Below are 288358 nucleotides of genomic sequence, written 5' to 3'. Positions count from 1 at the left end.
TTCTTGAGTAATACGGACGCAGATTTGTGGCAGCCTAATCTAATTTTTTGCTAAATGTATATAAACGTGTTATGTCTAAGGTTGAGTGAAGTGTAAAGAACTGTTATAACTTACCGTGACGGCGCACGAGCGACTCAAAGAAGACAATGGCTATATAAAAGAGCGCTCAATGGACATGATACGGACATAAAAATCTACCGTCATTGTAGTACTAAGCTTAAGGTACGATATATGTTTTAGTTATAATAACTATTTGTTCTGGGAATACTGAATCATTTAGCAGTGCTCATTCCTATCATCTCCTCAGTATTATTTTCATTTTAATTATGCATTTTGCTAATATTACAGACACGGAGATCAGCAGTCCAATGTGCGTGTTACATTGATAAAAAGAAAACTGTTTTATCGTCTTCTTGCATCAGCTTTAATATTGAATTTCCCTTTTGTGTGATGTTACAGTTATTTTTGCGCCCTTAAGAACTTTCTGGTCCCTTAGGAAATTGTTTTGTCACAATAATAACTTCACAACCGGGTATGATCGTATCTACGATCATGAAGTAATTAGAAAGACGATAATGCGATTTCTTAATCAATAGCACGCTAGTTGTGACTGCCTCAAGCCACGCGAAACTGCAAGTAAAAACTAATCACATCTCATAATGCAATATTTTATGACAATGGTCAATCCATGATTCTTACGCCAATTGTGATTGATAAAACAGTAAGCTGAATCTCAATTTCCTACTTTCCATTGAATAACAACATCACTTTTATTTTGTAACATCACACTTGGCGCCCGAACAGGGACTTGACCAAAAATTAGTTCATATACTTGGAAAATTTTCTATGTGCTTGTGTTAAGAAATGTTCTGTCGTTTCATGTACACATCACCTCTCTGTGAGAAAGACGGAAAATACGCTGGTCGATAACGCAGTTTAACTATCGAGAGAAAGGAAAAGAAAAGAGACGCGAATTTGCTGAGACAACATAGTGCAAACCAAGCCATCAAAAAGTAAGTCAGAATTTTGCACACGCAGTGTAGTGCTTCAGTAGCAACGTTGCTTTTCCAAGTCGATCCACATCCTTTCTCCTTCCCGCTATAGAAAATCTGTTTTATTTTATCTTTCAAAGTAAAATTCTTCGTAGTCTGATGATAGAAATTATTTCTCCCCCATTGTTAGTATAGCAGTATTACATTTTCAACATGGTGGATAGTGTGTGCAATTTGCAGTGAAGAGCATCTTCATTCAATTGTGTGAAACGTTTAGGTTCCATCTTGTCTTCTCGCCAGATAGAATTTCATTTGTTGCTCACGCGAGAGCGGTGCTCTTAGCGGACTCACCACGTCACTGACAAACGACGAAAGCCTTGCGTAGCACGTGATTTACTGACGAAAATGGCAGATAGTAAACAGAGACAGGTGACAACAGGAGACGGGAGTGGAGACGTTAATAGTATTCCATACCCTTTACGATCGCGAACGGTAGGTTCCCGTGTGGAAACTGAACTAACCATGTCTGTAACAGGGGAAAGTGACCCTAAAGCCCAAATTCTTCCCGCTGCAGCTACAAATGACCTCGGTGCGTTAATGGAAATGCTGAAACAACAGTTTGACGCAGTAAATGAGACTATAAAAACACAAAATGAGACTTAACGCCCGATTAGATGCTGTAAGCGAATCATTAAAAACACAGCTAGGCACAATCAAAACAGATCTGCATAAAGAAATTACGGCTGAATTAAATACCCATTTGGGTGAGGTGCAAACTAAGATCGGTGATCAAATTCAGAAAATGCAGAAACAGGTGAAAAGTGAAATAGCTGAAGTATCTGGAACATTAAACACAAAAATTCAGGCAGCTACCAAAGAAATAAACTCAGTTAGAAATGCAGTATCTGACATTGAAGGTGTAGTGGAGGATCTGTCGAGGCAGATAGACTCAATCAATATTGAAGAACAGGTTAAGAGCACCGTGAAAGCACACACGGAGGCATTGTCGGAACATTACGGTGAATGGATAAAGGGTAAAGATATTTTTATCGAAAAGAAGGTCAGGGAGGAGCTTAGGGAGACTGTCAAGGATGTAACTTATGAAATCTTAGCTGCTCCTGGTAAGTCGGGAGACACAGTGGTTTCTGAATTGGGACAGATTCGAAGGACACTTACACGGGATCTTCCCGAGTGGAAGCAGCAAGTAGTGGACGAAGTCAGAATGTTGAGAAACTGGGTAGAAAATCCGCACACGCATACGCAAACTATAGGGAACAACTCTAGACGGTGACGAATGTCAGTCAACTCCTTATCGTTCACCGCCTGATTACATGAAAAACAACAGTCCTGTTGAGCCCCGAGTAGGGAAAATAAATGATCCGCCCACAATCGTGAGTTTAATCCAAGAGGAAAGTGTGATTAAGCATCGCACTTTTCCTGTTTTTCATCCGCAGAAGCGAGAAATACACCCCATCGTGTTCCTAAAGAATTTTTCCGGCATATTTCGCAGGAGCTGGACAGACAGACAGCGTATTCAGTTCGTCACTGGCTTTATTTCTGGTGATGCAGCATTATGGGGAACGGAAATGGTAGACACGTGTAGGAATTATGAAGAGTTTGAGAAAATGTTCTTGGCAAAATTTTGGAGTAATGGGGTACAGCAAAGATTAAGGAAGGAGGTGTATGGTGCGGAAATTCTCAATGAGAAGCATGGAAGTCTCCGGCGATACTTCGAAAAGTATCTAGCAAAAATTAAATTCTGGGATTCTCCGATTTCTTCCAAGGACGTAATTATGATTCTCAAAAGCAAACTCCCTGCGTCTATTAGAGAGAAACTAGTAAATGTGTCCGAAGAAGACACGGATGCATTCCTTTCTGTGCTGGATTCATTAGATTTAATTAGCGAGGATGTGCGCTCCAAGGTTGGCAGCGGCAAATTCTTCCCTGGCAGCCAGCAGAATGCATCGCACGCGGACAACAATGCGCCGAAGGAGAGAGCGAGCTACTGCGACCGCTGTTGCCAACCTGCCAGCCGTTATGAAAACGCAAACGGCAATAACTTTAAACGGAAGCAGAAAACCAATTACAGTAATCAGCAGAGATACCACCCAATTTACAACCACCAGGTACAACATCAGTACGGAAACCCTCCCTTTAATTCTGGGCCTGAGCTGCATGGAAATTCTCCACAAACGAGTGGTAATTTTTCAAATGGGCCAATGTACAATCAAAGCTATAAGTCGAAAAATAGCAAGTGGCATGGGCAAGGCGGAGGCCACCCAGCACATCAGAACAACTTTTCACAGGATAGAGGACCGCGGAACAATTTTCAAACAGCACCAAATGCGAACTTTCCTTCACAAGGAAATGGTTTTGCCGGCAACCAAAAGATCGGGCGACAGCAGCCGTCTCAAGTATTCTATTCACAAGTGAATGCACCCAGTGGATTTTACCCCTCTACACCGGCATTTGTACCACATAACCAGCACCAATATGAAACGGAACAAACACTTAAGGCCATGAATGACAAACAGACTAAGCATCCTGCGGAAAATTAGAGGCAGCGCCTTTCAGCCTCCAAGAGGTTGCTGCGGATTTTGAGTGGGGGCACTAACGAATACTCTGATTCTGAGTATGTTACTGCGATACGGTACGACCATGAGACCGACTTACGAGATGACCTTGCACCTGACATACAAGCTCAAGACATTAATGACATTTATGACGAACAGGTTCAGGCTTCGATTAAGATTTCTATTGCCAACATTCCTGTCACAGCCATGGTTGATACAGGAGTAAACATCAATGTGATATCATGTCTCTTCAGACAGGTGTCTTCTGTTTCAAAAATTTTATCATTGCCGATTCAGGGCTACTCCATATCGGAAACAAAGAGTTAGTTTACAGACACAGCTCCAACTGCAGATAGAATCTGCTTTGGTTTCTTACCTCTTGCGTACTGGAAATTTCCTTGTGTGAACTGTTAATGATAAGTATTGTGTTGAACAGCGCACTGACTACATGGTAACGGCTACTACATGTAAACTTTAAGTATTAAATGTTAAGTATGGAAAAATTGTTTATAGTGATGGACATTGAACTGATATTTCTTCAACAAGCTGAAACAGGAAATTAAGGTTACAGAAAGAATTTCAATTTAGCTTTAAGTTAGTATAAAAAAAATGTGCTTGCGAGGTGATTGCCAGGATCTATATAAATATGTAAAGGTGAGAAATGGAGGAGGATGCGTAAATAAGCACTTCTCTCAAGGTACAAGAAGATTTATAGAGTTATTTTTAGTAATGTAAGTACTTGAAGTTCTGTTCAAAAGCCCAAATTACCTGCTTAAAAAAAAAGGGTACATGTTCAAACAGTGGACAGGAGTAGAAGAAATAGCTTAAAGTTCAGTTAAAGCGTGCTGTTAAATGGAAAAACAAGTGGTAACCCGCATGTGTTCACGCAAGGAGACAATAAGCTGTAGTAAACTAAGTTAGGCGAAATACAGTACAAATAGAGGCAAACCATGAAGCATCAATAATGTAGCGTAAGTACTCCACGAGGCCATTAATTGCTATGAATGTAAACTATTTCCCTGTGATCTGAGCCCAATGTAAAGAGTATATGAGGAATGTTAGCTGACGAACTGATTTCAGTAGAATCAAGGTACTAAATAACCACACAGCAAGCCCCCTGTATCATAAGTAAGTCCAAGTAAAGATCTTCAGAAGATTTGTAGTGTAATCTAGCGACCATTCAATACCCTAACTGAAGGCTAATCTAAAGAACAAGCAATGCAGTGATATTTAAATTAATACTGACTATAACAAGAGTAAGACGTAGAAGTAGCAAAGCATGCTGTAATGAAAGAGGTTGAAATTTATATATGTGCCTATGTTTATTATGATAATTTTATTTACATGCAGATTTTATTGCAAAAATGTCTCCAAAGACACTCCTCTTATGAAATCCATTTTCCTTGTGCCCGTTCCTTTTGATCCTGGTTCATTAACCCAGACCAAGGGTCGACTTGTAAAAGGCATGTGTGCTTCGAGGCAAAGCAGTGCTTATGAGAAATGAGACACGTAGCGTGATGAACTTCGCTAGCTTTGGTAATGTTTGTTATGGACCGGTTGCGTAAACCCAGTGAACTGTCGGTAATTCCATTCATGCGAAAAATAGACACGCGTTACCCTACTTTTTTTTTCAACAGAGAACGATTGCTGAGTACATGAAGCGATGAGGGAGACCTATTGTTATCCAGTCGGCCCTCAAATAAAAAAAAATAAAAAAATAAAAAAAGATTCAGCGTTAAATGCGTACTCGCTAAGTAGTAGATATGCTGCGTGGCAGTAGAAAATGATCTTGGGTGCACTAAAGAATAAATGCAACAAGTGTTGCGAAATCTGTAGTTTTCATAATGAGGAGATGAGCCCTTAAAAGAAAGTTTGAAAGAATATTTTTAGGTTCACTAGTGAAAGTAAACCTTGAGATATAAAGAGTCCATTCATAAAGCAGTTGTTCACTGGACTTAAAAGGAGTGACCATTAATTGTAAATATTAGCTCGTAAGTGATCTTTTGTAAATAGTAGAATATAAGTCTTTCTGTACCAATGGAGGAAACCTGCAAAATTGATTGTTTTGTAAATGAACTATATCGGTAAAGGAACTAAGCACGAATGTGTGAAGATGCACACTAAAGTGCGACGTGCATAATAAAAATGACTGTTCACTGTATATTAGTGGTAGTGTTTTACTGCATGTGTAAAAAGAAGTCAGGGCTACGACAACAGGTGCAACGCAAAGTTCAGTGTTGTTCTAAGTGCAGCGACAGCTAAAACATTCGTTGTCACTTACCTGTGAGCCCCATGGGAGGCAGTTGACAGAACTATGGAGGCAGCTTCAGTGTCCGGCTCCTCCGATGGAAAACGCGCGCGAGGTGTTTGTATCGATGCACTCGTGTGATACGAAGTTCACAAAAAAACAGGAGCAATCGACGACCAGCAGCTCTTTTATAGCCTGAGCGCGAACGGATACTGAGTATTGGAGCTCACGCAGCACTGTGCAGCCGCTGTGAGTGGCTGACGTGTGGGTGACGAAACAATCCAAACTTTAAACTGCTAACCGCCATGACTTCCATCGTACATACTAGAGGAAAGACATTTGTACACCTGTGTGACTACATCTTCATACGTAAATTAAACAATTTTCTTGAGTTGAAGTTAAGATGAGTAAGAAGTAGATTGTTAGATTACTCAGACCTTAAAGCCATCAATACCGGCACTCCTGAACACTGCTAAAATGAATTATAATCCTGTCTCTTGACGGACAAAGAAAATGAATGTGCACTATAGGAAGACCCTAAAATCCAGACCAGTCCCGATCCTTAAATGTATCCAATAGGTTGTAAGTTATACTAATAATTTTCCACTTCTTCTGTTTCATATTGTAAATAAAAACCCGGGAAGCCACTTGAATTCCTGGCACCACAGTGGAAAGGACAGATGTACTGCATGATGAACGCCGTAGAAGCTAACACAGAAAGTGAAAGCATCACGAAGTGTAGTGCTACGTTATTAGACTGTAATTGAACCACAATGAGTTAACAGATGCTCTAACATGTCCACTCTAGTTTAGTGAAAATAAGCACTCACTGTACTCATGTATTAGTTGTTAAGCTCAAGAGAATATAATTTCTGAATTCTATCCCCTGAAGTGCGAAATGAACGTTCACTTATTGTTATAAGCAAATATGGACCAAACTTAAATATGCACATAAATGTTAATCTTAGTATTATGGAATGAAGTGACTGATGAACAAAGAATGAAAACTTTATTTTGAAAAATGATAAATATCTGATATATGTTTATAAATGTAATTTCAATTTATGTACATAGTACACCAGTAACATTATGTAAATGTCACACCAAAAATCACGAATATCTCATGAGGACATGAGGATCGAGGTAATCCTTCGGCATTCCCTCTCTCCTCATGGGAGGCAATGTGATATTCGCTATTTTTGACTTAATTAAAACAGCAAATACGAGTAGTTAATACTTTCAGCCAGAAGGCAAATACTTGTTTGTAAATAATGATTAATGTATAATGAGGCGTCGCATGGCGACGGTGGAATTTTCTAAATAATGTAATTTGTCGTCTTTGGGCGGCAATATAAACAGAAAAATACGGATAGATATGCGATCCTTCACTATTTTGTTCGCTGGAGAACAAATGAAGCCTTGAGCGCTAAGAGACTTCTACTGTTTTTCTTGAGTAATACGGACGCAGATTTGTGGCAGCCTAATCTAATTTTTTGCTAAATGTATATAAACGTGTTATGTCTAAGGTTGAGTGAAGTGTAAAGAACTGTTATAACTTACCGTGACGGCGCACGAGCGACTCAAAGAAGACAATGGCTATATAAAAGAGCGCTCAATGGACATGATACGGACATAAAAATCTACCGTCATTGTAGTACTAAGCTTAAGGTACGATATATGTTTTAGTTATAATAACTATTTGTTCTGGGAATACTGAATCATTTAGCAGTGCTCATTCCTATCATCTCCTCAGTATTATTTTCATTTTAATTATGCATTTTGCTAATATTACAGACACGGAGATCAGCAGTCCAATGTGCGTGTTACATTGATAAAAAGAAAACTGTTTTATCGTCTTCTTGCATCAGCTTTAATATTGAATTTCCCTTTTGTGTGATGTTACAGTTGTTTTTGCGCCCTTAAGAACTTTCTGGTCCCTTAGGAAATTGTTTTGTCACAATAATAACTTCACAACCGGGTATGATCGTATCTACGATCATGAAGTAATTAGAAAGACGATAATGCGATTTCTTAATCAATAGCACGCTAGTTGTGACTGCCTCAAGCCACGCGAAACTGCAAGTAAAAACTAATCACATCTCATAATGCAATATTTTATGACAATGGTCAATCCATGATTCTTACGCCAATTGTGATTGATAAAACAGTAAGCTAAATATCAATTTCCAACCTTCCATTGAATAACAACATCACTTTTATTTTGTAACATCACAGCACGTAACCGGAACACTAACGGCCACAAGCCAGAAAATTCCGCTGGTGCACTTGAATTGTAGTCAACCAATATAGTTAATTCCACCGCACTGCGGCCAAATTTCAGCAGTACAAACAGTCAGTGTTGCTGACAGGAAAACCTCCCCAACAGCGAACCACCGAAAGGAACCACACAACATGAATGGACGTGGCTTGGGTACTTAAGACAACAATTAACCTTGACGTTTTGAGTCGGTGAGCCACGAAGCTCGTAGCGGTCTGACAGCTCTACACACGCTTCGACACTGCGCAGGGACCGCCAGCGGACCCAGCCGACCGCACCGCACAGAGATATCCTCGCTGGTCCGCACCAACCGACCGACTCCCTTCAGAATGCCGACAACATCTAAAATCGTCGTCAGTAGAAATAACGCTAACTACACACACAACCTGACAAACAGTTGCACGAAGACCTGAAAGATACCCAACAGTAACTAAGCACACACGAAGACAAATCGGGAGTCGATGCGCACGCACACACACACACACACACACACACCGACTCATGAACGATCGGCGAGCCAAAACGCGTCGTTCGGTAGGACGACCGACCGACGATCCACCAAGACTGTGACCCAGCTCAAGTGACGCGTGGCGTCAATGGTCGGGCAAGCCATGTAGACGCAGACCTCACTGCTCCAACCCGACTGCACTAGTGCCGCACTGCAACTCCCCGGCTGGCAGGTCCGGACTGCACCCCAGACGCGTTTCAACTGACTGGCAGCCCGAACTCGCGAGCGAACTGGCTTACGAGAGACAACGACCGGGAAGTAATAGCAGTCGAGCAAAGATACTACGAGAGGGGATGTATTGATACGTGCTGCTAGCGCCGGTCAGGCAAAGCGGCAGCTCGGTGACGCCAGTAATTTCAATTAACATAGTGAGATGGTAGTACGTTAAAAACAGGGTGTAAAATACATGATGGCGGGAACATGAGCCACGCACGGCTCAGTAGGTAATTTCATAGAGTTTCACACTCAGGTTGCCACGTAATCGTGACTTATTTAGTTTCAGAGTCGAAAGAAGATCTTTCACACTTCGAAAATGTACCTCAGGGAAGCAGTGTAGGCCTCCTGGACAGTTTTAAGATAAAATGATTTATCGTTGAAACTAGAATTATCTTGAACGTCAGTCAGTTACATCTCTACAAGCACAGGGGCGCTTTCAACTGAAATGGCAAACGGTCTCGAAAACAGTTCGAAATGAGATGTAAGACTAGCCTTTTAATTCTAGCAAGGCTACAATGAATGCTTCTAAGCGTCGCCCTATCTTTAATGCCAGTGAGATTAGGAAACTGGACCTGTCTTTGTCAGAATGTCTCCCTTCTACAACGCGATTTTCTTTTTAAGTGCATCCTCATCAAATCAGAAAGAAGTAAGCATTTCTAATTTTCGTTCCTGCACTCCTTTTTCCTTCATAAATTCAGTAACAATGAGTTTTAAATGGAAAAATTGTTCTCATCAGTTAACCAGCGTACTTCCGGGAAGGGCTGCGTAAAGCCGAGTTACAGGGCGAGCCTTGACCAGCGCGTGGATCGCACGCGCTGCACTAGTGAGGTTTGGAAGCCTTGGCTGTCCCAGTGTTAGAGGTTTTACGCCTCATCACAGAAGGTGCTCCATAAATTAGTCTATGCGGCGATCTGTGGCAGATCTGACAGAGTATAGTGCTGGTGCAGGCACGAGATTTCCAGTGTTTACCATTAAGTGCATATTCTTGATAATGGGACATCGCAGCAGATAAACGCAGGGTGTAGCAATTCTGGCCCAGCGACATCGTCAGTTACGACCGTAGCGGGAAGGTGATGATAGAGACGGAACCGTGAACGTATCGTCTGGTAGGATGAATAATGTTTCGTGTTGTAGCAATTCAGCCTCCTAGCTAGTTTGATGCTACCCGCTACGAATTCTCCTGCTGTGCTAATCTCTTCATCTCAGAGTAGAATTTGTAAGCGACGAGTTACATTATTTGTTAAATATGTTCCAATCTTGTTCTTTCACTACAGTTTCTATCCCTTAGAGCTCCCATAAGTTCCGTAGCAGTTCGTCGTTTTGTCTTAAAACATTTACTATCGCCTTTTCCCTTCCTTTCAATGTTTTTCACATGTTCCCCTCCTGCGTAGAAACTCCCTATTACTCACCTTAGCAAATCTCAAGTGATTAGAGTACCTTCTTGTCCCTTTTCCCCGCAGTCCATGATTCACATACATACAACTCTACGCTCGAAACGTTCTCAAAAATTTCTCACATTAAGGCAGATGTTGGATACTAGTAGACACCTTTTAACCAGAAATACTCTCATTGTCTGTGCTAATCAACTTTTTATATCCTTCTTCATCCATCTTGTGTTATTTTGCATTCAGTCCCTTCGTCCACACCGTGGTCCGAATTTTGATGTTATGTTTATCGGTAATGCTAATCTCTAATAATAGCTATCACGCTAACAAGGTAGCCTCAACACGCCAGACAGTCTGAATCCTACATTATCCTATATGGGCTGGGGCCTGAAAACTGATTTAACTGCGACTGTTCAGAAGTTGACTAACTTTTCCCATCAATAAGTCACAACATTTTAAACAAACAAGCTTCTCGTTTTGATCAGCCAGAAGAGCCGCGGGCTTTAGCTCGCCACTTCCGAGATTTGGATCGAATCCGTTCGTAGCTGCACGGTCAACGCAACAGATTGCTAATCGAAGAGGCCTGTGTTCGATTCTCAGCCGAGTAACTGATTTTCTCCTTTGTGGAACTGAGTGTTTAGCTGTTCTCCCTTTAGTGTCGTAGCTGACAAGGAAACCGTCTTCATTCCGCTGTCGTATGGTTTTTCCGTTACTGAGATGGATGAATGGTGACGAACCGAAGGCCGATAAATTGAAATTAAAAAAAGAAAAAAAGCAGTTAGCGTGGCGCACAGTGAGCCAAATCGCTTCATATCCTGGACGGAAGAGGAATAGAAAAAGATGCGCTTTCCGATTTTAGTCTTGCGAAATCTTGTGTAGATGGCACTGGAACATACTTTTCCAGTGCTGTGGTGGCATTCCACTCACAAGTCAATGTGATACGTCCCAGACCGTTGCCGTTGAATACTGAATCGCACAACGACACATTTATCATACATTGGTTGTGTGCTCTGTTCCCTGTATGATGTTGCCCGCATCTCGTGGTCGTGCGGTAGCGTTCTCGCTTCCCACTCCCGGGTTCCCGGGTTCCCGGGTTCGATTCCCGGCGGGGTCAGGGATTTTCTCTGCCTCGTGATGGCTGGGTGTTGTGTGCTGTCCTTAGGTTAGTTAGGTTTAAGTAGTTCTAAGTTCTAGGGGACTTATGACCACAGCAGTTGAGTCCCATAGTGCTCAGAGCCATTTGAACCATTTGAACCCTGTATGATAGCAATCCTGCCCAATTGTCAGGATAGAATAAGACAAGAGCTCTCCAGAAGGCGTATTTATGACATTTTAACCGGTATAATGACGTATATCGATTTTAAACTACTACCGATATTATCCAAAATCTTGGCTACAAAATTTTTCCACTTTCGTAAATAGCTCTAATAGTACCTTAATAGTATAGTTAACGAGTTAAAATGTATCTGCGTGCGCATATTTTATCGTTTTGAGTGGACGGTCATTTCTCTAACGTGCGCCAGTGCCACACGGTAGACAAGTATGGTGCAGTAATGCACAATGTTCTGCAATAATGCCCAAGGCCGACAGCAGTCGATATAGTTTTGACGCAGAGATATGCCACAACTGAAGCTTCCCCGTTGCCGATTGGTCTGAAGATGAGCAGGAAACTCGGAATAACAACATCCGGCGTCACCGAGAAGATTTTACACACAAATACTCCTATAATAAAACGATGCGTGACGCAGTGCGTTGTCTTTGGCGTCTTCGGATACTCTCGTTTCGAGACTCCACCAAATGACAATTGGAGATGAATAACATACCGCCTCAGAAAATGGATGTGCTTTTTGAACCATCTCCAAGTGGACAAGACGATAGCGACCCTTTAGTTAGTGGTAGTGACGCAATCGATGAATGAGACTACGATTTCAAATAAAATGGATCAACATGACAGAAAGACTTAATAGTTGTTGTCAGCGACCTCAAAGTACTTTATACCCGATGTTTAACTAGGATCAGATAAATTTATAATGTTTGATCCACCACTTTGAATTTTGCGGTTTGGAGACAGGATTCTTAAGCAGCGACCAAAAAACTCTAAAAAGTGCTCAGTTTGTCGGATTTTGTATCAATTTTTCTTTTCAGGTCTTGAAGCGACCTGGCCCTCTGTGCGGCCCGGATTAACGAAGACCAGTGTGCCGGCCAGGTTGAATGTGGTTTTTAGGCGGTTATCTACATCCACTATGTGAATAGCGGGCTGGTAAACAAGTCACGCATCAGTTATACGATTCGCAAACATTTTGAAAACGTTTATACACCTTCACGTGGGATAACACAAGATTCAAGCAGATGAAGTACAAAAATTACATTCTAAATAGTAGTAGTAGTAGCAGTAGTAGTAACTTTATTCATCCCAAGATCTCTTTTCAAAGGATATAGGACATGCCAAAGTATTTACAAGCTTAGATCAATTTAAAATAAGCTAATTCGTATACACATATATTTACAGACTTCTAGTTAGAGACAATCATTAGATTTACTCCTGGTATACAGTACTTTTTTACAAATAACTGATTAAATAATGTGCCACACTGTTCACTCACCTCTCACTATCAGTCACTGCACACACTACACACACATTGTTTCATAACACTTCACTCACTACACACACACACACACACACACACACAAACACACACTGGTGATCTGGGCCATTTTCTGTACCGCAACTTCCCGTTTGCTATTCTGAAAAACTGAGTCAGCATCCCTCCATAATGAGTGACATGCTGAGCTCAGAAAGTGGAAGAGATGTTAGTACTGTACTAAGCATAGCTTGGGGGTAAGTATTTCAAGAAAGGAAAAAAGAACGAAAAAATATAAAGGGAAGGTGTTATGTGGAATGTTGGATGTTTTATAACCATTATTATTATTTATTTGTATAACAATTTTTTTACCAAACCCCTACTCTGTTTTATCTAAGTAATCCTTCAATGTATAAAATGTATTGCATAACAGGTACTTTTTAGCTACCTTTTTAAATAAGTGTATTTTTGCAATTTCTTTAATCTCTTTTGGTAATTTATTGTACAGTTTTATTCCTTGGTAGAAAATACTGTTTTGAGTTTTATGTTTATTTTTTCTTTGTAAATGTAAGATGAGTTTATCGCTTGTTGGATGGTCATGGACAGAGCTGTTTGTGCAGTAATTACCAATGTTATTTTTGATGTGTACAACTGACTGATAAATGTATTCACATGGAGCATTTAAAATCCCCAGTGTTTTGAACAGATTTTGACAATGAGCTCGACTAGTTTTTTTGGTTATTAATATTATGGCTCTTTTCTGAAGTTTGAAAATTGTGTTCATAATTTGTGCGTTTGTTCCAAGAAAAAGAATGCCATAGCTAAGAATTGAGTGTACATATCAATAATAGGGTAGGGTACGGGGTTGCGGGGATGGGGAGGGGTGGTGACTGAGGCGCATCCGGCCTTCCTCTACCAGTAAAACAGCCAAATCCAAACTAAGATGCCGACTTTGTTAAGACCTGGGATGAAGTCAAGATAAATAAGGAGAAGAAAGCTTCCGACTTTGCTTTTCGTAAGACCGTCAAATATGGAATTGGTTATAGCCATTTATGCGGACGACTCTTGCATCTCGCCGGATAGCAACGAGGATTTCGCAGCAAACGATATCAATACCATCACGCCAAAGAGCTTGCAGGGCACAAAAACTCACATGGAGCACCACTTCTGGTGCCCTACCCGATAGCGCCGCCAGCAGGGCATATTGCTTTCATAAGCCGCAGCAAATGAGAATGGTACACAGAAGAATGGAAATGGAAATTGAGGATCTGTTAGATGATGATCAGTTTGACTTTAAAAAAGGCCAAGTTCCACGAGAGGCAGTAATGATGATGTGCTTGATAACGCAAGCAAACTAAGGGCTTGTCGACCAGAATAAAACGTTTGAGAATGTGCAATGGTTTAAGGTTAAAAATTCTCACGAAAATAAATATGAGATCTTGTGGAAGACAGTTAATATATAAAATGTACAAGGAGCGATGCACCGATGATGGTTATGTCATAGTTCAAATCTAGATCCGCAATAAATTACGGATTCTGTAGACTGACTGCTGTCTTTTACATTAGCAGAAATAAGATTATCAAGCCGAAGTGGAAGCATTCTGCTACCTTGGAGACAAATCACGCACTGGATGAAAGAAAAGGGACTATAAAGCATACGATGCCCGCAGTGAGAGCGTTTATGCAAAAAAGGAGTCTAGTACATGGCTATTTATTAAACGTTCTGCTTGCTGGCAGAGTAAGCTATCTGTAAGCTTAGGTAAAGATTCAAAACACGGACTCGTAAATTTTGAACAGAAGAATCCATGCGAGAATGTGTTGCAAAATCTGACTGCGAGAAAAGAACTTGAAAGTGCAAATGTGGTTCCCTGTCTGTTTAAGCATTCGTAAAGGCAAGAATACCGTCTGAATTCAACACTGTGAATCATTTAACTTTTAAGCTGGTAAACCGTCGCTGGAAAAATTCAGTGTTCCATTTTTTCATTATTTTATTTTGGCTTACCTGTTGCACAATGGAAACCCCGTGGCGCTGCCCTTCTCTTGAAAGCGCGTCGCATTTTCTGAGCTACAGCTAACTGCTGAAATGCTACTTGATTTGACCTGTTGCAAGGCTCTCTTTTAAAAAAGGCAAGGCATATGTAGTTCCTAAAAAAATTGAATAAGTAAAAATGATAACTCATATTTCGGCGTGGACTTTGGATGGGGGCAGTGGATTCGGATAATTTATAACATCAAATATAATTAGTTTGCTGATTATGAAAAGTTCTGTATTGAAAAATTATGTCTTTCTTTGCTTTGAAAATATTAATGCACAAAAAAATTACAGTTCCTGACTGCACAAACGTAAGTAGTCTGTAACATCAAATGAGATCTTTTCAAAAATGGAACTCGTGGAAATGGCATCAAATGTCCAGCAATTATTCCTGCCGCAAATTCAAACTGAAAATTATGCAAGGCTGTTTATCTTTCCCTATGCACAAGTCACTGGATGCCTAACCGAGGATGCGTAACTACTAGCTGCTGCAATAAAGTACAAAATCAATTACCTTAAATTAAATCCTCTTCTATAACTCATCAAAATAATGTAAATATAATATTTTTCTCAAAATGCTTCAGTCTCTTTCTTCACTTCAAATAATTTATCAGTAAATCAACATGTTCCACTTCCTCGGAATATAGGTGCAGACGTACCACACGGCCTATGGCGCACCACTACTCATGACACACCACTGCCGACTACTGTGTCTTCTCATCTCCCAATTAGCAGTACACATCACCTCCCGCGCATGTTACAGAGCAGAGATGGTCCAAGCAAGCCGCCAGGCGACACGGCATCTCTGTTGACACTGTGCTTATATTCTAAAACAGTACTAAGGCGCTTTCGTGTTTATGACATCCAAATACTGGAGATATTCCCATGAAGTTATGTGCAGCCCCCTATCACTAGTTTCAAACAACGGACGTAACGCGAGGAAGTAATTTCTGAGAACGTGAGTTTGTTGGGCAGCTTTTTGTGTTTATTTATCTTCGGTTCCAGCGATTCAGCCAGTCCAAACATACTTGAAAAAGAAACTTCAGTTACGTGGCAAATAATAGAAAAAACAAAACGTACAATGTCTTAGATTAAAACTGAAATAAGTACTTCGGACTCTTAAGGTACCAACCATGTGAAATAGCACATTTTCAGAGGCTCACACACGCAAACACACACACACACACACACACACACACACACACACACACACACACACACACACACACACACACACGATACGAAGCCAAACTTGACAATCATTCGTAAATAAGAGGTTTAAAACATGACAAGGAAGTGATTAATGTATGCAGACTAGCTCCGTCACCAACTAGTCGGATTCTCTCCTGCATCAAAGGTAGCTGAAGAACATCTTATGAATGTCCCACAGTTCCGAATAGTCGCAGTATGGCGAGGTGGAGCTTATAAAGATGTTTTTGGTGGCAGCCGTGGTTGAATTTCAACCTGGAAATGATCCTTGTAAACTGTCCCGCGGTCGCTTTACAAGGGAAGCTTCAGTTCAGAGTCCCCTTTTCTGCATATCACTGAGATTTCGGTAAAAGAAGATGGATTCGCCTGTACTATGTGCTCTCGTTGCACCTCTTCAGTCTCTCATGCCTCGTGCCGGTCATATCTGGTCAAGTCTGTAATTACAGGAACTTGATATTCCGCGGGAATTCATGCTCTTGTATGCCAGTCGTCGACCCTTCCTTGGCCAATTGGTCGACTTTTTCGTTCCCCATTGTCCCAGCATGGCCCTTGATCCACTCAAATGAGGCCCCCTTACCAGTTCGGTACAACTGCGATACAGCAGCTGATAATCGATATGTCTCCCTTTGTTCTCGTCTCCCTTTCATTGCGGCGAACATTGAATGGAAGTAAATCAAATTCCGTGGGGAAACTGGAGAAGAATAAAATCTAAGCGTTTGAGGTACGGTGCTGTGGAGGGATGCTGACACTTACGTGGGCTGCTAAGAAATAAGGAAGGTCTCTGCAGAATTACCGTAGGGAGGAGCATTTGGAAAATGTTGACCAGAAGCAGAGACCGACAGTGTATCTCTAGCGAACTTGTGGAGTTTTAAGGCACTGGGGCCACAAAATATTATTTAAGGTAACTAAAATTTATTATTAAAAACGACTAAAATCTTTACAATGGGAGAAAAAGATACAGCTAGATCCAGCACTTGAAATGGATGTAAGTAAAATGACAGTTAGGAATCAACATAGGTCGTCCCACATAGTTGTGGTTGTGGTATTCACTCCTGAGACTTGTTTGATGCAGCTCTCCATGCAACTCTATCCTGTGCAAGCTTCTTCATCTGCCAGTACCTACTGCAACCTACATGTTTCTGAATCTGCTTAATGTATTCATCTCTTGGTCTCCCTCTACAATTTTTAGCCTCCTCGCTGCCCTCCAATACTAAATTGGTGATCCCTTGATGCCTCAGAACATGTCCTACCAACCGATCCCTTCTTCTAGTCAAGTTGTGCCACAAACTCCTCTTCTCCCCAATTCTATTCAATACTTCCTCATTAGTTATGTGAACTACCCATCTAATCTTCAGTATTCTTCTGTAGCACCACATTTCGAAAGCTTCTATTCTCTTCTTGTCCAAACGATTTATCGTCCATGTTTCACTTCCATACATGGCTACACTCCATACAGATGCGTTGAGAAACGATTTCCTTACACTTAAATCAATACTCGATGTTAACAATTTTCTCTTCTTCAGAAAATCTTTCCTTGCCATTGCCAGTCTACATTTTATATCGTCTCTATTCATCATCAGTTATTTTGCTCCCCAAATATCAAAACTCCTTTACTACTTTGTCTCATTTGCTAATCTAATTCCCTCAGCATCACCGGACTTAATTCGACTACGTTCCATTATCCTCGTTTTGCTTTTGTTGAAGTTCATCTTATATTCTCCTTTCAAGACACTGTCCATTCCGTTCAACTGCTCTTCAAAATCCTTTGCTGTCTCTGACAGAATTACAATGTCAAAACACATAGGAGGGCCCAAATTAAGTTATTAAACTATTCACGAACTCAGTAATTGCTACGAAATTATTAATCGTTCTGCGGCGTTGCTCGTTAACAGAACAAAATTGAAGAAATGAATTAATTACACTTAGCAACTGCTAAGTTGGCTTAAGTTCCAGTAAAAGGCGTAGGCGGTAGGCCAAAATAATTTAAAGTTACAGATAGGTAGAGTACAAGTAGTAGCAAACATGCAGGTCAATACCAATCGAAAAATTATTCTTAACAACTGCGCAAACGGCTTAAGACCCAACAATAAAGGTCTACCATAGTATGGCTAGAAATAATTTAAAAGTAACGAGCATTTGCAGTGAGTATGTAAGCAATTACAGGTCAAGTACATCAATACAGTAAAACCAATAATTACGCTTAGCAATTACACGAACGGCTTAAGTCTCAATGAAAAAAAAAGGCTAAAAAATTTTAAGGTACTACAATTTCACATCAAGGAGCTTTAATAGTATTTGACAAGACAATAAGTACCGGATAACTAAATTAAGGCCGGCGGCCATGCAATAAGCTTAACAATTACGATACTGCAGTGCCTGTGCTAATCCGAGGTTGTAGACACATGTTTGTCGACGTATGGAAGTTTGTGCCTGGCCGTGAGTTATGCTCGGATAGCCAGGTGGTAAGGCGAACCCTCACGAAAACGGGAAACCCGCGTTCGAGTTCCGGTCCGGCACGAATTTTATTTGTCGTTGTTCCATTATACAGCTCATGGTAGTTTGTATTCGCATCTGCGAATACATATCACGGAACTTAATAATTGGTGAAGGCGCTTTAGTAAAATGGTTCAAATGGCTCTGAGCACTTTGGGACTCAACTGCTGTGGTCATCAGTCCCCTAGAACTTAGAACTACTTACACCTAACTAACCTAAGGACATCACACACAGCCATGCCCGAGGCAGGATTCGAACCTGCGACCGTAGCAGCAGTGCGGCTCCGGACTGGAGCGCCTAGAACCGCACGGCCACCGCGGCCGGCTTTGGTTAGTACACATGAAGTTCATAAGTAACTACACAGTGAGCTTTACGGCCCAATGGCCAAGCAAAGCAATATGCCGAACTTATAGTGAAGATGGCTTCTAGGCAGTGTTACTTGGATTTTACTAAAAAGGATTGGTTGGGAGTGGGGTGGTAGGTGAATATAACAGAAACGATTTACATCGATCCACATACAAATTAAGTAATTTAAAAAATCAAAGGGGGGGCAGACGCTTAACATCAAGTGTAACAGGTAAGTAGACAGTAGCAGTAACTGATCAAATACACAGACAAAACGGCGAAAGCCCGGAGGACAGCATCGTAAATAAGCAAATGATAAAATAATTATCATACTGGTGGCTAGTTAGAAAAATAACATATCACGGGCAACACGGGCTTGATGTAATCTGCTAGCTAGCTGCCTTACCAAAATGGATACCTTTTACACAGACATATTGCAAAAGATCTTTAGTGGATGTCACTGAATCGACTAAGGCATACGGTGAGGTCCCTGATCAATAACTCTTTGAGTAATAGCCAATCTGTCATGTAACACAAATGTATTGGTAGAATTAAACATTTTCTAGTTAAATTCATAACCAACGAGTAAAATAAGTTTGACAAGCACAGAAGGCGTAAATAGTATTCTACTAAAATAAAACCAATTGGGAAAGCACTACTACCCAAACAGTACTCCAATGAAATACCAAAACCATCAAAAGGTTAACGAATATTAAATAAACGCTATTTTGATAAAGTTCCAAACACTCGGTTACTTGTAAGGTAGGTAGATTGTAGTTAAGTTTCTTGAACACAGCCTTTACAAAATTCAAAACACCGTAAAGAAAACTAGACAACATGACGCAAAAGTACAGGGAAATTAATCTACGAAACGATATACCAGAAAGCACGTCGTTTGTATATTGCAAGCCAGCCACACTGCTCAGTAATATGGCGAGTACACAACAAAATTTGAAACTTAATGCACGTTTGCCACAAATCGCAAATACGTGCCTAGTATAAAAACACATGCGAGCGCCTTTAGCTCACGACACTAGAGCAAGTATCAAGTAGGCGAGAAAGAAACCAGGATGCAGTAGTCGACAGGTAAGAACAAATTTAATGCCTATTACCAAAAGACGTCACCATAGTCTTGTTGCACCGCGGAATCGTTTTGCAAGTCAACACTAAAATTTTGTTTACGTTCTTCACTGGCGACACCAGAAGTAAGCTGTCTGTGTCAGTGACCCTCAAACTGCGAGCTAGCATTAAATGCTGAGCAGGTACAGGGGAACACAGAAGTGATTTCAACGACTGGGGCTGGCCGAGTGCCCAAGTCCCAAACAAAGCACAGTGACATCACAGCAACAGACATATATTGTCATAGTGATAACAGAACAAACAATGGTTCAAATGGCTCTGAGCACTATGGGACTTAACTTCTGATGTCATCAGTCCCCTAGAACTTAGAACTACTTAAACCTAACTAACCTAAGGACATCACACACATCCATGCCTAAGGCAGGATTCGAACCTGCGACCGTAGCGGTCGCGTGGTTCCAGACTGCAGCGCCGAGAACCGCTAGGCCACTCCAGCCGGCGTTAACAGAACAGAGTGCCACAAGAAAATCTAGTTATAACGCAAAACTAACTATTGGGCCACTGACACAGGGGAAAAGAGCATCTCAAAGATGAAGTTATGGAAGTCTGAAGCCACGGGGAAGGCCTAACCACACATGATGTCAATGCTACCCCATTGCAGCGGAGTGCACGGAAAGCACTAGCGTTAACGTACGCCTTTCGTAATCTCACTCTCAGTTGCAGCTGTCCGGTGGTACAGGGGAGGCTTTATGAGTCGACCCTATGGACACCTAATCGGCTACCATCACCTACTGAATCATACGTCTCACTGGAGTGAAGCTGTCACTGGAAGCTGCAGCGTCAGTTTCTGAGTTACCACTGATGTAGTGCAAAGAACACTATAATTCTGGTGGCCTACTCGAGGCTTGGTTAGCAGTGCCAGGAAACTGTACACGATCCCCCATTGCTGCTCGCACCATTCCTCCAATGGACACTGATGGCGCCAGTTTCTGTCTCATAACATGGAGAGCTGCATCAAACCAGTCTCAGGACTGAAGACTACAACAACAACAACAACAACTGGAGGCTGCCGGTCGAATTCTACATGGTAACAAGTAATGCAGGCTGGACTGGAGGTCGAATCTCCTGGGCAAACGTCCTCGGTTAGAGCGCTTCGGAGATTTGCCTGCAGAGGCTGCTGTCTGCTGCTGTGACGTAATGGCGGCCATGGAAGCTGCCGACAGAACACCACCGCCGGAAGGCGCGCCCTCTTTGTTGACTGGGTTCATACAGCACTGGTTCGACTGAGCTGCCAATGGCTGTGGAAGATAATCCTGTATTTCTGATTAATATATGTTTCATTATGAAAAATGGTTTCTTAATGCTCTCACAGATCCCCCTCCTCGTACCCTGCTCGGCACAATACAGACAACCATACGGATCTTTGACTGCAATACAGACAGGCAGTGGTTCACCGAGCAAGCTTGGTTCGTTTTACTCTCGGGAAGCAGATACCTGAATTCCCAGCCAAAGTGATGGTACCAGTAACACTCTGTAGGCCAGGCCACTGCCTTCCAGCTACGTTCGGCCGAAAGAAGCGCTCACACGTACTCAGTAAATGCGAACCTCCAACTGCCCACTGCTCCCAACAAGTCACCACCATCCCTGGTCTGGCGCAGTCCTATATTCGCGTCGGCCGCTGCAACGCACACTCTCTTCCGGTGAAGCGTCCTCTGGTCTCCCAGAAACCGGCCAGAGACAAACACAGGACAGATACAATCCACATTAGAAGCCCGCAGATATACAGGCGCATAGAGGAACAGAACATGCGTCAAGATATCAAGGAATAACTTCCAAGTCATGCAAGGTAGCTGAAGGGGATAAAAACTGCCGCGCGACTGCTACGGTCGCAGGTTCGAATCCTGCCTCGGGCATGGATGTGTGTGATGTCCTTAGGTTAGTTAGGTTTAAGTAGTTCTAAGTTCTAGGGGACTCATGACCACAGATGTTAAGTCCCATAGTGCTCAGAGCCATTTGATAAAAACTGCAGGGAGAGGCAAGATTCGAATACACCCGAAGAATAATGGCTAGTATCAGGTCAAGAGTTTGGCATGGCAGACTAGTAAGTCAAAAACCGAAAAAGAAGCCACGACCAGAAGCGCCAGGGGCAGAATGCTTGCTGAGTGAAGCCTGCTTAAATCCTCCTCGTGACGCACTTCTGGAAGCTGGCTACTCTCCACTCGATATCGACTTCCGATTGCTCTACGGGCCGATAATTGCTGTGCTGCTAACGGCTATGCGAGGGCGTATGGACTTTCTGGTATTATTCTCCGACAGTCTAGTTTGCTAACTCACGCTGACTCAGCAAGTTTCGGTTTTGCAAATTTTTACTTTAGACTTTCGTTGTTTGTATTCATAAAGGGCTATGTACGTTGGTATATAGGAACCTTACCAGTGTGTTCAAAAGAGACTTTGTTTTAGTGTTGCTATCTTATTACGGATTTCCTGCGTCTGAGGCGGCCATCGCTTGATTCTTTAGCACCCTGAGAACAGTGAGCCATTGTATTGTAGGCGGATGACCACATCATTGAATGGGAAACTCCATCATGGGAAACTCCATGATGATCATAATAAGCTCGCAGATGATGTTTTAGTATTCCAATAACTTGATGAATACAACTAGGCTACATTTTACGTTTATGTTTTGGTGCTGTGCTCACACCGCTGTTCGCAAAGTTATGTAAACATATTTAGAGTTAACGTACTTCCGTTTGTCAGATAATCCAGTCGTAAGACTGTCCCCATGTTAAAAATTAGACGACTTCAAAGTGCTCAGTCTAAAGCTTGCGGTAATTTGATAGCTTGACATTACTGGAATCTCGCGATGAATTTTTTTTCATTTGGCAACAAAACTTTGCAGTCGTATACAGCTGACACGGTGTTGCAACATTTCGTCTTTAATGTGGAAACTGGTTTCATCGTAATACATCGGGAATCTTTCTAGCTTTTCAGATAACTGTGCTTACTAGAGTTTAATTTCCGTTAGGGGACAACTTTATTCGTAGGTACTATCACTAGTCATCTAAGTGAGGGAGATGTTGTTCTATAGCTGGTCAACGGGATTATGTGCACGGAAAATGCTGTTTTGTGCAGCACGGACCTGTGTACTATTCATGTTGTTTGCGTAAATGATTTGCGCCATTGTGTCGTATTTCAATTGCATATCATTTACGGAAGTATCTTTCATGTTTATGTCCTACAATATAAGATACTGCAATGCAACAGCATTCCAAGTACCAGAAGTAGTTTTTAGAAAGGACATCTTACGTCTGCAAGACAAATACGGTAATCCTTTTCGCCGTATTCAAAGAGCTGAAATTAGTGAGATTGAACACGTGCTTTATATTCTACATATGCTTCCACTTTACGTAGTGCGACTACATTAATTTGTTGATTAAATTAGTTTTATGTTGTAATATTGTATAGTTCCATAAAAGAAATGGAAATAGCAAATAAAAGTAGCCTCTAGGTGTGAAACACAAAGGTTCGGTATCACATACGAGATTATTATAAATGACTGAAGCAGTTCCATAAATCCACCGCAGTTACATTAATTGACATATTGTCACAAATCTCAACATTCATACTGTAAAATTAAAAATGTTTTTTATGGTTGCAGCCGCTCTTCGTAAGAACCTGGTTATCGACTTGATATCTGAGAATCAATTGGGGGGGGGGGGGGGGGGGGAACTTTCGGAACATCCGTAGTATGTCAAAACGACCTTTTGAGTTTTTCTATGTGTTTGCAAAGCTCTGTGACAATTGTCAGATAATATAGATACGGAAAATCAGTGAAATCGCTTCAGTCATTAAAATAACCTTGACATCACAGAATGTAGCGTTCCCCTTAAATAAATACACACATGGAAAAGAATGCTACGATGCATGAAAATCTATGGAAATTTTCCATTATGCAACATCCGCTTCTGCAAGAAGACAAGACATAGCACAAGGTACTGAAAGTACTTACAGAAACAGAGGGAAACGCAAGCCTGGTTAATGTTTCAAAAGTCTCTTATTGAGTCATAAAGACTTTACGTCTGGGAATATAACCCAAAAAACATGGAAGAGAGTGAACAAATTTAACATTTAATTTAAGAAATCACATATCAGATTAAACTGTCCGACATTGTTTCTCATTAAAAGCTGTACAGCAACACTACTAATGGCTCTCACGAAGGACAATTTTTTCAATCGTTAATATTAATTTATTTTACTGATTTTGCAGTATCGGTTGAAAAATAAGCTACTTCTCTTTTTCTATATTGTAAAATGGAAGACACAGTCATCTCGCTCATCGAAGTGCGTTTGTTACGGAATAGAAAGCACAGTCACATCACAACAAAGAAATTGTACATGACACATGACAAAGAGAATACACGTGGCTCTCCAGTTTACCCATACAGCTTGAATTTACTGCTGTCTAAATACTTTCATCACATACGTATGGTGCAATACTTTCATTTTCACATCTCATTTCTACAGTGTGGCAATTTCAGGGAAAACTGATCAAATTTCCTCACAAAACAAATAATGGTGTGGCTTATGTAGAAGTTTGTAAAGGGAATATGATATACTGAATGAAAATATAATGAACATAAGATTATTTCATGTGCATGAATAGTAGAGGAAAGACAACTTTGATTTGATACCCTTGTCACTCTTCTTGTGACTTGTTGCCTCCTTTTGTAACCTTATAGAATTTAACAGCACTAATGTGAACATATTAAACTTTTTAACTTCCATCCTGAATGAGCAGAAATTTTAATTTGTATTTTCTAAGCCTATACCGGTGATCTAGGGAGCCGGCATGGTAGCTCAGCGTGTTCGGTCAGAGGGTTAGCTGCCCTCTGTAACAAAAAAAAAACTGAGTTAATCGATCATCAACGAACTTAAACGGATGTCTTACGACGTCCGCCCTGAGCAGACGCAACGACCAAAAGCGAACAGAATGAGATTTTTTTTTTAAAAAAAGGGGTAGCGTCTTTGATTCATAATCAAAACGTCTTCGGTCCCGCGTTCGATCCCCGCCACTGCCTAAATTTTGATAAATAATCAGCATTGGCGGCCGAAGACTTCCGGCAAAAGAAGTCAGCCTCATTCTGCCAACGGCCTTGTCAAAGAGGGTGGAGGAGCGGATAGAGGTTCAGGGCACTCTCTTGTCCTAGGGGTGGGATATTGCCCCTAAAGGCGGAAGAATCAGCAATGATCAACGACATGAGGATGCAGAAGGCAATGGAAACCACTGCATTAAAGACACGTAACGTGTATCCACAGGACATGTGGCCTGTAATTGAAGAAGTGTCATGATGATATCTCTCCATTGGCAAAAGATTCCGGAATAGTCCCCCATTCGGATCTCCGGGAGGGGACTGCCAAGGGGGAGGTTACCATGAGAAAGAGATTGAATAATCAACGAAAGGATAACGTTCTACGAGTCGGGGCGTGGAATGTCAGAAGCTTGAACGTGGTAGGGAAACTAGAAAATCTGAAAAGGGAAATGCAAAGGCTCAATCTAGATATAGTAGGGGTCAGTGAAGTGAAGTGGAAGGAAGACAAGGATTCCTGGTCAGATGAGTATCGGGTAATATCAACAGCAGCAGAAAATGGTATAACAGGTGTAGGATTCGTTATGAATAGGAAGGTATGGCAGAGGGTTTGTTACTGTGAACAGTTCAGTGACCGGGTTGTTCTAATCAGAATCGACATCAGACCAACACCGACAACGATAGTTCAGGTATACCTGCCGACGTCGCAAGCTGAAGATGAACAGATAGAGAAAGTGTATGAGGATATTGAAAGGGTAATGCAGTACGTAAAGGGGGACGAAAATCTAATAGTCATTGGCGACTGGAATGCAGTTGTAGGGGAAGGAGTAGAAGAAAAGGTTACAGGAGAATATGGGCTTGGGACAAGGACTGAAAGAGGAGAAAAACTAATTGAGTTCTGTAACAAGTTTTACCTAGTAATAGCGAATACCCTGTTCAAGAATCACAAGAGGAGGAGGTATACTTGGAAAAGGCCGGGAGATACGGGAAGATTTCAATTAGATTACATCATGGTCAGACAGAGATTCCGAAATCAGATACTGGATTGTAAGGCGTACCCAGGAGCAGATATAGACTCAGATCACAAGAAAGTGATGAAGAGTAGGCTGAAGTTCAAGACATTAGTCAGGAATAATCAATACGCAAAGAAGTGGGATACGGAAGTACTAAGGAATGACGAGATACATTTGAAGTTCTCTAACGCTATAGATACAGCAATAAGGAATAGCACAGTAGGCAATACAGTTGAAGAGGAAAGGACATCTCTAAAAAGGGCCATCACAGAAGTTGGGAAGGAAAACATAGGTACAAAGAAGGTAGCTGCGAATAAACCATGGGTAACAGAAGAAATACTTCAGTTGATTGATGAAAGGAGGAAGTACAAACATGTTCCGGGAAAATCAGGAATACAGAAGTACATGTCGCTGAGGAATGAAATAAATAGGAAGTGCAGGGAAGCTAAGAAGAAATGGCTGCAGGAAAAATGTGAAGACATCGAAAAAGATATGATTGTCGAAAGGACAGACTCAGCATACAGGAAAGTCAAAACAACCTTTGGTGACATTAAAAGGAACGGTGGTAACATTAAGAGTGCAACGGGAGTTCCACTGTTAAATGCAGAGGAAAGAGCAGACAGGTGGAAAGAATACATTGAAAGCCTGTATGAGGGTGAAGATTTGTCTGATGTGATAGAAGAAGAAACAGGAGTCGATTTAGAAGAGATAGGGGATCCAATATTAGAATAGGAATTTAAAAGAGCTTTGGAGGACTTACGGTCAAATAAGGCAGGAGGGATAGATAACATTCCATCAGAATTTCTAAAATCATTGGGGGAAGTGGCAACAAAACGACTATTCACGTTGGTGTGTAGAATATATGAGTCTGGCGACATACCATCTGACTTTCGGAAAAGCATCAACCACACAATTCCGAAGACAGCAAGAGCTGACAAGTGCGAGGATTATCGCACAATCAGCTTAACAGCTCATGCATCGAAGCTGCTTACAAGAATAATATACAGAAGAATGGAAAAGAAAATTGAGAATGCGCTAGGTGACGATCAGTTTGGCTTTAGGAAAATTAAAGGGACGAGAGAGGCAATTCTGACGTTACGGCTAATAATGGAAGCAAGGCTAAAGAAAAATCAAGACACTATCATAGGATTTGTCGACCTGGAAAAAGCGTTCGACAATATAAAATGGTGCAAGCTGTTCGAGATTCTGAAAAAAGTAGGGGTTAGCTATAGGGTGAGACGGGTCATATACAATATGTACAACAACCAAGAGGGAATAATAAGAGTGGACGATCAAGAACGATGTGCTCGTATTAAGAAGGGTGTAAGACAAAGCTGTAGCCTTTCGCCCCTACTCTTCAATCTGTACATCGAGGAAGCAATGATGGAAATAAAAGAAAGGTTCAGGAGTGGAATTAAAATACAAGGTGAAAGGATATCAATGATACGATTCGCTGATGACATTGCTATCCTGAGTGAATGTGAAGAAGAATTAAATGATCTGTTGAACGGAATGAACAGTCTAATGATTACACAGTATGGTTCGAGAGTAAATCGGAGAAAGACGAAGGTAATGAGAAGTAGTAGAAATGAGAACAGCGAGAAACTTAACATCAGGATTGATGGTCACGAAGTCAATGAAGTTAAGGAATTCTGCTACCTAGGCAGTAAAATAACCAATGACGGACGGAGCAAGGAGGACATCAAAAGCAGACTCGCTATGGCAAAAAAGGCATTCCTGGCCAAGACAAGCCTACTAATACCAGATACCGGCCTTAATTTGAGGAAGAAATTTCTGAGGATGTACGTCAGGAGTACAGCATTGTATGGTAGTGAAACATGGACTGTGGGAAAACCGGAACAGAAGAGAATCGAAGCATTTGAGATGTGGTGCTATAGACGAATGTTGAAAATTAGGTGGACTGATAAGGTAAGGAATGAGGAGGTTCTACGCAGAATCGGAGAGGAAAGGAATATGTGGAAAACACTGATAAGGATAAGGGACAGGATGATAGTGTAGTGGACTGACAAGGCAGCCAGTCCACAGTGACGGGTAACCGAAAGGCACGCGTACACACACGCCGACTGGCGTTAAGTCTGAAACAGGATACGTGATGAAAGCTATAAAGAAAAGAACGGAGCTTCTCGTATACTTAACTTTAATTCATTGTGGTACATTTCTCTTGATAATACAAGTGAGACTCTCTCCAGATATGGTTAATGCGCCTTGCTAGGTCGTAGCCATGGACTTAGCTGAAGGCTATTCTGTCTCTCGGCAATTGAGAGAAAGGCTTCGTACGTGTAGTCGCTAGCAATGTCGTCCGTACCACTGGGGCGAGTGCTAGTACGTCTCTCGAGACCTGCCTTGTGGTGGCGCTCGGTCTGCGATCCTGACAGTGGCGACACGCGGGTCCGACATGTACTAATGGACCGCGGCCGATTTAAGCTACCACCTAGCAAGTGTGGTGTCTGGCGGTGACACCACAGATAGGAAATCTGCTAAGACATGAGGAAATGACTTCCATGGTACCAGAGGGAGCTGTAGAGGGCAAAAACTGTAGAGGAAGGCAGAGATTGGAATACGTCAAGCAAATAATTGAGGACGTAGGTTGCAAGTGCTACTCTGAGATGAAGAGGTTGGCACAGGAGAGGAATTCGTGGCGGGCCGCATCAAACCAGTCAGTAGAAAAAAAAGAAAAAAAAAGCTGTACTTGAGATGTAAATGTGTGCCTTGTAATCTATTTGTCTATGCATATATTACTTAAAGTGCCATGGTACACTTTCCGATTGTATATGTGGGTTAAATTTAGGTGCTACTCTGGAGATTAATATAGAGTTTTCACTACTAGATAGAGTGATTTTATAGGTGATTCCATGATATTCCAGACTCGGGGGACGGTGGAGAAGGGTAAATGTTTCAGTGTGAGTCAAGGGATACTGATCGGGAAACGACGGAATAGAAAATTGTAAGATGTAATCGTTACGGTACCTCTGACTTTGGAATATGAGTACCAGTACTGTTGTAGACTAAGTTTTTCAGGTTACTGGAACATGTACGACTTGTTATTCGTCAACGGACGTGGTTCAAACATGATGGAGCCCCATCGTTCTTTGGATTGAGGGTTCGTGAACGTCTGGATCAGACATTCTCTGAAAAATGGATAGTCAAAGGAGGTCCTGTTTCGTGGCTAGTAAGTGAACCTTATCTCATCTCACTTGATTTCGTCTTGTGGCGCCATGTGAGCAAAGTCTTGTGTTAGAGACGCCTGTCGAGGTTGAAGAGGATTTCTAGCAAAGAATTCTCGCTGCCTGCCACATTATGCAAGCGATAGGGGGAATATTAGAACGTGTATGACAGAACTTTTTGGAATCATGAATACATATGGCGTAAGCCTGCCCAACATCACCACCAGGTCGCTGCGAGTTACCTCTGTCGGGGGCCGAGCGCGATCTACCACTGACTTCCTGAATGACCTATGATGCAGGACATACCAAATAGTAATAACCTTCTACCAGTTGGGGAGAGCAGTATGGAAGAGCGTTGCCATCCACATGTTCTTCCTCTACGAAATGAGCCGGCCGGAGTGGCCGAGCGGTTCTAGGCGCTACAGTCTGGAACCGCGCGACCGTGACGGTCGCAGGTTCGAATCCTGCCTCGGGCATGGATGTGTGTGCTGACCTTAGGTTAGTTAGGTTTAAGAAGTTCTAAGTTCTAGGGATCTGATGACCTCAGAAGTTAAGTCCCTTAGTGCTCAGAGCCATTTGAACCATTTCTAGGCAGTGAGTGTTTGCCACTCTACGATCGCGTTCTTCTACCAAGACCCTCTCCAAAAATCTGGATCTCGAATCATACATTACTAAATTTACTCTAAGGAAATAGCAGCTGCTGCAGAGAAATTCCTGATTGACCTTTATTGTTATAGTCAGCCAACGACAATACTCAACAAGCTGATGTCAGCCTACAAAGCATCGGCAAAGACAGCTTCCATACCTCCTAATGAAGACGTAGCTCAACAATACACCTTCAGAGCTTTCAGGCAGGTGCAGCAGTGGATCAGAACTACTTGCATCAAGAGCAATGGGGGTGGAAGTTGACAAAAAAAGTAGGTTGGCTCTCATTGATATACTGAAAAACCCTGCTCCCTAGAGGATTGTTCAATTTGTATCTTGAAGATGCAAGATAGATTGACAAGGTCGGTGTGGGTATAAGCTAGCAGCACTGTTCTGCACTAAAGTGAGCCAGCAGTGTGAAGGGTCAACGTCAACGACAATTTTGATACAGATGTCTAAGACGACCTGAACGAGCCCCTTGGGGTACCGAAGTCAGAAGCAGATGAGGCGGCAAAAGATATTAATTCACGTAAGATTTTGTTACATTATGCATTTCTACTAACTTTTCGCTTTCGTGACATTAGTCATTCAATTATAATTTTTTTCAGTTGAAGAACAGCAAAAAATCAATGTTCAACCCCTGGAGTTTTGCCTAGACCTTCCATTGCCCAAGACCCTTACCTTCACTTTCTAGTGCCCAAGAAACATTGCCTGCGTTACCAACAGTCAAACAGAAACGAGTAAAAAACTATGAACATGACATCAGTACAGGTATTTCTTCGTACACCGGTAGTTCACCGTACAACTTATCTCTTTGTATCCGTATTTTGACACTAAATGTCTTCTTTCTTTTCCAGATAGAAAACCTACTCAAAGTGACGACCCAATCCCGGGCTCGACATTCACTCATTTCATGGCACATGTACGTAACTACATTCAGATTTCATATTCATCCTCATATTCGTCATCATTTACCTTATCTAATTTGTTAACGTTTTAATAAAACCTATTTTATGCGTAATACAATGAAAGCATAGTGCGGATGAGAGATAGACAGGAAGCAGGAGTCATCTGGCTGTAGGGTGCAGAACCAAGACAAAAAATTAAATGTTACAAACTCCACTTGCAGAAAATTTAATGTACTTTCACGCCGTGCAAGGATTTTTGTTGGTAACAAGTACATTTTTGGAGATTTAGGGAGTGGGAGCGGACGTTTTTGATGTTTTCGCAAAAGGGACGAAAATTACTGCTTTTTACCGTGCTCTAGAGCCCATACCGCTCCTCAGAAAATCAAACTTGACTATTGCGTTTTGCAGGAACTTTAGCCTACTTTAGTTTTCTACGGAGTGGTTAGCTTAGAAAAAACGCTTTGGTTTCGAGATATAATCTGTAAAGGGAAGAAAGTACGAACGTTCTGAAGTTTTTCACGTTTGTCGTTGAGAAGCTGACCTACTACGAGGCAGCAAACATGACATTCTGACTTACAAAATCACTGAGAAAGGAACTTCCGCGATTTCATTCCGGGAAAACAACCATTTGACTGGGCGACTCGAAACAATACACAGTTCGTTTTTTCTGTTTAAGCCAAACAGAACTCTATATAGTATAGCATACAACCGTCTCTAAAAATGAGGGAATAATTTTTAGAAACGCTACAAAAATGATTGATAGCGTTGTATTCTCAGATCGTATGTGAAAATAGAGTTCTCTTAATGTTAGGCATATAAGCCTGCTGTTGAAGAAAGGGAAATCTCGTTTTTACGTTGATTCTCGGCCAGTTGGTTTACGAGCCTTGGGCTAGTCTTGTATATTTTAAACGCTTCGCCTACTCTACGGGTTTAAACAATAATTATTTACAGAGTTACACTTTGTTCTAGAGGCAGAAACTTGTGGTCTATGAAGTCGGGAAAGTGCATGAAATTGGCCTACAATAGTAACTTAAACTTGGGCAGCTGACCTGTACACACCATCCTAGCTCTGCTTGACTCAATGCCCAGGCGTATCAAGGCCGTTATTACGGCCAGAGGTGGTAGTTCTGGGTACTGATTTCTCAGGATCTATGCACCCAAATTGCGTCAAAACGTAATCATATGTCAGTTCTAGTATAATACATTTGTCCAATGAATACCCGTTTATTATCTGCATTTCTTCTTGGTGTAGCAATTTTAATGGCCAGTAGTGTAGTTATTCAAGAAAAACGCACAAAAGTGGCCTTCAACTGCACCCATAAGACGCATGCCCACCCCTACCAGTCAGGACTTTTAGTTTGTTGTTCATGGCTCTCCGTTCTAACACTGTACAAAAATTAGTGATTGTACGAATTATTTCCTAGATTCAAACGTTTTTGGTCTTCGTTGATTTGGCTATTAGGGCACTAGGTTAGTCAGCCATTTTCTAAACATTATTAATTTAAATGTGCCCATGAGAGTAATGAAAGAGAAAAGCGTTTTGTAAACGTTATGCGTAAATTAATTGTCTTGACAATATATTCTAGGTAAAATTAACTCTTGAATCCCATTAATTTCGTGGTCAAAAGACCAGGAAAGCAAAACGATCTAATTCTTAATTTACACAGATACATTTCGCAAAAGTGTTAGGTGAAAATTACTAGAGGCATTCAATAAATAATGCACCGCTTCTGTTTCTGAAATCAGTTTGGTTTTATTCTGGATTCTTATACATAATATTTCTACACAGACTTTTGGCTTTAAAACCCTTTTTTCGACGTAATTTCCTTTCAATGTGTCAGCCGTACACCAAGTTACTGGGAGGGCCTTATGACCGCATGTTACTAGTCTCGCCGGAAACTACATCTTGCTGCATGAATAACGTCCCCATCTTCCAGGTACTTCTTCCCGCAGAGTGCAACTTCTATCAGACCAAACAGATGGGAGTTGGAAGGTGCGAGATCAGGGCTGTAGGGTGGATAAGGAAGAACAATCCAATGAAGATCTGTGAGCTGCTCTCTGGGATGCAGACTTCTGTGAGGCCGTGCGTGGTCATGGAGAAGAAGAAATTCGTTTGCATTTTTGTGACTACGAACATGCTGAGGCCGTTCCTGAGAGTAACGCAATACATTTGTGTCGATCATTGCACCATGGGGGAGGACATCAAATACAATAACCCATTTAGTATGCTAGAAGACCATCGCCATGACTTTATCGGCTGAGATTGAGGCTTTGTACTTTCTGTTCGGAGGAGAAGATGTGTGCCGCCAATCCATGGGTTGCCATTTTGTTTCTGGTTCGAAGTGACGAAGTCATGTTCCATCGCCTGTTACGGTGTTTGACCATAAATTGTCACGATCAGCCTCGTAGTGTGAAAGCAAATCTGCACAAATGGTCCATCATTGTTCTTTATGGTCTGTTAGGCGGCGAGGAATCCAGCGGCCACACACCTTTGAGTACTCCAACTGCTCGACGAAGGTGTTAGCACTACAAATAGAGACGTTGGGTTGAGAAGAGAAGCAAATGGTTCTAAGCACTATGGGACTTAACATCTGAGGTCATCAGTCCCCTAGACTTAGAACTACTTAAACCTAACTAACCTAAGGACATGACACACAGCCATGTCCGAGGCAGGATTCGAACCTGCGACCGTAGCAGCAGCACCGTTCCGGACTGAAGCGCCTAGCACCGCTCGGCAACAGCGGCCGGCAAGAGCAGCGAAGCGTTTATGATCCGTCCATCACCTCGAATGAGGGTGTCAGCACACTTCTACACTGCAGGAGTCTCAGATGTGTGCGTCTGGCTTGCATGTAGAAGATTGGACAGGTTTACACGACCTTGTTGAGATGATGACGTACGCCTCGCCAAACGATTAATCGCGCTTTTCTCCACTACTGAATCTCCGTAGACATTCTGAAAGCCCCTTTGAATATCTGTGATGCTCTTGCTTTACGCGAAAAGAAACTGGATGACAACTGTCTGCTTGCAACGTACCTCCGTTACAAAAAAATGGTTCAAATGGCTCTGAGCACTATGCGACTTAACTTCTGAGGTCATCAGTCGCCTAGAACTTAGAACTAATTAAACCTAACTAACCTAAGGACATCACACACACCCATGCCCGAGGCAGGATTCGAACCTGCGACCGTAGCGGTCACGCGGTTCCAGACTGAAGCGCCTTTAACCGCACGGCCACAGCGGCCGGCACCTCCGTTACAGGCTCAATTTTTAATAATGGTTGCTTGAGACTTCATACAGTGAATCCCCTGTAGCTGTGTTTTTTCAGGTTGCTTACAAACCAACACAACCGTCTTTGCAACTTCTGAGTTGCATCTTCTGGTGCAAATATAAATGCCATCTCATAGATTACAGAATGTCACAGAGTAACAATTATCGTGGCTGGAAAAGTTTTTCAGTGCTTCTCGAGTGATAACAAGCCATTGTCAATTGATGAAAAAAATCATAGTCAGTAATGAAAGTCATGTCTGTGTCAACTCGCGAACTGTACATTTTTCAATTAAAATATGCCCTTGTCGGCCTATGTCAAGCACCAAAATGACCCTAATAAATTATAAATAAATGTCGTGTGACTAGGATCTCCCGTTCGTCGTTCGATTTGACGCCACTTTGGCGACTTGCACATCGATGGGGATGTAATGATGATGATTAAGACAACATAACACCCAGTCCTTGAGCGGAGAAAATCTCCGACCCAGCCGGGAATCGAACCTGTGCCCTTAGGATAAACATTCTTTCGCGCGGACCACTCAGCTACCGGGGCCGGACAAAATGCCCATCACACATATGATTCAGGGAAGTACTGGCCCCACAGTGACAAAAGCCGAGACGCTCGCGTGTGTTTGCCACCAACATAGCAGTTAATAACATAAGCTACGAGCGACCCGTGTGTTGTCGAAGCGTGTGCTGTGACTGCCGTCTGCGTACTGACACTGTGTGAAGTGTCAAGCACTCACGTATAGCTGATTTTGCTATGGATGCCCCAGTTTTAAAACTGTGTACCATATTTAAGGCTACGTTTGGCGCCACCACCTATCGGAACTTCACCAAACTATAGGGCACAAGCGGGATATTCCACGATGTCTCAAAATAAATTCCGCATTTTTTCAACCGAAAGTGGCTGAGAAAAGAAAATGTTGCATTATTTATTGAACGCCACTCGTACAAAACGTCGACTTTGCGATTTATAAGTGCACAATTTAGCTGGTTTCGCAGTAGCCCAGTCAATGCAGACTGTACAAGGTATTGCTACAAAACCGTCCTACTCATTTTATTGTCTAGAACTAATAGTTCGCGAGTAGATAGCGAGAGGATACAAAAAATCTCGCACGGCTCGCATTCGCTGTGGCTTAGGTGGTTTTTGTAAGTCAGTTTGAGGTATTTTCTAGACTTGCTAGACCGAAAGTGTGAAATGTCAAATTGATACTGTCGACCTGCTTTACTCTACTGTAGTACACTGAAAACAATTATCGGTTACATCCTGTACACCGTGAGGCGGCGCTGCCACATGTGTCAGGAATTTACGGCGAGAGCAAGAAGCTGAAAGTGTTTTAACGAGATTGTTAACGAGGTTGTTACAGGCAGGCGCTCCTTCTCATCAGAACTTGCGACCTCCGGTAGCGGAGTTCCGGTGGCAGCGAAACTCGTCGCTTAACTGCTCATCTGCGTCGGACGGATGCGAGAGGCTGTGAGCGCTCCGTGGCATTTTGGGACGTCCCAGCAATTTGGAGGACGGTTACATCACCTGGTGCTAGTCTGTAGCAGCTCCAGACACTTTCTCTATACACTTTCTCTCAGAGGCCTAATAAACTTCAATTTCCTAGCGAGGTATTATTTCGAATTAAAAATTAAATAACTGAGATGCTCATATCTAAGAGGCCCTTTCTCATACTTCTTGGTAAAAGTGTTTTATCGTGGTTTTCGATTATCTAGATGTATATCCATCATTCTATGCTAAAGTGACGCATTACGGCAGTTGTTGACATGGACAGCAAAAATAACAACGTTATTTCCTGATAGGCCTTTTCTCCATAAGAAAGGAGAAAAAAAGATTCAAATGTGTGTGAAATCTTATGGGACTTACTTAACTGCGCAGCTTATCAGTCCCTAAGCTAACACACTACTTAACCTAAATTATCCTAAGGACAAACACACACGCCAATGCCCGAGGGAGGACCCGAACCTCCGCGGGGACCAGCTGCACAGTCCATGACTGCAGCCCCTAAGAAAGAACAGTTTAACACGGTATCGTCATGTTAACTGTGATATAAGAGGAAAATTTATGGTGCATTTGGTGAATATGAAGCACTCCGTCTTCAGGCCACGAGTGGCCTACCGGGACCATCCGACCGCCGTGTCATCCTCTGAGGAGGATGCGGATAGGAGGGGCGTGGCGTCAGCACACCGCTCTCCCCGTCGTTACGATGGTATTCTTGACCGAAGCCGCTACTATTCGGTCGAGTAGCTTCTCAATTGGCATCACGAGGCTGAGTGCAGCCCGAAAAATGGCAACAGCGCATGGCGGCTGGATGGTCACCCATCCAAGTGCCGGCCACGCCAAACAGCGCTTAACTTCGGTGATCTCACGGGAATCGGTGTATCCACTGCGGCAAGGCTGTTGCCACATCTGGTGAATATGGAAGAAAAATTTGGTTTTGACTGGAGGTGACCGATTTTCTACAACAAAGTTGGATTCACTGTAGAGTACGAAGGAAGAAAAGGGGAGCGTCAGTGGAATGTAGCAGACATTTATGCTAGGTTTGCATATTGTAGACACATGTCACACAATTGAAACCTCTCATTTCGTTACTGGATATAACAAATCACACTTTCAACTTCAAAATGGGAGTAATCAACCTGTGACCCTTTCCCAGTGTCCAGTCTAAAACGCAAGAGCTGCAGATAAATATAAGAAAATAGTTGACGTCAAGACGTTTGTGAAATACACGGTCCATTCACATTAATATGACCGCAACAAATGTTCGAAGTCAACGTGCAATAACCACTCACAGACGACAGGTGGCAGCACTAGCAGTGGAGGGTATATAAAGCGAGTCGATGGGAGGGGGTGGACGCGCAAAACAAAGCAGTCGTTGTCGTAATGCGGAAACGGAGCGATTTATATGACGACCAAAAGGGCAATGATGGAAACATTTACGAAATGGCTAAGTTTGTAAATCGTTCGCGCTCCGCATTGCTTAAAGTATACCGCGCATGGGAAAATGGCGCTATACGAAACCGACGCTGAGACAGCTGTGGTGCACAATGGCCGTGAAGGTGTGTATGGGCGGATAGACATGCAGCTGTGAAGCAGCTGACCGCCCTGACGAACCAAGGGGCTACGAACTTGATCTCCTCAAAGACCGTTAAGCGAGAGTTGCCATGTATGGGCTTCTGCAGCAGGCACTTGGTTCACAAACCCATGCTGACAGTTGTTCATTGGCACGCACCATATCACAATTCGAAGTCCACTGAGTAGCGAAAGGGGCCTCTTCTGATGAATCACGTTGCATGCTCCACCAGACAGGTGGCCGTTGACTTGTACGACTGAAATGTCTGAAAGCAAAAACCCTACAAGCGTTATGATTTGCAGAGTGTTTTCGTGGCACTTCCAGTGTAATGTCGTCATTCTGGAAGGCACAGTGGATCAACACAAGTATGCATACATCCTTGGGGACCATGCCCACCCCTGCATGCAGTTTGTTTCTCCTCGCATCGATGGGATGTATAAGCAGCTCGCAGTATACGTGCGTGAATCGAAGAGCACCAGAATGAGTTACCGCATTTCCCTGGCCACTAAACGCCATGGATTTAAACCCAATCGAGAATCTTTTGGACCACCTCGATCGGGATGTTCGCGTCATGCATCCTCAAACGAGAAAGCTGGAGCAGCTGGCAACGGCACTGGAGTCGGCATAGCTCCCCCATTCCTGTCGACATCTTCCAGAACCTCACTGCCTCTTCCTGCACGTACCGCAGCGGCCCACAATGCAAAAGTTGGTTATTCAGGTTTTTGACAGGTTGTCATATTAACGTCACTGGACAGTGTATAGCCCGCGTCTCGTGGTTGTGCGGTAGCGTTCTCGCTTCCCACGCCCGGGTTCCCGGGTTAGATTCCCGGCGGGGTCAGGGATTTTCTCTGCCTCGTGATGGCTGGGTGTTGTGTGATGTCCTTAGGTCAGTTAGGTTTAAGTAGTTCTAAGTTCTAGGGGACTGATTACCATAGCTGTTAAGTCCCATAGTGCTCAGAGCCATTTGAACCATTTTTGACAGTGTATATTCTGTGAGTATGTTAAGTATTATGAACATGTAATGAGAGTTTCTGTCTCAAAGACTAAAATATTACTACAATGGAATGCAACATCATAAAGGTGGCACACTACAGATGACAGAGTCTCATGAAGTTAACTATATGCACGGATATGAAATGATTAGCGTTTCAGCGCAACAACAACAAGCAAGGAAGAGTAATGCCATCTACATATTACGCAGCCGGTATCTCATTGAGAAATCGCGTTCGAAAATTGGCTGTTTACAAGAAGCGAGTGTTATGTCTCGTATAATATGGAGATACGTGTTCGATTTTTTACTGTGACAGCGTCACTGTGTATCGAGACACTACTTTATCGTTCAGCGAAACAGTTGCTAGCGTTGGTCGGATTCCCACTTTCGTCTTGTGAATATGAAGTAGATGGTTCGAGGACGGCCATATTCAACTTCATTTAGGGTTTCAATGGTCATAAATGACTATTGATTGAATGCTATTAACAGTTCAGACGTGGAGAATCGAAGAGCAATGCCCTGTACCTTGAGGCTAAAATGGCCTTGTTGACAGTTTACTCGGACAACGGGACGACATTTGGAAAACCACACACTGTAAGCACGGCGACCGCTGCTGCAGCTGCCCGTGACACGGCAATAGAGAGAGCCGCGCCTACAGCGTTGAACCCAACGACAATACTGGATGTAAGAAAGACACCACGACATCTCTGCAGGCGAGTCGCGGTTCTGCTTACTGCATCGTTACAGGTGCAGCAGCGTCTCATAGCGGCAAGGATAACAAGCGTTATCAAACTACATTCTTCAACATCATAGCAATCCAGCAGCAGGGATGATGGTATGCAGTTACACTATGTACACAACACATTCCTTTGGCTCGCTTGTCAGCAGTGTAACATCTGCGGCATGTTAAGGCCGGTGTTTTTCCTTATCTTCGAGGTCTCCATGACGTTATCTTTCAAGAAGAGAACACAAGATTGCAGATTAGTCTTGCTCTAGAAACCTGCTTCTGTAACCTGTTACCTATACCAGGAAAATTTGAAGTTTGCTCATCCATGAGAGCGTTTGATGATGGATTGCCTAGAGACTTGCTCTCTGTCACTGGCCAGCAACTACAGATGATGCACGTCATACAGTTGAAACAGGATGAAATGATGTAACCATATCAGTCAACCAATGTCAGTTCGATTTGACGTTAGCCGACACAGAGCTGTTGTTATTGCCAGAGGTGTCAGCTCCGTGTACTAAGTTTTGCACTATGTATAGCCCTAGATCATCTAAAAATTTAATCCTATGTTATTCCCACTACACACACTATGGTTCAAATGGGTCTGAGGACTATGGGACTTAACTTCTGAGGTCATCAGTCCCCTAGAACAGAACTACTTAAACCTAACTAACCTAAGGACAACACACACATCCATACCCGAGGCAGGTTTCGAACCTGCGACCATAGCGGTCACGCGGTTCCAGACTGTAGCGCCTAGAACCGCTCGGCCACCCCGGCCGGCTACACACACTATACACACAGTAAAAAAAAAATTCTTCCTCTGCTACCCTTCAAGGTGTACTAATTTTAATGGGCAGCACTGCGGTTGGAGCTCAAAACAAACAATCTGTGTCAGAACAGGCCTTGAAGGTCCAACCGTTCCGATCCACCGCCGTGTCATCCTTAACCTGTATGGATCACTGGACGCGGATACGGAAGGGCACGTGGTCAGCACACCGCTATCCTAGCCGTTATGTTTCCGTGATCGGTGCCGCTACTTCTCAGTCAAGTAGCTCCTCAGCTTGCCTTACAAGGGCTGAGTGCATACCGCTTGCCCACAGCACTCGGCAGACACGGAAAACTTAACTTCTGTGATCTGACTGGAAGCTGTGTTATCACTGCAACAAGGCCGTTGGTGGATAAAGCTGAAGGCTGGGCTCTGAGCACTATGCGACTTAACTTCTGAGGTCATCAGTCGTATAGAACTTAGAACTAATTAAACCTAACTAACCTAAGGACATCACACATACCCATGCCCGAGGCAGGATTCGAACCTGCGACCGTAGCGGTCACTCGGCTCCAGACTGTAGCGCCCAGAACCGCACGGCCACTCCGGCCGGCTCAAGCTGAAGGCTCACGCAAACTTATCCCTGGACTATTTAAAAGGAGCACTAAAAATTTTATCACCAAACATAGAGAGTATCACCTGGACTTTTACAAATTACGTTTTTACTCTGGCCGCCACGAGCATTTAACCCGATTTTATACTTTGTAAATCCTACACATACACGGTTGGATCAAAAGTATACGGGCACCCCCATACTGTGTGGATATAATCACTACCTTATGAAACGTACACTATGTGATGGAAAGCATCCGGACACCCCCAAAACATACGTTTTCTCATATTAGCTGCATTGTACTGCCACCTCCTGCCAGGTACTCCGTATCAGCGACTTCAGTAGTCACTAGACACGTGAGAGAGCAGAAGGGGGTGCTCCGCGGAACTCACGGACTTCGAACGTGGACAGGTGACTGGTTGTCACTTGTGTCATACGTCTGTACGCCAGATTTCCACAGTCGTAAACATCCCAAGGTCCACTGTTTGCGATGTGATAGTGAACTAGAAACGTGAAGGGACACGTACACCACAAAAGCGTACAGACCGACCTAGTCTGTTGACGGAGACAGACCGCCGACAGTTGAAGAGAGTCGTAATGTGTAATAGGCAGACATGTATACAGACCATCACACAGGAATTCCAAACTGCATCAGAATCCACTGCAATTACTTTGACAGTTAGACGGGGGGGTGAGAAAACTTGAATTTTATGGTCGAGCGGCTGCTCATAAGACGCACATCACGCCCGTAAATGCCAAAAACGCCTCGATTAGTGTAAATAGTGTAAACATTGGACGACGGAACAGTGGAAAAACGTTGTGTGGAGTGAAGAATCACAGTACACAATATGGTGATAAGGCAAATGCCTGTTGAAAGTCATCTGCCAGCTTGTGTAGTTCCAACAGTGAAATCGGAGGCGGTGGAGTTATGGTGTGGTCATGTTTTTCATGTAGGAGGCTTGCATCCCTTGTTGTTTTGCCTGGAAATATGACAGCACAGGCCTACATTGATGTTTTAAGCACCTTCTTGCTTCCCACTGTTGAAGAGCAATTCGGCGATGGCGATTGCATCTTTCAACAAGATTGAGCACCTGTTCATAATGCACGGCCTCTGGCGGAGTGGTTACACGACAATAACATCTCTGTAGTGGACTGGCCTGCACAGAATCCTGACCAGAATCCTATAGAACACCTTTGCGAAGTTTTGGAGCGCCGACTCCGTGCCAGGCCTCACCGACCGACGATACCTCTCCTCCGTGCAGCACTCCGTGAAGAATGGGCTGCCATTCCGCAAGAAACCTTCCATCACGTGATTGAACGTATGCCTGCGAGAGTGGAAGGGGTCATCAAGGCCAAGGGTGGGCCAACACCGTACTGAATTCTAGCATTATCGATGGAGGACGCCATGAACTTGTAAGTCATTTTCAGCCAGGTGTCCGGATACTTTTGATGACGTAGTGTATATGGACACCACTTTGTAAGGCAGCAATGACCACTAGATGCCATGAGATCCGGACACGCCAGAATAAAAAGAGGTGATGAGTACTGTGTTGTCAGAAAAACAGTAACAGCAGGGCTCAGTGACATCGAACGTGAACTAGTGACTGGACGACAACTTGAACCGTGGGTGGCTCTTGTTCGTGCCATATCTCATTTGACATCCTGTTTTTACTGTACTACCACTCCGTTATGTTAATTTCAATTACTCCTATCACTCAGTTGCCGCCTTCCCTACCCGTGAGCGGCAGCAGCGACGCTTATCCATATAAGCCATGGCGTATATCTTTGCTGGACTGCTATTACTTCCCGGTCGTCGTGTGTCGTGAAGTCGGTTGGAATGTGCCAGCGGTTAGTTGGGACCTGGCAGTGTTTGAGTTGGCACGCGGCATAAGTGCAATCGGGGGGCGGCAGCAGTGAGGTCCGGACAGCCATGACTCGCCCGACAGACGGCGACAAACATGACTGGAGTGGGCGACGACTTTGGTTGGTAGTCGGTCGGTCGTCTTGCCGGACGACGTGTATTAGGCCGGAGAACGCTTGGGTTGGCTGCGTGTGCTGACTCGTGATTCGTTCCTGTTATTGTACAGTCGCTGCCGTTAGCATTGTCTAGTTCTTCGTCCAAGTGTTCGTGAAACTATGTGTAGTTTGTGTGATTTTGACTCAAGAGTTATTTTAAATGTTGTGGGCGTACTGGCTCTGAGGAGTCGGTCGGGTGGCGTGGGGCAGTGAGAAATTCTCGGCGGAGCTTAGTTTGGCCAGGGCCCGCTGGCGGTCTCTACAGGGTGTCGGAGAGTGTGGCGCTGTTCCCATTGCTACGATGTCCGTGGCTCACCGACCCTGGACACCTACCAGCAAGTCAAGACTATTTACACTGTGCCGTTTGGAGTTCGTTTTCGGCTGTTGGGATATTCCCCCAAGCAACAACGTGGTTTTCAAGTTGCAAAATTCTAGTCTCCCTCCGTGGAGTTTTACTGCATTTGGTTATTTGAATTGAAGAACACCAGCGGAATCCTCTGCCTTGTGGCCGTTAACGTTCCGGTTATCTGCCCTGGGCACTGACGTAAATTTCAGGCAGTGTAGTTTCCTCATCGTGTTGTTGCTGTCCAGCACGGTGTGTAGTTTGACAGCTCCGTGTGTGATTGGTTGTGGGCACCAATATCTTCTACGTTTTTCCGTTGAACTCCCTGTTGTGCCCTGGTCGGGTGAAGTGGAAATTATCTTGTCGGTGGGTCCGCTGACTGTCGGGCGGTTTGGTTGTCGTCGGGTCGTCAATGCCTGTCTCACTTAAGCGAGCGTTAGTGTTTGAATTACAGGCCGAGCCTCGAACATCCGGGTCTTATTTTTTTAATTTGTCCTTGTTGTTGGTACCTGCATGGCCTCTAGCCGGTTTTGTGTTTTAAATTAGAGTTGTTTTACTCTTAAAGCCTTCAGCCTAGTTTAAAGTACTGCTTCACGTAAGCCCTTGGCATTTTTAAAATTTTTGAATTTTTAAATCTTCGGCCTTCAGTCGATTTGAATTTAACCTGTTCACTTCAGCCTAACTAAATAACTGTTTTAAGATAAGGTTTGCCTTTTATGTTGCTAATTACGCTTGCGTTTTAAGTCATTGGCCTTCAACTGTTTTTAAATTAAAGTGGTTTTCAGCCGGTAATCAAGTCCCAAAGATTAAAGCTGTGTGTTTAAAAATTTTTTTTGGGCTCTTGTAATGTTTGATCAAATAATATAGTTGTATGTTCGAGTGTAACTGACAGCCCCTTATTTTGGCCGCTTTGCACAATTTATTCTACCTGTCCTGTCCTGCGGCTTTAGCAGGGCGTTTCACAACTGAATAGCAGATCGATCAGAGACACCTCAACCCTCCTTAAGCTGCCTGGTGATGTGATGGTGATGTGGGAACGCGAAGGAACAATTATAGCTAAACAAATGTCAAACAGACCACATATACTGATGGTCAGGGAGCAGCTCCTCATAGGCCAATGGATATGAGAGCATGCCGTTGTTGGTCGGGACGCCCCTATTCGAGAAAGTTCGGCCGCCAAGTCTTTTTCACATTTTTGTAGTCAGTGCTACAACCTGACACCGGTTGCCGAGGCCTATGAACTTGTCCTATTTGCTATGATAAATCTAAGTATGTCATGGGCCACAAATATGACTTACTTTGTAAATTTAATAAACGTTCTCAAGCGTTGTAATATCGCGTTAACATTGTCTTTATAACTATACAATTTTGAATTACGTTCAAGACTAGAGATGTTGGTCAGAGAAGTTAGCTTTACTTTCCCAGTGTAGACTCAGGGCGTGCTAGTAAGAAGAGTGTAGTAATGTACTTGGTTTTAATTGGACGGAAGATGGCCTGCCCTGGTGTGGAGGCAGCATTATTTGGAACAGTTTCTGTTATATGACCTTCAAAGAGAGCTATTAAGCAGAAGGATTATAGCATTCTATGAATGAGAAAAGGTAACGTTTAAAGGTAACGTGGTTTGCTATATTTGAACTTACGTAGTGTGCTGATCGTTGTAACAGTGCTTACGGTTTGGATTTGCTATATGAATTTTTGTAATGAATTTTTGTGGCACGTTCATTGCAGTGATAAAAGCTAAAGAGACGTTTTTCGAATTAGTTCCTTGGTGAGAAGGGTGGAAATTTGTATTGTTGCTATGACTTAATGGAGATCAGTTAAAACTTAGTGTCGATTCACTTATTTCTTTGTCGGTGAGATTGATACCCGATTTTTCATTTGCGTTCATGGTTTTATTTGACGGCGCATTTGCAATGCACATGGCTAATTGTATGCTGAGTACTATTTTTGAGTATTGATGAAACCCCGTCTCGCATTACATATCGCAAGTACGGTGTGTGTAACTTTGTTGTGACAGTCAGATAATTATTTTATAAGAAACAAGGTTGCAGAGCAGACGAGCGGTCCATTGCGCACAGACAAGCAATATATTTCATTAACATTGTAGTTCATATTCAGAGTCAGGCACTGTGACTGTCATACTGATATAACTGCCGCAAACGCACTGTTAAGTCCAGAGGTTTAATGCGAGTGAAATATTCTGTGAAAGTGCCACATTGTGATTCCAAATAGATTTAACAGATAAAGTCAGATGCGTTTTATTCAGCGCTTGTTTGTTGTGTAATTACGTTGGTAGTTCTAATACAGCAAATCTTTTCTAAACGAAAAAAGATTCGCAACTTTCTGGGGAAAAGTCCTGTCTCGCATTATCTTGTTGGAAGATAACGTCACGAAGACATTGTGCTGTGTACCCGCGATCACTCGTACCTTCATGTGATTTGTTTGTGTTTGACAATGACGAATCCAATTTTGCAGCGTTCGTTCTCGGCGAAGCCTATACACTTGTAAAGGAGGATCGAACTGCTGTAGGTAGAACCCGGACCCGTAGTGTGATTCAGCTGCTGTGTCCAGCGTTATCGTTGGTCGCATGACCATTGGAGAGTCTTTCCCTGCAGCCTCGTCGAGTAAAGCTTCGACGGTGGTCGTCGTGCTGACTTCCTGGGGCTCGAGACGTCGTCGCACGCAGTCTTGGATACTTGTCTTGCCGCGAACAAGCCGATCTTCCGAGTCAACGTACGCCACGTGGCTGCACCACATTCTGCAGCCAAGCGAGCTACACTCCTTACTCTCAGGCGCTAGTCGCCTGTGCCCGTTGAGACCCTGTAAAGTGTTGAGTATGGATCTTTTGATACCATCGACTCCATATACGTATTACAATCCTGATATCCGGACCAATGCGAGCAGGCTTTCCGTACCACACAAGCCTGCTGCTGTCGAGTTACATGCTGGTAGACTTTTCCTCCTCCCAAATGTTGTTCAAATGTGTCTGAAATCGTATGGGACTTAACTGCTAAGGTCATCAGTCCATAAGCTTACACACTACTTAACCTAAATTATGCTAAGGACAAACACACACACACCCATGCCCGGGAGGACTTGAACCTCCGCCGGGACCATCAGCACAATCCATGACTGCAGCGCCATGAGACCGCTCGGCTAATCCCGCGCGGCGCCTCCTAGATCTGTATACATATTCGCAAGCCACTGTCCGGTGCATTGCCGAAGATATGCCACACCACTACTAAATATTTCATTTCGTGTTCCACTCGTAGAGAGAGTGAGGGAAAAACAACTATCTATAAGCCTCCGAACGAGTTCTAATTTCTCTCATCTTATTTTCGCGGCGGCAGTAGAATCGATCTGCAGTCTACCTCAAATACCGGTTCTCGGAACTTCCGCAGTACTGTCTCTCGAAAGGAGCCAAGTCTTCCCTCCGGGGATTCCCATTCGAGTTCACGAAGCATTTCCGTAAGATTTACGTGCTGATCGGACGTACCACTAAAAAATCTAGCAGCACGCCTCTGAATTGCTTCGATGTCTACCTGTAATCCGACGTTGTGGGGATCCCAAATACTCGAGCAGCCTTCAAGAATGAGTCGCACTAGCGTTCTATACGCCATCTCATTTTATAGATGAGCTACACTTTCGTAAAATATTCCTCATAAAACAGAGTCGAGCATTAACCTTCCCTACTGTCAACCTGACGTGTTTCTTACATTAACCACAACACGATTTTCTCATTATCAATCAACATTCGAAAACACGTTCTGAATATCTAAGACGTTAGAGTAGTATCTACACTAGAATTATTCACCTGCTTGTCGTGTATGTTACAGTCTCTGTTTCCTCCTATTAAATTTTGCTCTCTACGATTCCCTGTAGTACCACAGAAATTAACGCATGTTCTATCATCCGGTTCCTTTTGTTGCTTTCCTAATATTCCTTTTCTCGTAGACTATACGGAAAACCTTTCCATTTCTTATTAGTCCACTTAATTTTGAGTATACTTCCTTAACAACGCATCTCATTCGCTTCGATTATCTTATTTTCCTTCTATACTATTTACTACAGCTAAAACTCCACCCCATGATGCGACAGTTTCTTGTGACGCTCATGAAATACGTTTGTTTCCTGAAGTTTTGCATCACCCCGGTTCCCAGAGCTCCTGAAGATAGACGTTGACTGTGGATATTATGTCACAGACACAGCCCGTTTGTTTAGGGATGCCACTAAGCCCGCCCAAAGATGTAAACAACCATGCATGAGCAGCGCCTACTAGACGGAGGGGGTCCTACAGCCGATCAGTTCCAGTCATTCCACCAGGAAGGAGGTACACAGCTCGTGTTGTCTGTAGTTCAACTATCCCTGGACGGTCAATACCGCGGTTCGATCACGTCCGCATTGTACTTCGTGCCAGGAAAGGCTTTCAACAAGGGAAGTGTCCAGGTGTCTCGGAGTGAACCAAAGGCATGTTGTTCGGTCATGGAGGAGGTACAGAGAGACAGGTACTGTCGATGACGTGCCTCGCTCAGGCCGCCCAAGGGCTACTACTGCAGTGGATGACCGCTACCTACGGATTATGGCTCAGAGGAATCCTGAAAGCAACACCACCATGTTGAATAATGCTTTCCGTGCAGCCACAGGACGTCGTGTTATGACTCAAACTGTGCACATGGCTGCATGATACGCTGCTTCACTTCCGAATCCCATGACGAGGTCCATCTTTGCAACCACGACACCATGCAGCGCAGTGCAGGTGGGCCCAACCACATGCTGAATGGACCGCTCAGAATTGGCATCACATTCTTTTCACCGGTGAGTGTCGCATATGCCTTCAGCCAGACAATCGTTGGAGACGCGTTTGGAGGCAACCCGGTCATGCTGAACGCCTTAGACACACTGTCCAGCAAGTGCAGCTAGGTGCAGATTTCCTGACGTTTTGGGGTGGCGTTATGTGGGGTTGACGTACGCCGCTGGTGGTCATGGAAGGCACTGTAACCGCTGTACGATACGTGAATGCCATCGTCTGACCAATAGTGCAACCATATCGGGAGCATACTGGCGAGGCATTCGTCTTCATGAACGACAGTTCACATCCCCATCGTGCGCATCTTGTGAGTGACTACCTAAGGATAACGATATCGCTCGACTAGAGTGGCCAGCATCTTCTCCAGACATGTACCCTATTGAACATACCTGGGATAGACTGAAAATGGCTGTTTATGGACGACGTGACCCACCAACCATTCTGAGGGATCTGCACCGAATCGCCGTTGAGGAGTGGGACAGTCTGGGCCAACAGTGCCATCATGAACTTGTGGATAGTATTCCACGACGAATACAGGCATGCATCAATGGGAGATGACGTGGTACTGGGTATTAGAGGTACCGGTGTGTACAGCAATCCGGACTGCCTCCTCTGAAGGTCGTGCTGTATGGTGGTACACCATGCAATGTGTGGTTTTAATGAGCAATAAAAAGGGCAGAGATGATGTTTATGTTGATCTTTATTGCAATGTTCTTTACAGGTTCGGAAACTCTCGGAACCGAGGTGTATATGTTACGTAGTTTGTCGACAAAGTATGATTCCCAAATCTCTGAAAATAGTGAAAGCTGCTCATTAAAGCAACAGTCGGCTTATTTGCCTTACTTCTGAGACACAAGTAACAAATATCTGATAAGATGATCTGCTGGATGCACAAAACATTCACTTTGAAGATTTTTTTAACGAAAATTGTACTGTACAAGTTGCTTTCATTTTCAGAACAGAATAATAAAGTAGGAAAAGATAAGTCACTATATCTGAAAAATTTTCGTTATATTTTCTATAGTTTGCCTTGCGCATAATTGGTTCAGACATGGATGACACGGAAAAAAATTGGAGACATCATTACGTGAATAGCTCTTACATTGAACTCCTTGAGTTATTGATAACTTCCTCAAAATTAAACGCTGTCTAATCCTAGATCATTTAATGCAAGTAGAGCGTTCTGGCGACTGGCTGACTTAAGGCCCCTCAAGTTTTCCACAGAGAGTAGCATTATATGGAAATAAGTTAGAAAGCTCAGGTAGCAGCGAAAAAAAAAAAAAAGGTCTGAAAAGTCTGTAGGTAATGTTGACCTCATGGCAATAGAAAGTTAATTACCATAGCAATGTGGAATTGCTATCAAATAAATTTTCCCTGTGCTACTCCATTACAAAATGGTGGAAACTAATGTATTATGAAAGTTAGTGTAGAGAACAACCAAGAGAAAAGAAGAAAACAAAAATCTTTCAGGAATAGGCTGCCAGTAGTTCAGATGGCGATTTCGAACAATTTTCAACGAAGCGGTATTACAATCATAATTTCGGAACAGGTACATGTGTAATGATAGTAAACTTATAGCAATCGGCACTAAATGGGCGAGAATTAAACAAAAATGAAATACAAAAAAGGATATAACGCAACTCGATGTAAGTGAAACTAGGATAATTTAAGGCACTAAGTCAGTCGAAGTACTCCCATACTCAGAGAAAAGGTGTAAGTGAACAAGTGCAGGAATCCTTTATCGTCGCTCGTAGCAAGGTCCTAGAGGAGGCTGTTTTCCAATGCATTCCTCCCACCCTTCATGGTTGAGTGTGTATTTGTATCGTCTGTATGACTGTGAAGAGCCGGCCGATGTGCCCGAGCGGTTCTAGGGGCTTCAGCCTGGAACCGCGCAACCGCAACGATCGCAGGTTCGAATCCTGCCTCGGGCATGGATGTGTGTGATGTCCTTAGGTTAGTTATGTTTAAGTAGTTCTAAGTTCTAGGGGACTGATGACCTAAGATGTTAAGTCCCATAGTGCTCAGAGCCATTTGAACCATTAATAAACACACCATATAGGAAACCACACGTTGAATAAACACGGATACCATATTAAAGTAACCACCGCCTATGTACTACTCAATGTACAATAGCAACTCACGAACGGCAGGAGGCAGCACTAGCGGGGGAGGGTATATAAAGCGAATCGGAGGACCGCGGACAAAGATTGCAGTCTTCGTAATGCGGAAACGGAGCGATTTATCTGACGTCCAAAAAAATGGCTCTGAGCAGTATGGGACTTAACTGCTGAAGTCATCAGTCCCCTAGAACTTAGAACTACTTTAACCGAACTAACCTAAGGACATCACACACATCCATGCCCAATGCAGGATTCGATCGTAGTGGTCGCGCGGTTCCAGACTGTAACCGCTCGGTCACGCCGGCCGGCTCTGACGTTCAAAAAGGGTATGATTATTGGCTTTCGGGCCAACGGTGGAAGCTTTTCCAAAAGTATGTAAACTATTCGTGTGCCGCTATGGTTAAAGAACATCGCGGATGGCAAAATATTGCTATCAGACCGGCTCCGAGGCAGCTGTGGTTCACCACGATCCATAGATGACACGGGTGAACGACGACTGCATAAATACTCACGGGCGAATAGACGTGCAACTGGTGAACAACTGACTGCCAAGATGAAGCAAGGGGTACCTCCAGTGTCTCCTCATAGACTGCTCAGCGAACGTTGCTGCGTATGGGCCTCCAGAGCATGCGGCTTGTTCGTGCATCCATACTGGATGCTGTTAATCGGCGACGAAATCTGGAATTTGCACGCTAGTATTGCAACTAAAGGTCCAGGGAGTGGCGACAGGTGACCCTTTCAGATGAATCACGTGTTATGCTCCATGGGACAGATGGACATTGGATTGTACGTTTGAAAGCAAACACCCTGCAACAATCGTCGGAAGGGTCCAGCCCGATTAAGGGAGCGTTACGGTCTGTGATACGTTTTCATGGCATTCCTTGGGTGATTCTGTCATTCTGGAAGGCAGAAAGGATGTACCCGAGTACCCTTCTGGACCATGTCCAACCCTACATGCAGTTTGGTTTTCCTCTACCAGCAGGACAATGCAGTGTGTCACACAGTTCGCAGTGCACGTGCATGGTTCGAAGAGCACCAGCGTGAGTTTACTGTACTCCTCTGGACGCCTGCCCGGACTACACTCAGTCGAGAATCTACGGCTGACTCCGACCGGGTTGTACACGCTATGGGTCGTGAACCGAGAAATCTAGCGCAGCTGTCGATGGCACTCCCACAACCTGACTGCTCTCTTCCTCCACAGCTCACAGCAGTCTACGCTGCAAAATGTTGTTGTTCAGGCTTTCGACAGTTTGTGACTGGACAGTATACAAACAATTAGTGAATCAAAAGCGAAACGAAGGGGGAAAAAGGACACGTCAAGAATGAACATAGGAAGGGGATCGAACTACATAGGAGACAACAGGGGAAGTATTGAGCATAGACGAAAATTAATTAAAAAAAGCCTGTTAAGTAGCCTAACTCTGCATGGACAACGAATAAGCCGTGAATAAGGTACTCTGTCAAACATGCACTAAATGGTAATACAGGCAAGAGATAAATGAGATGGAGGAGGATTTTCCAAGAGAGCGAAAGTCTTTGTGACAATCCTGACTAGTTGGACAGTGGTGAGAAAGAAGTATGAGAAAGATTTCTGAACTCAGGAGATGTCATGTTTACTTGAGATACGTAAATGTTCGTAAACACTCCCTGAACGAAGACCGTAGCCTGACCACCAGTCAGAGCTGAAAAGCGTGATTCCAAAAGATGCTACACTTACTAAATAGGAAGGAAAATTTAATATTTTGGTAACTGATACCTGGATCTATACATGTAGTGCCAAGTCGCTGAAATTGATAAATAAAAAATAAACATCGCTAATATTATTCACTTCCAGGCTTCCATACATTTAATGCATTGCTGGCGAGAAGGTCGTGTTTGGCTGACATCTGCCATATTATTGCAACTTCCTGTTTGCTTCGCACTATCCACACGTGAGTTGTTAACTGTTCCGCGGCAAGCAAACACTGCCTTCGCAGGTACGGCCAAAACATTAAATCTGCAAATTGCGTTCGCCTTGTGCAAACAGGCAGCAACAGAGAATACTAACTCGACCTAACCAAGCGGAGATATATCGTTTAATGGTGCCGTACAGTTAAGCTTGCAGGTATTCTGTTACCATAAAGTATCTGTGTAAGAAACACACACGACACTGAAAGCATTACACGAAAGAACATTTACGTCTCTGACGGATTTGCTACATCATATTACATGTCCCTGTCGTATTGATTATGTTTGATGAGTTTACTTTTTTATAAGTCATCACGTGTGACGCGGTCCACTATATTTCATTACATTGCGCTAGTCTTTACATTTCTACCTAACTAATAGAGGGGTTCTACTAAAATCTCATAAAACCGCGAGAAATGCGTACTTGAACATAAATGGAGTTGCTAGCCAAACCAGCAAATTGTGCTGTTGGATTAGATTACGAACGTTACTTGGGAAATGTGCAAGACACGTTGGAAGTGTCAACAGCGGCCAGAACAGAGTTCTGTGCACCTGTGAGTGCATTATGTCGGAGCTGAGTAAGTTTGATCGTTGGCGAATTGTTGGTGCTCGTATGGTGGGTTTTTCTATAACCAAGGTAGCCAAAGTGTTTGTTCTTTCATGAGGCACCTTATCGAAAATTTATACCACACAAAGGGAAAACGGAAAAACATAAACCATTAACTCATATGTTGGACGAGAGTGTGGCTTCAGTGGTAGTGACTGACTGTCATTGAATCGGACTGCGACGAAACATAAGAAGACGACAACTAAGAAAGTCACTGCAGAACTCAACGTTGCATTCACGAACCCTCTCAGCTGATTAGGCCCACCCCAAAGTGCAATGTTTGTTTCCCAACGGCCGTATTTCGAGACGACAGGGCCCCTGTTGACACAGATCGATTCATCCAGGATTTGTTTTGTGATGACCACAGACACTAGATCTCATTATTGAGCCTTTGTGGTATACTTTGAAGAGAAAGTTGCGTGATCGCTATCCCCCTCTATAGTCATTGCCTGAACGAGGCACTATTTTACAGCAAGAATGGTATAAAATTCCCCTGAAAACCAACTGTATTTACCAAGAGGATTGGAAGGTGTTTTGAATCCCAATGGTTTTCCTACACCGTATTAGGCATCGTAATGTTTTGTGAATTTGGTAATTTCGCATTTCTATCAATTACCTAATCATCCAACGATCTCTGTAATCTAATACGAATATTCTGTCCAGTGGTTCCCAATTTCTCTGAGATCATTGCTCCTGAGTGGTATTAGACATTAGCTAGTATCTCCATCCTCTCACCCGTGCCGTCTGTTGCCCCTCTCCCACACATTATCACTAAATTTAGCACCTAACTAAACTGTAAAATGAATGACTTTTCTTGGAACACTTAGTTTTTCAATGATGAAAGAAGAATGATACATGTGTGTGTTCATGTGTGTTAGGGATTCGTAGCGCATCGTAAGTGCTACCCACAACTAACCATCCACAGTGAGTATAGACAGTTGTGCATTACTCCTCTCCATTGCGTCACTTGCATGACCTAATCATTTCAACCCCATTTAAAATCAAACAATTTGAAATGCGTACACTGTACTTACTGTTGATAAGTTACTTGATTGCTGCACACATTACTTCTGAACTGGCAGAAATTGGAAGTATTAAGGCTATTAATGCTTTGTGTCTGAAGACAGCCAGTAATAATAATAACGTGTACAGCACTGTAGTAGCCCTTACGTTGTTACTGCTGTGTCGTGCTGTCAGTTAACTCATTTATCTGTCTTAAAGCGAGTAATGAAGCAATTTCTGGACTATTACAAACACTCCGTACAATTTTTAGAGGACATTTTCATGAAATTTTAGCATTTGTTACGAATTGGTCCCACTTTTATCATCAGCGACGTACGGGACAAAGCAAAACATATGTGTGTAGTGGATGGGCTATGTGAGGAACCTACAACCTCCATCGTATTAATGTTACTAATTAAGAAAAAGTAATTTTTTATGACTTATATAATCAATATTAGAGTCTTACAACATTTTTATAGTAGTAATGATCTTTTGAAAATAATTTACTTTCGTGACTGAAACAGAATCTTTTTGCTTCTATGGGGATCCATATCTTCTAAGTGTTTAATTGAATGGGTACAGTACCGCCCAACATTGAAAATAGGTACAAAATTCTTCGTTATTCTTGTCAGAACAACATATTTTTTTTGTAATAATAACTCAATTTCACTTATACACCGAAGCCGGATACCAGTGTAGGAAAGAATGACAATTTATTTATTTAATTAATCACATGTGCACTCCCACAAAATAAATCTCTACACCCAATTTGGTGAGATCTGTGAAATGAATGAATGTATGGTCGTCTGCTAACCATAGATAGTGAATGTGCAATATATGATCATCTTTGAGACGGTCCTTTGGTCACCTTTGGTGGAACCAAAGAGATGAAATTTACCTGAGCTCTGAGCACCTGAAATGTTGCTGACCAATACGGTAGCAAGGTGCTCCCCCACTTCGGCAGAGGTGCGAGATGACGTGAAGAACGGCCATGTTTCAGCACTCTGGCGCTAGATCTTGTGTTGGTAAGACCTGTCTTAGGTGTGCTCCGTAAAGATAAAAGAGTGGAGGCAATGGTATGCATGTGAAATACTTAAGAGTAGTTTGGAATAATTATTTCTCTATTTCAGGAACTTTTGTAGGGAGAATTAAATGACAGGCAGGTAATATTAAGGAGATCGTAGTAATCTACGGAAGTGACCAACGGTCACAATGAAACCACGTGTAGCACTAACTTGAAATACTTCCGAGTGCTAAAGTGAAGCTGAAGTACTGGCGTGTGTATTATAAGTTGGAAATATTTAAGAAATGGCGTGTACAGGACTTGAAATTAGAGACGAGTACTTCCACGTGGTGAATACTGTGTGAGTGTCAATCTGTGTATGAGTCAAAGGATAAAGAGAAGTACTCGTCCATGGTATCAGTTGAGGACACGCGTGTGTGATGAATATGTTCTTAGTATTACTTTGCGTGTTACGTTTCCGTGTGACGCTTGATTCAAACTCTAATACTCTGAGAGAGAAGCAAGGCGAGTCAGCCGTCTATCCAGAAACGCCACTTGGCTTGCATTACACAGGAAGACGTGCATATATCCTCCAGAGTTCGTCGTAGGAAAGGTGAATATGATATTAATATTATCTTTGTGTGTCATGTTTCCGTGTGACGCTGGATTCAAACTCTAATACTCTGAGAGAGAAGCAAGGTGAGTCAGCCGTCTATCCAGCAACGCCACTTGGCTTGCATTGCACAGGAAGACGTGCATATATCCTCCAGAGTTCGTAGTAGGAAAGAAAAGTTACGAATTGGGCAGTGTCGTGTGAAAGTGGGATGAATACTAATTGAATTGGGAAAGCTGAAAGTGAAGTGATTCTAACGTTGTGACTATAATTTGTGATGTATGTTGCCAGTGTGATGTATTTCATGTAATTTAAGTATGTGTGGTTTGCATGGGAGAGTAGCAAGATAGATTCAGAGGCAGTGGGTTATACATGTTTCTTTTTGTACCGCTCGGTCTGGAGGAAATTTTCGCGATGACGGGTGTGAGAGTCGAAGTGTGAGATATAGCAAAAGATCCACCATCCTATCCAGAAAGTGCACTGTAGAGTTAGATAATTTCGAGACCATAAGATAGAGAATCACCAATGTAAAGCCATGCCCACTGGACGGAGTTTCTCATGTGTAATTGTAGTATAAAATGTAATGGTGTGTTTAGGTTATCTGTGAATCATAATAGATTTTAGCTGAATAAAAAAGACCGTGAAAAGAAAAAGATTGGTGGCCTTGTTCTTCGAATAGTGTGTAGTCATGATATCCAGAATTTATAATGTGTGCGCTATTCATATTCAGTGCGATGGCCACGTGTTGATCAAAGATGTTGAGTAAGAAAGAAAATGTGGTATTGCCAGTGCGTAGTGAACAATCAGGGTTGTGTAAATTACTAATAGTCAGATGTGCGTTATCCGTTTCCGTTGCGTAATATTCAAACAGGAGAATAATTTCTAGCTTAATTGTGGGTACTAGTGCTCATAATCACTCATTGATGTTTTGCAGACCACTAATCTTGCAGGCCTGACTGCTTGATGCCACAGTATGAGCAAGGCATGTGGGTGCCTCTTATAATAGCAGAATACGTTGTCCGTTGTAGGCTGTATTGTGCTTTATTGAAATAGTGCTGTTAGCTAACATCGGCCGTAAGCCATCGTAAACCATTTGCTATGACATGTATTACATACAGTGCTCACTGTCTGATGAGCACGATATGTAATACACTGCTGGAAATGGAAAAAAGAACACATTGACACCGGTGTGTCAGACCCACCATACTTGCTCCGGACACTGCGAGAGGGCTGTACAAGCAATGATCACACGCACGGCACAGCGGACACACCAGGAACCGCGGTGTTGGCCGTCGAATGGCGCTAGCTGCGCAGCATTTGTGCACCGCCGCCGTCAGTGTCAGCCAGTTTGCCGTGGCGTACGGAGCTCCATCGCAGTCTTTAACACTGGTAGCATGCCGCGACAGCGTGGACGTGAACCGTATGTGCAGTTGACGGACTTTGAGCGAGGGCGTATAGTGGGCATGCGGGAGGCCGGGTGGACGTACCGCCGAATTGCTCAACACGTGGGGCGTGAGGTCTCCACAGTACATCGATGTTGTCGCCAGTGGTCGGCGGAAGGTGCACGTGCCCGTCGACCTGGGACCGGACCGCAGCGACGCACGGATGCACGCCAAGACCGTAGGATCCTACGCAGTGCCGTAGGGGACCGCACCGCCACTTCCCAGCAAATTAGGGACACTGTTGCTCCTGGGGTATCGGCGAGGACCATTCGCAACCGTCTCCATGAAGCTGGGCTACGGTCCCGCACACCGTTAGGCCGTCTTCCGCTCACGCCCCAACATCGTGCAGCCCGCCTCCAGTGGTGTCGCGACAGGCGTGAATGGAGGGACGAATGGAGACGTGTCGTCTTCAGCGATGAGAGTCGCTTCTGCCTTGGTGCCAATGACGGTCGTATGCGTGTTTGGCGCCGTGCAGGTGAGCGCCACAATCAGGACTGCATACGACCGAGGCACACAGGGCCAACACCCGGCATCATGGTGTGGGGAGCGATCTCCTACACTGGCCGTACACCACTGGTGATCGTCGAGGGGACACTGAATAGTGCACGGTACATCCAAACCGTCATCGAACCCATCGTTCTACCATTCCTAGACCGGCAAGGGAACTTGCTGTTCCAACAGGACAATGCACGTCCGCATGTATCCCGTGCCACCCAATGTGCTCTAGAAGGTGTAAGTCAACTACCCTGGCCAGCAAGATCTCCGGATCTGTCCCCCATTGAGCATGTTTGGGACTGGATGAAGCGTCGTCTCACGCGGTCTGCACGTCCAGCACGAACGCTGGTCCAACTGAGGCGCCAGGTGGAAATGGCATGGCAAGCCGTTCCACAGGACTACATGCAGCATCTCTACGATCGTCTCCATGGGAGAATAGCAGCCTGCATTGCTGCGAAAGGTGGATATACACTGTACTAGTGCCGACATTGTGCATGCTCTGTTGCCTGTGTCTATGTGCCTGTGGTACTGTCAGTGTGATCATGTGATGTATCTGACCCCAGGAATGTGTCAATAAAGTTTCCCCTTCCTGGGACAATGACTTCACGGTGTTCTTATTTCAATTTCCAGGAGTGTAAATGACGTAGTACATGTGCCTGAGAATGGCTCATTGCCGAAATTAGCTAACAGCACGACTCTAATGCAGCAGTGTACAGCGTATAATGGACAATGTATTCTTTTATTGAACAGAATTGAGTAGTTTAATTGTAACCCTCGGAAAATTTCATTTTACGCCGCATATGGCAATTAGCCCCAGATTGGAAACCATTGCTCTAGTCCGTCAGACCCTTACTTTTCAAATGGTTCAAATGGTTCTGAGCACTATGGGACTTAACATCTGAGGTCATCAGTCCCCTAGAACTTAGAACTACTTAAATCTAACTAACCTAAGGACATCACACATATCCATGCCCGAGACAGGATTCGAACCTGCGACCGTAGGGGTCACGCGGTTCCAGACTGAAGCGCCTAGAACCACACGGCCACCACGGCCATCCCTTACTTTTCCTCCTCTATTAAAGTGCCAAGTTTACTATTTGTGGACACTGCAGCACTTTTTCACAAACCAGTCCCTTCTTCTGGTAAGTTTCCCATTAACTTCAGTCACTTCTTCATTTACTGCTTTACCTGCCCGCTAAAGTTTTATCATTCCATGATAGCACCACATTCAAGTGCTTGCAGTTTCTTGTTCTCTGAATTGCTGGGAGTCTACGCTTCACTTCCAATTGCTCCAGACGCGCATGGGTCGGAACGTCTTCCGAAATTCTATATGAGACCAATGTTGTACGCCTTGTGGTTGGTGTGAATTAGTCGGGTATTGTCGTCTGTGGCCGATGTCGATGGCCTACCTTCGCCATCAGCGTCACCCCCGTTTATGCTAACTTGGTGAAATTGTTCGCAACGTTTCACTGCTTTTGGAGGCTACATTGCATTAGGTCCATATAATGCCAGAATTTCAAGGTGAATCTGTGTGAAAGTTAGACTTTTTTCCACAAAATTCGTACTGACGCCCGTACGTCAACTTTGGAGTATGTTTCCAGTTGCCGATAGATTTCAGACGCACAATGTGATACACTTGTTATCCGTAGAGCATCAGAACAGTGCCCGTAGGAAACCGAAACCTCTTACAAGAACGCGCAACTCCTATTGGGAAATGGTTTTAGCGTGGGACGACATGGGTAACTTAGTTTCTGAAGTCCCTATGTACGTCTGATTTCATATGGAGGGAAAATAATGCAAGAGACACATTGTAGGATGTGACTAAATCGATTTTCACCCTTTTGCATGATACGCAGAGTGTGTGTGTGTTTACAACAAGTGAATTGCTTGGTAAACGATTATGTCGTCCAAGAATCTAAAACGGTACGGAACCAATGAATTAATACATGACTGAAAACAAAAATTCGTTACAGACAGAGCTTACTGTAGTTTATTTATTGCGTGTGGTATTTTCCGTTAAAAACTGCCGTTATCTTAATTTCAGGGAAGGAGTTAGAGCCATTCCAAAGATTGGAAAGCATGAATAGGACTGTTATTTGCTCCGCTTCGGTAATTCTCTGTGAGGCAATAATATGAATACGGGGAAATTTCCAGGTCTCTCGTTATTAATGTACAAAAGCGACTTCCGAGAAGTACTTTTCATATAAAACCATGTCCTGGACATACGTTTCAGGATTTTCAGTTGATGAAACGCTCGACAGACTTTGCTTCAGATTATGATAAGCCTGTACTTATTATACAGGGTGATTAAAATTTAAAACTCTGCAACGATAAAAGGCAGAGCTAAGCACTATCTGTCGGCGAATTAAGGGAGCTATAAAGTTTCATTTAGTTGTACATTTGTTCGCTTGAGGCGCTGTTGACTAGGCGTCAGCGTCAGTTGATGCTAAGATGGCGACCGCTCAACAGAAAGCTTTTTGTGTTATTGAGTACGGCAGAAGTGAATCGACGACAGTTGTTCAGCGTGCATTTCGAACGAAGTATGGTGTTAAACCTCCTGATAGGTGTTGTATTAAACGTTGGTATAAACAGTTTACAGAGAATGGGTGTTTGTGCAAAGGGAAAAGTTCTGGACGGCCGAGAACGAGTGATGAAAATGTAGCACGCATCCAGCAAGCATTTGTTCGCAGCCCAGGAAAATCGACTCGCAGAGCTAGCAGAGAGCTGCAAATTCCACAATCAACTGTATGGAGAGTCCTACGAAAAAGGTTAGTTATGAAACCTGAACGTCAACTACCCGAGGCGATGGATCGGCCGCCAGGCAGCCCGTGACAGAGCACTTCATCACTGGCCTCCAAGAAGCCCTGATCTTACCCCCTGCGATTTTTTCTTATGGGGGTATGTTAAGGATATGGTGTTTCGGCCACCTCTCCCAGCCACCATTGATGATTTTAAACGAGAAATAACAGCAGCTATCCAAACTGTGACGCCTGATATGCTACAGAGGGTGTGGAACGAGTTGGAGTATCGGGTTGATATTGCTCGTGTGTCTGGAGGGGGCCATATTGAACATCTCTGAACTTGTTTTTGAGTGAAAAAAAAACCTTTTTAAATACTCTTTGTAATGATGTATAACAGAAGGTTATATTATGTTTCTTTCATTAAATACACATTTTTAAAGTTGTGGTATTCTTTTTGAATCACCCTGTACTTCTCCAGTTCAGATTATTCGATGAGCACTGAACAGGCGCAGCTTCACCAACGTTCTTCAACGTGGCGGATAGCTCTGTGGGGGATAGGACCTGTCCGTGAACTGAGCGTTAATTTAACTAACCAGCCATTTGGCCAGCTGCAGCAATACCAGTGCATGCTTGCATATTACGAACAAGTCAGTAGTTTTATAACTTACCAAGCCCACTGCAAATTTTAATAATCTGTAATAATAACAGTTTCCAGTTACATATTCCCATTGTCGCTCATAATTGATCGTCACTGTTTTTCTACAAATTTTTCATACACAACAGGATTGGTGGTGGCTAATTCTTTCGTTATCCCCGTGCTATATAATCGAATGCCGAGTTATCATCTAAAACCCTGGCGTAACTTGCAAGTGAACGATCTGCTGGCGGTGATAAATCCCTTTTGGCCGTACAACTACAGTCACACTGACGCTATCCACAGATTATCCGTGACATAAATATTCTACGCGCTTCAGTCTGGAACCGCGCGACCGCTACGGTTGCAGGTTCGAATCCTGCCTCTGGCCTGGATGTGTGTGCTGTACTTAGGTTATTTAGGTTTAAGTGGTTCTAAGTTCTAGGCGACTGATGACCTCAGATGTTAAGTCCCATAGTGTTCAGAGCCATTTGAACCATTTTAACCGTTACATAAATAGGAAGTATAGGCAAGCTAAAGCAAAATGGCTGCAAGAGAAATGCGAAGAAAAGGAAATGCTTGTCACGACATATTCACCTTACAGAAAAGAATGGGGGTAGTCATGGCGAAATTTAAAAGAAAAGCCGAAAATTCTCCGTGAAACGCAAAGCATTTAGAGTTGCAAAGGAATTCCACTAGTCAAAAGTGAAAGCGGATATATGGAAAATTACGTTGAGCGTCTTTACGATGGGGGATGAACTGTCTGTTGACGTCACAGATGTAGAAATGTACGTCCATTACAAGAATATAGGAATGTACGGATGCGTTAGCGAGTCTTCCTTTGGAATTTTTGTTGGAAAGACGCACAGAAAAGAAAACTGAGTATCCGTTAAATAACGACCATATTGTTTTAGGAAGGATAATGGTAGCGGAGAGGCAGTTGCGGCATTGCGCTTAGTAATGGTAGCGAGACTTAACAAAAATCAAGACACATTGATAGGACTTGTCGACCTTGATAAAAGTGTTCGACAGCGTAAAATGGTGCATGATATTCGAAACACTCCGGAAAATAGGTGTAAACTACAGAGAAAGACATACAAGAATCAAGAAGGAAAAATTAAATTGGAAGAACGGGAACCAAGTGCTCGGATTGGATGGGAGTAAGACGGGCTTGCAGCCTTTCACCACTGTTAGTCTATACATCGAAAGAGCGACGACGGAAATAAAAGAAAGACTCAAGAGTGGGATGAAAATACAGTGTGAAAGGATATAAATGGGAAGATCTGCCGATGATATTGCTATCCTCAAAGTGAGCAACAGTTTCAGGACCTTGTAATGACACAAGTACACGTCACACAGTGTGGGAATTGTTCCATTTCATTTCATAGAAATTATTTCGTTACTCTCCGTCATAACTTTAAAAAAATGCGATCAGTAGCAGGGAAGTTGTAAAAACCTGTAAAAGCAAGCAATGGGATGATACAGCGCTGAGGGCGCATATGTCATCTAAAGGCAGCGTTATAAAGTAAGGCAGCTCGCCGCTGTGAGGTATTGCCATCAGCCTGCGAAGTACGCAACCAAAATCTGTAACTGAGTTTTAAATGTATTGCTATAAATAATATTCTTTTTGTGTTAATCTCTAAGGGCTCTAAGCACTATGGGACTTAACATCTGAGGTCATCAGTCCCCTAGACTTAGAACTACTAAAACCTAACTAACCTAAGGACATCACAAACATCCATGCCCGAGGCAGGATTCGAACCTGCGACCGTAGCAGCAGTGCGATTCCAAACTGAAGCACCAAGAACTGCTCGGCCACAGCAGCCGGCTGTTAATCTCTATATATGGTTAAGTAGATCTTAGTTTTAGAAGTATTATGAATCTTTGTAATTAAAGCTGTAACGATTCGTGGCTTTAGACTTAGGTTAAAATCTAAAGTTCCTTCCCCGTGGAATGGTAAGGCTGGAGAAATGTTGTGACAAAAAGTCCCGAAACAGTTCTGTTTCTGATCCGGAATGGCTGTGAAGTAGCATGTGGTGCGATGCCCACGTACTGTATTGTGTGGTGTTTAAAATGAGCACAATCATTGTTAAACAGCCTCGAATGCACGGGAAATTATGGCTACACATAATTCTGCAGTATTAAGCAGCTATTTCTCAATAGAGCAGAAGTGGCAATGTTACTATGAGGACCAGTGGGAAGTCGTTGTTTGCCGTGAAGGAGGCGGACATTACGTTGTAGAATTACCCACTGTACTGGCCAAATATTACGATTGGAATTACGACTTGGAAGCCACTGTGTAAAAATTGCTAAACCATCCATCGGTAGCAAAATCTCGACATAGGGTGCAAGAAGTTGCTCAACACCACAAAAGGACTAAACTATTTATTTCTATGGTGAAATTCAGTATATATTTTTCATAGTGATGGGCATATTTTAAAAGTCATGATTCGTCGTCCACATGTGCAAGTTAAGTAATACAATTTAAGTGTTTAAAAGCAACAAGCTTTATCACAGTGTTATTGTTTCAGTAGACGGTTGGTCTGTCCTTTTCACGTCTGTGATATTTGATCAGCAACATTTTCAGATAATAACTGGTTATACGTAGGCCTATAAACAAGAGCTTGAAATTATTATTGCCACATTAAGCAAAGCATCAGTTTGCGTACAAAGTACCAGAGATTTTATTACACTGACAAGCTTAATAAAAGCAGTTGAAGAAGACAACAAAAGGTATTGTGCTCATTTTCATTACTGCAAAAAAATTATTACTCTGGTGTTCAGAACATACGATTTTACTGATTCATGGCGTGTGACAAACTAAATTCATGGTTCAAAATGGTTCAAATGGCTCTGAGCACTATGGGACTCAACTTCTGAGGTCATTAGTCCCCTAGAACTTAGAACTAGTTAAACCTAACTAACCTAAAGACATCACAAACATCCATGCCCGAGGCAGGATTCGAACCTGCGAGAGTAGCGGTCCTGCGGTTCCAGACTGCAGCGCCTTTAACCGCACGGCCACTTCGGCCGGCCTAAATTCATGTTTTAACAAAAGTGTAAGAAAGTGTTTGTTTACATTGCATTGAAGTACTATCAGTTCAAAAATTTTTCAGGTTGAAAATTATCGGGGAGCATCTGTGTAGAACTCGTTTTCAGTCAGTGGTCAATTCTGTGTAAAGGTAATGTTAAAGAAAGATGTTTATTAGTTACCAAAATTACCATCAACACCACCACAGTTGTCATGCATCTTCAATACTTAGTAGAATCTTTTCACTCAACATGTCAGCGTTATTTTACATTGTCTCAAGCTTAAAATAGATTTATTCTGAACTGATGAAAGTGTCTTTTGCTACTGTAAGGAAAGTAATATATGTATAGGATCCATATTGCCCATATATAATGTATGTCGCTTTTTCAAAGTGGTTATGACTTATTTTGTGTACTCTCCTCCCCATTTTTTCATAGTCAAGGTACTATATCTGTTCCAGTTATTCGAAATTAATGATTGTGTGGTAAGAGCTTAGATCTGCAGTGCTTAGAGCGATTAGTGAAATCAAATTATATTTACGACCTGGTCCATATTAGGATAGAACTGGGTGGGGCATCGCTACCTGTTGAATGGAAAGAACACTCTAGCGAGCGCACTCTATGACTGAAGAAAAACAGAAGCAATGAATAGTAGCTGAACCGAAATTTGCTATAACGTTGTGGACCCCGAAGGAAACGAAGTGAAGGAGTTCCCCTATCTTGGAGGCAGAATAGCATCTGACGGACGAAGGAAGAAGGACTTAAAAAGCAGACTAGCACATGAAAGAAGGGCATTCCTGGCCGAAAAAAGTCTAGTAGCATGAAACACGGGATTTAACTTCAGCACAAAATTTTGGAGAATGTGCGTTTGGACCACAACTTTGTGTGGATGTGAATGTTGGGCAGTGAGATAACATGAAAAGAAGGGAATGGATGCGTTCGAGGTGTGACGCTGCTTAAGAATGTTGAAAATTAGGCAGCCTGATAAAGTAAGGAATGAGCAGGTTCTTTGGATAATAGGTAAGTTGAGGAAGTGTAGAAAACATTGAGAAGAAGATGAGACAGCAAATAAAGGAATAACTTCTGTGGTAGGGGACGACAGAGATTGGGATGTGTGCAACACATAAATATTGGATGTAGGTGCTACTCTGCGACTAAGAGATTGGCACAGCATAGGAATTCGTGGCAGGCCGCATCATACTACACTCCTGGAAATGGAAAAAAGAACACATTGACACCGGTGTGTCAGACCCACCATACTTGCTCCGGACACTGCGAGAGGGCTGTACAAGCAATGATCACACGCACGGCACAGCGGACACACCAGGAACCGCGGTGTTGGCCGTCGAATGGCGCTAGCTGCGCAGCATTTGTGCACCGCCGCCGTCAGTGTCAGCCAGTTTGCCGTGGCATACGGAGCTCCATCACAGTCTTTAACACTGGTAGCATGCCGCGACAGCGTGGACGTGAACCGTATGTGCAGTTGACGGACTTTGAGCGAGGGCGTATAGTGGGCATGCGGGAGGCCGGGTGGACGTACCGCCGAATTGCTCAACACGTGGGGCGTGAGGTGTCCACAGTACATCGATGTTGTCGCCAGTGGTCGGCGGAAGGTGCACGTGCCCGTCGACCTGGGACCGGACCGCAGCGACGCACGGATGCACGCCAAGACCGTAGGATCCTACGCAGTGCCGTAGGGGACCGCACCGCCACTTCCCAGCAAATTAGGGACACTGTTGCTCCTGGGGTATCGGCGAGGACCATTCGCAACCGTCTCCATGAAGCTGGGCTACGGTCCCGCACACCGTTAGGCCGTCTTCCGCTCACGCTCCAACATCGTGCAGCCCGCCTCCAGTGGTGTCGCGACAGGCGTGAATGGAGGGACGAATGGAGACGTGACGTCTTCAGCGATGAGAGTCGCTTCTGCCTTGGTGCCAATGATGGTCGTATGCGTGTTTGGCGCCGTGCAGGTGAGCGCCACAATCAGGACTGCATACGACCGAGGCACACAGGGCCAACACCCGGCATCATGGTGTGGGGAGCGATCTCCTACACTGGCCGTACACCACTGGTGATCGTCGAGGGGACACTGAATAGTGCACGGTACACCCAAACCGTCATCGAACCCATCGTTCTACCATTCCTAGACCGGCAAGGGAACTTGCTGTTCCAACAGGACAATGCACGTCCGCATGTATCCCGTGCCACCCTACGTGCTCTAGAAAGTGTAAGTCAACTACCCTGGCCAGCAAGATCTCCGGATCTGTCCCCCATTGAGCATGTTTGGGACTGGATGAAGCGTCGTCTCACGCGGTCTGCACGTCCAGCACGAACGCTGGTCCAACTGAGGCGCCAGGTGGAAATGGCATGGCAAGCCGTTCCACAGGACTACATCCAGCATCTCTACGATCGTCTCCATGGGAGAATAGCAGCCTGCATTGCTGCGAAAGGTGGATATACACTGTACTAGTGCCGACATTGTGCATGCTCTGTTGCCTGTGTCTATGTGCCTGTGGTTCTGTCAGTGTGATCATGTGATGTATCTGACCCCAGGAATGTGTCAATAAAGTTTCCCCTTCCTGGGACAATGAATTCACGGTGTTCTTATTTCAATTTCCAGGAGTGTAGTTAGAAGCCTGATCACAAGACAAAGAAAAAACCTGATTTCTGGAACGTTAGAAACTTTTCCTCATTCGAGCGGAAGGGGACATTTTGTAGTTTTACATGTGGCTCGCGACCAAAGGCAGATTCGTCACACCCGGGATTAAATGTGCGGTTTGCCCGGCGGGCAGTCCAGAGAGATGATGAAAGAGAAGCTCCACTCTCTTCTGCGGAAGCCAATCGAGCCGAGAGCCTTCTCTTGGTTTCCTGATCTCTACCAAGATGGACATTTCCTGCGCGCGCTTTCTCCATCCTCGCTGTACAATGAGATCTTTACTTTTCAGACACCTATGAGACACCACTAACAAACCTTACGGCGTCACGTCTGAAGTGACACACACTTCTCTAGCTAATTTCCCTCAGCTCTTCTCCTCATGAGATTGGTTACTTGGTTCTCTGGCTCAGGATATCCTCAGTAAATGAAGAGACCTTTCGAAATTCCTGTTATTTTTCAAAAACTCATTGTCCCATCCAGTGCTTATCCCTCGTTACTCCTTACAGCAGGGCATCAGATACTAGAATATGACAGAACGTCACAAGACATGTGACCAAACAAGGCAGTACGGGTAACTAACATTCGTTCAGAATTTCTAAAATAGTCTTAAGAACTGGAAAACCTAAGAGTATTCAGATGGAATCTATCCATCTGGAGACTAACCACCCGTCTTTCGGAAGAATAGCACCGACAAAATTTCGGAGAGAGCAAGATCTTGCAATCAAATAAACACTGCATGCTTCCATGTAACTGACGAGAATAATATCCAGAAGAAGGGAACAGAGAACTGAGGACCTGCTGCACATTCTCCATTAATAGCGACGACTGTACGCCACCTCAGCAGGAGGGCCTGTATGGCCGCCTGGTACCACTTATCGATCGACATCGGAGCCAACGTCTTGCTGCTTAAATGCCCTCCTCCACAATCCACGTACTGCTTACCGCGACGTGCATCCTTCATTGGGCCAAACAGATGGCAGTCGCAAGGTGCGAGATCCTTACTCTAGAGTGGAGATCGGACAGGTCTGCGAGATGCCTCGCCAAACGACTCACCGTGCTTTTGTTTACTGCCATATCTCCACAGAGATTCTGCAGGCGCCTATGAATATCTACGATGCTTTGGTTGTCGGCCAGAAGAATCTCAATGGCAGTTCTCTGCTGGGAACCAGTTTTAAAATCTAAGTATACCACTGCCACCTATCGGATCTGATCTTCATGAAACGATAACGGATGGAAAGTATTCCACGATGCCCCACAACAAATTCCGCATTTCTTCAACTGAAATTAGCAAAGAAAAAAAGTGTTGCGCCTGAGAAGAATTCTGATGTTGCGCTTGACAGTGGACGCAAAACATAAGAGAAATTAAAGAGAATTTCAAAGAGATTGTGGATATAGAAACAGGGCTTCGACAACATAAAATTTCGCCAGATTTTAAAAATTCTCTGAAAAATATGTTAACATTCCTAACATTTATATAGTTTAAATAAAATATTACATTTAGCATTAAAATAATATAAATTATATTTATAAATACCTAAAAATAAAAATATCTCCTGGACATCTTCGCTGTCAGAGGAGACGTGATAATATACAACATATACTAGATCCAAGAGGGAACGATAAGAATGGAAAATCAAGAAACAAGTGATGGGATTAACAAATGCATAAAGGCAGGGCTTCAGTATTTTTATTTTGCTGCTCAACCTGTCCATCGAAGAAACAATGACAGAAATTAAAGAACAGCTTAAGACTGAAATTAAAATAGTGGATAAAAGGATATCAATGGTTACAATCCTGTATGATACATCCAATAACTCCTCACACCATGACGCTAGGAGTGATGCCGCCGTGCCTCTCTAAAGCTTTGGAAGAAAGCAACCTTCCCCCATGTCGGTGACGTACTTCAGGAAGATTGACATTCAAGGCACTGCAGGACCGCGATTCGTCGCTGAACACAAAGCTACACCGTTCATCAGCAGTCTATGCTTGCCGGACATGGCACCACTAAAAGAAACAGCTAAGTCGTCGCGTTAACGTCAGCGAACGCATGGGATGTTAATTCTTTAGTCTGGTTGCTGCTAGTTTTCAGCCAATGGTGCGGGATGACAAAAAATGTTGCAGGGAGTACATAACCTTCTCTCGGACAGCAGACGTAAATGTGAAGACGTTATGCTTGGTGCACAACAAGGCGATCAATCCTTATGATTGTCAGACTTCGTCGACCTGAACCTTGACGACGAGTAAGCCTGCCCTCAATTTCCCATTCAATGCAAAATCGGGCTACTATCACGTCCGATTGCCCTACAAATCTGGACACTGGATATTGTAGGATTAGACCAGCTGACTAAATGGAGACCAGTGACGCAGTTCCATTCAGGTGCTGACAACGCTGTCTCATACGAGTACTCGGCATCTCTCTTTTCTTCGGACTAATCACTCGGCATCCAATGGTGTTCACATCTCTTTTACATCCTACCAAGCCTGCTAACACAAACAATGCTACTGCATTCTGTACACTACATGTCACAGAGAATTGTAACTTCCAGGGGCGTGCGATAAGTAAGACAACACACTTGTTTTCTGAAAACAGGTTGGTTTTATTCAGGATTCCAGTACTACCATATTACTCACCACTCTTTTGGCTACAAAACCCTATTTTTCAAGGTATCTCCATTTCATACGACGTCCTAACACCACATCACTGAGAGGGCATGTGCCTATGATGGTACCTCTGCAGTGATCAACGGAGGAACCAACGTCTTGCTGCATCAATCCAAGTATTGTTTCCCAAGGAGTGCATTCTTCAATGGGCCAGACAGATGGAAGTCGGGAGGTGTGAGATCCGGGCTGTAGGGTGGATGAGGAAAAACAGTCCAACGAAATTTTGTGAGCTCCTTTCTGGTAAAATGGAAATGCCGTGTGGCTAGGTCTCCCGTCGAGTAGACCGTTTGCCTGGTGCAAGTCTTTCGAATTGACGCCACTTCGGCGACTTGCATGTCGATGCGGATGAAATGATAATGGTAAGGACAACACAACACGCATTCCCAGAGCGGAAAAAATCTCCGTCCCAGCCGGGAACCGAACCCGAGCTGTTAGATCTGGCATTTCGTCGGGCTGACCACATAGCTAGCCGGGGAGGACTCCTTTCTGGTGCGCAGACTAGAGTGAGGCCTTGCGTGGTCATAGTGAGGAGGTTGTTCATTTGAATTGTTGTGGCGAGAAAACGCTGCTGTGGTTTCTTCAATTTTCTGAGGGCAGCATAATACACTTCGCAGTTGATTGTCGCACAATGAGGGAGGACATCGAATAGTATAACCCTTTCAGAGTCCCAGAAGTCCGTCGCCATGACTGTACGGCTCAGGTTGCGGCATTGAACTTTTTCCTCGGAGATGTTACGGCGCCACTCCATGCATTGCCGTTTTGTTTACAGTTCGAAGTAATGAACCCATGTTTCATCACCTGATACGATGTTCTACAAACATTTTTCAGGATGAGGCTCGTAATGCGCAAGAAACTCTGTATAGACGGTCTTTCGTTCGACATATCCGTCGGTGACGTGTATGTGTACAAAGTTACACTGTAATCCGACGACGTTCTGGGTGCCTCACTTTTTTTTGCCAGATATTGTAGTTATTTCTGTGTTTCGAACTGTCAGCGCACACGATATGCTGAGGATTACAGAGGCTATACAAAAGCACAGCACAAACTTAAAAAGGCGGTTTTATTTACAAAACAAATGTTTCTGTGCTTGATGCGGAGGATGCCCAAGCAAGCAAACTTGTCAAACTGTTTTAATTTACCATAGCACCGTAGCGACTATTCATGTCAGTGTTTGACGTTCATCAGTTACTAACATCGTTCCGACATTTGCTGCTTCCCGAGGGAATGCAAGCTTAACTGTATTAACGGAGTTGTCCCTGTGGCGACCTGCTCTCGCCGCTACGCATCTCAGCTGCTATGCTATACCCTGGTGGAGCTCACAGAGTATGTTTAAGGGAACAGCGCATTTCCATTTCATGAGCACCCGAGGCAACGGCACTCACAGCAAACTGGATCCACGTTTAGTTGGAGAATAGGACGTTTCAACGTGCTCCTGAAGCGACACACAAAGCTCTAAGGCGTGCATCTGCAGACACAGAGAGGCGTTCATAAAATAAGCGTATAGTCTGTTTATAGGAGTGTCACATTTCTTGGTTCATTTCAGTGTAGGTAAAAATATGTTCCTAGTCACTTTGCGTAACATCGACGTGCAGGAGATCAGAAAGCCCCTTACTGAAAGTGCTTCAAAACTAGCTGATATTGTCAACAGTCACACACCCCTTATGAATCACTTTCTACTGATTTTTCTTAAAAGATATCATAGTCGCCGTTTGCTGTGTGAAATATTTATTATTGCAATTGCAATTTCGGCCTTAGGGCTATTTTCAAGTAACGCTACAAAAGTTACCTAAACAAAACAAAACACGAAAATGACACACAGGGTGTATATACGTAACTAAACAAACATTTCATTAAGATAGTTGCGTAATTATAAAAATTGGTGAGAAATATACATAACTTACAGTCAGAATATAAGACTATCTGACACGAGTACATGTCGTCGTCAAAATGTAGCCTTTTGACTGCGAGAGTCCAACAAGATCCGATGAATACAACACTTATTACATCGTAAAATGTTGTTAAATACCAGGTATGTGCTGCATTGTCAATGTTACCACAGTTCTAATAATCTATCACAATTAAAAGCTCAGGTGCACTGACAACATGTGCAGCTAAATCTGTTGGCACGAAAATACATTTACTAAAGATACTGCCTGCGCACGTAGCAAAGATAGTGCACATCAAGGATACAACTTATAAGCTCTATATCGTAAAGTCTTTTCGTCTGTAGACATCATACAGCTTTCTAAATAGTGCTATGATTGTAAGGGGCAGTAGGACAGGATGGGAATATTTATTTATAATAGACGATAATACATGCGTTATCTGTTAAAAAGCTTTCACATTGACTTAAATGCTCCTAAATAAGATGAAGACAGAGCTCTGACATATAATACTTTGTGTGCGTATGCCTTTTACGAATATGAATAGTGTAAAACGCTCGCCAGCAATACAGTTCACCACAAATCGGGACAAAACATCACAATGCCTCCGCACAAATACAGGATGCATCTTTCAACCAGGGTCTATTATAGCAAACAAGACTAAGTAAATATGTATACTATTCCATCGAAATTGCTTTAAATGTTTTCGATAAGTGTCCAAAAATAACTGTACAGTTCTATGAACCTCTGTTGAAATTGATTGATACAATAAATCACATTCTTCGGATACAATGAAATGTCGAGGCTACATTTCATTTATAAAAAATATACAAAAATAAAATACATTGGAGTATCTTTTCTAATGAAACACGCACGAATATTACGCAGGACCAACCTTCTATGTTCAACGATGGTAGTTACTGACTGTCTTAATTCGAATTAATACATTCCGTTTGTTATGTTTTTTCTTCTTTGTCCTCGGCTTTTCCCGTTACTAAGAGTCGGCTTTTCTAGTCATGCGGCGCTATGCATCCATCTGGTAGGCATCGTCTTCACTAAGGCTTAGATTCTTCGCTGTTATTTTGGATGTTCATCAAAGCTGGCTTATGGTCGTCCCCTCCCTCTCCTTTTCGTAGCTATGCCAGTGCACTTTTTCACGATGTGATTATCAGGTTTTCATGTTACGTGACTGTACCATCACCGCCTTGATTATGAGAGCTTATCATTTAACTGGACGACTTTAAAACTACTATAACTCTTATGTATCCATAACGCATTTCGATTTTCAACGTTTCCTGTCTTAACATATGCACTTCTTTTGGATAGCCATTCTGTCTGTGAGTCTTCTCTTAAACTCAGACTTCGCTGCCATACAACAGCTCTGGCGTTACAGCCTTTCATAAATTTTGCCTTTGGTTTTTATGGATACTTTTGCATCATACACCATTTGTTTCAACCCTATGTTATTCTATGAGTTATGTCTGCTTTAGCTGATCCGTCCTTTGATATTACTGTTCCCACATACCTAAAATTTCCAACTCTTGGAACTGTTGCATTATTAAACTTGATCTCTGTGGTTTGTGTGGTATCAAGACTGAGATTGCACACCAAGAACTCGGTCTTCGTTCTACTGACGCGTAATCCATTTGCTTCTAGTGTATTAAATGTAATGAATACATTGTAAGTAAACAACGATTGCAAGACATTGATTTCTTTATACTTGCAGTCTGACAGTCATTGCAACACTAAAAGGTAAGGGTCTTACTGCGCTTCACTGATGGGCATCTACACAAACATCGATTTTTTATACGTTTTCAGGACTTTTGACGCATTTTTTTACATTTTGCCTAATTTGTACATGTCGACGTCAGGATATGCACGTAGAGCAACCATGTTATTGTTCTTCGTACCCTTTCAAAAACCTATTCTAAAGTTACAAAATCAAAGATTTTCATAGTTTTCTCCAGACGTTTCCGTCACTAGTTCTGTGTTGGAACATTATGAATTACCTCGACGAAAACGACAAACAGCCAACACGGATTCATTTTTGATATCGTTCTTGTGAAACACAACTACGGCTTTATTCTCACGAAGTAACCAGTGCTATCGACAGATGTCAAATGGATTCCACTGTTTTAAAATTCCTGAATGCTTTTCACACCGCCCTCACAAGGACTTCTTAATCAAACTGCGTGCATATGGAGTATAGTCTCAATTGTGCGGTTGGATTCCTGATTTCCTGTCAGAAAGGTTCGTAGTAATCGACGGAAAGAACATCGAGTAAAAGAGAAGTAAAATCAGGCATTCCCCAAGTAAGTGCTATAGGCCCTTTGCTATTTCTGATCTACATGAACGATTTAAGAGTCAATCTGCCTGCAGATGATTCTGTCATTTACCGTGTTATACAGACATCAAATGATCAAAACCATTTGAAAAATTACTTACTCAAAACATCTATAGGGTACGAAAAATGGAAGTTGACTATAAACGGTGAAAAGAGCAAAGTCAAGCACATGAGTACCAAAAGGAATCCGCTGAATTTCGATTACTCCATACGTCATGCAAATTCAAAGGCCTTACACCCAACCAAATACTTAGGGATTATAGTTAAAAATAACTGAAACTGGAAGGATCACATTGAGAATGTCGTCGGGAAAGCAACCCAAAACCTGCGGTTTGCTTGCACTACCATTGTCCACCGTCTTCTGGAGAACTGACCTGCGGTGAAGGATCTGTATGAGGTGTGATTGACGGAGGATATCGAAGAAGTTCAAAGAAAGCCAGCTGATTTTGTATTATCGCGGAATAGGAGAGACATTGTCACGGATATGATATGCGAATTGGGGTGTCAACCATTAAAATAAAAGCGTTTATCGTTGTCTTCTCAGGAAACTTCGATCAACAACTGTATGTTCAGAGTGTTAAAATATTTTGTAGGTGCCCGCCTATATTGGGACAAATAATCATCATAATAAAATAAGAGAAATCAGAGCTCGCACGGATAGATTTAACTGTTCGTTTTTCCTTCACGCTGTTCGATGGTGGAAAAATAGAGAAATATACGATGAAGGTGGTTCAGTGAACCCTCCGCGAGGCACTTTATTGTAAATTACAGAGCAATCATGTGGGTATATATGTAGATGCAGATGTGATTAGCTTCCGTGGTTCTTTCTGTGGATCCAAAGTGACCTTCTGTGAGTGAGGTGAATAGAGCTAGGCGATCTTAGAGTCCTCAGGAGGCACAAATGGTATCTGTTCTGTATTGGCTTGGCATCTAGCGTGGCGGCGCATGGGAATGAAGGGAACTATGCGCTACCGTGCCACCCAGTCCACCCGACTGAAGCACCAGTCCGGAATGAGCTTCAGAAACTTGCCCATCTTCCGGCTGCCGTGCCAGTATGGCGCGGTCCGCCAGATGCCAATAAGCTCAGTGCGGGCTGCGGTCACTTGCTAGCAGCCCACCTCCAGCGCCAGTCCTACATAAGCCGTATTTTCAGTGGAATGTTTTCCTGCAGTTCCCTTCGCACACCTTAAGCAATAACTATATGAAATGGCAGCGCCTGTGATATTAAGACCGAAGAACAGGCAATGCAGCGACTACAACCGCCAAGAAATACAGGTAGTGTAGTCGCAGTTGCGAATATGAGCCACCATCGGTTGTATATTAGAATGACGACTCAGAAAGATCAATTCTTATCAGCTTAATATCTGATATTCCGTATCGCGGCTTTAAGAAGTCAGCTATAGCTCGCGCGGGCCTCTCGGTAGCGGTAGCTCATGCCGTCCTAGCGAGACAGCTGCGCGACCTTACAAGGAGTGCTACCATTCACTGCTGAATGGTAATGGCACCGTTTTCGCGACAGTACTGAACTTTAATTTAATTCAATACAGTTTGCGCAAAATATTTATAAATTATGGTTCTAGGCGCTACAGTCTGGAACCGAGCGACCGCTACGGTCGCAGGTTCGAATCCTGCCTCGGGCATGGATTTGTGTGATGTCCTTAGGTTAGTTAGGTTTAATTAGTTCTAAGTTCTAGGCGACTGATGACCTCAGAAGTTAAGGGGCTCCGGAACGCCCTATACTTGCAATGTTAAAATAACGCTTATAAATTACATCTTTCCTTACAAAGTATTTGAGGTAGGAAGTTGAAGTTTTTACAGATTATTTATTGGAATATGGGCTACAACTTAACACAGGGATTTTACAAAATTTTAGTTCAGTTATTAAAGATGATTTTTTTCAATTGTAATGAAAATTCACAACATTTTTTTGCAATTTTTTATTTATATATTCAAAAATATACAGTTTTTTGGAAAATGGCTGTGTTAAATTATGCAGAAGGTACTGTGTAACATTTACTGAAAGTTTGAAACAAATATGTTTGGAAGATCCTTAGAAAACACGTAATTATTATGAGAAAATAAAAGTTTTGGGAATCGAGCGACAAAGATTGGATTAACTTTTTAGTGCATTCCAGGTCCATAGGATGGATTATCTTCATCCTCTGCAAACTCCTCCTCCAGCTTCCTCTTGTTCCTCCTCCTGTTTACTCTTGCTTGTATTACTAGACTCTTTACAGCCCTGTCTGCAGCCCGAAGGCGTTCCTTATCTAAAGCAAGCATCGCTCGTACCTTGTTAGAACCTATCTTCATTCCCATATTTCTAAATACCTTTGGCTTTCCAACATTTCTCCTTTTCTTAAAAGCCTTCAGAGGATTTCTAATAACTTTACTTTTACTCATTATTATACTTCAACAAAACAGAGACTCAAGAAACAGAATTAATTACGAATATTTTCGAGATAACGACAGAGTAAATAAACATGAAATAATCGACAATCACACCAGCCATATATATATTGAACCATCATAGGTTAGCCACAACACATACTTTATCTCACATCACTAAAATGTACCTGATGAACATGGACGTTAATAATACCATTTGACAGCAGTTTAACAGCGCCACAGTGGGTCACGCCCATGTAGAACACATTTCAAAAAAAAAATTAAAAATAGTTGTAGTCTTCGGAATTGAATAAATCATATATCTATTAAAAGGTAATAGTCTGCAGATTCAGAAAACGCAAAAAAGTAAAAATTGAACTTTTCATGATTTTGAGCCTTTCCGGAGCCCCTTAAGTCGCATAGTGCTCAGAGCCATTTGAACAATTTTTTTTTATATCCGTTCGGTAGTTCTGAAAGTACCTTGAGCATATAGACGGAAACCACGATAGAGGACTGCAGTTTGTACACGTCTAGACTAAGAAATTTGCTTATAGCGGTGTAAAGAAAGGTCACATCCTCTAAGACATCAGCAGTGAGCACCAGATCCAGAATAACAGCATTATAAACCTTGACATAACGAGCAGATGACTAATATTTAGTTCCAGATAAACCTCTGAGCCACTGTGGCCGAACGGTTCTAGGTGCTTCAGTCTGGAGCCTCGCGACCGCTACGGTCGCAGGTTCGAATCCTGCCTCGGGCATGGATGTGTGTGATATCCTTAGGTTAGTTAGGTTTAAGTAGTTCTAAGTTCTAGGGGACTGATTACCTCAGATATTAAGTCCCATAGTGCTCAGAGGCATTTGAACATTTTTTGAACCTCTGAGAATAGTGGAATCTGAATGTGAGAGAACTTCCAAGCAGCGCCAGATAAGGCGCATTTAGTGGAATTTTAATGTCTGTACCGACAGGTGCATTCCAACTCAGTCAAGTCATGTTGATTCATTTAAAGAGACGATTTGGAGGTATCACTGGATAGTAGGTGATACATTGCTGGTGTAGAGTGGCATGAGCTTCATTCATTGTAAGCGTAGGCTTCCGCGGCCGTTGTCTTCTTCAATAAGACTTCCCCTTAATGCCCATAGTAAACAGTATAAATTCGCCGACCTACTACCTAGCGAAAGAACTGGCACCTAGGCTCCGACACCTAGTGCATCAAACCGAGTCCTACGTTAAGGATTCCACTCACTTCGTGTCTCTCCTAAAGGAAATGCGTGTTACGGACCAAGATCTGATGGTTAGTTTCGACGTCAAATCCCTATTCACGAATGTCCCAGTGTCAGATACTGTGAACATCCTAGAAGAACGCGTGGCACCTGATATATGTGAGCTTGTGCGCCACTGTCTGACGACCACCTATTTCAAGTGGAGAGGTCAATTTTATGAACAAACTGATGGTGTAGCTATGGGCTCACCCCTATCGCCTATCGCAGCAGAAATTTTCATGGAGGCATTTGAGGAAACAGCCCTCCAGTCCGCACCACTACGTCCAAATTGTTGGCTTCGCTATGTCGATAATACTTTCGTCATCTGGCCCCACGGAGAAGAGGAGTTACAGAACTTCCACAAGCACCTTAACAGCATAGGAAAATTCAGTTTACAATGGAAACAGAGAAGAATGGGGTGCTGCCTTTTCTCGACGTGGAAGTTTATCGAAAACCCGATGATAAACTTGGCCCCAAAGTGTACAGGAAACCAACCAATACGGACAGGTACCTTCACGCCTCCTCCCACCATCACCCCACGCAGAAGAAGTCCGCCCTGCACACGCTAACGAAGAGAGCGTACAGGATAAGCGACGAAGAACATCTGAAGACAGAACTTGAACGCCTCAGGTCCATCTTCGGAACTAATGGCTATGGGAAGCAGATGATAGACAGCACCATGTTGACAATGGAGAAGACTAATAGGGAAGAGGAGAAGGAGGCACAGAGCATTTCTGTGTTACCATATGTACAACGGGTCACCGAACGTATTGGCAAAATTCTACGAAAAGCCGACATCAAACCAATTTTCCGAAGCAGAAACAAAATATCAGACATGCTCGGTTCTACCAAGGATGCAGTTGACAAACTACACACAGCTGGCGTGTATGAAATTGGTTGTGCGTGTGGATTAGTCTACATAGGTGAGACGGGACGTCCGATTAGCACAAGGCTCTCGGAACATGAAAGATATATCCACCTGAAACAACACACTAAGTCAGCAGTGGCGGAACACCGAGACGAATGCGGGAAACCAATATTTTTTCAAGAAGCCCGCGTCCTGACGAAACAGCCTCTCACTTTCAAAAGAAAGATTAGAGAGGCGATAGAAATAGCCAAAAGACCCGCCAACATGAATAGAGAGGACGGGTACAAGCTTCCGAGGTCTTGGCTGCCTGCAATAGCAGGGCTACGGAGCGGCGGCAGAGCCGTGGTGGCCCATGCAGACACGCGAAGAGCCGCAGTAGTGGTCGCGAGCACACAAAGCAATGGCACGCCGCAGCCGGCTTCTGGACAGCATGGAAACAGTGTGACGTCACAGCCATCACCTGTTCGCTATTCGTCCGTCTCCTCCAATGGGGTAGATTAATATAAAGACCAATAGAAAACAGCTATTTCAGCCAATGACAGATAATAAAGGAAACACCAATAAAGCATACCTTTCACCCCTCCTCCTCCTCCTTTTACAGCCAATCAAGTAACGACACGGTTTTCTCGTGCAGCTATTTAAGGAACCAAGTGTGTTGATTTAGCATATCCCTCCCTCTCTCCACCTCCACACCCTCCATCTCCTTCATCAGGGCAATTTCCACCGCCTCCCCCTCCAGGATGACGAACTTCGCCGTGACATCTACCCTTCCTTCCAACTATAACCTGGCCTTGTTCCCCCCCCCCCCTCTCCCCAGGGCCCCCTTTTCCTCTTTCCTCCTTCTCCCAGAGCGGATTTTCCTCCGTCCCCCCCTCCCCTGAGACCCAGCACCCCATACTTGCCTCTCTCCTTCCCACATCCCTCCCTACCTGGCCCTCTTCCGCGCGCCCCCCGCTCACCTCCCCCATCTCTTCCCCTACCTCCCTTCTTCAGGTCTCCCTCATTTCCTAGCGCCTGGCAGATCCTCTGTATTGCTCTTCATCAGTGTGCCACAGCAGTGTTGTTTAGTGCTGTTTCGTGCCTTGTGTTCTTTTAACCGTCGCGGTGTGTGGCTTTTTGTGTGTGCTACTTTTAAACAGTTTTTTTTATCTCCATTTTACAGTCACCCCGTTTTTTTTGTCTATTGTCTTCCATGATGTTCCCCTTTTTTATATCTATGTTCACCTTATTCTCTCCTTTGCTGTTTTTAAATGTCTTCTATTGTTTTGTTCTATGTCTTTCGGCTGAAGAGCAACGCCTATGCTGCTGCCAGCCCGCCCCGATGGGGAATTGAAATACAATAAAGGAAAAAAAAAATCATTTAGCAGTTAACGTAAGGCCCTGATGAAGGCTAGCTGCAACGCTGGCCGAAACGTTGGCGCATTTTAAATTATGACGATGCGGTCTGATACCCTGAAGAATTTTATTGAAGGAGCTTCATTCATTGTTTTTACACACAAACACCCAGAACCATACACGGTCAGGACTCCTCTTATACACCACTTCACAGGTACGTAACTCGTACATCAAACATGAAAATAATTTATTTGCGGTTGTCAGTCTCAATGGTGTGGCCTGTGATGGTTTACTATTCAGCTCTAACCGCTTTGTTTCAAAGTAGCACATTCACCCTACGTCCTCAATTCTTTCTTGTATATATTCCAGTCTCTCTCTTCCCCTACAGTTTATACCCTCTACAACACCCTGTAGAAGACTGGAAGTTATTCCCTGATCTCACAAACGTCCGATTACAGTGATGAGTGCCTTATCTTATTACTTTTCTCCATATGTTCATTTCCTCGCCTATTTTGTGTAGAACCACTTAATCTCTTATGAGTGCACGTAATTTTCAACAGCAAAGGTTTCCAAACTCTTCGATTTCCTTCTGTTCCACTTTTTCTGCAGCCCATGATTCACTACAATACAATGCTTTGGTCCAAACGTACATTTTCAGAAACTATTTTCTCAAATTAAATCCTTCGTTTGAGACTAGAAAACTTATTTTTGCGAGAAATACCCTCCTTGCCGGTGATTGTCTGCTTTTTACACCCTCCTTGCTTCGTCCGTCACACATAATTTTGCTTCCAAGAGAGCAGAATTCCTTAGTTTCGTCTACTTTATGGTTTTAATTTTGAGTTTATCGCTAAGTTCATTTCTGCTGCTCCTCCGGTTTAGTCTCAACCCATAGCACTTGCTCATTAGACCGTACATTCCATTCAATATATTACACAGATCTTCTTTACTTCTACTGAGGACATAAATTTTAATTCCACTCCTGTATCTTCCTTTTATACCTGCCGTACCTTCTTCAATGTAGACACTGGTGAGTAGGGGCGAAAGATTGTGTCTTCATCTTACACTGTTTTTAATCCGAGCGCGTCGTTCTAAGTCTTCCAGTCCCCTCTTGATTCCTGTACGTATTATGTATCACTCTCCTGAAGCTCACTCCGATATTACTCAGAATTTCGAACTTACAACACTATTTTATATTGCCGAATGTTTCTTTCTACGACAACAAATCTTATGAAGGTGCCTTCATTATTCTCGGTTGAATTAGCAAGCGAATAAGCAGAACTGCTTCTTTAGTGCTTTTACCTTCCCTAAACGAAAATTGATAGTGTTCTAATACATAGTTTTCTTTTCCATTCTTCTGTGTATTATTCTTGTCCGAAATCTAGGTGTATTAACTGTTAATCAGATTGGCCGATAGTTTTCGTACTCATCACCTATCTTTGGGATTGTGTGGATGATATTTTTCCGAAAATCTGATTGTACACTTTCTCATAGATTGATCAAAAGAACTGTCGTTTGATTTCCATTTTTTTCAATTGTTTTAGAAATTCCGAAGGAATGTTGCCGATGGCTTTAGTCCTATTTGCTTTGAGGCCTTCCAGTTCTGGTAATCTCTGACTATAACGCTGGATCCCCATGTCTTCCATATTCACTACCATCTCTTTTTCTATCAAGTCATCAGACGATTGTTCACCTACGAACAGGTCTCATTCTGTTCATATCATCTGTAACTTCTTTCCTCTGCTTTCAAGAGTGGTATTCCTCTTCTTCTACTAATGTTGATGGCTTTGCTTTTAACTTTACCAAATGATTATTTTTGTATTTCCTCACATTTTTCTTGCAACCATTTACTTTATTCATAAATGATTTGTATTCATGTATTTTTGTCTTGTTTTGGACATTTATGTACTTCCTTCTTTCTTCGATAATTTGCTGTATTTCTTCTATTCCCAATAATTGTTTGGAATTTCCTTCTTTGTACCTTTGTTTGTGTGTCCAATTTCTGTGATAACCCCTGTTTTGATATGTCGATTCCTCTTCATCTTAATCGCCTTATGTGATATTCACTATGAGAGTGTGTAATGTCTTGGAGAGTTTCAAACGCACCTTATCACTCCTTACTACTTCTGTATCATCCCTATTTTCCACATTGTTTCCTCCATACGATTTTCTTAAATTTCAGCCTGTTCTTCACAACTATTACGTTGTGATATGAATCAATACGGGGTGATCAATAAGTTGCCTTTCGAAGGTCGTACATACAGAATTGGTATGCCAGAGAGGCAAAGTTACTGTGAGCTATGAGGAAACCATACCATCGGCACATTGTGTTGAAGATACCCTTTCTGTAAAGCACTGTGCCCTGCTGCATGAAGAAGTTCGTAACTGTTTGCTGCACATCATCGTCTGGCTGCACTCGTCGACCCTTCAAGGCCTATTTTAAGGGACCGAAGGGGTGATAATTGTAGTGATGGATTCCATAAAATCAATAAGCACTAGGCCCCGATAAATCAAAGAACGGGGTGGGTGTCACCTTTGCAGCAGATGACTGGCTCTTGAACTTCATGGGACGAGGGGACGATGGATGACAACATTCTTCATTCTCCCATGGATGTTTGATCTTCGACAGCCAAGGAAAGAATAACAGCCTGTTGATCCTGTTTGGACGCATTTGGTAATAACTTCTCCATAGCTCACGTTTCCCCACTTACCGCACGCACGTCGACAAGACACGAATGCCACTCTAATCCTTGCCTATATGTCAGTGCTTATATACTTGCATCAGCGTCGCGCTCCGTTGTATATAAGCTGCAGCACCGTCCACAAACGGAAACTCACCCTTTATATAGCTACCCCGGTTGCCCTGTAATCCTTTTTCTTTGTGGCCATGATGAAATCCAGATGTAATATTCCCGTTCTACTGCAGTTTCCAATTAAATTATTCCTCTTACTCTGGCGATTTTGAACAAAATGCTTGTTATTGCTCACTCTGGTGATAAGGTTGGATTACGACTTACTCTTGTGAAGTAATTGCTGATTATGAGTGGTATGGTATTATTTTCTCTTTTATTTTCACGTTTTTACATCACTGAAACACGGGAACATCGTACATATGGTCCACGTATTTTGTTCTGTTATGCTACATATTCATTATTAACAGGTTTAAACATGAGTGTGCCAAATTAAAATTTTATGTAAATTGTTGAAGTAACTTTACTAAATATAATGTGTAAAATGGAACTCTTGTACCAAAGAAGGACAGCGGGAAATCCTGACGTGAGGGTCAGCGTGACAGCTCGCGTGGACTCAGAGATTAATGGAGTCCGTCTCATGTCGGAATAAAATGTGTATTAAGTACTGTAAAGCTATGTATTCAACATGTCCCAAATGTGTTACTAGGAAAAAAGAATAAGAAAAGATGTAACAAAAGACATCGAGTATGGAATCAAGATATCACAAAAGCAGTTCAGGAAAAGAAACGAGCATATCAAATATATTTACGGGCGAAAACAGATTTTGCGAAACAACAATACAAAGACAAAAGAAATAAAGTAAAAAAGATTGTCAGGAAAACAAATGAAGAAGCATGGAATAACGTTGTGAGTGGAATTGAACGCCCTGTCCGTAAAAGAAAGTCTATAGCCTACAAAATAATAAAGCGTTTAAATAAAACTGAAAAACAAACAACAAATCTAAATACACTTCGAGAATGGATTTCACATCGTAAACAGCTCTAGTGTAATGAAAATCAAGCATTAGAGGGGGACGCCTTGCGAACGGATACACCGTATGACAGGGATCTCATAACGATCCAAGAATTAAACGAGGCTCTGAATACATCAAACCTGAAAGCAACATGCCCTCCAGGATAAACGCCGAGTTAGTTAAATACAGGTAACTATTTTTAAAGAATAGAGCTCTCCATTTATACAATATGTATTGGCAAAGACGCAAAATCGCAAAACCACATACAGTTGAAGATGTCATATCAATCTTTAAAAGAGGTAAACGAAAATAAAGTAATAATTGTCGTGTTATAACATTAGCGGATACAGCGTATAAGATTTATTCCAAGATAATAAATCAATGTCTACAAATAACTGCGAAAATCTGTTATTTGCAGAACAAAATGGTTTCAGAAAAGGAAGATCTTATGCTGATAATGTTTTCGCACTTCAAAAAATTACAGAAAAACAATATAGAGTTCAATAGGCAAACGAACATCGCGTTTATAGACTTCGAGAAAACCTTCGACCATGTAGATAGGAAAATTTTAAGGGCCATATTACATAAGAAAAAGATATCCTCAGCAAATAATAAAGGTGATAGTCTGTACTGAGGTACAAAAATAAGAATAAAAGCTGACCATTCTATATCAGAAGACATACGAATAAACCAATGGGTTCGACAAGGATGTGGCTTACCACCCACACTTTTTAAAATACACATGAACGATATGACTGAAACATAAAAACAACAAATAGATCCAGGCTTGACATGACGCATTTTTTTAAGGATGGTTTTTGCAGACGATCATAGATTGAAGTGACAAAGAACCTGGTATATGCATGCGTATTCAAATGCAGAGACATGTAAACAAGCAGAATACGGCGCTGTGGTCGGCAACGCCTATATAAGATAACAAGTGCCTTTCACAGTTGTTAGATTGGTTACTGCTGCTACAATGGCATGTTATCAAGATTTAAGTGAGTTTGAACGTGGTGCTATAGTCGGCGCACGAGCTATAGGACACGGAATCACCGAGATAGCGATGAAGCAGGCATTTTCCCGTAAGACCATTTCATGAGTGTACCGTGAATATCAGGAATCCGGTAAAACATCAAATTTCCGTCATCGCTGCGTCTGGAAACAGATCCTGCAAGAACGGGACCAACGACGACTGAAGAGAATAGTTCAATATGAAACTGCTGCCGATTTCTGCGGTGTCATCAAAAAGTGTCAGCGTGCGAACCATTCAACGAAACATCTTCGATATTGGCTTACGGAGCCGAAAGCCCACTTGTGTACACTCGATGACTGCACGACAAAAAGGTTTACGCCTCTCCTGAGCCTACCAACACCAACATTGGACTGTTGATGACTGGAAACATATTGTCTGGTCGGACGTGTCTCATTTCAAACTGTATCGAGCGGATGGACATGTATGAGTATGGAGTTAACCTCATGAATCCATGGACCCTGCATGTCAGCAAGGGACTGTTCAAGCTGGTGGAGCCTCTATAATGGTGTGGGGCATGAGCAGTTGGAGTGATATTGAACCCCTGATACGTCTAGATATGACTGACAGATGACACGTACGTAAGCATCCATTCATGTCCATTGTGCATTTCGAAGGACTTGGGCAATTCCAGCAGGACAATGCGATACCTTACACGTCCAGAATTGCTACATAGTCACTCCACCAACATTCTTTTTGAGTTTAAACACTTCCGCTGGCCACCAAACTCCTAGACATGAAAATTCTAGACATGAAAATTATTGAGCATATCTGGGATGCCTTGCAACGTGCTGTTTAGAAGAGATCTCCACCCGCTCGTACGAATTAATGGACAGCCCTGCAAGATTCATGGTGTCAGGTCCCTCCACCACTACTTCAGTCATTAGTAGAGTCCATGCCACGTCATGTTGCGGCACTTCTGTGTGCTCGTGGTTGCTCTACACGATATTAGACCGGTGTACAAGTTTCTTTGGCTCTCCAGTATACAGTTACACAGGATAGCTTGACTTCGTTGCATAGTTCCATCTACAGACTGAACCAAATTTCTAAAGAATACATTATGAACGAATCCATTCCAAAAACAAAAGTGATGGCTTTCAAAGGGGCAAAACCGCTAAAGACTAGATTATAACACAACATAAAACCATTGAACAAATGAGTCTCTTTAATTACCTGTGAAATAAACTACTAGAATGAACTGGACATCGACAACAAACTGCAGAAATACCGAATGAACAATCGATAAAACATTTGAAATAAAGTAATAAAGTCACAAATTCAAATTTTATAAAGTAGCGGGCACCCCGCACTTCTATTTGGAAGTGAAACGTGGACAAGTACTAAAAAGCAAGAAAGTAGTATGCAAGCAGCAAAAATGACTTATCCAAGAGCTTGAGGCCTGTAAAAAATTAGATAGACTAAGGATCAATGACCTACGAGCAGAGTTTCGGATGTATGCTGTAAAAGAGCAAATCAAGTCTATTCGACAAAGTGGACTAAAATACATACAAAGAATGCTACACTCAAGATTACCAAAACAAGCGTTACTGTTCAGACCAATCGGTACTTAGAAGTTCCTCGTTGCACGTCAAGTGTCCTTAATTCCGCCTGTACCGCAGCGCCGCGTGTGTCGAACTAGGGTGTACCCGGTCTTGTATGTGTATCGGCCGGTGTCGCGTTGTTCTTGCCTAGCGCATTTTGTTATTTGTCTGTTCTCTGCCGGCGGCGTTCTTTGCGCACGCCGTGATGTCTGTCGAGTATCCCAAGAACAGTTTCGTCGGGTACCGTTCGTTTAAGTTTTGATAAGAGTATGCGTCATGTTCAACCAGTCTCTTTAGATTGGGCGACCTATAAGGTTCAACTGATCCAGTAGATACTGCTTATTTTCATTATGATTTGAATGCATTTTCTGTAAGGTTTCAAAATCAGTTGCAAGTAGACCGGCTTCTCTTGGGTTGGTTCCCAAGTGATGTTTACACATTGTGATGGTTTTGTTAGTCGAATACTTCTTGCAAATGCGGCTATCGAGTGTATTCCTTGCATAGTTTACAATCTTCCACCTGAAATGGATGATTCATTCCTTAAGCGGCGTAGCTATCTTTTGGAGTCGTTCGGCATATCCGGCGGGGGGGGGTTACACTCATCTGCGCATTACCACTTGCAATGTTGCAGTGGAATCCGAACCGTAGAAATGTGTGTTCAGAAGAATGTTCGCTCACACCTGAATGTTTGTGGTTACCGAATTCACGTGACGTGCGCAGGGCAAGAAGGAACCTGCTTCCTTTGGAATGGAAGTGTCAGTCTCAGACCTAGCTGTCCGCGCCGTGTTAAAATCGTCTTATGAAAAACGTCGTCCTTGACATTAGCTGGATTACTGTCTTCGCAGTCTGACGTCAACACATCTCCAGCTTTAAGAGGACGCTGGGAGGACACTACCCCTCACTTCTCGTGACTTTCCGTCGTTACCGGCACTTTAGGATGCGATCCCTGCTGCCGTTAAGGCGCCGGAAACGGTAGCCGGCGGACTCAGGATGGTGAAGATTTTGAAGTCACCCCTGCCGAGACTCGCCTCTCCGAGACGGTGATGGTGGAGGGTGCTTCTGCCGGTGGTGATGCTTTGAATAATGACGTGAATTGCGCTTCTTGTTTCGCCAGGGATGACGCGGTTGATTCTGTTGATGTTGGCTTGAGTGCTGCACCTGTGTCTTCTCCTCCACCGGCAGAAAAGTCTGTTACGGTGAGTTCCGATGATTTAACGGAGACACCGTCTGCTATTCTGCCTTACGAGTACTAGTGCAACACCATCCATTCCTCATCGTGATACGGTGGAGCAACAGATTATTACTGAGTCTCTACCGGGTAGTCAAATGATGCAGGCAGCTTCAGACACTGCATTGTCTGTCTCTTCTTTATGTGATGATGGTCTTCATAATTCCCGGTTGTGTTTCTCGCATTCCGTTTATCGGAGTAAAGACGCCGCCCCCTGCCAAGTGGATAAGCTCCCCATTACGGCTTCCTCCGTTACAACAATTTATTTATGATTCCCAATGTGATCTTGACATGTATCTCCTTTGGTATTCCATATTTTTTTAATGTTCCACCATAAGGTTCTACTGGCATGGCCGTGCTTTATAAGGTGGTATTCCGTTGACGAACCTAGAAAGCTGGACGATGGTCGAGATACGATCGCACCTTAACTTTGCCGGCTGTGGTGGCCGAGCGGTTCTAGGCGCTACAGTCTGGAACCGCGCGACCGCTGCCGTTGCAGGTTCGAATCCTGGCTCGGGTATGGATGTGTGTGATGTCCTTAGGTTAGTTAGGTTTAACTAGTTCTAAGTTCTGGGGACTGATGACCTCAGACGTTAAGTCCCATAGTGCTCAGAGCCATTTGAACCATTTTGAACCTTAATTTTTCTTTATGCTCCATCTGGATCTGGTAGTACATCTGGCTGCTATCGCTTGTATAAGATATATACAATTTGTTTACTTACTCAAAATATGCGAAGCATTTTGATTGGGGGAGTGCGTCTTACGTCCTGTGGGTCAGACTCTCAACTACAACTATTGTCGTGAACTTAATGAGATGGTGGCGTCGTTGAGTCTACAGGATGCTCGGACCTGCAGATATCCCTCATTAGTACATTTTAGGTATTTTACAACTACTTATAGTAGTCGACTGGACCGATTTTATTTGTCTGCTTCCCTATGAAACCAACTATTCTCAGTTGATGTATTTCCTGCCAGTTTCACTGACACCTGCGCGTTTCAATGACTGTTAACGAGATCCTACAACGGGCACATCCTTCTCGCCCTATTTGGAAGCTACATATTGCACATGTGGTGGAGCCTTCTCCGGATGATTTCCTTGCTGCCGTGTAGGGGCGGGGAAGCCATTCCCAAGTGCGTTAGCCCTCAGTTGTGGAATGGCGGGGTGCCATTGCCAGACTTCGGCTTCATACTGCACTCATGTGTTTTAGCGATGGTAAAGAGGCTGAAATGGGGAGAACTCAGGAATTTTATTATGCTGTCCTTCACAATTTTATGATAGTGGTGTAGACGTCTCTTTGCGACTTATGTTCACCGCATGAAGGCGATAGTCCTGTACGTACGATTATCAAGCATGAGGTGGCGCCACTGCAACATGTAATTCGGTTTCGAACGCGATTTTAAAGAACCTGCTCACTACCATTCGTTCTATGGATGAAATTGAGTAGTCATCCCAACCTGATATAATCCTTGATCTTTCCCTGTATTTTTCCAATCTTTACACTGGAGTAGGATCATATGACATACCGTCTGCAGCTTTCACTTCCATCATTGATAGTTTTGTTACGTCAGCTCTATATGAGGTGGTTTGGGAGCTTTTCTCCATAATGAGGTTTCTGACATTGTAATTCGCTCTCCTTCCTGCAAATTCCCGGATTTGGATGGACTTCCAAAGAATTTTATGTTCTTTTTGATATCTCTTAGAGGATATGGTAACAACTGTTCTGAATGAAGTGTTGCAAAGGATACAAATGCCGCCCTCCTTTAAGGTCAGTAAAATTGTTTTAATGCCCAAAAAGACGGAACATCTGGCCATGGATCAGATAAGACACATATATTCAGTTTTGATCACAAAATCGTAGCGCAGGCGATAAAAAGCCGTTCGTCCGTTTTTCTTGCCGACATTGTCGCGCGTTATCCTGACTCCCGTTGCTGAATGCCGTGATCTCATCTCTATTGTTTCAACTGATCCTGCGTCGGGAGCTTTACGTTTTACTGATTTTAATTATGCATTCAACCGAATTAGTCCTGATTTTCTGTTGCGTGTGTTGACGGCTCTTGGTTTTAATGATTCTGCACAACGGATGTTCACCTCTCTAATCACTGGTATTCAGGCGTCTACTAACGTGAGCGGTCGTCTAACTCCCTCCATAGAAGTGTGTCGAGGTGTCTCTCAGGAGAGACCCTTATCTATGTCGTTATTCGCATTATTTCCGGAACCGTTATTCCGGCCCATAACTTGTTACAGGGAGAAAGGTTTATTGTTCGCTCCTGTTCTGTTGATGTTATGGTAGTTTTTCATGCTTATGATGCCATACCGATGCTGAAGAACGTTTTGGATACATTTTGTCGTCTTACGGGAGCACAGTTTAACGCCCGGCAATGTCAGTTAGTTTGCCATTATCTCACGCGGTTGAGATTTTATGGGCTGTGGCAGTCGGTCCCCAACCCCATCGATCGTTGGGTGTTGTTAGTGATCGTTGTCCGATGAAGATGGCTGCGTTAAACTGGAAGTCGTCACGGACAGGATTCAAGGAGCGATTCTTAAGTATAATCGTCGTTCCCGCTTGTTCCTTCATAAGACTCGGGCCTTGGAAACTTGCACAAATTTTTCCCCTTCCTGATATGACGTCCCTAAAGCTACAACGATTACCGGGCAAGTTCGTCTGGCGAAACTACACTGCTGACCATTAAAATTGCTACACTAAAAAGAAATGCAGATGATAAACCGGTATTCATTGGGCAAATATATTATACTAGAAGTGACATGTGATTACATCGTCACGCAATTTGGGTGCATAGATCCGGGGAAAACAGTACCCAGAACAACCACCTCTGGCCTTAATAATGGCCTTGATACGCCTGGGCATTGAGTCAGACAGAGCTTGGATGGTGTGTACAGGTACAACTGCCCATGAAGCTTCAACACGATACCACAGTTCATTAGGAGTAGTGATTGGCGTATTGTGACGAGCGATTTGCTCGGCCACCATTGACCAGACGTTTTCAGTTGGTGAGAGATCTGGAGAATGTGCTGGTCAGGGCAGCAGTCTAACATTTTCTGTATCCAGATAGGCCCATACAGGATCTGCAACATGCGGTCGTGCGCATTATCCTGCTGAAATGTAGGGTTTCGCAGGGAACGAATGAAGGGTAGAACCACGGGTCGTAACACATCTGAAATGTTACGTCCACTGTTCGAAGTGCTGTCAATACGAACAAGAGGTGACCTAGACGTGTAACCAATGGCACCCCATACCATCACGCCGGGTGATACGTTAGTATGGCGATGACGAATACACACTTCCAATGTGCGTTCACCGCGATGTGGCCATACGTGGATCCGACCATCATGATGCTGTAAACAGAACCTGGATTCATCCGAAAAAATGACGTTCTGCCATTTGTGCTCCCAGGTTCGCCGTTGAGTACACCATCGCAGGCGCTCCTGTCTGTGATGCAGCGCCAAGGGTAACCGCAGCCATGGTCTCTGAGCTGATAGTCCCTGCTGCTGCAAACGTCGTCGAACTGTTCGTGCAGATGGTTGTTGTCTCACAAACGTCCCCATCTGTTGACTGAGGGATCGAGACGTGACTGCACGATCCGTTACAGCCACGCGACTAAGATGCCTGTCATCTCGACTGCTAGTGATACGAGGCCGTTGGGATCCAGAACGGCGTTCCGTATTACCCTCCTGAACCCACCGATTCCATATTCTGCTAACAGTCATTGGAACTCGACAAACGCGAGCAGCAATGTCGCGATACGATAAACTGCAATCGCCATAGGCTACAATCCGACCTTTATCAAAGTCAGAAACGTGATGGTACGCATTTCTCCTCCTTACACGAGGCATCACAACAACGTTTCACCAGAAAACGCCGGTCAACTGCTGTTTGTGTATGAGAAATCGGTTGGAAATATTCTTCATGTCAGCACGTTGTAGGTGTCGCAACGGCGTCAACCTTGGGTGAATGCTCTGAAAAGCTAATCATTTGCATATCACAGCATCTTCTTCCTGTCGGTTAAATTTCGCGTTTGTAGCATGTCATCTTCGTGGTGTAGCAATTTCAATGGCCAATAGCGTATTTTTCCGGTCCGCTATGAGGTTACGGGGCTGACAGGAGGTTTAGGCTTCCCTGACGTTCAGGCTAAGTTTCTGCCTCATTTCTTCGACGCACTGTTTTAACGTGTCTTCGTGTCCCCCTTTCACTTTCGGCTTTCCTTTTTGCCGGTCTCCGACGTGGGAGCTTAGCCCCTCTAGTTGATGTTGGTAGGATAAACAATAAATTACTGCATTTTCGGGGATTTTTTAAATTAATGTCAATTATTTGGGGTTTATCTTCTTTCACAGTTGAATCTCTCTGTAAAAATCCTGTTTTTCATCATCATCGACAATTTGGCGCCAATTGAAGAGACTTGGAACTCGGCGGTGGAACTTCCCTAGGCTGCAACTCCCAGCCATCTATGCCACACGACCATTTCATTTCAGAAGATCCGTCGAAAGACCAAGAGAAGATGGATGGATACTTTGAAGACGGAACACGCCTATGGACTAGACTAAGATAAAAGAAAAAAAAGTACTGTGGATTACGTACATTTATTTGTTTTGTTTATTGAGAGTCATCAGCCTTTTTTTCTGGTTTAGTGCCACCTGCTAAGAATCCTTTCCTGCGCTAACCTCTTAACCTCGGAGTAGCAATGCAAGTCCTCAGTTACTTGCTATTTCAACATTCTTGTGTATCAGAAGAAGAAAAGGCTTTTGCAAGTCGTCTTGATAAAATATTTGGGTTTTTGTTTCCATGTAGTGAGCTAGACTTCAGGTTCATTATAAAATCTTCTTTGGCTAGGCAATCAAGAACTGTGACGTGTTTTTAGAACAATTTTTCGGGAGAATATTGGGTGAAAAATTTTCTGAAAAGACATCCACAGGTAATATAAAGAGGACAAAAGCTACCATAGATGAAAAAGTCATAGTCGACTTTACCGAAAACCTCAAACGTAAAGACGATCCCCCACAAAAGTTTTTAATTATGATGAAACAGATACGAATGATGATCCTGGAAAGAAAACGATCGTTTACAGGAGATGTTCTAAATACCCGGAATGTGTCATAAATCCCACAAAATCCAGTGTACGTGTCATGTTTTGCGGTAATGCAACTGGAACCGCACTCCTGCCATAGGGCAGATTGTACATCTCGGGAATGCATTGACGGAAAATGGCCTGGTAGAAGCTCGATACAACTGCAGCAAGCATGGGTGGATAAATTTAGCCCCCTTTGAGGGATTGTTTACAAGTGACCTGCTGCCTTGCATAAGAAAACAAGATAGCAAGAGTGTTCTGCTAGGAGATAATGTGAGTTCTGATTATATCTCAATTTACTCAAATTGTGTTTGTTTGCCTCCTAACTCTACTAGTTTGACTCAGCCGTTAGATATTGCTTATTTTAGATCCGTAAACATAAAATTTTTGGAAAACGGAGGGAGAGTAATGCAGGCAAGCAACTGGGTGTGCTGCCCAATGATCAGTTCCCCATGTTGTTAAAGACTGTGTTGGAAGAAATGGAACCGAATATTGCTCTAGTTTCAAGAAAGCAGGAATATAATCTGTTCACAAGGATGATATTCTTAAGAGATTGACTAACAAAGACAGAATTAAATTTGGACATGGTTGGGAAAACATTTCTGGAGGAACTTCATGATATGCAGAAATCGTTTGTCAAACCTCGTTTCATTAGGAATAGAAAATTGCAAGTTCCTTCTGGAAAGAGTGTTTGTGCGACACATTTACGAGAGTTTGAGAGTAATGCCGATGATTCGTCTGGTCCTTAGTCACCAAAATCTAATAATAAGAACAAACTTAAGTGATCTGAATTTCGGAAAGCAGATGGAAACGAAAAACAAAAGACAATGTTGAGTGAATCTAGCTCAGATGACGCGGATGACACCGTTAGTCTCCATCCTAAAGAAAATAGTGCTATTTCTCTAAACAACAGCAAAGTAGAATGTATAGGTGACATGCCATTAAGTTTTGTTGACACATCGTTTTTTGCTGAAAGTGAAAAGGAAGAGATTTTATCAACTTCATCACACGGTCACCTAAACTAAGAAAAGACAACAATTTGAACAAAGCAAACCAAATGTAGGAAACTTCGTTTATGTGAACTGGAAAGCTAATATTTACCCTGGAGGGATTCTCCAGATCGAAGATGATGATGACCTTGTCGAATGTATGGAGCCCACCAACAAAGTCTGAAAACGGCCAGCACTGAGGGATAGTCTGTTTTACGAGTGAGACGACACTAGTGAGAAAATAAAGCCTCCGAAAATCGTAAAGAGAATCCTGTTTACAATCAGTTTGGGACACAACAAATAAGTTTTAGAGTGCTTGTAAATTTTGTAGTGTTCTTGCAGATGTATTTGTGAGAAGCAGTACACTACCTTTCAACTGAAAAACACATGATCAGACTATTTTTCAGTATGCTCTCTAAATCATTCCCAAGAATATCACTGTTTTTATAGCTTTCTAGCAGACAGACTGCTCTGTAATAAGAAATTACAGTCCTACTTATTTCGAACCTTTTCAGTAAATCACTAGGAAAAAGGATTATACTCAGGTTAACCAACTATATGTCTAACATGACCCCAAAATAAATTTGTCGCAAAATAGTTTAACACTTTCAAAATAAGTAATTTGTAAGGACTGTTTGTTTAGGAATGTTCTGTAGTGCTGGATAAAAGGGGATCTGATGCACAAGATGTTATTAATTAAGTCTGATATTTTTAAAGACATTAGCAAAAATTAAATTTTAGGCTCAAGTAGGCATAGTTTACGGTAATACCTCTCTGCTAGCAAAACACAGCTGAGTCTTCAAATATAAGGTTCACTATCGTAGAATAGAAAAGTCTTAACCTTGCGCTGAATTGCTTATAAAGTTAAACGAATTCAAATTTGTTTTGATAGTATCTTTCTCCTACTACAAATGCATTAAAATGTATGGCTTATATGAAACAAAGTCGAAATTCCTTGAGCACATCAAAGTATCCAAAATTCCTCAACTGAATCTCAAATTTTATTAACGTACGTTTCATTTTATTAAAATTCTTCAATTTGTTAACTGATCAAGAATTTGAATTATATTTATAGGAGAGTAAATAGATTTGGAAGAAAGTAGGGGGAATGCAAGGTGCAGTCGTGTTTGAGGAATCCAAGCAGCCCGCTGAAGAACTCTTTTGGGAACTAACTATACGAGGATGTGCTATCATCACCTACCCATTCCGCTCTCCAAGAAACCCATGTCATTGCTCAGTATCGGAACTGGTTTTCATAACTGAGTACCACCTGGGTTACCAGACTGGACGAAATCTTATTATTAGGGCTTGTATTGACAGAACTGAGCAATATTTTCTAAAGAAATGCAACCATTATCGTCTAGGCGATATTTTATTGATCAAACCGATTTTTGGACGACACAGACAAATTCTAGTGCATTGTTATGCACTCAATTTCATTTAATGTGACTTGTAACGATGTTTACCACTCCGCTGCTTTGTGAAACACTGGAACATTGCAACTCCAAAGCTCTGCCGATCTCCAAATAACGACTCCAGTGCTAAGATTAATCTGGTATATGTAGGCAATTAGGCTGCTATAGTAGTGCGTACATATTTTCAGCTTAACATAATGCTAGTGGACGAATCAAAATCGTTTTTCCTCCTCTGTTGAGTCTCGATAGTGGGTATTCATTTGATGAAATTAAATGTCTTTCAGTTTCACTCACGGCAGCTAGGTCGTGTGTAATTTCATGATAGGACCCCCTTACCCCCCCCCCCCTCCACCATTGCTATTAGTGTCAGCAGCAGCTGTACACGTACTGTCAGCATTAACTTTATTAGTGCATAATCAGCGTTATTTACTCATATCATTTTAATATTATTTTTCATATTAGAATTGTTATTTCTTAGGTAAGTATTGTGTGAAAAAGGAACTGTGTATGTTAAATACTGGTCCGATATAAGAGACAAGGATAACTGAATAAATAAATAAATAAATAAAGTAAACTGTCTTGTATATGTCGTAGAGGATGTGGCACATTTGACAAAACAGACGAATTACAATTTCATATCCGGCGAGTTGACATGATTTTTGAGCACTTAAATAACTGTGAATCTCACATTAACAGATGTATTATGTAGCATAAATGTTATCATCGATCGTATACGAACGGCGATGAAGTACAATATTAGTACCAGGAAAAATCCAGCGGGAGGCAACATAAGAAATATTATCGCTGCCAAATGATTTTTACATGCGTCAGGAGGATGTTAACAGCTGCATTTTAACAGCGGCGGACCTGCCAAAATTTCGCTGCCTGTAGTATCTAACTGCTTGCAACATCGCAAGACATCATACATTACCCTCAGATAAGCAGCTTCATAGCTTTTCTTACTCATAAAACTCCCCCTGCATAATGACTTTGAAAGCAGCTAAATAATTTATAATGTGACTTCATTTTGATTGACTTTACCGAATACTTGTTTCTTTCAATAAATACTGTTCCTTAGCAACAAAATTCGATTGTATATGTTTTCGTTGGTGGCTGCAGAATATTCTTACAATAACGGGTTGCTAACTTTGCCTTTTTATGGTTTACGTCTTATTTGGGGATGTACTTCGACGTAAAGTACGTTGCTTCTCATTCACATACAGTCTAAATATAGCGTGCATCTTGAATCTGACATCTGTTCGAAAATATGAACTTACGTTTACGTTCTGCAACCCGTCATACTGCAGCATTTACGTAGTCGTGAATAAGGCTGCTTATTTTTGCAGTTATCTTTGAGCAAAATCACGATTGTTTTGGCTTATAAACGGGACTTCTAAGATATTTTCGGTATCGAGACGACTTTTAGCACCTCTTAAGTTATTAAATGTTACTTCACTACGGTTCTGAGTTAATTACTTACGTACGTTCAATGTCAGTATTCTGTAGATTGAATCTCGTAAGAGAGGCTTACACTACACCCTGCACAGTCTTTCACTTCAACTATGAGAAAGCTAATACAGCAAACAGCTTTCAAATGGTTGGAATGCATTATAAAAATATGTAGATACAGCGATCTTCCAGGAATAATCTTACTAAAGGTAGGAAACAGGAAGCAGAACACAAGCTAATGTGTCGTCTTTGCTTGTGTACGAATAGTGCAGTCTGTTAACGTCGTTATTTATATGAAACGTTTGCTAGCCACAGATTAGCAGCATCGTGCACGAAATAGAGCGGTTCAGGGCTAAAATAGGTAATAGTTCGCATCAGAATAATTTAGTACCTCCTTTAGTTGTGTATTATACAATAGTACTCTACAACTAAGAGTAAATCGCAGTGATCCACTACTCTACAACTAACAGTAAATTGCAGTGACCCAGATACTGATAATGGCCCACGTTAATGGAATCACGATGGGCAACTAGCCAGTTTGAGGCTAAACGAATGAAGATATGAGCCATAACCATAAACCGTAAATGTACTGTGCAGCGAAAAATCATTAGGTCAGGTTGCTATCGACATTTCGAGGAAGACATTAAGAGCAACATAACAATACCATGCAAAATACTCTTGACCGAGACACTGAGTGCCCAGAGTACGTGACGTGAATTTCTCTTCCACGTAATCCTAGACAGAGGCAAGAAACGACCCAAGAACACTGCAGACTCTCCATTTTCTGCAACGTGGCCAAGGAGGAATAATGAACTATTATCATAAAATGTATTTTCTTTCGCTTACTATGTTTAAAATGTTACTATATCGAAACTTTCGACTGCTATTGAATACTGTCATCATCTCATAATTACAATGCTGAAACGCCTATAAATCCAACTCTAATCACGATCCATGTCCCAGCTCCAAATAACGGCCTCTTTAAAGTAAAAGAACGATACCCAAATCACCAGACAGAAAACATCGTGAATAACGAAATTTGGAAATGAATTTCTGAACAGTGAAGATGCTCCGCTGCAGTATAGAGCACAATAAAACGGCACTAAAAGTAGAATACATCACAGTTCAAAAATGCAATCAAAACATGGGGAGGGAGAGAAATTTATAATTCCCTGAAGTTAAGAACAGCAGTGAAACTCACTAAGTAAAAGATAAATGTAATGTATTGGAAAATAAAACAATTAGTGCAGGGAATCAAATTCAGGTTCGTACATAAGGAAATAAATCTAATTTTTTTGACGAGATGAGTTAATACGGAGTACTTTAATGTAAAATCAGAGGGAAAGTGAAAATTTGAATGAGGAATTTGCACAAACTTAAATCTAAAAACTGGTTGTTGAGTGGTTTCAAATTCAAAATAAGAGATTTTAACTTTACAATCGTTGACACGAAAATACTGTGAAGTGCGAACACATATAAATAATAATCTCTGAGCTGGACAAATAAGAATGACACTCTATGAACCATAGACAATGCAGAGGTTGAATTAAAGTTGTGCTCTAACACACAGTTCGGTAGTTTTCGTACAGTATATAAATGCCATAGTAAATGTTAGAATTACGGGTAGTATTCGTATCATCGGTAGGGAAAGAAATATAGATGAATGCGTGGTAGAGAAACTGTCTTTGTTTTGTGTTGTGTACTGCACATACTTAGGCCAGCACATCTTTCAGTGGTAGCCCAGTGTGTATTTTATTTGTTTACAAAACATAACTTGCACTTTTTAAATAATAAAAGTTTATTGATCGTGTAACTTCTACTCTTTTATGCAACCAAAGAAATTAGTTTTCATTCAAGTAGAGTCTACATGCAGAAACATAAAATAATCTGTGTAATTATCGTTATTCTTTTGTACTCAAAGTTCTTCACCGTGATCAAAGTCACGAGAGTTTCGTTTTGTTATTGCTAATTGTGAAAGTGGTTTCTGAATAGCAGAAACGAGATTTGTATAACTCGACGTAGTACTGAGGCGATGTTTGATGCGTTTGTGTTTTGCCGCTTGTTAAATTTTACCTTTTTCTGAGGAAATTGCGTTTTTTAGCGCTACGTGATAAATATTATTGCTATTTTTATTATTGTTACAAGACTGTTTCACTATACATTCAACAATTACCGAATAAAACCTGAATTAAAAACTGACAGTTCTGATATAAATACTGTTTATTTTTAAGTAACAGACAGGAGGATAACTACGTAGAACAGGAATGTTCTACTGATTAAGCGGCCCTTCATACACCCTCACTCACAATCAATTTCTAGACGGTTCACCGCTTCCCACCCTCTGCGACGCTCAAGTTTTAAAATTGGCTCAAAGGTGCGTACAACTTTCCTGTGTAATGATGCAAAATGGTGGCGCCCTGCGACACCACCCTTGCGCTCGACAACGCTTCAAAGAGCAAGATGTCGTTACTTGAAAATAAATAAAATAAAATAAAGGCCACAGCTCAGAAGTTCATGTGACTTGTAAGGCTGTTGATTGGCGCCACATTTCGCCGCAAATCTGCGAAGTGCTACCGTGGACCTGTCTCACGATCGCAAGATCGCCACACCTCCTCTTACCACCATTTCGCATATACTTTTGACTCCTCCGGAGTGTAGGTGAGAAACACGACGCCCAGCTTTGATATCGCGCTGTTTTCTTTTCCTTGGCCGGGATAATATTTCAGACACACCGCCGCTCAGAAGGGACGCAGGATGTGCCGTAAAGGGCGTCAATGAAACCGCTCCTTTTCCTGTTGCCTTTTCCCAAACATTTCACGATCAAGAGCGACAGCTGGCAGCGGGATGTGCAACCGGTAGACATTCTTCAAAACGTTTGACACTGCTGACACTTTTGGCGTTTCAACATTGTGGGGCTGCATTCCCGACGAACGTAATCTGCCGTTTGGAGCGCAGAGCGACTGGAATTTTTGTTCTTCTGTATAGGATGGAATTTGAAAGTGATACCAAGCAGCTAAGGGTGCTCATCTTTCTCAGAGCTCCTATTGAGTGATCTCCTGTGGCGTGATCACTGCTACATGCGACATTGACACATGCGTGAATAAAAAAAATGGTTCAAATGGCTCTGAGCACTATGGGACTTAACATCTGAGGTCATCAGTCTCCTAGAACTACTGAAACCTAACTGACCTAAGGACATCACACACATGCATGCCCGACGCAGAATTCGAACCTGTGACCGTGGCAGTCTCGCGGTTCCGAATTGAAGCGCCTAGGACCGCTAGCCACGGCGGCCGGCGTGAATAAAAAGACGATGGGTCCGTCTGAGACCCCTCAGTTCGTGAAAATGGTGTGCGGCAACTTTTATTGAGCATTCTGTACAGACAGTACCCGTGACGATGTCGTAGGCACTTGCAGGCCGTCAACATCATCGACACTCCCCGATTCTGGATCGCCTACTTTCAGTCACCCGAGAACCGTTTTAACAACGAAATGGCAGCAGCGTATGCAGGCCGTCAACCTCATCCACACTCCCCGATTCTGGATCGCCTACTTTCAGTCAACCGAGAACCGTTGTAACAACGAAAGGGCAGCAGCGTATGCTGTCTGCAGGCGCTTGTTACTCTCGACACGGGTAACGTCTGACGTAGTTTATGCCACACCCTCCTGCCATTTCGAGCCGATTCTGAACGACGGTGGGTCTGGAATGTTTTCCTGGGCAATTCAAAAGAAAACCGCATGATTTCAACGCTGGGCGTCGCTGTTCTCACCAACATCGCAGATGAGTCAACAGAAAGCGTGAAATGTGGATAAGAGGGGGGTGTGACGACCATGTTATCGTGTGATATGTCCACGGTGGCAGTGGGCAGTATTGTGAAATTTGGTGCCAATATGACATCATTAACCCACCTTATAAGTCACATCAAGTCACATGAACATTTCAGCTGCAGGGTCTTTTTCTTTCTTTTTTTTTCTGGTGTTGACACCTTGCCGTTTGAAGCGTCCTCGGGCCGAGGGTGACGTCACAGAACGCCACGCTTTTGCACCATCACATAGGAAGGATGTACGCACTTTTGAGTCACATTTCAAAATCAACGTCACAAAGGGTAGGAATTATGGGGTTTCTAAAATGTGATCCTTTAATTCTGTTGCGCAGTATAGTAAGATACAGATCGCGCACGAAAACAAAACAATTGAAATGAGGCAAGGCCCGATAGGAAAGCAACACACCTAAAGTAAAGCTAACGCAGTTACGGTCTTAAGTGACCGAGGCTACTAGGAAAACTACCATAGTCTACACTTAGTTACGATAGTCGATAGTAGCCTGTGGTAGTTTTACAACTCTTGGTTGAATTGAGAGGTCCTGTGCTGTAGCCGGAACCAGGAGAAGATTATAACATTTAAGCTTAAGTTAGGTAAGATATCCTATCACACACGAAGAGTTATTAAGAGAAGCTGAAAAGATAAGAATTGAAAAAAATATTAGACGTAGTCTCAGATTCCTCATAAAGAAAAAGCTCATAGAATTTTTCTAAAATTTCGAGCCAGCTGGCAGCCTTTTAGAATAATAGAATGACATTGTGTAGGATGTTGGGTCACGTCACGGCCTGGCCACGCTGGTTTAGGTTTTCTGTAGGTCTTCTAAATCACATTAGACAATTATGAGATGGGTCCTTCGAAAAGACCACGCCCGATTTCCTTCCCAAATAGAAACTTTAGTCCTGACTGTTACAGCACAGTGATTGGCGGGAAATATAACCCTAATATTCCCTTCCTTCTGAAAATCCATATCTTCACTTTACTAAAAAACCGCGCTGAGGTATGAGTGAGACATAGCTGAAGAATTTCGCTTTCCATTTGCCCTGTTTCATCTTTCAAATAGAACAAAGTGTAGGAGAAATGGAAAGAAATTGCTTAAAGAAAATAAAGGTGACTTCAAGCTTAGCATACATGTAGAGGAGAGTCGCAGATTGCTTGGATGCATGAAAAGCATAATAGTACTAAAAAAAAAAGACGCCGTAAAGGCTTTAGGAAGCTCCTGACAGTAAAGGAAGGTTAGAGTTTCTCTTCTCATCGACAACGCGGTCTTTAGAGACGGAGCACAAGCACGGCTTACGAAAGGATGGGGAAGCAAATATGCCGTGCTCTTTCCGTGGGTCGATTTATGGAAACGCAAAAAACCTAAATCTGGATAGCCGGACAGGGATTTGCACCATCGTTTTCCCGAACGCCACCTCGCTAAGTTCCTTGACAGAATAATAATTCTGAGAAGAAAACGAAAGTAGTATTAAGTCTGATGGACAGATTTAAAAATTTGTCAAATATATTGGACAACAACAATAACAATAATTATAGTAATAATAGCAATATGTATGGGAGACATCTGTCAGCTATCTGAAATAAAAAGTGGTGTAAGACTATACGACGGCTTATCATGTTTACTGTTTGTGTTTTAGAGAAAACTGTAAGGTTCTGATAATTGTGGGAAGGAGACTGGTGAAAAAATAGCTTTCGAAGACGGTTTTTGAATACTTTCAGAATATCTGAAGAAACAGTAAAAAAACTTGGGAAGAACCCTGTCGATTTGTTTCCCCATCCTTTCATAATTCCAGCTTGTGCTCCGTCTCTAAAGACCGCGTTGTCGATGAGGCGATAAACTCTGACCGTCCTGTATTGTCGAGAAAGAGTAAACAGTAAACATGATAAGCTGTCTCTTAGTCTTACACCACTTTTTATATCAAATGGCTGAAAGATCTCTCCCACACATATTGTTATTATTATTAGTATTGCTGTACTTGTGTTTGTTGTCCACTATATTTGATAAACAGTAGAGAGAAACAGTAGTTTTCAACTACTTCAGCAAAGAATATGTAATGGAACTGGTCTCATATTTTCAGTATGAAAACAAATCACCAAAATACATATAGCCGACGGCCTGGCCTCAGTGGTAACACCTGTTCCCGTCAGACGACCGAAGCTAAGCGTTGTCGGGCTGGGCTAGAACTTGGATGAGTGATCATCTGGTCTGCCGAGCGCTGTTGGCAAGCGTGTTGCCCTCAGCCCATGTCAGCTTATCAGGCAAACTGAGGAGCTTCTTGATCGATAAGTAGCGGTTCCGGTCTCGTAAACTGGCATACGGCCGGAGGGCGGTGTGCTGACCACATGTCCCGCCATATTCGCATCCAGTGATGCCAGTGATCTGAGGATGACATGGCGGCCAGTCGGTACCGTTGGGCCTTCATGGCCTGTTCGGGTGGAGTTTAGTTTTAAAATACATATACACATATATTGTTAAAAAGAGAACGAGTTATTAATTTAAATATCTTGGTGAAACTATACAGCAGGGTAGACGAGGATTGCAGTAGTAAATGTAAAAATTTCTAAATTGAACGGTCTGTACGACTCACACAAAACATGCTTCTTTAGAGACGCAAATCAAAACACTATATCACAGCAGTACTACCTGAATATATGCTTAACAATGTACTATAAGGTGAACTAAATCGATATTTTTGACGAACTATCAAGAAAATGATCGGTTCAATACGAACAACGGAGAGCTGGAGAAAAGGGTAACGAGAAAATCTATCAAATCACAAAAAATATCAGATGTAATAACAAAGCGAGGGTTAATCTTCCCTGAATACCTCTACTGTAAAAATTACAGGTAAACGAAACTAGCATCCCTGTATTTCTAAAGAAAGAAGTAAAGAATATCATGGATTGAAGAAAAAAGAAGAAAATTACAGAGGTTGAAAAACTGGATGTAACAGGAAAATATATTTTACTAATAAAATAGGAAATTTAGAAGGCTGTCTAGACAAAGAGAATTAGACATAGTGAACTACATGGGCAGAAGAATGGAAAAAACAACATGAAGAGAAGTAGAGGAAAAATAGGAAATAGCCAAGAAATATAAAGATGTCTCTTTATTACAGGATCACAGTCCGTGAATACGAAACTAAGAAAGTGAAAACGATATAAAGAAAATAAATACAAAAATATGTCATGATGAAGATGGTGCCTATTAGACAGATGCTCAACATTTTCCAGTCCTCCCGGTTTTTCGATGTCATATTGATGGCTGCGTATGAGGCATTTATCTTGGTGCCTTCGATTAACTGGCATCTTCTTCTTCCCATGGTCCTCTTCCCAGTTACCATTACCTCTAATGCACCATTATGCACTATCTTCTTAGGCTGGGTACTAACCAGTACCTTATCCTCCTCTTCTTTTTCCAGTATGTGTCTTATCTCATTTATCCTATCCAATACTATCTTATTCCTTATTTTATCTCTCCATTTCAGGTCTTCCATTCTTATCGAAATCCATATCTCAGTGCCTCCAAACATTTTCCAGTATCCCACATTTGGTACTGTACAAAGCAAAATTCGTACTATACATCATATACTGTAACCGTTTATTTAATGGCCCACAGAAACTACTACTTTTCCTGTAAGCCATAGCTTTTGCAACTATTATCCTTGTTTCGGTATTCGGCGAAATGTGTACCGCATCGAAAGCAATCAAGAGTGCAACATAAAGACCACACATTTTCGATTTAAGTAACACGACATTAATTCAGTCCTTATCTATTGATGTTGCCCACGTTATTATAAGTCTTACAAGTACGCATTTTCATAATAACGTTTTTGTTTTCTATTTATTCCTAACAGATACTAAAAGAAGCTGGTTGCTGTTTTTACGTTTATGTAAGAATCAACCTGTTTCTATTATCCTGGTTACATGTCATATTCCGAGCTATTTTGCATCCAAGGTACCCCTTACGTTATGAACTTATATCGCATATGAACTTGTACCACATACTCACCATAAATTCTAAATTTTCTCTTCTTTGATTGCATTTGTAATAAAAATTGCCTTAGTCCTCACATTTATATTCATTCCATAATTCTTACAGCTGGTGTTCTTTTAACAAGTGCTTAATTTCTTTTCATTATTCACAGGCATAAAAATATACATAAACTATCGGCGCAGTGTTGCTCAAAATACATTTCGAACTTTCACCTTACTCCCTTTATTGCTTCTGCAAACCAGTGAAACGGTGACGTAAGAGGATATCACTGATGAGCATTGTAAATGGAACTGTTCTATGTTGGAAGAATATTACAAGTGGTTCTTAGCACAGAATTTCAGATGAACTATAAAGGGGAAAACAATGAATGTCTAGAAGAGCAAGAGAAATGACAATCACCTGATCAGAATGAAAATAGCAAAATAAAAGGGGTAAGTATAGGAACTCTGACAGAATGTAAAACAACAGAACCTTGTCGTGGTTACGAAGATAGCAAATTGAGCTCTAGGATAGGTGAAGAAAGCTTTCTTCCAAAAGGCATACCAGTGTCCAACATTGTCCTGAAACCAATGTTTATTAAATTAGATGTTTACAGCACAGAGGTGAATGCTAAGGTAAAACAGATGCTGAGAAAGGCTCAGAAATAAGCCCGACATTGGTTCTCGTCTGCAATAACGTCGTAGACATAACTGTGCTGCAAGTCCCACTATCGAGACAGAAATTATGTTTAATGACCGTAGTACACAGTGCTATGAGCAGCAATTGTAGTTCAGAGGCGAGAATTGCCTTGCTAGAGCAGTTACTCGGGCGGAAACAGAAATGAATGGAGGATATAACGGGTCTAAAGAGTAGGACTCAACGTTCCTTCTGCAGACAACAGCAAACGCACATTGTGAGCTGTATTTCTCCCCACAAATGAGTACGCACTATAGCTCTGTGTATGTGCGACGAGCTACGTTATGAGCTCATTGTGCTGGTAACCGTTAGAACCGCAGCCTAATTTCCCATCAGCTTCCCGTCCTTGCTTTCATTAGCAGTGTGACAGTACCATCGACCGCTACAGTGACAGTGTATGAAGCACACGGCTGTTGTCATAAACACCATTCGTTGTGCGAAACTGAATGCGAAGTCTCTTACAATTGTTATGGGGTCTGCTGCGGATTCTCGAACGATGAACGCGCCCACGATTGTAACAGTCTTACAGCCTATATATTCGTTATCTACAAGTGTGACAAATCCTTGGGCTTTATCGACAGTCACACATGTCACGACCCCAAATGCTTTAACAGCCAAAATATGCAGGTGAATTTTGTTCTGATGTGATATAAACTTTGCATTTCTTGAAGTGTATTGGGCCTTAAAATGAGAGACTATTTACTATGTACGTTCACAGACACGACGCCGGTAGCAATAATATTAGTATTGGAAACTAAGAATATGACATTCCTAAGAAAAACAAAACATAATTAATAATCAACGAATATATATATATATATATATATATATATATATACTGATACATTTAATAGATTTCTTGGATTCTATTCAAGCCTTCTATTGTTTAATAACGACTGCTATAATTAAAACTTAATGAAACGTGTTTCAAGAGCTACATCTACAGATACATCCGTATTCAACCACTGTGAAATACACGGCAGGCCATACATTCAACCGACCAGGGTGGCTGAGCGGTTCTAGGCGCTACAGTCTGGAACCGCGCGACCGCTACGGTCGCAGATTTGAATCCTGCCTCGGACATGGATGTGTATGATGTCCTTAGGTTAGTTAGGTTTAAGTAGTTCTACGTTCTAGGGGACTGATGAGCTCAGAAGGTAAGTCCGATAGTACTCAAAGCCATTTGAACCATTTTTGAACCATACAACCCCAAGAACCATGGACCTTGCCGTTGGTGGGGAGGCTTGCGTGCCTCAGCGATACAGATGGCCGTACCGTAGGTGCAACCACAACGGAGGGGTATCTGTTGAGAGGCCAGACAAACATGTGGTTCCTGAAGAGGGGCAGCAGCCTTTTCAGTAGTTGCAGGGGCAACAGTCTGGTTGATTGACTGATCTGGCCTTGTGACACTAACCGAAACGGCCTTGCTGTGCTCGTACTGCGAACGGCTGAAAGCAAGGGGAAACTACAGCCGTAATTTTTCCCGAGGGCATGCAGCTTTACTGTATGATTAAATGATGATGGTGTCCTCTTGGGTAAAATATTCCGGAGGTAAAATAGTCCACCATTCGGATCTCCAGGCGGGGACTACTCAGGAAGACGTCGTTATCAGGAGAAAGAAAACTGGCGTTCTACGGATCGGAGCGTGCAACGTCAGATCCCTTAATCGGGCAGGTAGGTTAGAAAATTTAAAAAGGGAAATGGATAGGTTAAAGTTAGATATAGTAGGAACTAGTGAAGTTCGCTGGCAGGAGGAACAACACTTTTGGTCAGGCCAATACAGGGTTATAAATATAAAATCCCTTGGGGGTAATGCAGGAGTCGGTTTAATAATGAATAACAAAATAGGAGTGCGGGTAAGCTACTACAAACAACATAGTCAACGCATTATTGTGTCCAAGATAGCCACGAAGCCCATGCCTATTACAGTAGTACAAGTTTATATGCCAACTAGCTCTGCAGATGACGAAGAAATTGAAGAAATGTATAATGAAATAAAAGAAATTATTCAGATAGTGAAGGGAGACGAAAATTTAATAGTCATGGGTGACTGGAATGCAGCAGTAGGAAAAGGGAGAGAAGGAAACGTAGCAGGTGAATATGGATTGGGGCTACGAAATGAAAGAGGAAGCCGTCTGGTAGAATTTTGCTCAGAGCACAACTTAATCATAGCTAACACTTGGTTCAAGAATCATAAAAGAAGGTTGTATACATGGAAGAATCCTGGAGATACTGACAGGTTTCAGATAGATTATATAATGGTAAGACAGAGATTTAGGAACCAGGTTTTAATTTGTAAGACATTTCCAGGGGCAGATGTGGACTCTGACCACAATCTATTGGTTATGAACTGTACATTAAAACTGAAGAAACTGCAAAAAGGTGGGAATTTAAGGAGATGGGACCTGGATAAACTGACTAAACCAGAGGTTGTACAGAGGTTCAGGGAGAGCATAAGGAAACAATTGACAGGAATGGGGGAAAGAAATACAGTAGAAGAAGAATGGGTAACTTTGAGAGATGAAGTAGTGAAGGCAGCAGAAAATCAAGTAGGTAAAAAGACGAGGGCTAGTAGAAATCCTTGGGTAACAGAAAATGTGTTATATCTTATGGGACTTAACTGCTAAGGTCATTAGTCCCTAAGCTTCCACACTACTTAACCTAAATTATCCTAAGGACAAACACAGACACACCCATGCCCGAGGGAGGGCTCGAAACTCCGCCGGGATCATTCGCAGAGTCCATGACTGCAGCGCCTCAGACCGTTCGGCTAATCACGCGCGGCTTGGGGTAACAGAAGAAATATTGAATTTAATTGATGAAAGGAGAAAATATAAAAATGCAGTAAATGAAGCAGGCAAAAAGGAATACAAACGTCTCAAAAATGAGATCGACAGGAAGTGCAAAATGGCTAAGCAGGGATGGCTAGAGGACAAATGTAAGGATGTAGAGGCTTATCTCACTAGGGGTAAGATAGATACTGCCTACAGGAAAATTAAAGAGACCTTTGGAGAAAAGAGAACCACTTGTATGAATATCAAGAGCTCAGATGGCAACCCAGTTCTAAGCAAAGAAGGGAAAGCAGAAAGGTGGATGGAGTATATAGAGGGCCTGTACAAGGGAGAAGTACTTAAGGACAATATTATCGAAATGGAAGAGGATGTAGATGAAGATGAAATGGGAGATACGATAGGCTATTTACAATTTGTACAGAAACCAGATGGCAGTTATAGGAGTCGAGGGACATGAAAGGGAAACAGTGGTTGGGAAGGGAGTGGGACAGGGTTGTAGCCTCTCCCCGATGTTATTCAATCTGTATATTGAGCAAGCAGTGAAGGAAACAAAAGAAAAATTCGGAGTAGGTATTAAAATCTATGGAGAAGAAATAAAAACTTTGAGGTTCGCCGATGACATTGTAATTCTGTCGGAGACAGCACAGGACTTAGAAGAGCAGTTGAACGGAATGGATAGTGTCTTGAAAGGAGGATATAAGATGAACATCAACAAAAGCAAAACGAGGATAATGGAATGTAGTCGAATTAAGTCGGGTGAGGGAATTAGATTAGGAAATAAGACACTTAAAGTAGTAAAGGAGTTTTGCTATTTGGGGAGCAAAATAACTGATGATGATCGAAGTAGAGAGGATATAAAATGTAGACTGGCAATGGCAAGGAAAGCGTTTCTGAAGAAGAGAAATTTGTTAACATCGAGTGTAGATGTAAGTGTCAGGAAGTCGTTTCTGAAAGTATTTGCACGGAGCGTAGCCATGTATGGAAGTGAAACATGGACGATAACTAGTTTGGACAAGAAGAGAATAGAAGCTTTCGAAATGTGGTGCTACAGAAGAATGCTGAAAATTAGATGGGTAGATCATATAACTAATGAGGAGGTATTGAATAGGATTGGGGAGAAGATAAGTTTGTGGCACAACTTGACTAGAAGAGGGGATTGGTTTGTAGGACATGTTCTGAGGCATCAAGGGATCACCAATTTGGCATTGTAGGGAAGCGTAGAGGGTAAAAATCGTAGAGGGAGACCAAGAGATGAATACACTAAACAGATTCAGAAAGATGTACGTTGCAGTAGATACTGGGAGATGAAGAAGCTTGCACAGGACAGAGTAGCATGGAGAGCTGCATCATACCAGTCTCAGGACTGAAGACCAGAATAGCAACACATTCTCTTATTCGAGAAGTCAGGACTTCGGTCGCCTATAGGCACTGAAATAAATCGGTGGTGAAGGCTAAAAATTTGTGCCCGACCACGACTCAAATCAAGAGGCTCCACTTCTCTAGGACTGCTGCCTTAACTGCCTCGGTCATCCGGACATGTGTCACGTCCAGCCGAAATACTCGATATGTCGTGCTTCCTACAACCAACTGAGTGAGTTTGAAAGAGGTCAGATTGTGGCCTTCCGAGGTGATAGTCCTTTCTACACAGGCTGGTAGTGATGCGTCAGTTGTGTAACGATGCTGGTAACAGTGGTCACGTGAACGTTCACACGCACACACATAGATGAGATTCTGGTAGATTTTGCAAGAGTGTTGGTCTGCTTTTAAACTGTCACTGTTTTGATTTGCCATCCGGTGAAGTGAATACAACTCATGGCTGCCTGGGTCATTGGTTACGAAATTGAGGGACTTTCCCAGGCTAATCCTTGGAACACTGTCTGAGGTCAACTTCTCTCTTGGTTTAATCTGATTGTGATGATCATATTCAAAAAATGCTTTAATTTTGAGTTATTACTATTGGGGCCTTCAGCTGACAAGTAATTTGAATTTCATGTCAATAAGGCCTACAGCCGTGAAAGCAATTGCTCTTAAGAATTTTTAATAGATATTGTCTCTTAATAGTGAAATTTTGTCACTGTCTTTTTTTTTTGAAAAAAAAGAAATATTTTAGTATCTCTGGGAGAAGTTTAATTGTTTTTAAGAATTTACCATCCAGGCCTTCAGCCGTAAAATTTTTTTGAGTTATTACTGTTGGGGCCTTCAGCCGACAAATAATTAGAATTTCTGGTCAATAAGGCCTTCAGCCGTGAGTGCAACTTGTTTAAGAAGTTTTTCATCGGACAGTGTTTTTTAACAGTCAAATTTGAAAATTGTCCCTTATTGTGAACCTTATTTGCAATTGGTACAAATAAAGTGTACGTGATTAAAAAAAAAAAAGAAGAAGAAACTGAGCAACCAACGGTAACTGAGTAAGAACCCGTCCACAACGAATCCTACCTTTCCCTAAGTTCCATGTTTCAGTAGTAGCAGAGCATTGTTTTGATCCACGGACCACTGGGTTATGGTCCCAGCACACTTCCACCCACTGAAACATGGGACTTAGGGAAAGGCAGGATTCGGTGTGGATGGGACTTACTCAGTTACCGTTGGTTTCTCAGTTTTTTTTTAATCACGTACAGTTTATTTGGAACCAATTGCAAATAAGTTTGACCATAAGGAACAATTATGAAATTTGACTGTTAAGACACACTGTCTAATAAAAGTCTTTTTAAGCAAGTTGCACTCATGGCTGAAGGCCTTATTGACAAACTTTCAAATTATCTGTCAGCTGAAAGCCCCAATAGTAATAGCTCAAAAAACAATTTGATGGCTGAAGGCCTGGATAGCAATTCTTAAGAACAGTTAAACTTCTCCAAGACACACTAAAATATTTTTTAAAGAAAAGACTATCATCAAAATTTCACTATTAAGAGATAATGTCTAATTAAAAATTCTTAAGACCAATTGCATTCAGTGCTGAACGACTTATTGATAAGAAATTCAAAGTACTTGTATACTGAAAGCCCCAATAGTAATAACTAAAATTAAAATATTTAAAAAAACAATCATCACAATCTGTTTAAACCAAGAGAGAAGTTGGCCTAAAACAGTGCTCCAAGGATCACCCTGGGAAAGTCCCTCAACTTCGTAGCCAATGACACAGGCAGCCAAGAGTTGTATTCACATAACCGGATGGCAACTCAAACTAGTGACAGTTTAAACGAAGACCAACACTTGCAAAATATACCTAACGTCTGATAACTAATACAACAATGGAATAACCCAGGCAAGGTGGAACCGACAGCTAGTACTGCGTCTTCAGAATCCTGCGTTTAGAACATCCAGAAGCAGAAGGAGCCAATACGCCTAAAGCAGTCGAACAGAAACATAATATCCGAACCACAATCAAGGAGGCTGTCTAACTACACGCCTTACCGGACAGCAGCGGCAAGGCGAGGAGAGGTACACTGCCGCGAAAATCCGCTAACCTCCAGGACAGGTAACTTGGGCGTTAGCGGCCGCTAGGCAGAAAAATACGGTTGGTTGAACTTCACCAACAAACACAAAGAATTCAATGATTAATGATAAGAAGTCGAGGATGGCTAAGTAATTTCGCCAACTCCAAACACTCTACTTGTTTTCTCTTCGTCTCAGCGACCCTGCGAACAGCAAAGTGCAAAGAAACAGGGTGATCTCAAAATAGTGGTGGTTTCACTAATGGGTTAATGTTGACTCAACTCAAACGTCCTGGGTCTGGTGGATAACGAGAGTGTGGCCCTCGCCACTACAGCCCCTCGATCCGGCAGTGGCTGTGTGCTGCCAGTGGTCCCGGCATGTTCTTGCGCTGCCTGACTTCACTTCTGCTCAGTCCCCACCGAATTCCCCAACACACTCGGACCTGGAAAGCACTTGACGTCCTTTCAAAGAGAGTACGACAGTGCTAGGTATCGATAACCGCTGCTGCTAGCACTCGCCGACAGACAATGCTAGCAAACTTAGTGGCGCCAGTAGACATAAGAAGAAAACGAGACGGCACTATTCCTATTACACGATGCCAACCTAACAACGGCACCATTGCGAGCCGCTAAACGGCTCTGTTATCTATCCCTTCTGTCTTATTTGATCTTAAGCCTTCCAAAGCTCTTTTACATTTTGATTCTAATACTGGATCCCCCATCTCATTTAAATCGACTCCCGTTTCTTCTACTACCGCATCAGATAAATCTTCCCCCTCATAAAGGCTTTCACAGTGTTCTTTCCACCTATCCGCTCTCTCCTGTGCATTTAACAGTGGGATTCCAGTTGCACTCTTAATATTATCAACTTTGCTTTAATGTCACCGAAGGTTGTTTTGACTTTACTGTATGCTGAGTCTATCCTTCCGACATCATTTCCTTTTCGATGTCTTCACATTTTCCCTGCAGCCACTTCGTCTTAGCTTCCCTGCACTCCTATTTATTTCATTCCTCAGCAACTCGTATTTCTCTATTTCTGAGTTACTTGGTACATTTTTGTACTTACTCCTTTCATAGATCAGTTGAAGTATTTCTTCTGTTACCCATGATTTCTTCGTAGTTACCTTCTCTCTACCTATGTTTTTCTTCCCACCTTCTGTGATGGCGGTTTTTAGAGGTGTCCGTCCATTCCTCTTCAACTATACAGCTGTATCTATAGCCTTAGAGAACTTCAACCGTATCTTGTCGTTCCTTAGTTCTTCCGTATCCCACTTCTTTGCATTTTGATTCTTCCTGACTAATGTCTTAAACTTGAGCCTACTATTCATCACTACTATATTGTGATCTGAGTCAACGTCTGCTCCCTGGGTACGCCCTGCAATCCAGTATCTGACTTCGGAATCTCTGTCTGACCATGACTTTATCTAACCGAAATCTTCCTGTATCACCCGGCCTCTTCCAAGTATACATCCGCCTCTTGTGATTCTTGAACAGAGTATTCGCTATTACTAACTGAAACTTGTTATAGAAATCAATCAGTATTTCTCCTCTCTCATTCCTTGTCCCAAGCCCATATACTCCCGTAACCTTTTCTTCTACTTCTTCCCCTACAACTGAATTCAGTCTCCCATGACTACTAGTTTTTCATATCCCTTTACATGCTGTATTATCCTCATACAACTTCTCTATCCCTTCATCTTCAGCTAGCGACGTCAGCATGTATACCTGAAATATCGTTGTTGGTGTTGGTTTGTTGTCGATTCTGATAAGAACAACCCTATCACTGAACTGCTTACAGTAACACACTCTCTGCCCTTCCTATTCATAACGAATCCTACTCTCATTATATCATTTTATGCTGCTGTTGATATTACCCTATACTCATCTGATCAGAAATCCTTGTCTTCTGTCTACTTCACTTCGCTGACCCCTACTATATCTAGATTGAGCTTGCATTTCCCTTTTCCGATTTTCTGGTTTCCCTATCTCGTTCAAGCTTCTGACATTCCGTGACCCGACTTGTAGAACGTTAGCCTTCCGTTGATTATTCAATCTCTTTCTCATGGTAACCTCCCGCTTGGCAGTCGCCTCCCAGAGATCAGAATGGGGGACTATTCCGGAATCTTTTGCAAAGGAGAGATCATCATTACTCTTCAGTTTCAGGCCATATGTCCTGTGGATACACATTACGTGTCTTTAATGCAGTGGTTTCCTTTGCCTTCTGCATCCTCATGTCGTTCATCATTGCTGATTCTTCTACCTTTAGGGGCAGTTCCCGACCCCTAGGACAAGAGAGTGCCCTGAAGCTCTGTCCGCTCCTCCGCCCTCTTTGACAAGGCCGTTGTCAGAATGAGGGGTGACATTTATGCCGGTAGTCTTCGGCGTTCAATGATGATTATTAATCAAAGTTCAAGAAGCGGCGGGATTCGAACCCGCGACCGAAGCCCGAAGACGCTGCCCCTAGACCACGGGTGCAAACTGTTTTTCTATGTACATTCTATCGACTGCATGGTGAAATACTTTTGGTAAATGTGAGTCACATTCTTTCTACATGCTCCTCTCCAAAGATAAATGGCGTTATATATTGATGTAACACACTACTAGCTATTTATCTAGTTTGCCGGAAATGTAAATACGTCTTCTCCTTTTAGTTGTTTTTGCATTTCGGTAATCATTGTTGAGACAACTGCCTCGTAGTTACTCATACCAGTTTCAGCGTGAATATCGTCAAAGAGGTTTGGTCTGTTAGTTGCTATTGGATACAATACATTTCCATCCTGAGCGGGCTTCCAGACAATTTGTTCTAGGTAATTCTCAGAGAAGATGGAAGAATACAGCTCTGCTTCCAGTGTTGCCTGCTGAAGTGAATTACAAGCAAGCATGCTACGTTCCCTCATGTTCTATGGTGTTATTAGAATATCGCTATAGGGAAAAACTGTCATGATGATCTCTTGAAAGATATATATGCACAAGGTAAATTAATTCAAGTTTTGTAAGAAAATATTATATTGAACCACAAGTGGTCAAATACAATATCGATATTGTAGTAGCGTTGCTGCTCAACAACGACCGCTGCTTCAAGGTATTATGGGTAGTGCGTTAGACTAACTTTACATCGAGAGATGTATGGAGGTCTCTCAGGTGTAAAGCCGTGTTGTATCTGATATTTGTTGGATACATATTTACTCGCTACGGGCAGTAATGTTTTTGTTATTTGCGAGATACTATGATGTTTGCTAACTATAAAAGGGATCTCAACAGAATAATTGAGGCAAAAAAGTTGTTTTGTGACTAATGGAACGCGCGTATTAATAAGTGATGATCGAGACAATACATAGTACTCACATCCAGTTATATTGTAAAGATATTAATGTGTATTGTAAAGATATTAAGGTATAATCAGTTTATTGCGTGTGTCAGTTGTGAGCATTATTAATTTTCAAAGAGTCAAAGTACAAGTTTTAAAGTTAGTGTCATATTATTACTTACCCCAAGTCAATACAAGTTCCCAGATCCGTATCATTTTTTATTAACCATTTTTGTCAAGAAGTTATTGTCCCAGTCATATTCGATTTAACTAAAATGAATGCTAAGCAACAGCCGTGCACAATTTCTGTTTGCTAATTATACAATTTGAAGTACTAACAGAGAGCAGTGCGAAGAGCTTTACTATTGCGCAGGTAAAGGTAAGATATTTTATTATTTCAGGGATAGCATTCATTAAGCATAGGGAGAATTGTTTTCGGATTGCTCAAGTTTTGTTTCATTATCAGGGCCAATTTCAAATCAATAATATTGCATCAGATTCAGATATTGTTTTACGTAAATTCATGCAGTTTTGGTTTGGTCTGGTTTAACGTTATTGACAGTTTACATTTTCGCAGCTAAATTAGACATTCTGGCTGTGGTGTCACCGCCAGACACCACACTTGCTAGGTGGTAGCTTAAATCGGCCGCGGTCCATTAGTACATGTCGGACCCGCGTGTCGCCACTGTCAGGATCGCAGACCGAACGCCACCACAAGGCAGGTCTCGAGAGACGTACGAGCACTCGCCCCAGTTGTACGACGACTTTTCTAGCGACTACACTGACGAAGCCTTTCTCTCATTTGCCGAGAGACAGTTAGAATAGCCTTCAGCTAAGTTAATGGCTACGACCTAGCAAGGCGCCATTAACCATTTGTAACGTTGCATGTACCTCAAGATAGAGTCTCTCTTGTATCATCCAGAATGCTGTATACCAAAGGACAATATAAGAGTGTTCTAGTAGCTACGTTCTTTTCTTTATCACATTCATTACGAATCCTGTTCCAGACTTAACGCCAGACGGCGTAAGTTGACGCGTGCCCTTTCGGCTACTTCACTGTGGACTGGCTGCCTTAACAGTCCACGACACTGGCAGTTAGAAAAACTCAGTACAGGCCAAAGCGCGTAAACGACGAGAAAAAATACACGTTCACATACCATGCCCGTTCTAACAGCTGTGATTCAGACTACTGTCAGTTGCGTGATTTCATTCATCTTTTAAACGTACGTGTTTCACTCTCCATTGGCAAAACATTCCGGATTAGTCTCCGATAAGGATTTCTGGTCAGATGAGTTAGTGGTAATATCTACAGCAGCAGAAAGCGGTATAAAGGGAGTAGGAATGTAGGGCAGAGAGTGTGTTTCTGTGAACGGTTGAGTGATAGGTTTGTTCTTATCGGAATCGACAACAAACGAACAAAGACAATGACAGTTCAAGTATACATGCCGACGTCATAAGTTGAATATGAAGTGATATAGAAAGTATCTGAGGATAGTGAACGGGTAGTACGTTAGGTAAAGGGAGATGAGTGACGAGGGACTGGCAAACAGTTGTAGGGGAATGAGCCGAAGAAAAGGTTACAGGAGAATATGGGTTTGGGACAAGGAATGAGAGAGGAGAAAGACTAACTGAGTTATGTAACTGTAAATGAGCAGCCTTCCTCTCGCCGCTGCACTACCTAATTCACCTGCTTTAGCAAATGTCTTGATCATATTATTTAGACCATTTATTGACATGGGGCCTCCTCGCAGCTGTTTCCCTCGATATGCCCACGACACAACGAGCTAATGTCGGCGTTTTGATGAAACAACTTTACCAGCAGTTTCTTCTCATTTGTCTTTAAGTTTCGTATGGATAACATCAATCTTATTAACCCTTTAAAAATGGTTCAAATGCCTCTGAGCACTATGGGACTTAAATTCTAAGGTCATCAGTCCCCTAGAACTTAGAACTACTTAAACCTAACTAACCTAAGGACATCACACACATCCATGCCCGAGGCAGGATTCGAACCTGCGACCGTAGCGGTGACGCGGTTCCAGACTGTACTTAACCCTTTACACCAACAGTCACTTCATAGAAGGAATCAAGCGACAGTCAGGAAACATTTTTCATTCTGACTTCTTACAGCTCCATCTTTTCAGCTAGTGGCAGAAAGTGGAATTATTATTTTTTTCAACATACTCTACGAGCGCACCGGTCAATGAACATACTTTGTTTCAGCGCCTTGCGATTTGTACAGCCCTTACTGCTTCACTTGGGACACTGTCCTTTTGACTGTAATCACCCTGTGCAGGGTGAAATTTACATGACAAATGTAGTTCAGAGGCGAGAATTGCCTTGCTAGAGCAGTTACTCGGGCGGAAACAGAAATGAATGGAGGATATAACGGGTCTAAAGAGTAGGACTCAACGTTCCTTCTGCAGACAACAGCAAACGCACATTGTGAGCTGTATTTCTCCCCACAAATGAGTACGCACTATAGCTCTGTGTATGTGCGACGAGCTACGTTATGAGCTCATTGTGCTGGTAACCGTTAGAACCGCAGCCTAATTTCCCATCAGCTTCCCGTCCTTGCTTTCATTAGCAGTGTGACAGTACCATCGACCGCTACAGTGACAGTGTATGAAGCACACGGCTGTTGTCATAAACACCATTCGTTGTGCGAAACTGAATGCGAAGTCTCTTACAATTGTTATGGGGTCTGCTGCGGATTCTCGAACGATGAACGCGCCCACGATTGTAACAGTCTTACAGCCTATATATTCGTTATCTACAAGTGTGACAAATCCTTGGGCTTTATCGACAGTCACACATGTCACGACCCCAAATGCTTTAACAGCCAAAATATGCAGGTGAATTTTGTTCTGATGTGATATAAACTTTGCATTTCTTGAAGTGTATTGGGCCTTAAAATGAGAGACTATTTACTATGTACGTTCACAGACACGACGCCGGTAGCAATAATATTAGTATTGGAAACTAAGAATATGACATTCCTAAGAAAAACAAAACATAATTAATAATCAACGAATATATATATATATATATATATATATATATATACTGATACATTTAATAGATTTCTTGGATTCTATTCAAGCCTTCTATTGTTTAATAACGACTGCTATAATTAAAACTTAATGAAACGTGTTTCAAGAGCTACATCTACAGATACATCCGTATTCAACCACTGTGAAATACACGGCAGGCCATACATTCAACCGACCAGGGTGGCTGAGCGGTTCTAGGCGCTACAGTCTGGAACCGCGCGACCGCTACGGTCGCAGATTTGAATCCTGCCTCGGACATGGATGTGTATGATGTCCTTAGGTTAGTTAGGTTTAAGTAGTTCTACGTTCTAGGGGACTGATGAGCTCAGAAGGTAAGTCCGATAGTACTCAAAGCCATTTGAACCATTTTTGAACCATACAACCCCAAGAACCATGGACCTTGCCGTTGGTGGGGAGGCTTGCGTGCCTCAGCGATACAGATGGCCGTACCGTAGGTGCAACCACAACGGAGGGGTATCTGTTGAGAGGCCAGACAAACATGTGGTTCCTGAAGAGGGGCAGCAGCCTTTTCAGTAGTTGCAGGGGCAACAGTCTGGTTGATTGACTGATCTGGCCTTGTGACACTAACCGAAACGGCCTTGCTGTGCTCGTACTGCGAACGGCTGAAAGCAAGGGGAAACTACAGCCGTAATTTTTCCCGAGGGCATGCAGCTTTACTGTATGATTAAATGATGATGGTGTCCTCTTGGGTAAAATATTCCGGAGGTAAAATAGTCCACCATTCGGATCTCCAGGCGGGGACTACTCAGGAAGACGTCGTTATCAGGAGAAAGAAAACTGGCGTTCTACGGATCGGAGCGTGCAACGTCAGATCCCTTAATCGGGCAGGTAGGTTAGAAAATTTAAAAAGGGAAATGGATAGGTTAAAGTTAGATATAGTAGGAACTAGTGAAGTTCGCTGGCAGGAGGAACAACACTTTTGGTCAGGCCAATACAGGGTTATAAATATAAAATCCCTTGGGGGTAATGCAGGAGTCGGTTTAATAATGAATAACAAAATAGGAGTGCGGGTAAGCTACTACAAACAACATAGTCAACGCATTATTGTGTCCAAGATAGCCACGAAGCCCATGCCTATTACAGTAGTACAAGTTTATATGCCAACTAGCTCTGCAGATGACGAAGAAATTGAAGAAATGTATAATGAAATAAAAGAAATTATTCAGATAGTGAAGGGAGACGAAAATTTAATAGTCATGGGTGACTGGAATGCAGCAGTAGGAAAAGGGAGAGAAGGAAACGTAGCAGGTGAATATGGATTGGGGCTACGAAATGAAAGAGGAAGCCGTCTGGTAGAATTTTGCTCAGAGCACAACTTAATCATAGCTAACACTTGGTTCAAGAATCATAAAAGAAGGTTGTATACATGGAAGAATCCTGGAGATACTGACAGGTTTCAGATAGATTATATAATGGTAAGACAGAGATTTAGGAACCAGGTTTTAATTTGTAAGACATTTCCAGGGGCAGATGTGGACTCTGACCACAATCTATTGGTTATGAACTGTACATTAAAACTGAAGAAACTGCAAAAAGGTGGGAATTTAAGGAGATGGGACCTGGATAAACTGACTAAACCAGAGGTTGTACAGAGGTTCAGGGAGAGCATAAGGAAACAATTGACAGGAATGGGGGAAAGAAATACAGTAGAAGAAGAATGGGTAACTTTGAGAGATGAAGTAGTGAAGGCAGCAGAAAATCAAGTAGGTAAAAAGACGAGGGCTAGTAGAAATCCTTGGGTAACAGAAAATGTGTTATATCTTATGGGACTTAACTGCTAAGGTCATTAGTCCCTAAGCTTCCACACTACTTAACCTAAATTATCCTAAGGACAAACACAGACACACCCATGCCCGAGGGAGGGCTCGAAACTCCGCCGGGATCATTCGCAGAGTCCATGACTGCAGCGCCTCAGACCGTTCGGCTAATCACGCGCGGCTTGGGGTAACAGAAGAAATATTGAATTTAATTGATGAAAGGAGAAAATATAAAAATGCAGTAAATGAAGCAGGCAAAAAGGAATACAAACGTCTCAAAAATGAGATCGACAGGAAGTGCAAAATGGCTAAGCAGGGATGGCTAGAGGACAAATGTAAGGATGTAGAGGCTTATCTCACTAGGGGTAAGATAGATACTGCCTACAGGAAAATTAAAGAGACCTTTGGAGAAAAGAGAACCACTTGTATGAATATCAAGAGCTCAGATGGCAACCCAGTTCTAAGCAAAGAAGGGAAAGCAGAAAGGTGGATGGAGTATATAGAGGGCCTGTACAAGGGAGAAGTACTTAAGGACAATATTATCGAAATGGAAGAGGATGTAGATGAAGATGAAATGGGAGATACGATAGGCTATTTACAATTTGTACAGAAACCAGATGGCAGTTATAGGAGTCGAGGGACATGAAAGGGAAACAGTGGTTGGGAAGGGAGTGGGACAGGGTTGTAGCCTCTCCCCGATGTTATTCAATCTGTATATTGAGCAAGCAGTGAAGGAAACAAAAGAAAAATTCGGAGTAGGTATTAAAATCTATGGAGAAGAAATAAAAACTTTGAGGTTCGCCGATGACATTGTAATTCTGTCGGAGACAGCACAGGACTTAGAAGAGCAGTTGAACGGAATGGATAGTGTCTTGAAAGGAGGATATAAGATGAACATCAACAAAAGCAAAACGAGGATAATGGAATGTAGTCGAATTAAGTCGGGTGAGGGAATTAGATTAGGAAATAAGACACTTAAAGTAGTAAAGGAGTTTTGCTATTTGGGGAGCAAAATAACTGATGATGATCGAAGTAGAGAGGATATAAAATGTAGACTGGCAATGGCAAGGAAAGCGTTTCTGAAGAAGAGAAATTTGTTAACATCGAGTGTAGATGTAAGTGTCAGGAAGTCGTTTCTGAAAGTATTTGCACGGAGCGTAGCCATGTATGGAAGTGAAACATGGACGATAACTAGTTTGGACAAGAAGAGAATAGAAGCTTTCGAAATGTGGTGCTACAGAAGAATGCTGAAAATTAGATGGGTAGATCATATAACTAATGAGGAGGTATTGAATAGGATTGGGGAGAAGATAAGTTTGTGGCACAACTTGACTAGAAGAGGGGATTGGTTTGTAGGACATGTTCTGAGGCATCAAGGGATCACCAATTTGGCATTGTAGGGAAGCGTAGAGGGTAAAAATCGTAGAGGGAGACCAAGAGATGAATACACTAAACAGATTCAGAAAGATGTACGTTGCAGTAGATACTGGGAGATGAAGAAGCTTGCACAGGACAGAGTAGCATGGAGAGCTGCATCATACCAGTCTCAGGACTGAAGACCAGAATAGCAACACATTCTCTTATTCGAGAAGTCAGGACTTCGGTCGCCTATAGGCACTGAAATAAATCGGTGGTGAAGGCTAAAAATTTGTGCCCGACCACGACTCAAATCAAGAGGCTCCACTTCTCTAGGACTGCTGCCTTAACTGCCTCGGTCATCCGGACATGTGTCACGTCCAGCCGAAATACTCGATATGTCGTGCTTCCTACAACCAACTGAGTGAGTTTGAAAGAGGTCAGATTGTGGCCTTCCGAGGTGATAGTCCTTTCTACACAGGCTGGTAGTGATGCGTCAGTTGTGTAACGATGCTGGTAACAGTGGTCACGTGAACGTTCACACGCACACACATAGATGAGATTCTGGTAGATTTTGCAAGAGTGTTGGTCTGCTTTTAAACTGTCACTGTTTTGATTTGCCATCCGGTGAAGTGAATACAACTCATGGCTGCCTGGGTCATTGGTTACGAAATTGAGGGACTTTCCCAGGCTAATCCTTGGAACACTGTCTGAGGTCAACTTCTCTCTTGGTTTAATCTGATTGTGATGATCATATTCAAAAAATGCTTTAATTTTGAGTTATTACTATTGGGGCCTTCAGCTGACAAGTAATTTGAATTTCATGTCAATAAGGCCTACAGCCGTGAAAGCAATTGCTCTTAAGAATTTTTAATAGATATTGTCTCTTAATAGTGAAATTTTGTCACTGTCTTTTTTTTTTGAAAAAAAAGAAATATTTTAGTATCTCTGGGAGAAGTTTAATTGTTTTTAAGAATTTACCATCCAGGCCTTCAGCCGTAAAATTTTTTTGAGTTATTACTGTTGGGGCCTTCAGCCGACAAATAATTAGAATTTCTGGTCAATAAGGCCTTCAGCCGTGAGTGCAACTTGTTTAAGAAGTTTTTCATCGGACAGTGTTTTTTAACAGTCAAATTTGAAAATTGTCCCTTATTGTGAACCTTATTTGCAATTGGTACAAATAAAGTGTACGTGATTAAAAAAAAAAAAGAAGAAGAAACTGAGCAACCAACGGTAACTGAGTAAGAACCCGTCCACAACGAATCCTACCTTTCCCTAAGTTCCATGTTTCAGTAGTAGCAGAGCATTGTTTTGATCCACGGACCACTGGGTTATGGTCCCAGCACACTTCCACCCACTGAAACATGGGACTTAGGGAAAGGCAGGATTCGGTGTGGATGGGACTTACTCAGTTACCGTTGGTTTCTCAGTTTTTTTTTAATCACGTACAGTTTATTTGGAACCAATTGCAAATAAGTTTGACCATAAGGAACAATTATGAAATTTGACTGTTAAGACACACTGTCTAATAAAAGTCTTTTTAAGCAAGTTGCACTCATGGCTGAAGGCCTTATTGACAAACTTTCAAATTATCTGTCAGCTGAAAGCCCCAATAGTAATAGCTCAAAAAACAATTTGATGGCTGAAGGCCTGGATAGCAATTCTTAAGAACAGTTAAACTTCTCCAAGACACACTAAAATATTTTTTAAAGAAAAGACTATCATCAAAATTTCACTATTAAGAGATAATGTCTAATTAAAAATTCTTAAGACCAATTGCATTCAGTGCTGAACGACTTATTGATAAGAAATTCAAAGTACTTGTATACTGAAAGCCCCAATAGTAATAACTAAAATTAAAATATTTAAAAAAACAATCATCACAATCTGTTTAAACCAAGAGAGAAGTTGGCCTAAAACAGTGCTCCAAGGATCACCCTGGGAAAGTCCCTCAACTTCGTAGCCAATGACACAGGCAGCCAAGAGTTGTATTCACATAACCGGATGGCAACTCAAACTAGTGACAGTTTAAACGAAGACCAACACTTGCAAAATCTACCTAACGTCTGATAACTAATACAACAATGGAATAACCCAGGCAAGGTGGAACCGACAGCTAGTACTGCGTCTTCAGAATCCTGCGTTTAGAACATCCAGAAGCAGAAGGAGCCAATACGCCTAAAGCAGTCGAACAGAAACATAATATCCGAACCACAATCAAGGAGGCTGTCTAACTACACGCCTTACCGGACAGCAGCGGCAAGGCGAGGAGAGGTACACTGCCGCGAAAATCCGCTAACCTCCAGGACAGGTAACTTGGGCGTTAGCGGCCGCTAGGCAGAAAAATACGGTTGGTTGAACTTCACCAACAAACACAAAGAATTCAATGATTAATGATAAGAAGTCGAGGATGGCTAAGTAATTTCGCCAACTCCAAACACTCTACTTGTTTTCTCTTCGTCTCAGCGACCCTGCGAACAGCAAAGTGCAAAGAAACAGGGTGATCTCAAAATAGTGGTGGTTTCACTAATGGGTTAATGTTGACTCAACTCAAACGTCCTGGGTCTGGTGGATAACGAGAGTGTGGCCCTCGCCACTACAGCCCCTCGATCCGGCAGTGGCTGTGTGCTGCCAGTGGTCCCGGCATGTTCTTGCGCTGCCTGACTTCACTTCTGCTCAGTCCCCACCGAATTCCCCAACACACTCGGACCTGGAAAGCACTTGACGTCCTTTCAAAGAGAGTACGACAGTGCTAGGTATCGATAACCGCTGCTGCTAGCACTCGCCGACAGACAATGCTAGCAAACTTAGTGGCGCCAGTAGACATAAGAAGAAAACGAGACGGCACTATTCCTATTACACGATGCCAACCTAACAACGGCACCATTGCGAGCCGCTAAACGGCTCTGTTATCTATCCCTTCTGTCTTATTTGATCTTAAGCCTTCCAAAGCTCTTTTACATTTTGATTCTAATACTGGATCCCCCATCTCATTTAAATCGACTCCCGTTTCTTCTACTACCGCATCAGATAAATCTTCCCCCTCATAAAGGCTTTCACAGTGTTCTTTCCACCTATCCGCTCTCTCCTGTGCATTTAACAGTGGGATTCCAGTTGCACTCTTAATATTATCAACTTTGCTTTAATGTCACCGAAGGTTGTTTTGACTTTACTGTATGCTGAGTCTATCCTTCCGACATCATTTCCTTTTCGATGTCTTCACATTTTCCCTGCAGCCACTTCGTCTTAGCTTCCCTGCACTCCTATTTATTTCATTCCTCAGCAACTCGTATTTCTCTATTTCTGAGTTACTTGGTACATTTTTGTACTTACTCCTTTCATAGATCAGTTGAAGTATTTCTTCTGTTACCCATGATTTCTTCGTAGTTACCTTCTCTCTACCTATGTTTTTCTTCCCACCTTCTGTGATGGCGGTTTTTAGAGGTGTCCGTCCATTCCTCTTCAACTATACAGCTGTATCTATAGCCTTAGAGAACTTCAACCGTATCTTGTCGTTCCTTAGTTCTTCCGTATCCCACTTCTTTGCATTTTGATTCTTCCTGACTAATGTCTTAAACTTGAGCCTACTATTCATCACTACTATATTGTGATCTGAGTCAACGTCTGCTCCCTGGGTACGCCCTGCAATCCAGTATCTGACTTCGGAATCTCTGTCTGACCATGACTTTATCTAACCGAAATCTTCCTGTATCACCCGGCCTCTTCCAAGTATACATCCGCCTCTTGTGATTCTTGAACAGAGTATTCGCTATTACTAACTGAAACTTGTTATAGAAATCAATCAGTATTTCTCCTCTCTCATTCCTTGTCCCAAGCCCATATACTCCCGTAACCTTTTCTTCTACTTCTTCCCCTACAACTGAATTCAGTCTCCCATGACTACTAGTTTTTCATATCCCTTTACATGCTGTATTATCCTCATACAACTTCTCTATCCCTTCATCTTCAGCTAGCGACGTCAGCATGTATACCTGAAATATCGTTGTTGGTGTTGGTTTGTTGTCGATTCTGATAAGAACAACCCTATCACTGAACTGCTTACAGTAACACACTCTCTGCCCTTCCTATTCATAACGAATCCTACTCTCATTATATCATTTTATGCTGCTGTTGATATTACCCTATACTCATCTGATCAGAAATCCTTGTCTTCTGTCTACTTCACTTCGCTGACCCCTACTATATCTAGATTGAGCTTGCATTTCCCTTTTCCGATTTTCTGGTTTCCCTATCTCGTTCAAGCTTCTGACATTCCGTGACCCGACTTGTAGAACGTTAGCCTTCCGTTGATTATTCAATCTCTTTCTCATGGTAACCTCCCGCTTGGCAGTCGCCTCCCAGAGATCAGAATGGGGGACTATTCCGGAATCTTTTGCAAAGGAGAGATCATCATTACTCTTCAGTTTCAGGCCATATGTCCTGTGGATACACATTACGTGTCTTTAATGCAGTGGTTTCCTTTGCCTTCTGCATCCTCATGTCGTTCATCATTGCTGATTCTTCTACCTTTAGGGGCAGTTCCCGACCCCTAGGACAAGAGAGTGCCCTGAAGCTCTGTCCGCTCCTCCGCCCTCTTTGACAAGGCCGTTGTCAGAATGAGGGGTGACATTTATGCCGGTAGTCTTCGGCGTTCAATGATGATTATTAATCAAAGTTCAAGAAGCGGCGGGATTCGAACCCGCGACCGAAGCCCGAAGACGCTGCCCCTAGACCACGGGTGCAAACTGTTTTTCTATGTACATTCTATCGACTGCATGGTGAAATACTTTTGGTAAATGTGAGTCACATTCTTTCTACATGCTCCTCTCCAAAGATAAATGGCGTTATATATTGATGTAACACACTACTAGCTATTTATCTAGTTTGCCGGAAATGTAAATACGTCTTCTCCTTTTAGTTGTTTTTGCATTTCGGTAATCATTGTTGAGACAACTGCCTCGTAGTTACTCATACCAGTTTCAGCGTGAATATCGTCAAAGAGGTTTGGTCTGTTAGTTGCTATTGGATACAATACATTTCCATCCTGAGCGGGCTTCCAGACAATTTGTTCTAGGTAATTCTCAGAGAAGATGGAAGAATACAGCTCTGCTTCCAGTGTTGCCTGCTGAAGTGAATTACAAGCAAGCATGCTACGTTCCCTCATGTTCTATGGTGTTATTAGAATATCGCTATAGGGAAAAACTGTCATGATGATCTCTTGAAAGATATATATGCACAAGGTAAATTAATTCAAGTTTTGTAAGAAAATATTATATTGAACCACAAGTGGTCAAATACAATATCGATATTGTAGTAGCGTTGCTGCTCAACAACGACCGCTGCTTCAAGGTATTATGGGTAGTGCGTTAGACTAACTTTACATCGAGAGATGTATGGAGGTCTCTCAGGTGTAAAGCCGTGTTGTATCTGATATTTGTTGGATACATATTTACTCGCTACGGGCAGTAATGTTTTTGTTATTTGCGAGATACTATGATGTTTGCTAACTATAAAAGGGATCTCAACAGAATAATTGAGGCAAAAAAGTTGTTTTGTGACTAATGGAACGCGCGTATTAATAAGTGATGATCGAGACAATACATAGTACTCACATCCAGTTATATTGTAAAGATATTAATGTGTATTGTAAAGATATTAAGGTATAATCAGTTTATTGCGTGTGTCAGTTGTGAGCATTATTAATTTTCAAAGAGTCAAAGTACAAGTTTTAAAGTTAGTGTCATATTATTACTTACCCCAAGTCAATACAAGTTCCCAGATCCGTATCATTTTTTATTAACCATTTTTGTCAAGAAGTTATTGTCCCAGTCATATTCGATTTAACTAAAATGAATGCTAAGCAACAGCCGTGCACAATTTCTGTTTGCTAATTATACAATTTGAAGTACTAACAGAGAGCAGTGCGAAGAGCTTTACTATTGCGCAGGTAAAGGTAAGATATTTTATTATTTCAGGGATAGCATTCATTAAGCATAGGGAGAATTGTTTTCGGATTGCTCAAGTTTTGTTTCATTATCAGGGCCAATTTCAAATCAATAATATTGCATCAGATTCAGATATTGTTTTACGTAAATTCATGCAGTTTTGGTTTGGTCTGGTTTAACGTTATTGACAGTTTACATTTTCGCAGCTAAATTAGACATTCTGGCTGTGGTGTCACCGCCAGACACCACACTTGCTAGGTGGTAGCTTAAATCGGCCGCGGTCCATTAGTACATGTCGGACCCGCGTGTCGCCACTGTCAGGATCGCAGACCGAACGCCACCACAAGGCAGGTCTCGAGAGACGTACGAGCACTCGCCCCAGTTGTACGACGACTTTTCTAGCGACTACACTGACGAAGCCTTTCTCTCATTTGCCGAGAGACAGTTAGAATAGCCTTCAGCTAAGTTAATGGCTACGACCTAGCAAGGCGCCATTAACCATTTGTAACGTTGCATGTACCTCAAGATAGAGTCTCTCTTGTATCATCCAGAATGCTGTATACCAAAGGACAATATAAGAGTGTTCTAGTAGCTACGTTCTTTTCTTTATCACATTCATTACGAATCCTGTTCCAGACTTAACGCCAGACGGCGTAAGTTGACGCGTGCCCTTTCGGCTACTTCACTGTGGACTGGCTGCCTTAACAGTCCACGACACTGGCAGTTAGAAAAACTCAGTACAGGCCAAAGCGCGTAAACGACGAGAAAAAATACACGTTCACATACCATGCCCGTTCTAACAGCTGTGATTCAGACTACTGTCAGTTGCGTGATTTCATTCATCTTTTAAACGTACGTGTTTCACTCTCCATTGGCAAAACATTCCGGATTAGTCTCCGATAAGGATTTCTGGTCAGATGAGTTAGTGGTAATATCTACAGCAGCAGAAAGCGGTATAAAGGGAGTAGGAATGTAGGGCAGAGAGTGTGTTTCTGTGAACGGTTGAGTGATAGGTTTGTTCTTATCGGAATCGACAACAAACGAACAAAGACAATGACAGTTCAAGTATACATGCCGACGTCATAAGTTGAATATGAAGTGATATAGAAAGTATCTGAGGATAGTGAACGGGTAGTACGTTAGGTAAAGGGAGATGAGTGACGAGGGACTGGCAAACAGTTGTAGGGGAATGAGCCGAAGAAAAGGTTACAGGAGAATATGGGTTTGGGACAAGGAATGAGAGAGGAGAAAGACTAACTGAGTTATGTAACTGTAAATGAGCAGCCTTCCTCTCGCCGCTGCACTACCTAATTCACCTGCTTTAGCAAATGTCTTGATCATATTATTTAGACCATTTATTGACATGGGGCCTCCTCGCAGCTGTTTCCCTCGATATGCCCACGACACAACGAGCTAATGTCGGCGTTTTGATGAAACAACTTTACCAGCAGTTTCTTCTCATTTGTCTTTAAGTTTCGTATGGATAACATCAATCTTATTAACCCTTTAAAAATGGTTCAAATGCCTCTGAGCACTATGGGACTTAAATTCTAAGGTCATCAGTCCCCTAGAACTTAGAACTACTTAAACCTAACTAACCTAAGGACATCACACACATCCATGCCCGAGGCAGGATTCGAACCTGCGACCGTAGCGGTGACGCGGTTCCAGACTGTACTTAACCCTTTACACCAACAGTCACTTCATAGAAGGAATCAAGCGACAGTCAGGAAACATTTTTCATTCTGACTTCTTACAGCTCCATCTTTTCAGCTAGTGGCAGAAAGTGGAATTATTATTTTTTTCAACATACTCTACGAGCGCACCGGTCAATGAACATACTTTGTTTCAGCGCCTTGCGATTTGTACAGCCCTTACTGCTTCACTTGGGACACTGTCCTTTTGACTGTAATCACCCTGTGCAGGGTGAAATTTACATGACAAGAAAATCAGCGACATTCGAGTTCTTTTGGAAGGTTTAGCGACAGTGGTTCCTTTCGCACACTATTCTCGAATAGAGCAGTGAAGAACAGTGCCGATAGTGGTACACGAAATGAGTGCCCTCTACCAAACATAATAAGATGCCTTATGGAGGATAGATTTAAATGTAAATTCTCTCTGAATTGAACGTGACTGTATTTTGGTAAAGTCTATGTTGATTAAGAGGGAGAGTTGTATTTGTTACGAAGGATTCAACCCAGGAATCGTAAATATCGAACGTAATGTTGCCTTAGACGCCGTTATTCAGGAACAATTACAGAAATCTTTGCTGAATGTGTGCGGCCTTTGTGGGAAGGGCCAAAGCTCGAGCGCCGTAATGCCGTGGGACAATACGCGCCGCCCAGCTACTGTGTTATTGTGAGCTGTAAGCACCTGCCAGTGCCCGTACCGCAGTAATCCTCCACGGACGGCCCGCAAGCCGAGCTTGGGAGATTATGACCATGTAACAACAAAGCATCAGCACGAGATCAGGGGCCAAGACCAACGCAATTACTCTTTGACACGCTCTTTTCATCACGTAGCTCCTGTACCTATCATCCATATTTTAGTAACGTAACCTTTTCGGTACAGTTGTACGAGTACATCTCGTACACTGTTTCTGGATTTATGAGAAACACAAATAATCAGTTAACACTAATCAGAGACATTTAGCACCAGCTACATATTTATAAAAGCATGTCGACTTCGATTTAACCCTTTCGTGGGCAAAATTATCGAGTAGTTTTTTTTAATGAATGGAGAGCAGATAGTAGTTAACAGCTAGGTATACTTATCATACAGAATATCAAATTTGCTCCAACTGTGAAAGTGAGGTCACACAACAAAGTGGGAAGTATTCTTCCCACTGCCCTTCCTTGGAGTTAAATGACAAAAACAACTTTTTCAATATATGTCATATTTATTTGATAAATTTACTTCTCTTGTTACAATTATTGTTCACAAGTAATTGCCACGAAATTTTCTGAAACTTGGGTGTATGCAAAGTGGTATTTGACAATATGTACAAACACAGCGAGTGTCTTTTCCGCAGCTTTGATACTACAATGACGGCACGTCCAGTAGGTTTCTCCTAAAATGGGTTGATGCTCCCCTAGAGTCACATGACGAAAATCTTCAGGTACTTTACCCCTTTTTGCCAGAAAGACAGGTTTTTGTCCACGCCTTTTTTGGGATGAGAAGCCAGCAATCAATTGTCTGGCTAGATGGATCCTGTATGTGAGCGGATCATGCTGTTCACTTTCTCTTTTACTTATTTTCTACAGGATAAAACTGTTCACTGCAGCAACGTCCACCAGGAAATAGAATATTCTGCGCCACCATTTTACAGAACGTCTGCTAATAGCATAACTTTCTCGTAATTGATCAAACTTATCGAGACCACCCATTATTTTGTTATATTCTGCCACAGCTTCAGGACAAGAAATCTCTGTACTTGTACCATCCTTGTTTTTCCTTTTCACTGTGGCTGTTTCTCATGGGTCATGAATTGAGGGCAGGAAAGTGACTGGACGGTTATCCTTCTATTTTACTGCAGAAATGGCTCCTTTTGTTCCAAACTGGAATTCTCCTCGTTCCAATTTTACGTTTTCCTTCATAAATTTGGATAAATCAAAAGTATTTACCTTATACTATAGTTTTGAGGAAAAAATCACAAAATGTCACGCAAACAGCACTGAAAGGCTCCTCTACAGAGCAACACTCAGCTATACAATGCCTCTGCGCGAAGGTACAGCAAAAACGGCGGGAACTTCCGATTGAAAGTAGTGCCCTACACTGTTCACTAGGTGGTAGGACCTTACGGAGGTGGGAACTGTGAATCCCAAGGGACTAGGAGCGAGTTCATTGTAGTGGGAAGCATGTTTCCCACGGCTCACGATAGGGTTAAGGCGAGCACAGAATGAATGAATAAATCATGCAACACTGCAGATATTAACGAATTGTGAAACCAAAAGGAAACAACAATAAAAGAAAGATACAATATAAACTGCAATCCCTAGTGCGATTCATCGATACATAGAAGCATGACAGTTGAATGGCATCCGATTAAGAGGAAATGACAAGACACGTAGACAAGACGTACGCAACACTGCACCTGACGGTCGCCATTTCCCATACACATTCAACGTCTAAAACTTCTCGCTTCTCTGAAAGCTAGAACCAAATTTCATCACAGATGTTTCTGTAAACGTGTTTACAGACTGAATATCATAGATACACCGTTCTGGTCTTCTGAGGAAGAACAGGATGCAGATCACGTTTTGTTTGGAAGTACTACAACCCTTTCATAAGAACTTCTGAAGCCTCAATTGAGAACCTGCCTTACGGCTTTGATCGAACACAAGACCATAGAATTAACGTGATGTAGAGATTCACTGTTGCTACAATTACCTGCACTCAAAAGCAACATATCACGAACAATGGACTACATATTTTAATTTACACTGCTTACACTACTTGCGCGTGCGTGCGTGCGTCTACCAGTACCTCAACATTTTGAAGTAAGAACTAGTTGTTCCACATAGCTCCTCTAGCGTATCAGTAACTTTACTAATATGAGTGATGGTGAGTAAATAAGGCACAGTACGTGTATCGACATTAGTTGCGTTCACGTATCTGTCTGTTCCAACAAGCATAGCTCGCGATGTGTGCCGCATTCTCTCCCGTCCCAAGCTGTCCCAACAGCGTCGCTGCCGAGTAGTGTGTACATAGAAGGACATGGGCAGCAGCGCAAATCTATACCTCATGCTACTGAGACAGCTATGCAACACCTACATTATTCAGCAAATATTGTGGGAGTATGGATGAAACACATTGAAGATTGTACAAGCAGTGTATTCATTACTTTGAATCGTATCACGTAGCACATATGAACCAATGAAAGCATTTTCAGGCATATGATGAAGGCCAAAAATCAAAGAGTAAATAGCTTCTCCAAAGAGTAAACACTTCTCCCTAATTCACGTAACAACCTTGAAATCAGTAACTATCTCCTTTTATGAAATAATGAGTGGGTTAGTTGTTCAGTCAACCGTTGACGCCACAAGATCTTTAAAAATATCCCAGCGGAAGGGTCGAAACGTTGGACGTATACAGGGCCATGTAACTTCGGTAACAATGGCGGTTAAGTCTAGAGGCTCACCTAATTTATTTATCTTCAACTTCTGCGTTATGAATCGCTTGTGTTTTGAACGTGTTTTCCTATTTCCTCAACTTCAGGGAGAGTTATATATTCTGTATCAGGTGGTAAGCAGTGATTCCCCTTAATTAAAATAACTAGGTGTAATATTTAAAATACTTGTTCTAACGCTTTGAATGCTAACCAGACCTGATGATAGAAAGTTTTGCAGTGGAGTTGGTCTCGTCGCTGCGAGACTGAATGCTTCGTTTCAAAAAGGTTAAGCTATCAATGCCTGCCGATATCGCATCCCGGCAAGAAAAGTGGCACAACTCAAAAATACAATACTTGAGAAGAATAGACTTCAAGAATACTATAAAACTTGAATTGAAATAGTATGGGCATCCTTTAAATTTCAAGTAACTAAGTTTGGCAGTTAACTCTGTTATAGTCTATGCAACTGTAATATGGACATGTAGTACTGCACTCGTCGAATGTGAGGTGTTATCAAGTAAATATTGAACGATTTTGTTTTACTTATAATCCTCATGCAGTAGTTTTGCCACTTTTCCACACCAAATAAATTTTGTTTTCAATTACTGTAATATAAGAGGGTGAGTCAAATGAAAACCTTAAATTTGTCATAACAAATCGAAATTTGGCGCCATTATCCTGTAAGTTGGTAAGCGTGCTACAAACAGCGTGCAGAATGGCTTGTAGGTGGCAGCATAGTGCAGATGCACACATACCGTCACAGTATCAGTATAAAGATGGCCGCCCCACTTGTGACTTGCACCAGGGAAGAACAGCGTTCTGTTATCCTGTTTTTGTGTAGTGAAGGTGTGAAACCTATTGAAATTCATCGACGAATGAAGGTTCAGTACGGTGATACACGTTTGTCACAGCAGCAACTCTACAAATGGAGTAGGAAGTTCGCAAATGGTGTGACTTCCGTGGAAGAGGCTACTCGTGCACGTTAGGCACAACGAGTTGTGACTCCACAGAACATTGCAGCAGTTGAAGCCATAGTGAAGGAATACCTCCGAGTGACACTGAATGACATTGCAGCATGTTTACAGATTGGTCATGGGTCAGCGCACCACATTGTGAGTGATGTGCTCCAGTTTCACAATGTGTCTGTAAGATATGTGCCACGGCAGTTGACTCCTGAAATGAGAGAACGATGTGTTGTGCTTGTGAATAACTTCTTCGGCGCTTTGAACGAGAAGGTGATGGCTTCCTTGCAAGAGCCGTTATTGGAGAAGAAACCTAGGTTCACTTCCACCAACCGAAAACGAAGAGACCGCGCAAGGAATGGCGCAATTCCTCATCACCAGACCTGGCCCCAGGTGATTTCTATATGTTTGCCCACTCAAAGACGCAATGGGAGGAAAAAGTTCCGTTCTGATGAAGAGGTACGCCACGCGGTGCATGAGTGGTTGCGCGGACTACAAAAATAATTTTTTTCTAAAGGAATTTATGCAATTCGTAAGCACTGGAGGACTTGCATTGAGCGAGGGGGCGATTGTGTTGAAAAGTGATACTGCTTTGTACCACTTCTGCACAATAAATAATATGTAAAAAAATGTTTAAGGTTTTCATTTGACTCACCCTCGTAATACGATATTCGAACCTCCATCAGGCAAAATTAGAATTTAAGCTAAAATATTACATTAAAACTAAGTTTAAATTGTATTAGAAAAATACAAAATGCAAAATTGTAATCTACTGAAATTAGCCCAATTTAATAAGGGACATCGACTGGTAAATTATAAGAAACACAATTTACAGAAGGACAGAATCGTAAATGGGCGTATATAACGTAAATATACTTTTCACCGAGAAAAGAGATACACAGTGAACTTATATTGGATAAGAAATTTCAAATTTCAGTTTTTTTCTTGTGCGCTGCAACGTACGAAATTTCGTAATATTTACAGTAGCTGTAAACCTGAAAATAGTGTCTGTTCCTTGAGACATGTGTGCATGTAATGTAGAAACACAGATAGTGTAATAATCAATGATTCTAAAAGTTTCGTTCAGCTTAGTTTATACATGAAAATTTACAACTAAGAATGTGGCGTTTTTATTCAAAGACCCATGGCCACCTGCCGGTAACAACACTGAAGTGACATTCTCTTGCCGTGGCGAACCATGAAGTAGCCTACAAAAAAACTGACACATCTGTCTCGAAGTTAACATACTGCGAGATACAGATGCGACATTTTTCGTGCACGTTGGAGCACTTCACACATATTTTTCAGTGACAAAAGCTAAAAATTGCTGTTTTTGACTTACGTCACTTTTCTTGCCGGGGTGCGATATTATTCCGCTTATTCAACTTCGCGAGAAAATGATTTACAAAAAGACTGCTGGAGCTACGTAAGTCTTCACATCACAACCAAGTGTGCGAGAGCGTATTATCGATGTCGATTTTACAGCCTCGTTTTTAAAGACGGTCGACTCTCGCAAACAGTCGTAAATCTGACGGTGTCGAAACAATCTTCTAAGTCGCTGAGGCTGCTGGGCGGTGGATGGGGAGACAAAGGAGCAAAGTTTGCGTCCCTCACGCCCCACTCAGTGAAAGGTTTTCAATATGGACGGCGTCCAAATTTTTGGACACTGCGCCGAATAACTGCTAAGAAAGGAGCGCTGTACCTGCTTTTAGGCTATTACTGAGACTTTATAGTAAATATGAGTATGTAACTATATTTTAAATGTAACTGGACTGTTTCGCGGAGGTTGCTTCTATCATCAGGCTACGCTACTAAGTTGTCGGGAAAGATAAGAGCAAATAGATAAAAATAACATATGGAATAATGGAAAAGAAAACTGAGGATCTGTATTCGGAAACGTGAAAACACCAGGGAGGGAGTTGCACTTGATAATGGAAGCAATATTTAAGAAAGATCAGAAAGGTTAGACATTCTGGGGAAAATAGGTGTAATCTACAAGGAAATACAAGTACTATCTCACGGAATATAAAAAGAAGCCGCTCTTTCGCGTCCTTCTGCATGTGCATGCTAAACTCAGGTACTGTTGTAGAGATTTTGTTCCCGTTTCCACTAATAGAAATACTGATTGACGAGGAAGGTTTTTATACCTCATTTATAAATATTTCGTACAAATGGTCTGAATTATGATGACTTAAAAATTGTGCTGTGAAAACGATTCCAATGAGACCTAGCGAACAGCCATCAGAAATGGAGAGAGCAGCATTTTCGAATGCCTGGTGGTCTAGCGTGTGCCGGTACGGTAGCTAAGGGAGTTCGTTCTCTGTAACAAAAAACCTGAGTGATATATTCTACGTTGAACTGGAAGGGCTGTCACGTGACGTTCGTCCAGGTCAACTGACGAGAACGATGTCAGAAAAAAAGAGCGATAGAACAAGAGATTGAAAGATTGAGAGGTTTTGGAATCGAATCCCAGATGTGTCACATTTTCACTCTGCCTTTTAACACAGAAGTTACGCCTCAGTGATGTAGAGATTTGCCAGAAACTAAACGTGCTCGGATTCCACGTTGTACTGTAGTCCCCCTTTATCTAGTTCTATAAATGGTTATGGACATACAAGTCGCGTGACACCCAACTGATTGCATTCTCTTCAGAACAGATGCATAGCGTAAAAAACCTTTGGTTTTCAATTCTTTGTGCATAAAGTGAAGCGTTTTCCGAAAATCTAATTCAATATGGGATGCAGCTTTGCTTCGTTTATATAAGGAAAGTTTTGCAGCAGCGCAGCAGTTAACTCATCTTCCAGCTTTCTGTTTTCCTTTAGACATATCTACAAACACGATTTTCTGAGTGGTGGGACGGAAGAATTTTTTTTACATTTTCAAATTATACAGAAGACCGGTAACGTAATCTCCACTGTCAAATACAAATTATAGACTTTTTAAAGATCCTAAAGACATGGCGCGATCTTCTTGAATGGGATCTAGAAATTTCTTGCTGATGAATTCACAAGATTTCGAAATTTTTCTACAGTTGGTTGAAAGAAGCGTTTGGAAATATGACGACAACTTCAAACTGCCATTTTCTGCTTCCCTCAGATTAGCAATCGCAGTTAGCACTCTTACTTCATTGGAAAATCTTACAAGGATGAGCAGTGAGGTATTCAGTTCTGAATATCGTAAGAAATGCAATCAACAACGAAAAGATAACAACCTCATCATGAAGCAGCGATGTGAGACTTACACTTCGAAACAATCAGATTTTTCAACCAATAGTTTTTTTGCAATTGTCTGAGAACAGTTACATAGCGAAAAGACATGCAGTTCCAAAATATGTGTTGTTTCTTTTTTTTATGTTACGAGTAAAACTTCGCTTCATTTACACGCAGTATGTTCCTTCAGCAGCACAGCAGTTGACTCAACTTTCAACTTCCTGCTTTCCTTGAATCAAATCTAGATGTGGACACGATTACACTCATGCCTCCAGACAATGTTCTTGACTTGCACTTCTTCTATCGCATTAAGTTATATGAAAGAAATTATATCCATTTATTCAACTTGTTCTGTGAATTTTATTCGTAACTTTACGCAGTGGCCCGTAAACAAGACGTCTGGCGGTAGATACTTAATGGTATCCATGTGAAACCAGACCGATTCACTAGCGCAAGATGTACATGAACCAAGAGGTAAAAATAAAACTCGAAAACCAAGAATGAAGTGTTCGGATTAAAAAGGATGTAAGGCGGGGATACAGTCTTTCGCCCCTACTGATCAATCAATACATCGGAGAATCTGTGACGAAAAATAAGATATTGAGGAGAGGGGTTAAAATTCAGGCGGTGATGAGATTCGCTGGTGACATTGCTGTCCTCGCTGAAAGTGAGAAAGAATCGCAGAACCTATTGAAAGGAATTGAAGGTCTAATGAGCACGCACTGTAGATTGAAGGTAAACCGAAGATAGTCGAAACTAATGTAAATAACAGAAATGAGATTAGTGATGATCTTAACATCAAAAGTGTGGATCGTGAAGGAATGCAGCTCAATTGGAAGCCAAATTAATCATAGCGGTCGAATCAAGAAGGTTATAAGAAACAAAGAGCTAGAGAGGGCATTGCTCAGAAAAAGAAGTGTATTGGTATCAAAAGTGGGAGAAAGTCTGAGCTAAAATCTGTGACAATGTGCGACTGGAGAACTGCATTGTATCGAAATGAATAATGGACTACAGGAAAAGCGAAAAGTAATAGAAACAAAGCATTTGAGGCGTAATATTGATCATGTTAAGCACGACAGATTACAAGAACCGCCCACTTGTACTAAATCTCGAGAAATGTTTCAGTTTAGCCAGTGATTCCGTAAAGGATGGTATAAGAGGCGCTCAGTATGATTGGCCGTCCTTTTCCATCCGAGTTCTGCCAACATTAAGACAAACCGTCCTCGGACTGTCTCAGTGAGTCGTCATATAGGATTCTTTTGCCTGTTTTGCCGAGAAGCTCTCGAAGTTTTTGTCCCTCGCAGAAGCAGTATCAGCGCCGTAGGGTTCTCTATAAAGTGCTATTCTACTTCCTGTGATTCTAAGCGATGAAACGGGAAACTGCATTACTCGGGGATTAACATTCAATACGAATGCCATTTTGATGTATTTCTTTACTAAACATCATGAGTTAATATCGACACGATTTATAATGATTGAACTGAAATCTGACAACAATTTTCTCAGAGAATGGTCTTACGAAAGAAACAGATCGGAAGGAAATCTATCGGCGACTGGCGGCTGTGGCGCACAGCCTGTATCTCGTGATATTTCTTTACGGTTCATACATTTTCTTTAGCTTCAACTTTAATCATTTATTTATTAAGGTGATCGATTTCTAGAGTAGTAATATTGTTGTAAGAAAGTACTCACGACCTGTAGCCTTCTCCTAATATCTGTATTGGGAAAAGCGACTTTTATTAACAAATATTTATTAAGTAAGGTTGCTTGCTTCACTCCAGAGCAAGTGTGCTTTCCCTCCATACCTCGCTGATTTAAAGGGCCTGCTCATGTGTAGCCACAGTATCTCACACCACCGTCAACTGGCAACGCCATATGGTCCACTGGCTTCATGATCCAGCGTGGGAACTGAAATCTTACTCCCGACTGTGTGCGTTATGCAGTACTGCTTCACTCACTGAATGCTACACGATATCCGCAGACGCAACACAAAACTGTAAAACTGGAAAATTAAAAAATAAAATGTGGCTTAAACAACAGCAGTACTTTATAAGCTGATGCTAATTTTCATGATTAATCATAACTTTTGAGATGTGCTGAAGAAAGATGCTGAAAATACGGTGATCGGATAAGCTTAGGAATCATGACGTTCTCTGTATAATCGGTGACTTGAGGAACATGGGTAAAACACTGACAAAAAGAAAGTACAGGGTGGCAGGACATGTGTTGAAGGTACTTGAGGGATCTGTAGAGAGTAAAAATTGTAGAGAAGACAGAAATTAAAATACATACGACAACTGTGAGCGTTATGCAGTACCGCTTCACTCACTGAATGCTACACGATATCCGCAGACGCAACACAAAAATGGAAAACTGGAAAATTAAAAAATAAAATGTGGCTTAAACAACAGCAGTACTTTATAAGCTGATGCTAATTTTCATGACTAATCATAACTTTTGAGAGAAAGTACAGGGTGGCAGGACATGTGTTAAAGGTACTTGAGAGATCTGTAGAGAGTAAAAATTGTAGAGAAGACAGAAATTAAAATACATACGACAACTGACCTTTGGAGACCTTTGGAGAGAAGAGAACCACTTGTATGAATATCAAGAGCTCAGATGGCAACCCAGTTCTAAGCAAAGAAGGGAAGGCAGAAAGGTGGAAGGAGTATATAGAGGGTTTATACAAGGACGATGTACTTGAGGACAGTATTATGGAAATGGAAGAGGATGTAGATAAAGGTGAAATGGGAGATAAGATACTACGTGAAGAGTTTGACAGAGCACTTAAAGACCTGAGTCGAAACAAGGCCCCGGGAGTAGACAACATTCCATTAGAACTACTGATGGCCTTGGGAGAGCCAGTCCTGACAAAACTCTACCATCTGGTGAGCAAGATGTATGAGACAGGCGAAATACCCACAGACTTCAAGAAGAATATAATAATTCCAATACCAAAGAAAGCAGGTGTTGACAGATGTGAAAATTACCGAACTATCAGTTTAATAAGCCACAGCTGCAAAATACTAACACGAATTCTTTACAGACGAATGGAAAAACTGGTAGAAGCGGACCTCGGGGAAGATCAGTTTGGATTCCGTAGAAATGTTGGAACACGTGAGGCAATACTAACTTTACGACTTATCTTAGAAGAAAGATTAAGAAAAGGCAAACCTACGTTTCTAGCATTTGTAGACTTAGAGAAAGCTTTTGACAACGTTAACTGGAATACTCTCTTTCAAATTCTGAAGGTGGCAGGGATAAAATACAGGGAGCGAAAGGCTATTTACAATTTGCACAGAAACCAGATGGCAGTTATAAGAGTCGAGGGGCATGAAAGGGAAGCAGTGGTTGGGAAAGGAGTGAGACAGGGTTGTAGGCTCTCCCCGATGTTATTCAATCTGTATATTGAGCAAGCAGTAAAGGAAACAAAAGAAAAATTCGGATTAGGTATTAAAATTCATGGAGAAGAATTAAAAACTTTGAGGTTCGTCGATGACATTGTAATTCTGTCAGAGACACAAAAGGACTTGGAAGAGCAGTTGAACGGAATGGACAGTGTCTTGAAAGGAGGATATAAGATGAACATCACCAAAAGCAAAACGAGGATAATGGAATGTAGTCAAATTAAAACGGGTGCTGCTGAGAGAATTAAATTAGGAAATGAGACGCTTAAAGTAGTAAAGGAGTTTTGCTATTTAGGGAGTAAAATAACTGATGATGGTCGAAGTAGAGAGGATATAAAATGTAGACTGGCAATGGCAAGGAAATCGTTTCTGAAGAAGAGAAATTTGTTAACATCAAATATCGATTTAAGTGTCAGGAAGTCGTTTCTGAAAGTGTTTGTATGGAGTGTAGCCATGTATGGAAGTGAAACATGGACGATAACCAGTTTGGACAAGAAGAGAATAGAAGCTTTCGAAATGTAGTGCTACAGAAGAATGCTGAAGATAAGGTGGGTAGATCACGTAACTAATGAGGAGGTGTTGAATAGGATTGGGGAGAAGAGAAGTTTGTGGCACAACTTGACTAGAAGAAGGGATCGGTTGGTAGGACATGTTTTGAGGCATCAAGGGATCACAAATGTAGCATTGGAGGGCAGTGTGGAGGGTAAAAATCGTAGAGGGAGACCAAGAGATCAATACACTAAGCAGATTCAGAAGGATGTAGGTTGCAGTAGGTACTGGGAGATGAAGAAGCTTGCACAGGATAGAGTAGCATGGAGAGCTGCATCAAACCAGTCTCAGGACTGAAGACCACAACAACAACAACAACACAACAAATACACTCCTGGAAATGGAAAAAAGAACACAGTGACACCGGTGTGTCAGACCCACCATACTTGCTCCGGACACTGCGAGAGGGCTGTACAAGCAATGATCACACGCACGGCACAGCGGACACACCAGGAACCGCGGTGTTGGCCGTCGAATGGCGCTAGCTGCGCAGCATTTGTGCACCGCCGCCGTCAGTGTCAGCCAGTTTGCCGTGGCATACGGAGCTCCATCGCAGTCTTTAACACTGGTAGCATGCCGCGACAGCGTGGACGTGAACCGTATGTGCAGTAGACGGACTTTGAGCGAGGGCGTATAGTGGGCATGCGGGAGGCCGGGTGGACGTACCGCCGAATTGCTCAACACGTGGGGCGTGAGGTCTCCACAGTACATCGATGTTGTCGCCACTGGTCGGCGGAAGGTGCACGTGCCCGTCGACCTGGGACCGGACCACAGCGACGCACGGATGCACGCCAAGACCGTAGCATCCTACGCAGTGCCGTAGGGGACCGCACCGCCACTTCCCAGCAAATTAGGGACACTGTTGCTCCTGGGGTATCGGCGAGGACCATTCGCAACCGTCTCCATGAAGCTGGGCTACGGTCCCGCACACCGTTAGGCCGTCTTCCGCTCACGCCCCAACATCGTGCAGCCCGCCTCCAGTGGTGTCGCGACAGGCGTGAATGGAGGGACGAATGGAGACGTGTCGTCTTCAGCGATGAGAGTCGCTTCTGCCTTGGTGCCAATGATGGTCGTATGCGTGTTTGGCGCCGTGCAGGTGAGCGCCACAATCAGGACTGCATACGACCGAGGCACACAGGGCCAACACCCGGCATCATGGTGTGGGGAGCGATCTCCTACACTGGCCGTACACCACTGGTGATCGTCGAGGGGACACTGAATAGTGCACGGTACATCCAAACCGTCATCGAACCCATCGCTCTACCATTCCTAGACCGGCAAGGGAACTTGCTGTTCCAACAGGACAATGCACGTCCGCATGTATCCCGTGCCACCCTACGTGCTCTAGAAGGTGTAAGTCAACTACCCTGGCCAGCAAGATCTCCAGATCTGTCCCCCATTGAGCATGTTTGGGACTGGATGAAGCGTCGTCTCACGCGGTCTGCACGTCCAGCACGAACGCTGGTCCAACTGAGGCGCCAGGTGGAAATGGCATGGCAAGCCGTTCCACAGGACTACATCCAGCATCTCTACGATCGTCTCCATGGGAGAATAGCAGCCTGCATTGCTGCGAAAGGTGGATATACACTGTACTAGTGCCGACATTGTGCATGCTCTGTTGCCTGTGTCTATGTGCCTGTGGTTCTGTCAGTGTGATCATGTGATGTATCTGACCCCAGGAATGTGTCAATAAAGTTTCCCCTTCCTGGGACAATGAATTCACGGTGTTCTTATTTCAATTTCCAGGAGTGTAGTTGAGGACGTTCGATGCAGGTGGTACTCTGAAATGAAAGGTTGGCGCAGGAGAGGAACTAGTATCGGGCCGCATCAGACCAGTCAGAGAATTTATGAGAGAAAAAAAATCCGCTAAGGTACCTTTAGATTATATGTTGATATGACCTCTATTTTTCTAAGAACAGTACATTATTGGTGGTACTTAAGCTCCTCTGGATGTACTTTTGCTTTTCATTTAGGTAAGAATAAAACTACGTACTTCTGAGGCAACGGAACCCACCTTAGGATAAATATCATGGTTCCGATGAACTGAACATGAATAGATTACGCACAATTAGGGAATGCGTTTAGACAGGTTTCTAAGTCCAAGGTTTATGTACTCCTCCAATGCAATTACGTGTCTTTTTCGTCATGGAGTCAAGGCGTGCGGGACAAACTTCGCTTACAATATCTCCCCTTCAGAAGATTCTGCAAAATAGCATGAACATTTTATGTTGCTCTATTGCGATCTGTGACAAAACAACACTGACGCACGTCCACCACTCAACAGTGCTGCTCACAACTGACTGGCTGCATGCACGTCTGTTGTTTAGAGTTCTCAGTTCAAACCGCCACCATAGTTACTGCACACTTACACGCCAGGAATAAAATCAGTCTCGGAGGTTTTAGAACGGACGGTGAATTGTTCTCCAATGGGGATAGAGCTAAATTTGTGCTGAAATTAAATATTCATTTTCGTAATTACTTAGAGCATAAATAAAAATATGTTGATGTTAGTGTTTAACAAAGCTGTTATTTCTCACCCTTACTGAGCCAAATACTGATTTCCATCGTCAGCTGTGTTCAGTATAAGGGCAGGGGAAAAATTCTCAGATTAAGACAGAAGTAGTACTGATACGGATGTAAGTGAAGTTTGATCCTTGTTATGTTGATAAATGTCCCATAACAACATACATCACGCGTGAATGTCGTACAAGGAATAGATTGACTTACACAGGTCTTTAAACTACTTCGTGCTATGTGTGTCATTCGAGTCAATGATCAGCAATAATGGGCTGTCAAATATGTGTCGGTCAAGTCCGAAAGAACAGATACCATCTTCATATATATAAATAGTTAAGGCTGACTGGCCATTTGACCATCTTCTTCTGTGCGGAAGCACAAACAGTACCCGAACTCTTACGGGAATCGGCAAAAAGCCGCGAGTAATGAGTATAATGAGCAGGGGCACTATGAATATAGTGTGGGATAATAAGTTGGGAATGTGGGTCTCACGGGAGGCGTGCCAGAGATAAGTCCCTGCAGTCGCACTATCCTCTGCATGCTCGGTGGCTCAGATGGATAGAGCGTCTCCCATGTAAGCAGGAGATCCTGGGTTCGAGTCCTGGTAGGGGAACAAATTTACAACTGTCCCCGTTGACTTATATCAACGCCTGTAAGCAGCTAGGGGTATTCATTTCGTTGTAATTTCATTCTAACCAGCTGCATGGTCACCGATGGTATCTGTTCTTTCGGACATGACGGAAAAACAGATACCATCTTAGTATATACCGGTATATTAAAATTCAAGATGAAAGGGTATCAATGATAAGATTTGCTGATGATACTGCTATTCTCAATGTACTTGAACAAGAATTTCAGGATCTGATTAATGTAATGAATATGGGTTGAGGGTAAATCGAAGAAAGACGAGAGTAGTGAGAAGAAGCAGAATTGAGGACAGCGTGAAAGTTTATCATCAGGATTGGTGAGCGCGAAGTAGATGAAGTTACGGAGGTTCTTCTACCTAGGCAGCGAAATAACCCATGACATACGGACAAGGAGGACAAAAAAGCAGACTAACACTGTCAAAAAGGGCATTCTTGTCTACGAGGGGTCTACTAGTATCAAACATAGGCCTTAATTTGTGGAAGAAATTTCTAAGAGCGTACTTTTGGGGCGCAGTGGTAGAAAAAGATGGACTGTGAAAAACCGGAACATGAAAGAATCGAAGCATTGTGATGTGTTGCTACAAACGAATTTTGAAAACTAGGTGGACTAATAAGGTATGCACTAACGAACTTCTTTCCAGAGTCGATGAGGAAAGGAATATGTGGTAAACGCTTAAGAAGAGACATGATGGTAGTATATCTGTTAAAACCACAGGGACAACTCCCATAGTACAGAGGGTGAAAACAGTAGACGAAGACAGAGATTGCAATACATCCACCAAATAATTGAGGATGTAGGGAGGGTGTAAGTAACACTCTCAGTTGAATAGGATGGTGCAGGAGAGAAATTAGTGGTGGGCCGCTTCAGATCATTCAGAAGACTGGTGACTCTTTAAAAAAACTGCAAAATGTTGATTTTGGGCGTCTCTACTAAATGAGATTATGAGAGCTTTAGTCCGGGCTTTGTGTTCCACGATGTGCGCATGTCTTTAATAAATCGTAATTAATCGCTTGGGGATAGGGCTCTCAGCGTTGTGTACTCTAGAGACGATTCTCTGATGGCAGTAAATAATAAAATATCGTGAAAAGGAGGGAGTGGTGTAGAAAAGGGGGGTGGGGATGTCGCACCGCGCACTGGTTAAAACGAGGTGGCATTTACATAGTACGTAGCACGAATTAAGCTCTGAAAATTGGAGGCAATTTTTTCTAAAATTTCAAATTTTTTGACCAGTTCACATACACTCCCCCCTTAATTAGTTCAAAACAACTGTATCGGCGAAGTAAATTACGCCTACAGTTTGTTCGCACGTGCGGATATGCTTTTGGTTTACTAGCCCACCCATAGGTATAACATGAATGCTGCAGTTCCTGTACCACGCTGAGACGGTTGCAGATGGTGATTCGGTGTAAATGATCGGGACTGCTGTCGAAAGGCGCCGTGTGGTTACCCAAGAACGCCCGAGCGCATGTGGCCTCGGTGATTTTGTCCGGAGTTTCCGATGGAATGCCCTTTACACAGCCAGGATCTCGCAACAAACGATTTTCGACTCCTCGGACCGGAAACAAGAACTTGGCCATTTACACATCGCCGGTTATCTGGAACACTTGGAGCTGGGTGCGCCTTTTGTGGTGGTAGGCAAGGTCTCGCTCTTTCGTTCAACAGCGCCCATGCGGCATCAAGCGAGACGAGGGCAGTCGTCGTTCAGGTATGATGTGGAACGCTAGTGTGCACACCAGGAATAGCAACAACGTATGAACAGTTAGCAGATGTTGATTAATGTGAGTAGAGAAGTTTTACGTCGAACAGTAGGACAACAATAAGCGATTAGTAGGGTTATTCGCAGAGGGGATACATATTTAAACACGAAATAAGTATCATAATACTTAGTAGCATCCGTTGCCGGGTGACATTATTGTTTGAAGGATTGTTAAGGTTACCGTGAATTGTTATAGCAAGGCAGTCGGAAGAGTAATGTAATAATGGCAAATTTCAATACGGAAGCGCAACTATTAGGTTAGTTTCCAGAATGAGATTTTCACTCTGCAGCGGAGTGTGCGCTGATATGAAACTTCCTGGCAGATTAAAACTATGTGCCCGACCGAGACTCGAACTCGGGACCTTTGCCTTCCGCGGGCAAGTGCTCTACCATCTGAGCTACCGAAGCACGACTCACGCCCGGTACTCACAGCTTTACTTCTGCCAGTATCTCGTCTCCTACCTTCCAAACTTTACAGAAGCTCTCCTGCGAACCTTGCAGAACTAGCACTCCTGAAAGAAAGGATATTGCGGAGACATGGCTTAGCCACAGTCTGGGGGAGGTTTCCAGAATGAGATTTTCACTCTGTAGCGGAGTGTGCGCTGATATGAAACTTCCTGGCAGATTAAAACTGTGTGCCAGACCGAGACTCGAACTCGGGACCTTGCAAAGGTCCCGAGTTCGAGTCTCGGTCGGGCACACAGTTTAAATCTGCCAGGAAGTTTCATTAGGTTAGTGTTTATCTTTTGCACGTTGTTATTACATTTGCTATGGGTTTATTTATCGATTGTCATTTCTTATTTGTAGTTCACTGTTACTGTGTCAATTTACATGTATTCATGTTGTCACTTTGAGATTGTGATTGGAGCTCTCGACGCTAGAAAACGGAGTGAAGGGTGACAGCAGCGAAGACAGGTGGAATAATTTGCGGTGTGCTCTAGGGAGCCAGCACGGTAGCTCATCGTGTTCAGTCAGAGACCTGTGGTGTCTCTGTATTAAAAAAAAAAAAAAAACTGAATGAAAAGATCAACAACGAACTTTAATGGATGTCATGTGACGTCCGCTTCGACCAAATACAACGAATCAAAATGGAAAAAGGGGATATTGTCTTTGATTAGTGATCAAGACGTCCTAGGTTCCAGGTTCAAATCCCACCTGGTGTATTACAACTAGGGTTGGGATAATTTCAACGATAAACACATGGGAGATAGATCCACATATTTCGTCATTTGTTGTTTAAGAGAATACATTTTTTTGCTTAACAACAATATTGCAAACACAATTATAAAAAATCTTAAAAGAATAACAACGCTCACATTTAAAAAAGAACTTGAATTGGCTCAATTCATTAATAACAGACTTTAACATTTTATACCATTAAGAACAGGGCTTGAAACCAGGAGTATACAGATCCCAAATCAAATGAAGAAGTCATATCAACTAGGGGTGGCTGCAAGCCGTTTCATCAAACAATTTTAGCAGTAAAATGAATTACAATGACAGCCACTTAATCAACTAACAATTTCCAAGCATGGGTAACTCGTTACACAATTGGATAACGCCCATCCAGAAAACAGAAAAGATAATAACTCTCACCACTAATTCTGGTTGTGTGAAAGTCCTTAACAATGTATAATCATTAATAAAAGTCTCTTAAGCGATAAAATACACAGTTCCCCAAAATACAGGCAAAGCTGGTAAGCCATACAATTTAAATCTGACTACCGATTGGTACACACCAGCAGAAACATAGATAATGACTTTTAAATAAATATACAATTGCCCAAAATACAAGATAAGCGGGGAGGACATGCAGTTTAAATGTGACTCCCAACTGGTACACACCAGCAGAAACGTTGAAAATGATCCTAAATAAAAATACAGTTGCTCAAAATACAAGATAAGTTGGCAGGACATGCAATTTTAATGTGATTCCCACAACTGGAACACAGCAGCAGAAACGTTGACAATGACCCTTATTAAACATACTATTGCCCAAAATAAATATTAAACAGAGAAATACAGCATACGGCTATCAAGGCCAACAAGTAAGATGCAGGCAAGTTTCACAATGAGTGGAGTTAGTTAGTAACTGTGGATCAAGGAAAGGATCAATAGTTCACACTGATAAGTAAAAGGCATTAAAATAGGATTCGTTCCAGAAGTGGCAATAAAGGTGCAAGTTTTAAACGAGTAGTTAAAGAGCAGGTATAATGAGGAGGAACTTTGGGCTTGCAGAACACCTTTTAAATCTCATGAACTTATTGAATTCACCAAATAGGACAGACTAATAATTCCAGGATAATCGGCGACACTCTGCCATGGTATGCATCAAACGATCAACTTTACTTAACTTGAGCCACCACTACGGCGCTAGAAGAGACATCAGATGCAGGCCAACCCAGACATCGTGCGACGACGGAAGTGCCGCCGTAGCAGAAAGCAAACATGTCTCTGCTCCGGGCCCAGAGAATAGGAACGGATAGTCCGCTGCCAAAGCTACACTCCCAACACACATTAGTAGGGAACAGTAATCTGCGTGAACAAGATTACGGACGAGAATACCTAAGATGTAGGAAATCTCAACTTATAAGGCGACTGCACATACAAGTTGCAAGCTTAACAATTCTTAAAATGACTTGTAAATAAGAATACGAAATGTCAGTGCCTGCTGATACGATGCTTAAGATGACTTAATCATTGTTCATCCACAAAGGATGCATTGCCTCCGACACTCATTGTGCTACAAATTTAATTCCGTCGATTCAGTTTATAACAGAGAATACTCATACACTTGCGCGGAATTTGGCCTGAAGCAACAAACTGCGATCAGTTACACAGACTGACAATCATACATACAATCATACAGAAGCGCATTAATATAACAAGTCCAATTCCACATTAACACAGACGTGGCGTTGCAATGCCAAGTGCCCAAAAGATAGAGAAACAACAGTTAATTTCATTCACATGTGATGGAACCGTGACTTCCAGGATTCTAAGCCGGGGTGTTATTGCCTCCAATCTGTTCAGGCGGTCTTCGAGGTGTCGCAAAATTCAAGCTTGCAGAGTAGGCCGGGAACTTGCCGACTGATTGCACGCGACGTTCGCTGCTATTCCCACAACTCACCGCTACCGATCCTTAAGCGATCCAGCAAGGTTTCCCTCAAACCGACTGAACCAATCGCGGCTTGTCGAGGTCATACCGGACAACCAGAGTTCCCCAAAAGCCACAACTTGTCAGCTACGTGCCCTTCACTGACCTCTCAATCCCAGGGCCCACCAAACCAACAAGGCAGGCCTCTACCAAAAACCCTTGCTCAAAACATAATATCAGATCAATATCGGCAATCCAAGTAGTTAGTGATGCAAGCCGAGTACTACGCCACGATAATTAAAGCCGCCACGACTCACCATCTCCACACGAATTTTGAATAATAATCGGCACTGGCGACGGAAGACTTTCGGCATAAGATGTAGTCCTCAATGTCAACGGCCTTGTCGAAGAGACCGCTGGGGCGGACAGAGGTTCAGGGCACTCTCTTGCTCTCTTGCCCGCGAGGTGGGAAACTGCTGGTAAAGGCAGAAGGATCAGCAATGATGAACGGCGTGAGGATGCAGAATGCAATGGAAACCACTGCATTAAAGACACATAACATGTATCCACACAACAAGCGGCCTGTAATTGAAAAAGCGCGCCGTGTTGATCTCCCCATTGGCAAAAGATTCCATAATTGTCCCCAATTTGGATCCCCAGGAGAATTCGAATTAGGAAGGGGGGAGGGGGTGGGGCGGAGACCAGGGGAAAATGATTATATAACCAATGAAAGGATAACTCTACGAGCGGGGCGCGGAATGTTAGAAGCTTGAAAAGGGAAGCTTGAAAAGCTCAAAAGGGGGAATGCTATTGCTAAATCTATATATAGGGGGAGTCAGTGAAGGGAAATCGAAAGAAGACAAGAATTTCCGGTCGCTTGAGGATACAATGTTGTAAAGGGAGTAGGATTCCTTATGAATGGGAAAAAGGCACAGTGTGTGTTACTGTGAACAGTTCGGTGATAGGGTTCACATCAGAATCAACAGCTAACCAATACCGACAACGATAGTTCCAGTATACGTACAGATGTCCCAAGATGAAGATGATGAGCTAGGGAAAGTATATGAGGATACAGAATGTTTAATTCTGAAAGTAAAGGGAGATGAAAATCTAATAGTCATGGGGGGCTGGAATACGGTTGTAGGGGAAGGAGTAGAAGAAAGTGTCACGGGAAATACGGGCTTGGCTCTAGGAATTAAAGAGGAGAAAGACTAATTGAGTTCTTTAATAAATTTCAGCTAGTAATAGCGAATAGTCTGTTCAAGAGTCACAAGAGGAGGAGGTTGTTATTGTTGTGGTCTTCAGTCCTGAGACTGGTTTGATGCAGCTCTCCATGCTACTCTATCCTGTGCAAGCTTCTTCATCTCCCAGTACCTACTGCTACCTACATCCTTCTGAATCTGCTTAGTGTACTTATCCCTTGGTCTCCCTCTACGATTTTTACCCTCCACGCTGCCCTACAATGCTAAATTTGTGATCCCTTGATGCCTCAAAACATGTCCTACCAACCGATCCCTTCTTCTAGTCAAGTTGTGCCACAAACTTATCTTCTCCCCAATCCTATTCAATACCTCCTCATTAGTTATGTGATCTACCCACCTTATCTTCAGCATTCTTCTGTAGCACCACATTTCGAAAGCTTCTATTCTCTTCTTGTCCAAACTGGTTATCGTCCATCTTTCACATCCATACATGGCTACACTCCATACAAATACTTTCAGAAACGACTTCCTGACACTTAAATCTATACTCGATGTTAACAAATTTCTCTTCTTGAGAAACGCTTTCCTTGCCATTGCCAGTCTACATTTTATATCCTCTCTACTTCGACCATCATCAGTTATTTTGCTCCCTAAATAGCAAAACTCCTTTACTATTTAAGTGTCTCATTTCCTAATCTAATCCGCTCAGCATCACCCGATTTAATTTGACTACATTCCATTATCCTCGTTTTGCTTTTGTTGATGTTCATCTTATATCCTCCTTTCAAGACACTGTCCATTCCCTTCAACTGCTCTTCCAAGTCCTTTGCTGTCTCTGACAGAATTACAATGTCATAGGCGAACCTCAAAGTTTTTATTTCTTTTCCATGAATTTTAATACCTACTCCGAATTTTCCTTTTGTTTCCTTTACTGCTTGCTCAATATACAGATTGAATAACATCGGGGAGAGGCTACAACCCTGTCTCACTCCTTTCCCAACCACTGCTTCCCTTTCATGCCCCTCGACTCTTATAACTGCCATCTGGTTTCTGTACAATTTGTAAATAGCCTTTCGCTCCCTGTATTTTACCCCTGCCACCTTCAGAGTTTGAAAGAGAGTATTCCAGTTAACGTTGTCAAAAGCTTTCTCTAAGTCTACAAAGGAGGTATACTTCGGAAAGGCAGGAAATGTGGGAAAATTTCAGTTAGATTACACCATGGTCAGACAGAGATTCGAAACCAGATACGGGATTGTAAGGCCTACCCAGGAGCAGATATACACTCACATCGCAATGTAGTAGTCATGAAGAGTAGGCTGAAGTTTACGAGTTTACTCAGGAAGAATGAAAGCGCAAAGAACTAGGATACATAAGTACTAAGGAATGAAGAGATACTCTTGAAGTGCGCTAGGGCTATAGATACTGCAATAAGGGATAGCTCAATACGTACTTCAGTTGAAGAGGAATGGACGTCTGTAAAGATAAAAAAAAAGGCGCAAAGAAGGTAACTGTGAAGAAACCAAGGGTACCACGAGAAATACTCCAGGTGATCGATGAAAGACGAAAGTATAAAAATGTTCAGCGAAGTTCAGGAATATAGAAGCAGAAGTCGCTGAGGAGTGAAATAAATAGGACGTGTGTGTGAAATGAACTGAAACCGGACATCGAAATAAACATAAAATTTGACGGATGAAAACCATTAATTTCCCTTCAAATTTTTATGTCAGTGGTCGGTAATATCATACTTATACTCAGCTCTCTAGGGAATTGTTTCTGGATTTTTGTTGTTGAAACTATTGTTGTTTTGTTTTCCGCCTGTTTTCGGAAACATATCCGGTGGGTTTTCCGGATTTCCGTAGCCTGACGTTATCAATAAACGGGAACCATCTTGCAGCTAGTGATTTATTTGCTCATTAAACACAAAACCAGCCGTCCGTAACGAACTGTTGTAATCGCGCGCGAGTGTCAAGTGCGTCAATTTAGGGCCGAAAAGCGGTTGCGCACTGCGACCGCAGGCGGCCGAGCGGCACCTGTGACAGGTGATACGTGGGACGGGGGGCGGCTCTGTTGTACAAAGAATGGCCGCACTGTGTGTGTCCGGAAGCCAATCAGCGCCCGATTTATACTGGTCCGTCCTGGAAATGAGGTTCGAATTAGGCCACTTCGTCACGTGCGGCGCGGCTAGCGGAAAAGTAAACATGTTTTACCTCAGCGGCACGAGGGCTGGGTAACACGCGGCTTCCCTGCTGTCAGAACGCGGGTAGGAAAACCCGGTGATACGAAAGCTGTGGAAGTAGTTGAAGAGAATACAACTCCAATAGTTCGCAAAACTCCATTTCAATCAAACTACTGTGTCTACTGCGATGAATTTGTTGTTTAAACCGTTGTTGGTCCATTTGCCGTATTAATTCACTGTGAAAATCCCAGGTTTTTGGCCATAGCCATCACTGTATTCGTCTGGAGAGCAACTGACTGTCGAGGTAGTAAAGGATTCAGTCCTGAAAAAAAGAAAAAAAGAATAGACAGGTGGCGAGTAGGGTTTCTGCAGTGAGGGTTCCGTACAAACCTAATTTTGTATACAGACAGTTTATCCATTCCGGGAATCGAAGATACTAAGGATTTTTGCCTGTTATCGACAACGATACTGGCAAGACATCGGTCCCATGGATTCCAAGACTTCCGAGAATCTTTTAATTGCAAGTCAGGTAACAAAAAAAAAAAAAAAAAAAAAAAATTCGTTCCGAATTAACGACTTAAGATTTTTCCCTTTACTTGAACTGGGAATAAATGTTTGTTGCCAAATTTCATGATTCTAGGTCAACGAGAAGTAACCTATAGGTTTTAATGAGTGAGTTTTGGAGTTTGAAAATATGTGAATTAAACGGCCGTATTTTTTTGACTGAATTGACTTAAAAGCTTAACAGTTTTACATCGTCAAGGAATCATGGACTTCGCTACGTACGTCTTCTCGGTCCTGAGGAACAGAGTATTAACTGTTGGACAGACATGCAGACACACAGACAACAAAGCGATCCTATAGGGGGGGGGGGGGGGGGGGGTCTGTATACAGATTAAAGCGCGGAGCCCTAATAAAAAATAACTTCCATATTAATTTGTGATGAACAGTCCTCCCACCTTCTCGGGCCCTTAGCTAAATGTGACATTACGTCAATTTACTTCTAGAAACAATTTGTTTTCTTTTCTGTCGGCATCTCTTGGCCAATTCTTGCTTTTTAGACCGACGGTATTGGGTTGCGAGAGCCGTAGATGGCTTTCTTACAGAGATATCAACGGCTAACACAGTGGAATGGAATACTACACTACTGGCCATTAAAATTGCTACACCACGAAGATGACGTGCTACAGACGCGAAATTTAACCCACATGAAGAAGATGCTGTGATACGCAAATGATTAGCTTTTCAGAGCATTCACACAAGGTTGGCGACGGTGGCGACGCCTACAAGGTGCTAAAGCTACAAAAACCTTATACATGAACACAAAAATAGTAATAGAAGTTGGTAACAATAAAACGGAAGAAATCACTACCAGTAAAGGACTCAAACAATGCTGCAGACTGTCACCAACCTTATTTAAGAACTCGAGACAAGAAGTAAAAACGAGATTAATGGAAATAAATTTGTTACTATTATTACGTATGCAGTTGATCTGCAGAAAGCGGTGTACAAATTACATCAATTAGGAAAAAAGAGAATATAATATTCGAATATCAATAAGGAAATCATCGCTCGTGATAGGAAATATCCCACACATTCAAAGAAAGTAATAGACCAGGTCTTCAACTTTAATTTTTTAAGATCGTCGCAACTATGACATGGACAAATGGTTCAAATGGCTCTGAGCACAATGGGATTTAACTGCTGTGGTCATCAGTCCCCTAGAACTTAGAACTACTTAAACCTAACTAACCTAAGGACATCACAAACATCCATGCCCGAGGCAGAATTCGAACCTGCGACCGTACCGGTCACGCGGCTCCAGACTGTAGCGCCTAGAACCACACGGCCACTTCGGCCGGCTATGACATGGACAAAGACACACAAGAGAAGATTATCAAATATCAATCAAGAAGCGAAATTATAAAAAATTCCACAACAAAATACGGAAGGACAAAAATTTTTATAAGGCATGGCTTCACCTGAGTTGGTACAGCATATAGCTTCTTAAAACACGCGATAGTAGTTAACTACAAGCAGCAGAAATATGATTTCTCAGAAAAGTGAGAGGTGTTACCAGGGCAGAGCGTATAAGAAATAAAGATATTGGGAATGGTTTGGATATTTATTACATCAATGAAAAGGCAGAAGTAAAATAAACAATTATGGAAATTTCACCTACAAAGAATTAATGCACAGAGACCCTTACGTCTGGCCATGCTGCACCAACCAAGAGGAAGAATGGATGAAGGAATACCAATAATGAGATTGCGGGGAAAAATAAAGACGGTACATACTCAAGATCCTATGTCTTGATGTGTAGAAGAATAAGTGCACTGACTTGAGTCAAACGCACTGCAAACAGTTTATTAATTCTTCATGGTAGACGACAGAACTTCAATTTTCCCATCAATGAATTCTATGATACTGACCGGGGCTGTGACTGCAAACGACTCGAACATTTCGGGCAACTTACGTCACAGTTCGGGAAATATTGGGTTCAGTTCGATCATTCAATGGGCCCTTCATCTAGTGACTGTTGTTGGTATAACCGTAACGATTTATCTTAGCCTTTTTAATGCACTATTCATTTTAGTAATAAAGAGAACACGAAAACATAAGTATCTTCCAGGGTGCAGTTCATATGTAATAATAGCAACTCATAAATAAATAAAAGATAGTAATGATGATTATATCCATACAGACTCCTCACACTATAGGAGGTTACACGGAAATTAATTGCAAAATTGTTCTAAAATACTATTTTTACAGATTAGTTTTCATAAAATACCCTCTAGTAAGGCCCAGAATCGGCCCTGTAGTCAATAAATCCCATACGTGGTGTTTAGTTCGCCGAGGAGAAAGTTAATGCTGAGAAAGACCGAGAACTAAATATTTCAGTTCTATAACAGAAATAACTGAAAAATAGCTTGAAGGAAAGACGAGGGCTAGTGGTAAGTTCATATATTGTAAAAAGTCTCTGACTTTCAGTGTCAACTCCCACATTTACATCAGTTACCAGCACCACTTATGCGTCGGTGCCCTTATAGTTTCAAACTCAGAGAAAGATTATATGCTGGATGCTATAATTGGCATCCACAATGATATTTCAGTACTATACTGCTACATCAGAATTGTTTTCCCTACACACATTTTTTATTTTAAACATATGCTTATTAAGGATTTAACTGATGTGTTAAAGCAATCGTCATGCATTTGCGTCGTCGTCCTCTCTTTTCGTTTTACAGTTAATCTACGTTTCTTTGTAGTCGACAGCCACGTGGCTACTATGGTTTACGGTAGCTGCACCTCAGACCGTACTTTCTGTTCATTGCGCCCGTAATTAGAAGATCGCGTATTTTCTACTATGAATTTCGATGCAATTTATGTCCACATAACCTTCGAGCCCAGTTTCCCACTAATACTTTTAATATTTTGGTTCTTTCTTGAATTTATGAATAACTTCTTTCTCTAAGATGAATGGGTAATCTTTATGTGTGCATCTATTAACCACGTATTCCACTTTTCTCCCAATTTTCAAATTATCGCATCAGTTGTGCGATTATTCCGTGCGCTATTCCAATAGTGTTCAGTATCAGCATTAACTGGTACCTTAAGATTCTCAATGATATAATCGTTCATTTTTTTATATCGTAATCCAAGAAAAAATGTGTAGTAAAAGATTTTTTTGGGTTAATAACTCACTCGCTTTTTATCCAATTCCTATAGAGCCTCTTCTGGGCCAACCTAGATCACATACACTGAGGTGATCCAGTTCAAAGGATAGCGAAATACACAAATATAAATGGCAGTAGTATAGCGTACACAGGGTATAAGGTAGTGCGTTTCCGGAGCACGCAGGTGATCCATGTGAAAACGTTTCCGGTTTGATTACGGCCATACGATGGGAATTAACGGTCTTTGAAGGCGGAAGGGTAGTTGGAGCTAGAGGAATGGGACGTTCCATTTAGAAAATCGTTAGGGAATTCAGTATTCTGAGATCCACAGTGTGAAGAGTGTTCCTAGGATACCAAATTTCTGGCGTTACCACTCACCACGAACAGCGCGCTGGCCGATTGCCTTTCTGTAACGACCGGGAGCTGCGGCGTTTGCGTAAAGTTGTCAGTGCTTACAGACAAGCAAAAATGCGTGAAAGAACCGCAGAAATCGGTGTGGCACTTATGACGAACGTATCCGTTAAAACAGTGGTCTATGGCAGCAGACGACCGACACGTGTGCCTCTGCTAACGACATCGCCTGCAGCGTCTCTCCTCTCCTAGGGTCATGACCATTTCGGTTGGACCCTAGACGACTGGAAGAACCGTAGCCTGGTCGGATGAGACTTGACTTCAGTTGTTAAGAGCTGATGGTAGGGTTCGAGTGTGACGTAGACGCGTCGAAGCCAAGGGCCTGAGTTGTCAACAAGGCACTGTGCAAGTTGGTGGTGGCTCCATAATGGTGTGGGCTGTCTTTACTTGGGATGGACTGGGTCCTCTGGTACAACTAAACCGATAACTGACTGGCAATGGTTATGTTCGGCTGCTTGGAGACCATTTGCAGCCATTCAGGGACTTAAGTTTCCCAGACAACGATGTTATGTCTCCCGGCCACAGTTCTTCACGATAGGTTTGGAGAACATTAATGACAGTCCCCACCCAGATCGCCCGACATGAATCCTGTCGAACACTTTTGGGACATAATCAAGAGATCACTTCGTGCACAAAATCCTGCACTGATAACACTTACGCAATTATGGAAGTTTGTAGAGGCAGCATGGCTCAATATTTCTGTAGGAGAACTCCAACTAGGTGTTGAGTCCATGCCATGTCGAGTTGCTGCACCACCCCAGGCAAAAGGTGATCCGACACGATATTACGAGGTAACATATGACATTCGTCAACTCAGGGTGTGTGACTACCAATTTATTTCAGAAAGCATTTCCCAAACTGATTTTCTTCCAGAATAACTCAAGTTCTTAATTTAAGAAGATATTAACTACTGGCCATTAAAATTGCTACACCACGAAGATGACGTGCTACAGACCGGTTATTTAACCGACAGGAAGAAGATGCTTTGATACGCAAATGATTAGCGTTTCAGAGCATTCACACAAGGTTGGTGTCGGTGGCGACACCTGTAAGTTGCTGACATGAGGAAAGTTTCCAACCGATTTCTCATATACAAACAGCAGTTGACCGGCGTTGCCTGGTGAAACGTTGTTGTGATGCCTCATGTAAGGAGCAGAAATGCGTACCATCACGTTTCCAACTTTGAAAAAGGTCGGATTGTAGCCTATCGCGATTGCGCTTTACTGTATCGCGACCCTGCTGCTCGCCTTGGTCGAGATCCAATGACTGTTAGAAGAATATGGAATCGGTGGGTTCAGGAGGGTAATACGGAACGCCATGCTGGATCCCAACGGCCTCGAATCACTAGCAGTCGAGATGACCGGCATCTTATCCGCTTGGCTGGAACGGATCGGGCAGCCGCGTCTCGATCCCTGAGACAACAGATGAGGACGTTTGCAAGACAACAACCATCTGCACGAACAGTTCGACGACGTTTGCAGCAGCGTGGACTATCAGCTCTGAGACCATGGCTGCAGTTACCCTTGACGCTGCATCACAGACAGGAGCGCCTGTGATGGTGTACTCAATGACGAACGTGGGTACACGAATGGCAAAACGTCATTTTTTCGGATGAATCCAGGTTCTGTTTACAGCAGCATGATGGTCGCATCCGTGTTTGGCGACATGGCGGTGAACGCACATTGCAAGCGTGTATTCGTCATCGCCATACTGGCGTATCACCCGGCGTGATGGTATGGGGTGCAATTGGTTACACGTCACACGCCAGTCTATACTCTTGATGAACTGCGTTATCTTGTTGAAGCTGCATGGGCAGCTGTACCTGTACACGCCATCCAAGCTGATTTTGAATCAATGCCCAGGCGTATCATGGCCGTTATTACGACCAGAAGTGGTCGTTCTGGGTACTGATTTCTCAGGATCTACAGGGTGTTACAAAAAGGTACAGCCAAACTTTCAGGAAACATTGCTCACACACAAATAAAGAAAAGATGTTATGTGGACATGTGTCCGGAAACGCTTAATTTCCATGTTAGAACTCATTTTAGTTTCGTCATTCCAACGTGATCAAATTGTAAATTTTCACAATCAACATGTGTGGGCTGACGAGAATCCGCACGCAATTGTGCAATCACGTCATCAACACAGATTTTCTGTGAACGTTTGGGCAGGCATTGTTGGTGATGTCTTGAATGGGCCCCATGTTCCTCTACCTACGCTCAATGGAGCACGTTATCATGATTTCATACGGGATACTCTACCTGTGCTGCTAGAACATGTGCCTTTACAAGTACGACACAACATGTGGTTCATGCACGATGGAGCTCCTGCACATTTCAGTCGAAGTGTTCGTACGCTTCTCAACAACAGATTCGGTGACGGTTGGATTGGTAGAGGTGGACCAATTCCATGGCCTCCACGCTCTCCTAACCTCAACCCTCTTGACTTTCATTTATGGGGGCATTTGAAAGCTCTTGTATAAGCAACCCCGGTACCAAATGTAGAGACTCTTCGTGCTCGTATTGTGGACGGCTACGATACAATTCGCCAACCTCCAGGGCTTCATCAGCGCATCCGGGATTCCATGCGACGGAGGGTGGATGCATGTATCATCGCTAACGGAGGACATTTTGAACATTTCCTGTAACAAAGTGTTTGAAGTCACGCTGGTACGTTCTGTTGCTGTGTGTTTCCATTCCATGATTAATGTGATTTGAAGAGAAGTAATAAAATCAGCTCTAACATGGAAAGTAAGCGTTTCCGGACACATGTCCACATAACATATTTTCTTTCTTTGTGTGTGAAGAATGTTTCCTGAAAGTTTGGCCGTACATTTTTGTAACACCCTGTATACACCGAAATTGCGTGAAAATGTCAGTTCTAGTGTAATATATTTGTCCAATGAATACCCGTTTATCATCTGAATTTCTTCTTGGTGTAGCAATTTTAATGTCCAGTAGTTTAATTATTTTCTTGAATTCAAGCCTACTTAATTATCAACTGTTATCATCGCTTTTGTTGAAGGTAATACACAATATAGTGATGGGATTCATTGAATTGGCGTCTTGAATTATGTTAGACGTCGTAGAGATTCCATGCCAGAGGCTTGATTTCTTATGCAACTATAAGACAAACAATTCCAGCCGTTAACAACTTCCAGCATGGTGGGGAAGTTTGGGTCAACAACTTCTTTTAATCAGTAGAACGTAAAACAAATCCAAGTAAGTATTTGCAACTTGTACTGGTTTTTCGTTCTACTGAAGTCCAGCTGTCTTCGCCGGGGTAATAATTGAGTAAATAACAGTCAAGTCTCACCTGATGTGCTAAGTTTCACAAATCGAGTTGCAATTGACTCGCTCGCAAGCTCTAATGTTTTAGTCTGAAGAAATAAAGCAACGCATTAGCCTGTGACAGAGGCGGATGTAATGCTTCTCCGGCGGAAGCTGTGCGGTCATTATCTGCATCTGGATAACGCGCGGATTACACCAATAACGTACAGACAGACACAGTGTGGTTCGTAGCTCTGAGCGAAATGAGTGCAGCAGCGGTGGCTTCACCGTAGTAATTACTGACCGCTGCCGCAGACGGCCGCCTGATATACGAGAGACCGTAACTTTGTGGCAGCAGGACGTGGCCCGCTGTCCTAAGGGAAGTGGGCACGGGATTTGGCGAGGGCGGCGGGATGCCTGCCACAGGCAGTGGCGTTATTTTTGCTACGCTCGAACTGAATGTCTGTGATCTCTGACAGGTGCCTGCGCAGTACATGTTGGGTTGCTGCATAAGTTCGTAGCGTTATTCCATCGTGTGAGACCCAATTCGCTTTATTTGTTCATGAGACCCAGAAAATATTAGATACTGGCTCCCAGGTAAATGCCATTTACCTTGACTTCCGGGAGGCGTTCGATACAGTTCCGCACTGTCGCCTTATAAACAAAGTAAGAGCCTACGGTACGGAATATCAGACCAGGTGCGTGGCTGGATTGAAGAGTTTTTAGCAGACAGAGCACAGCATGTTATTCTCAATGGAGAGACGTCTACAGACGTTAAAGTAACCTCTGGCGTGCCACAGAGGAGTGTTATGGGACCATTGCTTTTCACAATATATGCAACTGACCTAGTAGATAGTGTCGGAAGTTCCATGCGGTTTTTCGCGGATGATGCTGTAGTATACAGAGAAGTTGCAGCATTAGAAAATTGTCGCGAAATGCAGGAAGATCTGCAGCGGATAGGCACTTGGTGCAGGGAGTGGCAACTGACCCTTAACATAGACAAATGTAATGTATTGCGAATACATAGAAAGAAGGATCCTTTATTGTATGATTATATGATAGCGGAACAAACACTGGTAGCAGTAACTTCTGTAAAATATCTCGGAGTATGCGTACGGAACGATTTGAAGTGGAATGATCATATAAAATTAATTGTTGGTGAGGCGGGTGCCAGGTTGAGATTCGTTGGGAGACTCCTTAGAAAATGTAGTCCATCAACAAAGGAGGTGGCTTACAAAACACTCGTTCGACATATACTGGAGTATTGCTCATCAGTGTGGGATCTGTAACAGGTCGGTTTGACAGAGGAGATAGAGAAGATCCAAAGAAGAGCGGCGCGTTTCGTCACAGGATTATTTGGTAGGCGTGATAGCGTTACGGAGATGTTTAGCAAACTCAAGTGGCAGACTCTGCAAGAGAGGCGCTCTGCATCGCGGTGTAGCTTGCTATCCAGGTTTCGAGAGGGTGCGTTTCTGGATGAGGTATCGAATATATTCCTTCCCCCTACTTATACCTCCCGAGGAGATCACGAATGTAAAATTAGAGAGATTCGAGCGCGCACGGAGGCTTTCCGGCAGTCGTTCTGCCCGGGAACCATAAGCGACTGGAACAGGAAAGGGAGGTAATGACAGTGGCACGTAAAGTGCCCTCTGCCACCCACCGTTGAGTCGCTTGAGGAGTATATGTGGTGTCACCGCTAGACACCACACTTGCTAGGTGGTAACTTAAATCGGCCGCGGTCCTGTAGTACATGTCGGACCCGCGTGTCGCCACTGTGTAATCGCAATCCTAGCGCCACCACATGGCAGGTCACAAGACACGGACTTGACCTCGCCCCAGTTGTACGGACGACATAGCTTGCGACAAGACGTATCACGTCTTCCTCTCATTTGCCGAGAGACAGATTAAATAGCCTTCAGCTAGTCCATCGCTACTACCTAGCAAGGCGCCATGTGTATCATTGCTAATTGCTTACTACTATGCAAGAGATGTATTTCAACAAGAACAAGACTACATTAAAGTTAAGTATATTAAAATCTCTCTTCTTTTCTTTATAGTTTTCATCCAGTCTCCTGTTTCAGAATTTACGCCCGTCTGCGTTAGTTTCGCGTGCACCTAGCCACTCATTGTGTCGAGACCTTAGGGAATCGACACAACAGTATAAATGTAGATGTAGATGTAGAACACAACAGACACACATAACGGTGACTTTGGTCATCAAGAATATATTCTCCTTCACTATTTACAAGTCTACCAGCGCTGGGGTAAGTTTTCGATTCCGCGAATGTAGAAATCACGTCGTTTTGAGGCAAAGAAATCGTTGAGCCACGTTCGGAGCGCGTTTTCATCTGGCAAGGAAGTTCCTTTTAGGTTGTTCGATAGAAAGCCGAAATGGTGAAAACCTGAGAGCGAATGATCAGTGAATAAGGTGGGTGCGGAATGACTCTCCAACCTAACCACTCTATCGTGTAGCAGAATGCGGCCGGGAGTTACAGCGGAGTAACATCACTTCACACAGTCTTCCTCGTCGTTGTACCTGGATTGTGTCTGCAAGACGTCTCAGTTGTTGACATGAATGTCAGCACTGATGGTTAGATCTCGGGGAAGCAATTGGTAGTAGATCACACCAGATGCATAACATTATCTTTTGTGGATGTACGCGCGTCTTTGCAAAGGAGATATTGCTTAGTTTGGGCTCAACCATTCCTTTCTTTTCCTTGCGTTAGCATAAAGACACTATTCTTTGTCAACAGCATCGATACAGGACAGGAATGGTCCGTATTGTTCACGAGTTAATTGATGACGACCAATCAGAGATGTACATATGGCCACCCGTTAATTTTTGTGATTTTGGCTTAGAGCATATGGTACTCATACACCCGACTTTCGAACCTTCCTCACTGCATCTAAGTATTCCACGGTGGTGGAATGATCACATCTCTTCACGGATGCCAGTTCTCGAGTATATTGACGTGAATCATTGTGGGTTAATGCATTTAAACTACACTCCTGGAAATGGAAAAAAGAACACATTGACACCGGTGTGTCAGACCCACCATACTTGCTCCGGACACTGCGAGAGGGCTGTACAAGCAATGATCACACGCACGGCACAGCGGACACACCAGGAACCGCGGTGTTGGCCGTCGAATGGCGCTAGCTGCGCAGCATTTGTGCACCGCCGCCGTCAGTGTCAGCCAGTTTGCCGTGGCATACGGAGCTCCATCGCAGTCTTTAACACTGGTAGCATGCCGCGACAGCGTGGACGTGAACCGTATGTGCAGTTGACGGACTTTGAGCGAGGGCGTATAGTGGGCATGCGGGAGGCCGGGTGGACGTACCGCCGAATTGCTCAACACGTGGGGCGTGCGGTCTCCACAGTACATCGATGTTGTCGCCAGTGGTCGGCGGAAGGTGCACGTGCCCGTCGACCTGGGACCGGACCGCAGCGACGCACGGATGCACGCCAAGACCGTAGGATCCTACGCAGTGGCGTAGGGGACCGCACCGCCACTTCCCAGCAAATTAGGGACACTGTTGCTCCTGGGGTATCGGCGAGGACCATTCGCAACCGTCTCCATGAAGCTGGGCTACGGTCCCGCACACCGTTAGGCCGTCTTCCGCTCACGCCCAAACATCGTGCAGCCCGCCTCCAGTGGTGTCGCGACAGGCGTGAATGGAGGGACGAATGGAGACGTGTCGTCTTCAGCGATGAGAGTCGCTTCTGCCTTGGTGCCAATGATGGTCGTATGCGTGTTTGGCGCCGTGCAGGTGAGCGCCACAATCAGGACTGCATACGACCGAGGCACACAGGGCCAACACCCGGCATCATGGTGTGGGGAGCGATCTCCTACACTGCCCGTACACCACTGCTGATCGTTGAGGGGACACTGAATAGTGCACGGTACATCCAAACCGTCATCGAACCCATCGTTCTACCATTCCTAGACCGGCAAGGGAACTTGCTGTTCCAACAGGACAATGCACGTCCGCATGTATCCCGTGCCACCCAACGTGCTCTAGAAGGTGTAAGTCAACTACCCTGGCCAGCAAGATCTCCGGATCTGTCCCCCATTGAGCATGTTTGGGACTGGATGAAGCGTCGTCTCACGCAGTCTGCACGTCCAGCACGAACGCTGGTCCAACTGAGGCGCCAGGTGGAAATGGCATGGCAAGCCGTTCCACAGGACTACATCCAGCATCTCTACGATCGTCTCCATGGGAGAATAGCAGCCTGCATTGCTGCGAAAGGTGGATATACACTGTACTAGTGCCGACATTGTGCATGCTCTGTTGCCTGCGTCTATGTGCCTGTGGTTCTGTCAGTGTGATCATGTGATGTATCTGACCCCAGGAATGTGTCAATAAAGTTTCCCCTTCCTGGGACAATGAATTCACGGTGTTCTTATTTCAATTTCCAGGAGTATATATATATATATATATATATATATATATATATATATATACTGCAAGCTATCATATGGTGCGTGCTGGAGGTTACTCCTGCATCACTACTGGTCATTCATTTCCTGTCCCACTCGCAGACAGAGCAACGGAAAAATGATAGTCTTTATGCCTACATAAGAGTCCTAATTTCTCGTATCTTATTTTAGTGGCCCTTCCGTGAAATACAGGGTGTCCGTAAAGTCTTTCCCTGATTACATAAATTGATAACTCAGGCTAGAAGTAAGATACAAGTATGAAACTGGTGCATAATTGTTTACGAACTATCAAAGTTTTTTCCACATATCAGTAAACTTCCACATGAGCACCCTTGGTAGCACGTAGCACATTTAGGCGATATTCAATTTCCGTCCACACATTAGCCAACATCACTGGAGGGATCGATTCAACGACTGTGGTTATCCGTTGCCGCAGGGTTTCAAGATCCGGTTCACGTGTTCGGTAGACCTCGTCCTTGACATAACCCCATAAAAAGAAGTCTAATGGGGTTATTTCAGGAGAGCGTGGAGGCCAAACCGTTGGCCCATCACGACCAATCCATCGCCCAGGAAAGGTCATATCGAGATAGGCACGGACGTCCAAACCCCAATGAGGCGGTGCACCGTCTTGCTGAAACTAGACATCGGGGTGATACTGAAGCAGCTGAAGAACAGCATACAGTTGCAACGTGTCCAAATACACTGCAGATGTGATGGTGGCCTCAATTTCACTTCTTGCTGCTCAACTTTTCCTCCAACTCACTCATCATCACGCTACTGTGCACTTACTTCCACTCACAAAATAATCACTCCATGACTATTCCTTCATTACCCAGCAACATAATTAAATTGAATAACACACATACAATTAACTAAAAAAACATATCAAAGCCAAAGTATTGGCAATATTACGTTGGCAACACTGCAAAAGATAAAACACACTTAGAAGCGTAAAAATAAACAGTAGAGAGTGGCAAATGAATAAGTGTGCCTCTTAAAACGTAAGGAATGCTTGGTTCTCCAGAGCAGCGAAAAACTAGACTACAAGCGTCAGCATCTAATGATGAAAGAGACCAAGAATGTGCTAGCAGGCAGCGCTTCCTGATGTACTCGAGAAACCAAACAGTAATACCGTAAGTAAAAACCAAAAAATGGCATGGCAAGCCGTTCCACAGGACTACATCCAGCATCTCTACGATCGTCTCCATGGGAGAATAGCAGCCTGCATTGCTGCGAAAGGTGGATATACACTGTACTAGTGCCGACATTGTGCATGCTCTGTTGCCTGTGTCTATGTGCCTGTGGTTCTGTCATTGTGATCATGTGATGTATCTGACCCCAGGAATGTGTCAATAAAGTTTCCCCTTCCTGGGACAATGAATTCACGGTGTTCTTATTTCAATTTCCAGGAGTGTATATTCATCATACCCCAAATTTCTTCCTGGACGTGGCGAGTCACTAACGTTAAACCGATCCTCCTCAGAACGAGGAAACATTTTCTTGTCGTGCTTTGTCCAATGTCAGTGGTCTCGGCCGGCCGGAGTGGCGGTGTGGTTCTGGGCGTTACAGTCTGGAACCGAGCGACCGCTACGGTCGCAAGTTAGAATCCTGCCTCGGGCATGGATGTTTATGATGTCCTTAGGTTAGTTATGTTTAAGTAGTTCTAAGTTCTAGGTGACTGATGACCTCAGAAGTTAAGTCGCATAGTGCTCAGAGCCATCTGAACAGTGGTCTAATATAGGTCGCAAGTGTTTCTTTGTGGCTGCGCTGCTGTCACCCCTGTATTGAATTCAAAGAAAAGAATCAGCTGTAAATGTTCCGATGTCTCGACTTGGCACTCCATTTCGTAGCTTCCACCGCTCCGCGCACTATCCCCAAATGACAAAATGACAGTATGTATACTCAAATAGCAACAGTCTAGTACAAATAAAACATAACAATCGATAAATAAACCCATTGAAACCGGAATACCAGCATGCTAAATAAAAACGATACGAACTTATGCATCAACCTAATAATACTGTACCTTCGTACAGCCGTAGACGATAACGCCCGAAACTTGACGGACTGCAGGGGTCAGTCCGGGAACTATTCCGCCTCCGGAAATCCAGACGCAATGGCCGGAATTTAATATTTGTTTCGGTCACGAGTTCTGATTGGCAACTGAGTTTTCGTGCACAGCCTATCATGATCGGAGGTCTGGGGAAATATCTCGCCAGTGCCGTTGTGCCCTGAAGGGGCAATACTGTGATCCGTAATATTATAGGAACAGGCGCTCTAAGAAAACATTTGAGGAGATTAATGAATTCCGAATGTATTCAGGGCGGTCAGAGCACACAGAATCTTCGTGTATAGACAGCAGAATAATAGGAAAGGAATCTTGTACTTGTTCAGTAATAGGAATGAGTGGGAGACAAAGTTTACCGAAGTAGAATGTTTTCTAAATGGTATTTATTCAAAGGCCGAAAGCTTTCGGAGAGAAGAAAATGAGATAGCAAAGGCTTATCGTGAACGAATGACGATAATTTAGTGTTATTGAGCAGGAAAATTTCATAAGGCCACTGTACTTCATAATCGTGTTTATTAAGCACGGGTCGACGTGCCAAAATATTAATAATCGAGAGTGGTTAAATTCCGGTTAGAGTTTCTAAAAATTTATGTTTGAAGTTTCAGTAGTGAAATCTATGCCTGAATAATACAAAATGGACTGGAGACTTACAAACAGTGACTCATTAAATTTTATTGACGATCTGATTGGAATATTTCATCTTGGAGTACGTTGCTGGTGATGTATATGGATATTTCTTAAAAGTTTCGAAACATGGCTACTTTCTAACGCTTACTCGTCAAAGAAAAAATGGTTTTTAATGGTACTTTGAAACAATAAACATTCAAAACAGCTTTGGTTAAATATATTTAGGGACAGGGAATTTGTTCTGAAGTGTTATACCAAGAACAAGATCTCCAGGATGTTGCCTTACTCCTCTGTAAGGCACTGAACTCTTTTTGAATTTTCATTTTACTTTCAAATCCGTCGCACTTTAATTAACCACATGTGCCTGAATAGTTGTCGGACACAACGCCAGCTGTTTCTTGTGGAAACTGCCTAATGTTGTAACGAGGCAGCTGTCGTCATCTTCAGGCTCATCTGAAGGAAGTTTCTTTTTATTTATTTATTTATTGATCATTTTATTTCCCTCCAAAGGGCGATTGTCAGTGCAGCAATTATTTTGATACTCTTCAGGAAAATAGCTGAAAGCAGCAGATGTCAAATTTGCATACTATGTGTACTATGTGCTTGGATATGGAAGTGATTTGAATTACAGAACAGTTACACAAGACAGGTATCATTTACATTGTCTATAAAAGAAAAATTTAAAATAATTGAAAAGCCGCGATCGCTTCAATATCGTTTACTAGATGACCGGTTTCAGCAGTCTGAAGGTGCCATCATCGGATCTGTGAAGGTATAACATAACAGGTTTGAGGGAGAGCTTACATGAGTTAATTATATATATTAAAATTATTACAGAAACACATACCATATGGTTTTATAAATGTTAATCTTCGTTTCAGATATGTGTTCCTGTAATAATTGTAATGTATATAATTAACTCATGTAAGCCCTCATTTGTCCGCCCATCGTGGTCTCGCGGTAGCGTTCTCGCTTCCCGAGCACGGGGTCCCGGGTTCGATTCCCGGCGGGGTCAGGGATTTTTCCTGCCTCGAGATGACTGGGTGTTGTTGTGTCGTCTTCAGCATCGTCATTCATCCCCATTACGGTCGGAGGAAGGCAACGGCAAACCACCTCCATTAGCACCTTGCCTAGTAAGGCGGTGCGGGTCTCCCGCATCGTTCCCCTACGCTCTGTAAAGAAGCATGAGACTTCATTTCCATTTGAAGCCCTCATTTAAACCTGTTATGTTATACCTCCACAGATCCGATGATGGCACCTTCAGAGTGTTGAAACCGGTCATCTAGTAAACGATATTGAAGCGATCGTGACTTTTCACTTATTTTAAAAACAGGGTGATCGCCTCACGACACACCATGCAAAACAAGAAAAATTATCAGCTTGTTTTTCATTTAAATCTTCATTTGAGCTATATTTGTCGTGTCTTTTCTTTTGGACATATGCGAAAGAACAGACACATTTTAATCCTGCAGCCACTGTGAATTAAGACATAAAGGAATTAGACACTAGATGCCAGTGGACGTTGGCTTCACCAATGGGGCAAATTGAAAATTTGTGCCGGACTACGACTCGAAACCGGATGACCCGGTTACTAGCCAGATGCGCCGCCCACCGTGCCATGCGTAAACTGTAGTCCCTGCGCGGACTATCACAGCACTGCTCCCGTCAGACCCATGTTCTCAACTGACGTACTATACGTTGATACGTAGTACCCCTGCTCATTAGCTTCATTACTAGCGGCATCTCGTCGATTCCCAGAAAAGTTCGAGCTTGGTGTGTCTCTACACTGAAGGGATCATTGGCCGTCATCAGCTTAATTTTATACGCGGTGTCTGTTCTTTCCGACGTGTAGTGGTCAGTGCATCGCTCCAGTAAGCAGGAGACCCTGGTTCGAATCTCGGACTGGCACATATCTTGAACTTGCGCCACTGACATAAATCAGTGCTCACCGGTATATAATATATTTTATTTGTCTTCTTTCGTAGTGACTGCAGGATCAAAATAGTGCCTGTCTTTTCGGACATGACTGTAAGAACAGACACCACATAAATAATTAATTAAGGCGATGACGGCCCGTGATCCATTCAGTGCAAATGCAAACCAAACTCGAATTCTTACTTGAATCGGCGAGACGTCGCGAGTAATGAGGCTTATGAGCAGGGCCACTACATCAGTTGTGTGGGGTAAAAAAGTCGTGAGTCTGGGTCCGACTGGAACCACGCTAGGGTAGTCCGCAACCACTGTATCCAAATGACCTAGTCATCAGGGCATCTGCCTTAGTAAGCAGGAGTCCCGTGCTCGAATCCTGATAGGGCAAATTTTTAACTTACCACATTCGAATTCCGGTCGGCCATACATTTTCAGCTTACCACATTGATACAAATCAGTGCCCACTGGCAGCTAATATCCTTAATTCTTTTGTCTCTTACTTCATTTGAATATTGTTTGTTTATGAGAATGTCGTGTAGTACCTCGTGTAAATGGCAGAAACGTTTGACAGGACGTGTCAAAATTTGACAGTGGCGGGATCCTGGCCTAAGAAGTGTTCGTTCTATCCCTCTTCTTTCTACTAATTTGGTCGTGATACAACGAATATGGGGTAGATTTTGTCAGTTGGGCTAAGCTCAACGGTATGCAGTGTCTCAGCGGTCCCATGCTACTAGCCTCCGAGAGGATGTATATGTTGTTCTCTCAGCAGCAATAGATCTCACAGTTATGTCACATACTTTTGGTTGTGAAATGAACTTGTTTACAGCAAGATGTGCTCCCACACTGTCAGTATGACAATGCCACAAGTACCACGGGGATCTTGACTGTGGCTTCCCTTGGCTCGGATGCGCAGACAGATGCAGTGATAGTGGAAATATGAAGGGCGCAACATCGCCTTTTCGGACGAGTGTCCATTTTGCGTGTAACGTCACGATGGGCCAGTCAATGTGTGGAGGCTCCGAAGAGAACGTTGCCAGATCAAAAAAACGGGACCAACACCAGAAGAGAAGACGTGAGATGTCATTGGGTACACAAGACGATCCCTTTTAGTTCCCATAGCAGGTCATTTGGACTTCATCTGTTACATTACCAATGTTTTCAGGTCGGCGGCGGTGTCCTAGCTTCGAGGACTTCATGACGCTGTTATTCAAGAAGACAATGCCAGGCTTACCCCGATACAGAAGTTGATCAGCATGTTCTCCACCCATCGAAAACACCTATTCATGGGTCACCAGAGAGGCTAGCACGCCATCACGCACTAACCACCGCGAGTTATGGTTTGTGACCTAAAGGTGAAGCAGAATGGAATGACGTATACATACCTGTCGCCCAAGTTCAATTCGACTAGACAGGTTTAATCATTGTGAAACGCGTACGTTTCATATGTATTAATTACCAGCTATAGCGAGGCATGACAGAATCTCTGACCAGAGAGTTATTTATCGTTGCTAGTCTGCGCTTGACCGCGCGAGTGTTCAGTTGCGAGTTGTACTCTGTCTGTAGTAGAAGTCGGATACAGTTGTGTGTGGCGAGTGGGCAGAGAGAGTAGTAGCAGTCTGGTGCAGTTGTGTATAGCCAGTCGGCAGAGTAAGAGTTGCGAGTTGCACTCTGTCTGCAGTAGTACTCGGTCGGCAGTTGCGTGTAGCGAGTGGACGGTTGTATTGAGCGGGCGTCGGCATGCGTCGACGGCGTGCTGTTCTTCCGAATCTGGTCAGGATTGTGGTGGACGATGTGTATTATTGTAGAAGGTAATGAAGCAGCATTGCGCTCAGCTAATAATGTATGGTAATTGTAATTAATTTGTTCAAGAAATGCCCCAATAATAACTTTTTATAAAGTAACTCATTTAAAGAAAAAGATTCATTTCAAGCTAAATAATATTTCCTATGCATTCCCTCCAAGAATCAAAATTAAATATAACCCAGCATTGCACGAAGCTATGCCGAAAAATAAGAGCAGATATAGATGCAGTTTTACTGAGGTAAGAAATTATCAGATTTAATTATTTCACAGGGCCGAAGGTCAGCGCTGCTGCCCTTATAAAATTTATCAGGTTTAATTATTTGTGTTGAGATGTTACATACAGTTCATGGTTCATTATTTAATTAATATTATTGTGGATTTAATGAGTAATCTTCATTAGTTAATGTTTGTGGGGAGTTTACATATGATCATTTTTATTCTTTAATTTTGCAAGGAGGTTACGCTTGGCTTCATTTCAATTTAAAGATATATGGCTACATTTGCATTTACATTTTTTATTGTCATATTCTCACGGGGAGGTTACAATTGTTGCTGCCAAAGTACTGTGTACTACATTTCACGTCCACTATATCACCTACAAACAGTCGGGGCTTTTGGCGAAGCATGTGTCAAGAAACTGAGACGTCACGGACTCGAATCCCAGGCGACCGGAACACCACGTTAAACAGTAGGCCCGATTTTCCTAGTTGGGTACCTGGGGTACATCAGGAATACGCAAGTCGTTGAAATGGCGTCCATCGAAATACTTGCACTCGCCCATTGAACGACTCGAAATTATTATTGCCCTGCCTATAAATTCAATTATGTATTTTTAAACTGTACTGTAGACTAAGGTGACAAAAGTCATAAGATACCTCCCAATACAGTGTCGGATCTTCTTTTGCTCGGCGTAGTGCAGCAACTCGGCGTGGCATGGTGTCAAGACGTTGGAGAGCCTCTCGCAGAAACAGTGAGCCATACTTCTTCTATAACCGTTCCTAATTACCAAAATGTCGCCGGCGTATGGTTTTGTGCACTAACAGACCTCTCAATTGCGTGACATAAATGACAGGGGTAATGCAGGAGTAGGTTTAATAATGAATAAAAAAATAGGAGTGCGGGTAAGCTACTACAAACAGCATAGTGAACGCATTATTGTGGCCAAGATAGACACGAAACCCACACCTACTACAGTAGTACAAGTTTATATGCCAACTAGCTCTGCAGATGACGAAGACATTGATGAAATGTGTGATGAGATAAAAGAAATTAATTCAGATTGTCAAGGGAGACGAAAATTTAATAGTTATGGGTGACTGGAATTCGATAGTAGGAAAAGGAAGAGGGAGGAACGTAGTACGTGAATATGGATTGGGGCTAAGAAATGAAAGAGGAAGCCGTCTGGAAGAATTTTGCACAGAACAGAACTTAATCATAACTAAAAATTGGTTCAAGAATCATGAAAGGAGGTTTTATACCTGGAAGAAACCTGGAGATACTAGAAGGTATCAGGTAGATTACATATTGGTAAGACAGAGATTTTGGAACCAGGTTTTAAATTGTAAGACGTTTCCACGGGCAGATGTGGACACTGACTACAATCTATTGATTATTAACTGTAGATTAAAACTTAAGAAACAGCCAAAAGGTCGGAATTTAAAGAGATGGGACCTGGATAAACTGATTAAACCAGAGGTTGTACGAAGTTTCATGGATAGCATAAGTGAACAATTGATAGGAATGGGGGTAAGACATACAGTAGAAAAAGAATGGGTAGCTTTGAGGGATGAAGTAGTGAAGGCAGCAGAGGATCAAGTAGGTAAAAAGACGAGCGCTAGTAGAAATCTTTGGACAAGAGAAGAAATATTGAATTTAATTGATGAAAGGAGAAAATATAAAAATGCAGTAAATGAAGCAGGTACAAAGGAATACAAACGTCTCAAAAATGAAGAAGTGCAAAATGGCTAAGCAGGGATGGCTAGAGGACAAATGTGAGGAGGTAGAGGCTTATCTCACTAGGGGTAAGATAGATACTGGCTACAGGAAAATTAAAGAGACCTTTGGAGAAAAGAGAACCACTTGTATGAATATCAAGAGCTGAGATGTAAACTCAGTTCTAAGCAAAGAAGGGAAACCAGACAGATGGAAGGAGTATATAGAGGGTCTATACAAGGGCGATGTACTTGAGGACAATATTATCGAAATGGAAGAGGATGTAGATGAAGATGAAATGGGAGATATGATACTGCGTGAAGAGTTTGACTGAACACTGAAAGACCTGAGACGAAACAAGGCCCCTGGAGTAGACAACATTCCATTAGAACTACTGATGGCCTTGGGAGAACCAGTCCCGACAAAACTCTACCATCCGGTGAGCAAGATATATGAGACAGGCGAAATACCCTCAGACTTCAAGAAGAATATAATAATTCGAATCCAAAAGAAAGCAGGTGTTGACAGATGTGAAAATTATCGAACTATCAGTTTAATAAGTCACGGCTGCGAAATACTATCGCGAATTCTTTACAGACGAATGGGAAAACTGGTAGAAGCCGACCTCGGGGAAGATCAGTTTGGATTCCGTAGGGCAATACTTACCCTACGACTTATCTTAGAAGATAGATTAAGGAAAGCAAACCTACGTTTCTAGCATTTGTAGACTTAGACAAAGTTTTGGACAATGTTGACTGGAATACTCTCTTTTATATTCTGAAGGTGGCATTGGTTAAATACCAGGAGTGAAAGGCTATTTACAATTGGTACAGAAACCAGATGGCAATTATAAGCGTCGAGGGACATGAAAGGGAAGCAGTGGTTGGGAACGGAGTGAGACAGGGTTGTAGCCTCTCCCCGATGTTATTCAATCTGTATATTGAACAAGCAGTAAAAGAAACAAAAGAAAAATTCAGAGTAGGTATTAAAACCCATGGAGAAGAAATAAAAACTTTGAAGTTCGCCGATGACATTGTAATTCTGTCAGAGACCCCAAAGGACTTGGAAGAGCAGTTGAACGGAATGGACAGTGTCTTGAAAGGAGGATATAAGATGAACATCAACAAAAGCAAAACGCGGATAATAGAATGTAGTCTCATTTCCTAGTCTAATTCGCTCCACATCACCCGACTAAATGCGACACTTAAAGTAGTAAAGGAGTTTTGCTATTTGGGAGGAAAATAACTGATGATGGTCGAAGTAGAGAGGACATAAAATGTGGACTGGCAATGGCAAGGAAAGCGTTTCTGAAGAAGAGAAATTTGTTAACATCTAGTATATATTTAAGTGTCAGGAACGCGTTTCTGAAAGTATTTGTGTGAAGTGTAGCCATGTATGGAAGTGAAACATGGACGATAACTAGTTTGGACAAGAAGAGAATAGAAGCTTTCGAAATGTGGTGCTAGAGAAGAATGCTGAAGATTAGATGGGTAGATCAAGTGACTAATGAGGAAGTACTGAATAGGATTGGGGAGAAGAGGAAATTGTGGCACAACTTGACTAAATGAAGGGATCGGTTGGTAGGACATGTTCTGAGGCATCAAGGGATCACCAATTTAGTATTGGAGGGCTGCGTGGAAGGTAAAAATTGTAGAGGGAGACCAAGAGATGAATACACTAAGCCGATTCAGAAGGATGTAGGTTGCAGTAGGTACTGGGAGATGAAGAAGGTTGCACAGGATAGAGTAGCATGGAGAGCTGCATCAAACCAGTCTCAGGACTGAAGACCACAACAACAACAACAACAACAACAACAACAACAAATGATCAACGGGTGGCCAAATCGTTCGATCGTGCTGTCCAGAAAGTTCTTCAAACCAATCGCAACTAATTCTGGCCCGGTGACTTGTGGTATTGTCATCCATAAAAATTTCATCGTTGTTTGCGAACATGGAGTCCATGAATGGCCTCCAAGTAGCCAAACATACCAGTTTCCATTCAATGGCTGATTCAGCTGAACCAAAGAACACCGTCCACTTCATGAAATCAACTCACATCATTATGCAATGACCACCAACTTGTACAGCCCTATGTTGATGGCTTGGGTCCAAGGCTTCGTAGGGGCTGCGCCACACTCAAACCCTGCCACACGCTCTCATCCAGGGTCCAAAGCTATGGTCACGATCCCAGGAGAAGCGTTCAGGCGACGTGCTGTTAACAGAGGCACTCGCGTCCGCCGTCTGCTGCCATAGCCCACTGACGCCAAATTTCTCCGCTCGTCGTACGTCCCAAATTGATTTTTGTGGTTATTACCTATTACCACTGACAACTCTACACAAACTCGGTCGGTCAACCACTGCGTTGTCCGTGGTGAGAGCTGATTCCTTAAATTTGGTGTCCTGAGCACACTCTTCAAGCTATGGATCTCGGAATATTGAATTCACTAACGATTTCCGAGACCAAATGTCACATCCGTCTAGCTGAAACTACCGTTCCGCCTCTCTTAATGTCTGTCGTGCTGCTATAACCACGTCGGACACCTGTTCATATGAATCACCTGAGTACAAATGACAGCTCTGCTAATGCATTGCCATTTTATACTTCGTGTACATGACACTACTGCCACCTGTGTACATGTGCCTATCACTATCCCATGACTTTTTCCACCTCAGAGTACACGCTCAGTAAGTGAAATGCCGTCATATTGTATTCTTCCTAGTTTTACAGTTTTAATGACCTTCGTTGTCACTATTTGACCATTTGTAAGAAACAACTGACATCTGCTGATGAACAGCACCCAACTGCCACGGAGCAACTGACAATTGTTACGGAGCAGCCGATCAATGATAGAGGAAAGGAATGTAAATGGTGGAACGTGATAACTACAGCGAAGCCTGTGCACGAACGCTCTGTATGCATTCGATAGTTCCTGCAGCACGATGTTTGATGAAGGTTGTCGTGGAACCGTTTAGTGCGACATTCCGTGTGTTACGGCAACATGTCTGCGAGTCATCGTTTGAGTCTGTACAATTATGGACAAACAGCTGGACGGCTCGAAGACGGTGGAAGAGTCACTACTGTCGCCACAGTTATGTATTTTCCGCAAGCGTCATCCTGCGATTAAAAAACGGTGGTCGTAGACGGAACACCATACTGCAAGAGGATTGATACATAGTCTTAGTGACGAATGGGAACAGATATCTCACGCCTAGGTCGGGCGCTGGAGACCTTGCAGTCGCTAGCGGTACACGTCTCTTCGCCAGAGCCATTTCGGTGTGATTAAATTAGGCTTGTCTGTATGCTCGGGAGCCTGTTAAACGCATCACACTTCAATCAGGCAATCGTCGAGAAGGAGTTTAGGAAACATGTTGGTTGTGGTCAGTAACAGTGGGCCAATGTGATGTTCTCTGACGAATCCCACTTCACTGTGGCAAGTGAAGTTGGTGTGGAGAAGGAGGAGAAAGACGCTACGCACCACACATTGTTCACCAACGTCATCAGTATGGCCTGGGCGTCATGGAGTGGACAGACATTCCGCACAATGGCCGAACACCGCTGCATATATCGGTGCGAGGTACCGTTACAGAACGGCGTCGCTGCAGGTACACTATTGCGGGTAATGTTCGTCTGTTTAGGGGTGTGGTAGGTCACGACTTTCTGTTCATGGACGGCAATTCCCTCCTCATAGGACAATTGAGGTGTTGGGCACAATAGAATGTGACAATACTGAACTATGGAATAGTCTGCGCAGTCCTTGCACCTAAACTCCTTTAGAGCATGCCTGAGACGGTGTTGGCAGACGTTTTTCTCAACGAACGCCCCGTCCCCCAACCGTGTAAGAACTACAGGGTGTTTCAAAAAAGACCGGTATATTTGAAACGGCAATAAAAACTAAACGAGCAGCAATAGAAATACACCGTTTGTTGCAATATGCTTGGGACAACAGTACATTTTCAGGCAGACAAAATTTCGAAATTACAGTAGTTACAATTTTCAACAACAGATGGCGCTGCGGTCTGGGAAACTCTATAGTACGATATTTTCCACATATCCACCATGCGTAGCAATAATATGGCGTAGTCTCTGACCCGAAACCTTTGACAACGTGTCTGGCGGAATGGCTTCACATGCAGATGAGATGTACTGCTTCAGCTGTTCAATTGTTTCTGGATTCTGGCGGTACACCTGGTCTTTCAAGTGTCCCCACAGAAAGAAGTCACAGGGGTTCATGTCTGGCGAATAGGGAGGCCAATCCACGCCGCCTCCTGTATGTTTCGGATAGCCCAAAGCAATCACACGATCATCGAAATATTCATTCAGGAAATTAAAGACGTCGGCCGTGCGATGTGGCCAGGCACCATCTTGCATAAACCACGAGGTGTTCGCAGTGTCGTCTAAGGCAGTTTGTACCGCCACAAATTCACGAAGAATGTCCAGATAGCGTGATGCAGTAATCGTTTCGGATCTGAAAAATGGGCCAATGATTCCTTTGGAAGAAATGGCGGCCCAGACCAGTACTTTTTGAGGATGCAGGGACGATGGGACTGCAACATGGGGCTTTTCGGTTCCCCATATGCGCCAGTTCTGTTTATTGACGAAGCCATCCAGGTAAAAATAAGCTTCGTCAGTAAACCAAATGCTGCCCACATGCATATCGCCGTCATCAATCCCGTGCACTATATCGTTAGCGAATGTCTCTCATTCAGCAATGGTAGCGGCGCTGAGGGGTTGCCGCGTTTGAATTTTGTATGGATAGAGGTGTAAACTCTGGCGCATGAGACGATACGTGGACGTTGGTGTCATTTGGACCGCAGCTGCAACACGGCGAACGGAAACCCGAGGCCGCTGTTGGATCACCTGCTGCACTAGCTGCGCGTTGCCCTCTGTGGTTGCCGTGCGCGGTCGCCCTACCTTTCCAGCACGTTCATCCGTCACGTTCCCAGTCCGTTGAAATTTTTCAAACAGATACTTTATTGTATCGCTTTTCGGTCCTTTGGTTACATTAAACCTCCGTTGAAAACTTCGTCTTGTTGCAACAACACTGTGTTCTAGGCGGTGGAATTCCAACACCAGAAAAATCCTCTGTTCTAAGGAATAAACCATGTTGTCTACAGCACACGTGCACGTTGTGAACAGCACACGCTTACAGCAGAAAGACGACGTACAGAATGGCGCACCCACAGACTGCGTTGTCTTCTATATCTTTCACATCAATTGCAGCGCCATCTGTTGTTGAAAATTGTAACTACTGTAATTTCGAAAGTTTGTCCGCCTGAAAATGTACTGTTGTCCCAAGCATATTGCAACAAACGGTGTATTTCTATCGCTGCTCGTTTAGGTTTTATTGCCGTTTCAAATATACCGGTCATTTTTGAAACACCCTGTAAAAGCCGCCTTGAAAGAAAGAGAAGTGAGAAAATATTCCTCAAGGACTCCTCAACCTGTTGGTAGCCAGCATGAATAACAGGTGCGAAATGTGCATCAGAACCCGAGAAGGGCGCATCCCTGACTGAGAGACCGCTATGGACATTCATGTTAGGCATGTTGGGGTTGGGTTGTTTGGGGGAAGAGACCAAACTGCGAGGTCATCGGTCTCATCGGATTAGGGGAGGACGGGGAAGGAAGCCGGCCGTGCCCTTTCAAAGGAACCATCCCGGCATTTGCCTGGAGCGATTTAGGGAAATCACAGAAAACCTAAATCAATATGGCCGGACGCGGGATTGAACCGTCGTCCTCCCGAATGCGAGTCCAGTGTGCTAACCACTGCGCCACCTCGCTCGGCATGTGACCTGTCTCAAACACAAACGTTATTTATATCTGTTACCCTGCTTTTTCGTGTGGTGAAATCTGTACCCTTTTTTCATTATAAATATACAATTGCACGTCTATTACGTATGTGCTGTGTTCGATATCCTCCACCATTCCCTGTCATTATTCTTGTCCAATAATGCCTTTGCACCTTAGCAGCTACCAAGCAATAATTATGATACATTTACAATCATTCATGGCATTTTACAGAGTGCATAACACATAATCGTAATATAAACGATACTTTGCGTGGTTGGTATGAACCTAATAAAACTTACATGACTAATTACCAATTTTAAGGGCTCCGTATTCGAAGATAGGGAAAATAACTATTGGCCCCTACATCGAAGCGGAATAAGCCATGCGGTGGTGTGCATGCGGTGACAGGAGAGATGAATCGCAAAGAATCGAATAGCTGTCGGATTCGTTGTTATGCAGAGCATACAATCTTTTTGTTTTGGGCTGAACGTGGAGCCACGCGATTAGAAAGCGGCTGCACATGAAGCGAAATCAGCAGTTCCGCTGCTGCGAGGAAGGGAATCCTGCAATCTACGTCATACCTCGCGGATTGAATTGATTCTGGTTGGCGTGTTCGCTTCGCGGACACAGTAAAAACTTCCATCTGACCCCACACGTCAGCTCACTGACATGAGAGATCAGAGAAGTGTAAGAGATCGTCGTGTGTGAGTGCTGGTATCTGACATGGAACGCATTGCAGATCCCGAAATGGAAGTGCATCAGACGTTTCCAATACTCGTCAATCCAGTAACGTCTCCGTCAACGTACACACACACACACACACACACACACACACACACACACACAGAGAGAGAGAGAGAGAGAGAGAGAGAGAGAGAGGGAGGGGGAGACGAGGTACCGATACAGTGGAGCATATTCGAACTGAGATGATGTATGGAAGAATTGAGTTACGGACAGAAGATATAGGAGAGATTCACCAGTCTGCAATTTACCACAATTGGTGTCCTGCCGGTAAACGTTTACGTAGCTAAAGATGCAATTTTCCACTTTTTCTTGGAAGAATACAATTACTGTCACTATTAAAGTGTTACATGTCACAAGATAGTCAACTTAAAATGTGAACCATTGTTGTAGCTGAGATATTCGTAATGTAGATTTTTAGGGTTCTGTACATCAGTCTATAAAAGCGGAAACCTTATATGGTCACTTTGTTGTCCGTCAACCTGTATGTCTGTCTGTCCAACTGATAAGACCCCTATTACTTAGAAACGGGTAGATGTATCAAGTTGCAATTTATGTCACATACCAAGATCTACGGTCGCTTGACGCTGTAAGAAATTTAAGCTTCTAAGTCAATGAAAGCAAGGGAGACGGCCATTTTCTGCCACTCGGAAGCTCACTCATCAAAATCTGTATGGTACTCCTGTTGACCTAGAATCATAAAATTTGGCAAGAAGCAAGGTTGTACTATATAAGTAAAGGAAAAAAATGCGAAAACTGTTAATTTGTAATTACATCATAGACAAATATTTTTAATGTTACACTGTAGATATATTAATATGGTTTTCAGTGATTGGTAGAGAGACTGATGAGGACAGTTTGCCGATATGTTCACAAATAGTTTGTGCTAACTGGCTGAACTACGATTAAGTGTAGTTCCCTGCCGCGGTGGAAACGGTGGCTTTGTCATCTGGCTGTGACTGTCTTAAGACCGACACACTACAGCTCCACTGCGGAGCTGTCGCTACAGGCCCTTTACGAACTTCTCAGTCTTCATATAAACATTCCCTGACAATCTGTGTGTATGACACGTACAGCGTCTGTAATGTTTGAAGCGTCTGTAATATTTGAGAGCAAAGTAGTACTGGCAAGTGAAGGAGACTTGCTCTTCCGTGTTTTGGGATGTGGTTCCGATATTCCATAAAATTTCTGTTGAAGTTTTCCGCAGAATAATTCTACATTTGCGTAACAGTAATGACCATGTGGACAGTTGTATCGTTTTCTTGTCTATGAACTTCATTCAATTACCAATAATTGTAAGAGAGATGAGACGAACTCAACGCATTTGCAGTTACCCTTTAGCATAGCATTATCATATAACTCTATCGACTTCCAGCATGGATGAACTATATCATATATATCTCATTAAGTTTGCACAGAACCCTCGAAGCGTGAGTCCTACTGTTACTTGTCCAATGCTTTTCTTTTCCTCACTACCTACCGAACCGAAGAGAAAAGCTACTTGTAAAAGACTGGACTTGAGACCATGAGATGCTCACGTCAAATCAGGAGCGAAGTATTTCTTGTAAAGTTGTATCCACGAATCTCACATTGGAATAGTCGAAGTTACGGACAAGATTTTTTACGTCTTCGTAGCTCTGGCTGTAATGACATTTATACCGAACGAATATTGCGTCTAATACCAGTATTATTGCAATATGTACTGTCCATATTAGGCCTTACTGTGACTCATATACATGTAGCAATTGATATTCACAAGTATTTGCAGTTAGTCTTGTTATTTTACATTCCATAACGCGTTTCACATTACTGTATCTTCATGATTAGGTGGACTGAGTTCCAATGGAAACGTCATAAATGATGATTTTATGCATAGTACAATAGTAATTCTGAACGTAGAAAATATTTCTATAAGTTGTTTTTATGGAACATAATGAAAGAAAGCTTACTTCTACAGTATATTTTGATATCATTGCTATTTTTCTACGTAGTCGCCGTAGTGCTCCACAAGCTTTCCTAGTCCCCCTGCATATTCAGCTGCCGCCAGATTGTTGATAATGCTTCCAACCAAAACAATTGAAAATTCTTTCAGTTTGAGAAGAAGATGGTAATTACACGGGCCCAGGACCGGGCTATGAGGATGATGTTCAAACAAGTTACCATTTGAACTGCGAAAGAAAATCCTTCGTCATTGTAGCAAAATGTGGACGAGCGTTACCTTGAAGAAGTAGGGTGGTGCTGAACGACAATTAACACCATTTGTTTCGAACGGTGAGGCGTAATCGGTGAAAGACCTGATAGTAGGCTGCTGCATTTATGATCTCTGAGCGGTTTACGCAAATAAAACCTTCTCTGTCGTAGGCATTACCTTTTTATCATTTCAAAAAATGGCTCTGAGCACTATGGGACTCAACTGCTGAGGTCATTAGTCCCCTAGAACTTAGAACTAGTTAAACCTAACTAACCTAAGGACATCACAAACATCCATGCCCGAGGCAGGATTCGAACCTGCGACCGTAGCGGTCTTGCGGTTCCAGACTGCAGCGCCTTTAACCGCACGGCCACTTCGGCCGGCTTTTTTATCATTTATTTGCTGTGCGATTCACTAATTTCGACTATCATGTCATTATCAAGCACTTACATTTCCATTAACAGCTACACTATATCGAATGCGATGTAGCATACAAATTAAATCATCAATCGACATGAGAGGCCAAGAATAAAATAGTCCACATACACCGTAACTTAAGGGCGAAAACACCGTACTTTCGCTAGAAGACCACATCGTATCACTTCAGGACCACATCGAATCACGTGCGAACGTCAACTGCTCAATATACAGACTCATACATGACTTCTTTCAATGAGGGGGAGTCAAATAGAAATATCAAAAGGCAACATAGTTTAAACTCAGTTAACCAATAGTCCGTGATGAGAAACATTGTGAAATATCGTAAATTGGACTAGCATATACTACGTCCGAACCGAACAGGCCATGAAAGGCCCAACGATACCGACCGGCCGCCCTGTGATCCCCAGACCACAGGCGTCACTGGATGCGGATATGGAAGGGCATGTAGTCAGCACACCGTTCTCTCGGCTGTATGTCAGTTTACGAGACCGGAGCCGCTACTTCTCAGTCAAGTAGCTCCTCAGTTTGCCTCACAAGGGCTGAGTGCGCCCCGTTTGCCAACAGCGCTCGGCAGACTGGATGGTCACCCATCCGAGTGCTAGGCCAGCCCGACAGCGCTTAACTTCGGTGACCTGACGGGAACCAGTGTTACCACCGCGGCAAAGTGGCATTTGCAAAAATAATGACCATTCTTAGTGCGTACCTATCACCTACAGCGGAAATATACACTCCTGGAAATGGCAAAAAGAACACATTGACACCGGTGTGTCAGACCCACCATACTTGCTCCGGACACTGCGAGAGGGCTGTACAAGCAATGATCACACGCACGGCACAGCGGACACACCAGGAACCGCGGTGTTGGCCGTCGAATGGCGCTAGCTGCGCAGCATTTGTGCACCGCCGCCGTCAGTGTCAGCCAGTTTGCCGTGGCATACGGAGCTCCATCGCAGTCTTTAACACTGGTAGCATGCCGCGACAGCGTGGACGTGAACCGTATGTGCAGTTGACGGACTTTGAGCGAGGGCGTATAGTGGGCATGCGGGAGGCCGGGTGGACGTACCGCCGAATTGCTCAACACGCGGGGCGTGAGGTCTCCACAGTACATCGATGTTGTCGCCAGTGGTCGGCGGAAGGTGCACGTGCCCGTCGACCTGGGACCGGACCGCAGCGACGCACGGATGCACGCCAAGACCGTAGGATCCTACGCAGTGACGTAGGGGACCGCACCGCCACTTCCCAGCAAATTAGGGACACTGTTGCTCCTGGGGTATCGGCGAGGACCATTCGCAACCGTCTCCATGAAGCTGGGCTACGGTCCCGCACACCGTTAGGCCGTCTTCCGCTCACGCCCCAACATCGTGCAGCCCGCCTCCAGTGGTGTCGCGACAGGCGTGAATGGAGGGACGAATGGAGACGTGTCGTCTTCAGCGATGAGAGTCGCTTCTGCCTTGGTGCCAATGATGGTCGTATGCGTGTTTGGCGCCGTGCAGGTGAGCGCCACAATCAGGACTGCATACGACCGAGGCACACAGGGCCAACACCTGGCATCATGGTGTGGGGAGCGATCTCCTACACTGGCCGTACACCACTGGTGATCGTCGAGGGGACACTGAATAGTGCACGGTACATCCAAACCGTCATCGAACCCATCGTTCTACCATTCCTAGACCGGCAAGGGAACTTGCTGTTCCAACAGGACAATGCACGTCCGCATGTATCCCGTGCCACCCAACGTGCTCTAGAAGGTGTAAGTCAGCTACCCTGGCCAGCAAGATCTCCGGATCTGTCCCCCATTGAGCATGTTTGGGACTGGATGAAGCGTCGTCTCACGCGGTCTGCACGTCCAGCACGAACGCTGGTCCAACTGAGGCGCCAGGTGGAAATGGAATGGCAAGCCGTTCCACAGGAGTACATCCAGCATCTCTACGATCGTCTCCATGGGAGAATAGCAGCCTGCATTGCTGCGAAAGGTGGATATACACTGTACTAGTGCCGACATTGTGCATGCTCTGTTGCCTGTGTCTAGTGCCTGTGGTTCTGTCAGTGTGATCATGTGATGTATCTGACCCCAGGAATGTGTCAATAAAGTTTCCCCTTCCTGGGACAATGAATTCACGGTGTTCTTATTTCAATTTCCAGGAGTGTAGACAATTTTTAGTAAATTATATGATATTCTGCACAAAATTTCAATGTCCAAGAACAAAAAAAGTTAACCTAATGTGAGGACAGAACCACAGATATCATGAATGAATCCACTAACAGTCTCATAAACATTCTCCATAGTGTTGGCACGTCACAGCTGGGCAACGGCACAGCATGGGTAATAGAAACCTCAGATTCACTATTCGATACTGATGTTACTTGTACAGGCAGGAAACATAGCGTTGTAGACGTAAAAGATGCAGAGTACAGTGATATTTCTGCCCATTAATAAAAGAAAAAGCTGCGTTGGACAAGCCCTCCAGACTGTTAAACATCTACGTCTACATAAATACTCCTCAATCCACCCCACAGTGCGTGACAGAGGATACCCTGTAAGACACCTAGTCATTTCTTTTCCCGTTCCTTTCGGATACAGAGCGAGGGGGAAACGACTGTTTATGTGCCTCCGTATGAGCCTTAATTTCTCACACCCTATCTTCGTGGTCCTTACGCGAAATGTATGATGGAGACAGTAGAATCGTTCTGCAGTCAGCTTCAGATGTCGACTCTCTAAGTTTTCTCAGTAGCGTTCCTCGGGATGAACGTCGCCTTCCTCCAGGGAGTCCTATTTGAGTTTCCGAAACATCCAAGTAATGCTTTTATGTTGCTCGACCCTACCGGTAACAAATCTAGCAGCTCGCTTCTGCATCGGCCCGATGTGTTACTTCAATTTGATCTGATGCAGATCCTAAACACTAGAACAATACTCAAGAACAGGACGCACCATCGTCCTATACGTGGTTTCCGTTACATATGAACTACACTTTCTCAGAATTCTCACAATAAACAGAAGTCGACCACTCGTCTTCCCTACCACGATCATCACATGTTCGTTCTACCTCATATCGCTCTGCAGCGTTAGCCCATATATCTAAACGACGTGACTGTCAAGCAGGACACTGCTAAGTTGTATCCGAACATTACGAGTTTGTTTTATCTCCACATCCGTATTAATTTACATTTTTCTACATTTATAGCTAGCTGTCATTCAAGACACCAACTAGTAACTTTGTCTAAGACATCTCGTGTCCTCCTTCAGTCACTCAACCTCGACATATAACCATAAATCCACAGCATCATCAGCAAACATCCGCAGCTTGCTGCCCACCCTGCCCGCCACATAGAAAATAATAACTACCCTGAAACTCACTGGCAGATTAAAACTGCGTGCCGGACCGGGACTCGAACTCGGGAGCTTTGCCTTTCGCGGGCAAGTGCTCTACCAACTGAGCTACCCAATCACGACTCACGACCCGTCCTCACAGCTTTAATTCCACCAGTACTTCGTCTCCTACCTTCCAAACTTCACAGAAGCTCTCCTGCAGTATCCTTTCTTTCATGAGTGCTAATTCTGCAAGGTTCGCAGGAGAGCTTCTGTGAAGTTTGGAAGGTAGGAGACGAGGTACTGGCGGAATTAAAGCTGTGAAGACGGGTCGTGAGTCGTGCTTCGGTAGCTCAGTTGGTAGAGCACTTGCCCGCGAAAGGCAAAGATCCGGAGTTCGAGTGTCGGTCCGACACACAGGAAGTTTCATATTAGCGCACACTCCGCTGCAGAGTGAAAATCTCATTCTAATAATTATCCTATCATATCTCTTTCAAAATCCAAAATTCAAAACTTTTCAGTGGTCTTCTTAAACCAAAGCTGAGATGAAATATATACAGGAAGCAAAGCAGATCACACTTCTCTAAGCTCCGTGCAATAGTTCAACTCAACTTTGAGTAGTAATTTCCAAAATTATCCACACAAATAGCAATGCCTATTAAAAGCAAGTGGACAACAGCTGCTATAAGAAAGTCCTCCCAAAGAATGAAATTGCTCAGTTCCATTAGTAAAACCCATAGTGATCCATAGTTACCAAACTATTATCAAAGATAGAGAAAGCTCATTGAAAGGTGCTACTTACCACAAAAAGAAAGAAAACTAGCAATTTTTAATACTGAAAATACTAGAAAAGAAGTCGGCAGATTTTAAAACAAGAAAGAGGGAAACAGAAATCGTCACAGTAGTTCAAAGATAAAAGGCGGGCATAGGTAAATAAATGATCCACAGAAACTAGCAGATTATGTGCATGTTTTTGTGGTATAGTAAACAAACTGTAACAAAAATTCCCAAAGTCAAATGTTGTTCCATCAAAACGTTATGTAGCAATACAATGGTGTTTGTACTCGTCACGGTGTTTGGAAACATCCCTTATATGAAAAATAACAAGTCAGCAGTTATAGATGAAGTGCCTGTCCGTGAACTTACATAATGGACAGGCAGTATAGAAGCCCCATTAACTGGTGTAATAATTGAGCCTTTTAGCTTACGTAACTACAGAGTAAATGAAACTGGTAAATCTACTGAAGAGAGATGATGCAGAGAATACATGAAACTACAGGTCCATTTCTGCGCTGTAATTCTCAAATGTAATACAATACATTATGAAAGACAGGCTAAAGAATTACTTGAATAAATATAGCCTCCTCAATGAAGGACAGTTCTACTTCCAAATGACAGAAGTACAGATTAGGCCACAGTAGAATTTACAAAAGTGGTACTTGATGCAACACAACAATGTGCCACAGACACATTTTTAAATCTGCCAATAGTCCTTGATATTGTTGACGATGAAACTGTATTAAACAGGTAAATGAGTTATGTAAATGGCCAACAACTGGTTCCGATCATATCCGGAAAACTGGGTAGAAAGGGTTGAAGCTTTTAGTGAATATTTATTAAATATCAAGTATACTAACATAGCAGTTCCACAGAGCAACACCTTAAACCCTATATTGTTGCGATTACACACCAATGACCTTCCACACAATATTAAGCATGTGGAAAAAATTCTTTTCGCTGATAACAGTCACATTTTAATCAGAGATAAATCACCAGAGCTCCTAGTAGAGAAAGTAAAGAAATCCTTCAGGAAGTCTGTAATTGGTCTATTTCTTTTGAACAATCGGTCTTCTGATTGGTTTGGTGTGGGCCGCCACGAATGCCTCTCCTGCGCCAAACTCTTCACCTTAAAGTAGAACAAGAGCCCTGCGCCCCAGTTATTTCCTGCATGTATTCCAATCTCTGTCTTCCTCTACAGTTTTTACATTCCTACAGCTCCCATCGAGTACGTGGAGTTTAGTCCTTGATGTCGTAAGTTATGCCTTATCATCCTGTCCCTTCTTCTTGTCAGTGTTTTACACACGTTACACTCTTCGCCGATTCTGCGGAGAACCTACTCAATCCTTACTTTATCAGTCAATCTGATTTTCAACATTTGGCTGTACCTCCACATCAAGTGCTTCAAGCCTCTTCTGTTCCGGTTTTCCCACTCCATGTTTCGATACCACGTAATACTCTGCTCCAAACGTATATTCTCAGAAATTTCTTCCTCAAATTAACTCCTATGTTTGATACTAGTAGATTCTCTTGGCCACGCAAGCCCTTTTTACCAGCGTTAGTCTGCCTTTGATCACCCCCTTGCTCCGTCTGTCATCGGTTACTTTGCTACATAGGTAGTAGAGTTCCTTAACTTTATCTACTTCGTGACCATCAGTCCTGATGTTAAGTTACCCACTTCTCATTTCTGCTACTTTTGATTACTTTCAATCCATATTCTGTACAGCTTAGACTGGTCATTCCATTCAAGAGAAAATGTAATTCCTCCTCACTTTCACTAAGTGAATTGCATCACTGATATTCTTTGACCTTGAATTTTAATTTCACTCCTTTTCTTTTATTTCCATCGCCGGCCGGTGTGGCCGAGCGGTTCTGGCGCTACAGTCTGGAACCGCGCGACCGCTACGGTCGCAGGTTCGAATCCTGCCTCGGGCATGGATGTGTGTGTTGTCCTTAGGTTAGTTAGGTTTAAGTAGTTCTAAGTTCTAGGGGACTTATGACCTCAGCAGTTGAGTCCCATAGTGCTCAGAGCCATTTGAACCATTTTTTATTTCCATCATTACATCTTCGATGTACAGATTGAACGATTGGCCGGAAGTCTACATCCCTCTCCTACACCCCTTTTAATCCGAGCATATTATTCCCTGTTGGCTTTTGTACATATTGGTTATTGCCCGTCTCTCCCTATCGCCTGTCCCTATTCTTCTCAGATTTTCGAACATTTTTTTGCACCATTTTACACTGTCGAACTCTTTTTCCAGGTCGACAGATCCTATGAACGTGTCTTAATTTTTCTTTAGTGTTGCTTCCCTTTAACAGCAGAATTCCCTTTGCACTCTAAATCTTACCACCCTTGCTTTTAATTTCGCCGAAGGTTGTTTTAACTTTCCTACATGCTGAGTAAGTCCTGCCGATCATCATTTCTTTTTCGATTTCTTCAGATTTTCAATCTGCCATTTTGTCTTAGCTTCCTTGCATTTCCTATTTATTTCATTCCTTAGCGACTGGTATTTCTGTATTCCTGAATGTCCTTGAACATTTTTGTACTTTCTTGTTTCATCGATCAAATGAAGTATGTCTTCTGTTACCCAGGGTTTCTTTGCGGCTGCCTTCTCTGTACCGATGTTTTTATTTCCAGCCTCTGTGATTGCCCTTTTTAGTTCTCTACTGAGCTGTTATTTACTGCTGTATCTATATCCTTAGAGAACAGCCAGCGTATCTCGTTATTCCTTAGTTGTTTCATATTCCACTTCCTTGAGTATTTATTCTTCCTGACTAATTTCTTAAACTTCGGCCTGCTCCTCATCACTACTAGGTTGTGATCTGAGTCTATATCTGCTCCTGGGTATGCCTTACAATGTAGTATCTGATTTCGGAATCTCTGTCTGACCATGACGTAATGTAACTGAAATCTTCCCGTATCACCCGGTCTTTTCGAAATATGACTCCTCTTCTTGTGACTCTTGTACAGAGTACACGCTATTACTAGCTGAAACTTAATACAGAACTCAATTAGTCTTTCTTCTCTCACATCCATCGTCCCAAATCCATATTCTTCTCTAACCACTTCTACTCCTTCTCTGACAACTGCATTCTTGTCCCCCATGATAGCTTTTCATCTCCCTTTATGTACTGTATTACCCTTTCAGTATCCTCATATACTTCCTCTGTCTCTTCATCTCCAGCTTCCGATGTCGGCATGTATACCTCAACTATCGTTGTCGGTTTTCGTTTGCTGTCGATTCTGATAAGAACAGCCGTATCACTGAACTTTTCACTACAACACAGTCTCTGCCTACTCCCGTTACAACATTTTCTGCTGTTGTTGAGATTATCATATCCTCATCTGACCAGAAATCCTTGTCTTCTTTCCATTTCACTTTACTGGCCCTTACTATATACAGAATGAGCCTTTACATTTCCCTTTTCAGATTTTCTAGCTTCCCCACCACGGATAAGATGATGACATTCCACGCCCCGACTCGTAGAACCTTATCCTTTCGTCGGTTTTTCCATCTTGTTCTCACAGTCCCCTCCTCCTTGGCAATCCTTTAGCGGAGGTCCGAATGTGGGATCATTCCGAAATCTTTTGACAATGGAGAGATAATCATGTCATAAACCGCATGCCCTGAGGATACACGTTATGCGTCTTTAACGTAGTGGTTTCCATTGCCTTCTGCATGCCTATGCCGTTGATCATTGCTGACTCTTCCGTCTTGAGGGACAGTTTCCTACCCCAAGGACAAGTGAGTGCCCTGACCCTCTGTGCACTCATCTACCCTCTTTGACAAGGCCGTTGCCAGAAAGAAGGTGAGTTCTTGTGCCGGAAGTATTCGCCTGCCAATGCTGATCATTAATCAGATTTTAAGCAGAGGCCGTTTCGGACCTGGGACTGATCAAAGACGCTACTGCTAGACCACGTGGTAACCTTACACTGAATTTGAAATAAACGAAGCAGTAAAGGTGACCACTGCGGCCGTTGTGGCCAAGCGGTTCTAGGTGCTTCAGTCATGAACGGCGCTGCTGCTACGGTCGCAGGTTCGAATCCTGCCTCAGGCATGGATGTGTGTGATGTTCTTAGTTTAGTTAGGTTTGAGTAGTTCAAAGTCTAGGGGGCTGATGACCTCAGGTGTTAAGTCCCATACTGCTCAAAGCCATTTGAACCATTTGAAAGGTGACCACTCGCGTAGAGAGCGGAATTGGGGTTCGAGTCCTGGTTCGCCACAAATTTTGACGCGTCATCACTGAATTGTTTCAGTGCCATTATGCGGCTGACGTCGCTATTTCTCTTTCAACTTATGAGGCAAAAAGAATGAATTTGAGGTTAAAGACCAAAAACTATTCTTTAAAATGATTAATGTATGAAAATTCCACAGATTGCACAACAAACACAAAATTATTAGGAATTAACAATGGCTGTCACCTGAAGTGGGATGAAAATGTGATCAGCATTAGAGCTCTGTCGTCAGTATGTAAGAGAGAATGCCTTATAGTTACATGCTGTGCTCTATGCTCTCCACACTTTGCTATGGTATCTTTTTTGGGGATAACACAAACATGGCCACTCTTCAAACTTAATAAAACGGCTGTTAGAATAATAATTGAAATTAGTAACAGAGCTTCCTGAAAGATTAGTTCCAAAGGCTGCGAATTCTAGGTTCGCCGCGTGATTACATCCGCCAACAGTTGTGGACATCAATAACAACAACAGAAATTTTCTCACAAACAGCAGCATTCACGATAATGGAGCAACGGCCATGTAAATTTACATTAACACAAAACATGGGAATAAAGTGGCGCTATAAATTACCCAAGGAGTTTAAAGAGAAAATCAATATCCAAATATTTAAAAAGTCTCTTAAGAGATACCACTTCCATATTTCATACTACAAAATAAAGCATTATTTAGAGAAGGGTGAGTAGGGATTTTTAAAAAGTGACGTTAATAATACCCCACGGAAGAAATTACAACACGAAAAAATAATTAATGTAGATTATCAAATTTCGGGAGTATATTTGTCTAGGTAACACATTTGAGTGATTAACATTACAAGATCTTACCTTAATGTAGGAGCTTGATAAGTCATTGGTAGATGTGAAATGCTAGTAGCCGGCCGCTGTGGCCGAGAGTTTCTAGGCGTTTCAGTCCGGAACCGCGCCGCTGCTACGGATGCAGGTTCGAATCCTGCCTCTGACATGGATGTGTGTGATGTCCTTAGGTTAGTTAGGTTTAAGTAGTTCTAAGTTCTAGGGGACTGATGACCTAAGATGTTAAGTCCCATAGTGCTAAGAGCCATTTGAACCAATTTTTGAAATGCTAGTACATTAATCGCCCTACTTTTGAATGGAAACATGCAAACTTGCATGCATTGGGTTGTACAGGTGCCGGATGTCAATTTGTGGGATGGAGTTCCATGTCTGTTGCACTTAGTCGATCGGTACAGTGTCGGTTGCTGGTGGATGTGGATGATGCTGGAGATGTCCGACCTTGCTCTCGAGAGCCAAGGCGACGTGTCAAGACCCTGTAGAGAACGCTGAGTTACAATAGCGACATGTGAGCCAGCGTTAACCTGTAGGAAAACATCTCCTGGAATGCTGCTCACGAATGGCAGCACAACAGGTCGAATCACCAGATCTACGTAAAAACTGCATTCAGGGTAATTGGGACAACCATGAGAGTACCCCTTCAATCATACAAAATCGCACCCTAGATGGTAACACCAGGTGTGGATCCAGTGTGTCTAGCAGAAGGGATCAAGTTTGCAGGCCCGTCAACTAGCTCCTGCTAACCAACACACATCACTGGCACCGGGGCTGAACCAGCTTTCATCAGAAAACGCAATAGTCCTCCTCACTGCCCTCCGATCAGCCCTCGCTTGACACCAGTCGCTGGACACAAGTCGCTAGTGGCGGTGGTTCCGCGTCGGTGGAATGCATGCTGCATGAGTCTGGCTTTGAACTATCCTTGAAGTATCAGATTTGTAACAGTTCGTTGTGTGACTATCGTGCCTATTGCTGTTGGAGATGCAGTACCATGCGCCAGAGCCATAAGCCGAACAAGATGTTCTTCCCTCTCGGTAGCGCCGCATGACCGTCCGCAGGCCTGTCTTCTTGCGGCAGTACCTTCCCGTGACGACTGCTGCCAGCAATCATGTACAGTGGCCACATTGCTAGAAGTCTTTCTGCAGTATCGTAGAAGGAACATCTGGTTTCTCGTAAACCTTTTACACGACCTCGTTGAAACTCAGAGAGGTCTTCATAATTCTCTTGACCTACTAGCGCCATTCTTATGCGACTGGCTTGAAATTTGAATAGACATAATCTTTTCAATGTAGAAACTTACTTACGAACTTCCTTTTGTTTCACAGAGTTTGTTCTTGGTGCTGCGATTATTTCCCGTCAGTGTAATTGTGGTGTCACCGCCAGACACCACACTTACTAGGTGGTAGCCTTTAAATTGGCCGCGGTCCGTTAGTATACGTCGGACCCGCGTGTCGCCACTATCAGTGATTGCAGACCGAGCGCCGCCACACGGCAGGTCTAGAGAGACTTCCTAGCACTCGCCCAGTTGTACAGCCGACTTTGCTAGCGATGGTTCTCTGGCTACATACGTTCTCATTTGCAGAGACGACATTTTAGCATTGCCTTCAGCTGCGTCATTTGCTAGACCTAGCAAGGCGCCATATTCAGTTACTATGTATCCTGAACAGATAATATTGTGAATCATGTACCGTCAAGAGCGACGTTCATCATTAATGGATTAAAGTATCAAACTAAGTACGTCCGCTTTCTGAATTCTAATTCCTCTTCATGTTCCAGAACTCACGTCACTATAGTTCTTCCCTCCTCACGCCAGCCTGCGTGAGCTAAAACGCGTGCATTTCGGCCTCCTCTCGTAACACGGTGTTGGCTCTTCTGCCAACACAACAGTAATAATAAATAGTCAAACTGCACTAAACTGTCATGGATTACAAAGTATTTGATCGGGCGATCTTTCTCAACTGAGTAACATATTAACAGAATAAAAATCCGCTTCATCTTCCAGTGATTCTTTATTTATTTAATCACCGATCCCAAGTCTTAAGGTTTCATCTTCAGGTGCCACCAACTGCGAACAAGATGAGTTACTAGCTTACAGGCGCTTTGAGGTAAAATATCAAAATGAAAGGTGAAGCCGTGTAACTCAGTTAATTACGGAAACATAAATGTGCGGCAGTCGGGGTCACACCCACGCCAGACGAACTCATGGGACTGGAACAAAGACGCCAACGTAGAGGGAGGGATCTGAACAGAAATGAACGCAATAATAAATAACTGCACCGGCGCGTAGGATAAATGATTCTTGTTGTAAAACTATTTGCGCGGGAGCTCTAACAGACAATTCTAACCTCTTTCCATTCTCGTGAGTTCAATACCTCATTCATTGTGGTGAGCAGCTTCCTCAGCTTTCTGAGACGGCTGATGAGGACGACATGAAGTCTTCGAAAGAATAGCAGAAGTATCGTCAAGGTCCTAATACCAAATGAGAGAGAGAGAGAGAGAGAGAGAGAGTTGTGTGTGCGCGCGCGCGCTTGCGTGTGTGTGTGTGTGTGTGTGTGTGTGTGTGTGTGTGTGTATGTGTGTGTGTGTGTGTGTGTGGGCGCGGGCGCGGTCACGCAGTGCAGTGTAGTCTTGGTGTGGTTTGGACAAGACCAGTGACGTGGTACAAATAAATAGCGTGAAAGTATATTTACATAAGATAATGCCACTGTATGCTTAAGTAAGTTAGTTTTTTTTTCAATTAAGATGACATGTCTGAATGCATTTTGTAAATTATCTATGGATGATTAAACAAAGAACTAACTAACTAATCTCAACACTCTCAGTTGACACCGGGATGAAAATGTCTTTTGAATGATTATATTAGAGAACTAAATAATATCTTGAGCTTCAGATGACAACATCTGTTAAAGCAACAATAATGATTATCATTGTGTCTGTATGCACTTGTTACCCCTGTACATCCTTCTTTCTATCCAGATCTTCCTCATTTCCCAATTTTATTATCTGGTGCAATCTTCTCAAATTTACTTTCCTCAGAAATCGCTTTGCCAGAAAACATCTATTTTGTTCACCTGCAAATTCTTTTTATACCTGCCACTATTATTATGATTATTATTATTATTATTGTTGTTGTTGTTAGTAGCAGCGGCGCTCGTAGAAATACTGCCAGTATTAATTTTATTAATTCGTAGTCAGTATTATTGTCATTGTCACTATTGGCAATATTTTAATCATATTTGTCACGTTAAAATTGTTATTTCTTATGATGTAAAAAAAGGTGCTGTATGTGTGACACCCTGGTCCTATGTAAGAAAGGGCCTGGTGGCCCAAATCAGATCTGGTTAAACAATAAATAAATAAACAAATAAATAAGTGTTTTATTTTCTCGCAACTCCCGTTCCCATGCCTTATCTTATTCCCTGCTCTTGATACAGAATTACAAACTGGGGTCAATGCAGCGAGTATATGGCCCAGAGATCATGTTGACGAAGAGAGACACTGACACAAAAAAGAACAGTAAGTTGAACACGGTGACAGCTGAAACTTATACTTCTTCAAAACATTACGTGTGGAACGACAATTCACATCCCCCCCTCCCAATTTAAATTAAATCTTCACACTGATACAACACTATATATTAGAGTAAAATTTAATAATCTCATGTGTGCAAAACTGTCAAATGGTTCAAATGGCTCTGAGCACTGTGGGACTTAACTTCTGAGATCATCAGTCCCCTAGAAGTTAGAACTACTTAAACCTAACTAACCTAAGGACATCACACACATCCATGCCCCAGGCAGGATTCTAAACTGCGACAGTAGCGGTCACGCGGTTGCAGACTGTAGCGTCTAGAACTGCTCGGCCACTCCGGCCGGCGCAAAACTGTCATTGAAACTATGCACAGAGGTCTAAAACTTACTGTAAGGAATTTAACTTCACTGTACAGATGTTATTTAGACGTACAGCAACTACGGCTTCATCAATTTTAATAACAGTTTACATAACGTAGGAAGAAGATTATGGACGTAGCAGCAGTGTAAGAGAATTTTCCTTCTGCTCCTTTCATCGTAATTTGTACGCCGCAGGTTTGCCTTATAGTATAAGTTACACTATTGTCATCAAGAAATGGAAATTACCCATTTACGGTGACAGAGTACGAGAAACACTCTGCTGCCATTAATGGATGTAAACGGACGCCATGTTACCAGTAACTGTTGTAGTGAAATCCTCGGTCCATTAATCGTCATCAGTCGCGCTCAACTGGCGGAATTTATTTCGTCACAAATCTGTTCGCATTCGATAGCGCGTCCGCTGCTACTGTACGTCATTTTCCCCCAAAAGCCGACGGGAACATTGTTACCCTGAGTAAATACGGGCTGTTTTTCGGCAACTCCACCCAGGACGCCGTTGAAATAGAGCTTCAGCGTACACGATAAAACATTTCTGTGAGTTTACGTGCAGTGTGTCTTTTTTAGCTGGAAGCTGATCGCCTGAATATTGTGACACTACAGTACACTCTAAGTACTGATACAGGAATGCGAATAAACGGTAATTCCTTAATCCTCCAAACGGTGGGAGAAGGGAGAAATAAAATGAAGTAGTGGAGAATTTTTCTTTCTCTTTTTTCCTCAGCTGGAAGGCGTAACACTATATTCATCGGAGCAGAGTAAGGCATAAGACGAAAATCGCTTTACCACTGTATTTAATTTACTTTTATTCTAGCTTTTACTTATGCACCAGCTGTAAGGCGGTCTTAACATGCCACCTCAGTCGTAAAAAAAGGAAGGCCAAGGTAGGTATAAAACCGCAGAGATAGCGAACTGGTAGAATATCTTGCCGTAACACCGTGGCCCCTACCACCAGTATGACGGCCCTGGAGTTTATTGTTCATCTTTTTTACAGCTCTCGCTGTTTGAGGGCGCCTAAATTACGTCTTCGGCGAACTGTCAAATAAACTATCGTGTTTTCTCTAGTCGATACGAACCTTCACACGGCTACAGCGGTACTTGCTGATGGTACAACGAGCATCCCTGTTAGTTAAATAATTCGATAAACCGACGTGGGCCACTTTATGGGTTATTCTCTTCTGAACAGAGAAAACTGTAACTAGGTTTTTTGCGTGTAGGCTTTGGCGGCTGGAGTCAGATTCCATAACATTCTTCTTTGTTTTGGGACAACGTCATAAAGTAAAATGTTGACCTAACGTTTTTGTCACTACTGCAAGTTCTCTTCATCACTGTACGGAACACAACTGTTTTCACTCTTATCCCTATAATATTTTAAAATCAAGTGGTTCAAATGGGTATGAGCACTATGCGACTTAACTTCTGAGGTCATCAGTCGCCTAGAACTTAAAACTAATTAAACCGAACTAACCTAAGGACATCACACACACCCATGCCCCAGGCAGGATTCGAACCTGCGACCGTAGCGGTCGCTCGGTTCCAGACTGTAGCGCCTAGAAACCGCACGGCAACTCCGGCCGGCTTTTAAAATCGGTATAAATAAAATTAGTTAAATTATTGTGGTAGCTTTCACCATTAGCAGCGCGCATTATTATACCATGATTGTACCTTGGCACGAATTATTTGATTATACCGGTATGCATGATATCAGAATGCAAAAATTTGCGCTGAATATTCAAACAATGTTGGAAAAGTAGTCAGTCTTAGTGATTAGGGAGAATTGACAAAGATAGTGACAGAGAACTCAATTTTGGATCCATTCCTATTTCTTATAAATGTGAATGACCTTCCACCTAACATTCGACAATTAGAACTGATACTCTGTTGCGGACAATACTAGTATTATAATTAATCCCGTTGGAGTGAAAGCAACAGAAAAGATTGTTAATTATGTCTTTCAGACAATTATTAAGTAACTAGCTGGGAAAAGTGGCATTGCCCGAGTACTTATTTATAGCTGTGCCAAGACTTCATGTGTGTGGAATTAACTTTTGACTTATAAAGATTCTTTGCATACTTTTGAAGCGGTATGATTGGGGACAAGAACAAAGTGCTTGTTTGCCGAATAAACATGACAGAGCACCTCTTCAAGGTGTAACGAATTTTAACTGCACCATCGCAATATAGATATTCACTAATGACATTTCTCATAAATAATCCATCACAATTTGAGAACTATAGTGACGTCCTCACTTACAGCACAGGAGGAAAATAGAACCTTTATTGCCCATTATTAAATGTGGCAGTGGCTCAGAGAGGACTTCAAAATTCAGCAAAAAATAAATTTGATCATTTGCCCAGTAATGTGAAACGTCTGACAGATAGCGGTGCGAATTTTAAATCTAACCTCGTGGACAACTCATTCCATTCAGTGAACGAATTTCTATTTTAAAACAGGTAGCCTGTAAAACAAGAATAGTTACACCAATAGGACTAAAAAAATAACTTATTCATTAATGTTAACACAAATCACGTATACATAACCCGCAAACTAACTCGCTCCACATCATTTCGATTAATGAATCGTTCAAATGTTCTATGCAATATGCCAGCAAATAAGCATGGTTTCAAAGTTGTACTCATTCACTTGTTTCTGTAACTCATTCTCGTTTTAACATGTGTAACTACAGCCTGAACAAATGTAAACATAATTTCTAGTACGATATTAACTTATTACTGTTTCAGTTATTATCCAAGCCTAAAAATAAAAGTCTTTCTCTTTCCTTTTAGGATGCTACTGCCACTGTACGACGGAAATGAAATCATCGACTAGAACAGTCTTGTTAAGTTCCCACTTCAATGAATTTGAAACGGTCAGTCCTAGAATGCATTATATTGTACTGCTGTAATGATGTGTGACACATATTCCAATGGCAGTCCTCATCTATTGACATTCCCTTATGCCTTTTCCTTACACTTGGCCTTATAACCTGAGATAACTAACAAGGGGAGGCCGCCAATTGTGAAATTCAGATTCGATTCATACTGCGCATAATAAAAGCTCATGGCCAGAGGTGTAATGTGGCAAAGCACCAAGATGCACTTCTCAGCTGTTGTCGAGAAAATCGACAGTTAAAAGAAACCGTTGCGGTGAAATACTCTCTACGACTAACACCTTTCTACAGCGTCGTGGCGCAGCGGTAAGCACTCGGGTTCATAATCCGAAGGCCGCCGGATCGAATCTCGCGCCATGCAACCTTTTTTTTTAGTATTTGTTTTTTGTAATTCAAATATATACATACATACATATATATATATATATATATATATATATATATATATATATATATATATATATAATTCCCAGCAATCAGTTGCAACAATTATGCATATAATAAGTTGTTGAAAGTCGTTTGTCGTGGAAAAACTGGCGACTTCGAACATCATTATGTTTTCCACAAACAAAGTTGTGTTTCACAAATGTTATTAATTGTCTTCATAATGTTTACCTCGTATAGTTAACGGAAGACGTAGAAACGATATTCCGAAACGAATACGTATAGTGTAAGTCAAACGTTCGAATTAGAATAGAGACCCCACGAACACAAATTTGCTGTGGCAGGTATGAAATATAAACTCCGTTACTCGCTCGTTACACTTGAAGGACTGATGTTGAATGGGCCGAAATGAGCCGCCGCATAACAGCATAGTTGCCTGCTAACTTCGAAAGAAGGTAGATGCGGTCCCTAGCGCAACTTATAACGTCGTCGAAAATCAGTGCGTACGTGAGAGCTTTGGTACACCCTGTTAAACAAACGGAAAAATGGAGGCGGTCCAATTGGAGAGCGATCCAGGCCCTTCGCATGAAAGTGATGTGGTCGAAGAAGATTCTATACACAGTGAAGTGGCGAAACAACAATTGAAAGTTGCGTTGGTGTATTTTGAAAGCCTCCTTCGTAACAGTAATCGCATCGCAGCAGAACCGTCATCATCAATCAACGAAGAAGCCATGGTAATTGGGGAAGAAATGTTCCAGAATACGCTGCAAATGCTCGCCGGAAAAACCCTCGTTCATGATGAGGAACTGATAGACATTAATGAAATCGACGATAATAATGCCTACGAAGACGTTGAATCGAGTCCCATTGCCAACGAATCATCAGACGAATACGAGCTGGACGAGAAGAATAAAAAAGGATACGACTATATTTCTCTGGATTACAAAATTAGAGCTGTCAATTTGGCCAAAGAACATCCAGGCTGGAGTCTCAAAACTCTACAAAAAAAAGGGGTGCTCTCGTTTGACAAATATGGGCTATTTATCCAGGTGGGAAGAGCAAATCAAACGTGGCGGTAGCAAATTTGATAAATATTGTACCATCGATTCATGAGTGCATGATTGCTTCGTAGAAGCTCGGCAAAACTTCCAGCAAGTTACTACCAGAAACCTGCAGCAGTGGGCCTTGGGCACTGCAAGTCAGTTCCCAGATTTCAACTTCAAAGCTTCAAAAAATGGGTCACCGAATTTAAAAAGAAGCATGGGATTCGGCAACGGAAAATCACAAAATTTGTTTCCCGGAAAGAGACGGCTACCCAAGACGAAATTTTGGCCGCAGCGGACACACTTCGGATGCAGACGCGAACGTTGATAACTAACTTCGACAAAGATTTCAGAATTAATACTGATCAAACAGGTACGTAAAGAGCTGTTCACAAATGTCATATGACATGATGATAGAATATGATAATCAGATATATGATAGACAACACAAATTTCGTATATTTCTTATATAAACGATATTTTTATATTTTGTTTGTCAGGGTGCCAGTACCAGTCCACGTTCAACAGAACTCCCGCCGAAAAAGGATCAAAGGCTGTCCTGGTAACCCGACACGACATGAACAAGGTGACGCATTCGTATACGGCACAATATTCAATCACGATGTTTGGACGAGTCTTGCCCCTTGTTTTCGTATGCCTCTAAGAGTCCACAGGTACGTTTGGACCCAGAGTACAGAAGACAGTCGACGAGTACGCCAAGAAGTATACCAACATTATTACATCCTCCAAATCCGGTAAACTAATAACGGGTTTGTTCATGGACTTCTTGCGTAATGCCTTGCAACCATACGTACAAAAGAAAGAATTTCTCCTTCTGATCGACTCTTGGGGTGGGCAAACGAACCCAGCGTTATACGATGAGATATTCCAGGACGATAAGAAGTTACCAACGCGCACTATAAAAGTCATTCCTCCAAAGTGTACTCGTCTCGTCCAACCGTATGACGTGTATTTTTACCGGCAGGTAAAACATTTGATCAAGCGCCTTCAAAATTGTGCTTTTTTAATCGGGCGAAACCGTGACATCAATTCCAGAGATGATTGTATAAAAATCCAATCCATCGTCTTCTCCGATTCTTGCCGATATGATACGATACTCGTGGTATGCATCAAACCTCACGAACGATAGAACAATTTTTCAGAATGTCAATCAGGTGTGTTTCCCAACAGATAATTTAAACAACAATTGTTCTTGTAAAAACGCATCGTTTATCAGACGTGCTCGATGTCGTGCTCTTTTATGCTTTCCATATTTCTATGATAACTATCACTCTGGTTCGTGCGATACTCCAGCTTCTTCTGGTCACTAATTGTTAATTATGTGCGAGTGTATACCGAACTTCTTAATAAATTGTATCCACTTGAATATTATTTGTGATTTGTGATATTGTGTTTTATTTCAAGTATTATTTTTCCACGACAAACGACTTCCAACAACTTATTATATGTATAATTGTTGCAACTGATTGCTGGGAATTATATAACAATAAACAAAAAATAAATAATAATAAAAAAATTGCATGGCGCGAGATTCAATCCGACGACCTTCGGATCACAAACCCGAGCGCTTACCGCTGCGCCACGACGCTGTAGAAAGTCATTAGTCGTAGAGAGTATTTCACCGCAACGGTTTCTTTTAACTGTCGATTTTCTCAACAACGGCTAAGAAGTGCATCTTGGTGCTTTGCCACATCACACCTCTGGCCATGAGCTTTTATTATGCGCAGTATGAATCGAATCTGAATTTCACAATTGGCGGCCTCCCCTTGTAAGACGTCAATCGTCGCACCAATCAAACCTCTTGATGCTTTCGATTATAATAATTCATAGTGCTGAAATGTTGATAATATAGGTAGCCCTAAATGTTATCCTAGTTAACCTGATTATGTCGTGAAGACCTGTACGTAATTATAGTGATCTTGTAGTTCAGTGTAGTATAGAACCAAAGTTCATGTGGCGTCATGCAAAGCCTCTCGAAAACCACTAGCGAAAATGTGTTTTGAAATAACATTCAAAATCATTGTGTATCATAACCAATAAGGACACAAACAGTGGCATCCATAGTACTATACTTTCCTAGCGTTAAGAATAAACCCGATATAAAGAAAAACAAACGCGATGATTAGTCAGCAGTCGTAGCACATGTACACTAGTATTGTTACGCTCTTGGAAGTAGATCCTACTCATATATTACGTACCTTATTACAGTAATATGAGACATCAAGTTATTCTAATGAATTAACAGCCAAAACGTTTTTCTATCATACTATAACTATGTACTTTTTATTTCAAAAATCATGTGCAGTCCCAGTCTCTGTAATGTCATTCCCTGATTGTGGCACTGTTAATGCATAGTGTGGTCCAAAAAATGGTTCAAATGGCTCCAAGCACTATGGGACTTACCATCTGAGGTCATCAGTCCCCTAGACGTAGAACTACTTAAACATAACTAACCTAAGCACATCACGGACAGCCATGCCCGAGGCAGGATTCGAACCTGCGACTGTAGCAGCAGCGCGGTTCCGGACTGAAGCGCTTGAACCGCTCGGTCACAGCATACATAGTGTGAAAATTCTTCCGGCTCACTAGTGAAACACGCGCGAGGAACACAGTTAAAAGATGGCGAGAAACAGGTTGTTGTCAACGTTCTCCAGAAGTTTACCGAAAGAAGCTTCAAAATATTCTGAGGAAGTGTATTTATGCAAGTGAAGGGATACTCGTAAACGGGATGTATAGCGGAGTCGATAGAGTTGTTGAATGGTAATTCGGTACAATCCATGTTTCAACTATTCAATTCTAGCTTTGGTGATTCTCTTCTTGTTGTTGTCTTTTTATTACTCAGTCTGGAATCCTTACATTTTTGAAATGCAGAATTCATCAAATATATGCTAATGAACACATATATAATCATTTAAATGGAAAGTGCACGTCGTCAGGTTTCTAACTACATATTACACACAAAATTCCTGTTTTAACTGCAAATACAAATTCTTAATTATCGATATTTTTAAAAGATAGTAAATGTTGTTTCAATTAAGAAAACATACCAAATCAAATTTTTTGACGAAAGGAAACCTGAGACAGTCTTTATTCGCACTATGACCATTGTTTTATACCACAGGTGTGATCTCACACGAGCCAGATTGATAAGCATCGTGGAAACATGGAATACACTAACTTTCACAGCATCGACCACGTAATACATATCCTGTATCTTTACAGTTGCCACAGTACCATTGCAACGTGAACGCAACAGAACGGATCTGGTGACAAGTTAAGGGCTTTGTTGCGTGAAATAGGGCATTTAAGCTGACAGACGTACTGTAAATAATGGAAGAAGCTTTGTCAGACGTCACTGCCGGGTGCTGGCAGTATACAGAACGGTTCCGCATAAAAGAAGGGGAGAAAGTCTGGTACTTGGACGGCTTTGTAGAGTCTGTTGTTGATTACCTAGTTATCATTGTAGCAGATGACATCTCCAGAACTGTAATGTGTTTCTCGCATTCGGAATGGAAGTAATGCAGAGATAACCAGACGATTGACTAAATACACTAATGGCCACTAAAATTGCTACACCAAGAAGAAATGCAGATGATAAACGGGTATTCATTGGACAAATATATTGTACTAGAGCTGACATATGATTACATTTTCACGCAGTTTGGGTGCATAGATCCTGAGAAATCAGTACCCAGAACAACCACCTCTGGCCGTAATAACGGCCCTAATACGCCTGGGAACTGAGTCAAACAGAGCTTGGATGGCGTGTACAGGTACAGCTGCCCATGCAGATTCAACACGATACCACAGTTCATCAAGAGTAGTGACTGGCGTATTGTAACGAGCCAGTTGCTCGGCCACCATTGACCAGACGTTTTCATTTGGTGAGAGATTTGGAGAATGTGCTGGCCATGAATGCACCCAGGTTCGTCGTTGAGTACACCACCGCAGGCGCTCCTGTCTGTGATGGAGCGTCAAGGATAACCGCAGCCATGGTCTCCTAGATGATAGTCCATGCTGCTGCAAACGTCGCCGACTGTTCGTGCAGATGATTGTTGTCTTGGAAACGTCGCCATGTGCTGACTCAGGTATCGAGACGTGGCTGCACGAACCGTTACAGCCATGCGGATAAGATGCCTGTAATCTCGACTGCTAGTGATACGAGGCCGTTGGGATCCAGAACGGCGTTCCGTATTACCCTCCTGAACCCACCGATTCCATATTCTGCTAACTGTCATTGGATCTCGACCAATGCGAGCAGCAATGTCGCGATACGATAAACCGCAGTCGCGATAGGCTACGATCCGACCTTCATCAAAGTCGGAAACGTGGTGGTACGCATTTCTCCTCCTTACACGAGCATCACGACAACGTTTCACCAGGCAACGCAGCTCAACTGCTGTTTGTGTATGAGAAATCGGTTGGAAACTTTCCTCATGTCAGCACGTTGAAGGTGTCGCCACCGGTGCCAACCTCGTGTGAATGCTCTGAAAAGCTATCATTTGCATATGACAGCATCTTCTTCCTGTCGGTTAAATTTCGCGTCTGTAGCACATCATCTTCGTGGTGTAGCAATTTTAATGGCCAGTTGTGTAATACCTTCAGTGACTTCAATATTTAAGTACATGGTGAAACACCTGCAATACCCTTTTGCGTCCCACGTATCGTTCACGGAGAAATTACGATAGGAATTTTCATCACTCTTGTTCTTAATTACAATAGTACGTTTGCTGAGAAGAGAGCGTGTTATGGTTTCCGTCTAGACCATTAAGAAGCATGCGGCTTTACTGGAATTTTGGTGAGCATTATTTCGTTCTCTTTAAAAGTGAAATGGCACTGGAAGCTACATTGCTCTGCTCGTCTCTTTTTACGTAGTGCCTGCAACTGCTCACATCAGCGCAAGTTAGTTGAACCAACTGGCTCGCTAGTGCTGTTCAATTTAAGTGCGCCGTTATAACTGTTATCCCATGCTATCGCTCTGCCGATGTGCGCGTAACGCAGTACATAAAACGTATCCTTATTATCGTACTTGGCTGTACTCGAAACAGCTTGGTTTCCGCAGCACGTGAAACGAAATCCTGCGGGATCTAAGCAAACGTGAAAGAATACATGGTCCAATGTGTACGTCAGGTTTATTTTTATGATGAACATAGCATAAAATTAGATTGCAAGAACATCTTCTTAATAGATGGGGATAGGTAAAACAGACCTCTGCCTTTGCCCAACACCTTAAAGCCAGTGGCCACAGTCCTTCCGCAAGTACAAAATCTTAAGAATTTGCATTTTGCGCAAAAGGGTAAGAAGTTAAACATTTTGGGAGAAATTGAAATATTTAGGCATGTGGAAGGCAAAGATATGTCTCTCCTTAATGGCCAAATATTTAGCGCCAATCAGGCCTTTTTAGAAGTTATGGAATCGGTGTTATTAATGTAATCCTGGAGCTCTCGTAGTTGTGCCTAAATATGAGCCCTGTTCCTCTCTGGTCTTATGTCGTATTCTCAGCAAAGCCATTAGGGTATTTTTTTACTCAAATAGGATACTTGCGAGTTTGTCGCTTTAAATGATGACTCATTTTACACATTAAAATGTAGCTATAAAAAGGGGGGGGGGGAGTTTACCCGCATAACGTCCGTCTTCCACGTTGGTGTGTATTTTTTAAGCCTAATAATTTTACTTGTATTTTATAAAAAAAAGTTTTCTTGCTAGACGTTCTAGCTCCGAATGACGCAATGTGAGTGTTATATGGGCGCCCTCTTTATTGGAAATTACGGTCCTGTGTTTTTAATGTTCTCGTTATAGTGGTATATGATACGAAAAATCTGTTTATGTAGTGCATCTGTGTATTCTATTATACACCTTGTTTTCTCATTTTGAATTTACCGCCTTCCTTTATATTTTACTTCGTCAAAATTTTAGGATAAGTTAAGCACAGGTGTTGCTCCTAATAATTCCATCTCATCAATGTTTTATGTGCATTACATTTATAAAGTTTTAGTGGGTATGTATATCCAGTTTACGATCTCTCACTTTTAATCACTGCTGCGTCGCAGCGGCACCTCTTGAGGCTTCAGTGTTAGTAGCACACGACGCTGGGGCGCATTATGCTTACTACCTGAGGCCCCCCCCCCCCCCCCCCCCCTACATCTTGCTGTTACTCGCTCCTGTGAACGGGAACGCGTTATGCAGATCTTGGTGCCTCTCGCGTCCATGTAGAAAGGTAATGGTGTTAGTATTTTATATTTCTAGTTTTTACCAAGTTTAACGAAGGCAATGTTGGCCTGGTATATTCGACGATGCCCTTTGGCTACACTGACTAAAGATTCTTAAGAAATACCAAATTAAGATATTTGCTCTTGCAGTAGGTGATCTATTTATATTTTCAATAGGTGATCTGTTTATACATCCTTCTAGGTTATCCAAGTCTGCACAACGCGATCGCGATTGTTAAATAGAGGTATTTGTTCTCTGTTTTCTATTTAGATAACCTGAAGATGCCTAAATAAGGCGAAACGCGTCGTTGAAAAATAAAAAAAAAATAAAATTGCAACCAAGACTGTTTTTAACCAATAACATAGTATATCACACAATCAGTACACAAAAAGATTCACAGTAGTTTCTCAATATGTTCACTTCGTCTCTTCACTTGTCTGTTTCACAATGAACAGGAAACGGTACATGAGAGCTGGACGTCTGATGAAGCAGCTGCCATGCCTCTACGGAATTGCAGAAGGGAAGGAAAAACACGAGAACCACATGTGCGATCTGCTGAATATTCACAGATGCAGCCATGGTGATTCAATTTGAATTCTGGTGCTGATTGCGGGGAGATGAGTGTGTGTGTGTGTGTGTGTGTGTGTGTGTGTGTGTGTGTGTGTGTGTGTGTCCACCCAGAGCTGTGTCGTCCGGAACGGCAGCGGTGGGCCTGTGGGACCGTGTCGTCTACATTCAAAGGAAGGGGCGCGAAGCGAGAAATTTGCATACCCCACGATGCAAGTGGGAGCTGCTTCTGTTGTCTCGGGAAAAATTTTACAGTCCTCCAGGCGCAGTTGTAGTTCGGCTCAAAACCCCGTCAGATTACTTGCGCCAGCGAAACTGTCGAGGAATCCTCGCACGAACGCCTGGGGATCTGGGCTCCGTCTTCGTGCGCCGAACCGCAGATTTTTTTGTTTTTTTCTTCCCGTTCCGTTCGCGGATGCCATTTACCGTTTCGGAGGCGACCAGCTTTTCTCAGCGGATTGGGACTGTCTGATGAAACAGTGCTGAAGATTTACACCGTAGTTGCAGGAACATTTTTGAATTAGAAATTTGGTGGGGGAACCGTTAATTTCTTAATTTATACTGAATTGCTTCCTCTCCCCGCTGTTAAACAACAGAGGTACTGTACTTCTGGTACTCATAATTCACCCCTTCTAGTGATCTATGATTATGTTGTCGCGACAGACTTACAAGCAGAACCGCTACTCGTCAATTTCTTAGATCATACATCATGTCTCGTGGACTAATCGCATTCCACGGATCGTGCGAAGAGAAATCTCTAGGATGTGAGAGGAAGTCAATGATGTGCATTTTATTTGTGCTCCGCACAATTAAATGACATAAAAATAATAAATAGTGTTTTCTTACAGAGTTAATATTAATTGTAACAAAATGTAAGGCTTACATGGATGCGTGGTGTCTGTTCTGTCTAGTAAGCACGATATCTCACGTTCTAATCCCGGCCTTCGTTGGTTTGCTGAGAATCACATACAATATTTTCCTAAACATTACTGTAAGGAAGTGATATGCCGCTAAATTAGCATCTCACAGTAAAATACATGATGAATATTATGTGTTAAAGTAAGATCAATAGCTTTATCGTGAAATTAGTAATCAGTCTTTGCAGTTTGAGTTCAGTTACTGCAATTTCCTTACTCATTAAAAAGTACGTCGGAATGCGTCTGGGGACTATGACTGAATCTCTGAGCATTGGCCTAAAAATAGTCCAGGTCGGTTTATTGCGAATGTTGCTTGATTTAGTCACATTGACCTTGCTGCAAGACGTGCATACAGATTTGCGTGTCTTAAGAAATGTTTTGCAGCCCGCATTGTTTTGTACACTCATTATGTTATATTTTCCAGGGGAATTAATTTCAAGCTCAGTTACCTGTATTAAGAATTGGTAACACAATTACGGTCAAATCTTTTTTGAAAAATAACAGTCCATACAATGTGCATATAGTGTTGGTGTGAGGGGGTGTTGTAAGTTACAACGGATCAAATCTTACTGAACGCAGCAACTGATATCTGACTGCAGATTTTCAATCTAAACATTAAGAAACGTTATGTATACAGACGTAGCTAACGTGTTAACACTGTCACAAATAGTTCAAATGGCTCTAAGCAAAAAATGGCTCTGAGCACTATCGGACTCAACTGCTGTGGTCATAAGTCCCCTAGAACGTAGAACTACTTAAACCTAACTAACCTAAGGACATCACACACATCCATGCCCGAGGCAGGATTCGAACCTGCGACCGTAGCGGTCGCACGGTTCCGGACCGCGCGCCTAGAACCGCGAGACCACCGCGGCCGGCTGGCTCTAAGCACTATGGGACTTAACATCTGAGGTCATCAGTCCCAGAGACTTAGATCTACTTAAACCGAACAAACCTAATGACATCACACACATCCATGCCCGAGGCAGGATTCGAACCTGGGACAGTAGCAGCAGCGCGGATCCGGTCTGAAGCGCCTAGAACCGCTTGGCCACAACGGCCGCCACACTTTCACACTACAGACACGATCAACAAAACAGTTTGGCAATGAATGAAAGAATTTACTAAATGGAGGTCGGAGATGGAATGAGGAGTAAGACTTACCACACTCAATAATATTTTCAGTGAATCAGTCACGAAGGGTTGGTGCCATACAGCGGATTTGAGTTCACGTAAATAAAAAGGTGTGATATTACTGGTGTTTCAAAATGATTCGTTTATTCCAGAAAGATTTCGGTATTCATAGGGAGTACTCAATGCGCTGTTCCTAAACGAGCGTAATGAACGAATGCCCAATAATTTAACTGCCATTTGCTAATTTAGCTGTTTTATGCTTAGTTAACCTTGTTCTGATACTCAAACAATGACTTGGCCACCCAGATCGCCCGACATGAATCCCATCGAATATTTATGGGGCATAATCCAGAGATCACTTCTGACCCGCCAGGTTATCCAAGGGCGCTAATGCGCTGGTTCCTGGACTCGGGTAGGCGCGCCGGCCCCGGATCGAATCCGCCCGTCGGATACACGATGAGGGCCAGTGTGCCGGCCTGCCTGGATGTGTTTTTAGGAGGTTTTCCCACATCCCCCTAGGTGAATACCCGGCTGGTCCCCATGTCCTGCCTCAGTTACACGACTCGCAGACATTTGAAAACGTTCGCATTTCATGGCTTACAGTAGACGCAGACAACTGGGGTACACTAATTCCGTCTCGGGTGGTCCGGGGGGGGGGGGGGGTGACGGGAAGGGCATCCGGCCACCATCCGACACGAACATCGCCACATTTATAGTAACAAGGCCGACCCCGCATTGAAGTGGGACAAAGGCCGTAAGAAAATGACAATGATGATGAATCGAGAGATCACTTCGTGCACAAAATCTTGCACTGACAACACTTTCGCAATTTTGGACGGCTGTAGAGGCAGCATGGCTGAATATTTCTGCAGGCGACTTACAGCGACTTGCTGAGTCTCTGTTACATCGAGCTTCAGCACTACACCGGACTAAAGACGGTCCGACTCGATGTTAGGAGGTATCCTATGACTTTTGTCACTTCAGTGCAAAGTGATGACACGATATTCAGATCCATAGTTGCGTGGACTATCTTTGGTGTGAAGAAAATGGTTTTTTTATATCTCAGCCCACAACTTTTCGCAAAATAGTTGTAAAAGTCCTGACAGAGTTTCATATGGGTTGGCGAATCAGAACTGCAGCAGGAACTATTTGATACTTTTCTCAATTCATTCTTTCCCCGACAAGACAGCACCCTCCCTCATGCCGTGTCCCGAGGTAGCGAACTTTGCTGTGGGACGACCCCAGTATTTGTCAGCTACAGCAGTGGATCCCAAGTGGGCCAAGGAAATTTGCAGTAATTCATCTCTGGCGCTGAACACTGTTTCTACATCTCCAGTAAACATTTATCTCACAGCAGACATCCTACGTAGTGATTAACTAAAGTTAGATAAAGGTGAGGGGCATAGAAGATTATGTAGAAACAGTAAGCCAAAAGAATAGTAACAGGTTAAACATACTTCATTGCCGCTCAGATTTAAATTCTGTCGCAGTTAAATGTTGCAGTTAAGTTAGTATTATTGCTTCTGTTGATGTTTTTTAAATGCGACCACAGATAATTGTACGAATGCACTTTTAGTTCCATAAAGTAGAAGGCACGCTAAAGATATTGATATATAGTGCGTTCAGTAGAATTCAGAGAAAAAGTAGTTTTTCTGACATTTTTTGTATCTGTTTTTGTGTAAGTGTTCATGTGTTTGTCTGACGTCACCTGTCAGGGAAAAGCAGGAGTGAGACTTAAGGCCAGGGTGTTGGACAGTTCCTTCCAATTCACTGATCCGGACATTACTCCCCTCTACAGACATTACGCCCCTTGACTCTATTTTCCTGGGGGCTATATCAAGGATAGAGTCTTCGTCACACCAGTTGCTGACGTCGGCGGACTGAAGGCTAGGATACAAGCTGCTGTGGGTACTGTGACAGAACACATGTCACAGAACACGTGGAAGGAACTGGAATACCGTCTCGAATTTCTCCATCCTACCAAGGGTGCACACGTGGAGGTTTACTAACGTAAGTGGTCTTACTAGTAACACTAACCTATGTAACGGCATCCAATGTAACTTATTATCTCAAACGGTTATTCTGTTATAAATTTTCATAATAAGGGAAAGACTTTGTGCTTACCATGAATATTACTGTTGGCTTCCAGGGGAAACAAAAATTTGATTTTCAATATTTCATATGATTATTGATCGAATTTAAAAATTTAAGATGATGTTTGTTGGTAAACAGGAAACGAATTTATTCTGTACTGTTGGGAAAATTGAAAATGTGAAATTTTTTTAATATTTAAATTCTGTTTTATCCAATGACAGAAACCGTGGCCAGGATTTTGAGACCAAAATAGTGATGGGTGAATGTGCTACAAAATCCCTACAAGGATTGATTTGGAACAATAGTAATAGTTAGCAGGATAAAGAAAAAGAAAAAAGGTATTTCCATAGTATCATCGAGAATATAGTTACTTATATTGCAGAGATATGGCCACGTACGAATGAGGTCAGGACAGTGGAATTATATTTTTTTGAGAAGGTGCCTACAGGTCACCTGTGAAGATGGAATAAAAATTTCTAAAATATGGGAAAAACTGAAGTGACACAGTCCGTATCGAGCAGTGTTTGCACTGGCTTGCTCATGCTAAAAGAATGAGAAGTTACAGGTGCCCTAAGAAAGTGTTCATTTCGAACCCGAGAAGAACTAAAAGGGAACGGGCACTTTCGTCGTGGAAACGATATACTGATGGAGCAATGGATGAGAAGGGATTAACAGCTTTCGACTGTAGTAACAGGGACTACTGGTAGGAGAAAACGACTGACTTCCAATGCAGTAAGTTATATTGAAGTTATATTGAAAGTTATATTGATTATGGAAGAAGTTACAAGAACCGGTACTTACAGCTGACATCAACGTAAACTTTGAATTTCGATGCGTAATTCAAAATTTTCCCCGTAGTGTCTATTTTTTTATCTATCTGGAATATAGGAATCATTTTGAAACACCGGTAATATCACACCTTTCTATTTACCTGAACTCCAATCCGCTGTATTGCACTAACGCTGCGTGATTGACTCACTGAAAATATTATTGAGTGTCGTAACTCTTACTCCTCATTCCATCACCGACCTGCCTTTAGTAAATTCTTTCATTCATTGTCAAACTGTTTTGTTGATCGTGTCTGTAGTATGAAAGTGTTAACACGTTACTTACATTTGTATACATAACATTCCTTAATGTTTAGAATGAAAATCTGTTGCGTTCAGTAAGATTTGATTCGTTGTAACTTATAACACCCCTTCACACAACACTATATGCACATTGTATGGACTGTTATTTTCCAAAAAAGATTTGACCGTAATTGTGTTACTAATTCTTAATACGGCTAACTGGACTTAAAATTAATTCCCCTCGAAAATATAACATAGTGAGTGTACAATATAATGCGGGTTGCAAAGCATTTCTTAAGACACACAAATCTGTATGCAAATCTTGGAGCAATGTACAGTCATAGTCTGCGGACCCATTCAGACATATTTTTTAATGCGTAAGTAAATCGCAGTAACTGAACCAAAAACTGTAATGACTGATTACTAATTTCACGAGAAACGTATTAATCTTACTTGAAAGCATAATATTCTACATGTATTTTACTGTGATTTAGCAGCATATCACTTCCTTACATTCATGGTTACGAAAATATTGTATATGATTCTCAGTAAAGCAACATCTAAAGCAACCTAGAAAATTACACTGCAGCTCTACTTTCTTTACGTAGACTTCCCATAAACACAAGTATAGAAAAATTAACATACACTTGTCACACTCCGCAAACAGGAAAATATTTAAAAAATTTCTTGAACTTCTTCGATTAATAGTGTCAGAATAAAGTTACTTTTATTATTAGTTCTTTTGAAAAATCTGATGGTATTATTATATGACGGAAGAGGAAACTGTGTCCGGTTTTAAGTAGATTAATTCCTTAAGTGGCTCTTCAAAATAACACAAATTTCTGATCGACTTTTTTAGCAAAGGAAGACAGTTTCCTCTTTATAATTATAACACAAGGTAAATTTTAGGATCTGGACCAAATACCCCGTCACAGGCAACTTGGCTTGGTCAACAGCTGTCAGTCTGACCACCTAAATTAAACTATATCGATAAAAGAACACACGTGATTTGCAATGCTAAAGAAGGAATAGGTAACTTATTTTATAAGACGCCAACCTAAATTGAGAGTTGTAGGTCATGAGGAATACTTTGTTATGAAACTAAACAAAACTAAGAAAAAGAAAAAAATAACATCGGTCAGTATCTAGAAATACAGAAGCATTTTATTTTATATTCGATGTTCCGAATTTTTCGTTAATTTTTTTTATCCTGAATATGCGCATTTTCGTGTGGTTAGTAATTAAGAACAGAGATACCGTATGCTTTTCATTAAAAAATTATGATTCACTATTTCCTAATCATAATTTTCTTTTTTTAATAAGTATAGAATTATTATAACAGTAAAAAGACTCGAACCATTGTCTATAATTATAATACGCATGTTTTTTAACAAACACTTCATCGTCACGTCATTTTGCTTACAAAATATAATTTTCGTATGAAACTTCCTGGCAGATTAAAACTGTGTGCCGGACCGAGACTCGAACTCGGGGCTTTTGCCTTTCGCGGGCAAGTGCTTGGGTAGCTCAGTTGAAGAGCACTTGCCCGCGAAAGGCAAAGGCCCCGAGTTCGAGTCTCGGTCTGACACACAGTTTTAATCTGCCTGGAAGTTTCATATCAGCGCACACTCCGCTGCAAAGTGAAAATCTCATTCTAGTTTTCGTATATTTTAATAAAGGAGTAGAAACATATTACAAATCCTGTGGTCCTTTTCTGACGCGATGCTAATAAGCTCGAAAGTTTTTGTAATTAGCAGTGGTCGGAAATGTAGATAAGAAATACAAATTTTTGTGAATGTGTTTTAGAATTGCATCGTGCTGTTCCAGGACACTGATGTCTAGGCACTCACTGCGAAAGCAAAGAGAGCTTCACTCCAAGTTTAAACGCAGCCAAAACCTCTCTGACAAACAGAAGCTAAACGATGTCAAAGTTAGCGTAAGGAGGGCTATGCGTGAAGCGTTCAGTGAATTCGAAAGTAAAATTCTATGTACCGACTTGACAGAAAATCCTAGGAAGTTCTGGTCTTACGTTAAATCAGTAAGTGGCTCGAAACAGCATATCCAGACACTCCGGGATGATGATGGCATTGAAACAGAGGATGACACGCGTAAAGCTGAAATACTAAACACCTTTTTCCAAAGCTGTTTCACAGAGGAAGACCGCACTGCAGTTCCTTCTCTAAATCCTCGCACAAACGAAAAAATGGCTGACATCGAAATAAGTGTCCAAGGAATAGAAAAGCAACTGGAATCACTCAACAGAGGAAAGTCCACTGGACCTGACGGGATACCAATTCGATTCTACACGGAGTACGCGAAAGAACTTGCCCCCCTTCTAACAGCCGTGTACCGCAAGTCTCTAGAGGAACGGAGGGTTCCAAATGATTGGAAAAGAGCACAGGTAGTCCCAGTCTTCAAGAAGGGCCGTCGAGCAGATGCTCAAAACTATAGACCTATATCTCTGACGTCGATCTGTTGTAGAATTTTAGAACATGTTTTTTGCTCGAGTATCATGTCGTTTTTGGAAACCCAGAATCTACTATGTAGGAATCGACATGGATTCCGGAAACAGCGATCGTGGGAGACCCAACTCGCGTTATTTGTTCATGAGACCCAGAAAATATTAGATACTGGCTCCCAGGTAGATGCTATTTTTCTTGTTTTCCGGAAGGCGTTCGATACAGTTCCGCACTGTCGCCTGATAAACAAAGTAAGAGGCTACAGAATATCAGACCAGCTGTGTGGCTGGATTGAAGAGTTTTTAGCAAACAGAACACAGCATGTCGTTCTCAATGGAGAGACGTCTACAGACGTTAAAGTAACCTCTGGCGTGCCACAGGGGAGTGTTATGGGACCATTGCTTTTCACAATATATATAAATGACCTAGTAGATAGTGTCGGAAGTTCCATGCGGCTTTTCGCGGATGATGCTGTAGTATACAGAGAAGTTGCAGGATTAGAAAATTGTAGCGAAATGCAGGAAGATCTGCAGCGGATAGGCACTTGGTGCAGGGAGTGGAAACTGACCCTTAACATAGACAAATGTAATGTAAGGCGAATACATAGAAAGAAGGATCCGTTATTGTATGATTATATGATAGCGGAACAAACACTGGTAGCAGTTACTTCTGTAAAATATCTGGGAGTATGCGTGCGGAACGATTTGAAGTGGGATGATCATATAAAATTAATTGTTGGTAAGGCGGGTACCAGGTTGAGATTCATTGGGAGAGTGCTTAGAAAATGTAGTCCATCAACAAAGGAGGTGGCTTACAAAACACTCGGTCGACGTATACTTGAGTATTGCTCATCAGTGTGGGATCCGTACCAGATCGGGTTGACGGAGGAGATAGAGAAGATCCAAAGAAGAGCGGCGTGTTTCGTCACAGGGTTCTTTGGTAGGCGTGATAGCGTTACGGAGATGTTTAATAAACTCAAGTGGCAGACTCTGCAAGAGAGACGCTCTGCATCGCGGTGTAGCTTGCTCGTTAGGTTTCGAGAGGGTGCGTTTCTGGATGAGGTATCGAATATATTGCTTCCCCCTACTTATACCTCCCGAGGAGATCACGAATGTAAAATTAGAGAGATTAGAGCGCGTACGGAGGCTTTCAGACAGTGTTCTTCCCGCGAACCATACGCGACTGGAACAGGAAAGGGAGGTAATGACAGTCGCACGTAAAGTGCCCTCCGCCACACACCGTTGGATGGCTTGCGGAGTATAAATGTAGATGTAGATGTAGATGTAGAAATCCTATAACCCTAAGTGCCCTTGTCACTATGTAAAGTAGTTTGCTGTACCTTTAAATCGGCCGTAGAGAAGCGAAACTGCAAAGAGTTTCAGTATGTTAATATTCGACATTGTTCAGAAAATTTGTTTATATCAGTTGCTCGGCGACTGCTGCGTAGTACTGAAACTAATGTTGAACAGGCTTGACGCTCTTTTCTGCGGTTGGAAAGTCAGATGTTCCTGTCCCATTTGATTCCTCTTGCAACAGCAGCATTAGAACTACACGCTTCAGTCACAAATAACATTCCAAAACACCAGCTGCCCTGAGAAATATATGCATGTAGTGTTTTAAAGCTTTAGAGCAAAAGTCTGATATAGTATCAAATAGCAGCTACTCTTCTTCAGACTTGTAAATGAATTTTTGTGTTTTCATACTCTCGTCGTTCGTAACTGGAACGGAAAAGAACTATTTACATTCTCTTTTTTACATCTGTCTCCATAATCGCATTTAAAGGTAAAGGTTTAACGTTACATTCAGTGATCCCAATGTAACGCGAGCATTAAGTTTTAAGGATTCCCTACCTCAACCAGTAAAAAAGGAACCCTTGTAGGATTACTTTTCTGTCCATGTGTCTGTTTTTCTGTCAGTCTGTCCGACTGTAAAAGTAACGGCTAAACGTATCAAGTTGAAATTTATGTCACATATTAAGCCATTAACGTCTACGGTCCCTTGGCGCTATAAAACATTGAAGCTTACAAGTAAATGCAGTCACTAGATACGACCATTTATGACACATATTTTGGTACTAGCAGACTCACGGATCAAGACCTATAGGGTACTTTCCGTTGACCTGAAATCATGAAATTTGGCAAGAAGTAAGACTTCATTGTACAACCAAAGGAAAAACTTCGAAAATTGTGAGTTTGTAATTATATCGCACGAAAAATATTTTTTGGCATTTGTTATCTGACTGTTAACACCCTCTTTCGTCAGGTACGAATGGACATATCAGGTTGAAATGTACGTCACGTACTATAGCCTACGCTCCCTTCATGATGTAAAAGAAGTTAGCTTCTAAGTCAAAGCAATTGAAAGACTCATCCATTTATGTCAAATATTTTGGTATACACAAACTCACGCGTGAAAACCTACAGAGTACATCCCATTGGCGTAGAATCATGAAATTTGTCAGGAAACAAGATTTTCCACTAAAGGTAAAGGGAAACAAACCATAAAATTGTTAATCTGCATTTACATCACACGAAAAGTATATTTCTGCTGCGACTTGTTATCCGATTTCAAACTTGAAATTAAAACTTTCTCGAAAGTCTTGGATTCAACGTGGCCGATATCTTGCAGTATCAATGTTGTCAACATTCAAAAATTGTTAAGATTCTCGATTACTGACTGGATGAACTGTCTATGTACATAATTAAGTTCGTACGGAACAAGCAGTGTGCCATTCCTACTCGCCCACGGCCAATTTCGTATAGTTAACGTCACGACTAACTCCAGGAGCGTAACTCTACACTTCGTTCAATCTCTTTAATACTCACCACAGTAGCACGAAAAGTCGTAGATTAGTTGTCTCTTTATTACATGCAGCCATCCGGAGAGGTTCTGAATAACCAGCTAAGCTTATCGACTCACGCAAGACGCTCGTATCTTATATGCTTAAGAACTTGGAACCGTTCATGACCGTGCTCATCAGTTTAGATCATCCACAAACGATGCTAAAAACTGGGAAAATAGTTGCAAGCAAAATTTCTTTCTACTTTCGTCTCTATTACCTAGATGTCCACACAGTTTTTTTTTCCTTTTTCTAACAGTTTCGAAGACCAACATTTAATGTCATTCGTAACTTAATACTTATTTGTAAATTATTTTTCGCCTAGATTTTGTGGTTATTCTGTCACTATTTATGCGTGTTTATGATTTTGTACTAATTAAGAACCGTTTATATACATTTGATGTAATCCATGAAAGTGTTGTCTAGGTTACTAGTGCATGTACAGGACTGATAAAATAGTGACGCCAGGACAAGAAAATCTGGAGATAAGTCGCTGTATGTTAAGAGGGCAAAACTGCGCTCGACATTGCGAAAGGTGGAAAGTACGTAGAGAACAAGCCAAAAGAGGAAAAGAGGAAAAAGCACGGGCAAATTCTAAGTCCTCGTTGTGAACACAGTCTATACAGTCTATACAACAGCCTGGGACGGCCGTTTGCTCCGATAGTAAATATGTAGAAGGCGTAAACAGTGCTCCATAGCAATTGTTAATTAGGAAACCAGCAAAGTACGTCTTGTATGTGCTGAGTTCGAAACTGCTCAACATTCGACGATGTCTACTAGCATCAATCACAGGCCTTACTTTGAGGAAGAAATTTCTGAGAATGTACGTTTTGGAGCACAGCACTGAATGATAGTGAAACATGGACTGTGGGAAAACGGGAGACAGCCGAAGAATCTAAGAGACGTGGTGCGACAGAAGAATATTAGAAGGACCAATAATGTAAGAAATGAGGAGATTCTCCGAAGAATCGGCGAGTAAAGGAGTATATGGAACACACTGACAAGAAGGACAACATAAAAGAGTGCTGCAGAGGGTAAATGCAGAGATTGGAATACGTCTAGCAAATAATTGAGGACGTAGGTTGCAAGTGCTACTCAGCTAAAAAGGTTGGCGCAGGATAGGATTTCGTGGCGGACTGCATCAAACCCGTGATACGAATGATGATTAAAAAAAAAAAAAAAAAAAAAAAAAAAAGGAGAACGGAAGGAAATTGAAGAGCGGCAGTTAATAAGGGCCCCTTGCGAGATAGCGTTTAAAATGGCGTACTTGCGAATCTGCAGACCTCTTTTCAGCCACAACAGGTGATGAAGTCTGTTAATTGTTCTACTGTGTTCTGCATGTTAGGCTTTGGGTGGGAGTGCACAAAGCGTGGAGCTATTAAGAGCAGTAATTCCAGACTGCGAACATCTGACGCTCGCTTCACACCGCCGACTCGGAAATTGGTAGCCACTGGACACAAGTCGAATTGGTCTGCGACACTGATGGAGATCAAACAAACTGCAAACGGCACCAGCCAGTAAACGTCGACTGTTGGATGTTTATTGCCAACGAATCACGTGGCTGGTCGGCTTTGGTGGTGCGTAGATTATTGCTGCACGTCATGAAAAGTGTCTAGAAGCTGGAGGTAATATTCGGAAGTTTCTTAGAAGTGCAGTGATACATTCAGGATAATGCTAACGTAGAAAAAAAGATTTGTGTGAAGAAGGAAAAAAATCATTGTTAAATTGGCAGTCGGCGGCAGTATCTTTAATGATAGAGGTATGGAGAGGCAAAGGATGGAAATTGGTCGTGAGTTTTCAAAAGAATTATCTTCGGATTCTCCTTAAACGATTTAGAGATATCGTGGAAAACTTAATTCTGTACAGCTATACAGAGATCTGAACCGTCTTCCTTCTACCCTACAGGGCATTAAAATTGCTACACCACGAAGATGACGTACTACAGACGCGAAATTTAACCGACAGAAAGAAGATGCTGTGATATGTAAATGATAAGCTTTTCAGAACATTCACACAAGGTTTGCGCCGGTGGTGACACCTTCAACGTGCTGACATGAGGAAAGTCTCCAACCGATTTCTCATACACAAACAGCAGTTGACCGACGTTGCCTAGTGAAACGTTGTTGTGATGCCTCGTGTAAGCAGGAGAAATGCGTACCATCACCTTTCCGAATTTGATAAAGGTCGGATTGTAGCCTATCGCGATTGCGATTTATCGTATCGCGACATTGCTGCTCGCGTTGCTCGAGATCCAATGACTGTTAGCAGAATATGGAATCGGTGGGTTCAGGAGGGTAATACGGAACGCCGTGCTGGATCCCAACGGCCTCGTATCACTAGCAGTCGAAATGACAGGCATCTTTGGCTGTAACGGATGGTGCAGCCACGTCTCGATCCCTGATTCAACAGATGACGACGTTTGCAAGACAACAACCATCTGCATGAAGAGTTGGACGAACGTTTGCAGCAGCATGGACTATCAGCTCGGAGACCTTGGCTGCGGTTACCCTTGAAGCTACATCACAGACATGAGCGCCTGCGATGGTGTACTCAACGACGAACCTGGGTGCACGAATGGCAAAACGTAATTTTTTTCGGATGAATCCAGGTTCTGTTTACAGAATCACGATGGTCGCATCCGTGTTTGGCGACATCGCGGTGAACGCACATTGGAAGCATGTATTCGTCATCGCCATACTGGCGTATCACCCGGCGTGATCGTACGGGGTGCCATCGGTTACACGTCTCGGTCACCTCTTGATCGCATTGACGGAACTTTGAACAGTGGACGTTACATTTCAGATGTGATACGACCCGTGGCTCTACCCTTCTTTCGATGCCTGCGAAACCCTACATTTCAGGAGGATAATGCACGACCGCATGTTGCAGGTCGTGTACGGACCTTTCTGGATACAGAAAATGTTCGACTGCTGCCCCGGCCAGCGCATTCTCCAGATCTCTCACCAATTGAAAACGTCTGGTCAATGGTGGCCGAGCAGCTGGCTCGTCACAATATGCCAGTCACTACTCTTGATGAACTGTAGTATCGTGTTGAAGCTGCATGGGTAGCTGTACCTGTACACGCCATCCAAGCTCTGTTTGACTCAATGCCCAGGCGTATCAAGGCCGTTATTACGGTCAGAGGTGGTTGTTCCGGGTACTGATTTCTCAGGATCTATGCACCGAAATTGCGTGAAAATGTAATCACATGTCAGTTCTAGTATAATATATTTGTCCAATGAATACCCGTATATCATTTGCATTTCTTCTTGGTGTAGCAGTTTTAATGGCCACTAGTGTATATAAGACACCAGTATCTTGGTTCAAATGGCTCTGAGCACTATGGGACTCAACTGCTGTGGTCAAGTCCCCTAGAACTTAGAACTACTTAAACCTAACTAACCTAAGGACAGCACACAACACCCAGCCATCACGAGGCAGAGAAAATGCCTGACCCCGCCGGGAATCGAACCCGGGAACCCGGGCGTGGGAAGCGAGAACGCTACCGCACGACCACGAGATGCGGGCACCAGTATCTTGCTGCAGTAGGGTAGTTCGCACGGTGATTGCGAAAAAAGAAAATGTAATAATTACAGTGGGAAATCGGAAATCAAAGGTTGTGTTAATTGGAAGCTGGCGTACAGCTATTGGTTTTTAGCTTGTAGCCTGAATATGCAGTGTAGAAGGTAAAAGATTAAAGGTGCAAAATAGTTTTCGCGTGATATACTGGTATTGTTATTAACAATGAAAAGGTTTGAAGTAGGCACTCTACTTGGTACAGACGTTGGGCCACAGGAAAATAAAAATGTGAGGAAGGTGACACACAACAGGCACTAGATGTTATACATGGCTTGGTTCTCTGCAGAATGCGCGATGAGAGTAGCATATGGAAAACATTGACAAGAGGAAGAGACCATGAGGATTATCTTATGGTACTTAAGGGAGCTACAGAGGATGAAAAATGTACAAAAAGACAGAGATTATTCTATATCCAGTAAATAACAGAGAGCGTTGAATGCAAATTATACTCTGATATGAAGAGTACTAAGGTACTGGTGGTGGGCCGCATCAGAGCAAGCAGAGGACTCATGACCCCAAAATAAAGAAAGGGTGTGCGAGTGAGATAGTGTAGGTGACGCGAAATTCCATTTAGCTCAGAAGGCTACACAGGATGGGTATAAAACGAGTAGATATAAAACAGACTGACACAGCAGTGACAAGCATTCTTCAGCAAACAAGTAGTGCGCAAGAGCGAATAATTGTTCAGAACACTACTTTTTGTGCATAATAGTGTTAGTCAAACAGAAACCATAATGAAATCGCTAAATACGAATGTGAAAGAATCTGAAATATGGTGTTGTAGAGGGAAAGATATAAAGCATGAATTAGTCACTAAAGAATTGTTGTATACACTTATAAAATAGTCACAACATTCGAACGCACGCTCTGAAATCTGTCGAAAGATTGGTATAAGGCGAGAAACACACACAGACGTCAAGGATGCGCTGAAACAGTCCCACAGAAAAAGAAATAGAGATGATTACTTCTTCCACATAATGCGAGCATTCCTTCAGTGGTTCCAAGTCACCTTACATTTACCTTTGAGTCATACCTCGTAAACGTAATTACAACAAATTAGAGGGTGTCCGCCGGAAAACGGATCGTCTTTCTCTGTGTTCAAAACTCAATTTCCATGAACTCGTCGCTCCATAAAAGGAGATAACACTAAAAGGCAATCAATGGAAATTATTCAAACCTAGTTGATGTTGTTATTGTTGTTGATTTCAGTCCGAAGACTCCACGCGCACTATCCTGTGCACGCCTCGTCGTCTCCAAATAACTACTGCAGCCTGCACTCTTCTGAATCTGCTTGCTGTATTCATCCCTCGGTCTGCCTCTACGATTTTTCCTTCACACTTCCCTCCATCACCAAAATGGTGATCACTTAATGTCTCAGAATGCGTCCTATCAACCGATCACTTCTTTCAGCTATGCCTCAAATTTCCAGTCTTCCCGGTTCTATTCAGTATCACCTCATTAGTTATGTGGTTTACCCATATAATCGTCAGTGTTCTTCTGCAGCACTACATTTCAAAAGCCTCTATTCTCTTATTTTCAGGCTGTCTATATTTCATGTTCCACTTTCATACATGGCTACACTACAAACACTTTCAGAAAAGACTTTCTAATACTTAAATCTATATTCGATGTAAACAAATTTCCCTTCTTCAGAAACTCTTTTCTTGTCACTGCCATTCTAAATTTAACATTCTTCTACTGTTGTCAGTATCAGTTACTTGGCTGCCGAAATAGCTGAACTTGTGTACTTCATTTTGTGTATTGTTTCCTCATCTAATTCTCCCCCCCCCCCTCCCAAAAAAAAAATGTTCAAATGGCTCTGAGCACTATGCGACTTAACTTCTGAGGTCATAGGTCGCCTAGAACTTAGAACTAATTTAACCTAACTAACCTAAGGACATAACACACATCCATGCCCGAGGCAGGATTCGAACCTGCGACCGTAGCGGTCGCTCGGCTCCAGACTGTAGCGCCCAGAACAGCACGGCCACTCCGGCCGGCAAATTCCCTCAACATCACCTGATTTTATTTGACTACACTCGATTATCCTTGTTCTGCTTTTGTTGATGTACATCTTATAACCTCCTCTAAAGACGCTGTCTATTTCGTTCAAGTGTTCTTCAAAGTCCTTTGGTTTTAGTTCCAGGATTAAAATGTCACAGGCAAACCTCAACGTTTTTATTTCTTCTCCCTGAAGTTTAATTCCTACTCCAGATTAGTCTTTGGTTTTCTTTACTATTTGCTCAATGTACAGACTGAATAACACGGGGATACGCTACAAACCCGTCTCGCTTCCTTCTCAACCGCTGCGTCCCTTCCATGCCCCTTGTCTGTTATAACTGTCATCTCGTTTCTGTACAAGTTGTAAATAGACTTTCGCTTCACGTATTTTATCTCCGTTACCTTCAGAATTTCAATGAAAGTGTTCCAGTCAACATCGTCAAAACCTTTCAATCGTCAGTCTGCTGATTGGTTTGATGCTGACCGCCACGAATTCCTATACTGCGACGATATCTACATCTCAGAGTAGCATTTACAACATACGTCCTCTATTATTTGCTAGATGTATTCCAATCTCTGTCTTACTCTACAGTTTTTGCCCTCTAAAACTCCCTCTAGCACCGTGGAAGTCATTCCGTCATGTCTGAACAAATGTCATGTGATCCTTTTCCTTCTCCTTGTCAGTATTTTCGACATATTCCTTTCCTTTGATTAGATTAGATTAGATTAGTTTTTCGTTCCATAGATCCATGCTGAGGAGATCCTCGTGGATGTAGAACATGTCAAATTATTTTTTTAAGCTGAAATAACAATACTAATAGTATGAATATATACAATACATCATTTGTCTCTTTTAAAAAATTCGTCAATGGAGTAGAATGAGTTGGCCACTAGTAAGTCCTTCAGGCTCCTTTTAAACTGATCTTTATTTGTAACTAAATTTTTTATTTTTACTGGCAAATTATTGAAGATGAGTGTTCCTGAGTAGTGGACCCCTTTTTGAACTAAAGTAAGTGCTTTTAAGTCCTTGTGCAGATCATTTTTGTTCCTGGTATTGTATGTATGAACTGAGCTGTTTGTTGGAAAAAGAGATATATTATTTAGGACAAATTCCATTAATGAGTAAATATACTGAGAGGCAGTAGTTAGTATACCCAGTTCTTTGAAGAGGTTTCTACAGGATGTCCGTGAATTTACTCCACAAATAATACGTATTACATGCTTTTGGACTCTGAAAACTTTTGTTTGACTTGAAGAGTTACCCCAGAATATTACACCATATGACATTATGGAATGAAAGTAGGCAAAGTATGCAAGCTTTTTCATTTTTATGTCACCTATGTCTGCTAACACTCGAATTACAAATACAGATTTGTTTAGGCGTTTCTGCAGTTCTGTGGTGTGCTCTTCCCAACTGAATTTATTATCAAGTTGTAATCCCAGGAACTTAAGACTGTCAACCTCTTCTATCTGCTCTTCTTCGTATTTTATGCATATGCTGGGTGGAAACCTCTTACAGGTTCTGAATTGCATATAGTGAGTCTTATCGAAGTTTAATGTCAATGAGTTGGCTTTAAACCATTTATTAATATCCATGAAAATATCATTAGCAGATCTTTCTAGAACTACACTTGACATACTATTTATTGCAATACTTGTGTCATCTGCAAACAAAACGAACTCTGCTTCTGGCAGTGTAACTGACGAGAGATCATTAATGTACACAAGAAAAAGCAATGGCCCTAAGATGGATCCTTGTGGGACACCACATGTAATTTCTTCCCATTCTGATGATGTCTGATGACTTAATTCACTAGTCCCTTGCACTGACACCCTTTGTTTCCTGTTGGTGAGGTATGACTTGAACCATTTTGCAGCACTGCCCGTGACACCATAGAATTCTAATTTACTTAAAAGGATGTTGTGGTTCACACAATCAAATGCCTTTGACAAATCACAGAAAATACCTGCTGCTTGTAATTTGTTATTTAATGAATTAAGTACATTTTCACTATAGGTGTAAATAGCCTTCTAGATATCAGAACCCTTCAGAAATCCAAACTGTGTTCTTGATAATATGTTATTTGTGGTCAGATGGTTGAGCAGCTGCCTGTACATTACCTTTCCTAAAATTTTTGAGAATTCTGACAAAAGTGAAATCGGTCTGTAGTTTGATGGTATCTCTCTATCCCCTTTCTTGAATAGAGGCTTAACATCTGCATATTTTAGCCAGTCAGGAAGTGTCCCAGTTATAATTGACTGGTTACACAAGTAACTTAGAATTGTACTAAACTCACAAGAACATGCCTTAATTAACTTTGTTGATATTTCATCGTACCCACTAGAATGCTTTGTTTTTAAAGATTTTATTATGGAAGTTATTTCTTTTGGTGAAGTGAGTGATATATTCATGTACTTGAAGCTATCTGTGAAGGCTAGTTTCAGATATTCAAGGGCATTATTTACAGATCCTGAAAGTCCCATTCTATCAGCAACGGATATAAAGTACTTGTTAAATAGATTTGCCACACTATGCCCATCAGTTACTATTGTGTCATCTACCCTTAGTGCTATTTGCTCCTGTTCCTTTCTGGTTCTACCTACCAGTCTGCTCTTTCACTATATCCCATATTGTTTTTATTTTGTTCCTTGACAATTCTATCTTCTTCTCGTAGTGCATTTGTTTAGATGTCTGAATTACTTTTTTTAATGTTTTACAGTATTCCTTGTATTTAGCTAAATCATCAGCATTGGAGCTATTCTTGGTCGACAGATACATTTTCCTTTTTGTCTTACAGGAAATCTTTATTCCTTGTGTAATCCATGGTTTTATTATAGACTTCTGTTTATTTTGAGTAACTTTTAGAGGAAAACAATTTTCAAACATGGTACTGACATTGTTCATGAATGTGTTATATTTTTCATTCATGTCATGAGCACTATAAACATCTTTCCAGTTCATATCTTCGAGCAGTTTTCTAAAACACTCAATTTTTGGTTGATTGACTACTCTCCTGTACTCAGATTTAGCAGTCTTGATAATCTGCTTAGAATTTACATCTAAAACAAGGAGCTGCATGTCATGATCTGATAGTCCATTTATAACAGGTTTTATGATATGATTTTGTTCCTTTGATTTGTCTATAAAAATGTTATCAATGGCTGTCCTTGAGGATTTAGTGATCCTAGTTGGAAAGTTTACAGTGTGAGTTAGATTGAAAGACAACATTACTAACTGCAGTGAATGTTTACTGGAAGACTGCATTAGAAAATCTGTATTAAAGTCACCAGCAATCAAAATTTCTTTGTTTCTTCCTGTTAAATAACCCAAAAGAGCTTCTAGATGATCTAATAATAGATTATAATTTCCTGCAGGTGCTCGGTAAATAGTTATTATTATATAGGATCTGTTATGGAACTCTACTTCTGTTGCACATGCTTCTAGATGCTGCTCTAAACAGAATTTATTAATGTCAATGTTCTTGAATTTATGGTAGTTTTTGATAAATGTGGCAACTCCTCCTCCATCCATATCTACTCTGCAGAAGTAGGAAGCTAGCTTAAATCCTGAAATGTCTAACATATCTATATCAGTGGTCACTTGATGTTCAGAGAGGCAGATTATGTCAATTTGGTTAGATGAATTCATTTCATCGATACAAATGAGTAGTTCATCAACTTTATTTCTAAGTCCCGGAATGTTCTGGTGTAATAAAGATAACTGATACTGCATACTAATGGGATTGTAACTGCTTTGGCGAAGATGAACTGGCAGTTTCTAATTACTTTCTGTTAAACACTGTTTAAATGGAGGCTGTATGATAAAATCTGTCTCCTGTTCATCTGTTTTCTCAAACTGAGTGTGTCTGCCAATCTCTCTTAAAACTCGTTTTCTTTCCCCATTCCCTATCCTAAAAAAGGCATTCCTCTGACACCTGTGACCACTGGTATTTTACCACTTGTGCCAGTGTCCCCCCTTAAGTTTTCTGCAATCAACCTAGACAGTTTTCCCTTCCCCTTCCTATTGAGGTGAAGGCCATGCCTAGTGTAGTCCCACCTATCGATGGCATCCACAGGAATCAAACCAATATGGGACCCTATATCCGTCCTAAGCAGCCCACCAACTCCAAGTTCACCCTCCCTACGGAAGAGTTCAAATGAGGCCGATCATGGCGTCTCAACAAAGACACAAATCCCACACTCGTATGCTTCGTTGCTGATACTATCTTCACCAGGTCACTCTCTATGGAATATTCAGAGTCTCTGTCAATGCTATTTCCCGGACCACCCACTATAACCACGGCATCCTCCTTTGTGAAATCCTTGCATAAAGCACCTACATCCTCTGTTACCTGACCCAGATCTGCACTAGGCTTGACTGTAAAAAATAATGAAAAACGGCCTTCAGTTACAGTCATGATATTATTTCAGCATGCGTCAAAATAAAACTGACGATTGTGACTGAAGGCCGGAGTTCTTTACTGTACAAGTCAGTTTTTATGAACTGTTCACAGGGAATTCTATTGGGAGGACTTGTCGGTAGTCTGATGAGCGAAAACATTATGACCAGTGCTCCTTGCGAGAGGCAGTTTCGCCTGGGCATCTTGAGGTGAAGAGATGCGCTACGGAAAATGTATAAGCAGAGCAGATAGGAATGGGGAATCATTCTCGGCAATAAAACGGATCGCAAATGGAGGAACTTGTTAGCGACTTTGACAAACGGCAAATTGTTAAGCCCCGGAGCCTGGGAGGTATATTGAAAACCACGTGGGTGGTGACTGTTTTCGAATAACTGTCGTGAGAAAGTGTAGAAATGGACCGAAGATCGATGAATTTAATAGTAGGTGACAAAGCACTGGACGTCCACACCTCATTGGAGAACAGAGAGGTCGGAGGTATGCTGGCTTTGTAAAGCATGATAGTCGGCGATCTGTGGAAGATCTGACGGCAGAGTACCACGCTGGCGAAAGCACATGTGTTTCAGAGCACAGTGTTCAGCGCACATTGTAGAACATGGGGCTCCGCAGCAGGCTACCCACACCTATCCCCATGGTGGCTATTCCAAATGGTCTGTTATGATTACACTGTGTATGAGATAATCGAGAATGGATTGTCTGTCAATAGAAACGTGTCGCCTGGTCCAGGAAATCACGTTCCTTGTTGCATCAGTCGACGGTCGTGGCCAGACATCCCGTATTCCAGGCGAAGGCTGCTCAAAACAAGCACTTCACCGTGGATGCAAGCCGGTGCGGACAATACGCATGCGGCGGTATGTGCTACCAGTAGGGCTCATAAAAAAGGTGGGACAACTGTATTGGATAGCCATTGGGGTAGGGACCATTAGTTTACCTAACAGAAGGATCATCTTAACGTAGCTACCCTGCAGTTCACGGTCAAAGTCTGAACATTACACACTGTTTCCAGCTTAAGAAAATGGAGCAGATTGGTCGGAAAATGGCTCTGACCACTATGGGACTTAACTTCAGAGGTCATCAGTCCCCTAGAACTTAGAACTACTTAAACCTAACTAACCTAAGGACATCACACACATCCATGCCCGAGGCAGGTTTCGTACCTGCGAGCGTAGCGGTCGCGCGGATCCAGACTGTAGCGCCTAGAACCGCTCGGCCACTCTGGCCGGCGACCGGTCGGATCTTACTGTATTAGATGTGGTCTATAGAGTGCCTTAAGGGGCTTATGAAGGCATCATTTATGAAATTTCATACGTGGTTCCTGAGAAAATCCGAAAAGTGTTCAACATATTTTCGCCGTCATCGGCGGATATCTAAATAGCTAACCGCAGCAAAAAGCACCCCAGAAACATGGCTTTTGGGTACCAAAACCGAGACGAGGATTCCAAGACGGCTAAGCAGAGAAAATGGCTATAATTTTTACAGTATATTCCTAAGATCCCGATTTCGAACAACCATGCAAATTTTCGTTATATCTTTTTTCCGGCCGGCCGGAGTGGCCGTGCGGTTCTAGGCGCTACAGTCTGGAGCCGAGCGACCGCTACGGTCGCAGGTTCGATTCCTGCCTCGGGCATGGATGTGTGTGATGTCCCTAGGTTAGGTAGGTTTAAGTAGTTCAGAGCCATTTTTTTTACTTTTTCCGAGATTTAGAGATTCAAAGTTATTTTGCTTTTATGCATAGAATACGCACGTAAAATCCAATGCGAGGTGAAAAGTTAGTTTATAAACAGACAGAGACTGTAGGTCTAAAGTATCTCCACTGTAATCAGAAGGGTTTTGGCATGCCTTGGTTTTGTACCGAAGCACATGTAAAATTTTTGTGCCTTTAAAATGCAGTATTAGGTCTAAAATTAGGTTTCCGTTATTTCAGTTCCACAAAATCAATCTATCAAAATTTTACTCAGCCTTAAAGTTCTTTTCACATGAGTGACATGATATGCTAAACTGAAGCAGGGTATAGAATTGAATCAGCGGAAAGATGATCGTATCGGAGTACAGAAAATCTAATATCCTTCTGTTTATAAAGGCTTGGGGTGCTAGCTACCTCATTCTTCCTTCCACAGCTTCTTATTTTCTCCCAAAACTTTTGGCATGTGAACATATTCTCACTTTTCTGTACTGAGAGAGAAAGAGACACTGGCAGTGGGAAACAGACGGAAAGTAATAAATACTGGAAGATACTAGAAAATGGTTGTGATCTAGGAAGAGCTAAGGAGACAATGGCAATGTAAGAGAAAGAATGGGACACAGTGTCATTACAGTAACAGAACAATGCTAGGAAAAGAGTGAAGGAGGCAGCGTGAGCGGAAAAGAATAATGAGAAGGAGAAAGTGAAAGTGGGTGAGAGCAAGTGGTACTGAGAGACAAAATCTATGACAACGACAACGAGAAAGATGAAGATAATGAGAAAAGAGAGCAGTAATGGTAAGGTATGAATGAGATAGTAGCAGCAATAGAGGACAAGTGGGAGACAGTGACACTGGGAGGAAACGGTAGTAGTAGGACAGAACGAAGGAGACTGACGCTGTGAGAAAGGGTACATTGACAGAGAGACATAAACAGATGATGACAGTAAGTTCGGCTGAATGAGCGACTGAGGGGGAAATGGGAGTAGACGGGTATGAGCCAGGGGCATGTATTCCGGGTTCCCGTGCCTTTTCCAGTCGCCCGGCCTGGCGAGGCGTGACGTCACTGTGCAGTTCCAGCGCAATCTTTACGGGACTCACACCGCTGTTTGGTAGTGTTGGTAGTGCTGCCATCTCGCTTTCATGATTATAGTTCGTGACCTGTGGAGTATTCTGGTACGATGTGGTATCTTTTCTAATCTTGTGAACTGTTCGCAGTATTTTCCGAGTGGAACGAGCAAAACACATCGTATTGTGCTTTTGCTGAGTCTAGCAATTCTGGGCGTAAAGTCAAGAAAGGTGATCTTTAACATCGGCTTCCGAAAGGCTTAGAACTCCAACGTGACTGGTTGTCTCGTTGTGAACGTGTGGACAAGATCAATATTAAGAGTGCAAGGATATGTTCCGAACATTTTCGTCCACAAGATTACAAATGGAACATGCAAAATGAGTTGCTCGGATTCCCTACAAGAAATTTGCTGAAGTCAAAGTCAGTTCTATCGCTGAACACACCTAATTGGCATGGTCTAGGAGTAGCGTCTTTGATTTATAATCATAAACGTCTTCGGTCCCGGGTTCGATCCCCGCCACTGCCTAAATTTTGATAAATAATCAGCATTGGCGGCCGAAGACTTCCGGCATAAGAAGTCAGCCTCATTCTGCCAACGGCCTTGTCAAAGAGGGCGGAGGAGCAGATAGAGGTTCAGGGCACTCTCTTGTCCTAGGGGTGGGAAAATGCCCCTACAGGCGTACGAATCAGCAATGATCAACGATATGAGGATGCAGAAGACAATGGAAACCACTGCATTAAAGACACGTAACGTGTATCCACAGGACATGTGGCCTGTAATTGAAGAAGTGTCATGATCTCTCCAATGGCAAAAGATTCCGGAATAGTCCCCCATTCGGATCTCCGGGAGGGGACTGCCAAGGGGGAGGTTACCATGAGAAAAAGATTGAATAATCAACGAAAGGATAACGTTCTACGAGTCGGAGCGTGGAGTGTCAGAAGCTTGAACATGGTAGGGAAACTAGAAAATCTGAAAAGGGAAATACAAAGGCTCAATCTAGATATAGTAGGGGTCAGTGAAGTGAAGTGGAAGGAAGACAAGGATATCTGGTCAGATGAGTATCGGGTAATATCAACAGCAACAGAAAATGGTATAACAGGTGTAGGATTCGTTATGAATAGGAAGGTAGGGCAGAGGGTGTGTTACTGTGAACAGTTCAGTGACCGGGTTGTTCTAATCAGAATCGACAGCAGACCAACATCGACAACGATAGTTCAGGTATACATGCCGACGTCGCAAGCTGAAGATGAACATATAGTGAAAGTGTATGAGGATATTGAAAGGGTAATGCAGTATGTAAAGGGGGACGAAAATCTAATAGTCATGGGCGACTGGAATGCAGTTGTAGGGGAAGGAGTAGAAGGAAAGGTTACAGGAGAATATGGGCATGGGACAAGGAATGAAAGAGGAGAAAGACTAATTGAGTTCTGTAACAAGTTTCAGCTAGTAATAGCGAATACCCTTTTCAAGAATCACAGGAGGAGGAGGTATACTTGGAAAAGGCCGGGAGGTACGGGAAGATTTCAGTTAGATTACATCATGGTCAGACAGAGATTCCGAAATCAAATACTGGACTGTAAGGCGTACCCAGGAGCAGATATAGACTCAGATCACAAGAAAGTGATGAAGAGTAGGCTGAAGTTCAAGACATTAGTCAGGAAGAATCAATACGCAAAGAAGTGGGATACGGAAGTACTAAGGAATGACGAGATACGTTTGAAGTTCTCTAACGCTATAGATACAGCAATAAGGAATAGCGCAGTAGGCAGTACAGTTGAAGAGGAATGGACATCTCTAAAAAGGGCCATCACAGAAGTTGGGGAGGAAAACATAGGTACAAAGAAGGTAGCTGCGAAGAAACCATGGGTAACAGAAGAAATACTTCAGTTGATTGATGAAAGGAGGAAGTACAAACATGTTCCGGGAAAATCAGGAATACAGAAATACAAGTCGTTGAGGAATGAAGTAAATAGGAAGTGCAGGGAAGCTAAGACGAAATGGCTGCAGGAAAAATGTGAAGACATCGAAAAAGATATGATTGTCGTAAGGACAGACTCAGCATACAGGAAAGTCAAAACAACCTTTGGTGACATTAAAAGCAACGGTGGTAACATTAAGAGTGCAACGGGAATTTCACTGTTAAATGCAGAGGAGAGAGCAGATAGATAGAAAGAATACATTGAAAGCCTCTATGAGGATGAAGATTTGTCTGATGTGATAGAAGAAGAAACAGGAGTCGATTTAGAAGAGATAGGGGATCCAGTATTAGAATCGGAATTTAAAAGAGCTTTGGAGGACTTACGGTCAAATAAGGCAGAAGGGATTGATAACATTCCATCAGAATTTCTAAAATCATTGGGGGAAGTGGCAACAAAACGACTATTCACGTTGGTGTGTAGAATATATGAGTCTGGCGACATGCCATCTGACTTTCGGAAAAGCATCATCCACACAATTCCGAAAACGGCAAGAGCTGACAAGTGCGAGAATTATCGCACAATCAGCTTAACAGCTAATGCATCGAAACTGCTTACAAGAATAATATACAGAAGAATGGAAAAGAAAATTGAGAATGCGCTAGGTGACGATCAGTTTGGCTTTAGGAAAAGTAAAGGGACGAGAGAGGCAATTCTGACGTTACGGCTAGTAATGGAAGCAAGGCTAAAGAAAAATCAAAACACTTTCATAGGATTTGTCGACCTGGAAAAATCATTCGACAATATAAAATGGTGCAAGCTGTTCGAGATTCTGAAAAAAGTAGGCGTAAGCCATAGTGAGAGACGAGTCATATACAATATGTACAACAACCAAGAGAGAATAATAAGAGTGGACGATCAAGAACGACGTGCTCGTATTGAGAAGGGTGTAAGACAAAGCTGTAGCCTTTCGCCCCTACTCTTCAATCTGTACATCGAGGAAGCAATGATGGAAATAAAAGAAAGGTTCAGGAGTGGAATTAAAATACAAGGTGAAAGGATATCAATGATACGATTCGCTGATGACATTGCTATCCTGAGTGAAAGTGAAGAAGAATTAAATGATCTGCTGAACGGAATGAACAGTCTGATGAGTACACAGTATGGTTTGAGAGTAAATCGGAGAAAGACGAAGGTAATGAGGAGTAGTAGAAATGAGAACAGCGAGAAACTTAACATTAGGATTGATGGTCACGAAGTCAATGAAATTAAGGAATTCTGCTACCTAGGCAGTAAAATAACCAATGACGGACGGAGCAAGGAGGACACCAAAAGCAGACTCGCTATGGCAAAAAAGGCATTTCTGGCCGAGAGAAGTCTACTAATATCAAATACCGGCCTTAATTTGAGGAAGAAATTTCTGAGGTTGTACGTCTGGAGTACAGCATTGTATGGTAGTGAAACATGGACTGTGGGAAAACCGGAACAGAAGAGAATCGAATCATTTGAGATGTGGTGCTATAGACGAATGTTGAAAATTAGGTGGACTGATAAGGTAAGGAATGAGGAGGCTCTATGCAGAATCGGAGAGGAAAGGAATATGTGGAAAACACTGATAAGGTGAAGGGACAGGATGATAGGACATCTGCTAAGACATGTTGGAATGAGTTCTATGGTACTAGAGGGAGCTGTATACGGCAAAAACTGTAGAGGAAGACAGAGATTGGAATACGTCAAGCAAATAATTGCGGACGTAGGGTGGAAGAGGACTCTCAAAACATTGGAAGTTATATATACCAAGAAAACAAAACTGTACAATACAGTTAACACAAAAATTTCTTCTAATCCGATCGTTATAAGCGAATAGCAACGAATGAAAATTTGTAGATAGAATTGGCTATTGTACAGACCAAAAACGCTTTACTGGAGCAAAAAATTGTAACTACGAAGAAAGCTGAGTAGCGAGATGTACCTCTCAAAACACATCTGTTCCTCCTAATCATAACAGGAAAATTAAGTAAGAAGATTAAATCTATACCATCTCAGTGTTTCACCCAACGACAAATACGGTGCCTGAAAAAAACAAATAAACACATAAAAATAAATACTGTACAGCGGAGCTCGTAGGACAATGAAAATGCCCTTATGTTGAGAGCTCTATCTTCAAAAGCGTATGTTTACTTGAAAAGAAGGAATTATCCTTTGCCCTGTCGTTCAGTACTCCAAATGTGGACCAAGGGGTGTAAGTATCAACCAGGTGTTTTACAGGAAGTAACAGATTTCATTAAGATTATGCCAGCAACTTTTACTTCATTTGAGGCCCTGACTGTACTGAGCTTTGATGAAATGGACATTGAAAGTCGTGTGAGCTACGATTCATATGACGATGTCATGCTTGGACCACACAAGAGGAAGCAGCCAGTATATTACGAGTTTGGTGTGATAGTGAGAGGCAATTTGTTGTAGACAATCTTTACAAAACATGAACGAGTTGGGGTTCGTTTTATAGCGGTTACATGCGATACTGGAGCGAAAAGTTCAGGAGCCTGGAAACAGCTTGGTGTATTCACAACTTAGACGTATTTTTCGCACTCTGTTGACAATACAAGGAAAATATGATACTAAATCACTTTGTTGACGACGGAATCACCTTGCTTGATGGAACTGTGTTTGCAAAGTCTGTAATAAAAGATCTTCTGCAGCATCAGACAAGGAGGGACTTTTCTATCACATAGCACATATCGGAAGGTCACATAAATGTGAGTGGACGTGCGTGTTAGAACACTAGAATGGCTGCACAGCTATTTTCAAGTCACTCTGGCCAAGCTATGAGATACGTCCTCTATTGCCTACAGATCGTGAAGGAAATTTCATCGAATTGACAATTGATGTTTTCCATGTGTTGAACTCGAGGTGGACTCAAAACCAGAAACCACCTCTTAGAAGTGGTTAAGGTTTGAACGTGAGAAGTCAAGGAAATTCCCTGAGGAGGTTTCTGGAAATTCGCTCGAATATGCGAGTAGGGAAAAGAAATAGTCTCCTCCTGCTTCAAAAAGAATTTGTTATACCACAAATTCAATTTTAGGACTTTTCACAGATGTGAAAAATGCCGGGGCTACTTTCTTCATGACTGCCAGACTGAACCAAAATTGTCTCCAAAGTTTCTTTTCCAGAATTCTTTGTCTTGGTGCATTTTATAACAACCCCACGCCCATTGAAGTGAAAAGCAGAAGACGTATACTAATTCAGACTGGCAATGCGTCAAGTATACCTTCGTCCCTTGGTGCTTCCATTGCAGAGGACAAAGACCAAAATGCTGCAGAAGAAATACTGTGCGAATTCGATGATTTTATTTCTAGTGAATTTTGCAATAAAGTAGTTGACACGTCGCATCACGTTATGTCAGGTGATTTGCTTGGAGATTGCGATCATAGTGATTCATCGAGCTCCAGTGAAGACGTTACTCAAGATGCCTTAAAATACTTGGCAAGATACATAGCATTCAAGTGCGAAAACATCGACAGCTCAACACGAGCAACAACAAAATGCCATGTCGATGCAAAATTAACAACGAAATGAGTCTGGATAACTGCACTTCCGAAAGGTGGGCTTGCTTCTCAATCACCTTAGTGGTTTGCTACATATTTAGAAATTATTTTTGCGTCTTTTCATGGAGCAAACGCGTGATGGAATCATACGCAGCAGTAGTACAAACAACATTTCGTGAAGGATAATCAGATGGTTCAAAAAATGGTTCAAAAGGCTCTGAGCACTATGGGACTAAACTTCTAAGGTCATCAGTCACCTAGAACTTAGAACTACTTAAACCTAACTAACCTAAGGACATCACACACATCCATGCTCGAGGCAGGATTCGAACCTGTGACCGTAGCAGGCGCGTGTTTCCGGACTGAAGGTCATTTCTCCGCTTGGCCACAGCGGCCGGCTGAAACGATAATCATTGATTTGTGTGTAATAACGAGAACTTCCACCTGCATTAGATTTTAGAGTAAAAAATCCAAATCGGATACAATGAAGCCGGCTTCGGCGAAAGGAAATCTTCTCTGGACTGCGTCGTCTTCACCAACTTTGAGTAAAATTATCCAGGTCAACATCATAAGGTAAAATTCCGTTATCTCTATCATAATATTCTCTGAATATGTTTGAATTAACGTAGGACGTAAAGTTGTAAAATTTCATCGTCATTACCTTCTTAAGCTCGAAGTATTAGTGGCTATCATCTGCAGCTTGCTTGGATGCTTTTACCGCTTTACATCTGCTTTCGAATATTTCAGATACTAATTCTTTCGAATCATTTTGAACCCAGTCAATAACATGCTGAAAATCCAAGGAAAAGAGACGTGAAAAATTGTTTTACTCTGCGAGATTCCCATTAGCGAGTCCGCGACTGCGCCAGCGCTGGCTGCCAAGAGAAATAACACGTCCCTGCCCAATGAAAGCGTGCTCGTCGGGATGGCCTACCTTTCTAGTCAATGTATCTTGGGTATGAGCGACTTGCAATGATGGACTAGTGGGTGTGGATCCGTTACAGTTACCAAAGCTTTTGAGAATAAGAGGTGAGATACCGTTACAAAGAGCACGAATAGGTTTGCATGCCAAATATTTTGGAAAAAATATAAAGATGCTGAGGAACGCAGAATGCGGCAGCTGGGACTCCACTTTTCACTCAGTCTTTTGAGCAGGAGTATATTCGCTTTCTTGTGCTCCGATAGGACCATTTTTCCTTTCATTATGCTATGAACGACCTTCACCTGGCCATTCATGGGACCTATGATAGTTATCGAACAGACCATTACAGCTGCGGACAATGTGGACATTATTACAAACCACGTGCATTCCTTGATGCTTGATGTCTTCCCCGATGGCAATTGCATCTTTAAACAGGGTAACAAGGCCGGAGTCATGAAACAGTAGTTAGAAGAGAATAATATTGAACTGATGTTGATGTCTTTGTCGCCAAATCCTCATAGTCTCAACTCGAAGAAAGGCAGCAGAGACACTGCTGGATGCAGTACCATGCATACAGCACCAGCTGCTTATTTTCGGAACTTGTTTGATCTGCTTATAGTTATCTGGTGGTACGTTCCTCCGTAACCTAAGGACTTGTAGAATTCGTGCTTCGCCTAAACGCCGTTGTATTGCGTTCCAAAGATGGATCATCACGCTAATAAACAGATCCTCATAATTTAGTGGCTCATCGTTGTATGTGTTATTACGAAATACACCGTTCTTTCACAGTAATTCCTTTTATTCTTTCAATAGCATCACTGCAAAGTTTGAAATGGGTTGTAATTGACTTGCACAATATTTCAGTCATTTCGACGGGTCTGAGATAGAGATAACGCCAAAGCTGCGGAATGATCGTCGTTGATGAGTTATACACGGCTCATGTAGACACTTACTGATCCCACTTGGTTACAGATCGTAGCAAGCAAGACACTAAGGGTTGTCCGACTATAACGAACCAGAGGAGAATATGTTTAAGTGGTGGTAGTCCCGGCATGGCAGGTACCATTTCGACCTACTCCAAAATCCATACCTGGAAAACCATTGTGAAGTGTATGACAGAGACCACCTCCCATTGTACCAGTTACTGGGGCTTCTTCCCAATTCCAATCACACATGGAGCAGAGGAAGAATAACTCGTTAAATACCTCCATTTTCACGCCTGACTTTGCAATCCCTACGACAGCGATATGTAGGACGTTGTAGTATATTCCTAGACCAGCGGAAAAATGCGTCTGTCGGAGAACCAAACAGCCGAATATGCTCCTGTTTATTAAATGACTGACTGAAAAATAGAGTACCAGCTGTCTATTTCACATTCATCAGCAGTTTTTAAAAGCTGTATCACTATAAGTCGCTCATACCTACCAACAATGCAGTAAATGAAGCAGGCAAAAAGGAATATAAACGTCTCAAAAATGATATCGACATGCAGTACAAAATGGCTAAGCAGGGATGGCTAGAGGACAAATGTAAGGATGTAGATGCTTATCTCACTAGGGGTATGATAGATACTGCCTACAGGAAAATTAAAGGGACCATTGGAGAAAGGAGAACCACTTGCATGAATATCAAGAGCTTTGATGGAAACCCAGTTCTAAGCAAAGAAGGGAAAGAACAAAGTGGAAGGAGTACATAGAGGGTCTATACAAGGGCGATGTACTTGAGGACAATATTATGGAAATGGAAGAGGATGTAGATGAACATGAAATGGGAGATATGATACTGCGTGAAGATTTTGACAGAGCACTGAAAGACCTGAGTCGAAACAAGGCCCCTGGAGTAGACAACATTCCATCAGAACTACTGATAGCCTTTGGAGAGCCAGTCCTGACAAAACTCTACCATCTGGTGAGCAAGATGTATGAGACAGGCGTAATACCCTCAGACTTCAAGAAGAATATAATAATTCGAATCCAAAAGAAAGCAGGTGTTGACAGATGTGAAAATTATCGAACTATCAGTTTAATAAGTCACGGCTGCGAAATACTATCGCGAATTCTTTACAGACGAATGGGAAAACTGGTAGACGCCGACCTCGGGGAAGATCAGTTTGGATTCCGTAGGGCAATACTGACCCTACGACTTATCTTAGAAGAAAGATTAAGGAAAGGCAAACCTACGTTTGTAGCATTTGTAGACTTAGAGAAAGCTTTTGACAATGTTGATTGGAACCCTCTCTTTCAAATTTTGAAGGTGGCAGGGGTAAAATACAGGGAGCGAAAGGCTATTTACAATTTGTCCAGAAACCAGATGGCAGTTAAGATCGAGGGGTATGAAAGGGAAGCAGTGGTTGGGAAGGGAGTGAGACAGGGTTGTAGCCTATCCACGATGTTATTCAATATGTATATTGAGCAAGCAATAAAGGAAACAAAAGAAAAGTTCGGAGTAGGTATTAAAATCCATGGAGAAGAAATAAAAACTTTGAGGTTCTCCGATGACATTGTAATTCTGTCAGAGGCAGCAAAGGACTTGGAAGAGCAGTTGAACGGAATGGACAGTTTCTTGAAAGGAGGGTATAAGATGAACATCAACAAAAGCTAAACGAGGATAATGGAATGTAGTCGAATTAAGTCGAGTGATGCTGAGGGAATTAGATTAGGAAATGAGACACTTAAAGTAGTAAAGGAGTTTTGCTATTTGGGGAGCAAAATACACTCCTGGAAATGGAAAAAAGAACACATTGACACCGGTGTGTCAGACCCACCATACTTGCTCCGGACACTGCGAGAGGGCTGTACAAGCAATGATCACACGCACGGCACAGCGGACACACCAGGAACCACGGTGTTGGCCGTCGAATGGCGCTAGCTGCGCAGCATTTGTGCACCGCCGCCGTCAGTGTCAGCCAGTTTGCCGTGGCATACGGAGCTCCATCGCAGTCTTTAACACTGGTAGCATGCCGCGACAGCGTGGACGTGAACCGTATGTGCAGTTGACGGACTTTGAGCGAGGGCGTATAGTGGGCATGCGGGAGGCCGGGTGGACGTACCGCCGATTTGCTCAACACGTGGGGCGTGAGGTCTCCACAGTACTTCGATGTTGTCGCCAGTGGTCGGCGGAAGGTGCACGTGCCCGTCGACCTGGGACCGGACCGCAGCGACGCACGGATGCACGCCAAGACCGTAGGATCCTACGCAGTGCCGTAGGGGACCGCACCGCCACTTCCCAGCAAATTAGGCACACTGTTGCTCCTGGGGTATCGGCGAGGACCATTCGCAACCGTCTCCATGAAGCTGGGCTACGGTCCCGCACACCATTAGGCCGTCTTCCGCTCACGCCCCAACATCGTGCAGCCCGCCTCCAGTGGTGTCGCGACAGGCGTGAATGGAGGGACGAATGGAGACGTGTCGTCTTCAGCGATGAGAGTCGCTTCTGCCTTGGTGCCAATGATGGTCGTATGCGTGTTTGGCGCCGTGCAGGTGAGCGCCACAATCAGGACTGCATACGACCGAGGCACACAGGGCCAACACCCGGCATCATGGTGTGGGGAGCGATCTCCTACACTGGCCGTACACCACTGGTGATCGTCGAGGGGACACTGAATAGTGCACGGTACATCCAAACCGTCATCGAACCCATCGTTCTACCATTCCTAGACCGGCAAGGGAACTTGCTGTTCCAACAGGACAATGCACGTCCGCATGTATCCCGTGCCACCCAACGTGCTCTAGAAGGAGTAAGTTAACTACCCAGGCCAGCAAGATCTCCGGATCTGTCCCCCATTGAGCATGTTTGGGACTGGATGAAGCGTCGTCTCACGCGGTCTGCACGTCCAGCACGAACGCTGGTCCAACTGAGGCGCCAGGTGGAAATGGCATGGCAAGCCGTTCCACAGGACTACATCCAGCATCTCTACGATCATCTCCATGGGAGAACAGCAGCCTGCATTGCTGCGAAAGGTGGATATACACTGTACTAGTGCCGACAATGTGCATGCTCTGTTGCCTGTGTCTATGTGCCTGTGGTTCTGTCAGTGTGATCATGTGATGTATCTGACCCCAGGAATGTGTCAATAAAGTTTCCCCTTTCTGGGACAATGAGTTCACGGTGTTCTTATTTCAATTTTCAGGAGTGTAACTGATGATGGTCGAAGTAGAGAGGATATAAAATGTAGACTGGCAATGGTAAGGAAAGCCTTTCTGAAGAAGAAAAATTCGTTAACATCGAGTATAGATTTAAATGTCAGGAAGTCGTTTCTGAAAGTATTTGTATGAAGTGTAGCCATGTATGGAAGTGAAACGTGGACGATAAATAGGTTAGACAAGAAGAGAATAGAAGCTTTCGAAATGTGGTGCTACAGAAGAATGCTGAAGATTGGATGGGTAGATCACATAACTAATGAGGAGGTATTGAATAGAATTGGGGAGAAGAGGATCTTGTGGTACAACTTGACTAGAAGAAGGGATCGGTTGGTAGGACATGTTCTGAGACATCGAGGAATCACCAATTTAGTATTGGAGGGCAGCGTGGAGGGTAAAAATCGTAGAGGGAGACCAAGAGATGAATACACTAAGCACATTCAGAAGGGTGTAGGCTGCAGTAGGTACTGGGAGATGAAGAAGCTTGCACAGGATAGAGTAGCATGGAGAGCTGCATCAAACGAGTCTCAGGACTGAAGACCAGAACAACAAGAACAACCTACCAACTCCCACTTGCGCACTCCCACTCTTTCAATCAGCTCAACTCATTGTCATTATCTCTTTGTGCGTCTCTGTCACTGTCCTCTGACTCACAGCCACAGTCTCCTAAGATATGTCCTATCTCATTGTTACTGTCTCCTTCTTTCTCTCTCTTAGTACCACTATCTCATTTATTCCTACCAAATGCTACTGTCTCTTCTCGCTATCTCTCTCTTCCTCGTTCTCATTATCACGAACTGTCTCTCGTTGTCACTCGCTCTCACCCACTTCCACTTTCTCATTCTCTTTATTCTTCTGCGACAGGTACTGTCTCCTTCATTCTTTTCCTAGCACTGTTCTGACGCTATTTTCCACTGTCACTGTGTCCATCTTTTTCTCTGCCACTGCCACTGACTCCTTCGATCTTTCTATAACACAAACACTGTCTAATATCTTCCAGTATTAATTACTTTTCCGTCTATTCTCCACTACTAAAGTCTCCTTCTCTCTCACTATAAAAATGCTTGAACATGTTCGTATGCCAAAAATTTGGGATTGTTTTTAAAGATGCTGAGAAATGTAGAATGAGGTAGATGGTACCACACTCTTTAGTAAATCTTTCAATAAACGTTAGCATAACGAGCGTGGTGGCGCAGTAGTTAACACATTGGACTCGCATTTTGGAGGACAACAGTTCAAGCTCGCACCCGACCATCCTGACTTAGGTTTACCATGATGTCCTTAAATCACTTCAGACAAATGTCAGGTTGTTTCCTTTGAACGGGCATTGCTCGACTTCTTTCCCTAATCCGGTGGGACCGATGACCTCGCTGTTTGATACCCTCGCCCTGATCAACCAATCAACCAAACGGGACCATATTCGCTGTTTTTATATACTCCGATGGGAATATTTTTCGGCTGTTTCCCCTCTTTTACCTGCTACAGCAGGGCATGTCGCTCATTTGAAAAGAACTTAATAGTTCAGTAAAATTCCGATAGTTCACTTATGTGAAATTAATATATCGCAAAACTCTGTAATTTTACACCTCACTTCGTATTTCATCTGCACAAAAAATTTTCGTGTTCTGTCCTCGTCTGATGATAACAGAGACAGTTTACAGCATATTGCGCCACTTTATACACTACTTTTCTGCCTCGCACCAGATTTTACGTGCGTAATATACTTGCGCAACTAGTATAACTTTGAACCTCTGCATCCCATCAATCGATAAAGATATCAACAAAATTTACAAGCTTCTTCAAGATTGGGATTGTAGGAATATATGATAAGGCTTTGAGCCATTGTGTGTGGTTAGCCAGCTTGGTATAGACGGCTTAGTTTTGGTGCCCAAAAACCATGTTTTTCGGGTTTTCTCAGGAGCCGCGCAAGAACTAAATGGTACTCGATAAGCCTCTTAATGCGTACAGTAGATCACATCTAAAACAAAAAGAACCAACTAATTAGAACCACTTGCCTAAGCTGGAGGAAATACGTAATACTCAAAATCTGCCCTTCTCCTGCAGGACAGGTTAAGTAAGACGACGCTGCTGTTGGGAACACAAATGGTCCCTAGCTCAACGGCTAACCAAAACAGGTGAACATACCTTTTGATCACCAAGAGAACCCGAAGTATGAGCCCCAGGGAAGATCCAGTGTTTATGGACGGCGTTTTGGAGCATACTAGGTAGCGCATGCTGTAGCATCCTTCTGCTTCATATCACTATAAATTGTTACATCCAGGTATTTATACGAGTCGACCTACATCAACTGTGACTCGTTGACACTTCAATCATAGTATACAACGTTTTTTCCTTTTCTGAAATGCTCGATTTTATATTTCTGACTATTTAAGGCAAGTTTCCAAACCTTGCACCACTTTGAAATCTTATTAAGAACCCATCAGAGAGTATTTCATTATTTATCTATTTCATTATTTATCTACGAAAAATCTGAGGTTTCTGTTAATATTGTCTGCAGGGTCACTAATATACGATACGAACAGCAAGCGTCTGCGTAGATAGTGATCCCCTGTACTGTGTATAACACGGTCGCAATACAGATTAGAAGGCTATATATATTGCTAGGAGTTATATGGACACTTCGGTGCAGACGCTACATTTCCGGCGATTCTTCCCCGACCTTCGTTTAACTGAATAAAACTGTCCTCCTTGCTCCTCTTGTACAGTAACGTCGGTGTATTTTTACTGACATAAGTCAATTAAACCTTATAGTGAACCAATAAAGGAAACGTAAAATATTTAAATGATTAGATACAATACGTTACATTAACAGAATACAAAAATATGTTAAAACAGGGTGCTGCATTGACACTATCAACCAAGTTCCTTTGCATCCACTTTACATAGTATAATGTAAGTGAATAGTATAGGATCATTCTTGATAAACAGGAAACTAATGTTCTGTATAATGTGTTGCTGTTTTCAAGCAATAAAACAGATACTTTATGTGGAATATGGGTCTTTGTCGAGTTCATTATATAATACCTCTTGTTTTTTTCCTGTACTTTAACGGCTGAATGACGAAGCTGTTATCTTACCCACTACCCATTACTCATCAGTCGAAGTACCTGCTGTGGCCCTGCTTCGATGTCCCACCTGTAACGCACCTACATGCCTTATCTGTCCTCTCCCTCCGGAACTTCAACCAACTGTTAGCACTCAACGAAAAAACCGTCCCTGGGTATATCCCCGTTTCAAGCCATAGTCACAATATTCCCACTCACACTACTCTTCAATTTACCTCCGTCCCCATTTTCGCCCTCAATGAATTTTAGTCGCTACCCGCGATTCCACAAGGCCTCATACTCATAGTCATTATTCCGTCCTTGTCATGGAGACCACGATTTTTATGCACACTACGATCACCATTGCATCATAGCAGCATTATCATTATCATAAGGGGTTCCAAAAGTGAAACAACAAGATTACTGTTACCAGTCACTATTTATTTATCTCCAGGACGCGTTTCAAAGGTTTAAACCTCCATCATCAGATGGATTTAAATTTGTTACTATGACATCAGTGTGTGTGTGTGTGTGTGTGTGTGTGTGTGTGTGTGTGTGTTGTGTTACGATTTTTTGGAGGAACTTGTGGCACTGTCTAGTGGAGAATCAAAACACTCTTTCACAGAATCCGAAGAATACCACAACACATATTACAACCCACAACACCTCTTGTCACCCCACAGACCACAAAATGGCAACATTCCGGTACATGATCAATGGAGCTATCGAATTATCACTCTCTGAAGACAAATATGATCAAGAAATTGAAATTATGAAACAAACAGGTATTGCAAATGGTTATAACAGCTCCATAGTAGACACCCTAAAACAATAAAGGCAAAGCAATCACAACACAAGCAACAAAAAGAAAATAACATATTCCATACAATCCCCTTTCTACGTAACATTTCATATCAGATTGACAGTGTCTTCAAACGAAAAAGAATAAGCCCATCCTTTACCACAGACAACAAGATCGGACAGAAGTTACCCCACAAAATCAGCACATGAAACCCACTTCACCACACAGGTGTGTACAAAACTGAATGTTTGGACTGTGACTGCTTCTCCATAGGCCAGAGAGGCAGATCTCTAGACATTCTTGAAAGACTCCAAATATATAAACACCAAACAAAACAACCTGAATACATCTTAAATGACAAAAGAGACAACATTTACAATAGCATCATCTCTGTTTTCAGCAATTGCAAAGCACACACACACACACACACACACACACACACACACACACACACACACACACACACACACACACGCGCGCACACCATAAATATTTAGTTACCATGTCAGCTGCCAAGTGTACCTCATTTGCAGATATATCTTCACACCAACCGCTTGTACCCCTAGTCAGCGCTTGAAACATTATGTACATCAGAATGAGATTTTCACTCTGCAGCGGAGTGTTCGCTGATATGAAACTTCCTGGCAGATTAAAACTGTTTGCCCCAACGAGACTCGAACTCGGGACCTTTGCCTTTCGCAGGAGAGCTTCTGTAATGTTTGGAAGGTAGGAGACGAGATACTGGCAGAAGTAAAGCTGTGAGGACCGTGCGTGAGTCGTGCTTCGGTAGCTCAGATGGTAGAGCACTTGCGCGCGAAAGGCAAAGGTCCCGAGTTCGAGTCTCGGTCGGGCACACAGTTTTAATCTGCCAGGAAGTTTCATTATGTTCATCAGTTACTAGAACAAACTGCACATCCATCTGCATATTTTTAAGCATTAACGAATGTAATACCCCAACCTTTAGACAGTTATTACAGATACAATCTTGAGACCCTTTGCCTTGTAAAGTTTGATCTCATGCAGTCACTCTTTCCACCCTCTCTCTACGTCTCACTCTCTCTTCCTCTTCCTCCCCCTCTGCCTCCAACCTTTCATATCTATCTATGAATCCCAACCAAAATTGTTATTTGTGTATAATTTTACCACTGTAGCCAATATGATTATTGTACTTAAAGTTTGTAACACTTCATCTGACTGTATAAACCAGTATGAAGTTTAAGCTATTTTAACTTGTCAAAATCAGATTTATATAGTACCCGAAGTATTTATTCCAACAAATGTATTCGACACCTCAAAACAACACCTCCAAATCCTTTAAAATTTATTCTGCCGGCCGCGGTGGTCTCGCGGTTAAGGCGCTCAGTCCGGAACCGCACGACTGCTACGGTCGCAGGTTCGAATCCTGCCTCGGGCATGGATGTGTGTGATGTCCTTAGGTTAGTTAGGTTTAAGTAGTTCTAAGTTCTAGGGGACTGATGACCACAGATGTTATGTCCCATAGTGCTCAGAGCCATTTTTATTCTGTAACATTGTTGTTAGGACGTACTGTATATTCTTTGTACTTGGTGATGATGTTTTCTCTTCCGTTATACGATCCATGCGCCCAATAGTTCCCGAAGCCATATTTGTTTACAAAATATAACAGTATATATGTGTTGTGTTACGACAGTGAAACGAACCTGTGACCACTTGAGGTAGTTTACTTATTTTATGTTTACCGTTAGTTACACGTTTAATTTTTTGTCGAAAGAAACTCAAAACCACGCTCTGGAATAATGTTTTGTTTCTCCACTAGGCAGTGCCACAATTTCCTCCAAAAAATCGTAACACAACACACAGACAAATGTCATACTAACGAATGTAAATCAATCTGATAAATGGAAATGCCGTATGGCTAAGTACACCCATCGGGTAGACCGTTCGCCTGGTGCAAGACATTCGAGTTGACGCCACGTCGGCGAATTGTGTGTCGAAGGGGATGAAATGATGATGGTAATGACAACACAACACCCAGTCCCTGAGCGGAGAAAATCTCCGACCCAGCCGGAAATCGAACCCGGGCCATTAGTTATGACAGTCCGTCGCGCTGCCCACTCAGTTAACAGGGGCGGACAATCAACATGATGATGGAGGTTTAAACTTTTGAAATGAGTCATGGAGATAAATAAACAGTGACAGGTAGCAGTAAACTTGTTGTTACATCTACTGTCAATAACAGTAACGGTAAAGCCTAACCTAAAATGTTTACATTTAAAGGATTATACAAGGTTGCTATAAATTGCTCCGGCGCTTCATTGTAACTATATTAACTGAGATATTGTCACAAAACTCAACACTCACAAAGGAAAACTTAAAAAGTTTTTTACTGCTGCAAGCCAGGCTTCATATTTCTGTCTCTAGAGCGCCATCAGTAAGAAGTTAGGCACGATGACGACAGGCGGCGGAAAAGTATTATCCTTGAATTGCATTCACATCACTCTGCCGTAACAGTGCAACGACACCTCAGAACTAAGTTCATCAAAGATCCACCAACTGGCAACTCAGTTCGGTGACGGTATGCGCAATTTAAACCTTCACGATTTTTCGGCAAGGGGAAATCAAGGGGTCGGCTTGGCCACAGAAGTCGACCAACGGAGAAAGCAGAGAGCTGAACATACCGCAGCCGACCGTTTGAAAGATCGTAAGGAAACGACTGAAGCTGAAGCGTTACCACTTGAAATTCCTGCCACCTCTGACTCCCGATGAAAGAGTCAGACGCCTCGAACTTTCGACAGTGTTACAGAAGGATGGATTTTGTGACAGACTCATCTTCATCGTTTAAGCAACACGTTCTCTGAGTCACCATCTATAAAATCCGTGTTCGGATGGATACCACATTCAAACCCAACAGCAGCGGTACACGAGGAGGAGGAGGAGATTAGTGTTAACGTCCCGCTGACAACGAGGTCATTAGAGACGGAGCATGTGCTCGGATTCGGATAGGATGGGGAGCAAGCGATTTAAGGAAATTATAGAAAACCTAAATTAGGATGGCCGGACGCGGGTTTGGACGGTCGTCCTCCAAAATGCGAGACCAGTGTGCTAAACCCTTCGCCATTTCGCTCGTTGTTGTACACGAAGTAGTCTCCGCCACACACCAGACAATAAAGCAGCTTAATGTTGCTTTGTCATGAGGTCTGAGCTATGCTGAAAGTTTCAAATCTCTAATAAGTTTCAAATCCCTAACCCTGTGGGAAATGACAGTGGTAAACAAAGTACCCTCCGCCACATGCCATACAAGAAAACATGCAGAAACTCATTGAGAAGTTAGTTTAGAATAAATAGTAACTTTTTTACCGAACAAACAGGCAAAAATGGACTTGATAAAAACGTTTTAAAGGAGAGTGAGATCGAGAACATGAAAGATAAAGAGAGGGAAGAAAGCAGAGAAGGGACGGGCTGAGGGGAGTTTCGGCGCCGCTGCCGCTGCCGCTGTCACTCAGCCGCGGTGGCCGCAGACCGCGTCCCTTCGGCACCAGTCTCTAATATCATCGCGGAGAATGACGGATTGCTGGCCCTGGCGGCGCGCCCGCGCAGAACGCCGCTGTGGCGTGGGACTCGGCCAGCGGTTCAGATCACGTGAAAAATGGCGGCTCGGTGATTGTCCGGCGTATCATTTCAGCGGCGAGATTTCCTGAGAGCGGCCATTTGTCACGGCCAACAGGAGAGTGAAAGAGTGAAGCTGCTCTCCAAAGTCCTGAGAAGTTACAGCACGACGCGGTACACAGCACACTGTTAAACGTAAACTCAAACTGTGAATGTTAGTGACCTTAACTGTCACACTGCCACGCTCTTCTCATACAGCTAAAATAATACCCGAAAGTAATCTTACATTCACGTTTTACGACTAAAAGCACTTCGATTACCTGTATTTTCTTTTTGTTTTTATTTCCAATACTTGCTTGGTTTTCATTGCACATACAACGTACTTACAGTGGGAACCAAACAATTTACAGAAGTTCTATCAGTGAAGCAGGTCCTTTCTGTAAGCAGGTGCGATTGCTTCAACAGGTCATGATGGACAGCTACAACCGAATCTAAAACTTTAAAGACGGATGGAGTTGTCGCTCCGAAATGAATAATAATAATAATAATAATAATAATAATAACGTGAATTTGTCATCAACCCGAAGCTCAGTTTGAACACCAGAATTTTATTAGAGGTGGTATGCCGTTTCTTCGTCCGACCTTTGAACTGAATTACCCAGCAGTTATAAGGGGATCCACACTTTAACGTGGTCACCGGAAAAGGGTGTGTGGCGCCATTTTTCACATTAACACTGCCACACATGGAAGAAGTGAGAATATCGGAAACAAAAAGAGAAAATCTGAAATAAAGACAGCCAAGGGTCTTTTATTCGGAACGCAAGCTTAGATTAGGGAAGCATGGGTTAGGAAACAGACTGTTTCTCTTGGAAAGGAACGATGGAGGCATTTGCCTTTAGGCGGTTTACGAAAATCATAGTAAAACTGAATAAGTGTGGATGGACATGTACTTAAAAGACGGTCATCCCGAAACCCGTCATCCAGACCCTTCCTGTCTCCGGAGCAGCTACGCAAGTAAAGTGGCGGACGGATCAACCATCAACAACTCTGGCAAACATCACCTTATGTGTTGAAACTTCCTGGCAGATTAAAACTGTGTGCCCGACCGATACTCGAACTCGGGACATTTGCCTTTCGCGGGCAAGTGCTCTACCATCTGAGCTACCGAAGCACGACTCATGCCCGGCGTCACAGCTCTACTTCTGCCAGTATCTCGTCTCCTACCTTCCAAACTTTACAGAAGCTCTCCTGCGAATCTTGCAGAACTAGCACTCCTGAAAGAAAGGATACTGCGGAGACATGGCTTAGCCACAGCCTGGGGGATGTTTCCAGAATGAGATTTTCACTCTGCAGCGGAGTGTGCGCTGATATGAGAACATAGAAAAGTTCAAACAAGGGAATCTAGTTTTGTACTAGTTCAAACAAGGGAATCTAGTTTTGTACTAACTTTCTCCACCGAATGCGAAAATATTTTGTTTGCGCCCAACTACAAAGGAAGAACTGATCATCATAATAAAAATAAAAGAAATTAGAGTTCGCGCGCAAAGGTTTAAGAGTTCGTTTCCACGTGCTGCTCGAGAGTGGATAAGTAGGGAAATACACAAAAAAAAAAAAAAAAATTAACGAGTCAAAAACTCGTTGGTCCACACCCCAGTGTGTTGCCGTTCATGGCAAGCCACCCTGAGTATACATTTCAACAAGTTAATGCTACCCCCATACGCAGAGAGTTTCTAATGCCCCCTCAGGAGGATATTCAGCAGTCAGTACGAAGCCGAGTAGTTGCTTACTTAAGGACCAGATGTGGACCAATGCACTATAGACTTGCTGAATTTTTTAAGCTTTTTCTCTTGAATAAATCATCCAAGTTTTCTGAAATTATAGTCATTTGTTTGTCTGTACATGTACATCACATCTACCGATTTCCGTCCCATTAGATAATTCCTTCGTTGTGTGTCTTTTTTTGCCAGAGCGTAGCTTGAAGGTAGTTCGATGAACACGCTGCCAGTTTAAACTGCAGAGTAATCATATAGATTTAGGTGCAGGTACTTCCGCTAACCAGACAGATACACTTATAAAAAACTGGAAGTGTCACACTAAGAAGACCTTGATCTACGACTACCAAATTATTTCTCCAGTATTTCCGTGTCTGTGGGGTAATTACTTTAAGATTTCATTATTATGTGAGCATATTGTCAGTATTTTTAGTACAAAAACAGAGCTGTTCCTATAGGTGCAGAATGGTGTGCGTACGTGATGGCTATTTGGTGTGTCGAACGTTATCAGAAATTTCCAGCTGCATATCGCAAGACATCATGCTGAGAAGGACTTGCAGATGCAGCCTGTAGCCGTTTTATGACTTTGAGAATAATTGGCTTGAGGGACATATTAGCCCCATAACGAGGTATCGCTGTAGTGCAATGAGTGTAGATCGAGTAGATAGTAGGCACGAGTCCTTCCAGATGGACTACTATACATCTAGAGGATCGGAGGATTGCTGGACTGACTGACGAATAGACATATGTCAACATACGGGCAGAGTTCACATACAGCGTGCCTCCACGAACCATTGTGCAATATTAGTAGTAGCTGGGTTAAGGTCCATGAGTCGTTTAGAGCTCACACAATATGAAGGTGTATGTGAAATGAGAGAGGAATGTGATATGGAGAGACATCCTGTAGCGTACAGCGATGAGTCTCACTTCTGTTTGCGGGATAATAGCGGCTCCAACATATCCATAGACCATCGAGAAATGGTGATAGGAAGCATAAATTATTAAGATCCTCATCCCTCCAGCTCCTGGGATTATGGTGTGGTGAACTATTCGATATGAATTTTGGTAATTGGTGAAGAGAGGCAATATGTGGCCAGAATGGTAAATCCTGTTGTCATATCCATTATGACCACGGTACCAAATTATATACTCCATCTGGATAAAATAAGACTCCTCCACTGCAGTTCACACTATAAACGCATTCAGAAATGTACGCGTCACTGGTCTGTCACCCTTAGAGTATGCTTTGGCTGTGATGGGAAGGCACATACGCTTATATCAACGTCTAATCAGAAATCCTAATGAACTGTCACAACATGTGTTTCAGGCATTCAGATAATTGAATTTTGACCTGTGGTCAGTGGAGCAGGAAACACGGTTTAAAACACGAGCTAACTGGTAGTCTAGAGTCTCAACTGTCAATTTTATTCACTGGTAACCGTTTCGGTTGTTTAATAATCCTCAGGCCTTCATCGTGCTACCAACATGAACTGAAGATAAATTAGTACCTAGCAGCTTAGGTTCATGTCGCTTGACGGGATATGTGAGGTACTTCCTAGCAAACGATGTGTATGTAAGTATTAATCTGCTCCGAACCGCCGGCCGGGGTGGCCGAGCGGTTCTAGGCGCTACAGTTTGGAACCATAGCAGGTTCGATTCCTGCCTCAGGCATGAATGTGTGTGATGTCCTTAGGTTAGTTAGGTTTAAGTATTTCTAAGTTCTAGGGGACTGATGACCTCAGAAGTTAAGTCCCATAGTGCTCAGAGCCATTTGAAACATTTTTGCTCCGACCACGTTAGCAACAAGCAGACAGATGATTGTTAAATGACCGAAAAATTTGCCAGTGGATAAAATCGAAAATTTCAACTCCAAATTATCAATTACCTTGTTTTTTATTGGTCATTTTTTCGACTTGTTTGATGCGACCCGCCACGATACCCTACCCTGCGCCAGCCTCTTCATCTCAGAGTGCCACTTGTAGATGTCCTCCTGAATGACTTGTTGAATGTATTGCTTTCGTTGGATATATACGCCTACAGATTCCACCGTCTACCTCTCCCTCTAGTACCGTGGAACATATTCCTTGATGTCTTAACGGTTGTCCTTTCATCTTGTCTCTTGTTCTTGTCGGTGCTTTCCAGACGTTGCTCTCCTTGCCGCTTCTGCAGAGAAGCTCCAAATTTCTTGCGTTTTCTGTGAGCCTCATTTTCGACCTTCTTCTGTAGCATCACATTCTCAAGTAAAGGCCAGTCTCTTATAGCAGTAGACTTCTTTCGGTCAAGAATACCCTCTTTGTCCGAGGTAGTCTCATTTTTATGTCCCCTTTGCTTCGACCGTCACTTGTCATTTTGCTTTGAAGGTAGCAAAACTCCTTTTACTTCTTCTGCTTCTTAGCCCCCAATTTTTATCTTAAGTTTATCGATAGTAATTTCGTATCCGCTACTTGTTTTTCTTAGCTTTACTCGCAAACTATAATTCATACTGATTAGACTTTTCATTCCATTCAACAGTTACTGCAATTTTTCCTTTTTCTTTGAGGGTAGCAGTGTCATCAGCGAGCTTATTATTGATATCCTTTCATGTCGAATTTCAATTCCATTCCTGAACGTTTCTTTTGTGTGCGTCATTGCCTCTTCGACATATAAAATTTGTAAATTTGTGCTAAGATCCTATGGGATCAACCTGATGAGGTCATCGGTTTCTAAGCTTACACACTACTTAAACTAATTTAAACTAACTTACGCTAGGCAAAACACACACATAGACACCTATGCCCGAGGGAGGACTCGAATCTCCTACGAGGGGAGCTGAGCGGACCGTGCAAGGCGCCCTAGATCGCGCGGCTACCCTGCACGGCCGACATATAGATTGAACAGTAGGGGCGAATACTGCAACACAATCTTACAATGTTTTTAACCCGAGCACTTCGCTCTTGGACTTCGATTCTTATTTTTACCTCGTATGGCAATAAATTCGCCAAGGTGGCATCCAGAGGCTATTTAATTCCATGCCACAACGAATGCAAAATTGTTTGATGCCTGTGGCAGTGATACATCTGATTGAAATTTAAGCTGTAGTTCAGTTTCCAACTGGGTTGAAGTTTAGTCAATTAATTCTCGTCATCAGATGAAAATCTCTACAACGACTGATAAACATCGGAACAGTGTTTCATCCGCGAACACTTCCACGTCCGTCACTGTACTTTTTAAACATATTTTCGAAATTTGGATTGTAATTTCTTTGTAATGCTGTTTGCGTATTGCATTTATTTTGTACCATGACCTCAACACTTCTGAATGATATTACTGAGTTTTTCTAATTTTCAGTTGTTTCCCCGATTTGTTAGAACTTTTGCATTTAAAATTCATATTGTAGTTCGTATGTTTTGTGAGAGTTGATTCCAGGCTCTAACACTGTAAAGGCAGACCTCATGCGCGTCTTGCGACCTGTTCTCTTACGTATAGGCGCTGACTTCTTTTGCGAGTAATGGCTATTCGCTGTTTAGGGGCGCCGGCGTCCAATGCTGGCCTTTGGCAGTAGGTACGTTTACAGCGGACATCAATAACGCCGGCTTTGCGAGGCTTAGCGAGGGTTCACGTCGCCACAGCACACGCGCTCATCCCCTGGCGGCCACACACATGTACACACACTCAAGCACACAAGCACGTAGGCTTCGCCAGCATTCGACGCCGTCGTTAGGGAGAGATTTTGTGCGAAAGCCGTCCTCCGTTTTGTTTGGCTTGTGAAGTGCCTTACAATAACACACCAGTTTCTGGTTAGCTTCGTTTAACATTGTCTGTGGGTCATACGTGACGCATTGCAGGAAGTACAGTAAACGTTCGATTATCCACGGGCAGACTGCCTGCATTTCAGATTGTCCGCATCTCATTTCTCTCACATTTATTTGCTGTTGAGAAGTTTTCTTTAGCCCGGTAGTGAGCGCAGGTGAGCGATAACCTCACGTTACAACACGAGTGTAGTGAACAGTATACTGCTCGAACACAGCAAGCGCTGGACTCTAATCGTGGCGGAAGACAATATTTGGTTTCTGTTAGGCCGCACACTGTCTGAATAGCGAAAACGTGTTGTGTTAACGATACAGCAGAGACTATAAATAACACACAAACTCTAGGAAGACAGTATTGGTACACGAAATGTGGCGTTTACAATGTTATTGAAACTACGATTCATGATATCCGGAAAACCAAAAAGAAAATAATTGTGTTTGCTAACATTTCCTACTCATCTAAAGGTTTGTCAAAGAGGACGGCTATGAAAATATCTACATACGCAGAACTGGATAAAGCCATCCTGGTATGATGAATTTTCTAATGATTTCCTTGAGTTTACAGCACGAGACAGTTTAGAGCTGGAGCAAATATAGAGTGTGGACGAAACCGTGTTGTCTTGGGAGTGTCTATCAACAAAGACTGAAGATTTCTGGACAGAGTGTAGCACGCGTGGTCATAGACAAAGTAAGGAAAGAACAACTCTGTTGTGTTGTGCTAATGGCACGCAATCGCGTAATAGGTAAAGCTAAAAATCTCGCTGTTTGAAAGGAAAACAAATGCACAATTTACCTGTCAATTATTTTCACCAGAAAGGAGGGCTGGATGGACAGCACAATATTTTCGGTGTGGTTCCATAACTGCTTTGTAGCACAGGTTCTAGCTGCAAGGCTTGACTGTTATTGGATAATGCACAATTGCATCCGAACGAAAAATATTCTAAAATCTCCTTAATGTGATAGCTTTAACCCAGGCAATGAAACAGGATGTAATTGCTGCGACGAGGAAAATGTTTGCAGGAAGTCTGCTACATATACTTACTGATGAGGGCAGCGATCTTCAGATGTTTTGAAATAACTTAACTGTCCTAGACGCACTTTGTAAAGTATCGAAAATGTGTCTAAGATAAAGTACTCAGATAAATCATGGAAAAACATTAATTCTGATAAAATCAGTAATTCTGACGACGAAGAAGTCTGCTCGTAAGGAACGTCGGCTGCCGGTTTGAAAAGCAGTCCAGGGTGTGAAACTGTCGACAAAGAAAATATTCCTGAATAGTTGTACGTCTACCATACAAGGCCAGGTCATGAGATGTTTAGTGTCAGTGCTGTTGCCCACGCTACGGTCGCAGGTTCGAATCCTGCCTCGGGCATGGATGTGTGTGATGTCCTTAGGTTAGTTAGGTTTAAGTAGTTCTAAGTTCTAGGGGACTGATGACCTCAGATGTTAAGTCGCATAGTGCTCAGAGCCATTTGAACCATTTTGAAGCTGTTGTCCAGCGACTACGAGGGAAATTAGAGGAGGTGAATGACACTGATGAAAATGACAACGTACTTGTAATCCCAGAAATAGTAGTCATGTATCAGCAGTCCAATGGGCCGAAGTTTTACTGGACTACCGGGAACAGTGACGTGTAAAATTCGTTGCGCGATAAGTAAAATACAAGGTGCCTCACTGAGACAGAAATCAATTCACGACTATTTTGTTTCAAAGTCTATTTAATGTCATGTGGTATTGTATTGTACTGTGTTCTTCGTAATAACTGTATTTCAACACGTACTATGACGATTAAAGTATAATTTGTTATTAACATTAGTTACGTGATTTTAATAATGGCAGTCTCATATGACATTGTCATTTTTTGTTGTTGAAGAGCCATAATGTATTTCTATGTTTTTTAATTGTGGATTATTCGCGAAATTCGATTATCCTTGGTTTTCAAGGCCCCGGTTGCTGCCGAATATCGAGAGTTGACTGTAGTTGGATATGTTTGTGGTGTCACCGCTAGACACCACACTTGCTAGGTGGTAACTTAAATCGGCCGCGGTCCTGTAGTACATGTCGGACCCGCGTGTCGCCACTGTGTAATCGCAATCCTAGCGCCACCACATGGCAGGTCACAAGACACGGACTAGATCTCACCCCAGTTGTACGGACGACATAGCTTGCGACCCGACGTACGAAGCTGTCCTCTCATTTGCCGAGAGACAGATTGAATAGCCTTCAGCTTAGTCCATAGCTACTACCTAGCAAGGCGCCATTTGTATCAGTGCTTATAGCTTACTAAAATTCAAGAGAGATGTATTCCAACAAGAGAATAAAGTTAAGTATTATAAAACTACATACTTTTCTTTAGTGCATTAATAAGTCTCCTGTTCCAGTACTTCAAGCCCGTCTGCGTTAGTTTAGCGTGCACCTAGCTACTTCATTGTGTCTAGACTGTAGGAACTAGACACAACATTATTTGGCGACGAGTAAAAGAGTTTGTATTAATTCGTTTGTGTCATGGCTTCGCCACAATCTCCAGATGTACTGTCCGAATTTTTTCGCTTGCAGAATCAGCAGACGCAGGCGTTATTGGAAGCCCTTGGACAGCTCGTCCAGGGTCAACGTGCGCTGCAAACCGATGCGGCAGCCGCCGCTTCTTCGCTACCGCTGCCACAAAACGCTGTTGCACCTCCTTTTCGGCCATACGTGGCGGCCGAAGAGACCTGGCACGAATGGTCTCGCCAGTTCAACTTTCACCTAGCAGCATACAGAATTCAAGGTAAAGAGCGGCAGCCGTTTTTGCTTTCTTGTGTCGGTGTGTCTACCTACCGTGTGATAGTGAAATTGTTTCCCCGACGCGACGTAGCAACTCTGTCCTACGACGAAATTTTGTCTGCTTTAGATGCCTATTTCAAAGAAACAGTAAATGTAGTTGCAAAAAGGTATACGTTCTTTCGTACAAAACGTACGGCCGGTCAGACTAATAGGGAGTGGGTTGCAACTTTGCAAGGACTTACTAGGGAGTGTGCCTTTGAATGTGACTGTGGCCTCCCTTATTCAGACACTATGGTGCGTGATGCAATAGCACAGAACGTTTCTGATGTTCGCATAAGGGAACAGATTTTGAAACTCGTAAATCCCTCCCTTCAACAAGTGATAGACATATTGGATAGGCAAGACACACTTGACTTTGCTCAGGCATCTTTTGAAACTTCGCCAGCAGTGTGTCACATTCACCGGCCCGCCGGGCCCGCTGCACGGGACGCTAGGCGGCCCTCGCGCCCGTCGCAGCCTACCTTGCAAACACGTGCGCCGCGTAAGCCAGCAACTGCAGTGCAATCATGCCCGCGGTGTGCAACTAGACATTCGCGTGAAAATTGCCCGTCACGCCAAGCTATTTGCTTTTACTGCCAAAAGAAAGGACATGTTCAAAGTGTTTGCCGGAAAAAGCTTAGATCAGACAATCACAATAATTCCAGGCCCTTTGCTTTGCGCCGGAATCGAACCCAGGACAATCAGGCTCGTGGACCTTCGCCCATGGACATTCATGTAGTTCATTCCCACCCGTCCAGTGACACTTTAGCTAACGGTGACTGTGTTCGTCCCACCAAAAGTGTGCGTCGACGTCGCCGGAAATCCCGTAAAGTCGCAAGTGCTTCTGTACCTGTATCAGTTCAAATTGCACGTGACAGTCGCTCTTGTCGTCAGCAGGACAATAAACTTTTTGTGGACTTAGACTTTGAAGGCAAAGTGATACCATTCCAGCTCGATACCGGAGCTGCAGTTTCATTGCTCAATCACGACACGTACAAACAACTGGGCAAACCGCCATTGCGTGCCGCAAATGTTAAGTTAACTAGTTACTCAGGACAGCAGATCCCTGTGTTCGGACAGTGCAGCCTTCTTGCAACATACAAGGGACAAACAAAACTTGTATCATTTTACGTTCTTCGTTCTTCTACTGCAGTGAACTTATTTGGTTTAGATTTGTTTCAATTGTTTAATTTGTCTATAGTAAATCAGGTCCTATCAGTGAATCAGATTGTGCCGTCCGCCAGTGTTTCTAGTCTTTGTGAAGAATTTGCAGACATTTTTGCACCGGGCCTTGGTTGCGCTAAGAACTATGCTGCACATTTGGAACTGAAAGACAACGCGCAACCGAAATTTTTCAGAGCGCGAAATGTTCCCCACGCATTGCGTGATGAGGTCGCAAGAACATTGCACGATTTAGAATCTCAAGGTGTAATTGAACGTGTGCAGGCTTCTCTCTGGGCCTCACCCTTAGTAATTTTGCCAAAACCTTCCGGAAAATTGCGACTTTGTGTGGACTTCAAGGCAACTGTGAATCCACAACTTGTGACTGCTTCTTTTCCTTTGCCCCGCCCGGAAGATCTTTTTGACAAACTGTGCCCGGGAAAATATTTTTCCAAATTGGACCTCGCAGATGCGTACTTGCAAATACCTGTGGACGAAGCATCCCAGCGCGTCTTGGTGGTAAACACGCATCTTGGCTTGTATCGCTTCAAAAGACTGCCATTCGGGTGTGCATCCGCCCCTGCTTTGTTTCAGCAATATTTACAAACTTTTTGTGCGTCGGTCCCTACTGCTGCGAACTATCTGGACGATATTGTGATCTCCGGAAAGACAGAAGCCGAACATTTGCAACATCTCCGAACATTATTTCAGGTATTGCGTCAGAATGGTCTTCGCTTGAGGAAGGACAAATGTGTGTTTTTTGCTCGGGACTTACCCTACCTGGGGCATGTCATAAATGCCCAAGGTATACATCCGAGTCCAGAGCACCTCCGTGCCATACAGGACTTACCTGCTCCGCAAGATTTGAAACAGCTACAGAGTGTGCTGGGTAAAATTCATTATTATGCAAAGTTTGTGCGCAATGCTTCTTCCATTTCAGCTCCGCTTCATCGCTTACGCCGTAAAGGTGTTCCGTTCGTCTGGACGACGGAATGCGACCGCGCCTTTCGCCAGTTGAAATCGGCGTTACTTTCAAATACTTGCCTTACGCCATTCGATCCCCGAAAACCCCTTTTGTTGATGGTAGATGCTTCGGAATTCGGGATCGGTGCTGTGCTTGCGCACAAAGATGGCTCGCATGATCGCCCTATTGCCTTTGCGTCCAAATTGCTCTCATCTGCGCAAAGAAATTATTCACAAATAGAGAAAGAAGCTTTAGCTCTCGTGTTTGGTGTTACCAAGTTCCATGACTTCTTGTATGGTCGTCACTTTACCATCATCACAGACCACAAACCTTTGACATCGCTTTTTCATCCGAACAAGCCTGTACCTCCACGTACAGCGCAGAAATTCATTCGCTGGTCTCTGTTCCTCTCGCAGTACCGCTACGATATCTTGTATCGGTCCACTGCTCAGCACGGAAACGCTGATGCGTTGTCCCGTTTGCCTATTGCTGAGGATAAAGCATTCGATTCTTCCGAACTTGCTTGCATGTTCATTGATTCGGAAGCCGATGACGTGGTCGAATCGTTTCCGATTGATTTTCGTCGTGTAGCTACAGCCACAGCTGCTGACCCTGTCCTTGCTACTGTCTTGCGTTTTGTTGCTACGCAATGGCCCTTGTCAAAGTCACGGATCGCGGATCCTTTGGTTCGCCGTTTTTTTGCTCACAAGGAGAGACTTTTTGTACGACGTGGTGTTTTGTTGTTGCGTTCCGATAATGATCAATCCCGAGTCGTAGTCCCACGTTCGTTACAGTCATCTGTCTTAAAGCTTCTTCACCAAGGACATTGGGGTATAGTGCGTACGAAACAACTTGCTCGTCAGCACTGTACTTGGTTCGGAATCGATGCTGCGATTACGAATATGTGCTCCTCTTGTGTGGCGTGTGCCGAACAACACTCCGCACCGCCGCGGAAGTTCTTTGCATGGCTGAAAGCCACTTCCCCTTGGCACCGCTTGCATATCGATTTTGCTGGTCCATTCTGGAATGCTCGATGGTTGGTTGTGGTCGATGCTTTCAGTAATTTTCCTTTTGTTGTCCGGATGTCTTCCACGACGTCTTCTGCCACAATCCAAGCCTTGTCTGCTATCTTTTGCATTGAAGGTCTTCCGCAGACTATTGTTTCCGACAATGGCCCACAATTCATATCCGCAGAATTTCAGTCATTCTGCAAAGCCAATGGTATTCAACATCTGACTTCCGCGCCGTTTTCGCCTCAGTCAAACGGTGCCGCTGAACGATTGGTCCGGACTTTCAAGTCCCAGATGTTGAAATTGAAAGAGTCGCATTCTCGGGAGGACGCTTTGTTGCTCTTTTTGTCTTCGTATCGCTCTCAGCCCCGCGATGGTCGCTCGCCGGCTGAATTGCTCCATGGTCGTCCTCATCGCACCCTGATGTCTTTGCTGCATCCGCCACATCAGGTTCCTGTGCAGCGGCAGACTCCTGCTTTTGCTCCTGGCGACGTTGTCTATTATCGCAACTATCGCGGTTCACAGCGTTGGCTCGCAGCGCGCATTCTTCGCTGTCTCGGCCGCGCGATGTATTTGGTTTTGGGGGCCTCTGGTGAGGTGCGTCGGCATCTCAATCAGCTGCGCCTCTGTCGTCGCCTGGGTTCTGCCGCTCCCCGTCTGCTTTCAGCGACGGCGCCGTCCGGTCAGCGCCCTGGGGACCCATCTACTGGCTCGCCTCATCCCCAGGTGTTACCGACAATGCCTTCCATTTTGCCCCATGGCGTCGCGCCGCCGCCGCCGCAGCAGCCGCCGCAGCCGCCGCCGGCGCCGCCCGCAGTGGACGCGTCGCTGCAACCGCATGGCGCCTCCCTGGGTCCCGCGCCGCCGCTCGCTTCCCGTGACCAGCCGTCCTCCGCCATGGACCTCTTGCCCGCTCCGGACCAGATGTCGTCTTCGCCCGTCGGGTGCTCCGACCGCAGGGAGGTCGACCCTTCGGCCACTCTGGTCTCATTACGTGCGCATACACCTCATGTTGACGTGCTCCCTGGACTAGGTTTGCAGGCGTTTCCTAGCTCCCCTCGGACCGAATGGCCGGGTGCGGGTGGCACAGCCTCGCCTGTTGTTAGGCTCCCCACCTCATCGCATACGTCACCATGGGGTCCTCCCCACGGCGGGCGGAAGCCTTATCTCACGACCGTTCGCCGATTTGCGGGGGAGGAATGTGGTGTCACCGCTAGACACCACACTTGCTAGGTGGTAACTTAAATCGGCCGCGGTCCTGTAGTACATGTCGGACCCGCGTGTCGCCACTGTGTAATCGCAATCCTAGCGCCACCACATGGCAGGTCACAAGACACGGACTAGATCTCACCCCAGTTGTACGGACGACATAGCTTGCGACCCGACGTACGAAGCTGTCCTCTCATTTGCCGAGAGACAGATTGAATAGCCTTCAGCTTAGTCCATAGCTACTACCTAGCAAGGCGCCATTTGTATCAGTGCTTATAGCTTACTAAAATTCAAGAGAGATGTATTCCAACAAGAGAATAAAGTTAAGTATTATAAAACTACATACTTTTCTCTAGTGCATTAATAAGTCTCCTGTTCCAGTACTTCAAGCCCGTCTGCGTTAGTTTAGCGTGCACCTAGCTACTTCATTGTGTCTAGACTGTAGGAACTAGACACAACAATGTTAATATAAAATTAGATTATGAAATGAATGTTTGGGTAACATGCAACTTTATTAAAACTGGTAAACTATTTGCAGATATAGAAGTTAGAGCAGCGACGCGTACGCGTGCGGTTACTAGCATATGCTATATTTATTTTTAAACTGCGAATAGTTCTTCACAACAAATTTCATAGGAAAATAAATATATTGCTGGATTAATTTTAGGGTGCCACATTTTTTGAAAAGTTGTAACAGTATTGAGGATGGACATCATATATTTACTTCTCATTTCTGTGCTATTAATACGAAGTGTGAAATTTTCCCAGAAAATTCTTTCATAATGACAATACAAATTTGACTACCCAAATTATGGTGTTTTCATCCACAAAATCAACAATCACACACAGAGAAAATATTGCTCAACGAAAAAGTTTGAGAATATCTCCCTGTAAGGTGTCAGGCAAATCCAACACTTTCCATGAAAACCCTGACATGATAAGTAAATCCAGCAGTATGTCACACAGCTCCGAATAAATCGTGACATTAAATTAACCAAAGTAATACGAGTAACTAGTGAGCAAATGGAATACCACAGACTAACACAAGAATGCCTAAATGCATGTCATACCTTCCCACCGTGAGACAGAGGCAGTTCCAAGGGGAGAAACGAGAACAGAAGCCGAAAGCAGAACTGCGTTAAGCTAGAAGGCCCTACGATGAGGGACGGACACCCACGTCGCCAGCTAACCGCCAGGACCACCAACCAGCCCATGTTAAAAGATAGAGCCCTCTAGAAGAACAGTATAGATCTTACGATAACAATAAAAGGGCCACACCAGCTGCAAGTTTTAGCGTGAGACTTTTTCGCGTCTCTGTTACGTTGCAAACGTTAAAAACATTGCCCCACCACGAAAAGTATAACGTTTCTCATTGGATAGACAGAATTTTTCTTGGTGGAGCTTAAAGTTAACATTGAGACCCTGATTGGTCAGATGAAAACACAGCCAGATAGTTTTTTTTAAACCAACTTCGGTAAATTGTAGGAAGGAGAAGTTAGGAGGGAGTTGCTTCGAGATGGCGAGCTGTATGGAGCTGCGCCGCCCGCCGCCCCCTGACACTGCCTAACCAACGACAAGGTAATGAACACACGTGATGCCGCATAACAGTACATAAAGCTTCCCTCAGAACTGCAGAAGTCTCATCTGTTACACCCCCTTTTTAAGTAATACTAGTGTCGATCGTCAATTCAGTCTCATGGTATTCACATTTGCTACGTGAAGTTAAAAGCTGAAACGCGATGATTTTTCTGTTATATAAGTATTGAGAAGCCATACCAGCCACTGTAATTTACGACAAGTTAGATAAGTAATTAAAGATAATTGAGGGTCACTGTAGACCATTTTGATAGTTTTCTCTTTTATGAAACTTAACTTAAATCTAGGTTATAGATGTGATATGGCATAGGTCATCCTTCGATCCATTATAGAACTTGGAAACCCATTGAGGGAATATTCGTTCACATTTTTGTTGAACGCAATTGGTTTTTATCATCCTGTATTAAAACATTTCCTTTTATCATAGTTCAATTTATAAACAATGTTTTGTGAGTAGAATAAAATTTCCAATGGTAAACTTAACTGCTTTTTCGACGTTATTTTACCAGCTAACTAAAATTAGGAAAGCCTTGAACCCCTTCCACTAAATTTAGTTAGTATTAAGATTCTTTTACAGGGAATGCAGTTTAGCTGACGCTGAAATCATAAGTATTTGGTTATATCATCGCTAGTCTCACTGAACTCTTCTGAACTCTACATGTCATGTGTGGTCTGGCGTCTCCATACCAGCAACAGGTCCCACGTTAAAACTAGTCAATTCCCTAAAAAACACGCTCAGAGCGTCGTAGCGCGAAAGTGGTAGGGAGACACGACGTAGAACAGACAGACACCACGCAGAATGTTAGATTCCGTATTTGTGACTTCCAATTCAAGTGTTGATCAATATGTACACTCAGGAAGTTTTACATTCTTGTTTTTGTGCCTGTCTGCTCATTTTCTTAGCTCAGTAGGGAGCGTTTTGGCTGCTAAGCGTAGGACCTGGGTTCGATCCCTGGTGTTACCAGCGATTTTACCTTGTTGCAAGTAGTCGGATTGGTACTCAGTCTCGTGATGACAACTGAGGGGCGACTTGAGTGAGCAGTAGACATACGGCGGTCAGTGATACCATCGGCAGGGGGTGACAAGGCAGACGGTCGGTCCCAAGAGTCCCATCTGGTCTAGAACGCTGAGCTTCGCTTTTTGTTTTGTTTTCGTACCTCCCTTCACTGTGCTCTATAGTTATTGACGAGGATATGTTCTGTCTAGTACAGATCTTTTGCACTGTGGTTTTTCTAATAGACCATTTCTCGAGAACCATTCAATATTTTTGATGTGTAGGTTCTTTGAAGAAGTGGTAAGATGACGGGCTAACACTAATACAGACATCCTTTCAAACAAATTTACTAACAAACAATTCCTACTCAACAGTTATTAAAAAATGTAGTCTTACCCCTTTTATTTTTTTCTTCTTTTAAAGAGTAGCCATTATGAGGCTTACTCTTAACTGATAGTATTTACACTGGTCTAATAACAACGGTAAAATACTGGTGATACAGTAGTGTCAAATTGGAGCCCAAAGCAATTGCAACATCAGTTAAAAGTTTCAATTCAAGTTCCATAAGTACTTCTGATGAAAAATTTAAATTCCCCAATGCTATCTTAAGAATGCATGTAGTAACCCTTCAACAAATTTCTGATAACAGAGTGTCAGCAATTCAAATCTAAAAACAATATTCACTGAAATCCAATTTAGCAAAAGCACTTGAAATACAAAAAAAGGAAGAAATAACAATGGAACGTCCTTATCACAAGTATCACGTGGATCGGACAATTTCGAAACAAGTTGGGTACGAAACTCCTTCAGATAAACATTGACAATGAGCCATCGTACTGCAGTCTTTCTACAATTTTTCGTTTTATTACCAATTATGGTTTTCAGTAGTGACGTATGACAAAGCATGTATGACTCGTGATAAACCTGCGATAATTTTTCTGCCGTTGATGACGGTTTAAGTCCGAAATTCGGTAGCAGAATAAATAACATTATCACAGATAGCACAGTGTTACGTATTATGTAATATACTGCCAATATGTCATACACAACGCAATGATAACTTTTAATTAATTGATTTTACGTGTTTTTCCTGTGGAAGTGTAGAGGTACTTTTATTATCGTGAACCTGCAGTAGACGTATATATTACCGTTGTTTAGGCTTTTTATCACTAGGTAGAAGATGGCAACTACTTCATATCACCAAAGATTACTACAGGACACAGCCAGAGATAAAATTTTCCGTAAAAGATTATTGGATAGTTCTTCTAGCTCAATGCTTCAATAGGGTGCAAGGAAGTAGGTGCTTCACATCAGCAACTGCTTCACTTCTGCACACATAATAGGGTGTCTCACAAAGACCGAGGTGGTACAAAAATGTTTTGAAAAATTCCCATAGTGTAACCTCATCTTTATTAATCTGGAGATGCTGCTTCTGCTGTAGCTGGTTTTGTGGAGGAAAGCTTTCAATTTGACCTTGTCTTGAACTGCTGTGTAGTGATTGCCCTTTAGTTGCTTTGATACGTTCCAGTCATCTTTCAAAGGAAATTATTGGTGGACGGCAATGTTATAAAATTCTGTATGTGATCAATTTATGTTTAAATTCATCCCTCTTGCTGTTGCTTCACTCTAGTTCACCCACTTTTTCATTGTACCTGATAATGCAGTGTGGTTTCACCCAAGTCATCTCCATGGGCTTCCCTTTATGTTACATTGAATTCACTGTACAGTTATACTGATGGTATAATTATTCAAAGATTCTCTCCACTCTCTTGTTGCCACTGAATTTACAACAGACATGGATTCCTTGATTATCAAAATTTTTTGGAACTATATGCATAGCGTTCATTAGTGTTTCAAGGGTAGCGATTGATTCCTCAGTAAAGAGTGACGTGTTTCTGGTATATTCTCCTGACTGTGGGTAGTAAAAGGCGCACCTTATACAGTCGTTTAACGTTCGCTTTGATCCATCAGTGTATCTTCACTGCAAGGCTCACTTATACAAAAGAATTAATTGATACTTCTAAACTTAACATTGCCGAAAAATAATTTTATTCGAAATATTGTATTGCAATCAGTTCAGTAATGCGTAAAGAGGGATATTCAGTAGGAAATAAATTATAATTAATCTGTTTCTGGTCCGTCAAAGTATTCATTGAGATTGACAGAAGAAAGCAGTATTTAAAGTAAAAAAAAAACAATGTTATAGTGTGTGACGGGCATATTTAGCGGCTTAGATGATTAAGCAGCAGCCTCTACACCAATTTAATACTTCATAGGAATTCACTGTAAATTTGTATATAATTTTACTTTTTCTTCTTTCTTTTAAATTTCCTTCACCGATGTTATTGTTTTATGTGTGTGAACATGTAACAAGAAATTGTTGTGCAAAATAAGTAATGTGATTTGTGTTGTAACGTTATTTCAATGCACATATGTATATTATTTGTGTATTTCTGGAAGATTTGGCCCAGCAGTGAATATTTGAAGGAATTATCTGTGTAACAAAAATTGTGGTTGAGGAAGATGCAGTTGATGTGCGAATCCGTCTAACGGTGAAACTCATGTAAGTTAAGACTGACAGATATGGTATCTCTAATTGCCTTTAGAAAAAATAGATGCGTTTTGCACGCTGACGTGCTTTTTAATAGTGACGAGCAGAAGATGGAATTTGTAAGAAGAGTACTAGCAGCTTGCAATAATAAGTAGTTCATGGCGAGGAACGGATGTGTTACGATTGGAGGACGCTATCACTTAGTAATTTTGTGAAATATTAGCTACTTTATGGAGAAGCGAGCAGTATTTATTGGTGGTAGTAGGAGCAGCTTGAAAAATATCAGAGACGGTGTCGTGAGACTGAAAACGCTGTAATTGTCTGTGGAGAAGACAGCAGAACGTAGAATGTTCTGGTAGATGATTGCTGTTCTCTTGTTGCTATAATTATTAATTCAATTAGGTATAAGATTCTATGTCAAAAACCGACACAGAAGAGGGAGCGCAAGTGCTGAAGACCTTGGAGAAGGACCAAGAAACGCAAGGAAAAGTAGATTTAATTCCAACATTTTTACAGAAGACGCTGGGAGTAGTAAGAAAGTGAATATGCGCAGAATATTTCAGAAACACCGGCAATCTTTCTGAGAGATCACAGTGACACCGTGAATTTATTCTAGCAACAGGCTGAATTATTTCCTGTGATATTCAAGGCTAAGCAGAGAGCGTAAGTTTTATTGTTCTAAAGCACTACAAGTTCTGTACATGGAATTGTTAACTGATGTCTGAGGTGTCTTTTTCGCAGTGTGCCGATCAAGAGTCCTATCATTTATTTTGAATAAGATATAAATACGTAGTTAAGCAATCACCATCGCTGAAAGTGGGTATTTGTGTCCTAATACTGCCGCAATACGATTCTTTTGTAAACAGTTTGATGATTTTTAAAGTGTGTTTTGCTACTAATCTACTTTCCGGAGCCACCCCAAAGTTTTATTTCATTTGGGTAATTACTATTTTTTAACCAACGAGGTAGCAAACGCATCAGCTTAGCAATCTTCAAGAACCAGTGGCGGCTCGTAGGTACACATTCCGGGTGTTCATATATTTTTATATACAGATGAATATGATAGTGTGGAACTAAAGGCGTCTGCTGTATAATAATTACGTTTATCAACATATTTATACAACTTCAGCCGCAGTAAATAATGATAATAATAATCATATGCATAACTTGTCTGAAAACTTAAGACCTGTCTTTGTGAAATTTTGTTGTTATGTACATAATTAAGTACAGTTTACGGCAGGAACGAAATAATGTTTAAGCTTTCGCTACTCTCTGTTTCGCATTTTTGTGTAAGTGGGAGTTTTCGTGCTTTTTTTTAATTTTTCGGACAAATGTACAAGATCCCTAATTAATGTATTACTTAACTAATTAATTCTTGGCTGAAAATTAGGCATTCTCACGTTGCACCAACATAACAACTTATGCTTATTACCACTTCTATATTAAATGTTCGCTTGTAGTCACGCTTATTTGATTTCGTGACTTTCTCAGACAACGCATCTGGTCTGGAATGTCCTAGGTTGTTTGCGGCTAGCGTTTCCCGGTAATTTCCTTTTCTGTTAGCGCTTAATGCCGGTTCAACAGAGCTCATGCTGACCCTCAACTGGAGAGCCGATTGCTGCACAGTAGACAACCAGCTCCAAACACAAATTGCCGTTTGCGAAAATTATTAAATTCAAGTAGTGCTATCTACCAACTAGTTCAGTTGACTAGACTACAAATGAGGCGCTGAGAGACCCAAGGGCCACAAGCACACCGTCTTCAACTCCCCACTTTTAAGTGTGTGTGTGTGTGTGTGTGAAATCTTATGGGACTTAACTGCTAAGGTCATCAGTCCCTACGGACAAACACACACACCCATGTCCGAGGGAGGACTGGAACCTCTGCCACTTTTAAGTGAATATCGGATATACACACAATGTGGGACTACAGTACACATAAATCTGAGCCACCATAAGATCAACAGACATCAGTAGCATGAATAAATGCTACAATCTCACAAGAGACGTTGATGTGCTTTATGGTTCTCAGCACCTCAAATGGATTCCAAAACTTAATGTACTGTATCTCATTCAGAATAGGTTTTTCTATCGATATAACTATAACATATACTGATGTCCGATCTAATTTTACTACATAGTAAATGAATTCGCATATCTGTGGAGTGTGCTATTGCCTAGCGAGTTTCATGGCAAACATAGATTAAAGTCTGTTGTAGTGTGCTACCACTTGGTGGCACTGACGTAAACTTGTAGTTGAGTGCTAAGGGCTAGGCAGTGCACGCCGTGAACACTGTACATTGTTTATGACATCCTTATGTATCTGGCCCATATGGCAATTACGTCACGCCAGTTGTGAATGTGGAGAAGCTCCTTAAAACGTGCACAAGTGAAGGTGTGCTCATAAACCTGATGCCGAATTTCAACGAATTTGGAGGAGCAATATGTAGCACAGCGTGGTAGATTTAGTGCCATGTATTTCAGATTACTGCACTTTCTTTTTGTTTAAAAGCATTCAAAGAAAAATAGCCAACAAATCCGCAAGGTGTCAAAGGTTAGGCTGCAAACCTGCTCTTGTGCTCTTACACAGCAGCCGCCACTCTCAAGAACAAAGTGCTACGGCTCCAGAGAACTTCCATTGTGGAAGCGGCCGAACCTGGTTAGACAAGTGAGTATCCAAGTTACTTCAAATCCACCGCCACATTTAACCTACGTTGCATAACAACAGAATTTTCGACCATATAATAAGTGTAGTGTTTTAAATTAAATGCACAATTACAGCTCTGCTCAATAAATCAGTTAACATTGCCCACCGCATATTAATTGCAGTAGCATCAATTAGCCCCCTCTCTCACAGTTGTAATTTTACAGTCAGATGACACAACGAATCTCTGTCGAGACAGAGCCTGTGTGTGAATTTTAATGTAGTTCTATTCATTTTCTTAAGGCTAATCATTTCGGTAACAGATTGGCTAAACGTTGTACTTTCGAGACAGTTGTTAATGAGATTAAAGACAGCAATTTTTGTTTATGTGTACAAGAGTAAATGATACACATCGTCATAAGAAACCAGCCTTTACAATATTCGACATTTTGTTATTACGATCGATCTGAACTTTCAACCATCTGGATGTTTACGTCTATGAATGTATTTATTTGTAATAACTGCATGTAAGAGTGAGTAAGACTGCATAAGTCTGTTGTTTCAGTTAGGCAATAGGGGAAAGATTGCCATAAGATTATTTTCAGATATATACGTAGCCAGATTTGAAGCATCTAATGTTAAGTCGAATCTGACAAACGGCATTGTACTTCGAGATGAGTTTGGTTAGTAAGGTGTTGTGGAGGCCACGTATGCTTAGATATTCAATATTTAGCATTGGTGACATTATACTGAACTCTTGTACTCCCAAAATTATATATAGTGGGGGGAGAAAATTGATTTCGTATATACTTAACATCGTTTCAATTTCGGGGCGATCTAGATTAATATGAAATGTACAATTAGAATGTAGAAAATTATCTTTTACATTTTACAAAGAACTACAAAAATTTCTTATGTATCTCATTTGGATCACTCGTCATATAGTTAAAATGTGTAATTGCGTTGTGGACGATTTTATGGATCTATATATGTGCTTACACTTCATATGATACGATGTATTACTGTTCGTTACCACTATAGGGCCAGCTGGTGGTTGATCATAAGATTTATAATGTTTACTCCTGAATCTCACTCTTCATTCAGCTGTTTAGCGAACATTAGAGTGTATGCTCGGTACATTATGCACGATATTTTCCGTAATGGTAGTTTGGGGAAGTTATCTCCTGCACATTTTAACGTTGCGATGTAGGGAATGACTAGGGCAGTTAAAGATATAGTAAAAGAAAAAGACAAAAGGATGATTTTTGCTGATGATACGGTAATATGGGGTGATAAAGAAGTAGATGTACAATTACAGTTTGATGTGTGGAAGGAAATAATGAAAAGGTACGGATTAAATACCAATGAGGATAAGAGTGTTGTAATGGTATTTGGAATAGACAAAAGGATCAATGGGAATATTAATTTGAATGGAGAACCCCTCAAAGTGGTAGACAGTTTCACTTATTTAGAGAGTGAAATGTCTAGTGATGGAAGAACAACCAACGAAATTAATAGGAGGCTACAGAAGGTTCAAATGGTTCAAATGGCTCTGAGCACTATGGGACTTAACATCTATGGTCATCAGTCCCCTAGAACTTAGAACTACTTAAACCTAACTAACCTAAGGACATCACACAACACCCAGCCATCACGAGGCAGAGAAAATCCCTGACCCCGCCGGGAATCGAACCCGGGAACCCGGGCGTGGGAAGCGAGAACGCTACCGCACGACCACGAGATGCGGGCGTTACAGAAGGGAGGCAATTACTACCAAACAATAAAACACATGATTTCGAATAGGGAAGTTTTTGAAGAGTCAAAACTCCTTATGAATAAGAGTTATTACTTCGATACTGTCACCTATGGAGCAGAAACATGGACAATGAGAAAATGGACTGGAGCAGACTGCAAGCAGGGGAATTGAAATTTCTCAGAGCAGTAAAGGGAAAAACCAGAATGGACAGAGTAAGGAATGTAGATATTAGAAAGGACCTTAAAGAAGAAAGTATGAGAGATGAAATCGGAAAAAAGAGATTAATATGGTACGAGCATGTTAAGAGGATGTGTCGGCAGACACTCCCCAAAAGTATGGAGGAATTAAAGATGGACGGAAAAAGACCTAGAGGGCGCCCAAGAACACGGTGGAAAACGGGAGTGAGAATGTCTGTGGAAAAGAGAGATGTGACCTGGCAGCAAGTAGAGGAAGGAAAGTGGTGGCAGGACCGAGCGAAATGGAGAGGACTTGTCAGCACCCAGACCCAGCAGTAGCTGGAGCGGTATCCGGATATAGACATATAGTTTTATCTGTGACGTACCGATTTACGGGGCCTGGCAGATAAATGTGTCCCGGAAGACAGAGTTCCAGGTTACGAAGAAGCACAGCGTAGGAAAGGAAATACAGTGCTAAGATGACTTTAGCAGGTGTTGAAAGTGATCACTATTCAAACTCTGGGCACTTTTGGGTCCTCTTCACCAAGTTGCTGAAGGCGGATCGAAGCTGTACGATTGGAACTGCTGCAACCTTATCCGAAATCTTCTGGTCCAGTTCCTGAAGTCTACGAAGGTTGTTGCGATATACCCTAGACTTGAGGGCTCCCCACACAAAGTAATGACACACCGACAGACCAGGTGATCTAGTTGGCCAATTGGGGCCGCGTCCAGACTGACCTTTGCTATCTGTCAGGCGTGAAGGTTGTTAAAATGTGCTCCAAGGTTGGGGCAGCTGTACAGGCAGCTGCTCCATCCTATTGCAAACAGCTGTAGGTCTTTTCCTCATCCGTTAATGCGTCTGATGAAAGAAGATCAGCCAGCATCTGATGAAAGAAGATGGGACCAAAAATGCGGCGTGCAGACACTGCATACAAAACCCCAACATCCTAATCACACAACAGTGATTCGTGGTAGTTATGCAGACTCCCAGTTGCCCAGAACCTGTGATTCTGTGATCAGACATAACCACTCAGGTGAAACCAGCCTTAATCAGACATAAAGAATTGATGCATGTGCAAGTCATTCATTGTTATCTCAGTGAACAGCCACTCACAAAACAGGAGGCGCTGAGGATCATCTGCTGGTTTTAAAGCGTAAACAACAGACGCTCATTAGGGATGCATGTGCAGATCCAGGTGGAATATTCACCCGTATCATCGACATGTTATACCGGTCTCTAGCGATAGGCGCCGGGTTGTTTAGTAGGACTGTCAAGCATTTTCTGGAGAACTGCAGCCACATTTTCTGGTGTTAGGGCATGTTTCGGACTGTTTTTTGACTTGTTCTACGCAGATACCATCTGACTAAGCGCTCTTTGACACCATTACAAATGGTCCAAATGGCTCTGAGCACTACGGGACTTAACACCTGAGGTCATCAGTCCCCTAGACTTAGAACTACTTAAACCTAACTAACCTAAGGACATATACACATCCATGCCCGAGGCAGGATTCGAATCTGCGACCGTAGCAGTCGCGCGGTTCCGGACTGAACCGCCTAGAACCGCTCGGCCACTGCGGCTGGCGACACCATTACACTTCTCAGTAAACAACTATCACACCGTTTTCACGACTTTGTTGTCAGGTAACTTTCCATAACAAACACCCGCTGCTCCACTATGCTTTTAACCAGAGTGGATCACGTAGCTGGTGTACATGGTGATGTTCTCATCACGAGGTGTGCTTATATGAATACATTCACATTCAATCTTATCCACTCGTCCGGGCCCTTTTATTTGCCCTCCCTGTATTACGTCTTAGGTCATGAAGCGCCATTTTGCGATGTGACGCGTCATATTGTGCACATGGGCAATGTTCTTTGAAGTACAGTGCATCAGATACATTATATATCATATTTTGGAACTCGTGTTTTGTAGATACGTCACGCACGATTTACATAACCACATTACGCTTATAGCTCGATCCCCGCTTCACAGATCCGTAGATGGAAACATAATTTGCCGAAGCCGGTAATATAAATAAATTCTATAAGAAAAAGGCGAGCGTGGCTGAAGTATTTACCTATGTTTTCATACTGGTTTCGCTGATACTTGTTAAATAGAGTCGGAGCCATCGTAGGCAGAGAACGTTAACGACCCACAGTCTCCACAACCTTCCGTCAAACTACTTTAACTAGACCAGTGATTGTCGCGATAGAAAGTCGGGCGCCGGGTAAATACACTAAAACGGCAAACCTTGTAAATGACTGGAAAGTAAATAAATCTGGACAGTTCGCTGCAGTGAAAGGATTGTGTCGAGTTATAGCAATGTGTGGGCACGTTTCTAACGCGCGGGGTGCGTTTTCGAGACGTGAGTCTGTGTGTGAGAAAGAGAAAGAGAGAGAGAGAGAGAGAGAGAGAGAGAGAGAGAGAGATTGAGGAGGGGTAACATGGAAAGGAGGGAGGGTGATGTGCCCACGGAGTTTAATGGCCTCTTTACGCAGTATTTAATTAAAATACTTAACCACCTGAGATGGAAGGGTAACGTACACGCTTCTCTAGCTCTCAAAATGAGAAAATCTTGCGCAACTTTGCTGCATCTACTCCTGAAGGTTCCTATCAACGATATGACTTCTTAATACCACCGTCCCTAGACGAAATTTTCTCCTGCGGTGCAACTGAACCTTCGGAAGCAGAGAGTATCGCTTAGCGACTCTCATCAACGCGCCTGTGTATGCGAGAAGGTGGAGCTAGTTGCGCAGCCTGTGCAGTGTGCGTGCATCCACTGGAGACTTGGACTGCGGCCGTTAAGAGCGACACTCGTCGTCAAGGTCCCGATCCCCGTCGGCACGCGCCCAGACGCTGATGAGATGGTCTTCTGAGGACATCGCCGCAGTCCGACCACAGGGGTACCGACCGTTGTGCTGCTGCACCCATCTCCTGCGCTAATGCCCCGTGAACGAGGGCTATCACCATAACGGCGATACACACTTGGCCCCAAGCTAAATTTCGAGTGCATTTGCGAGACCTGTTACCAACACAAACACATTAAGGAAAATTGCACTTTCGAGGCAGTCAGAGAAAACATTCTGGGCGCTAATAGATGCGAGTTCCTGAGTCTTAATTTCTCGTAGCGGAAAAGTAGTTCAATCGGTTAATCCAGAAGTGTTACACTTAAACCAGAAAGACAGACATACAGTGAATGTAAATCGAGATAATGCGACCAGTCACTTATCAAATAAACGAATGCGTGGTGTCTGTTTCTTTGAAAGAACAGGCACCATGCAGAACCCGCAGCTGTGAAACACTATATGTAAATGGAAGGGGTACCTCACCGCCACCAGCTGCAGCGGGACATTAAGCGGTATCAGCGGCGACGAGCGAAAATGTGTGCCGGACCGCGATTCGACCCCGGGATCTTCTGCTTATTAGGCAGGTGCGGTAACCACTGCGCCATCCGGGAAACAGCATTACCGCCACTGTACGGTCTATCTCGTTACGCTACACTGTCCATCCACACTCCCACCGAGTGTCACCTATTCGCAGTCCCTGTGCACACTAATCCCGTTCGATACTCAGATATTCCTACAGGAGGTCGGACGTCGTTCGTGCATTTGCTCTGAAGAAAGTCGATCCATTCCCCAGCCAGGCTTATCAATTGTATTAATGTGTCGTGTCTCTTTCTGCGGAATTGAAAACTACTCAAGCAAGGAAGAAGCGAGAAAAAAAATCCTGTACCCAGCGTTATGCGTCACATAAATATGGAATTCAAAATTTAAAAAATGGCTGCGAATCAGCAACTTTGTAAATCTGAAGAGGTTGAAAAATCAGCCAACCAGTTGCAAACAAAGGTTTATTAGCGCTTCATCTAGGTTTCGATATTTGTAAAAATATCTTCTAGAGAAAACTAAATTTACAATAGAAATTCAAAATGAGAAGGGTGATCTAAATTTCCTTGATTTGAAATTACGCATACGGAGTGGCAGTGTCACTTTCGATATTCATCGTAAAACGACGTATTCTGATAATATTATTTCAACAGATTCTTACCACCCACAGACTCATAAAGTTGCGTTTTTCCATTCAGCAATAAATCCCGCTTTAACAGCGCCATTTCCCCCATAGGTCGTTTAGAAAGAAATTAATTTGATAAGGCATATTGCTAGCAATAGTCGACCAGATACTTACAAAACAAAGAGCAAATAAAAAATTTTCAACACTAGATAACAACAAACTGAGGAATAATGAAGAGGGAAATGACAAACTCATTTCGATACCATTTTTAGAGAATGTGTCCGACAGGATTAGGAGTCTAAAGTTACCTTCTCTACGAATAATAGTTTTAAGAAAAATTTAGTACATACACTAAAAACGAACAAGATCCATTCACAAATTCAGGCGTCTATAAAATCGTGTGTAGGATTGCCTTAGCTATTGTGTAGGGCGCACCGGTAGAGCTATTGAAGCCAGATATAAGGAGCACCTGTTGGGTTGGAAAGGGGAAAATGTGCATAATTCTTCAGTTGCTGAACATTTACTTATTTCAGACCATTCTCCGAGGGAATTTGAAGAAACCATAGTTTTACTTAAGGAAATAAAACGCTGAGAATTATTGGAAGAACATTAAATTTATTAACATCTTGCTGAGATAGAAGATAACATTTTGAACGATCAGTTGCAACTCGCGAGAAAGCACTTCCCTGATGGATTTAAACCGCTGTTCACGGTCACATAAAAGTGTTTACCGATCTCCGCCAATATCGTTGAATGTGCTGTCTTCCTCAAATTATTTTTTTCTCTGCTGTTGAGCTGACATTTGGTCATTGGGTTTCATTTTTGTGGCGTTATCAAACTCATGCTAGTGTTGACATCCCAAAAATGGTGTTGGTACAGTTCAACAGAAGATTCTCTTTTTTACATTGAAATGTAACTTTATCCATTTATTATGTCCCCCACCTTTTTTCGTAACAGAAGCAAGTTTTGTAACTTCTACACACTAAAGCTACGTGCGATATCACTTTGCTACATAAAGGTCTACTGATTTTATATTTAATGTATACTTTTGAAATTGTTGCATCTATTAGTGGCCTTCTATAAGAAATTGTCATATTGCAAGACGTACCGCTTACAGTACGGAAGCTTAAGCGATAAGGAAAACAGAAAAACAATGATTGCTATATATATATATATATATATATATATATATATATATATATATATATATATATATATATATATATATATAGCACTCACTGTTTTTCTGTTTTCCTTATCGCTTAAGCTTCCGTACTGTTAAGTGGAATATATTTTCTTTTAGTGATGTTGTTGTAGCATGTATTTACCCTTCTTTCCCCACGCATTTGTAACAGTGACCTTTTGTAAACAGACCTCTAACTGCTGCCCACCGAATTTACATACAGTATTATTCTTTCAGCATATGTATTAGTAATTTTATACGCAACGTATACCAGTAAATCTATTATATTTTAATAACCTTGTAGAGGAAATTTCATGCTTACTTTAATGTAAAATGTTGTTGTTCATCACAAGCAAGACGCAGTTCTTACGCGCATTTACGTATTTAGCGCTCTCTACAACCCAATTTTTCCTGGTAGCTTGAGCCTGTATATTTGTAAGAATTGGCCTTAGTGTCCGACATTATGTAAACGTAACCTATGCAATTATTTTATCCTGTGACTCCTATTACAATTTTACGTTGGCAAGAGCCTCTATCTGTGGGATTTTACTAGTTAGCGATCATTCTGAAGTACGATATACGTAATCTGGCTGCGATCTAAAGCCGTGGCTTGGAGTAATTCTTGTTGTGCCACTTTTATATGACAAAAGAGCCGCTCGGCTTCATGTAATCTAATGTACCATCATGTGGTGTAACAAGTGAGTACGCTTCCTTACAAATATTTTTCTATTAATATTTTGTTATGTTTGTTAAAAATAATTTTGTATCTGGCTGTATACATTTTTAGAGTCCACTCTTTCAGAAGAAGATATTTTTACAAATATCGAAACGTGGTTCAAGGGCTAATAAAGCTTTGTTTGCAACTGGCTGGCTGATTTTTCAAGCTCTTCATAAACATGGAACTGGAGTACGCCTCATACGAAGATGTATGGTAGCAGTTATCTGTATTTACGCATAAATAATACAGAGCCACGGTGTTCACAAAAGCAGTTTACATTAGCTCTCAGCTCTGCCTTTTTAACTTAGCAATATACAAGACATCGTTTAATAACTAAGTAGACCATCTCGATCTAGGAACGTCTGTGGGTGTTTTAACTGAAATGACACTAAATGTCATTAATTATTTTTTGAAGCTACTATTCGACTTATTTCTCACTGAACACAGTGACTGCTGGATTACGTCTCTAGGAAGTTACACTCCTGGAAATTGAAATAAGAACACCGTGAATTCATTGTCCCAGGAAGGGGAAACTTTATTGACACATTCCTGGGGTCAGATACATCACATGATCACACTGACAGAACCACAGGCACATAGACACAGGCAACAGAGCTTGCACAATGTCGGCACTAGTATAGTGTATATCCACCTTTCGCAGCAATGCAGGCTGCTATTCTCCCATGGAGACGATCGTAGAGATGCTGGATGTAGTCCTGTGGAACGGCTTGCCATGCCATTTCCACCTGGCGCCTCAGTTGGACCAGCGTTCGTGCTGGACGTGCAGACCGCGTGAGACGACGCTTCATCCAGTCCCAAACATGCTCAATGGGGGACAGATCCGGAGATCTTGCTGGCCAGGGTAGTTGACTTACACCTTCTAGAGCACGTTGGGTGGCACGGGATACATGCGGACGTGCATTGTCCTGTTGGAACAGCAAGTTCCCTTGCCGGTCTAGGAATGGTAGAACGATGGGTTCGATGACGGTTTGGATGTACCGTGCACTATTCAGTGTCCCCTCGACGATCACCAGTGGTGTACGGCCAGTGTAGGAGATCGCTCCCCACACCATGATGCCGGGTGTTGGCCCTGTGTGCCTCGGTCGTATGCAGTCCTGATTGTGGCGCTCACCTGCACGGCGCCAAACACGCATACGACCATCATTGGCACCAAGGCAGAAGCGACTCTCATCGCTGAAGACGACACGTCTCCATTCGTCCCTCCATTCACGCCTGTCGCGACACCACTGGAGGCGGGCTGCACGATGTTGGGGCGTGAGCGGAAGACGGCCTAACGGTGTGCGGGACCGTAGCCCAGCTTCATGGAGACGGTTGCGAATGGTCCTCGCCGATACCCCAGGAGCAACAGTGTCCCTAATTTGCTGGGAAGTGGCGGTGCGGTCCCCTACGGCACTGCGTAGGATCCTACGGTCTTGGCGTGCATCCGTGCGTCGCTGCGGTCCGGTCCCAGGTCGACGGGCACGTGCACCTTCCGCCGACCACTGGCGACAACATCGATGTACTGTGGAGACCTCACGCCCCACGTGTTGAGCCATTCGGCGGTACGTCCACCCGGCCTCCCGCAAGCCCACTATACGCCCTCGCTCAAAGTCCGTCAACTGCACATACGGTTCACGTCCACGCTGTCGCGGCATGCTACCAGTGTTAAAGACTGCGATGGAGCTCCGTATGCCACGGCAAACTGGCTGACACTGACGGCGGCGGTGCACAAATGCTGCGCAGCTAGCGCCATTCGACGGCCAACACCGCGGGTCCTGGTGTGTCCGCTGTGCCGTGCGTGTGATCATTGCTTGTACAGCCCTCTCGCAGTGTCCGGAGCAAGTATGGTGGGTCTGACACACCGGTGTCAATGTGTTCTTTTTTCCATTTCCAGGACTGTATTACCCAAGAGATTGTGGAAAAATCATTATATTCCAAAAGTCGCAGAGGATATCTCTTGTACCTTGATGTCGCATACCTTCGTGAGTGTAGTAATCAGAGTGTTAAGTGAGCAGAATATCTCGCCGTTTGTGGGTTCGGCGAAAGAATTTAGTTTTGGGGAAACGATCCTATAAAAGGGTAAGGATATCTTAACAGTGAAGAGCAATTTTCAGACGGATCAAAACTAGTATTTCAGCCGGGTAGCGCTTTCAGTATAATTTCGTGTACTTAAGTCACACAATATTCTGACAAAGCTCGGACTTTAGACACACTGGCTATATTGTGTGCATGGAAAATGTGGTGCATTCGGATTTTTTTCATAGTTTTCTTCTTTTAAGCATATGGTACTAAGGAAAACTGTCGGTGTAGTACAAGGCCAAGATGCTGAAGAACGGATCCATTCATGGTTTTAACAAGAACCCCATGTTTGTATATTTGGTTTGGTCATAACCGTAGAAAGGGCACGGGATTATCCAAGAGAATGAAGTATGATGAGCTGATGGCGTCCCACACAGGATGACTGTAAGCAAAAAGCAAGAAAACAGAACTCAGTGGAGCAGGTAAATAATGCATTCGTGATGTCCTGATCGCAATGTAATGATCCGAATACGTTGAGAAATTTGTAACAACCTTCAAGCGGGATTCGTGGAGTGACTTTTAAATTTTGAGCCATTTCATCCATACAGTCGTTCTTCGATGTCTCGCCTTAGTTCTTTGTTGTTTACAACATGTGAATAGATTTTTAACAAGTGGAAAACAGACGTTTATCAAAGAAAATAAACACATTTGAAATTTTCAGACAGGTGGTTGCTTGAATCACTGTAATTTCCACTTTGTTCCTGCACAGTCGATTATAAAAAGGGACAAAGATAATCTTGAGTGTGCTTCTGAGAATTGTGATGAAAGATAGAATTTAATATTAGGTAAGAATTAAGAGGTCATATCAGGTGACGCAAAGGATACAATAAGATGTTATTTGAGAAAATGGCGAAAGCTCCCACGATGAAATTTCACACTCAGGCGGCATCTGAGCTAATCTGCCAGGATATTTCAATGACTATAGTACTGTCAGACATTAACATCTCTGAATAGAGCATTCACTGAGAACTATTAAATTAACGGATTGTAGGAGTGCACAGTTCACCGAATGAGTAAATAGTTCAACCTATAACTTAAGTGATCACAAGGCTAATTATACATGGCATCATGATGTCCAACTGTTGACTCTGGTTGGGGACTCCAAACTGAACGAAGCCGAAACTTAGCGTATTGGAAAAAAAATCATCTGTTCATTGGTGGAATAGTATGAATCATTTCACACATAGCACCCTAAGATAATTTCCATTGTAAGGAAACAGAAAAATGGAAAAGAAAATCATGTTCTGCAGTAGCTGGAAGCTTTTAAAAAGTAAATAATTTTAAACGTAATGTCCACACACTTAGTGCGGGCGACACTATCATTGTACCGTGGATATTGTGAAGACATATCCGTCCTTTCATTATCCTTCATCCAACAATGGAATTATGAATGTATATGCACTGATCATCCTGTACAAAGTTTCTAAAACCGATTCACATCAAACAAATATCATGCAGCCGCTTACACCCAAGCAAATCAAATGCCGCATAGCTACAATTTACTCTAATTAATTAAAACTTGTAGAGAAATACATAAGCACTTTTCATCTTCCTTTTGTGAATACGATGTGAAGAACAGGTGGCACGAAGGTCCTCTGAAACGTAAACGTTCTGAGCATGGAAAACATTGCCAATGCAGAAAATTTGTCCACTAATTAGATTAATATCAATTGTTATTTACCTGTATATTCAACATGTCCCTTTATTTTCTGACTCTAGGCACAAGCGTTTGTTTTCTAGTGCCGCACAAATATTTCGCCTTGTCTCACAATCATTTCTGTCTTTCAAACTGTTCGTCATCCGGAAAAGTGTCAAGAGAAGATATTGACAGAGTGAGGTAATAATCTGCAAAAGCCCTTGCACCCAGTCATTATTTCAGCTTTGGAAATATGTAAGCCGGCCGCGGTGGTCTAGCGGTTCTAGGCGCTCAGTCCGGAACCGCGCGACTTCTACGGTCGCAGGTTCGAATCGTGCCTCGGGCATGGATGTGTGTGATGTCCTTAGGTTAGTTAGGTTTAAGTAGTTCTAAGTTCTAGGGGACTGATGACCACAGATGTTATGTCCCATAGTGCTCAGAGCCATTTGAACCATTTTTTTTTTTAAATATGTAAAAGACGATCTGTGTGACACTTGGATTACGTGTGCGGAAAATTCCCGACTGCAGAAAAATCCTGTGCTCTATGAGCAGTGCGCGGTAAACAAATCCATCAAATAAACTTCATTGGTTTTTCTCGATGAGATCAGTGCCCTGTAAGTTTCATACGCGACACGAGAACTGACAACGTATGGAGCCTTAGATACTATTAATTATATTTGCGTACCAAAAAATTCTTGAAAATAACAGCAATTTACCAAATTTACAATATCAGTTTGTATATTTTGTGTACCACAGGACGTAGTCACACGATAAACATCAGTATGGCATATGTATCCTGCAGTGACTGTATTATGAACTGAGTACTTGGTGTTCAGATACAACAGAAACTGCTGCTCAATTTTTTAACGACGTGAAGAACTAACATCTTATAAAAACTACTTAATTGTTCAAAGTGACTGCAGCCAAGCTTATTGCTCCTAGTATCATCTCCTCAAATTCCACTGTGCGAACAATTCATTGTCGAAAACCTTGGCCAGCTTTTTTCCACCTAAACGACTCAGTATGTTGAAAGTTTCTGTCAGTATCGGTAAACTTCTTTTAATTGGGACGTTGCTTGTTGCAAACCTTTTCTGTGACTATTTGTTCAGGTTACGCGTAATGTATCCGGCTGCATCAAATATTAAATATTCTGCTGCGTAATGTAACTGTGTCTCATTTTTCAATGCAGTGCCATGAACATTGATCTGAGCATCTGAGCATCATATCGGATGATGACAATTGTTAGGAGGATACAACTTGTAGGCAGGGAGTAGTAAGAAAAGCTTTCTCAGAAGAAGAGTGCATTGACATCGAATATTAAATGAAATCTTACGAAATAATTTATGTGGAGTGTAGCCTTCTATAGAAATGATACGTAGGCGATACGGCACAGGCAAGAAGAGAGCTATGGTTCTGAAAAGTAATGTGTTGCAAAAGTATGCTGAAGATTAGACAGTTACAGGGAGCGCCAAATGAAGAGGCATGGAATAGAATGGAGAAAAAAGAACTTCCGAGGCACAAATTGACTGAAAATGGGTTATTTTGATAGAATAATTTCTGTAGCATTAAGAAATAATCAGGTTGGTAATACACCTGAGTTGTGGGAAGTGAAGCAGAAATCTGCTGCCTGAAGAAAGGCAAAATTCACAAAGTACAAGAAATACTTTAAACTGAAATAAATAACAATTTTGCACTGGACTGCGTACCAAGAATTTGGGGCAAGAAACCTTCTTACTGTAGCGGAAGGCTACAAGTGACCGAAATTGCCGCGAGGGATTAGTCGAGCTGTCTCAGGCGCTGCAGTCATCGTCTGTGCGGCTGGTCTCGGCGGAGGTTCGAGTCCTCCCTCCGGCACGGGTGTGTGTGTGTTTGTCCTTAGGATAATTTAGGTTAAGTAGTGTGTAAGCTTAGGGACTGATGACCTTAGCAGTTAAGTCCCATAAGATTTCACACACATTAGAACATTTTTTTGACCGCAATTAAGTAGTGAATTCCAAGAGCTAACATCTTTTGATTCATCTTGCAGGTTTTGAACAAAATTTTCTTTCTTTGTAATTTTAAATTCATTCATTGCATGCCACCTCGATTTCCTACCGAATTTGTTCCTGTGAGAATATCTACCCACTACTGCATGTAGTATTTGTTGAAGATTCATTCATCTTCTTCAGAGGCTTGTAGTACCTCAAAGTCACTGGCTTCGAAATTTCTTAAAACGCAATGGAACCTCTCGTATTAACGATTATAAAGCTACCACCGTCTGTGTGCAATTGAATGAAGGCAATATTTGCTTTCCTCGGTGCGTTTCGCCTAAATTTATTAAGGTACCGTCAGTGGCTTGAAATACATATAAATTTTAATTAGTTTGCAGCAGTTTCAACTTACGTATTGTGCTACTTTATACGTAATCTTTTGCCTGAGTCGCAACCGTTTGTAACTTAAACATACAACAGCAGAATATGTAGGTTGAAAATTCTGCACGTAAATGAAAATGTATATGTATTTGAAGTATTGATTATACCTTAAAAACAGGCAAAGCGCGTCTGAAAAATGAAATATTGTTAATAGTATCTTCATTCAGTTGCATACAGACGGTTCTAACCCAAAGACCATTAATATAATGCTCACTTAGCGCTTCGTTCGGCGTTTCCATCGCAATTAAAACAAAAATAATTTTATGTACACAGAGCTAGCCTACTGAAATATTAACGTATTAAAGAACAGTTTCTTTTTTAATACAATTCTCACAATGCGGGTTTGTCGAAATGACTGTTAAATACATTTCTTTGATTTAGTTCACAAATTAACACGTTCTAAACTTTTCACGCTCATTAAGACTACAGAACCGTGGTCTTTTCCAAATGTACTTCTGAAAAGCGATTGTTGTAGCTGGAATCGGAAATTTTTATTAATCAAGCCTTTTGAGATCTTTTCGTGATATTTCCATAGAAACGTTCAACCCCTTACACATTTTATCATTTCTAACCTAGAATATCAATTTTCATTCACTTATCTTTAAAAATGTTTTCAAATAACGAAATACTTTTATGAAAATTTTCATCCCCCTTTCAGCTCTTTCAGGACTGACTTTCCAAAAAGATTGAAACTCACACTTTTTTGTTTAGAACCGAAAACAAAATACAAATTTTTATACGTGTAGCTTTACAAATGCTTTACTATTTCTTTGACAATTGTTTATTTAAAAAAAAAATTCACCATTTCATTCCCTTAGAGATTCAATGTCCTAAAACTCTGAAACACATTTTTTTCCAACCGAGAAGTCAAACGTCGTTACTCACAGATGTAGCCTTAAAATGCTAATACTTTGTTTCACCCCCTTAGGGACTTAACTTCCATCATTACTGAAAAAGCTATTTTTTTGGTCCTGAGCAAGAAACCAAATGTCAATTTCTTTAGTTCTAGTTTCAAAATTGCCTTAATAGAAACATATTTTCAAAAATCCTTTCTTCCCATACTCCACCCATTTCGGGGTAGAATTTCGAAAAATACTTTTTTAAAAGTTACATACGAGGTAAGATAGCCACCCTCCCGAAATTCCAAGTTTCAATCCTTGTCAATTTGGGCTGGACGATGATGAGTCACTCAGTACATTTCATTTTATATGTAGAGGTTACCAGCAACATTAAAGATGTTAAATGAACTTCTGTCGGACGATTTTAAATTGGTTCATTGTTGACCGCCTCTATCGTCGAGTTAGCGACTCTTATCCCTCAATAGCGATGCGAGAAAAAGCACGTGAGTTAGTCACCTACTGTTAGTGCAGTTGCAATGTGCGCTGCAAATCACGCTAAGTTTACATGTTGTAATAGCAATGCAACTCGTGAGAATACTGTAGAAAGTTTATCAGTATTAGGGAGACTCACTATACTCAAAATCCACCAGCACTGCCATCAGAGTACGTATTACATGCCGACCAAGGTTTTCATCCCTCGCTGACGAAGGGCGGGCTTCGACCTCTTAGGAGACGCCAGCAGGCAGGCTAATTTTGGAGGAAGCTGCGGCAAGCAGCCGGAAATTACCTGTTGCCAGATCCAGACAAACGCCGCAGCCTAAGCTCCGCGTGCGAAGCCATCCGAGCAAACACATCGACAGGCTGTGCCGTGCTACACACGACGCGTTTCATCCCATTACTCTTCACAGATTCCCTCTTTCATCGCGAAGTAGCTGATACGAAAACGTGGGAACAGACAATTGCTTCCCATTAAAGGGCCTGTGTGTTCACAGACATTATTACCTTATACATACCACACACAATCGAGGGAGGTCAAACGATAAAAAAACTGCATTTTAATACAAATTCGTATAGTCTGACAGTGACAGACCTGGTCGATAATAATCAGCGAACTATTCACAATAAAGTTGTATCAGAGCCTCGAAATGAAATTAACTTAGCTATGGATTGTAAGATCCCTTCTTCTCCTACGGGCAGCGGCCTTGCCGCGGTGGATACACCGGTTCCCCTGAGATCAGGGAAGCTAAGCGCTGTTGGGCGTGGCCGGCACTTGAATGGGTGACCATCCAGCTGCCATGCGCTGTTGCCATTTTTCGGGGTGCACTCAGCCTCGTGATGCCAATTGAGGAGCTACTCGACCGAATAGTAGCGGCTTCGGTCAAGAATACCATCGTAACGACCGGGCGAGCGGTGTGCTGACTCCACGCCCCTCCTGTCCGCATTCTCCTCGAGGATGACACGGCGGTCGGACGGTCCCGGTAGGCACTTGTGGCCTGACGATAGAGTGCTTTGTTATCCTATGGCGATTAATTCTCATGTAGAAAGAACCGATGATGTAAGGTTTTTTTTATAAAAATCGTCCCCCTTTCAGCTCTCAGCAGAAATTGTGCCTCATTGTCATTGATTAAGTCCTACGAGAGTGTGCTGAAAAGTAGAGCCTCTGAATCTTTTACTCTGCTCTCAGTATCGAGTGGGATACTATATCCCATTCATATTATTCGGTCGACTGTCCCTCATCGATGACGTAAGCTGCAACCATCTGCCGCTAAAGGGTTCCGAATTGTAGCGTGTATCGTGGAGGTGTGTAACTAAGTCGGTGATCGGTGCGTGAGAAACAGCGTTCGACCATACATGGGGCACCCTTTCCTTCGGCATGATATTCCCGGACCACACACGGGCTGCTACATCTGGAACCATCACACGCACTGGGTTCACTGTCATCAATCATCCTCTTTACAGCCCCAACTTGGCTCCATCCGATTTTCATCTGCTTCCAAAACTTAAAGAATGTCTTCGAAAACTTCACTTTGATAGCAATGAAGCGGTTCCATCAACAAAGTCAACATTCTGCAGTGACGGTATCAAGAAACTGGTCGTTCTGGTCTTTTGTTGTGAGAAATGTGATCGTCGCTAGGGGACTATATCCAAGAATAAGTACATAGACATGAAGAATAAAGTGTAGAATATTAAGAACGTTTGTTTTATTTATAAAGTTTTACGAGTTTTCATATAAAAACCGAGGTTTTATGAGTTTTCACATAAAAAAAATTCGAAGGCAATACTTTCCAGAACGTCTTCTTCTATGTTATTGCCACAAGTCTGAGGAGGTGGAGCTGGGGATTGGGGGAATTTACTTTTTGTTGAAGCGATGGTGGATGGTTTTTAACGTTTTCATAGTGATGAGTCAGTCAGAGTCTTCTGATGCGGTATGGTTTCGGTACATAATTTGTATGGTGTCTTTGCACATTTAGTACAAACGTTTCAGTGTCACCGAGAACGGATACACGGAGCATGGACTTCTTGATGAATAAATTACAATGTTGTCAAGTCAGAAATACAAGAAATATTGATCGTGTCCAACGGCTGATTCTATACTCTAATGTACTTCTTAGATCATGGACTGTGTTGCCTTTTAAACACCAACGTGTGGTGTTGAATATTTTCTAAGACTCAATAGCACCCTGAGGAAGCGTCTGCTGCACAAAGCTGCACCACAGATAATAATACAAAAGAGTGAGGTTAGAGAAAGATGCAGTTCTTGGTTTCCTCTATCAACAATGTGAATGAGAAGTGCTGGAGCCAAGTCACGTGTCAAATCACACATTCCATCTTATTTGTAGGGTGAGATCGTGCAGCAAGTCTGGAATAACACTCATTGTTTTTTGTAGACTGTGCCTTTAAGATGTGCTGATAGAACGTAACACAGATGAGCCAAAACATCATGACCACTGCTATAGAAAGATTGTCACCTGGTGATGTTCAGGCTACTTGACGGGGTGTAGAAAGTATGTCAGGCGGAACAGAGACGAATGGTCAATTATCCTAGCGACGATAAAAGCCGCAAATGGGCAAATCCACTGATATGAGTGGCTCCGACAAGGGGTAGGTTGTTATGACACAGCGCTCGGAGACGAGCATTTCGGTAAGGCGAAATTTGTCGGCTGTTCACTTGCTTGTCGTCAACACCTACGTGAACTACAAGTAGGCATCAGGGTGCTGGATACCCTCGCCGATTACAGACATTACAGAACATGGAGGTGGAGGATTGTCCTCTTTGTAAAATCCTGATAAGCGGTGATCTGTGGCAAATGTGACGACGGAGTACAATTCTCGTCCAGGCATAAGGCTTTTGGAGCACATTGTTCAGTGTGCGATGCTGAACGGAGGTCCCCGCACTAAACGACCAGTACGTGTTCCATTTTGACCCAGCGACATCATCAGTTACGATTTAAGTGGACACGAGAGCATCGAGATATGACCGTGGGTCACTTTACACATGTCACTTGGCGCGTGTCAATCGGTCGGACGACTTAAGTTTCTGCTGATCGACGGTCGTATACCTCATACAGGTGAACAGTTGGTCGAAAAGTGCACCACGACACAACTACAAGCCGTTGGGGAACGGCAATATTACGCTATGGGGGACATTCATCTAGGCTTCCACAGGACCTGCGATATTAACTGAAGGCACGGTGACAGCTGTGGACTGTATCAATATTATTGCGGCTCATCTACATGCCTCATGCTTGATGTCTCCCACGTCGGCGACGGTGGTCATCAAGCACGATAACTGACTATCACGAGGCAGGCATAACGGTATAGTGGTTCAATGAGACATAGAGCGAATTTTGGCCAGCAAATTCGCTCGGTCTGAAGCCAATGAAACACATCTGGGACATTATCGGGCTCCAGATCTGCGCTGACCAAACACTCGCCGAAATTTACGGGAATTCAAAACCCTGAATAGGCATCCTGTGCCACACACCTTCGGCAACCTTCTGAGACTTACCGAATCCATGCCAAGCACAATATCTGCTTTAGTGCATTCTAGAAGTGGACCAATCCGATATTAACCATGTGGTCATATGTGTCTTGGCTTTTCAGTGTACCAGTCACCTAAATTTCTAGGTGACACATTAAATTTATGTTGTTTTCTTGCCTGAACTGTACCATTCTACGAGGGTATTCATCTGTAAACAAATGTTACTTTCGGGATGCTTTTGTATTGCTGTAGAAGTCACCCACTCCCATGATAGAAACTTCTACCCAGAATGAGATTTTCACCTGCAGTGGAGTGTGCGCTGATATGAAACTTCCTGGCAGATTGAAACTGTGTGCCGGACCGAGAATCGAACTCGGGAACATTGCCTTTCGCGGGCAAGTGTTCTACCAACTGAGCTACCCAAGCACGACTCACGCCCCGTCCTCACAGCTTTACTTCTGCCAGTACCTCGTCTCCTACCTTCCAAATTTAACAGAAACTCTCCTGAGAAACTTGCAGAACTAACACTCCTGAAAGAAAGGATGTTAGAGCACTTGCCCGCGAAAGGCAAAGTTCCCGAGTTCGAGTCTCGGTCCGGCACACAGTTTTAATCTGCCAGGAAGTTTCAGAAACTTCTACCGTTTGTCATGATATGTGGCCATAGGACCTGTGGGGCGGCTAATGAAACAAGATTAGTTATTAATTTTTTTGTTCTACATGCATCTCGTAGCTGTAGCCTCAGAAACGGTTGGTTGTTGCGTAGCCCGTGGTGGAATCCGCTGTCATCGGTGGCCGACTGAAGGTCACTGTGCCAACTCGTGGCATAAGCCTGTGACAAGTGGTCTGCCAGGTTGCCTGCACACCAGTCTGTAGGAGCTTCCCGTATGGTAGATCTGCTACGAAGGAGACACGACCACAGTGCTTGATTGATACATACACCACACTGAAAGTGCTGTGTCTCTCATTGGTCACTGCCTGCGTTGTTTCTTCAAATAATTGCTGTTTCAGGTGCTATGATGTCTGATGTGATGTATGCTAATTCGGTCCGATGGTTTGATAGGCCGTGTAGTTCATATGATGATGTTTGGTGCTTGTTTTTCGAGACCCTCATCATTGGCCCGCTCTTATTGGAAGACATTGCACTGGACGTAAGACAATAAGTGCGGTACCAACAAGACGGGTGTCCCTCGTATTCTGAACACGTAATGACAGACTCTGTTAAGACAGCATTTGGAGAGCAATGGAACGGTAGTTCAGGAGACGCAAAATAGTCTGCCCACTCACCAGTCTTAACACGTCTGTAATTTCATCTGCCGGGAAAATCAAAACAAGCAGTCTATTAGGAAACACCAATGACTCCCGGAAGCATGAGATGCCTTTGCTGCCGCTATGTCCTGATGAAATTCAACGTGCGGTATTGTTTCTACTGCATTTTCTACAGCACCACTTCACAGCATGAAGTAAGGCTCAAGTGAACATTTTGAGCACTTGCTGTTACAGACGTGATAATAAACACACGAACCGTACCTGACTTCTGGTTTTGCTGACATTTTATATAATAGGGCACGTGTTTGCAAACCTCTTCTCCTACTTTCGGCTTCTACTAGTTTTTCCATTCGTCTGTAAAGAATTCGCGTTAGTATTTTGCAGCTATGCCTTATTAAACTGATAGTTCGGTAATTTTCATATCTGTCAACACCTGCTTTCTTTGGGATTGGAATTATTATATTCTTCTTGAAGTCTGAGGGTATTTCGCATGTCTCATACATCTTGCTCACCAGATGGTAGAGTTTTGTCAGGACTGGCTCTCCCAAGGCTGTCAGTAGTTCAAATGGAATGTTGTCTACTCCCGGGGCTTTGTTTCGACTCTGGTCTTTCAGTGCTCTTGTAATCTCCCCGCGGAAAATTACCCTCTACCAAGCAATAATTAAAAATTATCAATCAAATCGTCTACATTTATTCACTTTTGGAAAGTATCTGATCGGATTTTCTAGTAATATATGCGCCGAAAGCTCGTCGACGCCAAGGTATTTTTCTAGTACGTTTATTCTTTGGAAGAACAGAGATACATATATGTATTCTCCATGGTTGTTAGGGAGGAATAACGGGAACAGCTTCGGAAGTATCTGTTGGAAGATTATCGGGCTGCTAAAAGAGACATATTTGCTCTTCTTCTCGCGAAAGCGAGCTATTAACGTTTGTGCCACTAGCGGGTTATTTGGAGAGAGAGAAAAACTGTAAACGGAAATTAAGTAAGACTTGGAATCAACAGAAAACGGAACATGTACTGGAGATGGATTGAAATTTTTCCTCAGAAATAAGGTTTGTGACCTTTTTATTCTAGAGTGAATGACGAATGAGTTCTCTGGCTGAATCATTGATGATTGTCTTGGCCCTGTAATTAGTGGGGAAGTTTCAGTTGTGACGAAGAGAGCCTGCAATCACCGCTATTTTATAAAATCGTCCAAAAAGGCTTCGGACACATCTGAAATTCTAAATCTGTCGTAAAATGAACGAAATGTTCAAACGATCGATTTTCCCAACTGAATGCAGCGCTTAACAATAATAATAGATATAAAGATCTTTTACAGCAAGGCAGCCGCTGAATATTGAGACGAAGGGCTCCACCAGAGATTCTATTGGGCTGAGTTCACGTAATTAAATAATATATTTAAAACTGTATATAGATAAAGGACAGAGAGAGAGAGAGAGAGAGAGAGAGAGAGAGAGAAAGAGAGAGAGAAAGAAATTAGAGAAAATACGCAGAATCCTCCATTAGTATAATTGTTTGTCGGTCTTATCACGGATCAGCCCAAAGATAAAACAGGAGGCCCTTACTTTACTGTACAGGTTTATGTGTGAGAGACATTACACCAAGTTAGCGGCAAGCTGCATTAACATACTTTCATCATTTACACAGTATAAATCACATTATAATGGCCAATCCGTGACAGGACACGTTTTTGGACGTTGTTAAAATAATTTTATTCTCTGTTTCATGTGAACTACGACGAGCCAACTTAACTGACACTTGAAAAAAAAGAAGAAATGCTCGCAGTCACATTAAGTGGATCTACAAATAAGAACATAAAACAGCACGCTGGGTGCATGAGTCAAGCAGAGCAGAGCAGCACGCAACAGCCTTCAGCTGTTAGCACTGATAATAATGATGTAGTAAGAAGTGTTGTAGACCCGATCGCTACAGATAGCGCAATAGAACGCCCGGTAGACACGGCTGGAGATGTAACAGCAAGTACGCAACATGGATTAGATCCATTGGTAATTATCATGAGACAGATGCAGATGATAACCGAGAGCATGAATAATATGAATACCGACATTAATGCGAAATTAGCCTCAGTTACTGAAGGGCAAAATGATTTGAATAAAAAATTAGCCTCAGTTACTGAAGGGCAGGAAAATCTGAAAACCGACATTAATGCGAAATTAGCCTCAGTTACTGAAGGGCAAAATGATTTGAATACAAAATTAGCCTCAGTTACTGAAGGGCAGGAAAATCTGAAAACCGACATTAATGCGAAATTAGCTTCAGTTACGGAAGGGCAGAAAAATTTGAAAACGGAGATTAAGCAGCAGTTACAAGACAGTTTTTCCGAATTAGAGCAGCGGATAGAGGCGAAGACTAAGGAACTTAAAGATCAGGCCGAAGAGACGGAACGAAAATTAACTGCACAAATAGAATTGGTGAAAGCTCAATGTGAGGAATCTACTCACCGCGTACGTGTAGAAATGAAGGAGTATGTGGCTATTAAGATAGATACCGTACGGGAACAGGTGGAAATGGTTCCGCAATTAGTACAAAAGCAAGATGCCATGTCATGTGCAATTGCGCAACTTCCTGAATTGGCACGTACGCAGACTAACCTAAAGGAAAGTGCTGAACATCTGGCAGAGCGTCAAGATGTTATAGACCACCAAATTAATGTATAAACGGGTAAATTATCCGAAATTACATTAGAAAACAAAAGGCTAATGTGTGAAAACATTGAGCAAAATGTTAAGGCAGCATTCCAGAGTCTATCTGGCAAACAGGAAGAGAATTTGTTTGCGAAAGGACTTGAGGAAGTGCGACAGCAGTTAGGTGCTGATTTCGAGCATTGGAAACAAACGATAGAAGAGTCGATACGCGTTTCACAACAAGGCTCAGAACAAATGAATACAGGCCAGCAGCAGAAGTTGGCAGCGACTATAGAGCCAGTTACTGCACATTCGCACACGATACCGACTTGTGCAAGTAACTCAAACATGAAATTGCCTCGAGCTAGTTGTTCGCGTGAAGTCTTATCTAACGGAGATTACGAAAGCCTTTGCCATGCCGAAGAAAAAATGATAAAGCATCGGCAATTCCCGATTTTTAACACTGACAAAAGGGGGGTCCATCCAATTGTTTGTATTCGAAGTTTCAGAGGAGTGCTACCCAGAAATTGGTCGGAGTGGCAGAAGATCAGTTTCGTTACAGGATATATACAAGGTTCGGGGGCGATTTGGGCCTCAGACATGACTTCTGTTTGCTCGACATATGACGATTTTGAGAAGGCGTTTTTAGCAAAGTTCTGGTCAGAAGGGGTACAGGAACGCCTAAGGCAGGAGGTGCTCTACCCAGAGCCTTTCTCCTTTTCAAAAGGAAGCCTTAGGAAGTATTTTGAAAAATATATAAATAAAACTAGATACTGGGACAGACCTATGCCATTGCCAGACATA

The sequence above is a fragment of the Schistocerca nitens genome, chromosome 7 (genome assembly GCF_023898315.1).
Source record: "Schistocerca nitens isolate TAMUIC-IGC-003100 chromosome 7, iqSchNite1.1, whole genome shotgun sequence".
Classification (NCBI taxonomy): domain Eukaryota; kingdom Metazoa; phylum Arthropoda; class Insecta; order Orthoptera; family Acrididae; genus Schistocerca; species Schistocerca nitens.
This window is presented reverse-complemented; position numbering follows the sequence as displayed.